General features: G+C 45.1%; 1 protein-coding gene and 2 long non-coding RNA genes across 11 annotated transcripts; 1 reads left to right on the forward strand and 2 right to left on the reverse strand.

Moving 5' to 3' along the window:
• Positions 1 to 9,095: 9,095 nt before the first annotated feature.
• On the reverse strand, positions 9,096 to 13,584 carry LOC132658384 (uncharacterized). The gene is made up of 2 exons (XR_009597978.1): positions 12,791 to 13,584; positions 9,096 to 11,379 (listed from the first exon to the last, which is right to left on the reverse strand). It is a non-coding gene; the product is annotated as an uncharacterized LOC132658384 (long non-coding RNA).
• A 504-nt stretch (positions 13,585 to 14,088) lies between these two features.
• On the forward strand, positions 14,089 to 206,069 carry RBM20 (RNA binding motif protein 20). Of its 9 annotated transcripts, none has more exons than XM_060404454.1 (14): positions 14,089 to 14,341; positions 149,334 to 150,411; positions 151,796 to 151,857; positions 154,424 to 154,515; positions 155,281 to 155,378; positions 166,835 to 166,978; positions 170,249 to 170,380; positions 180,202 to 180,281; positions 182,212 to 182,854; positions 187,123 to 187,227; positions 188,786 to 189,446; positions 191,031 to 191,165; positions 198,882 to 199,003; positions 203,168 to 206,069. In XM_060404454.1, exons 1-14 carry the CDS (start codon positions 14,163 to 14,165, stop codon positions 203,276 to 203,278), a joined length of 3,642 nt encoding a protein of 1,213 aa, XP_060260437.1. In that variant the 5' UTR covers positions 14,089 to 14,162; the 3' UTR covers positions 203,279 to 206,069. The 9 variants fall into 9 exon arrangements, with proteins under 9 accessions (XP_060260437.1, XP_060260436.1, XP_042095041.1 ...); XM_042239107.2 differs by lacking the exon at positions 14,089 to 14,341 and adding an exon at positions 14,759 to 14,984; XM_060404458.1 differs by lacking the exon at positions 14,089 to 14,341 and adding an exon at positions 14,759 to 14,984 and having other exon boundaries at positions 149,334 to 149,691.
• Positions 205,454 to 210,914, reverse strand: LOC132658385 (uncharacterized). The gene is made up of 2 exons (XR_009597979.1): positions 210,829 to 210,914; positions 205,454 to 210,314 (listed from the first exon to the last, which is right to left on the reverse strand). It is a non-coding gene; the product is annotated as an uncharacterized LOC132658385 (long non-coding RNA).
• Positions 210,915 to 229,067: the final 18,153 nt, after the last annotated feature.

Genomic DNA, 229,067 nt, shown 5'->3' on the forward strand with positions numbered 1-229,067 from the left:
AAGATCCCCTGGAGACGGAATGGAAACCCACTCCAGTATTCCGGCCTGGAGAATTTAATGGACTGTATAGTCCATGGGGTCGCAAAGATTCAGACACGACTGAGCGACTTGCACTTCACTTCATAATCATCAAAACCTGAGGAAAACTTTAAAATACTCCCGAAAGGCTAGAAAAAAGATTCGAAAAAGGCAAGAGACCTCCCTTGTTCTCTGACAGGACCACTCAACATCATAAAGTTCTAATTCTCCTGAAGTCAATATATAATCTTAACACAATCATAATAAAAATACCACATTCTTTTCTAGAGGAGTCAACTCCGAAAGTCATGTAGAAAAATAAGCATGCAAGAATAGCCATAAAGTCCCCCAAAGAAGAGCTATGAGAAGAGACGAGGCTTGTCAAATAGTAAATGATATTCTAAAGGATCTATAATTAAAACTGGTAAATGAACAGACAGACTATTAGAATAAAATAGCAAGTCCAGGAATAGATCTAAGGCACATGGGAATTTAGCCTATGATAAAGATAATATCTCAAATCACTAAGAAAAGCTGGTTCTTTTAATAAGTGGTGTGGGAGCAACTGGACGGCCATTTGGAGATGGATAAAATTGGACCAACGCCTTACACTGTACACCAGAATAAACTCCAAGTGGATCAGAGGTCTAAGTGTAAAAAATAAAATGACACAGGTACTAGCAGAAAACATAATTTAAAAGATTATTTCAGCATGGAGAAATTTGTCTCTGTCTTAAAATCCAGACATAGCAAAAACAGCACGTTGGTGAATTTTTCTACGTAAAAATAAAGCAATGTTAGCATGACAAAACTATAAACAAAAATCAAAAGACAAATAATCTAGGAGGAAATATGTGTCACTTATATCAGAGATAAAGATATAATTTTCCTAATACATGCTACTACAGCTGCTGCTAAGTCGCTTCAGTCGTGTCCTACTCTGTGCGACCCCGTAGATGGAAGCCCACCAGATTCCCCTGTCCCTGGGATTCTCCAGGCAAGAACACTGGAGTGGGGTGCCATTTCCTTCTCCAATGCATGGAAGTGAAAAGTGAAAGGGAAGTCGCTCAGTTGTGTCCGACTCTTCACGACTCCACAGATTGCAGCCTACCAGGCTCCTCCATCCATGGAATTTTCCAGGCAAGAGTATCGGAGTGGGGTGCCATTGCCTTCTCCCCTAATACATGAGGATGACCTAAAATTCTAGGATGGGAGGGGGAGATGAGAAACCCAATATAAAAATGAGCAAAAGAGACAGTTTATCAAAAGACGTGTACACTGTTTCTGAAATACCTTTTGTGAAAGAAAAATAAGAATAAATGTATATAATAAACACATATACGCTAGAAAGAGAGGGGAGGAAGGGAGCAGGAGAGGAGAGAAAAGAAAGAGGAGAGAGAGGAGACAGGATGTGTCCTCTCATTACTAAAGACATCAATCAACAAACGTAGAAGGAATGATTCAGTTAGAAAACCTTCGTTTGTAACAGCTTCTGGCAAGGATCATCAGTGGATGGTAACCCATGTAAGAATTAAAGATTTTAAAATTTAAAAAAAATTTAAAAAAAATTAAAAAAAAAAAAACTACTGGGTGAATGACTGTTGGTGACCAGGGCACTTACATAGTCTCAAATTGTCAGCCCAAAGATGATTTCTCAGCACAAAGGGAAAGACCTGCTTTAACCAAGCTAGACCACTTAGTATCACTAATAATGGAACAATGACAAAATGGGCCTCTTGTGTGAGGAATGGAAAACATACACCACATGCAGTCTTCTTGCTAAAAAATCTTAACCTGAATCTAGTAATGAGACAGTGGTAAGACAAATTCAGTATATAGAAAATGAATTCTACAGATCAGTTCACTTGAATTCTAAATATATCAATGTTGTCAATGACCGCCCAAAAAAAGAGGTGTGAAGATTGTTCTAGGGTAAAGCAGGATAAAGAGAATAACAAATAAATACAATGCAAAATGTTTTGGTTGAACCTTAAACAAAAAAACAAGTATAAGGGACATAATTTAGATGACGGGAAATTTGCATATGAACTGAAAATTATATATTATTGTATCGACATTATGTTTCTTGGGTATCTTAATGACAGTGTGGTTGTAGAGAAGAATGTCTTGTTCTTTGGCAATACTTGATATTTAGAAGTGAACTCTCACGCTGTCTATCACTTATTTTTAACTAGCTCAGCGACAACAAAAATACTAGATAATTATCTGAATCCTTGAAGCGCAATATGAAATGTCCATTTTAAAAAGTCTTGCTTGGGAGTTCCCTGGTTGCCTAGGGGTTAGGATTCCAAGCTTTCACTGCCATGGCCCAAATTCAATCCCTGGTCTAGGAACTGAGATACTACGAACTGCATGGTACAGCCAAAAAAAAAAAAAAAACCCCAAAACTAAAAAATCTGTTGCTTTAATAATGATTTTCACGACACACCCTTAAAAACATAAATCCCGATTGTTGGGGGTCTGTGTTGAAGGTTTTAGGGATACTCGATTATAAAAATCATCTTAGATGAAATAGTTCTTCAGGCAGTGAACAGCCAGAAATGGAGTGGTTGTAACTTGTCAAAGGTTATGGACAGTAAAAAAAGACTACAACTTGGAGAAAGAATGCAGCCTTATACTGTAGGCTTCGACTAGGTGAAATGTTTTTCTTTTACTTTTAAGGAACATTTTTGTTATAGGTATAACATATATGGAGAAAGAGACACAAATCATAAATGTTTAGCTTATTAAATTTCTCCAAAATGAATACATCCATGAACATGTTAATTGCTCAGTTGTGTCCAAATCTTTGTGACCACATGGACTGTAGCCCACCAGTGTCCTCTGTCCATGGAATTCTCCAGGCAAGAATACTGGAGTGGATTGCCATTCCCTTCTCCAGGGGATCTTCCTGACCCAGGAACTGGAGCCCAATCTCCTGCATTGTAGGCAGATTCTTTACCATCTGAGCCACCAAGGAAGCCCAAACCACCACCCAGATCAAAACACAGAACATCCAACAGCTCAGAAGCCTCTCCAGGGGTAAGATTTAAAACTCAACTTGAGGATCACTCAGCGGATGCTTTTTTCCACCATTTATTAGGAATACATATTTATTTCATTTTTAAAAGCAAACATGCCTCTAAGTCAGACACCCTGCAGTCAATGTCTGTTGCGCTTCCCATCAGCCTGTCCTTCACTCTCTGTAGGCACTTGCCCTACCCTAGGCTGTTCCTATGCTAACATTCTTTTCAGTTAAAGAATAGACATTTGTCAGGCTTTCACAGTACAGCGTCCATCTGTTCCTGGCACTCTCAGATTTTCCACTAGGGGAACCACAGGCTCTGCAATTTTCAATCTGCCTGCTTCAGGTGGAGTACATGGGGCATCTGGCACCGGGGGTCAGCATGAGGCTCTGGCTCAGCCAGTGAGATTATCACATTTTCTGGCGGTAGATTGGTTCACAAATAGGCCCAGGACTCAATCAGAGCCAAAGAAATGTAATAAGGATTTTGTTAGGATGATTGGGAGGGGCACTCTCACTCTTCTATTAGACTTGCACCTAGAGGGAGTGTTGATGTGGAAATGCTGAGAGCCATTTGCCACTTCTGGTGGATGACCCCAGCCTCAGAATCTCCGAGGAGTTGGTCGAGGTCTCCACTGAGACTTTTTCAGAGCCTGGTATCTCTTTCTGCCCAATTCTGCTTCCTTCTATTCTCTTCCACTTTATTGATCAGCCATGAGCAGCCCCAAATAAACCTGCTATAGCATGTCTCAGAGTCTGCTTCCCAGGGAACTTTGGCAGGCATGGTGCCAAGCACTTACATAAATTATTCATCACATGGATGAATTCTGAAGGCACCCTGTGCATTCCACACAGTGCTGTCATTCTCACAGTCTACGAACTTCATTTTAGAGGTGAGGAAACTGAAGCATACAGAGGTTAGGTAACTTATCCAAGGTCACACAGCGTCAGGATTCAAGATCTGGTCTGTCTGATTTTAATGGCCATGCCCCTAGTGATACAAAGAAGCCAATGGCAGAACTTAAAAAAAAAAAAAAAAAAAAACTACTCTAGATTTCCAGATCTTCATAGCCAACATTCTTGTGCTGGGCTTCCCTGGTGTTCAGTGGTTAAGAAGATGCCTTGCAATGCAGAAGACACCGATTCCATCCTTGGTCCGGGAAGACTCCACACATGCCGTGGGGCAGCTAAGCCCATGTGTCACAACTACTAAGCCTGAGCTCTGCGGCCTGTGCGCTGCAATGGCTGAGCCCATGTGCAGCAGCTACTGACGTCTGCATGGCCTAGAGCCCGTACTCCACCAGAAAAGTCACCACAATGAGAACCCCACGCATTGTAACTAGGAAGTAGCCCCCACTCTCCACAACTAGAGAAAGCCCTTGTACAGCAATGAAGACCCAGCGCAGCCAAAAAGCAAAACATCTTTGGGCTGAATCAAGGAAACAGCTATACATTCTACATGGGCAGATCTCCATGTTTGAGGATGAAAGGGCTGCTTCGAGAGGCATGCCCAGTCCCTGCATACCAAGATACCTGATATAGTCACGAGAACAAGGCGACACATGAAAACCTAAACCATAAACCGGTAAATAGGGATCACTTTATCAAATAAAAAGTACACACAATTTACCGGGGAGTACATGACCAGCTGCTAAGTGAGATGTGCAGACGAGCAGTGTGATACGTGCTCCAAGAAGGGAGACATTCTGGGGCTGGAAGGTGCTCCCAGGATGGAGGTGGGCTCAGTCAGGCAGGGCACGGAGGGAGAAAGGCAGACAAGAAGAGACTCAGGGGGACAAAACACATAAGATGCTTTTCCAGGGAAAGAATTAGATAGTCTGGCCAGACTTAAGTGTGAAAGAAGTTGAGCCTGGAGGCTGGACCACGGGGAAGCTGTGAAGGCTTTTGGGTGGGAGACTCCTTCCTTCTTGGACCATGGAACTTGTCTCTAGCTCTTCTCCGCTTGGTTCAAATATTGTTTCTCACTTGGTTCAACTATCTTGCCTTCCTTGGTGGCCCTAGCAGTGGAATTGAGCTCAAGCCCTCTCGGGCTGGTGGATAAGGTGGGGAGGACCCTCTAGCTGGGCATCTCTTCACCTGGCTTTCTGGGCGCGCAGTTTCTCCCTCTCCCCCAGCCCCTTTCCTCCCTGTATTACTTTCCTCCCGGCTGCTGTAACAAAGCACTGCAAACTAGATGGCTTAAAACAACAGAAATGGGTCCTCTCAGAGTGCTGGAGGCCAGAGTCAGAAATCCAGGTGTCAGCAAGGCCATTGGAGGCTCTGGGGAATCCTTCCTCCCGTCTTCCTGGCTCCTGGTGGAGTTCCCAGCCTTGAACTGCATCACGCCAGTCTCTGCCTCTGTTGTCACAGGGCATTCTCCCTGCGGAATCTGTCTCAATTTCCCTGTTCTTGTAAGACACCAGTCACACTGGGTCAGAGCCCACTCTGACGACTGCATCTTAACTTGAGAACATGTGCAAAAACCCTGTTTCCAAATAAGGTCACATTCACAAGTATCAGGGGCTAAGACTTCAACAGATGTTTTCAGAGGACACATTTCAACCCACAACACGACCTTAGACCTTTTAGACGTGCTGCTTTACTCCTTGCTGGGGAGAGGGGAGGAGAGTGAAGCAGACATATGTTAACAGCCCTTCTTCTCCCGAACGAACCCTAACTGGCTTTCTTTAGGATTCTTTAAATCATCAGAGTGACGTTCCTGGGGGAAATATACCAAGGAACAGGCAGTCCTCCAGCAAGTTCCACCTGCCATGAATCCCCACCTCCCCAAACCAAACCCAAACATACCTTTCACTACCGCCCTCCCCCACCCCCGCCTCTTGTGGGCATCCTGCTCTCCCCGGATTTGTGTTCCATGTTACTGAGAGCAGGTCATCATTCCAGCCACTGGGACTGAGAGGAGACTCTGGGCCAGCCTTGGGTTCATCCTCACAACAACAGAAAGGAAATGTTTGTTATCCCATCTCATGGATGAGGAAACTGAGGGCAGAGAGCTCACAAAGCAAGCCCAAGGTCACGAGGCTGGCAAGGGCAACCCAGGTCTGTGAGTCTCTTTTCCAACGTTCTTCTGACAATACCCCCTTTTTCCCAGTTTACCTTCCAGATGGTTCTTATGATTACATCCGTTTTCCCTGGGACTTTTACATGCAGGAGGTGACAGACATCCTGGATTCAGCACCCCTCTCTCTTTCAAGAGCAGTCTATGTATTATGACTCTTGATTCTCCATTGGGAAGCCCGGTAATTATAATATTAAAAGCAGCTAACAACAGCTTGCTGACCTCAATCATATGCCTACCTGAAGTGCTTTACTTTAAGAAAAAAAATCAGCTTTATAGAGGTATGCTGCTGCTGCTGCTGCTGCTGCTAAGTCGCTTCAGTTGTGTCCGACTCTGTGCGACCCCATAGACGGCAGCCCACCAGGCTCCCCCATCCCTGGGATTCTCCAGGCAAGAACACTGGAGTGGGTTAATTGACACATAAAATGGTAAGATATTGAAAGTACATATTGCGGTGGTTTGATATACATATTCATTGTGAAAGAGTTCCTGCCATCTAGTTAATTAACATGTCCATCACCTCACATATTTATCTTGTGGGTGAGTACGCGGAAGTTCTACTCTCAGCAAATTTCAGTTATACAACACATTTTTATCAACAACAGTCACCATGTTTACATTAGATCCATAGACCTATTTATCTCCGAGCTGAAAGTTTGTACTCTTTTACCAACCTCCCAAGTGCCTTACACTTAATCCTAACAATTACTTTATGATGGGGGCACGATTGTCCCCATTTTTCAGATGGAAACACAGAGGCTCCCATCTGAAGGGAGCACAGAGAGGTAAAGTAGCCTAAAGTCATGCAGCTAACTGATCATGGGGCTGGGTTTCTAATCCAGCTCTCCTGACTCCAGAGTCTACACTGAGAGGGGGCTGGGCAGGACATCCGGCATCAGGTGACCCTGGGATGATCAAAGGTACCACATCAGGGAGTGGCACCAGTTTCCTCACTCAAGCCAGCTGCACGGGTGCCCACTCAGTGAGGTCAGCACATCACAGGCTCTCACTGTTCCTGGCGTCACACTGGCATGCAGAGGCCTCCGGTGTTGCCTTCCATAACGGTCACCTGATCTCCGCGCTGGTGGGCAAACAGCCTGAGATGTTTATTCCCTGCAGACCAACTGGCCTGACAGCCCGAGTGATAAGGGAAGACAGAGCAGGCGACTGGGGGGAAGGGCTCGATAAAGGAATCCCCTGCCTCTAAGAAGTGCTGTTTGGCTTGGCTGGGGCCCCGAGTCACACTAGCAGCCTCTGAATGACAGTGACATTCTCCAGGGATTAAGCTTGTAGTGTAGAAGCTGGGTTTCCACCGGGGGGTGCGGAGCCCCATGGAACTTAAATCATGCAATTAGCCACCAGCTAATGTTTCTCCCACATTCGCTTCATACCTCCGTCACTGCCCATCCCCCCTCCAAAAAAATTCAGCTGCAACTTGCTTTATGACACCCCTTATTGTACCCTGCTGCTTTGCCTTCTCTTGGTAACAGCAAAAGAGATGAAGCCATTCTCTCCTTCAAAACACAGCTCAAAATTTTTATTTTCCTGGAAGCCAGACCCAGGTAACTCTGCCCTATAATACTGGGAGCCCCCTAGGATTCTAACTCAGTCCTCTGTTGGTTTGTGTCCAGGTCCTGAGCAAGTGCTGGAACCACGGAGCTCAAGCCACCTGGGCTTGGAGTAGTGATGCTTTTAGAGGAGGCAAAGATGTTGATTTCACCCCTGGTTTGGGATGACTGCTTTTCTGCTCAGGAACACTGGATACGCCTAGAGGTCCAAAACTCAGATTTTCTGACTCCCAGTCAACTGTTCCTTTGATTATAATACAAGGCTTGCGTGGCTCATCAGAGGACAAGGGGCCTGGCTGGTAAATCCACCACCGGAGAGATGGTGGCTAAGCCTTTCCCAGCAGCCAATGAGGGACATTCTGCCTGAGTTGTTAGGCAGAAAAGAACCATATGGGTCATGTCCTCACTTTTCCTCAGCTAGAGTTCCCTGACTGTCGCCTTCACATTCAAATGTGCATCCAGTTCCATGAGTAACCATATTATTTTTAAACAGCATCCTTCAGCCGCTGCCTCTCCAGCATTTTCAGAGAGGTGATCCTTTCCAAAGCTAGCACAGGATTTTATTTTATGATTGTTTTAAGACACATGCAGGGATTCCATGAAGTTTAAGTAAAAGATTAAGGTGTAGCTCTGAGAGAGGAGCCAGCAAACAGATAAAGCTGACCTCAGGGAGATGGAAAAGAGAAGCCAGGTTTGGTGGCGAGACAGGAAACCAAAGGATGAGGTACTGGAGATAGCAGAGAGGGTCAAACCAGCCATCATTTAGCAGAGGAATGTCTGGTCTTAAAATCCCCATTATACCAAGAAACATCATTGCCACCATGTTGGAATAGTTAAAAGCCCTCTTCTAGGAGGAATGGAGACAGGCATTAGACTTGCAGTTCTTCCACAAAGTAGCTGTCAAGTGGCTGAACTTCTTTGAGTCTTGGTTTTCTTATCTGTAAAATGGGCATAAACACAGCCAACTAATAAGGAAGTTGTGAGGATTAAATGAGAAATATTATGTGCTCAAGACAGCTTGACATAGAGTAATACTAAAGAAATGATAACTGTTAACACCCAGATAACAGTTAATATGTTATGGCTAATGTTGATAGGTTGCTTGTACGATTATCAAACTAATAGACTGTAACTATCAAAATGACTGCTGGGAATTAATGAATTAATTATTCAGTTGTCTCTGTTGGGGTTGTTAGGATAACAAAAGACTACTCTGGACAATACATGGTCCAGTGCATTTCTCCTTCAATCTTCCAGATGATGTTTTGCTTTAAAAAAAAAAATCCTATTCATGTGCTAATTGCTGTTAAGAAAGACTAGCTGAAGAGGGAAAGAACGGCTTTGTTGTTAGGGATCAGTAATAAAAAACAGTACATGTTTATAGTAAAAAATTTCAAACAGTACATATACTTCAATAAAATTTTATTTCAAATATTCAAATAGAATTCCTGCCCTATCCCAACTTCCAGAAGTAATTAGTTATTAATTAGTTGTATAATTTTCTAGAAATGTTTTATATTCTTTGGTTTTATACAAATTTAATTAAACCGCACTACTGCTGAGGAAATTGGATTTTCTCCTTAGGGATACATCTTGGAAATTTTTTCCTAATAGTGCATACAGACCTAGCCTGTGCTTTTTCAGGGCTGCCTTGTATTCCTTTCCACGCAGGGACCATCCTTTATGTAACCAGGGCCCCTTTGCTTAGCATTGTGATTGTTTCTGGTTTTTGCTGTTACAAACAGTGCCATAGTAAACTTCCTTGCACATGGAACTTTGGTTGTTGCTACAAACAAACCTACCTATAGGATAAATTCCTAGAAGGATAACTACTGAGTCAGTTTCTTTGTTGTAATCGTAACATACAATGCCAACTCATTTCCAAAGAGGTTGTAGCAACTGACACTTTCATCCACAGTATATGAGAATGTTTGCAGTCCTATATTTTTACCAGCTCTGTTTATTATCAAACTTTACAACCTACTAAGTAAACTGTTTTTTTTTAAAAGTAGTAATTACACATAGGGAAAAACAATACATATTAAATAATCTCATCTGTGGAGCTGAATGCTCACAATCACCTTGAACAGAGGACAGCGCATTGCAGGGAGTCAGACCAGGGCATGAACTTCAACTCCACTATGTATTATCCTCATGACCTTGGAGAGGTTTATCAAACTTCTCTGTCTAAAAACTGGTGATAATTAGAGAAATAAGACATGAGAAAGCTCCTAGAACCACTGTTTGGAACCCAGTAAACATTTATTAACATTACAGAACAAACCAGTGTGCCAGAATCCCTGGCAAGTTTGAGAATGACAGAGACCTGGTTTCTATTTCCTGTTCCTTTCTACTACCCCCTCCCCACCGCTAGGCTGCTTAATTTCTTTAAATTTTCTGGCTTATGTCAATTTGGACCTTGCCTGATCATTTACTGCTTAGATAAATATGAGTGGCAGAGTTGAATCACAATGCAGAGGGTATCTTACATTCACTGGAAGATGCAGGCAGTTATCACAGCAAAAGAAGACCAGGTGGCTTCTCAGGTCTCTGTGTGCCACTGAGGCAGTGGGTGAGGTTTGGGGTCAGATCAATCTAACTGCAGTTCTGCTTCTGCAGCTTAAAAGGCAGGTGACCTGAGGCAAATTCTTTTAGCCCTCTAGCCTCACTTTCAATTCTAAAACATGGGTAAGTAACATGGAAACTTACATTACTATATGTAAAATAGATAGCCAAGGGGAATTGCTGTATGGCTCAGGAAACTCAAACAGGGGCTCCTATCAACCTAGAGGGGTGGGACGGAGAGGGAGATGGGAGGGAGGTTCAAAAGGGAGGGGATGTATGTATATCTATGGCTGATTCATGTTGAGATTTGACAGAAAACAACAAAGTTCTATAAAGGAGTTATCCTTCAATTAAAAAACAAGTAAATAAAAACAGGGGCAGCTACCTCATGGGACTATTGTGAATATGAAGTAAGTAATAATCTATGAAAGCATTTAACAGCTGACTCCCATGTAGTCATGTATGGATGTGAGAGCTGGACCATAAAGAAGGCTGAGGGCCAAAGAATTGATGCTCTTGAACATGGTGTTGGAGAAGACTTTTGAGAGTCCCTTGGATAGCAAGGAGATCAAACCAGTCAATTCTAAGGGAACTCAACCCTGAATATTTACTGGAAGGACTGACGCTGAAGCTCCAGTACTTTGGCCACCTGATGGAAAGAGCCAACTCATTGGAAAGTTGACAGAGGATGAGATGGTTGGATGGCATCACCGATTCAATGGATATGAGTTTAAGGAAGCTCCGGGAGATAGTGAAGGACAAGGAAGCCTGGTGTGTTGCAGTCCATGGGGGCACAAAGAGTCAGACACGACTGAGCAACTGAACAACAACAATAACCTATGAAATGTTCAATATATTCATAGACAGCAAAAGCCTCACTGATCTCAGTTTCCTGGTATGTCAGCAGGGACAGGGCGCTTCTGCAGAGTGGAACAGAGATGTTACCAACCCCTCCCCTTTTCCCATTTGTCAAGTCAGGTGACCCCTACAGCCTTTCCCTCAGGTCAGCAACCGCAAGCACATCCTGGTGTGGTGGGGGTGGTGAGGGCACAGGGCAGTCAAAACCAAACCTAAAGGATTCTTGAATGGCTGCAACCCCACCCTGGGAGCTTTATCATTTTTTCCTGGAAAAAAGTGAAATGACATTACGTTAATAAATATTTTTCATTGGACTTGCTTAATACGCTGAACGTCTGACTTGCAAAATGGAAAGTCTTGTTCACTGTTATCCTAGACAGTATTTTGAGGGAATCTGAGGTAGGACTAGAACTAGCTTTAGGTTTTTGCTGCAGTGCCTCCCTCTCCCTTCACATCTGCTTCAAGTTTCAATTCTCACATAACACATACGATGCAAACATTCAGCTATACTCACAGAAATGGGGCTTCTTAAAAACACCTGGTGTATTATTAATTTTCTCCATTTGGGGGGACATTTTCAACTTACAGAAAGGATGGAAGAAAAGCCTAATAAATACCCCAGATATATCCACTGTTATTTTGTCACAAAAGCTAATACGTTATTTTTGAGATACAGAGAGCTGCACTTGTATAATATGAATTTCCTCTCCTCCCTCCCTCCCTCCCTTCCTTTTATCCTTCCTCCCTTCTTCCCTCCCTCCTTTCTTTCCTTCCTTTACGTTTCTGCCAGGAAAAACGTTATGAGGATGGATTAAGTTATATCAATATTATGATTTCCAGGCACTCGGCTTCCTAGAGTTTGAGATCTACTGTTCTACTAGGTTGTAAGGTTGGAAGATAAGGAATCACTTTTGTGATAATTGCCAGACTGAATATCTCTTGTACCAATTATGCATCAATTATGCAGGATACATTCTCTCTAATCCTAACAATGACTCTGCAAGTCAGGGTCTCATCACTGCCAGTTTACATATTTGGTAACTGACGCTCAGAGAGACTGAATCACTCACCCTCTCTTGTAAAAAGTGATCTGTCTTTTTTTGACTACAAAGCTTTCTTTCACAAAGGTTTTGGGGGATTCTCAGAGAGATATTTTAATACAAGCATATGGAAAGTTTTCCTTTCTGGGAGAGTTGCAATGTTAATTTCAGATCATTTCCCTCAACCAAGGAGGTGGGGGTAGGGCAGTAGAAGGTGGAGTTTTAGGAAAACCATAGTCAGTAGTTCAGTGATAGAAACGGAAAATGATGAACTAACCACTCCTAGAGCCCAAGAGGACTCTGGGACAGCCTTTTACCAGCTATATATAGTTGAACAAATCAATCACCCTGACTTGCCTCATTGGCGAAATGAATAAACAACTGGTTCCTCTTTACCTGGGTTTTCTGGGGAGATTCAAATTTGAGAATTATGATTACTCTTATGAATACAAGGCATTGGGTGTATCATTTTATCTGTAAGGGGAAGGAGGGAGAGAGTGAGAAAGAAGGAAGCCAGAGAGTGGACAGGACCCTGTATGTACAGGAGAGAGGGGGGTGGCGGAGGATCTAGGTAGGATGACAGCAAAAAGGGAGGCTAAACTTCTTGAAATTGGCAGGAAAGTTGACAGAAACTCACAGTCTAGGGAGAGAAGAAATCATCTTTCAGGGGATTCAATAGTTGCTGGTCCCCGGAGAATTCATCTTCAGAATTCTCCTCCACGTAACTGCGGGAGGAGGATAGGTTGGCTTGAGACCCCCAGGAAGCTTCGTTCCAGGCCCGGGGGCACCCTGGCGTGCTCTCTGGCTTCCAAGGCACCCAAGGGACTCCTTTCCTCGTTTCTCAGGGCTGCCTGTGTCAGGATTTAGAAAGTTATGTGTCCGCCAGACGGTAAGGATCTCCAGGGTAACCACTCTCCGAGATCTTTGCCCAGCTTCTGGACGTTTCCGCGGCACCAGGCGCCTCCCCAGATCGCTGCCGGTGCTCTAGGACACTACACTGCACCTCGTGGGGTGACTCCTCAGCGCAGGACGCCCGCGTCCGCCGCCGTGAACCGCTGTGCGCAGGTGAACAGGCGCACGGCGGCTCCCGGGCAACCCGCAGAGCTTCAGAGGCGGTAATCCTGGGGAGTGCCATGGTAGCGAACGCCTCTTCATCCTTTACACTCCTACTGAGATTTGGCCAATAAATAACAAGAGTAAAACATACACGTTGTTTTGTCTTTGCGCTCGCGGGACAGCCGCAGGTGTTTTAGAAAAGTGGGGAAATAAATGAAGAGAAATCACGGCGGCTGCCTCTGGGGACTGCCAATTTGGAGAGCCCTCGGGTCCGGTCATCTTAGACCTGGGGTTACCAGTCGCACCGACCTGAGGGAGTTCTGGGCTCTCCCCACCGCGGGTTCGGGCCCCTCAGCCACGAGTGGCGCTGGCTGGGCACCAATCGCGGGAAGGTGCCAAGGCCCGCGCACCTCGCGCTGGCGATGCGCGCAGACGCCCGGGGCGCACTCGGTCCGTCCCGCTTGGCTGGAGCGCGCGAGGCCGCTCGCGTCGTCCCCGGGGACGGTCCGGAGGCCGCCGGCTAGCGGGAGAGGCGAGAGCTCGGCGTCCGGCGGCGGGCTGCCCTGTGTTTCGCCGCCTTACGCGGTGGAGCTGCGCTGCCGAGCGCCGACCCGGGGACCCTGAAGGCGTGCGGGTGGCGGGTGGAGAACGCAGCGCCCAGGAGCTGCGGGCAGAGATCCCCTGACCACCGGGCGCCGAGCGTCTCCCGCTGGCTGGGAGACGCCCCCTGGCCCCCACCTCTGAGTGGCCCGGCCGGGCGAGCGGGACCCGCGGGAGGAGGCGGAGGCGGCGCCGCCGGGACTGCCTCCTCCCCGCCCATCGCGTCTCCTCCCCGTGCTACCGGGAAGGACAAGGGGACTGGGCACGGGGACCCCGGCCAGTGAGCGCCCGTGCCCCGGGGCCGCCCCTCTCGCGCGCTCTCCCGCCGCGAGCCCGGGCCGGTCTCGCCTCACATGGTGCTGGCCGCAGCCATGAGCCAGGACGCCGAGCCCAGCGGCCCCGAGCAACCGGACAGAGATGCCCGCAGCGTGCCCGGTGCCCCGGCGCCCCCGGCGCCCCCAGGCCTGCGAGGGATGCAGCCGCCGCCGCCGCCGCCGCCGCCCCAAGCCAGCCTGCCCCAGATCATCCAAAAGTAAGAGGAGGGAAGGGGGAGCGGGGACCTGGGTGCGCTTGGGGGACACGCCCCGGGCGCCCCCTTCTGTGGCTTCCTCTCTACCGACCCGGCTAAACTTCGCTCGGCCGCCTCGCCTTTGAAGTTTTCTTGCCCTCCCTCTCGGCAGGGTTGGTGTCATTCCGGCTGTTCGTCAGCTTAGGGAGAGGAAAACCAAGCTATTTGGGGAAAATAATTTTGTTCTTTCTCATCCCCTTTCTTTTCCCTACTGGATATTTTGAACTCAATTAGCTCAATTCGGGGGGAAATGGCCCAGAGACGGTATTTCATCTTTCTAGCCCCAGGAGGCCGCTGAAATGTATGGAGAGTCGCGCGCGAGTGTGTGCGCGCGTGTGCGGGAGGGCGCGTCAGTAAGACGCCCGCCCGAAGAACCACCTTAAATGGTGACCCTGAAGTCAGTCAGTGATACTGGGTGCAGAGGGTTACAGAGGGTTTGTGGACAACATAGTTTGCTTTGCCCCGCAAGAAGTGTTTACACTTTCCAAGAAGGCCCTTGCGAAGAGTTCTTAGCAGAGGAACCGTTTTCCATTAATGTCACCATCTCGTGGTTCGGGGGAACCGTGCGGCTTGGGTCGCGAATATTCTGTGCCGGACGTCCCAATGCGTGAGTAGGTTGGGGATGGCCAGTGTGCTCTCAGAAGCTCTATTCAACCCATCTGGGGGAGACGAAAGTAAAATGGTGAGGTTCCGTTCATTCTTTCGAGATTTTGTTGGACAGTTTAAGGCCTAGAATGTTGGTTTGTTGAAAGAATCTTTATTCTCCTAAAAGTTTCCCTCAGCCTGTAGTGAAGTCCTCAAAACTAGGGTAAGAAGTGTTGGAAAGCCTGGACGATGAGTGCTTTAGTGAAATTGGAGAAAGTAAAAGAAATAAACACAAGTACAGCAAAATCAGTCTATGGAACAAAGCGGAGGTTTTCCAGCGCTGTTGTGTTGATGCTTTGAGTTATTAAACTTATTAAAATGTAGTAAGAGAAATAACCAGTGATGGGGCGTAAATGGAAGTAAATATTGTTTTTAAGACTAACGTCATGGAAAGAATAGTGAAAATTTATGTTTGACATCAAAGAACGTTAGTATCTTGTTGCAGAACAAAATGGTTCTCCCCCCCCCCACCCCGCCTTTTTTTTGACTGGTAGAATATTAAAAGCTCCATTTATGAAAACTTTTGGCTTTAGTTTGATTTTATAAAACTTTTCAACTACCTACAAGTAGCTAATTATTTGAAACTGAAAATATTTTATATTGTTATTCTGTTCCCTTTGTTTTGCAAGTCATTTCAGCTAAGATTTACTAAGATGGACAGTTTAAGTACATCATTACTTAAAACTTCTCTTTAGTCCTTAATATAAAATAATACAGAAAAGATGTTTAAAACCTAAAGTTTATTTAGTAAAAAAGGAAAAAGCCCTAATTTACTGATTATTATTTGGGAAACATCTAATGTGCTTCTTACCAGTGTCTCCTGGCTTGAAATTAGGCTGCACATTAAGTCTACTGAACTTGTTTTGATATTGTAATTACCCTACATTTTCCAGTCACTTACTTTTAATTAGGAAAAAGCCAAGTATTTTAGGTTCACAGAAAAATCTTTGTAGATGGGTGTCTGACTATGAAATATTGTCCGGTTGAAAATAAAGGCTATTTTTGTGGGAGATGAATCATTTTAAGTATATTTCAATTACCTCATGTAATAAAAAAGTAACCTTGTAAATTCACCCCCATTTTGAAAATTCCACCCCTGGAATATTTTACTTTAATTGATGAGCCTGAGCTGTTCAAAGATGGCCCCTTCTGCGAGTCGTTCTGGGATGGAGACCTAAAGAACTGCCTGATGGCTCTTCCTTGTTTTGCACTGGTGACAGATCAGTCTTCAGGCGCCAAGTCCAAGGCTGGTGAATGTGCGCATGGGATTTGACGTTTGTGCACTTATGTTTCAGAGTCTTTCTTTTTATAAGGATGACTTGGGTTTTGTGCTCCCCTGATCACCCACTGTGATTCTGCCGGAAGCAGGCATAACATGACAAATGTTTGCAGGTCCATCTTTAATGCGCTGAAACTTGAGCAGGTTATTTTGAAACTGCGTTTGCATAATTTAATCTGAGCAACCATTTTTATGTAGTTAGGAGGTGCTGTTTGCATCAGCCATCTTTGAGAAAATGTGATGGGGAGAGATTGCCCTCAGCTGCAAAAAGAGTTGTCCACCTCTTGATTTGAGAATTTTGTGAAGCTAGAGCTTTGGGTGTAATTCTCTAATGGATGGCATGTAAAATGCATTGTATTGGGGAAACCTGTGTTTTTTCTAGTTATTTAAATGAGGTTATTATGTAATTTTAAGAGGAGTTTCGATTGCTTTCAAAATGAAGATATCAATCTCCATGTTGCATAGCGTTTAAGGATTACAATAATTTTTTCACTTAAAGTCTGTTTATTGATCTTCTTTAATAACGTTTTCATTTTGGGTGATATCAATGATTTTGGTGAAGTAACAGTCATGAACATGATACATACATACTGAATCCTATTCACCTACGTTACATTTGGTCTTAAGAGAATGAGGTGTGACAGTGAATAATGTGATTGACTTTGGGACTTATTTTATAGAATCCAGTCTCTGTATCTATGAAGACTGCATCAGAATTTAACTACTGTGGAGTTCTTTTGTCCTGTTCAGGTGTATTTAGTTTTCTCATTGTTGTATTGTTCGCTTCAGTCAAGCATGGTGCATGACCTCTCCACCCTTGTTAACCCCTGACCTCAGGCTAGTATTTGCATTACCTATGAAGATTATCAGCCATGTTTAGATGCATATAACTAATGTCTTATAAGATATGTGTTTTAAACGTGCATTCTCTAAGCTGGCCAATGTGGAGGTATTACTGAATAAAATCGGAAGCATTATGTAAGCCATTTGGGCAAAGGAATTATAAATAACACCTTAAGAAGAGATTTGGAATAAGTTTAGGAAATCAGAATAATTTGAGAGCTTAAAAAATATATATTATCTTCCTATGAACATAAATAGAACAACATGTGTCAGTGAATGTTTTATAAGGGTTTATCTCCTCAAGTATGCACAATATTTTATTTTCAAAAGTATTTTATTTTTTATCTTTGTGCTTTATAACCAAACCTAGTTTTTGATTTATAAGAAGTTATTTATAAATCCTGATGAACATCAGAAATTACAATTTTAGGTTGTAAGTTTTAAAACTCATCAGAAATTACAATTTTAGGTTGTAAGTTTTAAAACTCTTCAGAATGAAAGCAGAGTCATTGGTTCTGTGTGCAGTGTGGAAGTCGGTTGTCAGATGCAGTTAGAAAGTGTGATACTAATCATGGTGAAAATTCACCAAGCAAGCACAGACATCTATGAGATGAGCACTCAGGTGATTTTCCGAAATTATTTGATTTGCAGGGAAATACTCCTGGCTAATGCTTGATGTCAGGTTGCATCTTTAATTTGTACGTTGATGACTTATTTTTTTCCTTTCCAGATTATTTTGGTATGAAGTGAATACAAATCAATTATGAAAATGGAAAAAGTTTTGATTTAGCATTTGATAGTATCACCTGCGTGTATTGTGATTTATGAAGATATAAACCCAGTTTGATTGCTTTTTCAGTCTTCTGCCTACAGTTAAGACGCTGTGTCTTCAGTGCACAGTGCTCCCCGGATCAGTCTAGAGAATATTACAAGTAGTCACTCTGATTGCAGATAATTTTACAGATAGATGTCTTGCATTTGGAAGGATCTCCATGTAGCTCGTAGGGTGACACTCAGGCAAGTTGTGTGTGATGTCCACCCACTTTAATGGACATGTTGACAATTGCTTCCAGAATCTGAGAGAAAATAAGAGTTTGCCAAAAAGGGACATTATCTCAACTCATACTTGGTCCTGTTCTGGAAAGAGGCTGGAATTTCTAACATCTGTGCCACTTTCTAACATCAGTTTGAGTCCATTTTTAGAGGAAACAGGGATACACTTGTAGAAAGAATTTTGAAAATTTCAAACACCATCTTAAACTGCACATAAGACAAGCATTCAGCAGGAGAAAACATCTGAGAGGATTAAGCGTTTCCCCAAAACAGGGAGGGTTCTTGACATTCTGAAAAGTTTCTTTGCTTCACTAGAAAGCCTATTAAGGTTGTTTTTTTTAAAAAGAAATTTTGCTTGAGGGTTTGTTGTGATAAGTACTTTTAGATAGGAAGTGTAGCCATCCAGTGTTTTCTCAAATTGCCAGAGATCAGTTTTATGAAATGTAGTACATTATTCCCATTAGTCACAGTAAATGACTGTACATATGGTGTACACAGAGCTTTTCTAATGCCAATGCTGCAGGGGAAGAAAAAGAAGACAAATTTTATCACCTGTTTTATTCTTCTGTCCACTTATTCTCTTGCTACTGCTTTAGCAGTTCATCAAATTAATAATTTTAAAAACCCATATCTGTCAGTTGGAATGCGGACTTTGATCTGTTAAGTTCTTTTTGCCTATGCATAAAGTCACCAGGGGGCAGAAAACCCCACCAGGATCGACTCACAGTGAAATGATCCCCCATTATCCAGTTTCTCTCTCTCCCGCTCTGATTTATTTTTCTTGTGGCTGTAGGTTCTTGACTCCAGTTGAACAAATATTTCTTCCTTGACCACAACAGCTAATCCTCAAATAAACACACCAGTATAGCTCAGTTCACGTCTCTGATAAACAAGAATCTACAAAATGTTAGGAACTGAGATCTAACCAAGGGATAGAATTAAAACAGATCGAACTTGAAAAACTAGAATGGAAGAAGTGGAATTAAAACTCCAAAGGCAAACTCATCCTCCTTGGTCCCTCTGTCAGGCAAAAGCTTAAAAGGGTCTCCTGTGCCACTAAACTCCACTTAATCTGATTTTTATTTCCTGACACAGTAATTATCTTGTTTGGGATGGTGTAGCCGATACGATTTTGTGTATTTTAATAAGGAAAGTCGCTGTGAATCCACAGCTGGTGTGAGTGACTGATGGCTGTGTTTAGAATAGTGCATTGAAAAGTTTTGCAGAAAGTAAAGTGATCCGTATTCCAAAATGAGGCAAAAAACGGTAATTAGCAGCTTGTAGAAAGGAGCACATGGCAATTCCCTTTCTGGTTAATGAACCTGACTGGATCTTGCTGATGTGTGTGTTCTGGAAGCTTCATGTTGCTTCTTCCCACCAGTGAGAAGACTGGGAAATCCCGACTTTCATTAAGTAGGCACATTTTTAATCAGGAATGTGAATTTGGTTTCCAACAACCACCAAGAAGATATTGGCGGTGGGCTGATATTCTGCCTGGCGCAATGGGTGGTCACTGTTAATTCCACCCAACTAAGGTTTCAGTCTTCGACATTTTCAAGACAGCAAGTTGGGGGCATTTTGGATTTAAGGCATATATCCATCTAATAGGATAAAGTCTTTACAGTGGCAGAAGTTACAGACAAGTTAATTGAGCCTCTCTTTTCCTACAATTTCTGCTGGATTTTATAAGATAAATAAGTCCCCTGATAGTTTACAAGGAAACTTTTCCAGCTTGCTGACAGCAGCTCTGTCAGGGGGCTGGTCCATACTGATGTGAATGTACTTTATGAGCAAAACAGGAGCTGTGAAGCAAGTTGAATGAGGATGTGTCAATAACTTGTAGCTCAATTTGCCAAATAATTCTTTCCATGTGTTCAAAAGCAAAAGGCTGGAGGTCATGCCTGCATTTGGGGGAGGTTGCCACCCCATGAAGATAGTTTTCACGCCACGTTTTCCTTCTTTAATGTGAGTATTTGCTTCAAGGATGCACCAGAGCTATTTGCTGCTCTTTCTTTGCACCTGCTTTCTCTGGATCACAGTAACAACCCACCAGTTCTCAGTTGCCACTTCCACTCTGAACTAAACCTGGAAACCTCCATTCACAGCTGTCTAAACATCTTAAATACTTTTCATTTGTGCAGCTTGTCTACAGACTGTCTTCCAGATGTGTTATTGGTTCTTATTAGACCCACCTTTAAGCCTGACCTTCAGTGCTATGATGCTGAAGGAGAAGACAAGGTAATATATATTTTAAGGACATATTCATTTCACAGAGTTACTTCTTTGGCTCTATTTTGAATTCATTACTGAATTGAATGACAGGTAGGATCTTTCGTGTTGTCAAATGTAAAATGAGTATCTTTGTTTTAAATTAATAGTTGGGTTTCTGACAAAGAGGGTCAGAGAGGAAAAGGAAACCCTGGATTGGAAGTGGGTAACCTGGACACATCAATTAATCTTCCTAATCCTGCTTCTCCAGGGGTTGGAAATGATCAATGTCAGTTCCTTCCAAGAATAAAATTATGTGAATCCCCAGGAATATTGCTGAGTGCTTATCACTGGAGGATGCCTCTCCTTGCCTCCACATCTGATGGAGAATCAGTTACATTTTAATCAAGGGCTCAGGTACATGTTTGTGAGACTGATTACTCACGGAAACTGCATTAGCCACAAAAAAGAGAATTAAAAGTGTTCTTCAGCACTTGCAAAGTATATTTGGATCAATGACATAATTTTAAAACAGAAAGGTGGATACTAATGTCAGTGAAAAGAGGGCATTTCATACTGTTTCCTAATTATTACCAACTTAAAAAAAATAAAAACAAATACTTTGGAATGTTCATTATTTTGGAATGTTAAAGTGAATGCTTGAGTTTGTAGAAAGAGTATGGTTCTCAATTTGGGAGATAGATCTAGTAATTTTCATGGGTCTAAATTAATTAGATTGTATTGAATACAGGGAGGTTGGAGTGTGTTTCGTGCTGTTATTATTTTTAAAGGCAGAAAACATAAGCATAGGCTGACAGACGTTTAGAGGAGCCTGCTGGCTGCCCAGGCTAGGACTAGATGCTGCCTGGCGCACTCATTCGCCGCAGCGGGGCCGCAGACTCGCCCAGAACTCGGCGCCGGCAAATACTTTGCAAAGCGATCACGGTTATCCAGAAGCTGGGCCTCAGGTTTCCGAGTGCCTCCTTGAATCAAAGAGATCAAACATTGTTTCCAGAGCATTCTAAAGCCCAGGTCTCCTCAGGGCCCTGCATCCTCCTGGGCTGGCAGGATCACTGTAGTCTGGAGTTATGGGAGAGCCTTTATTTAATACTTGAAAAGAGATTTTTTTTTTTTAAACTTTCTGTCTGAAAAGGGAGAGGGGTAGTGTGATTAAATCTTGATTTAGATACTTTGATATTTACATAATGAGGATGAAACTGAGGATATTTATTGCAGCATTGTCTAGAAGGACAAAAAATTAGAAACCACCCAGATGTTTCTCAATGAGAAAATAAATCATGTGCTTGTATAATAGCATGTACCATTCATCATTAGAATGATGCCATTATTCTATATTTGTTAATATGGAATGTAAACCATATAATATTGTTAACTAAAAGAATTACAGACAGCACATATATTGGGATCTTGTGTTTTTTAAAAAACCTTTATGAGCATGTGTTGGTTTCTCAAGCCTGAAAAACCATCTAAAGACCAAATAGATATTAACAGTGGTTTTAACTCTAGGTGGTGCAATTATAGTGGTTTGTCTTTCTTTTTTCCCTTTTTATACTTTTTTTTTTTCCCAGTGAGCATGTATTAATTTTCTAATCAGAGAGGAAAAACTTATTTCCATTTTAAAAAAAAGGAATAGACTTTTCACATTGGCATTGCATGTTGTCTTTAAGACTGAATGAGCCATTAGCATCTTAAATTTTAGATCTGAAAGGCATCTGAGAGCTGCTTTCGCCTAGCCCCACTGTTTTTCTAGGTAAAGCAAGTGAGCATCAGAGAAGTCAAGAGAATTGTTTGAAGTCATACAGCAAGTGCTGGTCAGGCTAGGATAAGAATCCTCATATTTCTGTCTGTTGCGTTTTCCGCAATTTGCCCTTTGTTCCTTCCTGGAAATGAGAGAGAAGGAAATGGAGAGCATTCCTTTTTATCTGCCAGCTCTAGTCTACTCGACCTATGAAAGAGAATTTTGAAAATTATCTCTGGGTGTGTTATTTCCTGCCATCTCTCCCCACAAAGATCTTTCTGTTTTCTTTTTTTTACAATTATTTATCTTTTTTTGGCTGCACTGGCTCTTCATTGCTTTCCTGGGGCCATCTCTAGTCGTGGCAAGCAGAGGTTACTCCGTTGCTGTGCTAGGGCTTCTCATTGCACTGGCATTTCTTGTGCCAGGCTCTAGGCACACCAACCTCAGTGGTTATAGCACGAGGGCTCAGTAGTTGCGGCTTGTGGGCTTTAGAGTGTGGGCTCAGTACTTCCTACAAAGATCTTTCTGCATGTGGGGGTAGACTGGATCTCTCTAGGGCATCTCACACTCTTCCATACTTCCAAACAGAAGCAGTGTCTCATATTTTTCTTGAGCATCTGAAAGTAAATTGCATAGCCATGATTCTGTTGTCGCATCTAAGATGGTTAGTCTTACTTAAATGATTTTTTCCAATAAACACTTGAATTTTAACTTTTTCCAGTTGTCAGAAAAATGTCTCATATAGCAATTCTTAAACCCCTCTGGTTCAGATTCAAGTGCATTGTTTATAGTATCTCTTTTAATGTAGCAAGTGTACCTGCTCTTTTCTGCTCTTCGTGACCAAAGATTCCTGACTATAGAGTGAACCATCATCTGGGGACTTCCCTGGTAGTCCAGTGGTTAAGACTCTGCCTTCCAGTGCAGAGGGCTGGGGTTCAATCCCTGGTTGGGGAATTAAGGCTCCATATGCAGTGGGGTACAGTCAAATATTTTAAAAAAAATAAATACGTAAAAAAATAAGGAACCATGATCAGGATGTATCTGTTGTTTCCTCATGGCCAGATTCAAGTTAAGCATTTTGGCAAGGATATGCATTCAACAGGTGATGTATGTTCCAGTAAGTTTGATCCCTTGGTTAACATGGTCACTGCCAGATCTCTATATCTAATCTGTCTATGATTAGTAGGTTGTCTTTGGAAGTAATCCTTATGAGACCCTCTGAATACCCTGTTTCCCAACAAACTTTCATCTAGTGATTTTGTCTTTTAACTTGACCACCTTAAACAAACAAACAAACAAAAACCCTTCTCAATGGAATTCCTGGAACTGGAACCTTAACTAAATATCACTTTAGAATAGATTAATTTGGATAAGTAGATTAAATCAGACAGCCTTGCAAATACGTTTGCACTGTTATCTGGAGCCTCTGGATTTTTCTAGTCTTAACCTGATAAGAACTTAATTGATGGGCCTGCCACTTTCCATGTAACCCCTCCAGAGATATTCTGTCCTGAGCTGCAGTACTTTTTAATGTCCATACAAAGTGAGTATCAGTTCAGCTCAGTCTCTCAGTTGTGTCCAACTCTTTGCGACCCCATGAATTGCAGCACACTGGGCCTCCCTGTCCATCACCAACTCCCGGAGTTCACTCAAACTCATGTCCATCGAGTCAGTGATGCCATCCAGCCATCTCATCCTCTAAACCCCTTTTAATGTTGAAGCAGTGAGTGAGCGATAATGTCGTTTTTGCTAGCTGGCACAATTTGGGGGGCATCCTCAAGGCTCAGTTGACTCTTTGCAGAAACCTTTAATCTTTTTCAAAATCACTGTATGAAGCCGACTTTAAAAATGACTGATGACTTGCCCTGGGGCCTAAACTGGATGAGTCTTGGAGCTGGTCTGTGACTACCAATTTGTTGATGCTTTTTAGATTTAAGTTACACAACTATTTTTGCCTCTTCTCGATTGGTATTCTTATTTTCATGCACGAAATATGCGTGGGTGGGGAAAGTGGTGTGGAGTAGTGGAAAGAATCAGGAGTAAGCATGCTCTGTGTTCTGGATTCGGCTTTGCCACCACTAGCGCTGAGCCTCAGTGTTCTCATCTGTAAAAGGGAGTAGTAATAATTACGTGAGTAACATTGAACATTCATTGAGCACTTCCTGTGAGTCAGCCAATAGTCTCAGCACTTTATATATGTTTAATACCCAACAATAATCCTGTGAAGTTTATGCCCCTATTCACCCCATTTTACAGATGAAGAAATCAAGTCACAAACTTCAAAGGGCTCAACAAAGCTAAGGAAAATAATATTTATGAAAGAACTGGTGGGTGGTGTGGGGCTGGGATGGGAGAATGTTATATAAATTCAAGTGATCATGTCATCTGTATGTAAATATCTGCATCCTCAAAATAATTTATTAAAAAACCCATTATTTACCAAGAAAATATTATTATGGAAAGATTACTGAAATAAATTTGAAACTCTGACAAATTTAGTTTGAGACAAACTAAGCAGTCAGATCAGAAACCCCTTTTTCCATTTCTGGTGGCTTTAAGTATTACTTTTGGTTTAAAGTGAAATCCATATCCCAATTTAAATTCCACGAGCAAATCTGACTCTGGCATTTGATTCACTGTCTTATTCTGTCGTTATGCATGTTAGGCAAGATCTGAACTGGATGCTCATGGAAAGTACATAAACACTTATAATCCTCTCAGCATGTGCTCAACTAATAACAGATACGATCGTTTGATTTGCAGACTGAGCCTCTGCCAAGTTCTACCAGACAATTTTTGAACCAATTAAAAAAACCAGGATTCCTCAATGATTAAAGTGTCCTAGGCGCCTATTAATAGCAAAAAGAATTTCTGACTTGAAACATGGCCACATCAAGCTCACTTAGTCTTCACCAGACATACTCTTAAATGGTTTTAGCAGACGTTGTTACAGGTGTTCTTTTGCTTTAAGAAACCATTGAATGTAAAAAGCACACTTAATAGAATCAATAAATCAGGGAAAGATTGTTTGCTTTTGACTTTCAAAAGGGTTTATAGCAAAGATCCTTTAAACAGTGAGTTCCCCCGTGTATTTCAAATAGAAATTTAGTAAGTGTAAGAATTTAGAGGTCCAGGGATAATTTTTAAAACATTTGTTGATCTTTTCTCAATTTTGCAGAAGTATAATTGAAGTTCACTAAGCTGTACATGTTTAAAACATCCATCAAACAATAAAGAGTAAACGTTTGTATCACCCCCAAGAGTTTCTTCATGCCTTTTATAATTTATCATTCTCTCTTTTCCTTAACCCCCTTCCTCTCAGGCTACTAGTGATCTAGCATTATAGATGAGTTTGCATTTTCTAGAATTTTATAAAAATGAAATCATAGTATGTACTTTTTTTGTTACTTGGCTCTTTCACTTGCATAATGATTTGGTGGAAATAATATTTTTTAAAACTGTGATAAAATACATGTACATTAACCATTTTAATGATTTTCAAGTGTAATTTGGTAGTTTTAAGTATATTCACAATGCTGCTTAACAGTTACTGCTATCTGGTTCCAGAACATCTGCATCACCCCGAAAGGAAACCCTGTCCTTATTAAGGTTATTCCCTCCTCTCCCAGGCCTTTGGCAATCACTAACCTGTTTTTTCTGTGTCTATGGACTTGCCTATTCTGGACAGTTCATATAAATGGAATCATATAATATGTGGCCTTCTATATCAGCTTTCTTTCACTTAGTGTAATATTTTCAGGGTTCATCCATATTGTAATATGTATCAGTACTTCATTCCTCTTTATTGCTGAGTAAAATTCCCTTGTATGGATAGGTAGTGTTTTGTTTTCCCGTTCATCCGTTGATGGATGTGGGCTGTTTCTACCTTTTGTGAATCATGCTGCTATGAGTTTTGTGTGCAAGTTTTGGCCTGAACATCTGTTTCCAATCCTTTTGACGTGGAGTTGCTGAGTCATATGATAATTCTGTGTTTAATTTATTGAGGAACTTCCAAAGTGTTTTCCTAGTAACTGCACCGTTTTACATTCCCACCAGTAATGAATGAGGGTTCCAGTTTCTTTCCAGCTTTGCCAACACTTGTTATTTTCCATTAAAAAAAAAAATTTATGGCCATCCTAATGAGTGTGAAGTGGGATCTCATGGTGGTTTTGATTTGCATTCCCTAATGACTAATAATGCTGAGCATCTTTTCATGTGTTTGTTGTGTTTGTGTTTTTCAGAGAAAAGGCCTTTGTCTCTTTTTAAACTGAGTTGTTTATTTTTTCGCATGAAATTCTGAATCATAAATTCTGAATCCTTGACCCTTATCAGATATATGATTTGCAAGTATTTTCTCTCATTCTGTGAGTTTCCTTTCAGCTTACAATTTTATCTGTTCTTTTGCATGTATCGAAAGTTTGGTCCTTTTCATTGCTGAGTGGTTTTCTGTTTTATGGATATGTCATACACTGTTTATCCACTTACCTGTGGATGATGGACATTTACATTGTTTCCAGTTTTTTGGCTGTTACAATAAAGTTGTATGAATATTCCTTTGCAAGTTTTAATGTGGACGTGTCTTTAGTTTTCTTAGGTAAATATCTAAGCCAATGATAATTCAACCTTTTGGGAGCACAGATGTTATAAATAAGAATCAATTTGGGGGAGATGAAAATTCCTTTGAATTTTTATGACTCTTATCTTTGAATGGAACTTATTGATAACGATCCTTCAAGGCTTTTAAAGAACACACACGTTATCACCTTAGTTTTCAACGTGTCAGTCACTCATTAGCTTGGTTCTTTTCCTTCTATTGATGATTCTTCCGTCAATAAGTTTTCATTTGACAAATAATTATTACTCTGGAAATTGGGCTACAAGGCGAATAAGAAAGCGAAACTTCAAGCTGAAAGGGGCCCTAGAGATCATCTGATTCAGTTCTCTTGTAGAAAAAGAAGCCAGGTCCAGAAAGAAGACCAGATTTACCAAAGGCCACTTAGCTGTCAGAGAAGCTCAGTGAGCAGAGGGAACATTCGTGCCTCGGGGCGGGGCGCGGGGGGGGGGGGCGGTAAATTTAAATCTCCTAGCGCTGAAGGGTCTGCAGAGGCTACAGTGCGGGAGGGATTGGACAGCGCTGCTGTCCTGCCGTGCTGTATGGCTCACAGGCACTGGTTTTCCTCCTAGGTTATCCCATTTAATCCTCCAACAACCCTGTGAAGTAGGTAGGGATTAAGTAAGTACGAGGAGTTCAGGGTCCTCCCGCCAGTGATTGGAGAGCCCAGGCTCAGAGCCAGGCCCTCTGACCCGCTCGAGTTTGCACTGCCTTCTTCTTCCTTGGGAACCCCTCCCCACTTTCCGTGCCCACCACCTCTGCCACAGGCCTCCCAGTGGGGCTTGTCCTCAGATCTTTCTTTTCTCCACAGGAGCACAGTGCTAACCGTGTCATCTGCTTGCTTAAAGCCCTGGGGAAGTTTCTCGCCGCCTGTAAGTCGAGATTCAGATGCTAGAAGCCCCTTCTGGCCTTGCCCCCATTAACTCAGTTCTCTCTTGGCCGCCGTCCTGTCCTGTTCTCTTCACCTGAACTACTTTCTCTCTCCTCAGATGGAACATTGCTTTTGACTTCAAGGATGGGGTGAGAGCCTGTTTCCTGTAACACCCTGTGGCCTCCTCAGTAGCATCTACCCCATGCTCAGTCCATGGGGTCGCAAAGAGTCAGACACGGCTGAGCGACTAACACACCCCTAGAGACCCTGCAGAGTCCTTGCAGGCAGGGCCACTGTCACTTGTCTGGGTGTCCTCAGTGTCTGGCAGGGTCCCTGGCACATAGTATGTTGAGTCCATGAGAGATGGAGCAAGTTACTTGCAACCCAACTTTCGATCTCAGCAACTTTGTGATGAGAAAGTCCACTTGGAAGGGCCTCATGGCTGAGAACTGATGGGGACCAAAGCTTGGTGTTCTCCAACTTATGTTTTGTTTGGGTTGCCTGTCTAAAAGGGCTTGAGAGAAGCAAATACACTGCCTTTATGTTTGGAGAGGTGGTCTAGGCAGACGGGTGTGTCGGGGCACAGACTCAGGAAGTAAGAAGCTCTAGCTCTGGGCCGGGTACCACCTTCAAGTCACAGTGTGGGCCGAGGTGCGGGGCTTCTGAGAGAGTGTGGGCTTCTCACAGGATGTGAGGTTGGTTGTGAGAATCAACGACCTGACACAGGAATATAGGAAGGACACGCTGAACACACGTTCGTCTCAGTGTAACCCAGCTTTCTGTCTCGCTCCACCATCTCCAGCCGGGGACCTGCCTGTGCCTTTAAAGGCACAGGAAATTTCCAGGCTGAATTTCTTCTGTGAGATTCATTCCAAACAGGGGAAGTGGTGGACCGGACCACTTGGGACATCCTTTAAGGCCCATTGCCTCAAAGCTTTCCAAGAAAGAAATTTCTAGGTCACAAAAAAGGTTTTTAAGCCCTCCGTGAATACTCTGCTTATTTCAAGCAATTTTTAGAACAACACCATTCAAGATGACTGCAACCCTCAGATCCTTTGTTGTTACCTCGACACTGTGATGATGATGACAGTTTAATTGTGGCAGTGCTAATGACAGTTGACCTGTGACAGCTGCAAAAAGGAGTTGCCCCCCGAAATAACTTGTCATGATTTCCCACTGAGATCTACTTTGACCACTGTACTTCAGTTGCATCCTGTATCCTCCAGTCCAAACTCCCTTACTTTGTTCTGTCGTTTCCATAGTACTTGTCATCTTCAAACAGATTATATCATTTACTTATTGTACTTATTTATTATTATTATTTTGGCCATGCCGTTCAGCATGCAGGATCTTAGTTACCTGACCAGGGATCAAACCCATGTTTCTGCAGTGGAAGTGTGGAGAATTAACCACTGGACCACCAACGAAGTCCCTATTTAGTATGGTTTCCTTGTCTGTTTTATTTCCTAGCATCCTGCCTGTGCCAGCGAGCTTTACCGAGTGATTTACACCCCCATCAGTGGGTAAAGAATCTTATCTGCCTGCAATGCAGGAGACACAGGAGAAATGGGTTCAGTCCTTGAGTCAGGAAGATCCCCTTGAGGAAGGCATGGAAACCCACTCCAGTATTTTTGCCTGGAGCACCCCATGGACAGAGGAGCCTGGCAGGCTGCAGTCCATAGGGACGCAGAATTGGACACGACAGAAGTGACTGAGCATGCATGAGTGCACACCTAAGAGCAATACCTGGTTCCTAGAAGCAGTTCACTGTTTGTTGAATGACTAAATGAAATGCCAAGTTTAGTCAATGACACATGGTGCCATTTGTTTCCTCTTTGAGTCCACCTAAGATGTGAACTCTGTGGGCTACTGGATCTGAGTTTTGTGGTTCTGTAAACTGAAGCGAAATTGCAAGATGTTAGAGGATCGTGAACTTCCAGATGTTCAAGCTGGATTTAGAAAAGGCAGAGGAACCAGAGATCAAATTGCCAACATCTGTTGGATAATCAAAAAAGCGAGAGAGTTGCAGAAAAACATCTACTTCTGCTTTGCTGACTATGCCAAAGCCTTTGATTGTGTGGATCACAACAAACTGGAAAATTCTTAAAGAGGTGGAATACCAGACCACCTGACCTGCCTCCTGAGAAATTTGTATGCAGGTCAAGAAACAACAGTTAGAATTGGACATGGAACAACAGCCTGGTTCCAAATCAGGAAAGGAGTATGTCAAGGCTGTATATTGTCACCCTGCTTATTTAATTTATATGCAGAGTACATCATACGAAATGCCAAGCTGGATGAAGCACAAGCTGGAATCAAGATTGCGGGGAGAAATATCAATAGCCTCAGATATGCAGATGACACCACACTTACACGGCAGAAAGCGAAGAGCTAAAGAGCCTCTTGATGAAAGTGAAAGAGGAGAGTGAAAAAGTTGGCTTAAAACTCAACATTCAGAAAACTAAGATCATGGCACCTGGTCGCATCATGGCAAATAGATCGGGAACAATGGAAACAGTGAGAGACTTTATATTTTGGGGCTCCAAAATCACTGCAGATGGTGACTTCAGCCACGAAATTAAAAGACGCCTGCTCCTTGGAAAAAAGGTTATGACCATCCTAGACAGCATATTAAAAAGCAGACGTTACTTTGCCAACAAAGGTCCATCTAGTCAAGGCTATGGTTTTTCCAGTGGTCATGTATGGATGTGAGAGTTGGACTATAAAGAAAGCTGAGCGCCGAAGAATTGATACTTTTGAACTGTGGTGTTGGAAAAGACTCTTGAGAGTCCCTTGGACTGCAAGGAGATTCAACCAGTCCATCCTAAAGGAAGTCAGTCTTGAATATTCGTTGGAAGGACTGATGCTGAAGCTGAAACTCCAATCCTTTGGCCACCTGATGTGAAGAACTGATTCATTTGAAAAGCCCTTGATGCTGGGAAAGATTGAAGGCAGGAGGAGAAGGGGACGACAGAGGATGAGACGGTTGGATGGCATCACTGACTCAATGGACATGAGTTTGAGTAAGCTCCGGGAGTTTGTGATGAACAGGAAGGCCTGGCGTGTTGCAAAGAGTCAAACATGACTAAGCGACTGAACTGAACTGAACTGAACTGAAAGGATCATAGCCTCTGCTCTGGTGTGATTCTTGGACATAAAAGAAGGTACAGAACCTGAGCTGCTCCTACTGGCATCAGTAACTTGGTCTCTTATTGTGGCCTGGCTCCGGCAGTGGCTGGTCTCACTGGACTCTCTGGCAGAGATCTAAGCTGTACATCCAGTGGGATCTTGATGTTGGATGAGGAGCAACAGGACTAGGTCTCATTCAGTCCCTTGAAATAAGGGGATATACTCTACTCCATGTCCAGCAACAGGCGGTGAGTAAATAAATGTGGCTCTGTCCTCTCACACTACAAGGACCATCTCTGTGTGCTGTAACAGAGAAATGCCAAGGATATATCAAGCAGAAAAAGCAGGGTGCAAAAAGTGTGTATAGTTGGCTACCTTTTGTGTAAGAAAAGGGGAGAATAGGAACATATGTATAATATTATTATGTAAATTATATGTATATATTATATACAACTTTTATGTATACTTTGTTGCAAAAAAATACTAGAAGGATAAACAATAGAAGACCTGATAAAATGAGTACCTCTGAGTGCAGGTGGAGAAGAGGGTTGAGGTAGTGAGAATGAGACTCATGTTATAGCAGGTTTTGAATAGGCATAGAGGGTAGAGGAGAGGGCATCCAGGAAGGACCAGCCCAGATGTTTGAGGAAGCCATTCTGAGCTGATTCTGAATCTGAGCCTAAGGGCTTGTCAAGTGGATGGGGGAGGGTGGGAGGTGGGACAAAAGACACATTTTCAGAGGGGAGAAAAACCATGATGACCTGGGAGCCTCAGAGTAATTCCACATGACTGGAGATCAGTGTCTGGGAATGGCTAGCACTGAGGATGCAAAAAGGCAGGATGCTGGTGATCAGAACATGTTTCTCAAGGTGAGGAGTTTGGATGTTCTCTTCTGAGTAGTCATTTGTAAGCAGGGGTCTGATGTGATGAGATCCGTTTTCTGGAAAGATTGTATTGGTATTGGAGAAGAAAGGGTAAACGGCAGAGTTCTGTGCATGTGTGCACATGTGTTTGTGTGTGTAGGTGTGCTCCTAGAGGTGGGGATGTAGTTGGGAGGCCCCTGCACTGTTTGGGCAAAAGTTGATGAAGGTCTGAAACGTGGAAGCACCACAGCGTAACAGTTAAAGGTGGGCATTAGAGTTGGAAGGCCTGTGTGCGCATCCTGGCTGCCTGTTTGCTTGCTAACTGTGTGACCTTGGACAAGTAGCTTCACTTCTCTGCTCTTTCATTTCTTCAGGTTTAAAAGGGGGCCAGTAGGGCATCCACCTTATAGTGTTATTATGAGGTAAATGAGTAAATGAAATAACACATGTAACAGTGCCTAACGTCAGACACTGGCAGGATCCTGTGGGGAAGGGGAGGCTGGGGGAGATGTTCTGCAGTGGGTGTGGACGGGAGCCAGTATCCACGTGTGGCACCATCACAGTCCACATCAGATCTTACTTGTTAAACGGCGGGAAGGAGAGGGCACCGAGGAGTCCCCGATCTCCGTGAACTTCAGTTTCAGTTCAGGGAACCACTTGTAGTTTGCAAAGACCTAAATTAACCTGTGATATTTTCCATCTCAATATTTAATACTGTGCTTGACTTCTCTGACATGAAAAGAATTATGTGTAAACTGTGTATTTAAAAGTCAGGAAAGGTGAGGGATAAAGGCAGTTCCTTGAGCACATCATTGCCCTTTCTCAAAAGAAATTTCCTTTGTCTAGCATGTGGAGAATTGAATTAGATGGCTTTGGTTAAAATCCCTGAAAGGGATTTTAAAGGAAGGCCCCTGAGATGTCAAGAGATTTTAAAAAAAATATATATTAAATTTAGCACGTAAGACTTATCACCTCATGATGAGAATACAAAAATGGCACCACCTCTAAGGAGGGGAATTTGACAGTATTGAGCAAAATTACACGTACATTGTCTTTTGACCACACAATCCTGTTTATAAGCTCTATTCCAAAAATACACAGTTGAAAATAAAAGACTTGCAAAGGGTATTCTGTGGTGGCATTACTTGTAATAGCAGTAAGCCATGGGACATCCACACAGTGGGTTGTTGTAGGGCTATATAAGGAAGCAGAATTATCTCTCTGCACAACTACAGTTATGGGATGGTCTCCAGGGTGTATTGTTAAGTGAAAAAAGCAAGGTGCAGAAATAATAGATAGCATATTACCTTTTATCTGAGAAATACATATGTATTTGCCTGTTATTAAAAGAAATAGAAGAGTAAACTAAAATTTTAGTCTCATAAACTAATAAAATTTACTAGTACTGATTAAGTATGATATGGGGAGGGAAGAAATGGATGGATAGGTCAGGGTCAGGTCAGCTAGACTTTTAAAAAAATATTTGTTTATTTGACTGTGCTGGGTCTTAGTTGTGACATGCGGGATCTTTAGTTGTGGCATTTGGACTCTTAGGTACAGCGTGTAGGATCTAGTTCCCTGGCCAGGGATTGAACTTGGGCCCCCTGTATTGGACAAACGGAGTCTTAGCCGCTGGACCACCAGGGAAGTCCCTAGACTGTTTTGAATGTATTTTGTTTTACAGATTTGACTTTGGAACACTATAAATATTTTCCTTAACTCTAAACAAAGTTTAATTAAAATAGAAAAATCCACCCAATCAAGATGAAAATAAAACGTTTATGTATCAAGTTGGTAGCTTAATCATACAGAGAATTATTTCATATGACTTTCAGTTCAGTTCAGTTTAGTCGCTCAGTCATGTCCGACTCTGCGAACCCATGAATTGCAGCACGCCAGGCCTCCCTGTCCATCACCAACTCCCCGAGTTCACTCAAACTCATGCCCATCAAGTCAGTGATGCCATCCAGCCATCTCATCCTCGGTCGTCCCCTTCTCCTCCTGCCCCCAATCCCTCCCAGCATCACAGTCTTTTCCAATGAGTCAACTGTTTGCATGAGGTGGCCTAAGTACTGGAGTTTCAGCTTTAGCATCATTCCTTCCATAGAAATCCCAGGGCTGATCTTCGGAATGGACTGGTTGGATCTCCTTGCAGTCCAAGGGACTCTCAAGAGTCTTCTCCAACACCACAGTTCAAAAGCATCAATTCTTCAGCGCTCAGCCTTCTTCACAGTCCAACTCTCACATCCATGCATGACCATATGACTTTAAAACACAATAATTTGATTTACAGCTCAAGTGGAATATATCTTAAGGTCAAAACAAATTCTAAATAAATCTTAAACTGTTTTCAGTAATATTGTTAGTAATAATATTGGTATTACTATTTTGAATCTATTATATATATATGTAGTAATTATGTTAAAATAATCAGAAAGCAATATTTTTAGTATGATTTTATAATCAAAGATGTTAAGTAAAAATCCTATAACCCTAAATATTTGAAGGTATTGGTGTGAAAGCCTGATATGCCTTCTCTTTAACAAATGAAAAAGTATTTCCCAACTTTGTCCACTGAAAAACCTAGAAATAAGGACCAGCTCAGTAGCAATGAGCACCTGTAACACCTAGATTGTGGCCTCTAAATGCAAGTCCCCACTAGACTGAGGGCAGAAGGGGAAGGGGGCAGCAGAAGACGAGATGGTTGGATGGCATCATCGACTCAAAAGACATGAGTTTGAGCAGACTCTGGGAGATGATGAAGGACAGGGAAGCCTGGCATGCTGCAGTCCACGGGGTCACAGAGAGTCAGACATGCCAGCACCTGAGCAACAACAACTAAAAGGGACTAAGGAGCCTGAGAAAAATGGCTGATTCCAGTTCTGGGACAGGAAATGTACAAAATGAGTTGACTTACCTTGTGTCAGAAAACAAAGGAACTATCAAAGACCACTTGTGTCCTGTTGAAAGGCCTTGGGAACCAAGTTAAAGGGCTTCCCAGTGCCCAAATATGGAATAATTTGAGCATTAAAAAGAGTAACTATAGTGGATTCACACATATTAAATATGTTCCAATGTGTGAAATGCGTGAGTTAAAAATTCAGTGGTTTTCAATGGAGGATGTTGGGGAACTAACTCATTCTGAACACCGTCCAAGAAAGGGAATGAATCAGACATTCATTCTGTCCTTTCTTATTGGTTACCTCATCCAAACTGTGGATGAGGAAAAATCCTTTTGTAGAAGAACTTTCTGATGGATAGATCAGCCTGGTGACAAACCCACTGATCAATCTTAATGTCACAAAAAAGAAAGACTTCCAAGCATCAGGTGCCTACTGTTGCAGTAGGAAGTACACAACACAATAAAAAAATAGAAGCTCAATCTATGCCAGACTCAAGATCAAACTACCAGTTCATAGAAAACACAGGGAACAGAGGAACATGTCAAAAAAACACCATGGAGGTAAAAATCCACAAATTGGAATATGGGCATTCTGTGGGCCACAAAACCTATTTTATTTCTTTCTTTATTTAAAAAAATATTTATTTTAATTTATGTATTTATTTGGGGGCTTCCCTGGCAGCTCAGACAGTAAAGAATCTACCTGAAATGCAGGAGACCCAGGTTTGATCACTGCGTTGGGAAGATCCCCTGGAGAAGGACGTGGCTTCCCACTTGGTTGTTCCTGGTCTCAGCTGTGGCACACAGGCTGCTTAATCCTTGCTGTGGCATGCAAGATCTTTCAGTTGCAGCATGCGAGATCCAGTTCCTCGACCAGGGATGGAACCCAGGCCCCCAGTGTGGAATCCCAGCCACTGGAACACCAGGGAAGTCCTCAGAAGACCTGTTTTCTTCAACAAATCAATTATAAGAAGAACTGCAGGAGTATGGATTAAAAGAGACTAAGAATACTTACCCCCATTCTCATGGCTTAGCTGTTAAGTATCTGCCTGCAATGCAGGAGACTTGGGTTCAATCTCTGGGTCAGGAAGATCCCCTGAAGAAGGAGATCACAACCCACTCCAGTATTCTTGCCTGGGAAATCCTGTAGACAGAAGAGCCTGGTGGGCGACAGTCCATGGGGTTGCAAAGAGCTGGACATGACTGAGCACATACACATCCATAGGAGTACTTAACAGCAAAATGCAGTCTGTGCTTTTTGGGTCTTAGATCAAACAAACCAACGATTAAAAAACAAACTATGCTCCAGGTCTTGAATGCCTAACACATATAGACATTTAATAAATATTTTAAAAATTGCTATACTAGGGAAACACAAGTCTATAGGTTGAAATCCTAAAGTAGTTAGGATAAGCTCCCATGCAAGATGCTCATTGTGCTAAGTCACTTCAGTTGTGTCTGACTCTGTGTGATGCTATGGACTGTAGGCCACCAGGCTCCTCTGTCCATGGGGATTCAGGGAATAATACTGGAGTGGGTTGCCATGTCCTCCTCCAGGGGATCTTCCCGACCCAGGGATCGAACCTGCGTCTCTTAGATCTCCTGCATTGGCAGGTGGGTTCTTGACCACTAGCGCCACCTGCTCATTAGTGACAGTGAAAGTGAAGTCGCTCAGTCATGTCCGACTCTTTGCGGACCCTGTGGACTGTAGCCCACCAGGCTTCTCCGTCCATGGGATTCTCCAGGCAAGAATACTGGAGTGGGTTGCCATTTCCTTCTCCAGGGGATCTTCCCGACCCAGGGATCGAACCCAGGTCTCCCGCATTGCAGGCAGATGCTTGAACCTCTGAGCTACCAGGGAAGTAACCTGCTCATTAGGTTTGATTAAATAAGGTCCCTTATTTTTTTTTACAGGCTATAGAATTGACTTGATTTCTACAGTTTTTCGTTTTGGCTTGTGCTGGCTACTGGGTGGAACTTAAGTCTTTTAAGTGTAGGGTGAACATATGAATAAAGTAATATACAAAACAAAACAAAAACTAAGAGATTATTTAGGATGTTTGAACAGACTGGATATTGAGGCTAAAGAATTGTTTATGTATTGTTGTGATAAAGATACTGAAATTATGTTAAAATTGAAATGATATATTTTAGTGCTGGATAGCGAAGTACTTACAGATGAAATGATGTATCTGGAATTTGCTTCAAAATAATAGTGTGGAGGGCGAGAATGGGTAGTAATAAACAAGGCTGACCAAAAGTTACTATTAATAATTGTCGAAGCTGGGTGATATGTTTGAGACTTCATTATATTGTTTTCTAAGGTAGCGCTAGTGGTAAAGAACATGCTTGCCAATGCAGGGAACATAAAAGATGCAGGTTTGATCCTTGGCTTGGGAAGATCCCCTGGAGAAAGAAATGGCAACCCATTCCAGTATTGCCTGGAGAATCCCAGGGACAGAGGAGTCTGGCAGGCTACAATCAACAGTCGGACAAGACTGAGGCACCTTAGCAATCACTCACCTTTGTATAGTTAGAAAATTTCCATAATAAAAGTTTAAAAAAAGCCACAAGCTCAGTCGGTTGGCCAATTCTTAGTCCAGCTGCTCCTGAATTTAATTTTGGGCTGTGGAGTATACCCTTGTTGAAGTCACTTGGCTAGTAAGAAGATGGGCTGGAATGGGAACTTGCATCTCTCTGGCCCCAACGCTTAAGGTCTCTCTATTTTCCCCTGTATTTTATGCCATTCTATGGCTTGGAGAAGGAAATAGCAACTCACTCCAGTATTCTTGCCTGGAAAATTCCATGGACAGAGGAGCCTGGCAGACTGCAGTTCATGAGGTTGCAAAGAGTTGGACACAACTGAGCAACTTCACTCACTCACTCACGGCTCAGACTATCATGGCATTGTTTAGACTGAGGGTTTATAGGATTTTACAAGTGGCCTTAAAAAAAACACACAAAAATGGGGGCAGAAGCAAAACAAAAACCAAAAATTGAAACCAAAACATTATAATTGTTCCCCTTTGAGGGGAGGAAATTAATCCAAGTGAAAGGCAAGAAAGTGGAAAAAGACAGCATACCTTTGACCTTGACTTTGTCAGGCTTTTCCTGTTACACCATCCTGAGCTGTGGATTGAGAGAGGCCTGATTAAAGCAAGAACTATCCCTTACTAGCTGTGTGACCTTACTGTTCTGTGCCTCGGTCTCTTCAACCAGCCTCATCTGGTTGTTGGGAGAATTATGAGAGTGTGAGAGGGCCTCAAATGTTTGCTTAGAAAATAACGCAGAAGCACAGGGCACTGAGATCCTAAGAATCCCTAAGCTGGGCTGGGGATTGTGTGTTTAAAAGTACCCTGTGACCTGGGCACAACACACACACATACATACATACTTCAGTCCTAGCACTTTCTCCAGGACCTGGGGCAGCCCTGCCCAAGCTTGGAGTTACCAGTTAGCCTGGGTGGGGAGGCTCAGTGCCCTAAGGGTGGTAATTTTCCCACCTGGCCACATTTTATTTTGTTCCGTAGCTTGATAGCCAAGGGTCACTGGAGAAGATCCTTCTTTGGCGGGTCCATCAAAAAGTCCAGCCACATAGCCAGAGGCCAGTTTTAACTTCGCCATCTTTGAGATAAGAAGGAGAAGTTGAAATTGTGTGTCATTTCTGAAGGAAGCATCACATTTTCTCTCCCTTTTACCCTGTGTACCTCCCGCAACCACAACCCGTCCCTTTTTCCTCACTAAATCTTGTAACACAGGGCTCCATCCTGGCAATGAGGATCTTTTCAGGAGCCCTTTAAAAGAGTTCCTGGCGAATGCTCTTGGTTGAGTCACTTGGTCACCTGGGAAGTATCCAGGAGCCATACCTTATGGGCTTTGATCTGGTGTGGCCTCTGACCCCTGGGTGTCTGGCTCACTTTGCCCCACTGCGTGTGACAGGCCCACTTGCCCACTTGCTAGGGGCTTGGGTGTGAGGGAGCTGCCGACCTGGGGAAACTCAGCCGGAGAGAGTCCTGATTTACGAACTGTCCAGATTTAACTGAGGCTACAGCACTTTTATTAATAGAACATGCTGCATTTCCTTTTTATAAAAATATGAATATCGCTGCCCTCAGGAAAATGCCTGGTGACTTTCTGTCTTTAGGGCATGTTCATCATCAGGCTAAAATTAAAAATGAAGTCAGGCCCTTCTTGAGCCTATTTTTAACCGAGTTTAGCATATGAATGTGAACGTGAAGTCTTTCTTTAGATCTCCCTTAACTCAATTACTTACTTATGCTAAGCATCCCGCCTGGAATTCCTGAGCTGTGGCTGGGTCTACCTACTCTGGGAGGCCCAGAGGGAAGTTAGGGGCACCTCACTGATCCCCAGCTTTCTGAGTTTTCATGCCTTTGCCCATCCCAACCCCACAGAAGGTTATTCTGGAAGGTTAAGGTGGAGCTAGTCATTATACTGAAAAAAATAAAAGGAAAAATCCCATCAGCTAGCGTATGGCCAATCTGCGATGCTTAGTTATCAAGTAGCCCCTAATTGGTACATATTTTTCTTGGGGCCCCAATTTAGAAGCAGCCACTTGGGTGGAAGAGGAGACACCAGATTGCAGGGGAGACTTTGTCATTCAAGCAGAAAGCGCGAAGGGCCCCAGCATACCACGGAGACTTGGGACGACAGGTGGAGGGAGGGAGAGGGGGAAAAAACTTAACAAGTGTCATTCCTGTCCAAAGAGTTCCTGATGAGTGATGAGGGTGCCAGGGAAAACTCAGAAACCCTCTTAAATTCCCTCTTTGAAATCTTTTTAATGTCTGCTCTTTGAGGACTGTGAAGGGAGGGGAGGGCAGAGGGTAGAGTTGATCCTAACTCTTAAGATTCTTTGGCCTAAAGTTTCACTGGAAGGCAGGGACTGACAAAGGCTCTTTTTTTGAACTTGTCCTAGAGCAGTTCATGAATGTATTTTTTTGGGGGGAAAATAGCCTGTTTATTATCATAAATTCTGGCCCTTGTTTTTTTAAAAGTGATTCCCCCCCATCCCCCCACCCCACTCCCCCACCTGCTTCTTTTCATATGTGGCTTGCGGGATCTTAGTTCCTGATGAGGGATAGAATCTGTTAATGTGACTTTTTTTAAAAATGGTGATTTTATGTGAAATAATGATGACAGTTTGCTCAAGTTGTGTCATTTCTCTTTGCACTTTTAAATGGTTGTGTATTCAACTCCTGTTGTCCTGAACCTCATTTAAGGTGTCATTTTTAAGCAAAGGGAAAACTTCCTTCTCTCTTTTTGGTATGGAAGCAAAGCCACTGTTGAGGATAAGCAGAAGATTAATTTAAAATGCCAGTTACTTTTGCTAATCCGCTGATGGTGAGGTTGTTTATGGCTAGAGAATTTTGAAAATGTTTCCTGATAGAGTCTGAGAGGGGAGCACAGGAAGGGGTGTGTGTGTATATATATATATATATATATATATATATATATATATATATATGTATGTATGTATGTATGTATGTATGTATGTAAGTATGTGTGTGTGTGTGTGTGTGTATGGTGCGTGTGTAGGGTGTGTGTGGTCATTTTACTTTGGGGGAATAGTAAAGATATTTGAACAATGAGCTCCTTCCATATATTAGTTGCATTTTCTGTTAAAATCAATCAAAATGAAGTATGATGTGTTTATTGTCTACTACCATCTGTTTGAAAAAAAAAAAAAATCTCTCATGGGTTTTTGCCTGCACTTCAACAAGCCATTTGCAGGCTTTAATGATCTTTTCAATAAAATTTTGTATTAAATTACAGCACTGTTAGGCTCAGAATGTTGTTCTGAAAACTTTGCACCTTCATTTGTTTGCAGTAAATTTTAAGGGACAGGCTCTCCCAGCCGGATTGATAGTTTGGGCTCTGTCCATTTAGTGAAAGAAGGAAAGGGCAGGGCTGGGGTGGGTTACACATGGCCATAGTCCTTCAGCACAGCGACTGGAAGATGCTCTCCTAGTCTGAATAAGGCAGTTTCTTGGGACTTGGTAAACAGACAAATCCCTCATAAACAGACTTCCTGAATTCAAAATAATATGCTATTTCGTTGAAACCATTCAGTTTTGCTCTTTTCACTTGTTCAGATATTTCTGTCTTACTTTTGACCTTAACTTTATTCCTTAGTGAATTTAATGGTCGAGCCTGTGAAACCTTTCGGTGTCACTTTGGTTGTTCATGTTAAGGAGAGCATTTTTTGTCTGATTTTTTTCCTTGCCTCAACGTGGCTCCTTGTAGAGAAGGTAAGGATTTCACCTCTGGGAGTTTCAGGGTAGATCAAGAAAAGGTCAAGATTACTCACATCTTTCCCAGGGATTGTTGGGTGGTGCCTGCCGCTTACAGGTTGGGAAGTGAAGAATGTGGCACTTTCTGAGATGGTCCACTGAGGTGAGAGCAGAGCCAAAATTTCTCACGACTGGACTGTGTTTCTTTAGATCGAGTGCTTGTGTGTGAATAGCCTCTGGCATTATTAGCCTTGCTCCTTTCACTGTTACTATGATTTGTGGGATTGAGGCTAGGCCTGGAATCCCAACAGTGTTGTCTCAGCTGGAGTTTCCTAGCACAGGGGCTGAGAGCAGTACTACTTCAGCTGCCAGCCGGATCCTCCTCCTTCCCTGGCTAGGGCCGGCCAGGCTCAGGGAATATTTAAATACAATAGAGCCATCTCTTAACAAGTTTCCATCTGAATGCTCCTGACTTGTGCAAATTTGGCTTATTCTCATAAATCCTTTAAGACATACTTCCCTTTTCTCCAGATTTTGTTTATAACAGCTCAACTATAATAATATAAAGGGAAGTTTTTGAAAGAAAACAGTATGACCCGTGGTCTTTGTCACTCAGTCGCCTGTTTGTCTTCATTCCTTCAATGTTTGGTTGTGTGCATATATTCTGAAACAGTACATGCAACTTTATTTTTTCTCCTTAACAATATATTGTATTTGCAGCTGCATCACCTTCATAATTTAATTTTCTGTGACTACTTGATATTCCACTGAGCTGACCTACTAAATACATCTATTTATTCACCAACTGATAGGAAATTATGCTCTCAGTTTTTCCCACTCTTAATACTATAGTAATGGATATCTTCATGCCTGGAGCTTTGGAATATTTCCCAGGAATTGGATTATTAGGTCAGAGGGTATGAATATTTTTATTGCTCTTGATATATCTGCCGTGTTGCTTTATGATAAAGTTACACCAGTTTACAAAGTTAGCAGTTACTTAGGAGGGCATGAACTGCACTGTGAAACTCCTGATTTTCATGAGTGGATAGAAGGACCTTTGCCTGGGTTGAATCCCAGCTTTGTCAATTGCCACTTACCAGCTATGTGTCCTTGCGCAGGTCATTTAACCTCTCTGTGCCTCAGTTACATCCTTTGTATAAACCATGTATGGGGATAACCATAGTACCTACCTCAAGGGGCTATTATTAGAAATAAGTTAATATTTGTATAGTGTCTAGAAGAGAGTATGCAAGTATTACTGTGTGTTCGTAAAACATAACTCTCTAGTTCAAGATTTTAAAAACATTAATAGAAATAAAGTGACATTTTATTTTAGAAATAGTGACAAATGCTTTTAACAAACACAAAAATAGAAATAAACCAAAGTGTCACTTTATTTCTATTAATTTTTAAAAATCTTGAAGTAGAGAGAGAGGTGTTAGCATTTCTAAGTAACATCCGGTTGAAAAATCTCTCTTTGGAAAACGTAGATTTTATAATGTTAATTTACAGAACAGATCCATTCTGGTGGGACTATTCACATTATTTAGGAGCCGTTAACTTTCAAAAGTGGAGCGCCTGTCTGCCCTTTGGTTGTGTCTGAAGGTCAGATGTCAGCCAGCCGAGGTGGGAGGTGCTGAGACTGACGGCCACCCATCTCTGAGGAATTGGAATAATTATATGGGGCCTCCCTGCTCTCCTTCCGACTCGCTAGGGGTGGGGTGTGGATGGGCAAATATGTGGGTACTTTTAGGCCTGTATTAGGGGATCTTATTCCTCTCCTGTTGAATGGATGGCTGTTAATGTAGAATCTGGGTTTGCGGGTACAAGATAATTTTCACCTGGGAGCATGCACGGGACTCTCCTTGCGGCTCCCGCGTGTCGTGGCGCACGTGGAGCGGGTCCTTCCGTGCCTGGTGGCGATGCCCGGGACTCTGCGGGCGCGGGCGGTGGTGAGGTTTCAGCTCGCTTCGGGCGGCTGGGGTTGGAGGGCGGGAGAGGTGGCAGCGCTTCTCACTTTATGGCTCGATCAGCTTTCCTCTCTTTAATCCTGGTTGTTTCTGCTGAGCTCTCCGAATAATTCAATCCTTGTGTGTGCTTAAAAACTCTAGAAGCCTGAGAAATCTCCGCGAGCCGGTCAAAGAGAAAGCTTCCCGTGCGCCGTATGTCAACTGCGCCGGGGCCCTGCGTCCTCGCTCGTGCTTCTCCCTGCTGGGCGGCCGCTGGCTCTCGGACTCGTCGAACTTTAGCGGGGTCGTCGGTGCGGGTCGTCGGGGCTGGTGCGCTGGGCCCCGGGAGGTGTGCGCGCACGCAGGCTCTGTTCGCCCGCGCCCCAGAAGCTTCTCGGTCCGCAACTTTTGCCGTTTGCATGGAAACCTTCCCAGGCCTGGGTGGGAACAGCGGCCCAGAAAGATGGTCTTTCTTCCTGCGTTGAGAACGCAGCTTCTTTCTTTTGGGGTGCTAGTGTCCCCATCATGCTGGGACGTACCATGGAATTGAACCTAATCAGTTTCTCAAATAGGGCTTAGAACGTACTTAATATAGGACAGTAGGAAAGTTGGGGGAAAAAACCCCTCATGGGTCCATTTCCCAAATTAGCGGCTGTTTGAGATAGTCCCTTTGCCTTCCTCTTCTATCCATAAATTAGTTTTTCCCTTTTTCTTGCTTTTAATTGTACTATAATGTTGAAGTTTGAAGTCTGCTTTTTTTCATTATCTTACAGACATACATACTGGCGCATAACAGCCCTTCCTCCGTTGGATATTTACACGGTTGGGGTTTGCTTGTTCTTTAAAAAAAATAATTCCGTGATAAACACCTTTCTGCCTAAAGCTTTCTTTGTATTGATTGGTTGTCTCATTATAATTTTTTTGGAGCAAAGTGTGGGGTTATTTTCAAGTCTTTCTCTTTGTGTGTGTGTGTGTGTGTATTTCAAGTTATTTTCCAAAAAGTTTGTACCAGTTTTCACTTCTGCTGGCTATGTCTAAACTTGTGTTTTATGCCAGCCTCACCAGCACTGGGTATTACAAAAATCCTCATCAGATGCTGAGGTTAAGGCCACAGACACAGAGCATTAGGAAGTACTGACTGTGGAAGCCTGCCTTCTGTTACCCACTTATTTCCAAACTCCCTACATTTTAAAGATATCAGCCTATACTGAACCTGAGGGAATGAGGTTTAGTTGTATGTGGATTGAGGTGGGTTCTAGAAGTTTTTCTTGGATTGATGTGTTTAAGATAGAGTGCTATCTGAAATTATCATGGCTTAGCAAGTAACGCAGGTGCTAGAGTTACATATAAAGGGAATATCATTTTCTATGAATATCATTTTCTGTCACCTTTTGGGGACTGGCTTCCATTTTGAGCAGAATGAGTCCATAGCAGAGAGGCTCTCCGTCTGCAGTTTGAGGTTGTATCTTGCTGGGTGGAGGGCTGAATCTGAGATTGCTGGGTACACTTCCCTCTCACCAGCCCCAGAGGTTATACTGCAGTTTCTTCTTGAGGTGGTTGCCTGGAGAGAGAGGGTCTCTCTTCCAGGATATCAGGTGGGTGGGAAGAAATGCAGAAATCACTTATAACCATTAGTCTGCTAATGTATTAGAAGTGTTGCCAACCAGGGTTCTTGGCCTTTCTTGAAAGTGAAAGTTAGTTGCACAGTCATGTCTGACTCTTTGTGATCCCATGGCCTGTAGCCCGCCAGGCTCCTCTGTCCCTGTAATTCTCCAGGCAAGAGTACTAGAGTGAGGTTGCCATTCCCTTCTCCAGGGTATCTTCCTGACCCAGAGATTGAATCTTGGTCTCCTGCATTGCAGGTAGATTCTTTACCAACTGAGCTACTAGGGAAGCCTTTCTTAACCAACAGAAATTGATAAAAGAGGCCAGACAAGACATTCAGGCAAGGCTTTATTGGGGCCCTAATTGCAGCAGGAGGGGGCAGAAGCAAGCAACCAGTTCCCTTGCTGGCTTTCTGAGCAGGGCAAGCTCCTTCCTTATACAGTGATAAGGTAGGAATCAGGTGGAGGGGTGGCTTAGGTGGTTTGCCCATTGTTTGGTTGTGGTACCCTGCTTTTGCTCTAGGTACCTCAAAAGTGGCACTTTTTTGGTGGGGAGGGTGTATACTTTTGTTCATAAACTTGCCCCAGCTGTGCATGCGCACAGTCCCATATTGTTTCTTTGTGTTTTGTTTGTCCAGGCGAAGGCACTGCAGCAAAGGGTCCCAGGTCCCAGCCTGTCTCAGAAGGGCTAAGTTTTAATAAGTGAACTATGTAGGATGGTATTCATGTTTGAGTTGTTCATGGTCAGTACTTATTTTCTGTAAAATCCATTAGAAAACCTGTAACTGTATCACCAGTTCACATATTCTGTGCTTGGCTCTCATGTTCCTGGGGCTTTGCTTACAACCCTGGTTTCTTAAATCCAATGCTGTTGTATTTGCCCTACTGCTTTCGAGTTAGAGCAGGGCTTCAATGTCCTGCAGTTTAAACATGTTCTGAGTATCTTCTTAGAATTATTCTCAACTGCAGATGATGGACAGACTTGAATTATGTAACCTGTAGCTGGACATTTGTGCCATGACTACACAAGCTCAGTAATGTATCCCAAGTCTTTGCGGCTCACAAGATTAATAGTTTTGAAGCTTTTAAATTGTAAAAAGGAAACCAGCGTATTAAGCTGATTGATACTGCTTAAGGCCTTGGACCGCAAGGAGATCCAACCAGTCCATTCTGAAGGAGATCAGCCTTGGGATTTCTTTGGAAGGAATGATGCTAAAGCTGAAACTCCAGTACTTTGGCCACCTTATGTGAAGAGTTGACTCATTGGAAAAGACTTTGATGGTGGGAGGGGTTGGGGGCAGGAGGAGAAGGGGACGACAGAGGATGAGATGGCTGGATGGTATCACTGACTTGATGGACGTGAGTCTGAGTGAACTCCGGGAGTTGGTGATGGACAGGGAGGCCTGGCGTGCTGCGATTCATGGCATCGCAAAGAGCTGGACACGACTGAGCGACTGAACTGAAGGCTTTAAGATCAAAAATTAATAAATAAGGTTAGATAGGATGGTGGATGTAGGTTGGGAGAAGCCCAAGGTCAGGAAGAAAGGCTGATCTTGAAATGCCCATCATCATCATCAATAGTGTAGTATTAGCAGCTAGCCTTTATTTCGTGCTTGCTATATGGTTCCCAGGATTTTACATATTCAAGGATGTTATTTAATCCTTGAACAGCCTTATGAAGCAATCATTAATATGTCTGCTTTACAGCAAAGTGAGATGTAGAGAAGTTAAGTAACTTCCAGCTGGGGTTGGATGGAGGTGGGATTGAATGGATTGAATCCAGATGGATTGAATCAGGCAGCCTGGCTTCAGTCTGTGTTTTCACCATAATATATTATGGCCTTTTAGTAACAGTTGAGAGCCCTTGGTAAGATTAACAAGGTCTTCCCCCTGCCACCGGCCCCTGTTCCCCACATCCTCCCTTGGGTTTTGGAGGAGATCAGCATTTCAAGTCAGACAGACCTGGGCTCACATTCTGGCTTTCCTGCTTATTAACTGTAACCTTACAAGTTATTTCTCTGAACCTGGATTTCATCATTTATGAAGAAAAGACAATAGTAATGCTTACTTCAGGGCTGTTGAGAGGGTTAAATGAGATAATGTATGTAAAATCATCTAGCAGAATACCCAGCAGGGAGTTAGCAGGCAGAAAATGATAGCTACTATGGTTCTGAGATATACCTCTATAAAGAAGCATCTGAGGAGAAGGAATAAGGGTAAGACATGATTCAGATAGAATTTATTTGGTGTCATTTGCCATAATAATTAGCCAACCCAGATGCCAGATGCTGGATTCCTTCTGCCAGGGTGTTCCAGGAATGGACTATAAATTCCAGATGTGGTTCTGCGTTGTTCCATGAACTGACTACATTTCCCTTTGCCCTCCGAAACTTGGAGGGTAAAACCAGGACATTGCCATTGTACTGAAATTTGGCACAGAGTTCGGTGCCAATTGTGCATTCCATGGGCTGAAATTGGGATCTGCTGAAATTATGAGTGTCCTCTCTCTGCTTCCTGCTTCCTGATGGTGCTTGACCACAGATAATTGGCCTGCCTCTTAGAAAGAACCATAAATATTTGAAAGTTTTGAGAGCACTTGAAAGCAATTAAATTTGAAAGCATATTTAATTGTCTGTAAAGTTAAATGATGCATGGAATAATTATGACAAGACAGAGACATTTGAACAAAATATTAAAAAGAAAAAAACAGTAGGAGAAAAACTGTGGACTAAGATGAAACACTGTTTAGAAACATGACTCTCAGAATTGGTAGAGAAACAGTACCCAGTGCTTCTGTTTGAGGTCCTCATGGTAGTTTTCCTCTGTGATATTCTGTGGCTGTAGTTTTTCTTAGCATTACTTCCTCTGAGAATTTCAAAAGCCACAATGTAAGGGACTATACAGAAAGAACAGTTTCTAGTTTTTTTCTGATTTTCCGTCTCCTTGGTTGTGGCACATCTATTTGTTTCCTGTTTCTATGCCCTTGGTATAATCCACCTTGGTTTCTTTGAAACTACTTAACATTCTTTCTTGCTCTTAATCCACTACTGGTTTTGACATTTGGGAATGCAAGAAGGTATAAAGGGAAATAAATGCTAAAAAAAATATGTTGTTGTTCACTTGCTAAGTTGTGTCTAACTCTTTGCGACCCCGTGGACCGCAGTGCCAAAAATATGGAGTGTTTCTGAAAAAGTGAAAATTTATTAAAATTTCTACAAATTTTAGAAAAAATGTATTAACATTCTACAGAAAATTTATTTCTGTAGAAACAAATTTCTAAAAATTTATAGAAAAATGTCTAAAAATTTCTAGAAACTTTATTAAAAATTCTGCAGATTTGCTTTAGAATTTTTACGTTTTCAAATATGGCTAGAGTCAGATTGTTATCTGGTAGATCTATTTGGTGCTGTGGGGTATTTTGGAAAAATTGCAGTGTTGCCCAATTTTTCATATTCCATTCTTGATTGGTGCATTTTAAAATGGGGGTCTGAAATGGTTGGTTATTTTGATGAACATATATCTCACGTTACATGTCTTCATGTGATGGATGACCATTGAAAGGTAATGATGTCAACCTGGTTGGTAAAATAATGGTTTTCTGAACTGTTTTGCTTTAAGAAAATGGGGTTCACATTCTTCAGAGGCTAGTGCTTCCCAGTCTAACACATGGGACACTTCATTCAACTAGGAGAAGTATATATCAAACACCTACTAATGCTAGGTGCTGATGTGAAGTGAAGTGATGTCAAGTGATGAACAGAACAGGTGTGGGCCTTATGGGTGGAAATTACAGTCTAATGAATAAAACAGATAGAAACAAAATAATAGATAACTATAAAAGCATAAATTGAGATAAATAATATAAAGGAAGAAAAAGGAGTTCTTTCTACCCAAAGTGGGAAAATAGAGCTAGGGGAACTGAAACTAAAGAGTTTATTCATATTAAAAAAGTTTCTATAAAAGCCTAAACAAAGAGCAAAGGTTAAGAATGATTATGCAAAAGATGTGATGTCAAGGTGTTCAAATATATCAAGTTGCCATTAATTGGCCATGAAGGGGTCACTAATGAATTCAAGACACGTTTGAGCCATGCTGAGACCATAAGCAATGAATCGTCTCATAATTTGGTTCATTTTAGTTAAAACAGCCTTATAAGAAAGGACCCTCTGACTCAGGGCCACCACCGCAAATGTCTCATTGGGTGACTCCCCCTCATTGTTTATTTCTGGTGCAATTTTGTTCCGGAAAGCACGCTTGAACATGTAAGGCCAGGGGGATGTGGGGTCTACTCTGCGTTCTGCTGTATCTCCTTTATTCAAGGAGGCTGGCTTCGCTGAAACTAGAAGAGTTGGAATATAAAGGGTTGAGCTTGATGGCCTTAAAGAGTTTTCCTAGGTCCAAATTTTATCTTAGAAGAAATGGGCAGTAGGAGAATGTTCGGGTAGAATCCCTTTATGCTTAATCAAGACGTGACATTTTCATGGTGTGGTGCAGCAGAGGGAGCTCTGGACCAGAAGTCTGAAAGGTCCAGGCTCAACAATACCATGGACTCCTGGAATGACTTAATTCGCGCTCATTCAGACCCAGAGCACAAATGAGCTCATGCTTGGCTGCAGCCCACATTCCGAGATGGGAGGGCTCCACAGTGGGTAGGCTTGCAGGCTATGGGTCCAAACCCAGAAAACCATGCTAAGTAGCTGTGTGGACGTGGGCAGAAAACTTGGCCTTCTTGAGCCTTGGTTTTCACATCAATGAAATGGAGCCTCCATTTCTCATCTGTAAACACTCCTCTCTTCCTCATGAATGTTCTCCTTAATAAATGTCCAGCATAGCTGACATTTTTCTTATTAGTCTTTATAATGGCTTCAGTTATTGCAGTTTTCCAGTTGGGCACATCGCATAAGCTGCTGTGTCTTGGTGTCTTGCCTGTGGTGCCTGCCTCATGGGATTGTTTGGAAAGTCAAATGTGATTGTGTCGACGTGCTTTGTGAGCGCTTAGAGCCTCTCCAAGGCGCAGGTGGTAGGACTGGGCAGGTAAAGAGGAAGGCTGGAGATCTGTCCGCGTGCAGAGTAGCTGTTTTCCGAGAGAGGGCTTGGCTGAGGCTGGAAGGCAGTCCTGCCCTGACGGACTGGGGCATATGCAGACACACTTCCCATCCAGACAGACGGCCCGGCCCGCAGATGGCCACAGAGTCATTCACTTGGTGATTGTCATTCACGGCTCCTGCAGGCTCAGGCCAGAGGCAGTTGGAGGCCATCTCCATCTCAATTTCATCTCCCTACTGACCCTGCCCCGCTAGGCTCTACCTCTGAGGCGTCCAGAGAAGGGCATAGTAAGGCAGGGCTGTTTTTAAATGATGTTAAAAACAATCATATAGGCCAGTTAACACGGATAAAATCCAGAAACTGTGGTGGCATTGGAGCCGGGCACCTGTTGTCACACAGGCCAGCCTGGGGGAGAACAATTAGTTTGTTTGGCAAAACCACTGGAATGTTCCTGGAGGGGGCGGAAGCTGGGGAGTGGGTCGTGGGTTTGCACCCTGGGTGTGTTGCCTCCTTCTGAGCAGATGGGGCTGAAAGAATTTCCAGAGGGAGGAGGGATAGCCCCGCCCGGGGAGGGCCCGAAGGGCTGTTTTCCTGTCCAGATGGCCCATTCATAAAACGCCTCTTCTTCCTTCTTCACATGGCACTGGCCTGGTTTTCCCCACCCCAGGGGTTCATTTCTCTCAAGGCGGGGAGGAGGAGCGCTGTCAGCTGTAAAGGCGTCTGGAGCCCGGTTCTCCAGGCCCCACTGGGGCACTCGCAGTGGGCGCAGGCGCTCAGGAATGGATGGCCGGCCTTTGCGGGGCACGGGTTCGGCCGGGAGCCGTCATCTGCCAAGGGTGTCTGGCCAGCTCTGGGGCTGACACACACGTCCCCCAGTCCAGGCTCCGAGACTCTGTCCCAGGGTGCTTGTCACAGCGGCAGCTCACCCGGGGGTCCAGGGCACTTGGGGACCACGTGATGGACTTGGCCCGGTTTGTGTGGACTTTCCCCTCCCCCCAGCTTCATCTGCTTACACAGGGGCTGATCAGTAAGGTTGGGGGGAGACAGGTGGTCTTTGAGGGTCCTTGCAGGGAAGAGCTGCACCCACACTTCTCCTTGCCACTCCTCCTGTGTGACCCCCGACCCCCCACCTGTGCTCCCCTTAGCATCTTTTTGCCACGTCTTTCTGGCAGTCTCAGACTGATTGTCTCTCTTTATTCTGGCATAATTATAGTGTGACTTGTTGAAATTCATGAAAAATCCCGACTCTGTGGCTTGTTTTTGCCCAGGTGCAGTTGCTTGATGGGAGAGAAGCAGAGGTCCTTAGCCTCAAGCTCCTTGCTAACCCCGCAGGGCTCAGCCCTTGAGTAATGAAGAAGGGACATCTCTGCTGAAGGCATTTCACTGCTGTGTCAGCGCTGTACAGGGAACTGGTGAAAGAACTGGCCGAGCAACCCAGGAGCACGCTGTCTCCCCCAGCTGTCAAACCAGGGTCCTCGGCAGTGGGGTCTGCTCCCAACCTAGCCCCCTCGACTCTTCCAAGACAGTCTTCGTGTCTACCTACTTGTTATAGCTCGTTAGAGCTGGTTATAGGCTCCGACAGACATCATGGGAGAAATTTAGATGTCCTTTTATTCAGTACTTTGTATTTAAGGACAGGAATCCCCAAGCTAGAATATATTTTTAAAGGCAGTATTGGTTGAAGCAGGAGTACTCTCTGCTAATCCTGTCTCCTTTCAGGCCACTGGCATGAAGTGCCAGTAACACTGGAATTATTTTCACAGTTGCCTTTAAGCCCCATAAAGACAAACTTTGGAAGGTGATGCTGGCCTCCAGACGGCTGCTGCCATTCCCTCAGCCTCATAGCAGGCTGAGGAAGTCATCATAGTTCTTTCTTAACTTTTTATTTTGAAATAATTTTAGACTTACAGAAAATCTGCAAAAAATAGCAAGCAGCACAGAGAATTCCTGTATACTCTTCACCCAGCTTCCCCTTGTGTTGACTACTTACATAAGCATAGTCCATTTATCAAAATCAAGAAAGGAATCTTGGTACAATATTTGAAACCAAATTGCAAAGTTTTTTTTTTTTTTTTTTTAAATTTAGCAGCTTTTCCACAAATGTTATTTTCTATTCCAGGATATTAAACAGGGTGTTCGCACATGGCATTTAATTGTGATGTCTCTGCTTGGATGGTATCATCGACTCAATGGACATAAGTTTGAGCAAACTCAGGGAGACAGTGAAGGATAGGGAAGCCTGGCAAGCTGCAGTCCATGGGGTTGCAAAGAGTCGGACACGACTGAGCGACTGAACAACAGACTGTAGTCTACTCCAGTGTGTGGCAATTCTTCACTCTTGCCTTGCCTTTCACTTTTGAGGTATCCTTTTTAAAAAACAAGGATCAGCCAATGTTTTCTGTCAAGGGTCAAATAGTACATATTTTATACTTTGCAGGCTGTACGGTCTCTGTTGTAAATCCTCAGCTTTACGGTTGTAACCCCAAAGCAGTCTTATTAGACACTATGAAAATGAGTGAGTTCATTAACGTAACTTCATTTATGAAAATAGGCAGAAGCCTAGGTTAGGCCCTCAGGTTGAAGTTTGCAACCCCTGTTGTAGGACTCTCTGTTCGAGTTCATTGGATGGGTGACATTTTTAAATGGGAATCCCACAGAAGGGTTGTGTCCATCTCAGTGACCTCTTAATCACTTGGTTAAGGTGGCATTAACTGTAAATTTAACAGTTATCCCCCCCCCCCCACCCAGTGTGTAATTAAAAATATCTGAAAGGCTTCCCTGGTGGCTCAGATGGTAAAGCGTCTGCAGCAATGTGGGAAACCCGGGTTCAATTCCAGGGTCAGGAAAGATCCCCTGGAGAAGGAAATGGCAACCCACTCCAGTACTCTTGCCAGGAAAATCCCATGGACGGAGGAGCCTGGTAGGCTACAGTCCATGGGATCACAAAGAGTCAGACACAACTGAGCAACTTCACACTCACTCAAGACAGATACTCTAAGATTATGCAAATGTCCTGTTTCTCCTCAAACTTTCATCTGCTCATTTTAGCTTCCATCAGTGGATCTTGCCTGTAACAGTTATCTCTGTGGTGTTCTAATGGTGAATTTCTGTTTCTATTCCACTCATTTCTTCATTTATTAATAGGAATTCTGTGAAGAAAAACTCTTCCTTTATATCAGTGTGGACTCATAGCTATTTTTTTCTGTATTTTGGATTAGGATGATCATGATTTTTGAAGTAGTTGTAAGTGTGTCCTCTTTTGGATTTCTCTGGTCTTATCTAATTCTTGACCATCCTCTTGATTTCATAGTTGGCTTTATTCTACCTAACTTCCGCTTTGTGGACATCTGGTGGCCCTAGACTAGTAGGTGTGCTTTTGTTAACTTGTCAGTGGCAGAGGCAGTTTTATTTTTCAGCCCAAAATGCTGGCCAAATTTACATTCTGAGTGTACTGCACAGCTGGTTGACTTGTACTGGGAGTGTGAGCCTTGCGGCGATTGAAGCTGGTCAGGAGCTGGCAATAGGTTTTCATTAATTTTGCTGGGTGAAGGAGGAGTTTGGAGTATTTTCTGGTGCATTCTAGATCAGATTTGAATTGTGAATGTGGTCCAAGTTACTAGCTCTCCCCCCATTCTGGCTCTTAAAGAACTTTCTTTTACTCTATTTGTTGGAAAACTTCAAAGGTGAAAAATCTGGCTTAGGAACAGAGTTTAAAGTAAATAGAGTTTACTTGCATGCATGTTTCTAGATTAAGGTAAAATGTTGTCTTAAATGATTTGACCTCAATTAGAAAGCCCAAAGTGAAGTGAAAATGTTAGTCTCTCAGTCATGTCCAACTCTTTGTGACCTCGTGGACTGTAGCCTGCCAGGCTCCTCTGTCCATGGAATTCTCCAGGCAAAAATACTGGAGTGGGTAGATGTAGGGAACTAGGTTTAAAGAAGGTTGAGAAGTGCTTGCAAACGAGACTCTCAACCAGGGCAGAACATCTCGTTTGCAAGAATGTTCAGCCCTGGTTGAGAGTCTCGTTTGCAAGCACTTCTCAACCTTCTTTAAACCTAGTTCCCTACAGGTAGCCATTTCCTTCTTCAGAGGACCTTGTCAGGAATTGAACCTGCATCTCCTGCATTGCAAGCGAATTCTTTACTACTGAGCTGCCAAGGAAGCCTTTAGAAAGTCACACAGGTTTCCAAAAACCAGGCTGTCCGATCTACTTTTAAACACGAGACGAATATGTTGAGTCAGCTTTCTAAAATAAGAGAAACTTCTATTTTTTCCTATAAAAATCATTCCTTTGATAGCCATACAAAAGATTAACTGAAGAGTGGTGGGTGTGACTGTTCCATTTTTGTAGATCCTTTAGGTGAGTTCAGAAAATGTTCTTTACTTAGGGCTTTGTGGTCAATGATGATGGAAAGAAGAGAGAAAAATCAAGGCACATCCTGTGACAAAGATTTTTGAACTAATTAATTTTGGGGGGGAAAGTTACATCAGCTCAGCTTTTAAAGAAATTTGTAGAAAAAATATTCCTACAGTATCAGTTTAAAAAAATGGACAAAGAAAAGAATTTTCATTTGCCCAAGACATTATTGGAGTGAAGAATAGGAAAGAAATTTGGGCGCTTCTGATATTGTCCTAGACAGAATTTACTAAAACATGGAGCCTTAAAAACTGCAGCTTAAGTCCTACCTTCTTTGGCATAAAAAGGTGTGGGTTCTGTAGTCTTGGGGAAGTTCAGGTGGGTTCCCACTAGTACTGAGAAAATGCATCCAAATCTCTGGCATGCTGTTTCTCCAGAAGTTGTTCGTTTTCCCTGCTTGTAGGATTGGATGAAAAACCAAGATATTAATTTTTTAAACATTTATCAAAGGGAATCATAGACTTTGTCACCATGTATTCTTATCAATGTCTATGAAGCAGCCTAGTAAAGTCACATGCATGAGTCAGATGTAGATCCCTTGAAGCTCAGGGCCTCTAAAACAAAATAATGTGAAGGAGACAAAAGAACTGCTGGTGCCATCTGTGTATGACTGTGGAAGCTCCTGACATCTTGGGAAGGGAATAAATTCATAAAACCTCCAGCACAGGTTCCTGGATCTGCCCTTTAGTCTGAAATGAAGTGCACTGGGGACGCTGTTTGTGAAATGAGGTGATTGAACCAGCTGTAGGTTTGGGAAAGATGTTGTGTGGGCCACTCCTGGCCTTTGTGGGGTGTGTGGTCACAGTGGAAACTCAGCGCTGTCACTTTCGACCTTACAGATTCGTTGTCCTCTTGTCCTTGGCGGGCCTGTCAAAGAGGAGTTATTTCGAAAGCATATCGCTGATTGTACATTTCATTCCATCAAGTGCTCAGCGCATTTCACCTAACTGCTGGAGGCTGCTGAGATAAGAGTGGAAAAGTGCCTTGTGCCCTTCTGAGCGGTGGGTGATCTATTTTCGACTTGGAGACTGGTGACAAACCTGTCTTCTGTCAGGTCAGACTCGCGTGGACTTTCTTGTTTTCTGTTCTTCTGTTGACAGCTGTGTCCGTGTGTGGGATGGTCATAGGGTAGCTGGAAGATAGCTCTGGCATTTAAACACCTAGATAGGAAGGGGAGATGGAATGCATTTTTCTTTTCTATTTTGGTTAGCAAGTCCCCAGTTGTTCACAACAAGAGGTAAAGAGGTGAAGGGAGACCTTCGGGAGGGTGGGAGGAAAAGACACCCCACTTCTGGTTTGCAAAGTAGAAATAGAGAGAGACATTCCTACCTTTGGATTTAGTGCCTGGAAAGGGGATGGCTGGAAGGAAAGTGGAAAATAAAAGTTGGATTTGGGGTAGCCTTGGGTAGTGGGAGAGGATGGAAGAGGGATGGAGGTGATAAGAAAGGTAGGCTTTGTTTTGTTTTTTGCATGATGTATAAAACACAAATTAAAATTGATGCACTGAAAATTACATTTCTGTAGTATTTTAAATAGTGTAAGGTTTTGTTTTAAAAACAGTGGTGCAATCTGATGTGATGGAAACACTGTTAGCTCCTCAGCTGTAATTTAACATAAATGTGCAGGTAGCTCTGAGGAGGATTGGTTTAAATGATGTCTGAATTCCGATTGTCTTGAATCCACATCTATTGGCCACAGAGCTAATCAAAGTTCTTTAGTTTCCTCATCCTCAAAACGGAACCAGGTCTCCCCTCCTGCCTCACAGAGCTGCTACATGGTCTTTACAATACAGTGCTATATTGCATTCTCGAGGCTCTTACTTCATGAAACCTCCAATAGAAACAAGGGGTCTCACGTCCACACCTCACTTTCTGCTATTTATAGTAGCTAGCGAGTCTTCTCCGCATCCTTCCTTTATTTAAGGTCAACACACACACACATGCGCGCACACACACACACACACACACACAGAGTTTAGTGTTGATGTCAGAGGTTCATAGTCCGAAGCTCGGTTGAGAACCTCTGATTTGATTCTAGTTTTCTTTTATGGAAATTATAATTCCATTAGAAAGAACTAGGTTTTTATAGATGCCTGGCATTTGGAATTTTCTGTGTCTATGCATCTTTTTTAGATCATTTATTTTTCTAGAGGAAGAAATCATTAAATTGTGTCCTTTTGAGCTCAGTGCTTTTTCTAGGACTGCTGCGGTATACTGCATACAGCAAGACTGTAAAACTGTCAAAAGCAAGATCGTAAATGCAATGAAAGGAAAAGCTGAGTCATATGGTACCAATCAGGAGAGTAGTAAGATAAATCACCGGCCCCCAAATCACGTTTCCCTTTCCATCCTCAAAATGTCCTAGTTAACCAGAGGGTTTTTTTTGTTTTTTTAGTGATGAGCCCAATCAATGTGATTTAAGTCATCTGTGATATTATATTTATAGCCAAATAATTAAGTTGGATGACATGACAAAACACTTAAATTGTATTTATGGTCATTGATGGTTTTACACATTATTAGAGGGAAGCATAGTTACACCAAATTAGATGGGAACATCTGATCCAGACTTCAGTTCAGTAATTTCATGGGAAAAAATAAATCTAAATGGGCAAAAAATGTTTTGGTATTAATTACAAATTTTCCCAGTTAATTAGTAACACATATTATAGAACAAATGTTTGAAACTGAAATCTCATGTTTTTGCATAACAAATAGAACCCTGCACTAGAGGCTGAGTGGGAGTCTTAGCTCTCCCACTGCATTGCTATGTGACCTTGGGCAGCTCACTGTACCACTCTGGAGCTGTGGAACCAGGAAATGGGACTACATATCTTCAGTGAGAGAAGATTTCTTGCGGTGTTAGCATTTGGTGACTTTGAATTTAATTCTGTTGATTCCTGCTTTTGAAAGAAAAAAAAAGTCAACATTTAATGTACACACAGAAAAGTGGCCAAATCATACGTGCACAGCTCATTGAATTATCACATTTCTAACCAGCCGTGGAGTATGAGATATAACTTTAATGTTATCAACATTCTAGAAGCCACCCTGGGGCTTGGATGCAACTCCTAATTGTAGGAAAAAAGTGAGAAAGGGAGGGAGAGAGGAAAAAAGAGTTGAGATGGTAATACTTTTTAGAAATTTGAAAGTTTACCATTAAAAGTAAAAACTTTTTTTTTTTTTAACTTTTACTCTTTCTTTTTCTTTTTTAAAAAACTGTTTGGCTATGTCGTGCTGCATGCACGCTCTTAGTTCCCCCTCCGAAGATTGAACCTGCACCTCTGCAGTGAAAGTGTGGAGTCTTGACTGCTGGACCTCCAGGGAAGTCCCTTAAAGGACAACATTTTATTCACTTGGAATCCTATTAATCCAGTCTGTAACCTCCTGTCTGCTATTTTAAAATCCAAATCGCTCTGAAAATGGCAAGTTTTTAGCAAAGTTTTTGGCAACAAAATCTCACTCAAAAGAATGGTGGCTCTTGGTGGTCTCCATTTACCCTGCAGGTGTGACTGCTCACTCATCTTGCTAAAGAATTTTTCATGCGTTTGATAAGAAACTGCTTCCTGGACCCCACTGGGGTTTCATGAACAGCACACATCATGTTTCTTCTTTGAAATCAAGTAGATTGTAAATTCCAAAACAAATCTGGTCACAAGGATTTTGGGTGAGAAATTGTGGATTCAAATCACAGCATAATTGTTTACAAGAGTAGACACCTAATGTTTTTATTGCTTGTTGTTGCTGCTTAGGAAGCACGCCAGGCTTCCTTGTCCTTTACTATCTCCTGGAGTTTGCTCAAACTCAGGTCCAGTCAATGATCAATGATGCCGTTCAACCATCTTATCCTCTGTCACCTCCTTCTCCTAATGCCCTCAATCTTTCTCAGCATCAGGGGCTTTTCCAATAATTTTTATTGCTTAGATTTGCATGATTTTATCTGAAAAATTACCAGGTATAGTTTCAGTTAACCACCCCGTGCGTTATCAGATGTTTCTCTTCCAACAGTACATTTTTTAAAAATTAACTTTTATTTTGGAATAGTTTTAGATTTAATAAAATGTTGCAAAGATAGTACAGAGAGTTTCCGTATGGCCTTCACCCAGCTTCCCCTAACGTTAACAGCTTACATTTGTCGAAACTAAGAAAATAGCTTTGGGTACCAGCCTGTTGACGAAATTGCAGACATTATTCAAATGTCTGAGCTTACCATCCTATTGACTAAATTATAGACATTATTCAAATGTCCCCAGTTTTCACACTAATATCCTTTTTCTGTTCCAGCATTCAGTCCAGGATCTCACATAACATTTAATTGTCTTGTCTCTCTGATCTTTTCCAGTCTATGACAGCTTCTTAGTCTTTTCTTATTTTTTATACCCTGATATCTTTGAAGAATACTGATTAGGTATTTTGTAGAATATCTTTTAGGCATTTGTGTTATTTGCTTAAATTTTCTTAAGCTTATTAAAATTAAACCTTTTATTTTGAAATTATTGTAGATTCACATGTAGTTGTATGAAATAATACATATAGACCCTTTATTCCATTTCCCTCAATGGTAACATCTCGAAAGCTACAGTCTAGTATCACAGTCAGGATGTTGATACAGTCAAGATACAGAACATTCCCACCACCATAAGATTCCATTATCCAGCCCAACATTTGGACCCTCTTGATTCAGTGCATGTTGACTGAGGGCTCCTAGGGGTCAGGCTCCGTTCAAGTTCCAGGGAGCCAGGAGGTGAACAAGAGAGGAAAAGCCCCCCTCTTGGAGCTTAGCTTCTGGGAGGGAGACATGAACAAAGAAACACATGCAGAGATAACAGGATGGCAGCTAATCAGTGCCGTGAAGAGAGACTGTACATTCAGAGAGAGGAGGAAATCCAGAATTCCAGCTTCTCTTGAGGAATGAGATCCCTGGTCCCATGGGGTGGGAGCGTCAGAGAAACTGCTTGCTTTTGACAGGGTAGCTGATTGTATTTCACATTAAAATCATGTCTAACTACTTTACACCCTGTTTGTTGGAAATCCTTGGTATTGTTCTGTGCTGGTAGTGGGTCTTTAAAAATCTCAGGAGTTTAAGTGAAATTCCATGGAGAGCCTTGTTTCCACTGCTTGTAGTCCCGCAGCGTAGGGTCTGGCCTCACAGTGATGGTGTTTTGTGCATTTAGTGACAACAGACTTAGAGTATAAAGCCTGTTACTTTGTTTTTATTCCCTAGTGTTTTTGGTACCTGAAGAAGTTGTGGCACAATCAAAGGGACAGGGAAGGTTTTGGATTGCAAGTGTTTAGAACGGGCTTTTCATCTGAATGTCGAATTGTGTCCCTCAGAAAAGAGGTTGCATCATTTTAAGTGTTTCCAGATGATGGGTATTAAAAAAATACTGAAATAGGGTTTTCAGCTCAATATACTGAGTGATATCAGTTATTTTCTACCGTGGAAATGAATGATTTCAAATGAACAGCTAAGGCCATTTTTTTTTTTTTTATTGGCAGCAAAGTATACATAACATAAAAGAAAGAAAGAAAGTTTTCGAGGAATTGCCAAATTATTTTCTGCAGTGGCTATACCATTTTACATTCCCGCTAGCAATGAACAAGAATTCTGGTTTCTCCACATCCTCAAAAAATGCTTGCTATTTTGCTTGCTTGTTTGTTTTTTATTATGGCCATCCTAGTGAGTATGAAATGATGTCTCTTTATGGTTTTGATTTGCATGTCTCTAATGACTAATGAGAGCTTCCCCAGTGGCTCAGCATTAAAGAATCTGCCTGCAACATACCAGACACTGGAAAGGTGGGTTCAATCTCTGGATCGGGAAGATTCCATGGAGGAGGGCATGTCAACCTACTCCAGTATTCTTGCTGGGAAAATCCCATGGACAGAGGAGCCTAGCAGTTAACAGTCCATGGGTTGCAAAGAATCAGACAAGACTGAGGGAGCATGCACGCATGCAGTGGCTAATGATGTTCAGCATCTTTTCATATGCTTATTGGCCACTGACATTATCTTTGGAGAAATGTCTATTCAAGTCCTTTGCCCATTTGTTTTAGAAGCATAGCGTCTCATCTACTATGTTTTTTTATTTTTAATTTTTAAAATTTTTAGTCTGCACCACGTGGCATGTGGCGTCCTATTTCCCCTACCAGGAATTGAACTCATGGCCTCTGCAGTGAAATTGCAGAGGCCCAACCCCTGGACCGCCAGGGAATTCCCTGTCCTTTGCCCATTTTTAAATTGAGTTGTGTTTTGTTGTTTAATTGTGGGATTTCTTTATATGTTTTACATATTAATCACTTATCAGCTGTATAATTTGCATGTCTTTTCTCCCATTCTGTGGGTTTTCTCTTTACTCTGATGATGATATCCTTCAATGTTGCTCATAGTTAAATTTTGAAGTCCTGTTTATTTTTTTCCTTTTGTTGCTTGTGCTTTTGGCGTCATATCTAAGAAATCATTGCTAAATCCAGTATAGTGAAGCTTTCCCCTATGATTTCTTCTAAGAGTTTTAGAGCTTAAGTTTAGATCTTTGACCATTTTGAGTTAATTTTGGTATGTTGTATAAGGTAAGGGTCTAACTTCATTCCTTTGCATGTGGATTTCCAGTTTTCCCAACACTATTTATTGAAAAGATGGCCTTTCCTCTGTAGATGTGAGTTTTTCCCTGTTTTGTTTCTTTCGTATATATGTCTGTCCTTATGCCAGAATTGTTTTGATTACTATAGCTTTGTAGTAAGTTTTGAAATCAAGAAGTGTTAGTCTGCCAATTTTTTTTTTTTTTGCAATTCAGGATCCCTTGAGGTTCTGTATGACTTTTTTGATGGATTTTTCTATTTCTTCCAAAATTTTTCATTGGGAAAATTTCACTGAATCTGTAGATCACTTTGGGCAGTATTGACATCTTAACAATATGATATTATTTTCCAATCCATGGGCATGGAAAGTTTTTCTATTTATTTCTGTCTTCTTTAATTTTTTTCAGCAATGCTTTGTAGTTTTCAGTGTACAAATCTTTCACCTTCTTTGTAAAGTTTATCCCTAAGTATCTTATTCTTTTTGATGTTACTGTGAATTGAATTATTTTAGTAATTTACTTTATGGTTTGTTCATTGCTACTGTATAGAAATTAAAATGATTTTTGTGTGTTGGTTTGGTATCATGCAAATTTGCTGACTTGTTGATTAGCATGGATGGTTTTATTCATGGGATATTTAGTATTTTCTACATATAAGATCTTGCCGTCTGCAAGCAAAAATAATTTTACTTTTTGCTTTCCAATTCAAGTGCTCTTTGTTTCTTTTTCTTGCCTAATGTTCAGGCTGGAATGTCCGGTACTGTGTTAAATAGAATGGTGAAAGCAGGCATCTTTGTTTTGTTCCTCATCTTAGGGAGAAAGCTTTGTCTTTCACCATTGAGTATGAGGTTAGCTATGGGTTTTTCATAAATGCCTTTATCATGTTGAAGAAGTTTTCTTTTATTTGTAGTTTATTGTTTTTATCATTAAAGGGTTTTGTCAGATGCTTGTCTGTATCAATTGAGGTTACCATGTGGTTTTCTTTCCTTCATTTTTTGAATGTGGTGTATTACATTGATTGATTTTTTATGGTGAACCATCCTTGAATTCAGGGAATAAATCTCATTTGGTCATAGTATATAGTTGTTTTTTTTTTTTTTAATTCTGCTGCTGAATTAACTTTGCTAGTATGTTATTAAGGATTTTCCGTCAATATTCATAAGGGATACAGGCTTATAGTTTTCTTGTAGTGTCTTTGGGATCAGTTATCAGGGTTATGCTGGCCTCATAGACTAAGTTAGGAAGTGTTCTTTCTCTCCCTCATCGTTTTTCTGGGAAGAGTTTGAGAAAGATTAATGTTAATTCTCTAAAATTCCCCAATAAAGTTATTTCATCCTGAAATTTTCTTTGTTGAGAGGTTTTAGATTAATGATTCAACCTCCTACTTTTTTATAGATCTTCTCAGGTTTTCTACTTTTTTATGGATCAGTTTTTGCAAATTGTATGTTGCCTGGTATTTGTCCATCTCAATTATGACCATTTGAAAACTGAACTTTTGGCAAATTATTTCTGTTTCCAGATTTTATACTGTCTTGCCTAAGAGTGAAATTCTCTTCTTAAATGGCATGTTGTCTCTTTACAAAGTAAAATCCAATGAAATATGAGAGCTTGGTTGTATATAGTATTGATGTATATTCTATTTTTGGCAAATATTTAATAAAATACTGTGTGTTTTGTGACTCATTCAAGGTGGAGGGTATATAGAAATGTTTCCAACATACTAATTACTTATAACTTAGATTATAGGGCTTCTGTGGAGTGTTTGGTATCATATCAGAATAGACTAACAATTATTCTTACTCTTATAAACTGACTTTGTATTTTATGATCTTGAGCCTGTTTAATTGGTATGACATAATGAGCCAGTGATATATTTGGCTCAAGTTTAAATTTCTCAAGTTTGTTTTTAGCAACTGGGTCACACAGAGCCAAGAGAAGCAACCCCCATCTGTGTGGTATAAGAACTTTGTGACTTTCCCCTCTGCTTCTGTCTGGTCCTCAGGCTGGGTGTTTTCTGGTAGAAAGCCATTCATTCAACATTATTTATTGAGCACCTGCTGTGTGCCAAACACTGTTGTAACCATAGATTTCCCAATGATGCAAAATGCAGAAACACACAAGAAAGGTAACTTTGCTGTCTATTGGGAGAACCAAGGGACAAATCCAAAACCAAAAGGCAGGGTTGGTCCTCAAAAAGAAAATAATTCTGCCATCCAAATGGCACAGTCTAGAACCTTTTGTCCTGTTCCCATGAATGGACCAACTCCATTCCCAGGTGCTGCCATGTTGGCTGTCATCTCAGCTGGTGCTGGGTTGGCCCTTGTGTTGGAAGCTTGAGTAGCTCCTTGAAGCGGAGGGAGACTATGATGAAGCAGTAGGTAAATTTGTGCAGGATCTTGGAAGCCTTTCAGAATTATATCTGAAAAGTGATATTGTTGCCACAAAGAAAATATAAGCAAAATGGGAATCTAACCATTTCACTGAAACAAAAGATTGGGCCTACTAATGCAGGGCTAGACCGATAGAGAAGAGATGAGGTTTGAATTCTAAGTTGGTCTGCTTGAAGTGAAAAGCTGATGATGGTTTGCGTTAAAATAGTTATTTCCAAGCTATAGGTCTTTCAACAACAGCAAACTAGATCTTACTATGAGAGGAGCTAGTTCTGTTAGAACATACTTTGGTTTTGCATTTTAATCACAGTCCCCGAGAAGCTGACTGGTGTTTAACTTGAGAATTTCTACAATTTTAAAATATTTTCTACCCAAGAAATTGGAGTAAAGATGGCCAGTGGCCTCCTACCATAAGTCAGATGTGTGTCAGGAAAGACATCGTAGCAAAAGTGCTGTGTCTGTGGTTCAAATGTTGCACCTTTATCTTTTGAGTTACACTGTCATTGAGAGAATAGAATCGGGTTTTTCAGATAGTGTCACTTCAAAGTGTTCTTAAAACTCTTTCTCACATGATCAAATTTCATGAGGACATCCTTCGAGAGTGAGATGATATCCCTAGGTGCTGAAATCACTAAGTTTTCCGGCCCCTGCTGAGTGGTGACCCAGAATCCCCCTGCAGTTTAACTGAGATGCTTTATTCATCTGCAGACTGGAAGCCCAGGATTGGAAATCTAACACGAGATGAATAATTAAATCTCGGCTTCCACAAGTGCAAAGGGCATAAATAATCCAACAGCATGCTGCCCGGGCATTCCATACCATGGGCCATTTCGATTTCATGCCCAGGCACTCACTCGTAACTGAATATGTCAGAACGTGGTTCTTGCCCGGGACAGGGAGAGGGTGCTGTTTCAGAGAAGTGTGCTTGCCTGTCTGCTGGAAGGCTGCCTCCACCCTCTGACTCTCCTGGAGACTCTTTGCTGGCTTGGGCTCCAGGAAAATTCATCTTCCCCATGGCAAGCCCTGAGTACAAAAGATCTGTAACTAACTCCTTTTCTAGTTACATGGAGGAGGTGATATATTGAAAGGAGACCCGGGAAAATCACTGATTTATTTGAAGAAACAGGTGAGTTCACTGATGGGAGTGGACTTTGAAAACTTAATTCTTAGAATTGGGAGTCTGAACCTGAGACCATTTGAGCACTGGGGAGTGGCCGCAAATTGGTGTCATTTTCTGCTTCAATGGCAAGTCTTGGGAAGGGTTCAGAGGAGTAGCGATCCATTTTCTGGTGACCAGAGGTGAGAAGTGGTAAAGAACCCATGTGCCAATGTTGGAGATGTGGGTTCGATCCCTAAGTTGGGAAGATCCCTTGGAGGAGAAAATGGCAACCCACTCCAGTATTCTTGCCTGGAGAATCCCAGAGACAGAGGAGCCTGGCAGGCTACAGTCCATGGGGTTGCAAAGAGTCGGACATAACTGAGCAACAACAATAACCTCACTCTTGTAACTCACCACCCAGATCAAAATATAGAATGTTTCTGGTCTTCCTGTACTCATTCTAGTCCAGAGGCCCTGCTTTCAAAGGAAAACCCATTCTCACTTCTGTTATTGGGGACTTTTTTACATTATAAACTTCTTGCACAGAAAGTTTATCCTGAATAGCCAAAGATCACTAACAGGCTGGATATGGCTCCAAAGTATGTTTTGTTTGGCTTGCACAGTTTATTTTTTTTTACATTATTGTCTACATTTTAAAATTGGGGGATTTCATATAATATCAATAATTCTGGGCTCGTGTATCTCGGTGGTGTGCTGGGCTGCGGTTGGGTGGGGACTGTCCCCCGGAAGATGGGCTTCTGCACCGTTGGAGCTCCCCCTGCTTCGCCCCATTCCCTACTCCATTGCTCACCCCTAGCCGGCTATGCTTGTTGCCTGCCGGGCCCTGGGGGCATTTGTATTTGCGGCCCCTGCCATTAGGTATTGTTTAGTTTCTTGGTTTGGGGCCTCTAGCATGGATGAGGGTCCTTAGTAATTTTTACTCATTGATTCATCAGCATTTATGGAGGACAGCCTCTGAGTCAGGCACATGCCAGATGCTGGAAATACAGAGGTGTTCACAGGCAGAAAGATGAGGCATTGCATGTTAGCTTGCCCTGCAGCTCACTGGATGTGTGTCGTGTCCCGTCTTTGTGGGTTCATTTTCGCTACCCTTTTGGGTGCCACCCATGCTGGCTGTGTCCTGGCCCCTGAGCCCAGGGACTTCGAACCGTCACAGTTCTGCTGTCTCCCTCTCTTTTTTCTCCCTGTCTGACCTTCATCCCTCCCTGAAGCATTTGCTCAAGTTCCTTCTCTTCAAAGAAGTCTTTGCTGACCACCCCTTTCTCCTGTGACATCTCCCGCCTCTGAACTCTTAATCAGTATATCTCTTACAGCAAACAGTGAGCTCTGTCTTTGGTTTCCTCACATTAAAAAAGAAAGACCTTGTTTCTCATACTACAGGTGGCATGCTCCGTGGGCAAAGACTTTGCCTTTAATTCCTGACATGGCTGCATAATCCCCTGCATGGCTGAGCTTATAGAGGCATCCAGTAAATACAGGAGGTGGTCTAGGAAAGTAAGTGGAACTCAAAAGAAGAGTCTGCAGATGGTAGCACCTGGGGTGGGAGGCAGAGAGGAAAGCACTGGGAGATGCCCCTGCTGACAGTTGCCCGTTAGGAATCCAGCCTGGGAGGACCTCTCGTCCTTGTGAGAGTGTTGACACCCATGTGGAGATACAGACTTTCTGGCTGGCCATCAGGCTGCAGGCATTCCAAGCAGTGTCATGTGAGGTGGCCTTTGAGGTTCTCCCCTTACAGCCTGACAGAGTGTCCCTGCAGGACGCCAGGAGAAGGTTCACTGAAGACAGCCAGCGGCTAGAAAGGAAAGGTGTCATTCTGATGGCCGTTCCCCCAGCTCTGCTCCGTCAAGCGCCTGGGTGCCTTGCTTAGTCTCACTTTCAGTTCCTAACTTGGTGATACTGATCGCTAAGGGTAATCTAATTGCAAATAGCCCCACACCTTGTAACATTGCCTCCTTGAAAAGTACCTTAGATGTTGGAAAAGAATAATGACCTTTCTTACTGGACTTCTCCACCCAGCCGGACCCCCTTGCAGTGGAGGTGAAAGAGGTAAGAAGAGTCTTTAAATTTAAGGGCACTTGGCAACGAGCCAGCTTGCTTGCTAGGGTTCTGTAATATGTCACTTGGTGTGCAGAGTTCCAAGAACTACTTGGCCTCCTGACAGGGAACATGATAGAATGTCAGGACCTAAGCTAATGTAAAATATGTTTTGCTCCGCCAAGTCATGCACAGGCAGTACAAGAAGCCCATCGGTCATTCGCATGTCTGCACCATGTGGCTGAGGGGCTCCCCGATGGGATCTGGCCTTCCCAGAGCTCTGTGATGATGGAGCTCAGGCACTCAGCACCTTTTTACTCAGAGTGTGCTGATTCTGAAAGCACAAGGACATCCCTCAAAAAAAAGGAAAAAAAAAAAAAAAGAAAAAAAAAGCACATTCTTAAAGAGCACTTGTTTCCTGTCTCTTTCCGCCCCCTGTACTTCTCTCTTCCTGTCCCTCGCCACCGACCCTCCTTTCCTTCTACTTTGGATGTCTTTGTGTTTACTCACTGTGCCTTTGGCAGTGACTTCTGAGGTCCAGGTGACAAGGCTGGCTAGCTTTATAGGTGCTACACTGTGTTACGTGGGAGCTTCAGATTTAGATACAAGGATAAAGAGGTCTACAGGTTTCATCCAACTTTCAGCCATGGGCCAGTTAGGGAATGTGACTTTGGCAGCTGTAATACAGTTGTTGAGCAAAATCATTATGGGAGCTTTATGCCAATTGACAAACGTTTGCCTGACAGCAGAAAAGTCAAACAGTAGGTTTAACCAGAGGGACATTTATCATCTTCTTAACAAGAAGTCTGGAGGCAGGATGCCCAGGGTTGCTTTAGTGCTTCAACAGGGTCCTCAGGCACTCCATCCAGGGTCTTCCCATTTGTCTGCCTTGATGCTTTTGTTCTTATGTCTGGGGCCTCGTTTGCCCAGGGTGGCTGATCCAAGTATCATGTACTTTCATGCCAATAGGCAGAGCAGGAAGTTGGGGGTGGAGGGAGGGCGACAGAACTATCTCTTTGTTTACCTCTCTCTTATCTGGGAGCAGAACATTTTGGATCTTTGTTGCAAGTGAAAGTGAAAGTTGCTCAGTCATGTCCGACTCTTTACGACCCCATGGACTGTCGCCTGCCAGGCTCCTCTGTCTATGGAATTCTCCAGGCAAAAATACTGGAGTGGGTTGCCATTCCCTTCTCCAGGGGATCTTCCCAACCCAGGGATCGAACCTGGATCTCCTGCATGGCAGGCAGATTCTTTACCGTCTGAGCCACCAGGGAAGTGCTTTTTAGATGTGAAAACTGACATGGACCCAGTCATTTGGGTGACAGAGTGAGCCAAGACTCCATTTTCCCAGCGCACGTTTCCAACTCCATTCCCAATTATTCTTTCTTAAAATCACTAGAAAAACTTTATTTCCTCTTAGTTTCTTCCAGCCCAGAATTCTTAGTTGGGCTTAATTTTAATCAACTGAGGAGCCAAAGCTCATCTGAGAGTATCTACGAGTTTTCATCTTAGAAACCAATAAATTCTGGCCCTTGCAGTCTCTACCCAATCCCCCTTTTCTGAATGGTGCATCGTATCAACCTGGACCACTGGCAACATACTGTTCGCCTCATTTACCCAGTGGGAACTCTGAGCCAGAGTGTTCACGATTATTGTTGTTACACTGCCCTCTGGTTGGTAGTCTGTCTTTTGAAAAATCTGGGTCTTTAGCCCTCCCTTTGCCCTTTCTAGCACTGAATCTTGGGAAGTGATTTCTCTGCTAAAAGGACTTTGGTTTGTCCACACACACCAGCACATGCACGTACCCCAGCTCTGCAACTCCAGTGGGAAAGGGAGACTGTGGTTTCCCGATAGCTGTCTTTTTGATGGATGTCCCCATGTCCACCCACAGAGGCCGTGACATTCCTGCCTTCCCCACTTGATAATCTGAAAATCTTCTGAGCCAGATGGCCTTGCTATAGGCCTGCTACTCTAGAATGCCACACAGGTTCTGGGTTTCAATCCCCAGGGCCCTCCCTGGCTCTTGTTTGTTTACGAGCCGGTGGGCTTGAAGCTGATAAGGCGGGGAGCTCCCTGAGGTCCGTTCCCAGAGTGCCAGGAAAGACACAGCGCTGGAGGCAGAGCAGCAGGGCGGCGAGAGCTGGGGTCAGGGTGCGCAGAGCTTGATGCAATGACATGGTCTTGTTTGAGCTTTCCCCTTTCGTCTGCTCCCAGATGCATTTTGCTTTTTATGGCTCCTCACTCTTGCCCTGCAGTATGTTCCCAAACGTGCCCACCTCTTACCTCCATCTTCTGACCTCTGTTGGCAAAAGTGACAAAGGGGAGCGTAGACTTGACTCTGTGGCGAGTTGTTCCTGTGTTAGAAGTTTTCGTCCTCTCACCCGGTGGGAGATTTTTACACTAGAATCTGATAGTTCGTTTACTTCCTTTAAAGTTGACAGCTTGGGAAGTTTACGGTTGACTTTATGGTCAGGAGGATTTGTCAGATATTCGGCCTGGATTTGGGGGACTCTTCTAGAAGAGCCACTGTCAGCATCCAGGGTCTAGTCTGTTTGGTGGTCCCCAGACTTTGAAAGTGAAGTGCGGAGATCTCTGAGGGGAGAGTTCTGGATCTTAATTGCCTGCCTTGGGAACTTCTCAGGTGGTCCAGTGGTTAAGAACGTGCCTCGCAATGCAGGCAATGCAGATTCTATTTCTGGCCGGGGAACTGAGATCCCACATGCTGCAGAGCAGCTAAGTGCCTGCACCACAATGAATGATCCTGCATGGTGTGATGAAGCTCTCCCATGCTGCAGGTAAGACCTGATGCAGCCAAATGAGTAAGAAAATAAATACTGTAAAAACTTAAAAAACTTGTATGTCAAAATAATCCTCATGAAGAAAGAATGGCCTGCCTTTGGATCAGTTTCATCAGTTAACCTATTTGCTATGTGTCCTTTGGACAAAGTGTTTTAACTTCTCTGTACTTCAGTTTTTCCATCTGTAAAATGGGAATGGTAATAGTCATGCCACCTATGGTAGTTAGGAGGAGTCATGAGATAATATTTAAGTGCTTATATTACCTGGTAATTAGTAAGCTCCTTATGAGTGTTATAAGAAATGGCAACCCACTCCAGTATTCTTGCCTGGAGAATTCCATGGATAGTGGAGCTTGGCAGCCTGCAGTCCATGGGGTCACAAAGAATCGGACGTGACAAGTATATTTAAAGTAAATATATTACTTTAAATAAGTAAATATTATTAGTTTGAGATATTCTTGTTAGCTTACTGCTTTGCTGCTATGATTATAAATTTAGGTTCAGTTGTAAGAAATAATAGACAGTTCTCATGTTCCATGTTCCATTTATCTAGTTTTCTCCATTCTGCAAAAGTGTAGTACAATATCACAACCAGGATATTAACACTGATGCAGTCCACTTGCCTTATTCAGATTTCTCCATCGTTATGTGTACTCATTTGTATATGTGTATACATTTAGTTCTGTGCAATTTATCACATGTGTAGGTTTATGCTTGCACCACCACAGTTAGGATCCTGAACAGCTCCATCATCCAAGGACTCTTCATATTGCCCTTGTGTAAATACACCCACATCCCTCCTTTCCAAGCAACCTCTGGCAAAGACTAACCTGTTTTCCATTTCTAATATTTTGTCATTTTAAGAATGTTAGAGGCTTCCCTGGCAATCTGATTGGTAAGACTCCAGGCTTTCCCCCACTGGGGACATGGGTTTGATCCCTGGTCAGGGAACTAAGATTTTTTAAGCTGCGTGGCGCAGCCTTTAAAAACGATACTATATCAATGGGAATCTTACAGTTTGCAACCTTTTTGGATTAACTTTATTCACTCAACGTTGATTTCCTGGCAAATGACCCAAGTTCTTGAGTCTATCAATAGTTCATTCCTTTTTCTTGCTTGATAATATACCATGATATAGATGTACCTCTTTGTTTAACCACTCACTCAATAAAGAATATCTAGGCTTTCCCTCGTTTTTTGTTATTACAAGAAAAGCTGCTATGAACATTTGTGTACAGGTTAGTGTGTGAACTTAAGTGTTCATTTCTCTGGGAGGAGTGTCCAGGAGTGCGGTTGTTGGGTGGTTTGGCACATGTTTGGATTTACTACTGTGAACGTAACACTTCACTGTACCCCTCAACAGTAAATCTATGTTCAGTTCTTTGATTTATAGTAAGTGCTTTGTATTTGTTAAATAAGTTAAAATGGGCTACTGACTTTTATAATGTGTGCAAGACTATGTAAGAGATAGGCAAGGGAAAGAGATTCAAATGGTATGGTGATGGGTTTTGTCTTCAGGAATGTTTTACCTTGGGTGTGGGAATTGAGTGGTTACAAATAAGAGCCTATATATAAAAATTGTGTGCTGATTATAGATGGCTTGAAAAAGCCCAGTGGACAGGTGCAGAGGTGGGAGGTGCGGGATGGGGAGAGAGTGGAGATCTGGGAAGGGGTTTTCAATGTTCCTGCCACCATTGCTTGAAATTGGGAATTTGCTGGTTTGTATTTGAGAAAAATTTGGAAACTGAATTTGAGGAAAAGCATCAATTTTGCATGAAAAGTATGTTGTGATCAAATACAGTGATCATTGTAGAATCAAATTCCTTCATAAGGGCATTCTGTACTTACAAGAGAGAGCAGAGCATGGCATTGCTGGAACACCAGCTGGATTTAACATTTCACCATTGTGGACAAAAGACTCACTCCTGGCCGGGTCACATGCTGGTTTTCCCAGGCTCTGGAAGGATATTGGTTCTTCCTGTGAAGAGGGGTCAGTTTGATGGAGTGCAGTGAAAACTCACCTAGCACATCTGACATCTGGAGCAGATAATTTTTCACATTCCTGTCTTCCAAATGACAAAATTATTTCCAGTAAAAACCACGTAACCAGTACTTATTATTTTCGTGATTGGTTTCTTTAGTTTGTAAACACCGAAGAATTGAAAAAGAATACATTTAAGATTTAAAGACACTACTCAAATTTAGTATTTCACTAAACTAAATTCACTAAATTTAGTATTTCACTGAATTAAAATTTATACTTCCAAGCAAAATTATCACATCTTGTAGTTTGCTATTATACTGTTTTAAATTTTAAACAGAAATGAAAGCTCCAAGTGGTCTCATAGCATGACTGGATTAAAGTAACTCAAGTTCTGTTTCTTCGTTTTTACAATCACTGTGCTATTGCTATTTATTTTAAATTGGCTTAAACACAGGAATATATAGTACTGTAGGGATTGGAGACATGACTGTGTCTGAGTTAAAATCAAGATTCTGATCTATTATAAATTTATTTTTGAGGTCTGGTTTGCATGGATGGGGCCAACTGAAAAGCTAGGGATGCTCTAAGTTACCTTTCCTGTAAATACAATGTTTATCAAAGGATAAATAGTACAGATATGCTCATCTGAAGCTTACATACATGTTGTTGTTCAGTCATTAAGTCGTGTCCAACCCTTTGCAACCCCATGAACTGTAGCACGCCAGGCTTCCCTGTCCGTTACTATCTATCTCTCCAAGTTTACTCAAACTCATGTCCATTGAGTCGGTGATGCCGTCCAACCATCTCATCCTCTGTCGCCTCCTTCTCCCCCTGCCCTCAGTCTCTCCCAGCATCAGGGTCTTTTCCTATGAGTCGGCTCTTCACTTCAGGTAGCTCAACAGTAACTGCAGGGATATTTTAGAACTTAAGCCAACAAAATATGCTTTCCAAGAGGAATAGCTTCTTACTGACATTATTGCTGATGCTTGGTGATAAGAAAAAGAAGGTGGCTTTTCGTGGTTTTTAAGTTCTCTAGGGATAAAGCCTTGTCTCATTGCCTGCACTGGGCAAGCCCCACATTGGCCTTTAGCACTGATGAAAGGCAGGGGCAACGTCTGTATGTCTCTGGGACTAGTCCTGGACTCTGAGAAGGGAGTTCAGTCTGGCTGGTCACAGACCTGCCTCCCTTGTCATCCTGTTTCTGCCATTCCCTCGGGAAAGGTCACAGTTCATTTAAATAGAGTTCACTGAAAGATTCTACTGAAGACTCCCAGGAGAAGCCCTCTCCCTGGGATTCCAAGATGCATCCATCAGAAGGCAATATTGGGTGGACAGTTATTCTGGTCTCTCCTGGGCTGAAAGGTTGGGAGTCTCAGGAAGATGTGTCTAGATTATCTATCGGAAGGGTGACCCTCAGGAACACAAGTGATTTTCCTTTGCTTGGGCGAGAAGAGCCCTGCAGCTGTTTCTCTTAAGTGAAGAGGCTGGGCTGTAGTCAAGGCCTTTTACAAACCACTTTCCCTTTTCTCTCTGCCGCCTCCTCACGCTGATAATTGCCAAAGAATGTGGTCCAGGCCTTTGGTTGGCTTTGGTGAGCCTTTTATAGACGTTTAGAAAGAATTCCTGGTATTCTTATCATGTATTAAAGATCAAGCTATTCTTATTCATGACCTAGCTCATGTTAAACATGGAAATACATTTAAATGACCCAGGGAGTTGCTAGGATGACTAGCAGATTTTTCTGTAGCAGATTTTTGTTGTTGTTGTTGTTGTTGTAAAATGAACCTGTTGCGCTTTGGAGAGACTAAAGAGAATTCTTAATTTTATACAGTATAATCTGGCAAGTGTTCAGGTTTTCTTTTCCCTTGCTTTTAAAGGAAGTCTGTTTAGTCCTGGCTTACTGGAGTAGAAAGCAGTACATATTTTGTTGTTTTAAAAAAACTGAAAGCTTATTATAAAATTTATCCTAGAAAATTATCTCTTGTAAATAATCTTAACTGTAGATTTTTGAAAGTGAAATGGAGTTTAAGATTTTATTTTTGCTACATTGATACTCCAGACTGTTTTGAGTTTCTCCAGTATTAGCTACATAATCAGTGCATTCTGACTGGAAAATATGTCAGAAAACATATAACGTAATCAAAGTCAAGCTGAACATACACTGTTTGGGAGGCTTTGTTTTGCTTTTGGCTGAGCAGCATGTGGGACCTTAGGGCCGCATGAGGTATTGAACCTGTGCATTGAAAGAGTGAAGTCTCAACCACTTGTGTGCATCTGCTCAGTCACTCAGTTGTGTCCAACTCTGAGACTTCATGGGCTGTAGCCCGCTAGGCTCTGTTCATGGGATTCTCCAGGCAAGAATACTGGAGTAGGTTGCCATTTCTTCCTCCAGGGGATCTTCCCAACCCAGGGATCGAACCCAAGCCTTTTGCATCTCCTGCCTTGGCAGGTGGATTCTTACCACTGCGCCACCTGGGAAGCCCTTAGCCAGTGGACCACTGGGAAATTTCCTGTACTGTTTTATTTTTTTTTAACACTTTTTCCTGGCCTTAGTCTCCCCTAATTCTCATTCATTCCTTCGAGAATGATAAACATTTTTAGGAAACAAAGTGAATGGTCTTGAAGCAAACATGATAGATCTGAAGCCTTAAAAATACAAAGCTTTGGCAATCATATGGTTAAAGTAATGTGACTGGCAGGTGACACGTGTAGTCACACAAGGCCCCATGCTTAGAAGGGTCCTGTGCTTGGTTTTTAATGCTCTTGTATCACTGTTTGAAAATTCTTAATAATTTTTGAACATGGGCCCCCACCATTTTATTTTGCTCTGGGCTCTGCAAATTAGGTAGCTGGTCCCATGAATCAGCCACCTGGTAATTCACCTTAAACTAGTTTTAGCCTTTTGAATTTCCAGCTTAATCCTAACCAGGTGTTTACCATTTCTCTCTCCCTAAATATGAATTGTGAGGACCAGGATCATACAGGACTTTCATTTAGATACATTTCTTTTCAACTATTTTCAAAGTTCACAGATAAGTCTATGTTTATGAACATTTTATTTTGTTGCATATGATATAAAACTAAAACCCTGTTTCTTTACTAATATCTATTAAAATATGTAGATTCCACATATTTTTGCTAGATAAGAATAAGTGAAACGAAACTGTCGTTTCTCAAATTATTACTGGTGGCTTTTGCTAGAGGCTGAGATTTCAGAGGATTTCCACTTTTTCTGTTTTATGTTATGGCTCTGAATTCGAGTTTCTACAACCAGTAGGAATTATTTTTGTAATAGGGGAAGTAAGGGTAGAAAGGAGAAACAATAAAGCTAAAAAACCCAAACCGACTCATTCATTTTAGCTTTAAAAGGAACATCTCCTTTTGGTTCTGGCAGGCAGCCTTACAGAGTTGGGATGCTAGGGTTCCCATTCCTGCAGGGCGGTCAGAGAAATGTTAGTAGGGGTCAAGAAATGGCTTGGAGCGTGTGTGGCCGAGAGCGGGTGGTACTATTTTGGCAGAAATATTCAGTGAGTGTTTGTAAACTTGAGGATAATCTGGGCCTGGGATCCAGTTTTACAGGAGGCCCTGATGGCATCTTATTTCATTTTAAGTCCTTGGCTATCAAGTGTTGTGTTCCTTTGTTTTTCTTGTGTGTGTATCATCTATAAGTCTTGTGTTTTTTTCTTGCTTTAAATGCTCCTCTGACCCTTCAACAACAAGATGGGAAATGTATTGCTTTTTGCCAAAGCTACAATTGGCCTTTGAACCAGGGCAGGGCTGTCCTTCTTCTGATGTGGGGTCAGATCCAGTGTGAGATAAACAGGTTTGGCCTCAAAACTCTTGTTGACATCTCAGCCCACTGCTGTATACAGTGGCACCACTAAAGCCTCCTGCTGGTTGTGGACTGGCCAGGAATTAAATACCGGGTTGGGAGTAAGAGAACTAGGGGGTGACCGGGGCATCCTACTGGATGCCTGCCTTGGAGAGGGCAACCCTGAGGGCATCCTGGGAACACTAGACCAGACACCAGGCCAGTCTGGGACAGCCCCCACTCCAGCCAGCCTCTGACCAGTCCCTCTGCTAAGGGGAATTTCTGCCCTGATGCCCGGGGGTCGTCTTTTATTTTCTGTCTGTGGCCAGAAATGCCACAGATGTGGCAAATGTGGGACTGCCGTTACTTGAGGAACAAGGAGGCTGCGTGGACAGATTGTCCTGAGATGTCACCGCTGGAAGGGGGCACCCAGGTTTCCCAAGATTCCTCCAGAGGAGTGGCTTGCGAGGGAGGTTCTTGTCAGTGTCTCCAAGGCCAGAGACCACAGATGAGATTGTGTTTGTGTGTGTGTGTGTGTGTGTGTGTGTGTGTGTGTGTGTAGTAATTGTGAACAAAACTGAGTCCTTTTAAACTAATGACTACTGCACTTTAGTAAGGCTTCCCTGGTGGCTCAGATGATAAAGAATCCACCCGCAATCAGGAGACCGGGTTCGATCCCTAGGTTGGAAGGATCCACTGGAGAAGGGAATGGCTACCCACTCTAGCATTCTTGCCTGGAGGATTCCATGGACAGAGGATCTTGGAGGGCTACAGTCCATGGGGTTTCAAGAGAGTCAGACACGCTCGATCAACTAACAGACACGTGATGGTTCAATCATGACATGAAAAGACTTTCTAGAATTTTTCAGTCTTTATTTTGTTAAGGTTATTTTATTATTCATATTGCTATTTTTAATTTACTTTTTTTTTTATTTGGCTGTGCTGCACAGCATGTGGGATCTTATTTCCTTACAGGGATCAAATCCATGTCCCCTGCTTTGGAAACGTGGAGTCTTAACCACTGGACCACCAGGGAAATTTCTTTCAGACTGTATTGATTGAGGCTAATAACCTGTTCTGGAGACCTCAGTAACTACTCTTCTGTCATATCATAGGTGTTACTTTATCCCCTAGACTCAAATATGTATTTCTGTTTGGCAGAAACAGTTTTTGCCTTTTCTGTAATTCCCCAGCACAACCATGACTACATTTCTTATATTCTCTATACAGTGTGTAGAGAATTGGTGAATGTGATCACTCTTTCAAAACAGTATGCAAATTCTGGGTGGTACTAGTTCATTTATTCTTTTATTTGTAGCAAATACATATATTTAATTTTTAGAATTTCTTATCAATGTTGTTCAGTCGCTAAGACGTGTCCAACTCTTCGCTGCTCCATGGGTTACACCATGTCAGGCTTCCCTGTCCTCCAGTATTTCCCAGTTTGCTGAAATTCACAGCCATTGAGTTGGTGATGCTATCTAACCATTTTATCCTCTCTTGCCCCCTTTTCCTCTTGCCTTCAATGTTTGCCAGCATCAGGGTCTTTTCCAATGAGTCAGCTTTTTGCACCAGGTGGCTAAAGTATTGGAGCTTCAGCTTCCGCGTCAGTCCTTCCAATGAATATTCAGGGATGATTTTCTTCAGGATTGACTGGCTTGACTTCCTAGCAGTCCAAGGGACTCTCAAGAGTCTTGTCTAGTTCCACAATTCAAAAGCATCAGTTCTTCAGTGCTGAGCCTTTTTTGTGGTCCAATTTTCGCATCTGTACATAATTACTAGATTTATATGTACATGGGAATAGTCCTGGCCAAGCAGTCTGGACACTCACACTTGGGTTCCAGGCCTGGCTGGGCTCCAGTCCTGCTGGGCCATCCTAAGCAAGTCTCCAAACAGAGTAATACACAGTAGGTGTTAGGTAGCATTATAACTGCTATTGATTATTAGTTAACCATTCTGGGCCTCAGATTCCCTCTATCTTATGTGGGGGACACAGCTGGGATGAGATTCTGAGTCCTCTCCACTCACATTTTAAATTATAGCCCTGATGAGGATAAGACACTAAGGAACAAGGACCGTACCTTAAACCTCTCTGGGTCTCTTGTGATACTTTGCACACTTAAGGGCCAGAGTAGTTAGTTAGTAATTTAGTATTGTAAGCTGAGTAATTATGACATTGATAAGAAATTCTAAAAATTAAATATATGTATTTGCTACAAATAAAAGAATAAATGAACTAGTACCACCCAGAATTTGCATACTGTTTTGAAAGAGTGATCACATTCACCAATTTAATGCCAGTCTCACAACCATTCCCTACGGTCTAAACTCAGTTTACAGGTGAAGAAACAGAGGTTTAGGCATATGGCTTTTTTTTTCAGGCTTCCTGGCTCCTGAGTGGCAAGTGTGGACCCAGAATCTAGAGCTCCTTATTTCTATATCAGTGTATTTTCCAAACAGCTGTCTTGTTACATGGGTTGGAAACAGTATAGAAATACTTGCTCATGAAGATCGATGATATTTTGCTGTATTATTAATCCCTAGAAGATGCATGTCCAAGAGGATCAAAACCCAGGAATATTCCAAGGGTGATGCTCACCCATCTATGGTGGGAACCTGGGTTAAGCAGATCTGTGCCCGAGGTTAGTCTCAGAGGCAATCCTGATCCTGCATCTGTGGTTCTGGAGGAAGAAGTCAGACTTCTGCAGACCCACTGAGTGGATGCTGGAGCCTTGGCACACTTGGGATTGAGGGATAGTAGGAGATATCTACTCTTAAGGGAGATGGGGGTTCCCTGACCCAAGAGGCTCATGAGTTTAGGTCTTGCTCATGCTGGGCAGCTAGAAATGTTAACTGTACCCGAAGTCCTTGGAGGGCAGTGAAAATACTTTGTCAAGGAGGAGTTTGTTGGCAGATATCTTCAGTACCATTGTTGCAGCAAAGAAGGCTGGCCTGGCACGGGCTTATCTGAAGTGATGCGTTGCATCAACCCGTGCTGGACTGTCTTAGAACTGCTGGTTGGGTAAGGCAGTGAGGACCCCAAGAGCAACCAATGTAAGGCAGCCCTGGAAGATCGCTTTGCCTGAGAGCAGGAGATTTTGCTACCAGGATAGTTGAGTGACCTGTTGATGAGAGCATCTGCTGGCCACAGTCAGGAAGAACCACTGCCCCCAGAGAGCAGGAATAGCCACTGGGAGCTGTGGGTGCCCTGTAACCAATGGGAGCCCCCAGTGGGAGCAGCAGATAGAGTTCCAGGCATTTAAGCATCCTCTGTATGACAGTATCTTTCCTACTATTAATAACAGGGAGGAGGTTGGTTAGAGCAGGCCCAGATCCCTCCATCCAAGACAAGGTGTGACCTCATTTCCTATGAGGCAACAAGGGCTGGGACACCACCCCCTGCCTGAACACCAGAGTGCTGGCTTCTCTTGCTCTCCAGGCCTGGGTGAAGGCAATCTTAATTAAGTGGCAGCCAACATAATTAAAAACTGCATCATCTACCTTTATACACTCAACCACCATTGAAGGAGTGTGGTTTGGGATTGAGGTAGGCTGATTGATTCAGTAATGCAAAATGTAGATTATATCCTAATTTTGAATGAAGCCCAAGAGTGGTCAGGATTTCAGAAGGCAAAGGGTATTTGAGTAAGCAAGTATTTATTGAATAAATGGCTAGAGTACGGGAGTAAAAGGGTTAAACAATATGGAAAACTTGAATTTACAACTGTGCCTGTTATCCTTCCTGTTATTGTATTTTTCTCTGTTGGCTGAACTTTCTTCCTTATGCATTTGGATTCTGCATAAAGAAAAGTTGGTTCACGGTGTTGATGTCGTGTTTATCTTGTCTCTGTATCCCATGCTGGTCACTTGCATCAGTGAGGTCATCTTCAATGCCGTCTTCTGGAGACAGCAGACACAGCAGTGGTATACCGGCTCCATTCTCTTTACATAGTTCCTTCCCCAGTGCAAAACACAAGGTTTAATAAATGATGAAGTTGGTGAGGGGGTCTCTAACAACAGTCTTTATGTTTAATTCACCACACCCTCCTAATTTCCTGTTCTTTCAGCATATTTTGGGACCCATCTCATCCTTTCCCCTCATAATTCATAAATATTCTACTGCCCTCTCTCTCCCTTCACTGCTGTTTCTCCAGCAAAATTCTATCTGTGCGAGTGTCATTTGGTTCTAAGGGTGACAATCTTGAAGGAACTTTAAGGAACGTGAAGGAATGTGAAGGGTTTCTTTGAGTGATTGGATGACAGGCCCCCTTCACACACACAGGACTTCCTGAGATTGGCGTCCCCTGGCCATTGCCTAGCTGTGCGACATCGGGCAGTAATTTCAGATCTTGCTGATTTCCAGTCTGTCATGCATTGTGTTGTCTGTTGCTTGATCTGCCTGTCACACTTCCCCGTCCCTCTTTGCCTGGTTTGGGTTCCTTTGAGGTTACTCTTTACCCATTCATTCCATGTGGTCCAAGGGGCTGTCAACCACGGGATGTGAAAGAGGGGCTTCCTCACTCAACTGCAGTGGGCAGGTGAGACCCAAGTACTCCATTCTCAAGTAACCCCCATCAGCATTTCCTCTGGGACTAATCAGTGGAGAGAAACTGCCTTTTGCGCTAGGCTGCTCTGCAGGGTGGATGTGTCTGCCATGTGGCGATATCCTTTGAGAATGAGGAGACGCCAAGACAAGCAGTGTGAGAGCTGGGACAGAAGCCAGAGGCTTGGCCCCGCTGCCTCAGCCCCCGCCTGAAGCAGGCCTGGGCTCAGCCACCCCAGCTTCCCAAGTCCACCACCTCCTCTTTGTGTTTCAGTGACTTTGGGTTGGGTTTCTGTCGTGTGCAATTAGAGTTTGAGCAAGTATCATCAGCCTGTAGAGTTTAAAGATTTTGCAAGCAATCGTCTGTTGTGTTATGTTAGTCCCTCAGTCATGTCTGACTCTTGGCAACCCCACAGACTGTAGCCCACCAGGTTCTTCTGTCCCTGGGATTCTCCAGGCAAAAATACTGGACTGTGTAGCCATTCCTGTCTCTAGGGGATCTTCCCGACCCAGGGATCAAACATAGGTCTCCTGTGTTACAGGCAGATTCTTTACTGTCTGAGCCACCAGGGAAAGGAATACGAATTCATAATTAGAAACATTCCAATAGCTTAGTGTTTCCTTAGAAGCATTGAGTAGTAAGTGAGGGGCTCCTTCTTCCACACCCCTACCCAATAGAAATCCCTTCTCCCAAAGTCTAACTGCTGGGAACTTCTAGCTTTTTTTCTTTGTATTTACATCCTTATAGATGTATATACACATACTCAATTTGTGTTTTATTTTTTAATATTTAGAGTAACATTATGCGTATTATTCTATAATGTTTTTTCAGTATTTTTGGAAATCTTTAAGGCCAATACATATAGTTCTACTTCATTCTTTTTAAAAGACTGCATTGTGTTTGATAGCGTGGATAATTTGCTTAAATAATCCCGTGCTGACGGACGTTTAATTGTTACTGTCATGGCTTTTCCTTTCTGTAACAGCGCTGCTGCAGGGAATAATTTGGTGTGTTTTCTTGCACACATGTGGGCATATGTCTGTAGACAGAGCCTTGTAGCAGAATGGCTGTGTCGTAGGGAATACATGTGAAATGTTTTGACAGATTCTGCCACGTCATGTTCCAAAAAGGCCGGACTGATGACTCAGAGTAATTTCCACTCCCTACCCTCCTAATCCCCAGAGTGAAAGCATGAGGTCCTTGTTCACATGAATTCCTCTGAATGCTGGGGAATTGAGCACCCTTTCACAGCGGTTCTGAATTTCTTCTTTGTGCCAGTGGGTATCCATAATTTTTGCTTGTTAAAAATGTATTTCTTTGACTTTTTCTTACTGATTTGAATATATTCTTTGCACGTGATAGATAACTGTTATTGATGTAAATATTTCCTCATGTTGCTCTTAGTTTTATTCACAGATAAGTTTGTTTTTGTTTTCGTCTCTTGGGTGTGTGTGCATAGTTTTAAGTTTTGTCTTTTTATCTTTGATCAGGCAAACATTTTATATTCTTATGAATTCAAATTTGTTAATCTTTTTCTTTATGGCTTCTGAGTTTTGCATCTTGTTTGAGAAGGCCTTTCCCATCCCAGATTATAAAGAGTTTCTCCTATGAGTATTTTTAAAACTTTAGATATTTCATCCAGCAATGTCATCTCCATCTATAAATGGAGACGTGTACTTCTTGAGGACTGTATGAGATAATGTGAAAAGGGTCCTGCCTCCCTCTCCAGCCTGCTACATTTCCAAGCGCTGCACTGAAGCCTCCCTCCTTCATATTGGTGTTATCGGGGCTGTTTCTTTGATGCCAGGGAGTTTGGGCCCAACGTTCGGGAATCCTGTGTCCGTTCTGCCACCAGTGGGTGCCCAGCTCCTTCCCGGGAGTACCCAGGACTTCACTTGCTATCCTCGAAAAGCAAAGCTCTTCTCACGTCTACTGTCTTAGTGCACAGTTGGCACCATAACTTTGAGACTCAACATATTCTTAGATCCCAAACCTTAAAGTCATCTGGGACTTTCATCTTTCTCTCCCGCATCCAATCCATCGGCAAATCCTATTAGCTTTACCTTAAAACACACTCAGAACCGACCACTTCTTACCACCTCCTCTGCCACCCCTGGGGCCAGGCTGCCCTGGCCTCTCACCCAGATACTCCGGTGTCCTTCCCATTCCTCCAGCAGCCAGAGGTGCCCTTTAAAATGCAAATCCAGTCACTTCCTTTCTCCTTCTGTTTGAAACCCTCCCAGGTGACTCCGAGCAGAATCCAGAGGTCTTGCCTGCAAGGCCCTCCATTTTACCTTCAGGTCCTCTTTTTTCACTCTTGGCCTTTCTCAGGCACTCTCCCCAGGTATCTTGCTCTTTCTGTGGTGCCCCAGGGCCTTTGCACCTGCCGTCGGGAGTCCTCGTCTTCTGGATGCCTGCTGCCTTCACTCCCTTGCTTCATGCGGCCACCTGCTCAACTGTCACCTTATCCAGAGGCCCCTTTCTCCATTTCTCATTTTTATTTTAGCCCTTACCCACGCCAGACACATTATACATTTATCAATTTTTCTCTTTGTGTACTGGAATGTAATTTCCTTGTGAAGAGAGATTTTGTTTCCTCTAGCACCCAGAGCAGTGCCTGGCATGTCCAAGTCCTTCATTTATTTGTTGAGTGAACATAGAAAGGTCCAACCTGGACTCTTCCTGATGAGGGCCCAGCCTGCTGTTAGAACCTTGCCTGCCTTCTCATTGATCAGCTCCAGGACTTGGGCCATGGGATTGCTTGCTCTTGGTAACACCGTTTCCCGGGGCGGTGGGGGGGGTGGGGCGCGGTGGGGGGGGCCCGGGAAGGGGGGTCTCTGGACTGGGCTAGGCTCAGCCTGGACAGGCAGGGTCAGTGTTTGTGTGTGTCTGTCATACATTTGGGTCCAAGCAGGCAGAGTCCTTCCAGCAGTAAATCATCACTTCTGAGACCATGCCTGTGCATATGACCAGGGACAAATCAGCAAGCTCTTCAGCAGCCTCCCTAATTGGTGTCATCTTCAAACACCCCCTGTGGCTTCCGACTCTGGCTTTGCTTATGAAAGCATCTCCCTGCTTCTCAGGAGACATCTTAATGTAGCCAGGTATTTGGATCTCTCCACACTTTCTCAGCTCACCAAGCTATAAAACGAAGGCCTAAAAATAAGTGTGATAAGCATCACAGCAATGATGCCAGAGCTCCCCAACCACCCCCACCCCCCACCTACAGCTCAATTGTATGCGGAGACCTCAAATGTCGGCTAGAGGTGTGTGGGGCAGAGTCTTGTCTACCCTCTTATTTGGGGAGGGGAGGGCTCCCCAGTGGGCACCTGCTTCTGCCCCTACCTCTGACCATGTCCTTTTCTCTGCCTTTGGTTAATCTTGGGTGGGGGAGGGCTGTCGTTAGTAGTTGGGAGCAGTGAATTTAATTGTATTTCTATTGATGGCGATGTTTCCTTGGTAAAGCCTTCCTGGCTCTTGGTTGCTATTTGTGTTTAAATGACTGTTAGAATGGACGGTTTGAAATGATTCATTGTTGTGTTCAGTCACTCAGTTGTGTCCCAGTCTTTGTGACCCCATGGACTGCAGCACGCCAAGCTTCCCTGTCCTTCACCATCTCTTGGAGCTTGCTCAAACTCATGTCTGTCGAGTCGGTGATGCCATCCAACTGTCTCATCCTCTGTCACCCCCTTCTCCTTCTGCCCTCAATCTTTCCCCTCATCAGGGGCTTTTCCAGTGAGTCAGCTCTTCCCATTAGGTGGCCAAAGAATCCGAGCTTCAGCTTCAGTCCTTCCAATGAATATTCAGGGTTGATTTCCTTTAGGGTTGACTGGTTTGATCTCCTTGCAGTCTAAGAGACTCTCAAGGGTTTTCTCCAGCACCACAGTTCAAAAGCATCATTTCTTTGGTGTGCAGCCTTTTTTATGGTCCAATTCTCTCATTTGTACACGACTACTGGAAAAACCATAGTTTCGACTACATGGACCTTTGTTGCCAAAGTGATGTCTCTGCTTTTTAATATGCTGTTTAGGTTGGTCATAGCTTTTCTTCCAAGGAGCAAGCGGCTTTTAACTTCATGGCTGCAGTCACTGTCCACAGTGATTTTGGTGCCCAAGAAAATAAAGTCTGTTACTGTTCCCATTTTTTTCCTATTTGCCATGAAATGATTAATAGTAAAAGGTATTTCTAGCATAGTAGTAGGCACTGACATTTTAATTTTAATTACTCAAGTAGTATGTGAATATGTTCTGCTTTAAAGTATTAAAGCATTGCATATAAAGCTGAAGTGTTTGTTTTTCTTTGCACCACCCAGAATCTCAGATCCTGCCCCCAAACCAATCTTCTTGTCCATCTGTGTCCTTCATTTTGCTCCCCAGGAAGCCTGGAGCACAGGGTGATAGGACTAGTTCCATCTAGAGTGCTGTTGACCGGAGCCCCAGGACTCAGGTTCAGGGGCGATGCAGCAACAGGCTGGGTGATTCTCCCAGCAGCCCTGGGAGGGAGAGGGTGAGTACCCACAGTTGGAAACAGCTCCACTGAAGTACATGTCACCCGCTGTACAGTTCACTCTTTTAAAGTCTGCGGGTCAGTGTTGTTCTGTCTAGTCACTGAATTCTACATCCACTGCTAATATCTCATTCATACCCAGAGGAGATTGTAGATCCACTGGAATGGCAGCCACTCCATGTCCCTGCATGTAAATTGTTCCCACGGGTTGCAGGCTGCTCCAGCTGAATCGGCTCAAAGCAGGGGGCTTGCAGCACTGAGGTGGCTTTGTCTGAGGGTGTTTGAAGGTGTTTCCTTGCAGAAGAGCTTCTCCAGGGTGACCTCAGTGCTGTTTCTGGGGCTGAAGACGGTGGTTGGGTCATTGGGTCGTTGACTCACTTTACAGTTGTGAGAGGAGAGAAGGGTCAGTACTCAGACTGACCAGCATCCTTCTACTGAACCTTAGAATTTTCCTCCCAAATAGCTGCCGTGATGCCTAGTGATGTCCCTGCTGCCGCTGGTATGCTGGGTCTTATTGTTGCCCTGAGGGCAGCCAGCCCTTCAAGACTGAGAGAGGGTACTTTTTTTTTTTTTTTTTTTTTTGTAGCCAAAGCAGATTATTTTTGCTGCGTGTGAATCATCTGAGGAGTGAGAATAGCAGACCAGGCAAGACATGTCCATAAAAGGCATTTCCCGAGCACTCTCTGTGCATGTGTTTGGTTTACTATGGCTGTGCCGGGCATCTCCTATGCCAGAAATTTGACCTTTTGGACCTTCATTGCACACCTAGCACGTGCTGGGTATTCAGTGACTGAGGCCCCATCTCTGTCTTTTTTTTTTTTTTTCCTGCTGCACCATATGGGATCCACACCCCCAGGCTTGGAAGCGTGGAATCTTAACCACTGAACTGTGGGGGAAGTCCCTCGTCTCTGTCTTCAAGAAGTGTTGTCTTTGGTTTGGCGAAAACATCTGTGGACCACCACATTCCTACAAGGTGGACTGTGATAAAGAAGTCCTGAGCCGCTGATCAAGTTGACAGGCACACCTCAAGAACTTGGACTGTCCCTGCCCTTTCTCTCCTGCCCAGCAAGATGATCGTTCATTCACTGTTTAACACTGGGATGTCTTGAGAGTAAATGAGACCGAGAATGTGCCAGCCCTGGATGTGCTGGTAGCTCTTAACATTTTAGGGTCAGAGATCCCTTTAAAGAGCTGATGAAAGCTTTGGACTTTCACCTCAGAAAAATTGCTCTGGGGCGCACACCCGTGTGACTCTGCAGACAATTTCAATTTCATGGTTTTTATGGACATCCTGAAACCCATCCATGGACCCCCGAGGGGCTGGAGGGTAATAACACCTGTTTTAGAGCTTATCTCATGCAGGGTGTTTTTAAAATCCCAGATGGTAATTCATATTACTGTTATTAAGAATACTGTTTCTCAGTTATTTCTATGTCAGAATCCTTTCTCATTAATAGTATCATTTTCCAAAGGTTCCTTGTGATGTGGTATTATTTAGATTCTTGAGCCTCAAGAATAAAGCAAAAGCAGGATAATCTGATAAACTAAATTTTTTTTTGTCCTGGTATACATGTATAAAATAAAGTAAACAGTGACCTAGGAGCAGACTTGATATATATACAATGCATCTGGGTTTTAGGAGTGACATCCTGCTTGGTTGTGTATTTGGGGGCTGCAGAGCCCACAGAATTGTTTTAGGGGAGGGCAGCATTAAATCCACTGCTCTTATAAAACGAATTTGATGGCGCAGGACTGGGGGTGGGGCGTGTGGCGTGTGGGTAGGAGGCTGAGGGCACTGGCCATGCCAGGTTGCCCAAGACGCGGAGGCAGGATTGACAGGCACAGCTTGGTCTGGCGCGGGTGGGGAATCTGCTGCGTGTGCAGCCTCCTTCCTGCCCCTCCTCACGCTGGCAGGCGGCAGTGCCATCGTTGGCCACCTCGTCTGCCCCCTCCTGCCGGAGTCCCCCCTTTGAGCACCCCCCTCTCGCTCCCCTGACGCAGCCCCTCCACCGGCCTCCTGGTGGAATGTCCTGTCCTGGGAGGTGTTGCATCACTCTATCCAGGCGCCCGCTCCCCAGGGCTGGTGTGACTCTTGACCATGAAAGGGCTGAGGTTTGGGTTTCAGGGCTGATGTGGTATCTGTGTCCTGGGTGGCGTGTCTCAAAGCTGAAATGGTAAGGTCACAATACCACCCAGCATCTATATACAGCATAGGATATTTTATTTATTTCTTCCTCCTGAAGCACTTTCTAAGATCTCCCCTTATCCTCCCATGTCATGGCCTGCTGTTCAAAGCGAGGCCCTCTTTTCACTGGTCCGCAGCTCTCGGAGTAGTCTGAGATGTGGTCCGGCAGGTGGCAGCAGGACCGCATGTGCCCAGGTGAGAGTTCCAATACTGATGCCGCGGCTTAGTGGTTAACGCCGGCCCCCCACCTGTCGGGTGTGGGATTGTGGGTCGGCAGTGACCTCTATAAACTACTCAGTCTCCCTAGCTCTCAGGTGAGAATGAAACACCTGTTTCCATGGGTTTATGTGCGAATGAAACAACAATGCCTAGGGACGACAAAACTCGGAGGCCCCGGGGCCCTGCCTTTACGTTGACACCAGCTGCAAATTTTGGAGTCTCCAAGACCATCCTCTGCAGTGATCATTCATTAAAAAGGCTTAGAGAACTTATTGCAAACTGTGCTAATTGCAGTTGTGGTGAAAGGATACAGATCAAAACAGGCCGTGGAAGAGATGCCAAGAGCAGAGTCTATAAGAATTCCATGCCCAGAACTTCTGATTGTCTTCTCCTGCTGTCTTCCCGCGAGGCTGACCTAGTCTCCAGCCTCTTAAAGGTTACGCTGATTCAATATGGCTCAGAGCCACCACCATAAATCATATTGGTAGACTGGTGTGGCCCTAAGTTCCCAGTAACGGGCACTCTTACCAGGCAGGACAATCTGAGGGCTTAAGATCGCCTCCCAGAGCCAAGAGCAAGGCAAAGGCCAGCTGTCTGTTTGTGAAGCTTGACTCTACTACACGTCTGTAAAATGGGTATAGCATCCGGCCCATGGCTGGCCCTCAGGCCATGTCACCACATCCTCCTCTGCAAAGCTTGTCGCAGTGGGGTAGAGGGCCCCCTCCCGTCTTTCTCAGATTCCTGAGCCAGGATAAAGAGCTCTCGGACCCTGCACTAAGTGCCTGCTTCTTCCTGTTCTTTCCTCTTCCTGTTTAACAACGATGCTAGGGCAAAATCACACATCAGAGGCTGGCAGGTAGGGAACCAGGTGGAAAGGAGCAGGGAGGCATCCTTTTTGGTTTCTCCCTGCCCACCCTCCCAACACACACACCCTGCTCAGGGTGGGCACAGAGGGTCAGTTGTGCCGTACTGTCCCAGGAAAGCAGTGGGCTAGATCTGGCCTTTAATGTATAACGTACATGCTTTGTGTTGAGTCGTTGCTAAGTATCCCAATATTTCATTCAATGACTAAGGTAAGTTTTAGGCATGAAATGGTTTTGTCCTTTCTTGGTGTGAAAGGTCATCATCCCCTTAGTTACTCTGAGTGCGGTCAGCTCTCAGTATTCGGGAGCTGTTTATTATCCCTGCTGGAAAACAGCCAGGCTCCTTCCTGTTTTCTTCTCACTGTGCCTGTCCTCAAACTCAGACACAACACAGGCAAGCAAGCCAAGAAGCTGCTGGTATTCCTTTCCTTGAGAGAATGGAAGAAGAAAGAGGGGTATCTGTTTGACTTCTTGGCTAACAATAAAAAGATGGGAGGGATGAGGGGGAAAGTTGAAACTGTGTTTGGAATTTCAGTCAGAGCAGTGATATCCCCTCCATATTACCTTACATTTGTTCCCCAGGCTACAGAGTTCCTGTCATACCCCATATATCTGAAAAATCTAGGAATCTGTGCTTTTTAGCGAAATTCATGAATCTGCTTTATTTCCAGTGCTATCATTTTTGTATGTGCTGCCATCCTGATCCTTAAAATTATTTTTCAGCAGCTCTTTATCTTACACGTCTGTAGATACTATCTTTTTTATCCACTTTGTTTTGTTGTCTAGGCTGGCTTACCTGAGACTGCTGAGAATATGCTAAAGATAATGTACAGGCATCTCTTCCCCTACTCGCCTTTCTCAGATTTCTTTGAAAAAATGGGGGGAAGCTTTTCTTCTCTTCAAGTATAAGCAATGTCACTTGCTCATTGATCCTGACTTCTGACAGCAGTAACACTGGGTTTTCAAGGGCAAGGCCAGTTCACTGCTTGTCCCTGAGAGTTGGGGCTCCTTCTTTGGTAGGTCCTGAAATCATTCTCTAAATTTCTTTTCTTTCCTGAACACCCGTTGTTCCATCCTGGGGTCCTGGGGCCTTCTAGGCTGAGTGTGAATCCCTAACAGTGAGGTTTGTCCTTGCTGGTCACTGACACCCCATTATTGGATTCTGGAGCAGAAATTCTGTGAGAGATGCTTTCTCTTTTTCTTGCCCCAAGAAGGCTGAGCTGGTGTTAAGTGTGAGAACCTGGTCTTCTGAGCCTGGGAGACTTGAGGACCTTGCTGAAAACCTCTGACCCCTGGAACCATCAGTAGCTCCTTCTCCCCAGTATTTAGTTTCCACGAACAGACCGCAGAAGGCCCTGGTAAACCACCCCTGGCAGCAGGATCCGGCCTGAAGTCAGTCGTGGCCTCTCTCAGTTACCTGTATTATCAGGCCTATTAAGCAGGCTCAGAAAACCTCTTCTCTTAATCAGTACTTTCCTTATAGAACCACTCGTTATGGGTACCAGCATCCATGCCAGGTTATCTCAGTCAAAATCCTCTGCTCCCTTCCTGTCTCTGTCTCAGCATCATGACTTAAAAATACAACAAGGAAGCTGGCAAGGCTCAGAAATGAAGCACCCTGGACAAACAATGCCCTTTGGACAAATGGAGTTCTTTTGGAAGCCATTCTGGGAGCTCCTTTCTGGCCTTCTAGCTCCAGAGTTTGGTTCATGGTGACTCAATTCCATCCAGCCCTGTCCCACCATGACTTTTCTTCTAGGGCAGGATCGGTGACCCCCTCTCCCTTGCTGAGATGCTTCTTGTGTGGGGATGAGCAGAACTGTCAGATGAAACCGCAAAGCACAGAGCCGTGTGTATGGGTGAGAGGACTGTGCATGTTCCTTCCAAATGTCTACCCAGGGGGTGTCTTGTGGAGGAGACTGCCTCTGGACAGAATTCCGGATATGCTGAGGAGGCAAACATTGTGATTTATGGCAGCCTACTCCAGTATTCTTGCTTGGAAAGTCCAGTGGACGGAGGAGCCTGGCAGGCTAAAGTCCACAGGATCACAGAGTCAGACACGACTGAGGCGACTTAGCATGCACGCACGCGAGTTGCCCATGTATGGCAAGTTCTTTGGTGTGTGCACCTTGATTAATGTCATGGCAAATCAGGGGTGCAGCCCCTTGAATGATCCCTTGGGATCTTGTCTGGGGTGTCTGCTTAGTTCTGGAAATACTGGCTTGCCCTGGCTACACTTTGCCCACTTTTGTGACTCAGCACTTCCTGGGCAGCTGATGCTCGTGACTTTGCAGAATGACCAAGAGCTGCTCGCTCAGCTAACTTCACTTTCACTTTTTTAAAGTTGATGGCCTCTAAACCAAGATAATGAACATATTTTTATACTCAGTAATTTGGTGTTCTCTTCTAGAGTGCTTTCTCAAGAGAGCAGTCTTACATGTGACTTCAGCTAAGCAGCTTGTGGGGGGTGTGCTGTTTAGCCATACCTATCTTCCTCATCTTTTCAGTATGCTTGAGACTGCCTGTTAAACCACGTTCACTAGCTTCATTGCTTCCCTTTCTTCATGAAAATAAAACCAATTCCTTCCTTCCATTCGAGGAAGACATCGTTTTTACTGTTTACTAAAAGTCTTCCTTCTGTCTTGAATTATTGGTCTTTGGGGAAGAGCTAGAAAGAAGCGTGCTAACTCAAAAATCTCTTCTTGATTGATTTGGTTTTTATAATGTCATGAAGTGTGATAGAAGGTCTTATTTGTGTCCTTGGAGAAATTTATTTGTGCCTCCCTTGATGTTGTGAGCTACTCTTGAGGTATTGAGCAGAAGGATGGTGAAACTGTGGGAGAAGATAAAGGAATGCAGCAGAGACTGGAACAAGGACAGTTAGGTCCAGGAGTACTGTCTTATCAGTTCAGAAATGAACTCAAGACTTGACTCTGGGAGCTCTTATGTATTGGTGATTTTTAAGTCATGAACTTTCAGGTATGGTTTTGAGTATTTTTGAAAAATATTTGTTTCGCTGCACTGAGTCTTAGCTGCAGAATACAAACTGTTTAGTTGCAGCATGTGGGATCTAGTTCCCTGGCCAGTGATGGAACCCTGGCCCCCTGAATTGGGAGCATGGAGCCTTAGCTGCTGATCCACCATGGAAGTGCCTGGTTTTGAGTATTTTCTGAATTTCGGGTGTCATTGGGAATGATTCTTTCTGTTCAGTCTTTTCCCCTCATGGATTTGTATCTGCATCAAATTTTATGTTTTAGCTTACCTTATTCAACCCTGTGGGTGAATTCATTTTACCCTGTAAGTCAAGATGTTAAAACTTTGGCATGGAGTCTACATTAAAATTCACTCATATTCCCATTTTAAGCAGATCCTGAATATACCTAGACCACAGCCTACTATGATGAGTAGTAATCTTAATGGTCGATATTTTCTCATTTGTAAAATAGGGCTGCTCAGAGGGCGGGGTGAGGTTAGGCATGCACCTGACACCCCTCTTAGGTGGCTCCCTCATGATCAGGTTCCCACTCAGCGGCCCTTATTGAGCCCAGCTCCGCTACTGCAGTGAGGGACGTTCTGACCAGGCTGTCTGCCCTGTGGCCTCAGGCGGCCCTTGAGGCACATCCATGGTGGAGAATAATTGTCCCTTCCTGCCTCTCTGAAATGAGAGGTGGCTTGGTGATAAAGAATCTGCCTTCCAATGCAGGAGACACAGCAGACCCAGCTTCGATCCCTGGGTCAGGAAGATCCCCTAGAGGAGGGCATGGCTGCCCACTCAAGTATTCTGGCCTAGGAAATCCCATGGACAGAGGAGCCTGGTGGGCTCCAGTTCATAGGGTTGCCAAGAGTTGGATACAACTTAACAACTGAACGCAAGCCTTTCTGAAGCCTGAGTGTCAGATCAGAACTGGCTGCCCAGCTGCCTCTGGGGCTCTTTGGTTAGGTTGGAGGCAGTGAGGCTCCTTACCTCTGCCCAGGTCCCTGGGGCAGCGCCCAGACCCGTCTCGCCTACCCCACTGGAAAGCCAGATGGAAAAGTCTTAGAAGCCAGGCATGCTTTCCTGTTGACCACGACTGTCTTTAGGAGCAGCTGGTTGAGTGAGAGGCAAAATGGGGAAGTGTGATGGTGATCACTGCCTGCCATTCCCTGAGTGCTAACTTCATCTCACTGGTTAGGGCACTGGGATAAGCACGCTTGCCTCCAGGACTTCATTTAACCTTCACAGTGGACACTACCAGGAAGGGTTACTCTCTGTGCTTTATAGATGAGGAAACAGAAAGCGTCATCTGCCTGATGACATATGCCGAGTAAGTGGCTAAGCCAAGATTTTAACCCGAGCCCATTTGGCTTGAAATGTGTGATCTTAACAAGTCCCTAGAGAAGTGTATATTCAATGAATGTAATAATGCCAAGATGGGACTTCCCTGACTGTCCAGTGGTTAAGACTTTGCCTTCCAATGCCTGGGTTCGATCCCTGGTCAGGGAACTAGATCCCATGTGCCTTGTGATCAAAAAAATAAAACATAAAAAAAAAAGAAGACAATATCATAACAAATTCAATTGACTTCTTTAAAAAGTACACTTAAAAAATAATAATAATACCAAAATAACTGAGGCCAAGAGGGAAAGTGGGTTGAACTTTCTCACAGGCACACCAAAGATAGAAAACATTTCAGAGATTTATTTTATATATATCTGTCTGGGGGGGGTCTAATTGTGTCATATCCTTCTGGCCCTTGCTCAGAGCTGCCTGCGCTTGGAGTTGTTCCCAAATACCTTAAACAACACCACGTGCTTCAAGTGTCTGTTTTGATACCTCCTTGCAAGCTGTGTATCAAAGCTGCTATTTATCTCATATTCATTAGGGCAAACATCAAGTTTCTGTCTTTGGTATGTGTATTTCCCAGTGAATAAAATTAAACTAAATTTATTATTTGAAAAAATTGTGTTAAAGTGGGTTAGTTGTTCAGTCATGCCCAACTCTGCAATCCCATGGACGGTAGTCTGGCAGGCTCCTCTGTCTGTGGAATGTCCCAGGTAAAAATACTGGAGTGGGTTGCCATATCCTTCTCCGGGGGAATCTTCCCAACCCAGGGATTGAACCTGGGTCTCCTGCATTGCAGGCAGATGCTTTACCATCTGAGCCACTTTGAAAAAATTGTGTAAGTATGATAAACATGCAAATAGTGGAAAGTTGCAGAGAATAATCAGTAAATCTCCCTTCTTCTGAGACATTCTTTACTTGTCTGTTTCCCCTGTGGGGTTTCTTGGATGTCTTTCTAGAGACATTCTTCCCTGCTTATATAAACATCTGTCTGCATGCATACCATTTTGATGCAAAAAGCCACCGTATTTAACTGTGTTTTAACAATATGTCTCTGAAGAGATTGGTGCCTGTGAGCACAGAGAAAACCACTTTGTGCTTCTGTTGATAAAGTCGTATTCCATTGTATGAACTGACCATAATTTATTTGCACAGTCCCTGTTGATCTATGTTGTTCCCTATATTGAATATTTTGCTGTCACTGACAGGGCTCCAGTGAGTATTCCAGCACATGCATCTTTGCATATATGTATGAGTCCACTGGGAGAATGCATGTCTGTACGGAGGATTGCTGGGTGGAAGGAATATGCTTCTTTATCTTGTTAAGGTATGAGAGTACCTGCCTGCCATTGTCTCTAGATTTTATGCCTTCTAAGAACCTGCTCACCACCCACAGAACCCAGGACACTGACCCACATGCAAAAGTTACGTAAGCAAAGTTGCTAATTACAATTCATCTCAATAGGCATTTGGAATGTTTCCTCAGGATTGCCAGTTTCATGGCTCAAGCATTCAGCCTAAGGAGTGAAAGGCATAGGAATTTAACCACAAATTTAGGCTGATAAGAGGTCTGCACAGTAGGGGTGTGTGTGTGTGTATATCTGGCACCAGCTGGGTGTTTTACAGTTTTAACTCGATTCTGACACTCTGTACCTGGAAGGAGTGTCAGATTCTCACAGGTGAAGAGCTTAGTCTCACGAGACTGTCCTCTCACTCTGTCCCTCATCTGTAGATACCAGGTGGCTATAGATTAGAGAGTCCAACAGTCCCCTCCTTAAGTTGGATTAATTTGCTCGAACGGCTCACAGAACTCAGAGAAACATTTTACTTCTATATCACTGGGTTATTGTAAAACTATATAACTCAGGAACAGCCAGATAGAAGAGACACATAGAACAAGGTTTGGGGAAAGGGTGAGGAGCCCCCATGCCCTCTCCAGGCTGGCACTGCCCCTGAATCTCCACGTGTCACCAACCTGGAAGCTGTCCAGTCCCTGTCCTTTCGGGTTTTTATGGAGGCTTCATTACATAGGCCCAATGAACCTGGGTGAAGACAGCATGTATATTTCTTACCCTGAATCGCAGTATCTCAGCTATGAAGGCCCACTATTCCCCACCCTTTGTTCGGACTATTAGCTGTGTGGTGGGCAGACCTGTCCCTTCCTCCTGCCAGCTGGTCTGCCTCAGAGCACAAATGCATTTGCACAAAACATTCACACTTTCAGATCCAGAGAGGATGAAACTCAATCTTTTGGCAGCAAATACTCAATAACATGCATTTAGGATTACAACTTCTTCGGAACCGTGGCATTTGGGAAGAAGTCACTTAAATCAAGAAATCCATTATGCAGTTTTTACAGAAATTAAAGAGGTTGAAGTCCACTTGCCCAAATGGCATTTTGTCACTTGCTTGCTGCTCTACAGGGTGATTTGCACAAAACAGACCCAGTTCGCACTGAATTCCATTTCTTGCTCCTTTCTGTATCACACACTATTTGTGTTTGTCAACACATTTACAGCTGTATAGGAGAAAGTGTTGTGTTTTGTTTTTTTTTTGGCATTAAATTTCATATATTTTGGGGTTAGGTCATTCAACAATAACCCTGTTTCTATTAGTGTTTCATGGGTGAGCAAAAGATTCATCCCCATCCTAAAAAAAAAAAGTAGAAGAGGAAACCCCAATAACAGACAGAGAGGAACACGGTGACTGCAAGTGCCCACATGAGCTGAGAGTATAGAGACACACGGATGTGTGCTCTGAAACCACTCAGACACCCTCCTGGCTTGTTGAGATCCAGCAACAACTAATGAAGGAACTGTCCTTCCATTTTTTTCCAGCAAGCTTTTTATGGCAAGTATAACATACCTACAGAAATAATAAGTGAACATTCGATGGATTTCATGCAATGAACATATCCCTAAAAATTCACACACAGATCAAGAAACAATATTATCAACATCCCTGGAGCTCCTTTGCCCCCTGGCCTTCAAAGGTCATTACAATTTTGACCATTCTGACCATAATTTAGTTTGCCTGATTTTGATTTTCACATAATTGGAATTATATAGTATGTTCTCTCGTGTCTAACTTTCTTTTGCTCAGTGTTATGTTTGTGCCATTTATCATGTTGTAACCATGTTCATTTTCATTGCAGTATAGTATTCCATTAAATGAGCGTCCCTCAGTCTATTTATTTGTTTTACTGTTCATGGATATTTATGTTGGTCTAGTTTCTGGCTGTTAAAATAGTGTGGTCATGAACATTTTTGTACATCCCTTTTGGAGAACACGTGCACACATTTCTGCCAGGATAGAATTGTTGGGTCTTTGGGTATCTTATTAGGTGCTATTGCCTGTCACTAAACTCTTTGTGATCAGTCATTCATTCGGCAGGCCCTGTGCAAGACACTGGGATGTGGTAATGAGCAGAAACAGATGTGGTTTCTGTTCTTAGGCTGACATTAATCGAACACACTAAGCTGGGGTGGTGTGATTGCGACAGAGATGAGTGTTAAAGAGGAAAGAAGCAGCATTCCAAGAGAACGTCTGACTTGGGAAATAGATCTAGACCCAGAGAAGGAGTGGTATGTAAGGGAAGGCTTCCCTAAAGAGTTGACAAAGCTGGGATTTGAAGGATGAAGAGGAGTAAGCAGGGTGATGGGAAAGCTTGCCATGCGGTTGAGAGAGCCTGTGAGTCACATTCCTGAAGCTGAAGGAATGCCAAGATGGCCAGAGCACAGAGCAAGGATTAGGTGGTAGAGAGAGGGTAGTGAGGCTGAGATTGGGTTGGGGTGGGGGTTGCAGACCTCTGTGTTAGAGCAAAGGGAAGCCACTGAGGTGTTCATGAATGCAGTTATGTGATCCTGTAGGAACCATGAGGACCTCTCTTTATTTGCTCACTTTCCTCTGCGGCAAGATGAGGCTGGGCTGGCAGTGCTGAGTGTGGGAATGACAGCTCTCAGAAGGGACTATTGGCCAACGGGACGCTCTCTCTTGGACCAGTCTTATCTGGACCTGCTGGTGGCTCAGGACCTTTTCAGGTCTGTGTGTCACCCTGTGGACATAGTCAAGCATCTTTTCTCTGCCTTTCTCTTACGTCTCTCACTGGCTTTTGTCTGTGTGTTTTGTTCTGGCACCTTCCCCATAAAAAGGGCAATTGAATCCCATCCTAAAACCCCAGCCGCAGCAGTGACATGAAAAGCTCTTCATAGATTTCACGTTAATAAACCTCTGCAACTTTACCTGGCTCCACACTCCGTCTGCAGCATTCCCACCAAAGCGGGTCCCTTTCCTGGCCCCACATTCTCAGAATCTACTTTCTGCCTTCCATCATGATGTTCCCTTTGCATGGAACGTATGCCTGTTTGCTCATGTAACCTATTCTTCAAGTCCCAGGTGAGGTTGCTTCCACAGGAAGCCTTCCCTGGTTACTCCCACTCATGTTTATTTGCCCCTTTCCTGTTTCTAACAACTACTATTATGACTGGGGACAGAAGCTCTGATGAAATATCTCTTTGGATGGATGATTAGCTGAGTTTCCTCATTTTGAGAAGATCTATTTATATTTTCACATTATTCTGGTTAATGAAACAATGCCAGCCTTTTGTAACAGAGCCTGTAGGGGTTAAAACCTGGCAGATGTTCTTGTCTAGTGATCCTCAGTGAGGTGGATAGGTATTAGCACCTATGTGTGGGGCATAGGGGGATCTGGAGGTGGAGAGCATAGCGTATGAAAAGATGCTTCTAGGAAAATGCAGATTGCAACCATATGGGAGATACTGCTAAACATCTGAATGACTAAACTCTAGGAAGACTGAAAATGGGAATGTTGGTGAACGTGTGGAAAAGTTGGAACCATCATTCATTAGTGGTGAAATCATAAAAAATGGTGCAGCCACTTTGGAAAATAGTCTGGCAGTTGCTCACAGATTTACCAGCAAAGTCCATTCCTAGGTATATCCCAAGAGAAGTAAAAAAGTATGTCCACACAATGACTTGTACATGAATGTTCAGAGTAGCATTTATTCATAGTAATAGTAGAAACGGCTCAATGTATATCAACGGGTGAATGCATAAACACAGTGTAGTTTAGCCACAAGGTGGAATATTATATGGCCAGAAAAAAGAAATGAAGTACTCATATGTGCGACTAGAACTTGCATACCTGCTTGTGGGAAGGTAAAATGGGACAGCCATTAAGGGACACAGGCAGTGTCTACTGAAGTTAAATATGTGTCTACCCTATGACCATGTCAATCTGCTGCTAGATACGAAGTTCAAAGTCAGGGAAACCCATATTTCACATTAGAAAAATGGTTGTTTTGTTGGGGATGTATGTAGACCAAAAGGGAGCTGTATCTTTTGAGGTACTGCAACTATTTCATATATCCTAACTTTCATGGTGGTTTAGTTTCATGGTGTTTACATGCACGTCAACAAAATTAGTGCCTTTTATGTACTTTGTTGTGCATTTACTATTTCACAACAAAAAACATCTTATTAAAAATTAATGTTATTTTAAAATAAATTTTTAAACTTTAAACAGTTGAAAATCAGTTTAAAAGTTGTCTTGATCTTCACACTAGCTGCAAGCTCTTTGAGACAGAGACCTTGGTTTATTCCCATGTGGGGGCCATTCCCAAGCTGACAGGGGTGCCCAGCATCTTAGGTATGGTTTTCTTTCAGGTCAGCAGAAGTAATATGGGGAAAGGGGAGCTTGCCCAGTTTCAGGAGGGTCAGAGCAATCAGTCTGTCCTTCTCTTAAAGGAAATGAGTGCAGTGGAAGGGCCTTCAGACACAGCACCCCCTGCAGGGAGTCTGGCTGAGGGGCTCTGTGAGATGTGAGGAGGCCCATCTATCTGTCATTTCCTGGTGGGGCTCAGGAGCCCTGTGTTGGGAGCCCAGGCCAGCAGCACTGATGGGGTAAGAAGGGCTCATTGGCTGCAGGCTTAGTGGGAAGTGTTTGAAATGTCCCACTGCTCAGAGTCCTTCAGGAGCTGACGCTGATGGAAAGGGGGTGAGGCTTATCAGTTTCGTCCCAGGATCCCACTGTTGTAGGGGACATTTCTGGCTGGACAGGGGAAGCCAGATGGATGTCTTTTTGTTTGTTGAGTGAAGGTTGGTCCCATGAAGACAGATAGCTGCCCACATCTGAGTGAGGCTCTCACGTGGCTGCTTTAGCCCAGCCAAGGGCACTTGAAACCTTGCCTTGTCTTTATGAAAGAGACTGACCAGGAACTATGATATCTTTGCAAGAATCTGCAGTCTAGGAGGGCGTTTTTTCAATGAACAGTTGATTGGATGTCTTTTCTGTGTGAGCACGTGCTGGGCACTGGCTTAGACACTGACATTCCAGAGTGAACAAAATAGACACAAATTCCCATCCTTGTGATGCTACAGTCATCCATGGTCTTCCCTTAAAATAGGGTTGTTTTGTCGAACTGCCTGTTTTCTTAACATCTCAGACAATTTTCCCTTAGGGAAAAGAGCTTATCATAGGTATAAGGAAGAAAGTAGGGAGGAAAATGGGCTTTCCTAGTGGCCCAGTGGTAAAGAATCTGCGGGCAATGCAGGAGACACAGGTTTGATCCCTGGGTCGGGAAGATCCCCTGTAGGAGGGCCTGGCAACCCAATTCCATATTCTTGCCTGGAGATTCCCATGGACAGAGGAGCCTGGCAGGCTATAGTCCATAGTGTTGCTAAGGAGTAGGAGTCCTTCACGACCGAAACAACTTGGCACGCACTCAAGGAGGAAATTAGCAAGGCTTCCAGATAGAACTCAGAGGACTGATCTGGTCAGGGAGGCAGAGTAGAAGAAAGACATCAACCTCAGTTTGAACCTCGGGGTGACTTCCTGGAGGTAGGGCTTTTGGCAACTTTGACCTGTAAAACGTAAAATAATCCCCACTGGCAAGATTGTTATGAAGATAAGCTGAAATTGTGGAGGTAGGTCAAGACCCTGGCCTGAGTACTGGTGGGCAGCTATCTTGGCCATCAAGGTGGGGGGCTTCCCAAATGCACACCACACAACAAGAAAAACCTCACCCACTCAACGGCCCCACCCGTTCTGGGAGTTCTCAGCCCTGGCTGGGCGGTCTTCCACTGCTCCCTGTTCCGGTTCCCAGACCTGCTCCAGCCTCCCTCTGATCCTCAGCAATGCAGACTTGTCTGGGAACTCGAGTGCTAAAGCAGCCTGGCATTTCCGGCCAACTGCTGAGCTAAGACGAGGTTCTTGGTCAATGCTGGGCCAAGGAAGGAAGTCTGGTCCGCGGCCCCCTGGGCTGCTTGTCTCAGAGCTCTGGAAAGATGGCTGCTCAGGATTTTGTGAAAGTCTGTTTCTTGGGTGTATATTTGATGGCCTTGGCATGGAGTAATGTTGACCTTGGAAGGGGCGATTGCTTTTGTCTCTGATGCAGTTGCTCAGTATAGGTCACCAGGATTGTGTGCTGGAAAGAAAACAATTTTTTTTTTCTCTCCTGCGATTGGGTGTTTCTGAGCCAGCCAGATCCATATGGGCTGGGCAGACCCGAGTCCCCTGAATTGGTACAGCTGATGTGAGTGTTTTATGGGTGAGAGCAGGGTCTAGGGAGTAAAGATTGGCCAAGGTCCAGCTGGAGAGGAAGGCGGCAGGGGAGCTGGTGGGAACCCCGGGGTGGGGGCTGCCTTCTGCAGAGCCAGGCTAAGCATCTGCCAGAGAGATGGAGCCCGCCCTCCCTTTTCTCCCCTCCACAGCTTCCTCTCTCACGAGACTTGGTGGGGAGCATTGTTGGTGGTGGGGGGCAACTTGTGGCCAACCTGACCTCCTTTGGGGGCTTCTTCCAGGGCTGAGGTGACTTGGTTTCTTCCCCTTACTCAGGAGAATGGCAGCAGATGTGGCATCCTTATTTGTGTGAAAACATGTAATGCATTCTCCACAGGAGACAGGGCTCCTCAGGCACACAGGTCATCCACCATAGCTCGCGTGGGTTCAGAGAGGGGGTCCAGAGGCCAGCGGGGCCCTCAGCGATCCTTGGTGTTGGGAGCTTCTGTCTCGGGTAATGTGGCTCTCATATCTGGAGTCCAGGTCCTTCTCTACCTTATTATTTTGTCTTTTTCTTTGGTTCTGTGGTGTTCAGCTGGGCTTTCCTCAACTTCTTGACATTCAGGATGGCAGCCCTGTGGGCGGGCTCTGTCTCCCTCAATGGGTCCCCAACACGTCCTCCAGCTTGTCTTGCATCTCCAGTGTCCCCCACCCACCTCAGTACCTTCTTTGTCTTTGCCTTCTGTTCCGTTTTCCACCTGGGGCCTCTTCCGCCCCTCCCCATGCTGGAGGCTCTGGTGGATAAGCTGAAGGCGCGCATGAAGACGTGTTAGGCTGTCGTGTGAGTCGCTGGACACTGCCTGCGGATACAGCCGTTCCTCCCCAAGCGGCTCAGACTTGGGGGGTTCTGAGAACCTCATGGTTTAACCGCTGCTCTTTTGGGGGAGCTAAGACAAACTAAATTCTAAGAACTATTTTTAAAAGGTTTATGATAACATGGTGAATTTTCTGTTTTGTGTATTTTACAAAAAAAAAAATTTTAATGGCTTATGAGCTAAATAGAAGCTTTCACATATTGATACATTATCTCACTTCATTCTCTTAACCTCCAATGGGGAAAAAAGTCTCATTTTACCTGTTATTAAACCAAGGCACCGGAGAAGGCAATGGCACCCCACTCCAGTACTCTTGCTTGGAAAATCCCATGGACGGAGGAGCCTGGTGGGCTGCAGTTCATAGGATCTCGAAGTCAGACACGACTGAGCAACTTCACTTTCACTTTTCACTCTCATGCATTGGAGAAGGAAATGGCAACCCACTCCAGTGTTCTTGCCTGGAGAATCCCAGGGATAGAGGAGCCTGATAGGCTGCCATCTCTGGGGTCGCACAGAGTCGGACACGACTGAAGCGACTTGGCAGCAGCAAACCAAGGCACAGCGAGGTTAGGTGGCTTGCCCAAAGGTATGAACTAACTGGGTTTCAAACTCCGGTCAGCATTACTTGGAAGCTTGTCCCTCTTTCCACTTTCTCACCGCCGGCTGACCCAGCGTTCAGAGACATATAAACTCCAGTCAGCTATACTTTGAAGCTTGTCCCTCTCCCCACCTTCTCCCTTGCTGTGTGAACCCAGAGTTCAAACACACACACACACACACACACACACACACACGCACACACACCCCTTCAGTCCCTGCACTGTCCCTTTGTTATATATATTTTTTAGGTGTTTCTTATTGGAAGAAATCAGCTTCTCTTCCCGGAGACATTTGTCAGTCATCCACATCTTAGACAGTGGGGGCTTCAGGCCCCTTTTAATGTGGAGGAAGTAGAGCAGAATGATCAAGATCACAGAACCTGAGTTTGAACCCCAGCTTCTCGACTTGCCAGCTGTGTGACTTTGGGCAAGTTACTTCACCTTTCTGAGTCTCAGATACCTCACCCCTTAACCCGAAATGCAAGTATAGCCTGCTAGGCCCCCCTGTCCATAGGGGTCTCCAGGCAAGAATACTGGAGTGGGTTGCCATGCCCTCCTCCAGGGGGTCTTCCCCACCCAGGATCGAACCTGGCTTGTCTCCTGCATTGGCAGGTGGGGTCTTTACCACAAGCGCCTCCTGGGAAGCCCAAGTAGAAATACAAAGAGGATTAAATGAATTTGCGCCTGTCAGTCCATTAGCAAGTGCCTGGCACCCGACAGGCTTGCAGGATGCCAGTGGTTCCTGTGATCCTGATGCACTTCACCAGGAGCCCGTGAGGAGAGCAGCCCAGACTCTCAGATCTTCTTGTGGGGAGGAAGTGGCGGGGAAAGTGTAGTTTCACAAGCAGCCAGCTGATGCTTATTGGGACAGCTGAGTGGCCACCAACGTGACAAGACTATAAAGGTGTTGTTCAGTCGCTCAGTCATGTCTGACTCTTTGTGACCCCATGAACTGCAGCATACCAGGTTTCCCTGTCCTTCACTATCTCCCAGAGTTTGTTCAAACTCATATCCATTGCGTTGGTATTGCTATCTAACCATCTCATCCTCTGTCACCCCCTTCTCCTGCCCTCAGTCTTTCCCAGCATCAGGGTCTTTTCCAGTGATTTGGCCCTTTGCATCAGGTGGCCAAAGTATTGGAGATTCAGCCTCGGTCCTTCCAGTGTAGAGGTGATTTGATATAGAAAGTGAAAGGACTTGGGGGTAAGTTAGAACATTCTTTTTCCAAGCGTGGTCCTGGACCAGCAGCTTCATATCTGGGAGCTTCATAGAATGCAGATCCTCGGACCTTAGTCTCAATTTAGGGACTCACAAACTCTGGAGGCGGATGCTAGCAATACTGTGCTGTAATGCACCCTCCAGGTGATTCTGATGCCTGCTGAAACTTGTCAGCCGTGTCTTAGAATTAGAGCCACCCCATTATTTCATTTCAAATACATTTAGATGTACATGTAGCAACTGAGGGAAAAATTGTAAAGATGCATTCACTTGTACCAAGAAGAGAGAAGAATTTATGGATATGGGGACTCAGCTCTGTTTCTGGCAAAGGCAGTGAGTCCATCCTGGTCTTTGGCTTGTCTCGTGGTGAAACACTGCAACTGGTGTGTGGACCAGAGAAACTGAGCCTCTTCTAGTGCCGACAAGGGCCTGGTGCCAGAAGTTCCTTCCGCTGCTTGGGTGTACCAGCATCTTTCTGTACCGTCTCTGTCATTGCGGTTGGTAGTCAGTGTTGAAAGCAGTCTCTCAGTTACAAACCCTCTGCCTCCTCATCCTTGTTCCTCCTGGGCAAGCCCAGGTGGTGAAGATCTCTGAATAGTCACATTTTTCTCAGTGTCTCCCACCCAGTTCAGCAAAATACCCCCCTCTAGTGGCAGCGGAGCCATCTGTGTACCCATGAGTGTAGCTTGTAGTTGGTGGAATCAGGCTGTACCCGTGACAGAACAAATATCACAGTCCTCCCCATGGGAGATAAGACCCTCCTGATACAAGATCTGCAAGGAAGGGGCGATAAAGGAATGGGATGTTATTGCCTTTAACTCCTTATATGTTGCCTATGTTGCTTCCTGTTCCTCTGAAGCCATCACATCACCCTTCTGTACTTTCTGTGGGTATCACAAATCTCTTAGGCAAAGTGTTCCCATTTTCTTCTTCCTCTTCAATCATTTTTACCGCCCCCTAGCCAAATCTCTGGGCTGAGATTTTTCTCTGCTCAGACTTTCTCCTGTTTTATTAAGACTGGATATTTCTTTTCTTTTGTATCTTCTCCCTCCCTTGGAAAGCCTCTGTCCCTTTCCTCATCACTCCATTTGAGATATTCCCAGACTCCTCTGGGATGTGAAAGAACATGTCATCTCTAGCAGGTAGGATCAGTAATAGTCCTGGGCAGGCCTGTTATAGCTGGGACCTGGGAGGGCTGGCCCTGAGGTTATCTGAGCAGTGGGGCAGGTCTGTGGGGTAGCAGGGGGATGCTCCATACTACTCACAGTTGGTGTTGAAGCTTACAGACTTGGATGTCCTCACATTCCAGCTCCTCCCAAATGATTCCAGCAGTTGGTGATACATAAACATGTTCCTTTCCCAAAATCATCCCTTAAAGCTTTGAAATAGCAGTAACAGCTACTATTTATTGATGGTCCACTGTGTTCTAGCTGCATGATTGGTTCTCAAACTTTAACAGGCACCAGAATCCCTAGAGGGTGTATATTCAAATCTAAATTGCTGGGCTCACCCCTGAGTTTCTGACTTAGTATGTCTGGGGTGGAGCCCCAGAAACTTCAGTTGTAACAAGTTCCAGGTAATGCTGATGCTCCTGTTGCAGGGACCCCACTCTGAAAACCATAGTCCTGGATCATCTGACAGGTGCTCAGGTGGTCAGCTTCATCCTCCTCACACCCTGTAAGTTTAGGAATGATTGTCCCCACTTTACAGACAAGAAAACAAAGGGAGAGAACAACTTGCTGCAGGTCTTGGATAGCCAGCAGCAGAGCTCGCATTTGAACCCACAGCCCTGGTAGCGGCTGTCCACCAAGTCACACTGTCTCCCAGACCTGCCCTGCTGCACGGGCTGTAGAGGTGCTCGAGGCTCTCTTCCAGGTTTGTCTAAGGACATGAGACCCAGAAGAGCCTTAGCACATCTTAGCCCAGCCCCATACCATTCAGGGAGCAGCCCAAGTTTCCCCAGGGTTTCTCCTCTGGCTGAAATCTTGACTCAACCAGATGCTCAGTCCTTTATCCCACGTAGTTTAGTGCTTCTTATTTAAATGTTCCTCGAGACTCTCCTTTGAGAAAGGCCCATGGAGGCACAAAAGGAATCATGTCACCTCTACTGTGGTGGCCTTTGACCCTCTTCCATGGCAGAGTTAGAACTGCACCAGGATGAAAGCACCCTGATTCTGCTCCCCGCAAGGTGGGGGAGAGGCAGGTAGAGAAATGGGCGAGTGGCATGAAATAACCTGATCATCCCATCAGTTGTAAAGCCTTCTAGCCCACAGCACCCCACATGGCAGCTCCTAAGCCTGGTTGCTGGCACTCTTTCCTGTTCTTCCCATGTGGTGCTCCACCTCCAGAGTGCTCATCCCCACGGGCAGCATCTCCTTGGCTCCTGCTAGGTTTGACCAGTGCCAGGCACTGGAGGGAGACTGGGGGCTGCAGGAAGGGAGAGGCCCACGTACTCCTGCCCCTCCTGCAGTAAGTATGGCTGGTGGCATCTTTCGCAGGGACTATCTTCCAGGGCTCTACCCACCCCTTCCTGTCCTACCATCTTTTGTTTGCTTTCTCACTTGTATAACAAAGTTCCTGGATTAAATTTTCTTTGTTCTAAATATGTGGAGTGGTTTCTCTTTTTCTAATTGGATTTTGACTGATATATCCATCCTACCACCCCCTCACTGCCCCCGTCCAGGTAGTTGCTCCTGTGTTCCAAACTAACACATACCCAGTGTTATGATGCATTTGCATATGTGTCTTCTCCAATACCATGACCTTCTTAAGGGTTGACATCGTACCTAATTCAGTACCAAATCTTTTAGTGCCTCTTCAGTCACTATCATGACATGCTTGGTTCATTAATGAAGGAGTGAATGAATGAAAACATGAAGCAGGGTCCGAAAATGCATAAGGTGGAAATATGCAACAATCAGAAGTTGTGCATTAGTCAAAATTCATCATGTGGAAATATTGATTTCTCCCCCCTACATGTTTAAAATAGTAATAATAAACCTTAACGTTCAGAATTGCTTAGTTGCTAAGTTGTGTCCGACTCTTTTGCAACCCCATGGACTGTAGCCCACCAGGCCCCTCTAGTCCATGGGATTTTCCAGGCAAGAATACTGGAGTGGGTTGTGCTTTCCTTTTCCAGGGGATCTTCCCGAGCCACAGACTGAACCCGTGTCTCCTGCATTGGTAGGTGGATTCTCTACCACTGAGCCACCAGGGAAAGCCCATACGTTAGTTATTTACTGCTATTTTACAAGCCACCCCAGACTTTAGTGGCTTAGAACAAGAGTTTAGTGTTTCTCATGATCGAGTTGGCCTCCGCTGGTCTTGCCTCGGCTCATTTGTCCCTGCACTTGGTAGTCATTGGGCTGGGACTGCTGGTCTCGCATGGCCTCACTCACACGTCTGGGGCCTTAGAAGAACTGATGTGGCTGGTTCTCTCTGCCTCTGCGTGGAGTTCCATCCTCTCAGAGGCTAGCCTGGGCTTGTTCTAAAGGCAGCAGGCAGTGTTCCAAGAGGGGGAGGTGGAAGCTCTGAAGCCTCTTGAAGCAGCGGCTTGGAAGTTAAGCAGCATCACTTCCTGTGCATCCTGTTCCAAAGCTAGTCACCAGCCCAGCCCAGATTCCGGAGATAGACTCCACCTCTTCATGGAAAGGGCTTCATGGAAACATCTTCATGGAAAGGGCTTCAGAGAATATGTGGCCATATTTAATTTACAGCAGAGTAGTTATTTCTCATTACAAAACATTTCTGATTAGAATATTCAGTGCCTTAAGTACACCTTTTCCTGGAGTAGATTTATAGAGAGAGTAGGTATCTCAACATCCACAAAGAGCTACCCATTATCACCGATTTTCTTAGTTCTTTGTCTGACCACCAGATGGCGTCATTGCTTAGTCAAGCTGGAGTTTTGAAGGTCAGCACCAAATTCCACCTGGATGTGCCCTTAAAGCTGAGGACTCCTGTAATTTGGCTGGGTGGATCAAGGGCTGGGTGGTGATGATCACAGAGGGGGCCTGGGCTGAGGACCGTCATGGGCGTTGGCTGGGAAGCACCAACTCTTCCTTATTCTTATAGAACTGTTGCTGCTGCTGCTGCTAAGTCGCTTTAGTCGTGTCCAACTCTGTGGGACCCCAGAGACGGCAGCCCACCAGGCTCCCTCATCCCTGGGATTCTCCAGGCAAGAACACTGGAGTGGGTTGCCATTTGCTTCTCCAGTGCATGAAAGTGAAAAGTGAAAGTGAAGTCGCTCAGTCGTGTCCGACTCTTAGCGACCCCTTGAACTGCAGCCCACTAGGCTCCTCCGTCCGTGGGATTTTCCAGGCAAGAGCACTGGAGTGGGCTGCCATTGCAACGGTGACAGGAACAGATACTTGTGAAGCCTCTTTACCTCTGGGATGGGAGATTCTGCAAATATGAACAAATAAGATGCTTCAAATATCATCCCATGACGATGGGTACAACACACAAAAATACTGTTTGTAACGCTGTTTGTAACTGCACATCAGGTGCTGCCTGAGTGTTGATTTCACTGCAATGTTGTAAATTATTCTACACTGATGCTTTCTTTATCCTCTGCCAGTATAGCTGTTTGTAAACTTAAAAGTATATGCAAACACTGGTGACATCTGATTGAGATCTGTGGTCTAGCTCATCCTATCGATCTCCTGTCAGGTTCTGGTTTCGATAATGGAATATAGTTACATAAGATGTTACCACTGGGAGAAGCTGAGTAATAGGGACAGAGACCTCTCTGTGCTATTTTTGCAACTTCTTGTGACTCTATAATTATTTCAGAATAGAAAGTGAAAAAAAATCCTCTCTATAAATAACCCCCACCTGCTTGTGTATTACTCATATTTGCATTGTTGTTTGGGAGGAGTTGAGCCTCAATTTAAAAACCTTTTTTTGTTGTTGTTGTTATTCTGCCAGAGTAGCATCCTCTCCCACTTCAGATCCACTGGCCGTTTCCACAGAGCACCTGATAGACCAGCTGACTAGCTGTGCAGAGGGGCTGGAACCAAAGACCTGGGGGTGGTTGCCTCCCTTCCTCCCCTCTGGGCTCAGGTCTCCTTCCAAGTGCCTCCTCCACTCAGGGCTCTGCCTTTTACTAAGCACTTTCCCTTTTGGAGTATTAATGATGTCTTACAGCACTCCTCCAAGGCTCATAGGAAGACACTTTCAGTCCCATTTTGTGGATAGGAATACTAACTCTGAAGGGTGAAGGACTTGCCCAAGGTGATGAGTAAGAGCTGGACCCAAGGCTAGCATTTGGACCTTGACCTTTAACCTAGGTTTTCCTTGCCAATTCCTAAATAGAGAAAGAAGGGAGAAAAGTTTTTCAAGTGTAGTAATAAAACTTGTTTTGAAGTCTCCATATTTAAACACTAGGCCATTATTTCATGTGTTTTTATTTATTGGCTTGCTCTATAAAAAGGCAGCCTGTGATGTTCACAGTTTTTGAAGTAGAGAAATGAAACTTTCTCTTATGAATAAGTGGAGAAAGTGGTGTTAACTTTTGTTTTTCCCACCCATTAGAAAACAATAGGTGGCAATTGGCTTAGTAGTTCTCTGGCTAAAAGGTATTTCCTGAGATTGAATCTCTGACAGAAGCAGACTGTGGTGTTTTGCTGACCAAAGAGTGTGGGAACTTTTCTGTTAAAATGCAAGTCAAAACGTTGAAAAATACAATGGTGCCCAGGGTGCTTGTCAGTGCCCGCCACACCGGTGAGGTCAGTAGGGCTGGGGGAAGGCTGTACCGAGGATTCTGCCCTCAAAGACCTTATGGTCTGGCCATGGAGACCCAGACCAGTGTGCCTAAAGCCGCCAGAGAGAAATGGAGCTGTGGAGCTTTTGTGCCAAACTGTGTAGCGCTTTCACGGGGGATTCTGAAAACGAGGGTTCCTGAGGCCTGGATCACTCAGAGAGCATGCCTGGACTTGGGCTGGATGTGGCAATGTTGGGGGATAGCTCGTGACTCTTAAAATTGCAGTGAAAAGCTGGACTCTTAAACTCAATTCTTGTAGTCATTCTCACTAGCTATGTGCCCCTGGAAGAATTATATCCTTTCAGTCTCAGTTTTTTAAAAGTGAGGTATAGTTGATGTGTAGTATTGTGTTAGTTTCGGGTGTACAGCAAAGTGATTCATTTATATTTTTTTTATATAATTCAGATTCTATTCCATTGTTGGTGATTATAAGATATTGAATATTGTTCCATGTGTTATGCAGTAAATCCTTGGTGTTTATCTGTTTTATAGATAATAGTGTATATCTGTTAATTCCATACTCCTAATTTACACCCCCGCCTGCTTTCCCCTTGGTAACCATAAGTTTGTTTTCAATCTGTGAGTCTGTTTCTGTTTTGTAAGTAAGTTCATTTCAATTGTTTTTTTAGATTCCACATACAAGCGATATTGTATAATATTTTCTTTACTTCACTCAATATGATATCCAGGTCCATCCATGTTGTTGCAGATGGCAAAATTTTGTTCTTTTTTATGGCTGAGTAATGTTCCTTTGTATATATGTACAACATCTTTATCTGTTTTCTGTTGATAGGCACTTAGGTTGTTCCATGTCTTGGTTCTTGTAAATACTGTTGTTAGGAACACTGGAGTGCATGTATCATGAAAGTTTTCATGTTTCAGCTTCAGTTTTGTTTGTGTGGTAAAGTACCCATAGCATAACATTTACCATTTTAACCATTTAAAGGTGTACTGCTGCTGCTAAGTCGCTTCAGTCATGTCTGACGCTGTGCAACCCCATAGACGGCAGCCCACCAGGCCCCGCCGTCCCTGGGATTCTCCAGGCAAGAACACTGGAATGGGCTTAAAGGTATATAGTTCAGTGTAATAATGTTGTATAACATTACCACTGTCCATCAGTAGTTCTAGAACTTTCTCATCATCCACGAAAGAGACCTTATACCCATTTAACAGTCACTTCCTTCTGCTCCCAAAAACCACTGATCTATTTTCTGTCCCTGTGGATTTGCCTATTGTGGGTATTTCCCATAAATGGAATTATGCTATCTGTGGCTTTTTGTGTCTGGCTTTTTTCACTCTGCATGGTGTGTTCAAGGGTCTTCCATGTTATTTAGGCTTAGTTTTACATCCTAAAAAATCACCACGTAAGGGACACGGTGGGAGCACAACTGGAAAAATGAAGCTTAGTTCATGCCCCTAAGGGTGCTTATCTGCTGGAGAAGAGAGGTGTGTATCTGGTTCATTCTGTCCACAAAGTAGGGACACTCGTGACACGGGAAAGAGCACCCAGGTTCAGGGGTGACAGATGTAGGTGTGTTTTGGTAAATGCCATTAGTCCAGGTGGCTCGTGCATAAGACCCGTAGAGAAACAAGGTGGGGGATGAATCCAGCTGGGAGCTGAGTGTCTTTCTGGAATGTCTGGATTCGTTCGGTGTCAAGTAGGAGCCGTTGTCGGTTTTGAGCAGAGCAGTGGCTGCTCCAGGATGAGCACCGTGGTTACGGTAGCATCATGGAGCTCCATTAGGGCCTGGGAGCGATAGGAAACGGTATTAGAATCATTCAGGTGCGAATGTTGACTAGTGAACTGCCAGTGAGAACAGCAAGAAGTGATGAGTTTGCCATTCGTAGTTCAGGGTGACTCAAAAGGATTTGGCCTCTGTGGTGACTGTGAGGTCTGAGGGAGGTGGGGAGGCGCAGATAGGCCCAAGGGGATCCTGTAGGAGGCCCGGCAGTCCAGCCAGCCTGTTCAGCCTCTCTCATTTCTGCTTTGTTCCACATTGAGCTGGCTGTGTGCTGAGCCTGGTTGCTAAGTAACAGAGGAGTTCTCATGGCACCGTGAGGGAAGACTTTATGAGTCTTCCTGGTGGCACCCAGGTAATAACTTATTCCCAGTTATCTCAGTTTGCCCTGGTCCTTCAAGCCAACCATTCAGGAACTTTCAGTCTCTAGTTTCAGCAAAAGATTTCCTTTAGGGGCTTTGGATGTTTCAGGGACTAAGCAGACTGTCCTTCATCCCTGGCCCATGCTGTAGCTGAACTTGGGACCTTGGTGCCTGTCCCCATTTTACAGATGAGGTACTTAGACACTGAAAGTTTGCCTGTGGTGATAAGACAAGTAAGTGGTGGGGCTGAGACCTGAACCCAGGCCCCCTGTCTCCAGCAGAGTGTGAGCCTCTCACCACTGCCCGAGCCTGCTCCGCCGTTTGCACCCTGCTGCCCAGGAGCAGGTCACTGCCAACAGTCTTTCTGATATCACCCTGCATGTACACCATTATCCAGTTTCCCTTTCCAGCTGTTGGCTTGGACGAGGCTAAGGAGAGTTTGGGGTGGGGGTCACAATCATCCCATCTCCTGACATTCTCATTCCTCCATATACCTCAGGCAAGTGAGCTGATCGCTGGGGAAAATGACTTGGGGAGGCAGCTGAGGAGGGCAGGGAGCAGGAACTTGAGCATGAGAGAGAAGCGTGGACTGTGGTTGTTTCTCTCTTCCTCACCACAGGCATGTTCTCGTCAGCATGAATGGAGTTCCTGGTGGTTTTGTGTGCACAGCCTCAGGGGGACTATGCTGGCCAGACTCCCAGGAATTGCTGAGAAGCCAGAGGTGTGTGGCCTCACTCCAGCTGAACCGTGAGGGCAGTGTTCTCCTCCCTGTGGAGCTGCTGCTCCCACAAAGGAATAGATCCTTGTGGATCTGAAAAAGTCAGTGACCCATTCAGGGGCCGATTAGTCTCTCCAGTTAATCCTCGCTTATATGGGATGAATGAGGAATGAGCAGATAAACAGTCTCCAGAGGGTAATCGAATCTCAAATATTTGCAAGAATTCGCTTTTTGAAAACCTGAATTCTTTGTTTTCTTTATGAACCTTCATAGCCTCACTGCTTAGGCTGCCATCTCCGTGAAGTTAAGTATGAACACACACACACTTGAGGAACACCCATCTTACAACCATCTAGCCAAGGGTTGCTGAAGTGCCTACCATATTTATGCAGGTTAGAGAAGCACAAAATGTTAAAATAAACCTAAGTAGAAGAGTTTAAAAGTATATGAACAATATCAACCATCTGTTGTGCACGAATTATGTGACCAGCACTGTACTATAATGAGTGGAAAGATGTATGGGATTTAGGCCTTGCCCTGAAGGAGCTTGGGGCTTCCCTGGTGGCTCAGTGGTAAAGAATCGCCTGCAATTCCTGAGACACAGGAGATGCAGGTTTGATCTCTGGGTTGGGAAGATCCCTTTGGAGAAGGGCATGGTAACCCACTCCAGTATTCTTGCTGGGGAAAATCCCATGGACAGAGGAGCCTGGTGGGCTATGGTCCATGGAGTTGCAAAGAGTCAGATACAACTGAAGCAACTGAAGGAGCTTCCTAGGTGTGAAGATGCCATCTGAGGACATAAAAAAGGCAGCTGCCATCCTGTGGCCAACATCATGCTTACTAGGGTAACCTTAGAAACACTTACAACTAGAGTAAGAAATGAGATAAGGATACTCGATATCACTGCTGTTCAACATTGTGCTGGAGGATCTAGCCAATGCAACAAGACAAGAAAAAGAAATGAAGCTTCAGGACAGAAAATAAGAGGCTAAAGTTTTTCTTACGTGAACATCGTATGATTGTATACCTTCAAAATTCAAGAATTTTGAAAACATTATATATAATAAAAAAGAGAAACATGGTACAGAGTACAGTATCTACATACAAACAGCAGTAGCACTTCAGTGTAGCAATAACCTAGAGGAAATGCGCTAGGAAAAGAGATATTTTAATAGCAACTAATCTGTATGGTACCTAGGAATCAAATAAAACATACATAAGGCTTTAATGGAGAGGTCATAAAACATTATTAGGAAATAGGAAGGAAGTCCAAGGGAGAAGGCTATACGTATATGTGTGGCTGGTTCACTTTGCTGTACAACAGAAACCAACACAACATTGTAAAAAGTATTAAAGTTTAAAATAAATGGACAATGATACATTCATAGACAAGGCAACTTACTGCTGCTGTTGCTCCTGCTGCTGCTAAGTCACTTCAGTCATGTCCAACTCTGTGCAACCCCACAGACGGCAGCCCACCAGGCTCCACCATCCCTGGGATTCTCCAGGCAAGGACACTGGAGTGGGTTGCCATTTCCTTCTCCAGGACAACTTACTAGCATATCATTATTTATTAGTGAATAGTAGAAGGATCTGACTTAGAAATATACACATAGATGTTGTCTCTGGACAGCGAGAGAGGGGAGAGGCTGAGACAGGGAACTCAACTTTATCCATAATGTTAAAAATGAAGAAATGTTAACATTGGTTGATTCTGGATGGTGGGAACATAAAGTTTGTTACATTTAGGAATTTTTTTTACATTTTTAAAATGTTGTTTTATTTTTTTCTCCAAGTTTTATTGAGATATAATTTTTTAAATTATATGTTTTTTTGTTTTCGGTTGTACTCAGTCTTCGTTGCTGCACACCAGCTTCCTCTAGTTGGGGCCAGTGGGGACTATGCTTTGTTGTGGTGCGTGGGCTTCACATTGCAGGGGCTTCCTTGTTGCAGAGCCCAGGCGCTAGGTGCGTGGGCTTCAGTGGTTGCAGCACACGGGCTCAGTAGCTGTGGCCCATGGGCTTAGTTGCTCCAGGGCGTTGTAGAACCTTCCTGGACCAGGGATTGAATCCATGTCCCCTGCACTGGCAGGTGGATTCTTATCCACTGAACCACCAGGGAAATCCTTGAGATATAATTGGCATACAGCACAGTATAAGTTTAAGGTGCACAGCATAGTTCTTTGAGTTACATTATGAAATGATTATCACAGTTAAGTTTAATAAACATCCATCATCTCAAATAGGTGCAAAGTTAAAGAACTAGAAAAAGGTTTTTCTTTGTGATTTACTCTCTTAACTTTCGTATATAACATACAGCAGTGTTGTGCATGATATCCCTAGTGCTTATTACCTTATAACTGAAAGTTTGTAACTTGTCACTGCCATCTTCCAGTTCACCCACGCCCCCATTTATAAATATTTGTGTATTTAAAATTGTTTTTAAGAAAACACAAAGCAACTCTCAGCCCAAATCAGCAAGCAGTGCGAAAGCTGTAGCTGTATAAGGGAAATTGCCTGGACCCCAAAGGTTTGATTCTCACCTTAGCACTGCCATCAGCAAGCTGGGTCCCTGCGTAAGACCCTCCTTCTCAAGGACTTTTCACTCTGGAAAGCAAAAGTCTGCTAATGTCCTCTCCCTTGCCAGCTTTCACATTTTCTCTGCTTTCCGTGGGAGAGGTTAACAACTGCTTGGAGGAGCAGAAAAAGAATGCACAGGCAAGAGCATTGTCACAAGCCTAAGTTTTGTACGAGCACAGGGAGGTGATTATCACTGCAGTCAGTTCCTGTTTGCCTGACCTCTTAATTCATGGGCCCCGCCTGACTTCTGTTAAACCTTTGACCTTGCTGTTTTCCTCAACAGGGTGGATCTGGGTGCCCTGTAGTGACAAGTGTGCTCCCTACCAAGTGGCAGAGGCTCTTAATTAGCTGCTGCTGAGCAGGAGTGGCATGCTACTGACATTGAAGCCCCGGCTTAATTGGTCTCCATTATTATTGCTCTGGAGTCAGAGCCTGAAAGAGAGCCAAGCAATTCACTCGGGTATGGTGAGGTAGGGTGGGTGAGAATGTCAGGGTCGCCAAGGAGGTATGATGTTTGGATCAAGGTGGTTTCTGTGGGCTGTTCATTTAGAAACAAGAGTCTTGGAACCCTACCAGTCATCTGTGGATCTGCTGGTCTGTCCTGCCTTAGTTTTCTAATCTGTGAAATGGAACTCACCAGATGAGACCAGAGCGCTGTAGAGGATCATTTCTCTTTTACCTGCAGAGAGGGAGAAAGAGGACTTTGAAACCAGGAAGGGGGTGGTGAACAGGTTTCCACTGGCTGAGTATTTATAATTACAATTATCACTGCTCTCAACCTCAGCAGGGCGTGTGACCAAGGCCTCCGTCATCTTAAATGATTTGTGTGCGTGGACACATTCTTCAGACTTTACACGATGTCCTTGTGAAACTGGTCGGGTGCTCAATGACAACACAATCAGAGTGGAGAGGCAAGGCATCCTCTAATGGCCCTTCTTTGCCACAGGAATGAATTTTACGAGACCCGGTTGAGGATCTAAATGGAATGCTAGCTGTAGCAGGATCAGGTTGGGAGTGTAGGCACGCACTCCTTACATTCATCTCCATCTTTCTGCTGCAGGTACTAAAGAAATTCATTTTCTACCACCGCCTGACTCCAATCTTTTCCTCCCTTCTCTGTCTCTTCCACTCTTCATTTAGCCGTCTCCTGAAAGAAATGGCTACCCACTCCAGTATTCTTGCCTGGAGAATCCTATGGACAGAGGAGCCTGGCGGGCTACAGTCCATGGGGCCACAGAGAGACTGACCCAACTGAGCGGCTAAACAACATGTGCCATCTTCTAGGTTCTTTCCCTGCAAGGTCATTTGGGAAATCCTTCAGAGGCTTCATTCTGTCGTCACAACAGTGGGGTAGGCTCCAGAGATGGGGTGTGTACGCTCAGTGGTGACCAAGCCTTTGGGATCTTATAGACTGTAGTCCTCTGTCCATGGGATTCTCCAGGCAAGGATACTGGAGTGGGTTGTTACTTCCTCCTCCAGGGGATCTTCCAGATTCAGGGATTGAACCCACGTCTCCTGTGTCTCCTGCATTGGCAGGCAGATTTTTTACCGCTGAGCCACCTGGGAAGCCTGAGGCTCTAGAGATGCCCTAAAAAAAAATCCACTGTGGCTTTCTGTGACCTGAAGGATTGCAATGAAAATAGCCACGCTTTTTGAAACACAAAAGTGCTGGCTGTGATTTAACTTGGCAACTTTTAAACGTCATCCCTAGCTCCTTGACATCCATGAAGAGAGTGTCCTCATTTGAGTGTGTTCACTGAAGGGATAGTGTTTGCATAGCAGAGGCTGAAGCTGAGAGGGACCTGGGAAAGTGGACCTTGCTCAGAGGCAAATGTGAAGTTGCTGTGCTTTCAGTGACCAGTGTTGAAAGTCTTGTGCTTTATGGCAGTTGTTTTGATTTGTTCAGTTCAGTTCAATCGCTTTGATCTGTTGCTGCTGCTGCTGCTGCTGCTAAGTCACTTCCGTTGTGTCCGACTCTGTGTGACCCCATAGATGGCAGCCCACCAGACTCCCCCGTCCCTGGGACTCTCCAGGCAAGAACACTGGAGTGGCTTGCCATTTCCTTCTTCAATGCATGAAAGTGAAAAGTGAAAGTGAAGTCGTTCAGTCATGTCCGACCCTCAGCAACCCCATGGACTGCCGCCTTCCAGGTTCCTCCATCAATGGGATTTTCCAGGCAAGGGTACTGGAGTGGGGTGCCATTGCTTTGATCTGTTAGGAGGTTGTAATTAAAAATTAGCAATAAATAAAATTGCTCTCTAAGCAGTTAACTTGAATCAAGATGAATATCAAGATAAAATTGATTTCTTTAAAACTGCTGCTACTGCTGGTAAGATGCTTCAGTAGTCTTCAACTCTGTGCGACCCCATAGACGGTAGCCCACCAGGCTCCCCGGTCCCACTGGAGTGGGTTGCCATTTCCTTCTCCGATGCATGAAAGTGAAGTCGCTCAGTCGTGTCCTACTGTTAGCGACCCCATGGACTGCAGCCCACCAGGCTCCTCCGCCCATGGGATTTTCCAGGCAAGAGTACTGGAGTCTGTGCAGGTTTATTTCTTAAGCACCGTGACTATTTGCGCTTCTCCTTCTCCACCCTGCCTGCTCCTCATCCCCCACCCTCTCTGTGGGACTGTGTGAGGCTTCCTCCCTGAATGAGTCCTTGGTCTCCTTCCTGGTATGGTGCTGTTTGCCTTTGGTTTGATGCATGACTTGTGGTTTTAGCAGTGTTGTTTTTGGTGAGCATCTCACTGGGAAGCCACGTCAAGTCCGGGCTTGATTATGTGCCCTCCCCCTTTTTTAAAAATCCCTGTTCTTGTATTGTTGCATCAATATTAAGGGGGAGTCTTGCAAAAGCACTGTTGATTACAAGCAGTCACACGTTTCTGGCCTCTAGCACTTCATACTTAAATATGCAATAGTTAGAGGCAAGAGGATGCAAGCTCAGTTCTGGGGCTCTCTCAGTGTGACAGATACTACCCTGGGAAATCTTCAGATGTGTTTGTGAAAAATAGGATTTGCTTTATTTTTGAAAAGCAGAAGTAAAAGTTATTCTCAGGTAACTATCTGGATGAAATCACTGTGGCCTTGGATAAATCATTCCACTTTGTTAGACTTCAGTTGCATCACCTATAAACTAGGCAAAACAAGAATTTGCTTGTCTATAAACACGAGGCTGGATGAATGTCCTCTGGAGAACTCATTATGGATATTTGATTTGCTAAACACTGAGCTGAGATGAAAGAGTCTGGACATAGTATAGTTGAAAGGGGTACATATGTGATTGTTGTTTTCAGTTATTTTCCATTGCAAAAAAAATTGTGTATACACCAAAAAATACTTAAAACTTATATGCAGAGTTCAACAAATAAACACCTATGTAACTATCACCAGGTGGATGAATAGGATGCTACTGGCTCCCAGAACCTCTGAGAGTGCCTGATCCATCCCAGCCTCTTTCCTCACTTCCGTTTTACAGTAACTTCCTGCTTTATCTCTAGTTTTACCATCTGTGTTTCCTTCTGCTCCTTTGAAAGTTGCGCACTCTTTGTATTCTAAAAATTACAATATTTGTACTTGGAATTTAAGGTTGATGAAAGCTTTCATTTCCCATTGGGTAACACCAGGTCCTTGGAACACCCCAAAACATTTACCCCCTCCTCACTTATTTTCTCTCATTGCCGTGTCTTTTAATTCTGTATATTTTGAAGAACACCACAAAATAAATTGTGCTACACAGTCAGCGTTCAGCTAGATTTATTCGCGCATTTGTCACTGTCTTGCACTCTTCCCTCCTTTTTGTGTTTCCAGTCTTCTGTTTAGAATCCCTTTCCTCCCGCCTAATGTACAGCCTTTAGAATTTCCTTTGCTGATAAGGAGCTCTCTCAGGCCTTGCATGCCTGAAAACGCCTGAATTTCACCTTCTTTGTGGAAGGATAGTCTTGACAGTTGTATTACTTTCCTGTGGCTGCTGTACAAATGTGGTGACTTAAATCAACAGGATGTTTATCCTTGGAGAGTTTTGGAGGCTGGATCCCCGAACCCCATGTCACTGGGCTTGTCTAGATGTCAGCAGAGCTGTGCTCCTTCCAGAAGCTCCAGGGCAGAAATGGTTTCCTTGCCTTTTCCGGCTTCTAGAGCTGCATTCCTTGTATCCTGTGGTTTGTGACTCCTTCCCCCATCTTCAGAGCCAGCACTGCAGCATCTTCAAATCTCCATCTCCTCCCACATGCCTTTCTCCTCTGTGTGGAGTTTCCCTCCGCCTCTCTCTTGTAGTAACATTCATGATTGTACTGAGGACCTACAAATAATCCAGGATAATCCACCCATCTGAAGGTGCTTAACTTAATCATATCTGCAAAGTCTTTTTTTACCTTATAAGGTAATATTGCAGGTTCCAGGGACTGTGACCTGGTTATCGTTGGAGACCATTATTAATCTTTGCACAGGACTGTATAAAACTATGTGTTGATTTTTATTTTCTTTCAGCATATTAAAGATATGATTCTACTGTCCTCTGGCTTCCTGTTTTAAACCATTTTTTAAAGTTGAAGTGTAGTTAATATACAATGTTAGTTTCAGGTGTATAGCAAAGTGATTCAGTTCTTTTTCAGTCTTTTCCATTATAGGTTATTATAAGATTGTGAATATAGTTCCCTGTGCTATACCTAGGCCCTTGCTGTTTATCTGTTTTATATCATCTGAGCTGTGCTGTGCTTAGTCACTCAGTCATGTCTGACTCTGTGACCCCATGGACTGTAGCCTGCCAGGCTCCTCTGCCCATGTGGATCTCTAGGCAGGAATACTGGAGTGACTTGCCATGCCCTCCTCCAGGGGATCTTCCTAACCCAGGGAACCCAGGTCTCCCACAGTGCAGGCAGATTCTTTACCATCTGAGCCACCAGGGAAGCCCATATCAATGTATAGTTGTGTGTCTGTGTTAATCCCAAACTCCTAATCTACCTCCCCGTTCTTTCCCCTTTGGTAACCAGAAGTTGGTTTTCTATGCCTGTTAGTCTATTTCAGTTTTGTAAATAAGTTTATTTGTGTCATTTTTTAAGATCCCACATATAAGTGATATCATACGATATTTGTCTTTCTCTGGCTGACTTACTTCACTAAATATGACAATCTCTAGGTCTATCCATGTTGCTGCAAATGGCGTTGTTTCATTCTCTTTGCGGCTGAGTAATACTTCGTTATGTATATATACCAAATCTTCTTTATCTGTTCATCTGCTGGTGAACAGTTAGGTTGCTTCCCTGTTTGACTATTGTAAATAGCGCTGCTGTGATCACTGGGGTGTGTGTCTTTTTGAACTAGAGTTTTCCCTGGTGGCTCAGAGGTTAAAGCGTCTGCCTCCAATGTGGGAAACCCGGGTTCGATCCCTGGGTTGGGAAGATCCCCTGGAGAAGGAAATGGCAACCCACTCCAGTATTGTTGCCTGGAGAATCCTATGGATGGAGGAGCTTTGTGGGCTACAGTCCACGGGGTCGCAAAGAGTCGGACACAACTGAGTGACTTCACTTTCACTTTTCTCCAGACATATGCCCAGATGTGGGCTTCCCTGGTGACTCAAACAGTAAAGAATCTGCCCGTAATGCAGAAGACCTGGGTTCGATCCCTGGGTTGGGAAGATCCCCTGCAGAAGGGAATGGCAACCCACTCCAGTATTCTTGCCTGGAGAATCCCATGGACAGAGGAGCCTGGAGGGCTACAGTCGTCCATGGGGTCACAAAGAGTCAGATACTATTGAGCAACTAATATACACACACATGCCCAGGTGTGGGATTGCTAGATCCCAGGCTAGCTCTATTTATAGTTCCTTAAGAAACCTCCATACTATTCTCCATAGCGGCTGCACCAATATAGGATTGTTCCCTTTTTTCTCCTCACCCTCTCCAGCGTTTATTTATAGACGTTTTGATGATGGCCATTCTGGCCAGTGTTAGGTGATACCTCATTGTAGTTTTGATGTGCTTTTCTCTTATAATTAGTGATGTTGAGCATCTTTTCATGTGCCTGTTGGCCATCTGCATGTCTTCTTTGGAGAAATGTCTGTTTAGATCTTTTCCCCAGTTTTTGATTGGGTTATTTGTTTCATTTTTTATATTAAGCAGTATGAGCTGTTTGTATATTTTGGAAATTAAGCCCTAGTTGGTAGCATCCCTTGAAAATATTTTCTCCCAAATAGATTGTCTTTTCATTTTGTTTATGGTTTCATTTGCTGTGCAAAAGCTTTTAAGTTTAACTAGGTCCCATTTGTTTGTTTTTGGTTTTATTTCCTTTAGGAGACAGGTAAAAAAAAAAAAAAAAAAAAAGCATTGCTTCAATTTATGTTAAAGACTGTTCTCTGTTTTCCTCCGGGAGTTTTATAGTACATGGGCTTACATTTAGGCAGTTAATCCATCCTGAGTTTATTTTTGTGTATTTTGTTAGAGAATGATCTGGTTTCATTCTCTTACATGTTGCTGTACTGTTTTCCCAGCATCATTTATTAAGGAGACTGTCTTTTCATCATTTTATTTTCTTGCTGGTTTCCATTTTTGATGTTGAGATATTATCTCAGTCTGCTCATCCTTCGTTTTAAGGCAATCTATACTTTTTCTTTAAGATTTTTAATCTTTGTTTTGATGACTATGATGTGTCTAGGCGTACATTTCTTTATATTTATTCGGTCTGGTAGTCTCTGGGTCTTTTGAATTTATGGTATCTTTCAGTAGTTCAGGAAAATCCTTAGCTGTTTTCTCCTCAAAATGATCTCAACCCCATACCCCCTTTCCTCCTCTTCCAGGACTCCAGTGAAATGTATGTTAGAATTTTTTTACTATATTCTCCTTGTTGTAAACTCACTCTTCTGTGCTTTCCCTGTTTTTACTTTTCTGTACTATATTCTGGATATTTTCCTCTGATCTTACCTCTGGTTTATAATTCTCTCTTCCGTTGTTTTTAGTCTGTTGCCAGACACTTCTATTGAAATTTTAACGTGTTACTATATTTTTTATTTCCAGAAGTTCTATTTGATCCTCTTCCAGATCTGCTTAGTCATGTTTTATAGTCTTAGTTATTTGTGAACTTGTTGTCTCATTTTTTCGTGTGGTAAACATATATAAACTTAATAAGTCTATATCTGAAATCTGTCCAGGTCTGATTCTGCTCTCAATTGTTTATACTGGGTCTCACTCATGTTGCCTTATATCTCTATGCGTCTACTTATCTTTTAACTGTTTCGCTGGTTATTGCCCTTAAAACATTTTTTGTGACTCTCTGAGGCTTGAAATAAGTGTACTGTCCTCCTTCTGACCGTCTTTTCAGGGCACTACAAGTTGGGGATCACATCAAACCAAATTCATTGCCTATCTGTGCTGTACATTCTTGGGGTGAAATGTGCATGAGGGTGGGCCTGTGGCCACGTGTTCTCCAAATTATTTTCTCCACCTTCCTTTTCCTCCTCCTGCTCTCCTTCAGTACAAAGTAACCTCCCTTAGCCTGTGGAGCTGGGGAGAAGTAGAAGGGACAAATCATTTCAGAGTCCTCATTCTGAGAGTCTACTCTGGGACCCTGCTTCATGCAGGGAGAAGTGTCCAGTAAGGCTTTACATTGAATGTCTTCTTTGACTGGATATCTGTTACCCTTACCCCTCCAGTGTCTTTAAGGTGAAAGCAACTTGGGTACTCAAATAGTTCTCTGGTCTCTTTGAATTTAAGCTTCCCCTCAAAATTGGCCTGGCAGGGCTGCACTATCCTTTCAGCTCCTCAGTGCTTAAAGGTGATTTATCCAGAGTTTTTTCTTTCAGGGAGAGGATTTACCTGAATAACCTATTACCTAACCTGCCCTTATGGGAAACAGCTATTCCATTTTTATTGTATGAAATTAAGCATTTGTGTTTAACGACTATATGTACCTTTAGGAAATTTATAGTGCAAGAAGATCAAAGGAATGTAAGCCCATAAGTTCTTCTGTGTGTGTTAACAGATTTAGTCTTAACCAGTCAATCCTAAAGGAAGTCAACCCTGAATAGTCATTGGAAGGACTGATGCTGAAGTTCCAATACTTTGGCCACCTGATGAGAAGAGCCAACTCATTGTTAAAAAAAATCTGACGCAGGGAAAGACTGAGGGCAGGAAGAGAAGGGGACAGTAGATCACGAGATGGTTGGATGGCATCACCGATTCAATGGACATGAGTTTGAGCAAGCTCCAGGAGATGGTGAAGGACAGGGAAGCCTGGTGTGCTACAGTCCATGGGGTCACAAAGAGTCAGGCACAACTGAGCAATTGAACAACAAGAGATTTAGCAGTCATCCTTTGGAAGACTGATCTGCAGTAGAATTTGAAGAGTAAAAGGTGTGAGTCTTGGATGGATTGTCCCAGTGACATTACAAACTTGAAGAGCCCATCTTGCTTGATACCATTTGTTCTTTCCTTAAGGTGTGTCTTCAGTTGGTTAGCTAATAAGTTGCATCTTTGCCATGAAAAAAATGACCACCAAAGGAAAAGCTCTCTTAGCTCGTTTCCCTGCTACCTCAGCCTGGTCCTGAACTGCCCTATAGTGGTGGAGGTCCAGCTTTTTCGAATTTGAGGCAGCGATGAGGGCAGCTGATTTTGGTAGAGACAGCGCTCGTCAGCAGCTGCCTGTCTCATGGCCTGATGCCTGAGCACTGCGACGTGAGTCTGTGACAGTGAAGGTGGGTTGCTGACTCTGGCGGTGGATATGTGCACGTGCTTGGGCTGGGTTTATGAGTCCAGTCTTTGGCCTACCCTCAGCATCACGCTTTGACCAGTTGGTCTTGGATCAAGTCTTCAAAACTTTAAATCTCACATGTCAGGAATGAATTTTTGACCCCTTGGTCTTCCAATCCCGAATTTGGATGGAAGCCTCTGAAATGACAGTCAATATGAGGAAAAGCTTGTAAATCATTTGTTGATGCAGAAAACACTTAATGGACTTCTGCCACCTGGAAAGCATCATGCTGGCTATTGCAGTATCCTTGCCTGCAGAATGCTTATAATCTTGCAAAGTATTAAGGCTGATCACCTAAGAGAGAAGCTGAGATTGAGGAGGGACCTGAAGCTGGTTGTGAGGCTGATCTGTGATGTTTGTCATCCCATTGCTTGTGAGGGTTGATTTGACGGGCCTGGCTGGCTGGAGTTCGCTTTCTTCCCCACATTTCAGGGAGCATCCCTCCCAAATCGGGTCATCTCTGAAAGTATGACCCTTTCACTGAGAGGCAGCTGTCCTTTGGTTAAATATAAAGGTAGCCACGCTTTTCTTTTTAAGACCTCAGTTCGGTTCAGTTCAGTTCAGTTCACTCGCTCAGTTGCGTCTGACTCTGCGACTCCATGAACTGCAGCACTCCAGGCCTCCCTGTCCATCACCAACTTCCAGAGCCTACTCAAACTCATGTCCATCGAGTCAGTGATGCCATCCAACAGTCTCATCCTCTGTCATCCCCTTCTCCTCCTGCCTTCAATCTTTCCCAGCATCAGGATCTTTTTAAATGAGTCAGTTCTTCACATCAGGTGGCCAAAGTATTGGAGTTTCAGCTTCAGCATCAGTCCTTCCGATGAATATTCAAGACTGATTTCCTTTTGGATTGACTGGTTTGACCTCCTTGCAGTCCAAGGGACTCTCAAGAGTCTTCTCCAACACCACAGTTCAAAGCATCAATGCTTCAGCGCTCAGCTTTCTTTATAGTCCAACTCTCACATCCATGCATGACTATTGGAAAAACCATAGCTTTGACTAGATGGACCTTTGTTTGCAAAGTAATGTCTCTGCTTTTTAATATGCTATCTAGGTTGGTCATTGGAGAAGGCAATGGCACCCCACTCCAGTACTCTTGCCTGGAGAATCCCATGGATGGAGGAGCCTGGTAGGCTGCAGTCCATGGGGTCACGAAGAGTCGGACACGACTGAGCGACTTCACTTTCACTTTTCACTTTCCTGCATTGGAGAAGGAAATGGCAACCCACTCCAGTGTTCTTGCCTGGAGAATCCCAGGGACCGGGGAGCCTGGTAGGCTGCCATCTATGGGGTCACACAGAGTCAAACAAGACTGAAGTGACTTAGCAGCAGCAGCAGCAGCAGGTTGGTCATAGCTTTTCTTCCAAGGAGCAAGAGTCTTTTAATTTCATGGCTGCAGTTACCATCTGCAGTGATTTTGGAGAAGAAATAAAGTCTCTCACTGTTTCCATTGTTTCCCCATCTATTTGCCATGAAGTGATGGGACCGGATGCCCTGATCTTAGTTTTCTGAATGTGGAGTTGTAAGCCAACTCTTTTTTTAAGACCTAGTGAAAGACAAAGTGGAGAAAGATGGCAACCAATCCTGCTGCTTATCTTGGACAAAGCTTCATGCAGTCTTGGACAAAGAAACAAGAATTGAGTGATTTATGCATCAGAATAAACTCAATTTTCTGGAAATCATCTTAGAATGGATATTGGAATTTGATTAATAAAACATGGCTGGAGTGGAAGATGTGTTCTCTTTGCCAGTTCACTCAGAAATCACTGCTGGGACTTCCCTGGCATTCCAGTGGTGAAGACTTTGCCTTCTGATGAAGGGGGTGCAGGTTCAGTCCCTGGGTAGGGAGCTAAGATCCCACATGCCTCCTGGCCAAAAAAAAAAAAAAATCCCAAACATAAAGCAGAAGCAATATTGTAACAAGTAATGTAGACTTTAAAAATGGTCCACGTCAAAAAAATCTTTAAAAAATCACTGTTGTACATTGTTCTACACAAATGAGTTTGATGAACTTTTTAATTAATGCACTAAATAGTGCAGGTAGAGCTCCATAGACAGTTGCCAGTGTGTGCCTTTTAGGGGAAACCAATGGCACCCCACTCCAGTACTCTTGCCTGGAAAATCCCATGGACGGAGAAGCCTGGTAGGCTGCAGTCCATGGGGTCGCTAGGAGTCGGACAGGACTGAGTGGCTTCACTTTCATGCATTGGAGAAGGAAATGGCAACCCACTCCAGTATTCTTGCCTGGAGAATCCCAGGGACGGGGGAGCCTGGTGGGCTGCCGTCTATGGTGTTGCACAGAGTCGGACACAACTGAAGCGACTTAGCAGCAGCAGCAGCAGCAGCAGCAGCTTAAAATCAGATTTGTTTTTTCATCAAGAATTAGAGAATACACTAGAAAGATTCTCCAAGCCGCCCCTCTCTTTCTTGGCAAGCGGTCAGGCTGTTAGCTTCTAGCTCCCCAGCTTCCTTGACTATGGGAATTCCTTCCTAGTTTGACTCTGAGCGCAGATTCCTCCTGCTTTTTTGTTTTCTGTTTGCCTGTTGCTCTTCTTTGATTGCACATGCTCTTTCTCTATGTCCTGCTCCTCTGTCTTGCTGAGTTTTTTTTGATCCCAAACAAGGATGACTTTGTATTCAGCTTGTTATGAAAGTTCAATAACATGTGACACGTGGTATGTTTTCCAACTTTTATATCTTAATACTCTTCTAGCATTTAGCCATGGGGTCATGTTTTGCTGAATGTAATACTCTTCCAGTCAAATTTTAATTGAAGTAAATTGTGTAAAACACAATTGTAGTGGGCCATCCCTGTGCCTCCCCTCCCCCTCCCCACCTTCTCCTCCTGCTCCTCCTCCCTTTCTTCTTCCTCTTCTCCCAGAGGAGGTGTCAGAAAGCACAAGAGACTGCAAGTAGCAAAATAACTCCTTTTTAAAATTTTACCATTTTTTAATATAAATTTATTGATTTTAATTGGAGGCTAATTACTTTACAATACTGTAGTGGTTTTGCCATACATTGACATGGATCCACCACAGGTGTACATGTGTTTCCCATCCTGAACCCCCCTCCCACCGCCCTCCCCATCCCATCCCTCAGGGTCATCCCAGTGCACCAGCCCCGAGCCCCCTGTCTCATGCCTGTCTCGAACCTGGACTGGTGATCTATTTCACATATGATAATATACATGTTTCAGTGCCATTCTCCTAAATCATCCCACCCTCGCCCTCTCCCACAGAGTCCAAAAGACTGTTCTATACATCTGTGTCTCTTTTGCTGTCTCGCATATAGGGTTATCGTTACCATCTTTCTAAATTCCATATATGTGCATTAGTATACTGTATTGGTGTTTTTCTTTCTGGCTTACTTCACTCTGTATAAATGGCTTCATTTTCATCCACTAATTAGAACTGATTCAAATGTATTCTTTTTAATGGCTGAGTAATATTCCATTGTGCATATGTACCACAGCTTTCTTATCCATTTGTCTGCTGATGGACATCTAGGTTGCTTCCATTATTATAAAGAGCACTATTATAAAGAGTGCTGCGATGAACATTGGGGTACACGTGTCTCTTTCAATTCTGTTTTCCTCAATGTGTATGCCCAGCAGTGGGATTGCTGGGTCATATGGCAGTTCTATTTCCAGTTTTTAAAGGAATCTCCACACTGTTCTCCATAGTGGCTGTACTAGTTTGCATTCCCACCAACAGTATAAGAGGGTTCCCTTTTCTCCACACCCCCTCCAGCATTATTGCTTGTAGACTTTTGGATAGCAGCCATTCTGACTGGTGTGAAATGGTATCTCATTGTGGTTTTGATTTGCATTTCTCTGATAATGAGTGATGTTGAGCATCTTTTCGTGTGTTTGTTAGCCATCTGTATGTCTTCTTTGGAGAAATGTCTGTTTAGTTCTTTGGCCCATTTTTTGATTGGGTTGTTTATTTTTCTGGAATTGAGCTGCAGGAGTTGCTTGTATATTTTTGAGATTATTTCTCTGTCACCGACTCCTTAAACGTAGGATAAATCTCATTCTGTTACTTGCTTTTGTATATACACATGGAGGAAAAGTGATCACCTGTTGAAGAGTATCTAATACTGTGTTAGAGGTTACTTTGATCTTTTGCAAAAGCAGAAAAGGAAGACAATGTAGGTGTTGGGCACAGCACTGTTGACTGACTGGCAGCAGTGATGAAAGGTAACCAGTGTTTTTGGAGGAGAATCAGGTCAAGGTTGGGTGTTGGCTACTCTGCTATTACGTGGGCATGCCCACAACCCTCAGTCTCCCTAGGTGATCTCATGGGCCCATGCTTGGATGTTATCTTGGCCTGTGGGGAAATAAGATGCAGCTGTTTGGCTGGCTAGTGTCCTCTGATCCCAGAATGTTGGGGTAGACCCTACTGCGAGTCATTTATGCAATAGTGTTTACCAAGCTTCTGCTTGTGCCAGGTATGGTCGTTGGGAAGGGAGCAATAAAAGAGACCTGTTCTCATGGAGCTTATATTCCAGGGGAGTGACAGGCAATAAAGCACAAAATAAACAAGATAACTTCAGATATCGACAAAGGTAGGATAAAGGGACGGAGAGTGACTGTACTTCCTTTAGGTTCCTGGGTCTGAAGTGGGCCTCTTTGGGAAGGGGACAGTAGCGCAGGAAGCTGAGGTTGAGAAGGGGCTGGTCATATGAGGACCTGAAGCAATGATGTCCTGTAGAACTTGCTGCATGCTGAAGATGGTACATATGCTATCCGGTATGTGTGGCCTTGAGTCTCATGGCTACTGTGGCTGGTACAGCCGAGGAACTGAGTTTCAAGTTGTATTTAATATTAATAACTTAACTGCATGTGTTAATACCTACTCTCTTGGACAGTGCAAGATCTAGAGAAAGGCCTTGCAAGGAGAGGCCTTGCAAAGGTCCTGAGGACATGGGGCCCCTGAAAACCCAGCATGGGATCTGGTCTGGAAGCTGGGCCCAGTCTTCAAAGAGCAAATCTGGAAAACTTACAATTGCTTCCTGCCTCTGTTTTGTGAGCCCCTGGAGAACCTACAGAGGAACAGTTAACCAGATGAGAACGAAAAGCCTCTGCCCAACAAAGAACCTGCTTCCTTTTCTAGGAAGGGCTCATTCCCACATCGTCTGACTCACAACTCTTGACTGGTTTCCTCTGCTCACAGGCAGGGCTGGCCTTTGTCTTGCAGGATGTAGCCGTTACATAGATCTTGCTTGTTCATTCTGGGAACGAATCCTGTGTTTGTTCTTTCCTTGAACCTTTTTGTAATGAGAGGCTGGAACCTCTACAAATTTTCTTTTAAGGGGGTCTCTAAAGAGCCTCTTTAGAGAGGTGATGAGGTGAAAGAGCGTGAAAAAGCTGACTTAAAACTCAACAGTCAAAATACTAAGATCATACATCCGGTCCCATCACGTTATGGCAAACAGCAGGGGAAAGTGAAAATAGTGACAGATTTTTGTTTTCTTGGGTTCTAAAATCACTGTAGACAGTGACTACAGCCATAAAATTAAGACACTTGCTCCTTGGAAGGAAAGCTATGACAAACCTAGACAGCATATTAAAAAACAGAGGCATTTTGCCAACAAAGGTCCGAATAGTCAAAGCTGTGTCTTTTCCAGAAGTCATGTATGGATCTGAGAGTTGTACTATAAAGAAGGGTGAGCACTGAAGAATGGATGCTTTAGAACTGTGGTGTTGGAGAAGACTCTTGAGAGTCCCTTGGACTGCAAGGAGATCAAACCAATCAATCCTAAAGGATATCAACCCTGAATATTGATTAGAAACACTGATGCTGAAGTTAGAGCTCCAATACTTTGGCCATCTGATTTGAAGAGCCAACTCATTTAAAAAGACCCTGATGCTGGGAAAGGTTGAGGGCAGAAGGAGAAGGGGGCCACAGAGGACGAGATGGTTGGATGGCATCACTGACTCAATGGACATGAATTTGAGCAAACTCCGGGAGATAGAGAAGGACAGGGAAGGGTGTTGTTCTGCAGTCCATGGGGTTGCAGTTTCAGACATGGCTTAGAGACTGGACAACGACAATTCTGCATTCTTACTTCCCTCCAGTTATCTCAGGGGCCAAGGCTCCAACTTTTCTGGCTTAGCTATTCCTTCCAACCCCCTGTCCCAAGCTAGGATGACATAATCAGTCCTGGTTATAAAGAGAAACTGGTCTTTGGAAATAGTTTCACCATGAATTGCCACTTCTGTTGAAAAGGTTACAGAGGAAAATAGGAAAGGAAAGGAGTGGGAAAAAAAGACCAGGAATGTTTGCAGTGGTTTTCTCACATGCCCTGTGTGTGCTGGGATCTCTTAGGCTGTGGAAACCTCTGTACCTCTTGGCCAAGAATTGGGCTATTCCAAGCAGCTTCTGGCTTATCCCGGCAGAGTGGGGGAGGGAGTGGATGCCACAGGGACCAGCTCTGCCTCTCCAGTGCATGTGGGGATTCGGCTCCAGCAAGATTCTCAGCCAAACACAGAGATGAAGTAGCCTGTCCACGGTCAGTGTGCTGCAGATTAGAGGAGGCCCAGCTGTAGTCTCTAGTCCAGGCCTGGCCCAGATTAGTCGCTGTGCTTGCACACCCCATGGAAGGTGCAGTTACTCAGTCCCCCTCTGAAGGGTGCGAGAGACTGAGTCTGTGGGCCCAAGCCTGCTTCTGGGGGTTGAGCTGTGACTCTGTTGTTCCCCTTCAGCCTTGCCTAGCCATCTGCAGTTAACTGAGAGCTCCTCCTCCCCACCCCCAGACCTGCATGGGAAAGGGAAAGAGGCTGCTGCAGACTTCGGCTTTTTTGTTGTTGTTAGTTGGAGGATAATTGCTTTACAATGTTCTCTGTGTCTGCGTTTCTATTCCTGCCCTGCAGATAGGTTAATCAGTTCTGTTTTTCTTGCTTGATTCCATGTATTTGGATTCATGTATGATATTCGTTTTTCTCTTCCTGACTTACTTCACTGTGGCATGACAGACTCTAGATTCTTCTACGTCTCTGCTAATGACCCAATTTCATTCCTTTTAATGGCTGAGTAATATTCCATTATATATACAGTGTACGTGTACCACACGAGAAGTGGTCTCATGCCGATGACCTTGATCTCTCTGGTCAGAAGTCTGAGGTCCTAAAATGGGCCTTTGTTGACCCCTAAACAGTGTGCTGGCTCCTCCACTTACTTTGTACAAGTGCCTTCCTGGCGTATAAGTGTGAAGACACACCTGAATCTTGCACTTGGGCCTCCACAAGAGAACATGGATGCCTGTCTCCTCCAGGTGCCTTGCCCTTACATTCTGGCATAATGGTTCTCCAGAGGAGAAGTGCCTGCTATGGCAAGGAGCCTTGATGGACGATTTAATATAAGGGAGTTCATTGAAAAGTCCTTATATGCTAGATGGTGCAGTATGCTTGTCCAACTGAATTCGTTTGTCCCTGAAAAAATTAAGTTTTTTCCCCTGAAAAATAAATGTGCTTATAAAAGAAAAATTGGAGCATTCTCCAAGGAGAAAGGAGAAAGCAACGACCTAAGAATCCGCCATCTAAACTCAGCTGCCTTGTTAATATTTTGGTGTGGTCTCTGATAGTATTTTTTCTTTCCACCTAAGGGTGGCCTGGCGTGCTGCAATTAATTCATGGGGTCGCAAAGAGTCGGACACGATTGAGCGACTGGACTGAACTGAACTGAAGGGTTGTTTTGCCTTTTACATGTCTATGACCATAACGTATATACAGTTCTGTGCACTGTTTTTTTTTTAATTAAAAAACTTTTAATTGAATTTTAGTTTATTTACAATGTTGTGTTTCTGTTATACAGCAAAGGGATTCAGTTATATATATATACATACTTTTATATGTCTTTCCATTATAGCTTATTACAAGATATTGAATGTAGTTCCCTGTGCTTTACAGTAGGAGCTTGTTTATTTTTTCGTAAAGCAGTGTGTATCTGCTAATTCCAAACTCCTCATTTATCCTTCCCACCCCTTTCTCCTTTGGTTACCCTAAATTTGTTTTCTGTATCTGTGACTCTGTTTTATAAATAAGTTCATTTGTATCATTTTTTTTTTAGATTCCACTAATTGGTATCATATTTTTTGTCTTTGTTTGACTTACTTCACTCAGTATGATACTCTCTGGGTTCATCCATGTTGCCGCAAATGGCAGTATCTCATTCTTCTTATGGCTGAGTAGTATTCCATTCCGCACACACTCCCCCCTCCCCCATCTTTTTCATCCATTCATCTGTCAATGGACATATAGGTTGCTTTCATGTCTTGGCTACTGTAAATAGTGCTGCTGTGAAAATTGGAGTGCCTGTATCTTTTCAAATTAGAGTTTTTGTCTTTTGTGGGTATATGCCCAGGAGCGAGATTGCTGGATCATATGATAATTCTATTTTTAGTTTTTTACAGAACCTGGTTTTTAAATTAATATTCAACAGTAAGTAGATTATAGACTGTACTTTGCATGGCCACATGTTATGCCCTTAAGTTCCTGTGTGCTTAGCACTTGGATGTTTTGAGCTCTGAGGACTCTGCAGGGGCTGGCGGCCACACGCTGAGTCAGTGATGAAGCTGGGGCCGTGAACCAATGCTCCCACCTTCCTATTCCTAATCTTCCGCTGCCTTCACCATTCACCCTTGGGCTGTATACGCCTGCCGAGTGTGTCGTACTGTGAATAGCCCCCTCCCCCACCTCCACTGAGGGTCACTGCACCGCTTGCTTTGGGATGTCACTCCTGGAGCAGAGGCCAAATGATCCCCTTCCATCGTGTCACCTCAAGGAGCTCATAGTCTCAGAATAAACAGCAGCATTTCATCTGGGACAGAATTGCCTCCTGCTTCTTCCAGCCCAGAGCCCCTGAGCCCTTCCCATCCACTCGTCAGTGCTGGCTTGGTGGCAGGAGAAAGGCAGAGCCTTAGATCTGTGTGTGGTGGAGCACTCCGTAGTAACCCTTATCCTAAGCAAGTCCCGAGTGTAATAAGATGAGACAAGAGACAGAGGAAGGGCAAAATGTGGCGTCACCTCACGCCTTGAGGAGGACTAGTTGATCGTGGGAGGGGCCCAGGCCTGAGCAGAAATGTGGCTGCAGCCAGGCTGGCCGGATCCTGTGCGTCAGGATCTGGGACTGGCGCCTTTAGGTGTCTGTGACTGAGTGGGCGGCAGAGAGCCAGGGCGCCTGGGGCAGCCTGTGGGCTATGACTAAATTAGGAAGAAGGAGCCCTCGGGCTCAGGGAGCTCAGTGGGCAAGTGGGCGATGGACCAGCCTCTGGTGGGCAGCTGTTCAGGCAGGCAAGAGTGGCCTTCACTTCGACTTGCCAGTGGCTGCAGGAACGTCACACCCTGAGTGTGTGGAGAAGAGCCTCCCCGAAGCTGGTGACCATCGCCCCCCGCTCCCGATCCCCACCTAGGAGTCTCAGGCAAATAGAACGCCATGAGCTTTCATCCCTCAGCCTTTCTAAGCTCTTTTGGGAAGGGTTTACCTTGTAAAACGCCTACCCTCCTGAATAGTTTTGAGCAGGGATTATATAGGATTCTGGGCATCGCAGATGAACATCAGATGGTCCAGACAGGACAAAGGGGCGATGGCAGCTCTGTTTAACCTGTCAACGAGGCATCTGCACACAGCAGCATTTGACTTCAAAAGTCATGAGAAGGTTTACTTGGTTTGATTAAGTATTATAAAGAGAAGAGGAGGAAACGTGGCAGGAGAATGGTGACTCCTGGGGAGACAAGTGAGCAACTTCCTAAGTAATTAAACTGTAAATCAGGCCGGGTCCATCAGGGGACGTGGTCTCCGGTCAGTGCCTCACAGAGAGGGGCTTCTTGCCTTTGTTCTCTTTTCTTCCTTCCTTCCTTCTCCACCCCTCCCTCCCCCCGCGCCCCGCCCCCTGCTTTTTGCAAGACTTTTAGAGGTACTTAGCTGTGGGATATTTTCTCAGCTGCCTGCACTATTGCCATCTTGGACTGGTAGTCTTTTTTGGGGGGGGTCTGTCCTGAGCAGTGTAGGATTTTAGCAGCATCACTGGCCTCTGCCCAGTAGATCCCAGTAGTGCTCCCAATTCTGAAACAAAATGTCTACAGTGTACCCTGGGGGACATTCACCCCCAGTTACCGGCCCTTGCTTATAGCAGAAGACAGCCGGTTCTTCCTGCTGAAAAATGTTGCAGTTACAACTTGGGATGGTGAAATGATGAGTCACTTCACTCCATCTCCTGTTGCTTCACAAAAGTTTTAAAAAGAGAGGCCAGCCAATCAGGAGGTTTGTGGGTTGGAAGTCAGTGTGACCACGCTGTCTGAGGCGGCTGCATTGCTAAGTGTCATTATGGGGTCCTTTTGGGGTTCTTCAGGACCAGACCCAGAGTTAAAAACAAGCAAATAAACAGAGCACTCTCATCACCACCACCCACAAAAAATAGGAAAGTAAACCAGAACTGAAGGCTTCGGAATTTTATTAAAAATGGCCTCATGATTAGCACCAGACTCCCTCCTTCAGAAGTGGTCTTAGGCGTCCTGTCTGCGTAGAGCTGGCCTGGGCATTGATATGTGAAGAGGCTGAGAACATGTGGTATAAACATCGACTGATATTGTTTGCCATTTACACTCAGCATGTGTAATGCCACAGGAATGGCTCCTGGCGGCATGTGACTCTGCTTCCAGCCGGGTGTGCGGTGCCCGGGGTGCTCCTTCTCTTTCGCTGGCTCCTTTGCTCGCGTCCCCCCTCCTCTGCCCCCTTCCCAGACTCGGGAGAGTCTAAGCGGACGCTTGTCATGATTGGCATGCGGAAAGCTGGTAGAATGTCATTGGAATTTTCTAGGGAGGCACACGCGCGACACCCAAAATGACTCCCGGCTTCGGTGGCCTCAGGTGAGCCTTCCATGCCAGGAGCCCTGGTCTTTTTCAGAAAGGTAAGGTTGCATGACGTCATCCTACCTTTCCCCAGCCCAAGCGGGAAATCAAGGGTTTGGTTTTTTTTTTTTTAATTCTCTAGTCCGGGCAGCACTTCTGACCATGTTCTTGGCGCTAAGCATTTGTGCATGAGTATGCGATTTGTGTGGATCCCCACCCCCTTCTGTTTAAAAAAGTTGTAATAAATGATTCATAACGGCAGGGGTAACATGTGACCTAAAACAGCTCCTCATGACCCCAGTGAAATCAGCTATCCCAACGTCAAGGAAGTCTAGATGCTCTTTTTACGCTGGTTACTAAACTCTTTTATTAAGAAAAGTCGCGTGGCTATGGGAAAACAGATTGCGTTGTCACCAGATCGGAGGGAATGGAAAGGGACATTTTCGAAATCCTGAAACCTTATGAATTATGAGGGTCTCCGACGGTGGAGGTTTGTTGTGTTCATTGCTGGAACTTGTCGATGATGGAAAATGAACTTTAAGGCATTTGAAATGTCCCGTGTCTGTTGAGTGCAGAGTCAGACTCATGAACCGGAGGGGAGTGCGGTGTTAGGATTCACGAGCAGGGGTGTTTTGCCAGAAAAGCATGCTCACAAGTCGCTTCTGAGCACCTCTGCAGGAGCTGTGATAAGCATTTCAGCAACTTTAGATATCTTTAAATTACAAAGCAAAACTGTATTAACAGTCCCCAAGCAAGTACATAAACTTATGTCCTGAGGTTCAAGGGACATAGTTGGACATGGATGTGATGATCTGTTAGCAGGCTCAAGCACAGCCAAACATGACTCACCTCATTTCTTCATCTGATGCAATTAAAAGTCACTTAGACACATTTGAGAGAGGAATACTGGTCCTCTGCTTGTGTGTCAGAGCAAATCCACACTCTGGTTAAATGGCATGTATGATGTGTCTTACATCGTGGGAATTTTTTTAACCTTAAAAAAATCCAGATGTTAGCTTTACTATTGGCTTCTGCCTTACATGCATTGGAATCTTTTTTTTTTTTTTTCCTCCTTTCTTTTTGTGCACTTTTTTGTCAAGATGTCAGAAAACTGAAGGGGAGAGGGTTAATATTTTCACACACTCACCCCTCCCCCACACACATACACTAACAGCTGCCACGTATGATTTTGTGGAATTTGATATTTTGAACAAAATGACTTCCTTATTTTCCAGAGTAATATAATAATCAATTTTACCATAGAGGACTGTGTACATGTCAAGCCTTGGCTTCCCCTAATTAGCAATGGATGGGGTGGCAGGGAGAAGGGCTGGAGAACAGTTTTGAGTGAAAAGCCAGCCATTGGGTTTTAACCATTCTTACTTGCCTCAGCCAAGGCAGTTCTCAGTCTTGCTTGGATCTGAACCACAGGTTTAATTTGTGGTGATCTGAGAAAATGGCTACAAGGGCACGCACACATGTAACTGAGATGGACCTGTCTCTCTGCTGTTGCTTTTTGTCTTTCGCAACTTTCATAGGACCACAGCTTTGTAAAACAGAGTCAAAACTCAGAAGTCACCTACATAGAATATTCTCTGCCTTGGGTGGCACCTGTGTTTTGTCGGCTGTAGTCAGAAAGGTTTTTTAAGGCACCAGAAACTTCCCTCTATTTTTCCAAACAAATAGTTATATGGTGTATTTATAAAGTCCCATCCATAATACTCTCATTTACTCTGAGGAATTTAGAAGAATTAAATTCCCAGAGCACAAGGAAATATATACCTCATACTCCACAATGAATCACTTAGCATATTCTGCTAAGGTCTCCGTTCCCATGGGCTTAGAGACAATCGTAAATCCAAGTGAGTTGAATAAGTGTTTGTTCACCGCCTCTAATTTGCCCGGCACCAAGCCAGACAGACACTCAGGAATTTGAAAGATTTTAGGATGTGGATGATGTCTTCAAGGTGCTTATCATTTAAAAAGCAAGAGTCGTACGCCAGCAAACCTCACCCAGCTTCCTACAGCAAACATTATTTATATACTTTGGGACAAGTCTTGCCACAAAAATATTTTTTGAATTGGGTGAAAGATACTTCAGTCTAGCTACGAAATATTGATCGATTGCCCACTGTGTTTGTGACCCTTTGTGAGCTTATAAAAACTTCAGTGTTTATTCATAAGTGCAATTCAAGACACATGGTCATGTTGTTTGTAGTGACAAAAATGGCCTGTGGGGATCAAGGTGAAGAAGAACAGATTGATACTATTCCTTTAGACATTGGTGAATCTCAAACTTTGTTTCCGATTCCTCTGAAACCTCCCCGGGTAGCTATTAAAAATCCCAATGCCTAGGGTGAAAAGGAATCTCTGGAAATGGGGCCCAAGTATCAGTATTCTAAAAAACACCCCGTGTTATTGCTATACCATTGAAATCTAGTGATACAGATGATTTTATCAAAAACTTTAAGTCTAGGGTGAGTTTGGAAGGTAGGCTTTCTCATAATGATGATGTTGCTTGACTAAAGAACTTTTGACATACTGGAGTCTGACTCCTCTGTGCTCTGCATCATTGAACTCAGTGTAAATGGAGGTATGCTTTCTTCCTAGTCAACAAAGATAACATAACACTGAGCCAGTCAATCTACTAAAGTACCTGAGGTTTGTGAACCTTGAACATTTTGATTCCAGGAGGTCAAATGTTGTTGAACATACCGACTGAATCTCTTAAAGGAAGTTAGGTATAAGAATAACCACATTTTTGCAATGTCTAAAACCCCACGGAAAAGGAAGCCCCTTCCTGGGGTACTGCACAATTAGTAGATAGAAGTGGCTCCTAAAAAAATACAACTGTTACTAAATTCTTTATAACCCACCACCATAGATTCTTAGAGTTGAAAGGTCAATTCAAGCTTGTCTAGTTCAGTGGTTCTGAAAGTACAGCATCAGTTACCACCCAGACTTGTTAGAAACACAAATTCTCAGGTCCCAACTCAGACCTCCTAAGATAGAAACTTGGGGTGAGCCCAGCATTTGTGTTTTGAAGCTTTCCTGATGCCCCTTCCTCCAACACCTGAAAATCACTGCTTTGGTTTCACTTTGCCATTTTACAGACATATCTGTTAAACAGAGGTTAAGTGCCCCTGAAGTTACCCAGGACTAGAGAAGCATAGAGGCTAGAAACTCAGATTTCTCTGGGCCAAAATCTGTCTACACCGTGGCCAGATCATCCTCACTTTTCTGTGTATCATGAGTAACAGCTTTAGGAAAATACCCACCATCCTAAAATCACAAAACATAAAGGAGCTTTAAATGTTGTCTCATTTGACCCTCCCATTTCACAGAGGAGAAAACTGAGGTCTGCAGGGCGAATTGATTGCAATAAGATATACAATTATTCATGGCAGAGCCTGTCCAAGAAGTCGCTTGACTTACCAACAAAAACTGTCTCTCTTGGCTTCCTCCCTAAATACCCCACAACACCTCTTCGGTTTCATAGGGACTCCTAGTATTTAGCTTAAATTACACTGATTAAAATGTCCAGGGTAACAGTCAGGCAATTCTAGGAAAGGACCAGCTTTATTGAGTGAGAATTTAAATTCTTTAAAATTAAACTTTTATTGTGATTTAATATTAACTTGAATTTTATAATCCTCTTTGTACAAGAAAAAATCAGTGATATAAACTGAAAGTAAAATTTAGCAAACATAGGGACCATTCCTGGAGCATCTGTTTCATCTCAGAATCGTGTGGATTAGACACATAGCTCCTCAGATCGCACACTGAAACTGCATTTTCTTCAGATTTAGTTAAAAGGAAAAATGTGGCAACAAGTCTGTTTGTTGAATATTTTAGAATTCTATCCTTGATGTGGATGGTGGTTATTTACATAATTTTGACAGTGTTCAAAGACTGAGTCTAATCCACATTCTCCATGGAGCTTCATCTTCAAAGCCTTGTAGCAGCGTACATGGAACACTTAGCCAGGAAACAAATTGAGAATGTGATACACAGCTATTATGTCCGCACGCATACACACGGAGCAGGTGTGTACAAGTATGGATGTGTTTATTGGTTCCACACACCTACTGTGTGCCAGGCTCTATGACATGAAATGGACGCATAATTACTGCTTTCAAAATGACCGTGGGGTATTAGATGAGGACATTAGATGAGTGATTGAGTGGATAATTATTAGTGAGGGTGGTAGGAGTTAGAACGGAGTGTAATTGAGGCTTAATAGAACTGCAGGGCATTATGGGGGATGACAGAGGAAACACCAGCACACACTGGATGGGGGCAGAAGTCAGAGAGGGCTGCCTGGAGGAGGTGCCATGTGAGCTGCATGTTGAAGGATGGTGGTTATTCAGGTGAGGGGGAGTAGGGAGGAGGTGGTCCAGGAGAAAGCGGTATATGCAAAGGCGTTCATGTTTATGTGCACACTGTTCTTCACTGGGGCTAGTGACCTATAAACCCCTAAACATTTCATTTGCATGTAGAAACATTATCATTTGGCTTCTTAGAGAACTTGTTTAACAGTTTTTAAACATGCATTTCAACTTTTTTTTTTTTTTCTTTTTTGGACGTGCCCTGGCTTTGCAGAATCTTAGTTCCTTGATCAGGGATTGAACCTGGGTCATGGCAGTGAAAGCCCAGAGTCCTAAAACTGGATTGCCAGGGAATTCCTTTAGATATACATTTCAAACAGCTTGTTTTTCCATCTCAAAGACCCTGATGTTCCCCAGAAGAGTTAGTGGGTTGAGAGGTCACCATATCTTATGTCACTGAGAAAACAGAAAGATCTCTCCTAACCCCTATAAGTCAAATTACCCCCTCAATTTCATCCTTCACAAAATGAGTGAAATTCTGCATGCATTTCCTGAAGAATTATGTCTCGGGCAAACCAACTCCAGACCCAAAGTACTTTGAGTTTCATTTTACTGTGGAAGCCTGGTGCTGTCTATGGAATGCTTTGCAGAAGACAGCATCTTATGGCAAGGCACTTTTGATATTTCATTTAGTCAGTCTTCAGGGTAGAGTTGAGAGCTTGTCCTGTGCAGAACTGCCTGCCCAAGAAAGCAGTTAGAAGAAATTAAATTATTTTATGCTGCCTGGACTGCAACATGTCAGTCTAAACCAAGTTATATGTAACAACAGTAGTGTATCAATCGTTTCTCAAAAGTATTCCCAGAAGCTAAAAAATAGCTTAATTTTAGTGTGTAGTATTAGTGATAATTATTATTCATTATTATTCAACTAATATTATTATCATCACTGCTTTGCGGAACACCTGCACATGATGTTTGATCTTTATAAGTTAGTAAGGCAGACGTTGTTATCCCCATTTGACAGATGAGGAGATTAAACCTTAGAGTCATCAGATTTCAAAGGTGGAAGAGACCTTGGAGATCCTTTCATCCAGCTTTCTCATTTTACCAAAAAAAAAAAAAAGAGGACGTTGACTGATACATAATCCCACCGGAAGTAAATAGTAACTGCAGGTCCAGGCCTGGATCTTCTGATTTCTAGCTCACCAAGTTTTTCACTGTATCATGCTGCGTTCAATTTTCAGTGTGTAAAAAGAAACTTGAGAGAATACATATTTGTTTCTTTAAGAGAAATATTGTTGAAACAAGTCGTATGTGCTGTTCTGTAAGCTCATGCAGATATAGAAAAAGTCTCTTCTATAATTCTTCTATATATAGATAGGTAAACAAACAGATATATAGGTAAATAGATACACAAATCACATGTGGACGTTATTGGGGGAGATAAAGGTGGAATTAGACTGGGCAGTCTCAAAGGGATGTCAGTTTTGTCTGTATAATTTTATTTTTTTGATAAAAAATACTTGGGCTTAAAATGACTGTAATGGTAGTAGTTGTTAATTTTGATTGATGAGCAATGAATTAATAAGTATTTGTTATGTTCTTTAGATTTTTGTAGTTTTAAAATTCAAAACAAATACTAATGTGAAAAATAAATTACCACCTACAATACCATCATTTCATAAAAAAAAGGATATTTTAAAGAAAGAAATTTGGTACAAAGGAAAGAAAAGAAAAACCAAAGCTAGTATCTAGTTCTTGGTGGTTCAGTTGATATTCATTCTCTCTTTGCTTGAAGTCTTTTCCTGTTATGACTCTAGCAGGATGTGTATTCATTTCTCTGCTTCTGCTGCATTATCAGTTCTCTTTTTCACATTTCAAGCACTTCTAATAACTCTGGCAGGACAGGCAGGCCCTCTCTTGTCAGTTATAAAATCGCTAGCTGCACCTTCGAGACTACATGTCCCCCAGGTTCCGAGAATTTTAATCTGACTGATTAAAGTGGTACTGAGTACAGTAGACCAAAAGGCTGGTGATTTGCTATCAAATGTGTTATTTAAAATCACATCCTGACTGTGTTAGCTAAACTTATTGTGATGATCACGTCATGTCATATACATATATCGGATCATTACGTGTGCACCTAGACTTGTAGAACGTCGTATGTTAATTTGAACCTGGGTCTTCTGCATTGCCGGCAGATTCTTTACCATCTAAGCCACCAGGGAAGCCCCATATGTTAGTTATATACCTTTAAAGCTGGAAAAAATAAAATGAAACACTATGAGAATTTGGAGGGAAAAGCACAAAATAAAGGAAATAGCTTTATATTTTAACTTTAACTTTACTTTTAACTGTAACTTTAAACAAACAACACCCCCCCCAAAAAAAAAAAAAAAACTGGACTCAAGGAAATAGATACAGGAATGTGGTTTTATAAGCTCCCTTTAATGAATGTGTAAACCGGGGATAGGGTACTGGTTGTACCTAAAAAGACCCTCATTCAAGTCCCAGCTAAGTCCCTTATTTGCTGGATGCCCTCATATGATTTCATCTGAACTTTTTTTGGTCTCAGTCAAGTCTTCTTACTATAAACTAGAAATGGTCCTACTGCGTTTACCTAATCGTGTAGCTGTCCTGGAGGTCAGGTAGCTAATGAGGTGAAAACATCTATTAACACTCCAACTGAAAATCACAAAACAAAAGAGAGATAATAGGATTATGATTGCTGTTTGAATGTGTCATGGTGATATGAATCATCACACAATAATGTCATGGCTAAAACCCAAACACAGGATAATGCCAGCATGGACCCAGTCATCTCAGAATTAGTCACAGACGCCTCTCGAGTGATAATCCAGGAGCCCTATTGTTACCAGGAAGGCAGCACTATCAAAAAAGTGTGTGATCTCACTCTTCTCCCACAAAGAAGACTCCCCTGATGCATGTTGATGGGGATGCATCCACCACAGAGGCTGCATTAGCCCCAGAGAGTGAGGATGAAGACTGGGTTCCAGCCTCAGCTCTCCTCTCTCTAGCTGTGTTATTGGGTTAACTTACATATATACCAACTACTTTAGGCTTCACTTTTTTCCCTCTGTAGAATGAGTGGGTTAAACTCAATGACCTCTGAGATCTCTTGCTCTTACGTTTGTGATAATTAGTTGCAGTTTGGAATTCCGCCCCAGTATTACTGTGGTCTCATCATCATTGTCATCTTTGTAACCTGACATTTAGGGGCTGTTCCCAAGGGTCACATCCTGACCTAGCTGCTAAGAATGTTATAGCAGAGTTGAGAGCTTGTGATTTGAGGTTCCACTCCCAGGAAGCCTGTCCCTGACCCTGACCACTGCTCTTGATTTGATTTGGTTGCTCTGTAAGCTGTGAGCAAACCTGGGAAAACATTCTCTTGTCGTGAACTCTTTCGTCTGGATTATATTTTGTATCTTAGCACTTAAGAAGAAATGGCATATTCATTGTGGCCTGGAAAGGGAGATGAGTTGAACTGGAAGTGAATTTAAATTCCTGATTGTTTATTGTGCAAGGTATGGTGCTTACTGAAAATGTGACTGGTCTGGTTGACAAAGGTACTGTTGTCCTCTGGACTTCAGTTCTTGGCTTCTGCTTCTGGATGGACGAACATTACCAGGGAACAACTTGGTGTGAGTTCACGCACATTTGTACCACTACACTTCAGCTGCGTCCTTGTGTTGTTTTACGGCTTTTAAATCTATTGTTGACTACTTTTCCAGTTCACCAAGCAGCTGTGATTAACTCTCTGTGTTTTCTCCAGGTCTCAGTCCCCCCGCCTGCTATTCCTCTCTCAGCACACATCTGCATTTACTTTGTAAATTCTTTTTTTTCCTCAGTGTTTACATCTCTGTATGTTTTATCTATCTCTATCTGTCTCTAAGGAAGATTCGTCCTCTCTGCCTTGGCAGAGCTCACTTGCCATTTGCCCTGATGATGACTATGATGCTGGTGATGATAGTAACATGAGTTATGGTAACAACAGTGGTAAGAAGATTAGTAGTGGTGCTGGTCTCTGCTGTGTTGGTTAGTGGCTGCTTACTGTATGTAGGAGCTGTGCAGAACAGTTTATGTCTACCCTGTCATTTAACTCTCAGAACAAACCTATAGCTTAGACATAACCATCTTTACTTTAACAATGAGAACTGAGGCTGAGAGAGAATAAATATTTGCCCACAGTCACTAGCTGATATGTGGCAAACTGAAATTCATATCCAAGTTGGTACAAACTCTGAAACCTGTACCCTTAGCCTCTGGGCAATGCTCTTTACATCCCTACCTGCCGTATGGGATGCTGAGTGCAATCACATTGGTATGGTTGAAAGTGAAAGTCGCTCAGTTGTGTCCAACTGTTTGTGACCCCATGGATTATACAGTTCATGGAATTCTCCAGGCCAGAATACTAGAGTGGGTAGCCTTTCCCTTCTCCAGATGATCTTCCTGACCCAGGGATTGAACCCAGGTCTCCTGCGTTGCAGGTGGATTCTTTACCAGCTGAGCCACCAGGGAAGCCCAGGAATACTGGAGTGGGTAGCCTATCCCTTTTCCAGACGATCTTCCCGACCCAGGAATCGAATCGGTGTCTCCTGCACTGCAGGTGTCAATTTTACCTCTTTCTACCCTGAATCCTAGTGGCAACGAGGTTATCTCCATGGATGTGAGTGATAAATATCACTTCCTCTATAAAGGAACGTTTTCTGAAAAGGAATATGTTGTGACCACACAAAAGATGTTCTCTTTCCAATAATCTCTGGCCAATGCCATGCCTTTACATCTGTAAGTGCCAAATAATTTACAGAGCGTTCTGACAACTCCCTACTGAACCCCAAATCAGCCCTCATGATGTAAATGAGGAAAGACTGTAACTTCTCTATTCATGGTTGAGGACACTGAGGCTCAGAGAGTCTGTTGCCCACTGTGACACAGCTGATGAGCGATGAGTTAGGGCTGGATCCCTTGGTTCCTACCCCAGTTCGTAAAGGGCAGCCCACAGCCCAATATGTACTCATTGTACACTCTCCTCCCCTCCAAGTGAAAGGAGACCAGAGAACTGTATCTGTAATAAAGAACTTTTTCTCCTGGGGGATAATGAGTGTCTGGCATAATAAAGCCAGTTCTCAGTACAGCAAAATTGGCTTGTTAGGTGCTGAGAATTGAAAGGCGTTGCTTAGAAACTCTCCCAGGTGAGGGCCAAGACATTCTGTCCCCTCTCACAGGAGCACCTGCGTGGTCAGCATTGGATCTCCAAACCTGTAGGAAGTTGGGTCCCTCCTCTTGTGGGGACTCTCTCCTGGCACTCTATTCACACTTCGTGATCACAGTGCAGGGCTCTTAGTCCACCCAGGACGGGGGAGCATTCTGCTTCCTGAATCTCCAGGAAACAGGTCTCTTTGGTCAGCAGATACTCACACCAAAGTGACCGCCTGAACTTTCCTTGAGTGACCCCTCGCCTCCAGCTGAGGAAGCTGGAGAGTGACAGGGGACTCTTGATTCGATGTGGGACCATGGAGGGAACCAGCCAGATTCCTTGAAGATGGTTCTAGTAGGCTGCTTTTCTTTTTACCTTATTATTTTTATTAAGCACCTAAAGGAAATGCATTGGTTCATGGAAAGAAAAGTCCAAGCAGGTTCAGGGGAAGCTGGCTCACGGTGACTCCCAGAGTGGACCGGCCCATCTCCAGGCCAGTGTCTGTGGGTTAGCTTTATTCTCAGGCAGCCTCTCCTTAAGCGGTAGCTTAAATTCAGCCAGTTTAGCAACCCAGGCATGGCCTGACAAGGTGACGAGGGTCTGTCTCTTAATGGCTCCAGTAGCATCTGGGAGTGTCCGTTCCTGAGTCAGTCACGGTGGCTGGGGGCTCTGACTGGCTGGATCATATTAGGTAGACATTACGATTCCCATTTTATAAATGAGAAAATTCTGAGGGTTGGAAAAAAGTAAGCAATTTCCCCCCATCATATGTCTCTGTGGCATAATCGATTAGCGTGTACATTCAGCCGTAAACCAAAAGGTTGGTGGTTCGAGCCCACCCAGGGCTTGTTTTCCTCTACAGCAATTCACTTGTGGCTTCCCTGAGGGCTCAGACAGTAAAGAGTCTGCTTGCAATGCAGGAGACCGCATTTGATCCTTGAGTTGGGAAGATCCCCTGGAGAAGGGCATGGCAACCCACTCTAGTATTCTTGCCGGTAGAATTCCATGGACAGAGGAGCCTGGTGGGCTACAGTCCATGGGGTCGCAGAGTCGGACACGACTGAGCCACCAACCCTTCACTTCACTTCCCCCATCACACCACCAGTAACAGGTACTTGGAAGCTGGTCTCTGACCATAACTCACCCTACAACTGCCTTTCACCAACAGCTGATGCGCCTTTGCACATGTGGGTGGGTTAATAAACCCAGACTGTTTCAAAGGTTTTGTTCAGAGTTCAGGGACAGCCCTTGAGTTGGTCTTTTGTTTCATTTGTTACATTGCTCTGAGACATCTGAGGCTTGAACCACTTCCTTGCCTGCCTTGCTGTTTTGTGCTTACCTCCGTGGGAATATTCATCTTCTTTGCACTGATCTGTCTCCCCTGTGGTCTCAAGACGTTTCTCTTTTTCCATCTCTAGCAACTTTGCCTGGCACATAATAGGTGCTCAATCCATTCTGGTTGAATAGAGCTCGTCCATATCCTGTTGACCCCTCTGCTGGAATTTGTTTCAGAGCAGAGGCTCTGCAGCCCCTGTGTCCTGAACACTATCCTTTCCTTTCAGAACAGAATGGATTATGTCACAAAATTTGCTGAAATTTTGCTGAATTTCCAGCACCCCGACTTGAACTGAGGAAAGAGTGCCTCAGTTACTGTGCTCAAATGTTAATCCATCATCACATCCTGTGGGTACTCAGCATAAAATGTGGAAGAGCTTTGGGGCAAAGAGTGAGTGTTGGAGACAGCTGTTGGCTGCCCTGGGAGATGCAATATGTTGCACATCCTTTCGGCAGTATGGAATTAAATCATCAGAAACAGTTTTCATCTGGAGCTCCTAAATCTCCCAGCTTATAAAGGAAACTTTTCTCCTTTACATTGTATTTTATTTTTTAAATTAATGAGAGAAATGCTGCTTTAATTGGGAGAAACAACCAACCTTCCAAGTGAGTAGGGAGCCAAAGTTTTGGATGTTAATTGTGCACTGTGAGTTCTTTGTTACAATGAATGGCTCTGGAAAGGAAAGGAAACCTCAGCTCTGGGGGCAGTGAGCCTTGTCAAGGCCTGAATGAACTCGAGTGGCTGTGCCGAGAGTGGACCGGCCCTCCGTGGAGCTGTGTGGTAGGCGTTCTAGCTCTGTGCCAGGTGCCTAGGTTCTGTGCCTGACTGCGCTGCTCTCCCTCCCTCCCTGGATCTCAGGTTTGACCATGTGACTATACACAGAGCTGCTGCACAACACTGAAGAGAGGGTGTGGCAGAGGCATAGAACCGAGCTCCCCACCCACCCCCCAGACAAGAGGGCGTCCTTGCTGCCATCACTGGAGCTGACGGGTTCCAGAAAGGCCTGCACCTCCACCTCTCTCCAGGGCTCAGCAAGTGCCTTGCCTATGGCAGGGAGTCAGTATCTCACTGAACAAAGAGGAGGACCACAGAGAAATATGGATGGAGATGATGATTTGGTGATGAAATAGTTCTGAAACTTCAGACTTTTGGAGGCAAGGCTGTTCTGTCAGCCACTAGAAGCTGGCTTGAAAGCTCTGGGCTCTGATTAGATGGGTTTTGTGTGGCTTTGGGCGAGTCACTTTCTTTGTTGACGAGAGGGGTAGATGAGTCTCCCTAAGGGTCTGCAGTTCTAAGCTTTCCCAGGGTGCCATTGCTCCAGCTGTTTAGAGAAATCTGACTTGGAAAAGGAAGAGACCTCTGTGTTGTTTTGGCTCCTGGCTAAGTTCCCAGAGGGTCTTCAGATCCTGGGTCAGATGGCTGTACTCCCCAGGACTGCTGTGGCAAGCGTTCATACCAACAAATCCAGCCAATGTCCCCATCCCCACCCCCGCCTCTCTGTGTGGAAGCCTCTTTTGCACCTCACTTTCTTGGTGGATTGTTTTAATTTCCTATTGTGTCTGTAACGTGTTACCACAAATTTGTAGCTTCCAACAATACAAATTGCTTACACTTCTGAGAGTCGGAGGTCCAAAGTCAGTCTCACGGGACCAAAGTCAAGGTGTCAGCAGGGCTGGTTTCTACTGGAGCCTCTAGGGGAAGTTTTATTTCCTTGCCCTTTCCAATTTCCAGAGACCACTTGCATTTCATTGGCTCATGGCCCCTTCCTCTGTCTTCGAAGCCAGCAGCATCGCATCTCTTCTCTCTGACTCTGCTTCCATCCTTATATCTTCTCTCTCTGACTCTAGCCCTCCTGCCTCTGTTTTATAAGGACTGCTGTGATTACATTGGGCCAGCTCAGATAATCCAGGATAACCTCTCATCTCAAGACTCTTAATTTAATCACACCTGCAGAGTCCCCTTTACTATGTTAGGTAAGATTCACAGCTTCTGGGGATTAGGGTGTAGAGGTATTTGGGATGGTTCGTTATTCAGCCTACCACAGGGATTGTCCATTTGACTTCAAAATGTAGATTCGGGGACTTCCCTGCTGGCCCAGTGGTTGAGACAACACATTTCCACTCCAGAGGGCATGGGTTTGATCCCCGGTCAGGGAACTAAGATTCTGCATGCCACATAGCACAGCCAAATAAATAAAAATAAAAAAACACTTCATTTGAAAAAAAACAAGCACACAAACCTAGATTTGGACAGGGAGAGAGTGTATTGGAACTCCTGCTCTGGCGACTCTGTACCTGAGTGAAGTTCAAGCTGTATACAACAGCAAAATCCATTTGCTTTCTGCCTATATTTAGATTCTCCTTCCTTTAATTCATCCATTATCTTCCTCCTTCATTCTGTTCATGGCAGTCACCAAGTGGCCACCAAGTTTAAGCAAGTGTGCCTAGAAAATGTGAGAATCTCTGAGAAATGCTCCCTTCCCTGGTGGAGCTTATGTCTGATGGAGGGTGAAAGGCACACAAGCAGTTACTTTCAATACAGGGCAGTGATGCGACAGTGACAAACTGAGGGGGGAGGAAGACAGGAGGGTGACATCAGTTCTGTCCTTCAGGGTTTCAGACCACGTGCCCCAATTTTTGGCTCAGAAGTTTGATTATCATACACACCCGAATTTTATTTTTTAATTTATTTTTATTTGCAATTTGTTTTGGCTGCACCTCGTGGCCTGCAGGATCTTAGTTCCCAACCAGGGATCGAACCTGTGTCCCCTGCATTAGGAACACAGAGTCTTAACCAATGGTCCACCAGAGGAGGCCCTGCACCTGAATTCTGAGTTACTAACTCTGATAGGCTGAGAACTTTAAGACTTTTTAAAAGTAGGATGGTGTGTCATTTCTTTTTCATCCAAGGGTCTTTGGTTCAAAAGGGTATCTGATTCTGATGATACTTATGAAACCACTTCTACTCAAGGTTGATTCAAGTTGGGGACCAATTTACCAGGCAAAGCGGAAGTCGAGAAGAAAATCTAGTCGGTCTTCTTAATTTCTGCTGCATGGTGAATAGGTAGACTTCTGTAACCTGGGCCATCCTCAGGAAAGCACTCGTTTCCCATGGCTGACCTACAAATACCCAGCGAGGTTGGCTCTCCCCGTTGGAAAGACAGCTCTTCCCCACATGTCCTTTCAGAGGCAAAGGGGAATCTCCAGCGAGAGCTCCCTCCAGCCCAGAACACAGTTTTAGAAAATACAGCTGACTTCTCTGGGAAAAACAAAACCAACCTTGTCTTACCCTCGTCATGGAAACCAAGTTGGCACCTCATTATCGCCTTGTTAGCAAGGACAGGCTGCATCGGGTACAGACCTGGTAGGAAGGGTTGGCCCTGTGTGGGCAGGGTTTTGAGTTAAGCTTAATTGCTTCTCTAAAGCTCAGCCGCTTAATACTACACAAGTAGAAATCTATCACCAGCCTCTACCCCATCCTCCTGTGCCTTTCACATTCTCGCCTGCGTAGACAGTTAGTACCTCCCCAACTCGGCTGCTGCCATGATGTGTGCCTGAGCCACAGTGGGGCCGCCAAGGCTTGGCTGCAACCAGCACAACTACCCACAGGAGAAGAGGTCTGTCACTGATTTTAACCTCGACCCCTCCCCACAACCCTGCAGTGTCTTAACATGCAACCAGCCTGTTCTGTCCTTGGAGCACAGCAAGGCTGCTGGCTGGGGGAACATCCTGTCTCTTTAATGACTTACAGCAAATACTTGACTTCTCATAGAATGAGAAAGAGTAAGCCAGATCTGTTTTTGTCTGGCTCTGAGATGTGTTTTGTGTTTGAATTTGAATGTAGGGGTGCCTAATGTTCTGAGAACCCTAGACAAAACAGTGAGGCCGCCCATGAAGAGGGCTGTGCCCTTTCTCTTCTTTGGAAAGCCTGACTCCTTGGTCTGTACTCACCAACAATGGGCATTTGTTAAGTAGGTCACCTAGTCTCTCTGAGCTATAGGTTCTTGCCCTGCAAAATTGGGATGAAGTTACCTACCCCCTGGGCTCCCCAAGTGGTGCCAGTGGTTAAAAAAAAAAAAAGCCTGCCAGTGCAGGAGACCTAAGAGATGTGGGTTCAATCCCTGGATCGGGAAGATCCCCTGGAGAAGGAAATGGCAACCCATTCTAGTATTCTTGGGCTTCCCTGGTGACTCAGATGGTAAAGAATCTGCCTGCAATGTGGGAGACCTGAGTTCGATCCCTGGGTTGGGAAGATTCCCCTGGAGGAGGGCATGGCAACCCAGTATTCTTGCCTGGAGAATCTCATGGACAGAGGAGCCTGGCGGGCTACAGTCCATAGGATCGCAAAGCCTAGAACACAGCTGCAGTGACTTAGCACAGCACATAACACTACCCACCCCATAGGACTCATGGAGAGGTCCAGGGAGACAGCACAGACAAGCACCGGGCACATGGCGTCGCAGTAAATGTGAAGAACCTCTCCCCCTCACCTGCCTCCCCAGCCTGCCTGTGCTCATTCTCTCAGATCAGTACAGAGCACCAATCCAAAGTGGGAGAGATGTGACATGCCAACCACCTCTCTCTCTCCTTGCCTGTGCCTACCCTCTGGCCCTTCCCCTTTGTTTCATTGTCATCAGACTTGCGCTGTACAAAGCCTTGTTAAACAGTGGACACCTTGTTAAACGGTCCCAACTTTTCGTTTCGCTCCCACACTTCCATAGGCATGCTGAATGTATAGCCAGGTCTGTCCACGATAACCCCAATCTCAACTGCACAGTTCCATTCTTCCCATTAAGATGTCCTGAGAATTCCAGTTTATCAACATCCCGAACACATTTCCTGATTGCACTCCCCAGAAGGGGAGTTTAAGACCAGGAAATATAGGGGTCTTATAAAACGGCCCTGACAATGGTAACCACATATACCATGAAAGGGAATGTCTGTTCCCTTTCCAGTTCACAGGTCCTGACTTTTGGTCTAGAAAATACCATAACCAACCAACAGAAGTCAGTGAAAGGCACATGTCAGACAGATACCCCTGCAATAAGATTCTGTGAGAGTCCACCACTGCCTATGATCGAAAATTCAGTTCTTCCCTTCTGATTTTTTTAAATTTCTTTTGCTAGTTGGGTTTGAGAATGGACTGAAGGGCACATGAGTCTTGTTGCTTTTGGATGTGAAATGAGGACAAGGATAAAAATGTGTTTGGCACAAATATATACACACACAGTTCATTCTGTGTGTAATTTTGAAGACTCCTTTTTCACTTAACATTAGAGTAGATGGATTTTCTCTTGTCACCATTTTTTTTCTTTGTAAAGTATGGCCTGACCAAATTCAAGATGATGTCTGTCACTGGCAATGATGAAGATGGGGTGAGGATGGAGAGAGCAGATGCCCAAGGAGGACTTAGTGTGGTGGAATATCTTCTATCTTAAACTTGATGATGGGAAGACTTCTTTGAATGTCTTAAATATTGCATAACACAATGGAAATTCTTGCACCAGTAGTGAATGCTTACTGAACATTTCATTCTGCCAATGTATTATAATTTACTCGCTTTAAAAGTCACCTCCCTGCTGTTATTGGATATTTGTAACTTTCAACACTGGACTCTCAAATAATGTAGTTTCATTAAACATCTTTGCCTATCATGTTTTGTCTGCATTTTAGCTTGTTTTCTTAGGGCATATTCATAGGATTGAATTATTGGGTCAAAGAATATGGCTGTAATGAGCGCCTGTTGCCAGACTACCTTTGGGCAAAGTTGCACGAGTTTAGATCATCACTGATCTTGTGTCCATTCCACTTTATCTCACCGGCACTGAGCGCTGTCATTTACGTATGTGTGTGTATTTGCTACTTCAGTCAGCAAATACTTGTTTCTAATGGTTTAACTTTATCTCTTTGCTTACCAGTGAGTTTGAACAGTATACCTTATAAGAATTTTTCTGTGTGTGTTAGTCGCTCAGTCGTGTCTTTGCCACCCTGTGGACTATAACCCACCAGGCTCCTCTGCCAGGTCTTTTCCCAGGCGAGAATAATGGAGTGGGTAGCCATTCCCTTCTCTAGGGGTTCTTCCTGATGCAGGGATTGAACCTGGGTCTCCTGTACTGCAGGCAGATTCTTTACTGTCTGAGCCACCTATTGGAATTTAAAAGATTATTTCACTGATGTGTATGAGCACAGGTTTTTGCAGACTGGAGCATATGTGGGGCCTGTGTGGGAGGTCTTGTTTGTATGGGAGGGGGGACCACAGACAGCAAACAAGCAGCCCATCGCCTGCCAGGTGGAAAGCAGCCGTGCATCTAGCCCTTTGTCTCCTCGCAGTGCCGCCAAGCTCCTGGACAAGACCCCGTTCTCGGTCAGTAACCCGAACCCGCTGCTTCCTTCGCCCGCCAGCCTCCAGCTGGCCCAGCTGCAGGCTCAGCTCACCCTCCACCGGTTGAAGCTGGCACAGACAGCCGTCACCAACAACACCGCGGCCGCCACGGTCCTCAACCAAGTCCTCTCCAAAGTGGCCATGTCCCAGCCTCTCTTCAACCAGCTGCGGCATCCATCCATGATCAGCGGCCCCCACGGCCACACTGGGGTGCCCCAACACACAGCCACCGTGCCCAGCACCCGCTTTCCCTCTAATGCACTCGCCTTCTCACCCCCTGGCCAGACGCGAGGCCCAGGGCCCACGGTGAGCCTTCCCAGCCAGCCCCCCAATGCCATGGTGATGCACCCCTTCATGCCTCAGACCCCCACCCAGCCAGCGGTCATCCTGGGCCTTGGAAAGACTGGGCCCACACCCACTGCTGCAGGGTTCTACGAATACGGCAAAGCCAACTCTGGCCAGGCATATGGCTCTGAAACCGACGGTCAGCCTGGCTTCCTGCCAGCCTCGGCTGCTACCTCGGGCAGCGTGACCTACGAAGGGCACTATAGCCACTCAGGGCAAGATGGCCAGGCTGCCTTTCCCAAGGACTTCTACGGACCCAGTGCCCAAGGGTCGCAGGTGGCAGGTGGATTTGTGGCTGAGCCAGCCGGGGCCTTGAAAGGCGAGGTGGGTCCCCTGCTGCAGGGTCCAAACAGCCAGTGGGAGAGCGCCCATGGGTTCTCTGGCCAGAGCAAGCCTGATCTTGCGGCGGCCCCCAGCCTGTGGCCCCCACCTCCCGGCCAGCCCTATGAGCTGTATGACCCCGAGGAGCCCACACCAGACAGGACCCCTCCTTCCTTTGGGGGTCGGCTCAACAACAGCCATCAGGGCTTCAGCGGAGCCCGGAGGCGGGCCAAGGAGGAGCAGGCAGTGCTGTCCCTGCGGCCCCTGCAAGCGCATGAGCTGAATGACTTTCACGGTGTGGCCCCCCTCCACCTGCCGCACGTCTGTAGCATCTGTGATAAGAAGGTGTTTGATCTGAAGGTGAGTCATCTGAGACCTGCTCGGAGCTCCAGCTGGAGCCTGGGGAAGCCAGCCACCACAACCCAACCCTTGCTGTTCATAGGCCAGGAACTGTGACACTTGGGGGATGGGTGACAGGACCTTGCCATAGCTACCCTTGATTAAAATCCTTGGTATTAGAACCAATAGGAATTTCAGAAATGTATCAGGGCCAATCTCTTGCTTTAAGGCAAGTAAGAGAGTCTTGTATTTATAGATGAGAGAGTCAACGTGAGAGGGGATCAAGGGACCCAACCTGGGTTATGGAAAAGGGACTCAGGAATTAGAGCCTCTGCCTCCTTGAAAAGGGCTTTTCTCTGTAGAGCACCAGGAAGCCTGAGAGTCTATGTTCCTTGACAACATACATTGTACAGAGTACAAATGGAGAAAAACTTAGCAGAATTTTGAGTCAGACAAGAAAGTCATTCTCAGATGGGACCTAGACAGATTATTATAGAAGGGCCTCAGCTTCTCCGTCTGCAGAACGGAGGTAGAGCCTCATGACTCTTTTCCAGCAGTTGGAAAGTGCTTTGAGCCCCTGCAAACAAAAGCCCATGGTAGTATAAATTTCCCCCTAAAATGTATTGCTGATGCAGTAAAATAGTCCAAAGCAATAATAATTACAGTTAGCATACTCTTGGTCTGTGTCAGCAATAACTCTCCAAGAGAGACACTATTATTATACCCATTTTATAGATGCAAAGACTGAGGCCCAGAGAGATGAAATGATTTGTCCAGGACCCCATAGTCAGAAAGTGGTGGAGTGGAGATTCAGACATGGGTCTGACCCTCCCAGAGCCTGTGCCTCTTAAGCACTGAGCTGTACAGCCTCTTGTTTCTTGTCCCGTCTGCAGAGCACAATAATCCCTGTTTAGCGGGCGTTCCACCACGGTGTGTCTTTCACCTCTGCTGGGTCATGTCATCCAGATGCATCCTAGTCACTCCAGTGGGACATACCTTCTCACCTCCCTTTTCTGGAGGGGGTCTGGCTAATATGGGAGGTGATGGAGGATTGAGCCTTTTCTAGGGTTTTCCACCTGCCAGCTTCTCCTATAGAAATGCATCGGTGGGACCAAGGGCCCACTGACGGGGAAGAGAGAATCAGACTTGTGACTCTAGGCTCCTGTCTGAGATAGACTTGAGATATGCAGGTGGATGCTGGTGGGGTGAGGGCTGAGTAGGGCGGCAGGAGCAGGGAGGGAGGAGCCTGGATGGTGGGGGAGGAAGGGCGGGAGATGCACGTGCAGGGTTTGTCCAGCGACTGGGTGCTCTGTGCTCCCTGTGTTTAGGACGAAGCCCGCACTCATCCATTGCCTTCCCGTGGAGTCAGTTCTACTTCGGTCATTTTTCTCTCCTTCTGGCCTAGGACTGGGAGCTGCATGTAAAAGGGAAACTACATGCTCAGAAATGCCTGCTCTTCTCTGAAAAGTAAGTGCTGTCCAGGAGGACAGGTCTTTGCATGTGTTCAGCAAGCTTTCATCGAGCTCATACTGTGTGCTTTGTACCATTCTTGCTGGGAAAACAGAGGACAAAACAAGCCAACCCTGTGCTCAAGGAGCTTATACTTAATGACGAGGGGTGACAGATGACACGCTAGTGAGGTATGTGTTGGGGTGGCAAAAAAGTTCTTTTGAGTTTTTCCATGACATTATACAGAAGAACCCAAATGAACTTTTTGGCCAACCCAGTAGCATCTTTGGTGGTAAATGCTAAAGAGAAAACAGAAAACAGCATCAGGGCAGAGAGAGAGAGAGAGTGTGTGTGTGTGTGTGCGTGTACATATGTGTGTGTGCGTTCACTCATAGGGGCTGGTGGCAGGGAGACCTCACTGAAGACATACCAGGAGGATGTGGAATGAGCCATGACTGCCTGTGGGACCAGCACTCCCAGCAGAAGGAATAGCAACTTTGAAGACCCTGGTGTGGTCCAGGGATGCTCAGCAGCATCAGTGTGAGCAGCGCAGACTACCTGGGGGGAAGAGCCAGCGAAGTCGTGGGCCCCCATCCTGAGCACTTTGGCTCCTCGAGAAGACTTACTTTTGATCTGAGTGCAGCTGGAGCCCTGGAGGGCTGAGCAGATGAGGGGTGTGCTCTGGCTTCATTGATTGGGACCCCAGCCGCCATGCTGAGAATTCAGCTGGTAGGGGGCAAAGGCAGATACCTGGAGACTGATGTTGAGGGTGTTGTAAACACCCACACAGAAAAGAGGAGCTCTGGCCTGGGGAAGTAGAATAGAAGATAGGGTTAAGCATTTAGAGATGAGCTCATTCAAAAGGCCTCTCTTTCTTATTCACAATAACCAAAAGGTAGGAAGCAACCTAAATGTCCAGGCTAGATGAATAGACGAACACATGTGGTCTAGGTTTACGGTGGAATATCGTTCAGCCTTCAAAAGGAAGGGATTTCCTACATGTGCAACAACATGGGTAGAGGTTATGCTAAGTGAGATAAGCCAGTCACAAAAGGACAAATGCTGTATGATTCCACTTACAGGAGAGAACTCAGATTCATGGAGACATAAAATAGAATGGAGGCTGCCGGGGCTGGAAGAGGGATTTGGGGGGTTAGTAGTGAATGGGTAGAGAATTTCAGTTTTACAAGATAGAGTTCTTCTGGAGCTGAATGGTGGTGATGGTGGCCAAACAATGTGAATGTAGTTAATGTTACTGAACTGTACACTTAAAAATGGTTAAGACAGTAAGTTTTAGGTTCAGTTCAGTTCAATTCAGTGGCTCAGTCGTGTCTGGCTCTTTGCAACTCCATGAACCACAGCACACCAGAGCTCCCTGTCCATCACCAACTCCCAGAACTTACCCAAACTCATGTCCATTGAGTCGGTGATGCCATCCAACCATTTCATCCTCTGTTGTTCCCTTCTCCTCCTGCCTTCAATCTTTCCTAGCATCAGGTCTTTTCCAAAGAGTCAACTCTTCGCATCAGGTGGCCAAAGTATTGAAGTTTCAGCTTAAACATCAGTCCTTCCAATGAACACCCAGGACTGATCTCCTTTAGGATGGACTGGTTGGATCTCCTTGCAGTCCAAGGGACTCTCAAGAGTCTTCTCCAACACCACAGTTCAAAAGCATCAATTCTTCTGCACTCAGCTTTCTGTATGGTCCAACTCTCACATCCATACATGACCACTGGAAACACCATAGCCTTGACTAGACGGACCTTTGTTGCAAAGTAATGTCTCTGCTTTTTAATATGCTATCTAGGTTGGTCATAACTTTCCTTCCAAGGAGTAAGCGTCTTTTAATTTCATGGCTGCATTCACCATCTGCAGTGATTTTGGAGCCTAAAAACATAAAGTCAGCCACTGTTTCCCCATCTGTTTTCCGTGAAGTGATGGGACCGGATGCCATGATCTTAGTTTTAGGTTATTTAACACAATTTAAAAAATTGATTTTAAAAAATCATTTCTTTTCCGGTTCCCCATCATTTTATTATGGTAAAATTCATATAAGATTCACCATAGTAACCATGTTAAAGTATACAGGTCAGTGGTACTTAACACACTCACAAAGTTGTGTAAATAGGATGACTCTCTAGTTCCACATTTTCATCACTCCCAGGGAAACCCATACCCGTTAGGTAGTCACTGCGCATCCCCTTCCCCACCCCCAGCCCCTGGGGACCACTAATCTGCTTTCTATCCCCATGGATATGCTTCTTCTAGACATCTTATATAATTAGACTCATAATATGTGACCTTTTGTGGCTTTTTTCACTTCGCATAATATTTTCAGTACAACCCACATTGTAGCATACTCAGCCTTTATATGGTTGAATAATATTCACATATATAAAAACATTCAACTTCTGATCTACCTTTGGGCTGTTATGAATAGGGCTGCTGTGAACATTTGTGTACAAGTTTTGGTTTGAACATTTATTTTCTCCTCTTTGGGGTCTGAGTGTCTTAGTGAAATTTCTGAGTCACATTCTTTGTCTAGCCTATTGAGTAACCGGTTCCCCCTTCTCACCCCCTCCAGCGCTGGTGTGCGGTGTGTCCTCGGTCCAGCAGAGGGAACTCTGTGTGCCTCTCCCAACAGCGCAGCTGTTTATAACCCCGCTGGGACGGAAGGTGAGGAGGGGCCCACGGGTCAGCAGCTTGAAGCAGAAAGCAGTTTCCCAAAGGCTTCTTTTCTTTCTTTTTTTTAAGATTTTTTTTTTTATGTGGACCATTTTTAAAGTCTTTGTTAAATTTGTTACAATACTGCTTCTCCTTATGTTTAGGTTTTTTGGGATGTTAGCTCCTCAACCAGGGCTTGAACCCAAACCCCCCTGCGTTGGAAGGCGAAGCCTTAACAACCGGACTGCCAGGGAACCCCCTCCCAAAGGCTTCTTGTGCCTCATCTTTACTAACCAAGTGTCCCCGATGAGCCCTCCTTGGACATCTGTAAAGCAAACGGATCCCAAGATGCTAAGAGGCGTTGGACTTGCTCTCTGGGCTATTTGATGTTTTCTACATGTTTTAGACCTAAAGCTTTGCTGGTTATCAGCACACTCAGAAGTGTAATCATGCCAATCACTAATCGCTATACTAAAAGGGAATTTTCACTTTTTCCCTTCCCGCTTCTGTCCTGATAATGGCTTTTGGGGGATAGGGGTTAACCCAGTTATTTATTATTATGTTTGCCTTACAACTTTTAAAAATTTCTTTTAAATGATTTATTTCAAGAAAGAAAAGCTAACTTTAATTATTTTTTAAAAGAACATTTGGCCAAAAAGTCATTTTTATTTTTAAATAGGGGGGGCAATGACTCTTGCACATATCTATAAACAAGGACTTCCAAAGGTCAAGGAAATGACTGGGTTTTCACTCGATTTTGTGTGATTTACCATTTAGAGTACACCTCAAATCTTGGAACGTCATACGCGACCATTCCTGCGAGGTCGTTTACTCAGTCGAGTCCTGCATTCCCTTCAGCTTCCCCAGGGACAAATGTGAGTACAGAAGCTTTTTCTCCGTTGTCACTTGTCCTCATCGAAGCATTTTTACCACCTTCTCTGCCTGGGTGTAGAGGTGCAGAGAAGGCTGGGTGAAGCAGGCACAGATGGCGCTTAGTGAAGGGCAGGAAAGCAGAGGCCCACGTTGTTTAATTCAGGCCAACTGGGGTTGAAACACACAGATTAAAAATCTGACTTAATTTCTTCCAATTGAAAGCACTCAAAGACTTTCTAGCATTCAGTCCTGGTTTAGAAAAAAACAAGTTTGAGGTCTGTGTGTGTGTGTGTGTGTGTGTGTGTGTGTGTGTGTTTTCTAGCACTTTGAAATTTAATGAAGTGGACCGTTTCCTTCAAGTTTCAATTCTGAAACTTGAACAGAAAGAGAAGATGTGCTTGAAAAGTAAGGGCCCGGCGCTCAGGGTTATTTTTGGCTCCTTGGGGAAACGGTGACATCTGCATCACGCCTTTTTTAGTCGTGTTTGTGTTCCTTCTTCTCTACAGTGTGCACTTTGGTCCCGAAGCTCTAAGGGCTCATCCCTCTTTTTCCCACCAATTGTGACAACTTGCTCTCCCCACTTGCTTCTCCCACTCCGTGTAGCCTGGTCTCCCAGGAGCTACCCAGCTTCCTTTCCTCCCTGGGAAATGCGTGGAAGGGGTTGAGCCACAGAGCCCCCTATAAAGCGAATTTGTTGTTGTTCAGTCGCTAGGTCGTGTCTGGCTCTTTGTGACTCTGTGAACTATAATACACCAGCCTCCTCTGTCCTGCAGTGTCTCCCAGAATTTACTCAAATTCATGTCTATTGAGTCGGTGATGCTATCTAACCACCTCATCCTCTGCGTTTGACCGAACCCTGCTTGAGGGCGAGTGTCTGTGTGGTTTTGCCTGAATCTGTGGGTTTTGGGTTTTTTTTTCCTGTTTGTCATGTGAGCAGCTGCAGGCTCTTTCTTCTCCAGCTCAGAAGAGCCAGTCTCCCCACATGCCATCCTCTCCACGCGTCAGGGCATCAGAGCAAAGCTTGGGAAGAGCAAGCTGAGATGTTTAGGTTTAGACCCTGGGTGCTGAATGAGTGGGGAGGTGAGGAAGTTCATGATGAGAAGCGAGGCCTGCTTGGACCGCAATTTCTGTTTGTTTGTGTTTCGGGGAGAAGTGCTTCAAGGGGGTGCCCCTGTCTGCAGCCCATGTTTTGGTGAGAGAGAACGTTGTGGTTTCTCTGTGCAGTCTTCAGATGGAAAGCCACGCCTGGTCAGCAGCAGCTTTGGGTCAGTCCCAGGAGAGAGGGTGAATTGAGTGAACCTGTCATTTGTCTTTGAGTCAGACGCTGGATTCCATGACCTTGTGTCCGATGCAGGCGCTGGCAGCTCTGGCCCGGCTCCCACCCCAGGGCCTGTTGCCCACACTGTGGACCATGGAGCCAGCTCTCTGCCCACTCTGAGACCCCAGCACTGAGCAGAAGGGGCTGTGACCCAGATGGAGGAGGCAGGACTAGGGGGCAGGTGGGCCAAGGATCTGGACACAGGAAAGAGAGACTGGGGCAGATGAGCCCTTTATAAAGGGGCGGGGGCTGAGTGGGGCGAGGAGAGAAGGGCAGAATACTTTTGTGTCGGCCTGTGCCTTAGCCACATCCTCCGGCCTCGACCAGTGAACCGCAGGGCCAGAGCCCAAGTTCAAGTCCCAGGTCTGGAGCCCGCTGCTGTGTGGCCTCAAACAAGTCACTTTATTTCTGGGAGACTCCTTTTCCTCAAGTGGGGCAAATACTCCCCTGATAATGACTTTTGAAGTTGGGTTTCCATTTCGGCTTGTGAGCCTTCTGATGATGCCGCTGACTTCGGAGCATCTTTGTGGCCATTTGAGCACTGTCTTCTGATTCGGTGGTCTGAGTGGTAAGATGGGCGTGAGGCTCAGCGTAGACCAGTGTTGTGCTGCCCTTGTGAAGGTCAGAGACCATGTCGGTGACAAGGATTAGTGAACCGTGCAGCGTGTGAGCAGTAATAATGGCTGGTATTGAGCACAAGTCCATTTAACCTGCTGTGGGGAAACCCGTGCTGTGGCCAGATAAACCTGCGCTCTGTCTCCTGGCCGCGTGACCAGGGGCTGGTCTCAGGGTCAGCATTCCTTCTGTCTGGGAATCCCTCTAGTCCCGTCTGCTCCCCCTGAGAAGCTGAGAGTTCCCACGGAAGGGCTTTACCCAGGCAGGGGGCAGACATCAGCAATGTGCTGACTCGTGATCATTTGTGAGTACAGCTTCCTCTGGACGCCTAGAGATGGGGCGTTCATCTGGCTTGAGCCTGAGAAGCAACACAAGAAACATTTTGCTTTCTGTGCTGTGGCAGCAGAAAGGTGATGGAAAGTCCAGACATAGTCAGATGATAATCATAATAGCTGTTATTATATGGTGCTCAATACTTTCTTAGCATTTTTGTATGTATTAACTCATTTAATCCCCTAGACAACCCTATGAGGTGAGGAACCGAGGCACAGAGAGACTAAATTCCCTGCCTAAGGTCACCCAGCTGGTAAAGGGCAGCTGTGGGATTTGAACTCAGGGGACCTGTCTCTAGAAGCCTCACTTTTAACCGCTAAGCCCTCCTGCTCATCTCTGAGGTCTCTCCATCATGATGATTCTCTCCTTAGTACGTTCTCCCCTGCCCCTCCCCAGCTTCCACTCCACAAGTTGCTTAGCAGGCTCTCAGGCTGTCTTGGGGGTGATGAGGTCTCCTTGGGCCTCAGTCAGCAGCTGCCGTGGAGCAAAAGGTGAAGAGGCTGTCAGACCTGGCAGCCGAATTCTTCGGCACTGTGACAGGGTTTCCCAAGATGAACCCAGACGTTTGGAGGCATTTGTGCACGCTCAGTGGAGGCAAAGAGGTGTCATCTGACTGATTTTGTCGTTGTAAGTTGTAAAGTCTCTTTGGTCACATGAGGTTCCCAAGGATATTTGGGGGACAAGGACAGAGTTTGCTCCAGCTGGTCCCTGCAGCGTCAGTGCTGGTTCATCCTGTTGGTCCTCTTGTTGCTGTTTCTGACAAATGCAATCAAATGTAGGTGTGTTTCTTTAGAAAAACCTAAAATCCAAAAATACTGACTTGTGAAGACAAGCCGAGAAATGAGTTGATGAATCCACTACTGAAAAATACTCTGCGAGGCTCCTTTAAGTAGTGCTAGAGTCTCTCAGAGGAATTATTGATTCTTTTTCTGTCTGCAGTTGCTGGTCTCCAAAGATAAGCAGATACACCAAGGGGTGGTTAATCTGTTACCCAAGGGTGCTTTTTTAAGGCTCCGTGAGTGCCTAGAGAGCTCCTTTTGCATATACACTTCTATTGTGTTTCCTGCTTACATAATGTATGCTTTTTGTGGAAACTCAAGCAGAAAAGAAATATTTAAAGAGGACGCTGAAATTTCTCCCACTTTCCCCGCTTCCTGCCCCCATAGAGACCCATGAAGGCTTTCGTGCCTTTTCCTCCAGAAGTGTTTTCCAGTTGAATGCCGGGCTGTTTCTGCCTGATTCCGCTTAACATACATCTTTTCAGAAACACGTTTTGAGTAAAAGCGGGAACCACCAGGACTTGGCCACTGTCACATCACTATTGTTTGTGGAGCAGAGAACAGTTCTTCCTTCTAAAAAGTGTGTGTTTTAATCACTCAGTCATGTCCAACTCTTTGCGACACCATGGGCTATAGCCCACCAGGCTTCACTGTCCATGGAATTCTCCAGGCAAGAGCACTGGAGTGGGTAGCCATTCGCTTCTTTGAGGGATCTTCCTGACCCAGGCAAAGAACCTGGGTCTCGTGCACTGCTGGCAGATTCTTTACCATTTGAGCCACCAGGGAAGCCCTCTTCCTTCTAAAGCCCCCTGTTTTTAAGCAGGGAACAGCCACACGGGGTTCCATGGCGTGACGGAGGCTTCAGGGGGTATCTGAACTGCCACAGAATCTAAAATGACCACACAACCTGTCCACTGGCTGAATCTGCACTTATCTCAATTTGGTAGAAATGCAAGCCTCTCCGTGTTTATTTCTGACAGAGATGGGGCACTGAAGTGACAGTTGTGTGCTCTGCTGAGGGTGGGTGATTTGCGCCTGGCCCTGGCCCCTCCCCTCCAACTCCAGGATCCCTCCCGGGAGAAGGGTGTTCACTTTCACTTAAGCTCCAGCCGTGTGAGGGAGCAGAGGCGCTTTATCCTTGGCTGCCTGAGTCGTCATAAACAGGGTAATCAGGTTTCTGCAGGGGGCCAGAGGGGCCTTCTCAGCCTGTAAATAGTCTTCTTGTGCCTGCCTGAGATGCACTTTGCCTGCTGACTGTCCCCATAAAGTCCCTTTGCAGTTTTCACAGACACCTTAGAGTTTATTTAGTGCTAGTGCCTCAGATGGGGCTTCCCTGGCTGGGGACGACATGCATTGTTTTTATGGTTTCTTTCCCACTAGAACCTTGCTCACCAGAAAGCGCGTGTAAATAAAGAAACCGAGGCACAGCGAAATAGAAATGTTGTGAGAAGCCAGAGGTTTAAGCCATAGGTTGCCCCTCAGATTGCTGGCTGTTTCTAGAACAACTGTCTCTCCACCCTGGCCTCTTAGGTCCTTGGCTCAGAGCACCCTGGTCTCCTGACCCCCCATAGACCATGAAGAGTAGTAACCGATGTGGCAAATACCCTTCCCCTCCTCCATCATTCCAGCTCTATCCTTGCTCTTGTCCCCTCGGCAAGGCTCACCTTGTGCGTTTTCGAAGAGAGCAAAGAATGAAGACGCAGAAGACTCGCACGAGCCTTTTTTTTTCTTTTTTGCTTACAAATCTGAATTTTTTTGTTGCTGCAAAAATAGTAAAATGATGTAAATATTAAACAGTAACAGAAGTATACAAAATAGAAAATCCAACCCTGTAGTGAAAACTAAAGGTAAATGTCTTCAGCTCTCACTGTCTGTCTCCAGCTAGTGTACCTGTGCAAATTTACTTACTGTAAGTATATACTTGGGGGAAAATCAGATCATGTTGTATTGTCTATAGAGGGACTTGGCTTTTTCACTATCTGCATGGTATGTTCAAATCAACCCCACGAGAAATAAACATTTTCCCTGTGTCTGTCCTCAGTTATGTTTAGCACAAACCCAGCAGAGGCCTATAAACTGTGTGCCAGGTGAAATTAGGTCACACCTAGAGGAGATGAGGCTGGAGCAGAGAAAATGGTTTATTGAAGAGCGACTCTATACTGTAACTCTTAAAAGCAGATTGAGAGACTTCTCTCACCCTGGGGGCCTCTTGCCCAGAGCCACATTTTTATGACAGCTCTGTGAATTATTGAAACTGAGTCTGTTCTTTGAACTCATCTTCGAAGTCTGTTCCCTCTTGCATCAGAGGGCATTGAAAGGTCTCAGACTCTTCCTACACAAGTCTGCTCACATTTCCACCCATCCATAAAAGATCTGCGAGGAACTGGAGAGGCCTTAGACCCGGTCGCATGAACCATTAGAAGCAGGGTCTGGTCTTGCTTTATTTATTTATGGCTGTGCTAGGTCTTCCTTTCTGTGCATGGGCTTCACTAGCTGCTGTGAGTGGGGGCTACTCTACTATTGTTGTGATGTGCGGGGCTCTTATTGCGGTGGCTTCTCTTGTTGCAGAGCACAGACTTCAGTAGTTGCAGCATGTGGGGCTCAGTGGTTGAGGCTCGTGGGCTCTAGAGCGCAGGCTCGGTAGTTGCAGCACATGGGTTTAGTTGCCCTGAGGCATATGGAATCTTCCCCCACCAGGGATCGAACCCATGTCCCCTGCATTGGCAGGTGGATTCTTAAACAGTGAACCACCGGGGAAATCCAGAAGCAGCATCTGGTTTTAAATGAGTGGCTCTAGCCGATGAAAATGTACCCAGGGCCCTGATTACACGTGGGGGCATGCCATCTCATGCTCGCTTGTGAACTGACTGAAGCATCTCCTGGGCTGGTGATGGACGATTGTCCGTCCCCCCAGCTTAGTAATGCAGACTTCAGTTACCACCCAGACACCTTAGCTCTCTTAGAGACTTGACCTTGGACCAGAAAGTTTCAAATGCACCTGTCGCCTGTGTGCCTCCCGGGAGAGCATGAGTGGGTGGGATGTTAGCAGAGCCCATCACTACCAGGCTCACGATTCTAAGTCTAGCTGCTGCTCTGCCTCACAGCACATCTTTTAAAGTTTACTTTTGTAATTTCAAATTTTAATTTAATTTAGACTTATGGAAAAGTTGCAAGAACGATATAAGAACCCCCATATACCTTTTACTTAGATTCACTACATTTTTACATTTTGGCTGATTTACTCTATCGTTCTTTCTCTGTGCTTCTCTTGTCTCTCTGTATCATCTGTCCTTCCATCCATCTGTCCGTCCATCCATCCAATGATCTGTATGCATGTTTCTCCTGAACTATTGGTGTCACTGTACCTCTTCACCCATGACTACATCAGCATGAATTTCCTAAGAGCACAGATGTTCTCTTACATCATCATAGTACAGTTACATTTTTTCCCCCTGTCCAGTAGCATCACGTGTGTGCATAATAAGTTGCTTCAGTCGTGTCCAACTCTTTGCAATCCAATGGACTGTAGCTTGCCAGGCTCCTCTGTCCATGGGATTTCCTAGGCAAGAATCCTAGAGTGGGTTGCCATGCTCTCCTCCAGGCGATCTTCCTGACCCAGGATCGAACCCGCATCTGTCTCTTATGTCTGTTTCATTTGCAGGTAGATTGTTTACCACTAGCGCCACCCGGGAAGCCCAGCACATTCTTGAACTGTTACAGGAAAGAAAGGAACAAGTATTTATTTACAGAAGCTTGCTGACACCAGGCTTTGCATGAAGACACTTTATATAGTAATACATGGTGGCATTTTTGTCCTATGGAGTCAGTTTTTATTTTCCCTGTTTTATAGAGAAGCAAAATCAGCTTGGAGACGGTCAGTCCCTTGCTCGTGGCCGTCACTGGAGAGCAGGAACACTGGGGAGCAGACCCAGGTCTGTCTGGATGCTCCTAATGCCCTGGCCCTAGTGCCTGGAGGTCAGAGGCACACACCTGATGTGTCTGTCCTCAGGGTGGTAGCAGGCCCCTGTGTGTGTGTTTAGTTATCTCAGTGTATGAGCTCAACTCCTCTCGTTCCTTCAGATGGCACAGTCATTCAGGGGGGCAGACACCTTGGCAAGGTGCTCCCTGCTTGGAGCTTACCTTCAGTTCTGTAAAGAGGAGACCAAGACCAACACAGACAGGACTGTCTGAATGATGACTGTCCTTGTGCATGTGAAATGGCGTGCTGACATGACTGATCACACAGAGTAGAAAGACAGGCATTACATTCATTGGGGCAAGGGGTGGAGAGATGCAGGTTTCCTGTGTTTGCCCAGCACAGTTGGGGAAACTTATCATTATCCTGGATCTTAGGGTTTAGCTTGGCAAGGGTTCTGAGACGAGTGGAATTTTAGAACGCTGAGCCACATAAGCATGGCTATTTTACATCTGACTTGAGACATGTAGACCAACTCCCTCAGACCAGACACTGGGGAACTCAGGCCCCAAAAGGAAAGCCAGTTTGTCCTTGTCATGCCCCTATTCGGTAGCTGAGCTGGGTCTGAAATCCAGTCAGTCCTCTGTCTTCCAAGTTCAGAGTTGTTTTTTTTTTTTTTTTTACTACATCAGAAAGTCTTGCAGTTGTTACAGCCCAGACCCTTTTAAATTATTCACTCCTACCTCAAGCAGCCCCTGTCCTGCATTTTATGTTTGGCAAAGTACTATCTATTTGCCAAAGTACTATTAGTGAGTTTAGTGAGTAATTAACTAGTTACCTGTTTTTATTAATTTAAAGCAGATACAGGAGTCACCCTTTCTCATCAGCCTAGAGATCTAATCAAAGGTTTCCTTATTAGTAAAGAAACTCAAAGTATGATTTCAACTTGGGTTTTTTTAAATGTCAAAAGTAACCATCCCTTCAAAGACCCTTCAGGACTTGGGCTTCTTAGAGAACCCAGGTAGGGAATAAATGTAGAACATTGTGCTGCCTGCTCCAGGGCACTCAGGGTTGTCTGTGATCCTGGTGAGCAGACTTTAGAAGTACCACCTGGACCATATCCTCCCTTCCTCCCTCATCATTTAGATCTCCCATGGGACATAAGGCAAATAATAGCCATGTTTTATATGAACTGTTTAAGGATGGACTAGAGTGATTATACATATAACTCTATGCCCTTTGTGAATCAAATATGATTTTGAACCTAAGATATTTTAGATCACTCACAGAATGTAGGCTGAACTATCTTAAATCGAATATTTGCAAAAGAGCACAACACATAGAAAATGTTTCTAAGGACTTCCCCGGTGATCCAGTGGTTAAGACTCTGCCTCCCAGTGCAGAGGGTACATCCATGAAATGTACTTTTTAAAAATATGTTAATAGGTACTTTATTTTTAAATTTTTTTCAAAATGAACAACTTTTCATTGAGGTGCAGTTGATTTACAGTGTAGTATTAGTGTCAGGTGTACAGCAAAGCGATTGTTTTATATATATTATATATAATATATATATATTCTTTTCCAGACTTTTTCTTTTTTCTTTTTACTTTACAATACTGTATTGGTTTTGCCATACATTGACATGAATCTGCCACAGGTGTACATGAGTTCCCAATCCTGAAGCCCCCTCCCACCTCTCTCCCCATAGCATCCCTCTGGGTCATCCCAGTGCACCAGCCCCAAGCATTATAGGTTAAGATATTGAATATAGTTCCCTGTGCCATATAGTAGGTTCTTGATTTTATCTATTGATTTTTTTTTAATAAAAATCTGTTAATCTCAAACTCCTTTTTTATCCCTTCACCACTTTCCCCTTTGGTTGTCATGAGTTTGTTCTCCATGTCTGTGAGTCTATTTCTGTTTTGTGAGTAAAGTTCCTTTGTATCATTTGTGTAGATTCCACATATAAGTGATGGGATATTTGTCTTTCTCCGACTTACTTCACTTAGTGTGATAGTCTCTAGGTCCATCCATGTTGCTGCAATGTACTTTTTAAATTTAAATGAAAACCTTAATTGAGACCCATTTATTTTGGCATCTTTGTAATCTGTCTGCAGCATGACTTCATCTTGTTCTTGGGTGACCTGCAGCAGTGAAGGTGTTTATTTTTCAGAGGCAAGCTCTGCCCTCAGCAGCAGTTGCTGCACTAACCCTCAGATAAAAGCCTCTTGAATTGCTCTTTTAATCTGCAGGAGACAATCGGGGAGGCGCTGGCCCTCATGCCTGGTCACTAGGCAACAGGACAGGCAAGGAGCTGGAGGGGCCCAGAACCTCCCTGCGTGTCTGCCCTGTAGTCTGAGCAAACATGAGCCCGAGCCGACCACAGCAGTCACGTGGACAGAAATGTGCCCAGCTAAGAGAAGCCGGCAGAGCACCCAGCCTCAGCCCTTTTGTTGATGAACTCAGAGGATTGGCAACTTCGCCCAGCCCAAGAGCTCAGCTGGGTCGATATCTTGATGTGGCCCCCTCGCCCTAATGAGAGGCAAAGATCCTGCCTCTTATCTTTCCTCCCATCACCTCTGGAGAAGGACACAGTTCTTCTGAGCCAGGCTCACACTCAAAGCCTCCCAGCTTATGGAGAGCTCTTTTTGCACCTTAGGGAGGCGCGCACATGCTCTGGGAGCCACCCGGGCCAGGCACGGAAGACTGTCCCCCTTTGGGAAATGCTTGACCTCTGGACACTGCAGAGAGGGAGGTCTGAAAGAGGCACATGGGTTTCTCCAATTCAGGGCTGAACCATCCAAGGAAATTCTTGACTGACTCTAATTGTCCTCAGCCCAGATGAGAAAAATGAAGACTTTTCTTGGTAGAATTACCCAAGTATTAGACCCTGTTAGGGATGAGACCTCAGACTTCCCCATTGTATTACCATAGCTGAGTAGGACCTACATCAAATGTAATTAGATGTTGAAGTTCACTTTATCACAGAAGATGGTGATTATGCAAATATGGGCTATGCTATTAGTATGGGTTTCGAAAATTGCATCCTTCTCTTCCACTTTAGGTTGGCTTATGGGTACTAATTCTTGAACCTCCTGGAGACTCCAGGCTGATTAAAGTTTGCACAGACCAAACAGACACACTTCCTCCCTCCAAGAGCTGTGATTAGGCCCAGGTCCTTGTTTCTGAACTGTGTTCCTTAGAGGCGCCTTTGGGACTGTTGGATGGAGGGTGGCAGCAGCGTGTTGGACCATAAGGTTTGTCTAAAGCAGCTCCTCTTTAGTTATTGAATATGTTGGGCTGGTGGGCAAGCTTTTGTTTGAAGAAAGGATTTCAGGGCTAACAAAGTGTTGAAAGCCACTGTCCTAACCCAAAGATTGTTGCTATGAACGTCTCTGTGTATGTATTAGGTTCACCAGTCCTTTCATGTTCTTTTTTTTAAATTGGGTTTTTTTAAAAAATTATAAGTCAAATAATACGAGGTATATAAGAAACAGGTTAAACGTCTCTCCCCTTATCCCTTGCAGTTCTGCTCTTTCAAGATAACCAGTACTGACAAGCTGATATGCACCCTCCCCTGTGTTTCTCTGTCTGTGCTGATATCCTTTAAAATGTTTCCGTTGTGAAAAATTTAAAACATACAAAACAGCAGAAACGAGTGTAGTTAACCCATATGTACTGATCCCCCAGTTCCAATAATTATCAAGATTTTACAACACTTGCTTCATCTTTTTCTCATACATTTTTGGGTTTTTGTTTTGTTTTAGAAGAATAGTGTTATACTACATCTATACTTGGCAACTGTTTTTTACTTGATCTGTCTTAAAAATTTTGTCCTGATCAACTCATATACCACTTCCTCCTCATGGCTGCATAGTTTTCCATCATATGTGTGAACCATCAATCACTCAGTCATTATCCTATTCTTGGACATTCAGGCTGTTTCCAAAAGTTTTGGCAATAAGTTGTAAATTTATTATAATAAGCTAACTGTAATAAAAGTCCTTGTATGTATTTGCATATTGGTGAATATATTTCTGTAGGTAAGATTTCCAAAAGTGGGATTGTAGGATCCTGGGCTATATATTGAGTTGGCCAAAAAGTTTCCATAACATCTTATGGAAAAACTGAAAGGAAATTTTGGGCAAACCCTATATATTTTAAGCTTTGTCCAATATTTCCAAAGTATATTCTCAAAAGATTGTCAATATATAACTTCCTACCAGCAATGTATGGATATGCCCATTTCCCAGTCTCTTTATCAAGCCTGGATAGGATTGCTCATTAAAAATGTTATGAACTTCTGTGTAGAGATGGCATAAAATCAATGTTTCATATGTGTCTGCGAATGGATTCTTTTTCTGCATTTATTTTGTAAATTTTAGTTTTGCAGTCATTATTTGGGTGGGGGAGATAGCCATTAGGAGCACTTGGAATAGAGGGCAGGAAGGAAATGTCTTTTGAAGACCAACCGTGGGTCTTTGTTCCGATTAGTTTGCCCAACGGAAAACAGGCGCCGGCCGCGTGGTCCATATCTGCAACCTACCGGAGGGAAGCTGCACAGAGAATGACGTCATTAACCTGGGGCTGCCCTTTGGCAAGGTCACTAATTACATCCTCATGAAGTCTACTAATCAGGTAGGTCTCGGCACATTCACACTGGTAGGTACCGGATAAACCACACACTGGTGGAAGGGAACTATATAATTTTTTTTTTTTAAGAAGCTGTTCGTAGCGTAAAGGGGTAATGCACAGCTGGCCTCCTGCTGGTGCAGCACCGAGATTCCCGTCATTGGTGCTGGTGTTTCGTTTCCTCTGGTTTCACTTTACCCTTCTTGTGATGGGCCCAGGCCTTTGCGAGTTACCTAGAGGTGAGGATGTGTTTTGGAATAAAGTATTCCTTAGCATAGAAAAGCCAGATGGTTCCTAAAACAGAAATCCAGGGACTCGAGTCTTTTCACTATATTACTCACCCCCTGAGCTAATGCTAGTCTTTCTCACCTTCTACATTTCTCATCTCTGATGGCATGTGGATTTTGAGCCAGCCAACAACTGACCAGGAAGAGGTATTTTCACCGATCCTTGGTGTTGACATCTGAGGCCCTTGGCTCTCGTAGCAGGAGAGTAGGTGGGAATTAATGGGTGCATGGTTAATCTAAGGAACTAAGAACCCTCAGCCCATGTGGATCGAGTCTTTGGGGGTTATGTTTGTCTTCATTTCTAAAGTCCGGAGAGGAATTTATACAGAGACTGGTCAGAAGTAAGAACATTTAGTCTTTTATTTCTAATGACTATTTTAACTTTAGGAATCAGAGGAACAGGCACAGGAGAAATTCTTTTCTTAAGTAAGGCACGAACTTTGGAAAATCAAAGCCACCTTGGATCATCAGGGGTCTTCCTCCATCAACTTGGGCTTAGACTACTCGTGTAGTCTCTTCATTCCTCCTTCTCAGAATTTTATTTTGGGCAAATTTCCAAAATTCAGCTTGCAACATAAATGCAGTGAGATTCACTGGGTTCATTTTATTCCCATGTGACAGGTGAAAGCTAGAGGTGCTAAAATGTTGGCATGAAGAATGAGGCACTTAGAGTCAGACAGATAGAGCTTATATTGTGGAATCTAAAATATACAACAAACTAGTGCGTATAACATGAAAGAAGCAGACTCATAAATATAGAGAAACAACTAGTGGTTACTAATGGGGTGGGAGTAGGGGCACTATAGGTGGACCAGCGGGAGGTACAAACTATTGGTGTAACATAGGCTGGGGGTGTATTATATGACCCAGAATATGCAGCCAATGTTGTGTCATAACTGTAAATGGAAAGTAATCTTTAAAAAGTGTATAAAAATAAAACATTTAAAAAAGAGGCACTTAGAAAGCTGAGTGGTAGATTTTGAAATAAAACTGTAAAGAACCCTGACTTCTTGGTCTCCCACCCTTCTGCCATGGACTGTGACAGCCACAGAGAAAGGCATGACTGAAATTCAAAAGCAAATGTGAGGGAAGTGGAGGGGATGAGCTTGTTTAGCCCACGCAGTTCAAGGACATGGGAGGTGAGGGCTCGCAGTGAGGGCTCCCTGGTCACAGACCATGTTTCCTTCTCAACATTGACATTGAGAAGTTGCGTTGATCAGTCAGTGGTCAATTGACCAGTTTGTTGCATCTTGATTATGGTATTAATACAAACCCATCGAATCTAAGATACAATAACAGTGACCAGTCTGTCACTGCAGCTCCTGGGGCAAACTGACAGGTCAGTCAAAACAGTCTATGAAGGGAGTTCACTGGTGGCCTAGTGGTTAGGATTCTGGCTTTCACTGGTATGGCCTAGGTTCAATCCCCGATCAGAGATCTGAAATCCTGCAAGCTGCTTAGTGTGGCCAAAAAAAAAGGTCTATGTAGAAACTCCCTGTATCATCAACTGAATGGAAAAGCCCGTTTCTTTGTAAAGGTTTTTATTAGAATAGTTAAAGAGGAGAAATACTGTGGAAACATAACTGTTTCCTCTCTCTCCAGCTCACAAAGACATGGCCTTCCTTCAAGCCTCAGAAACCCCCGGTGTTTTTAGAGTATTTCTTTCTTTGCTAAGAAATTGAGAGCTCAGATACCCAGGACTTGTGTCTGTCTCCTGCCATTGGCACCACTGACCAGCAAGTTTTGCAGGGATCAGCCCAAGGTCACTTGTGCAACAGGCTCAGTCCCTCCTCTCAGGGAACTGTGGGTTAATGGACCCTCCCAACCCAAGGGGCTCCTGTGGCATGTTGTAGCCACAGATGGACGTACGTAATTAAGAATAATGTTTGGTAACCATGGAGATCAGGAGAGGGGCCATCTTATAATGAGCTCTTTTGCTAAAGTTAATAAATAGGTCTCTTTGAACAGATGGGATCAAAGAGAGCTCTTTTCCTTGTATTGAAGTTTTTTCCTTTTTACTGAGGTATAAAACACATACTCTAAAATGCACTAATCTTAAGTGTGTGTGAGTGCTTAGTCACTCAGTTGTGTCCGACTCTTCATGACCCCATGGACTGTAGCCTGCTAGGCTCCTTTGTCCATGGTATTCTCCAGGCAAGAATACTGGAGTGGGTGGCCATTCCTTTCTCCAGGGGATCTTCCTGACCCAGGAATCATACCTGGGTCACTTGCTTTGCAGGCAGATTCTTTGGCATCTGAGCCACTGGAGAGGCCCCAGTCTTAAGTGTACAACTCCATTCATTTTTTACATGTGTGTACTCAGTTACTCAGTTGTGTCCAACCCTTTGCAGTCTGTTAGACTGTAACCCACCAGGCTCCTCTGTCCATGTCCTCTGTCCATTTCTTCAGGCAAGACTACTGGAGTGGGTTGCCATTTCCATCTCCAGTGGATCTTCCCGACCCAGGGATCAAACCCATATCTCCCGTGTCTCCTGTATTGCAGGCAGATTCTTTACCACTGAGCCATCAGAGAAGCCCTTTTACATGTGTTGGTGGTGGTTTAGTCGTTAAGTTGTGCCCGACTCTTGCGACCCCATGGATTGTAGCCTGTCAGGCTCCTCTGTCCATGGGAGTCTCCAGGCATGAACACTGGAATGAGTTGCCCTGTCCTCCTGCAGGGGATCTTCCCAACCCAGGGATTAAACCCAGCCCTCCTGCATTGCAGGCAGATTCTTTACCATCTGAGCTACTAGGGATTACTGTGCAAATACAGATAGAGAACCTTTCCAGAACCCCAGAAGGTTTCCTCATTTCCCTTCCTAATCAGTATCCACCCCCAACCCCAAGGGAAACTCAACTCTAACTTTTACCAGCATCAATTTGTTCTGCCTGTTCTTGAACTTTATATACATGGAGTCACACCTTGTATGGAATTTCCTTTAAGACCATTCAAGTCAAGTCCAATGTCTATTCCTCCTTTCTTTCCTAGGCCTTTTTAGAGATGGCTTACACAGAGGCTGCCCAGGCCATGGTCCAGTATTACCAAGAAAAATCTGCCATGATCAATGGTGAGAAATTGCTTATTCGGATGTCCAAGAGATACAAGGAATTGCAGCTGAAGGTAAAGCACCCTCTCCTTCATTCAGTTGTTCAGCAAACATCAGCTGAGTGTCTCCTTGTCAGCCACTGGCCTGAGTGCTGGTGGGAAGGAGACAAAAAGATCCAAAAAGGATCCACTGCCTTTGAGGATATCACATGGGAAGGCAAACCCATTCTAACAAGGCAAGAAACGTGCTCACTGAGGTAAGGACAGGACGCAAAGGGGTGCTTGAGACAGGATGGCTACCTACCTGGGACCCAAGAACAATTTTAAGGGAAATCTTAAAAGATAAAGCAAGAGGGAAAGGTGGTTGCTTTTTCAGAGGTTAGAGTTCCAGGCATAAACCTGAATGTAACCTCCTTCTCTACTTAGGTTTTCAGTTACTTTTTCTTCCTCTGTCACCTCTTGATCTTTTATTCTTTCCTCCATCCTCTGTATTTATGCCTTAAGTGAAAGTCGCTCAGCCACGTCCGACTCTTTGCAACCCCATGGACTTTACAGTCCATGGAATTCTCCAGGCCAGAATACTGGTGTCAGTAGCCTTTCCCTTCTCCAGGGACTCTTCCCAACCCAGGGATGGAACCCAGGTCTCCCAAATTGCAGGCAGATTCTTTACCAGCTGAGCCACCACGGAAGCCCCCATTTATGCCTTAAGGTCCATAGTAATTCTAAGCAGCACATGACTGAGCTGGCCATCGTCCAAACTCAGGATTGAACTGAGATCATTGCAGACAGGGCTTTTGTCTTTGTTTTAGCTTGTTCTACCTTTCTTTTTTCCTTTCTTTTTTGTTTTATTGTAAAGTACAACCAAAAAAAAAAATACTAATTTTGTATTGTACAGCTGAAAAAGTAATGATGGTGAACTTCCATAAACCCCGTAAAACCACCACCAAAGTCAAGAAATGGGACACAGACAGCACCCAGAAACTCCCATGAGTCCTTTTTATGTTAACTCTTCTTTCCACTTTCCTGACTCTAATCATTTCCTTGCTTTTCCGTTTATTATTTACTTCCTCTCCATGCCTTCCTTAACATTGTAGTTTAGTTTTGCCTATTGTTGCGTTTTTTGTGAATGGAATCATACTGTATTCTTTCATTCAACATTATGCCATCTATGTTGGGTGTATCTATTTTCACTGCTATGCAAATTTCCATTGTATGAGTATAGATTTGTTTATCCATTCCACTGTTGATGGACATTTGGGTTATTTCCACTTTTAGGGCAGTAGGGACAGAGCTACTGTGAACATTTTCAAACATGTTATTTCAGTACCCATGTACACGAGTGTACAATTAGGGGAACTATGCACCTAGAATTGGTGGATCACCAGGCATGCTTACCCTCAGCTTTGCTGGATGATAGCATTCCTACTCGGAGAAGGCAATGGCACCCCACTCCAGTACTCTTGCCTGGAAAATCCCATGGATGGAGGAGCCTGGTAGGCTGCAGTCCATGGGGTCGCTAAGAGTCAGACACGACTGAGCGACTTCACTTTCACTTTTCACTTTCATGCATTGGAGAAGGAAATGGCAACCCACTCCAGTGTTCTTGCCTGGAGAATCCCAGGGACGGGGGAGCCTGGAGGGCTGCCATCTGTGGGGTCGCACAGAGTCGGACATGACTGAAGCGAGTTAGCAGCAGCAGCAGCAGCAGCCGCATTCCTACCAGTAGTGTCTGAGAGTTTTCATCAGCTCCGCTTCTTGCGAATTCTTCGTCTTGTGCAACTTTTTTGCCCCTCTGAGGAAGAGTGTGATGGTTTATCATGGCTTCATTTTTTATTTTCCGTGTTAACAGAAGCTGAGCAATTTCGAATGTGTTTGTTGGTTATTCCACCTAGATCTTCTCTGGTAGGAAATTTTAAAGTCATTTGCCCATGCATTTGTTTTAGATTGTATCTTCCTATTGGTTTGCAGGAGTTCTCTTGACTGGAGCACTGAGTCCATTTGGATTTGTTGTAATTAATGCCATATTTGTGGTTAAATCTAACTTTTTATTTTGTACTTTCTACTGTCTTATTTAATAGGGATTTTCTGGTTCACTTCAGCTCATTCCACATTTACTGAGGGTCCATTTTGCTCAAGACTTGCAGCCCTTAATCAGCCTTCAAGGCTCAAATCAGAACACAAAGGGTTAGCAGCTTTTTCTAGCTAGGACAAGCATTCTGACAAGTCTACATATGTAGATTGGTAATACGTCAACCAGTTGCCAAAGTCCTAATTTTGCTTTGCTTGCATTATTGCTTCTGAAGTTCCTTTGCCAACAATTCAGCTTCAGGCAGAACCTGGCATTCTTTTCCCAGCTCATGAAAGCCTGTTGCTTTTCTCAGACAAGTAAAAGATCCTGCCCTATTCTGTACCCAAAGTTCTTGTTCTCCCTGATTCTGCCCTGGGGGCTAGAATTGAATTTCTGCACTGAATTCATAGTGGAGCTTTGGTCTCCAAATGAGATGTTGTCATAAGGCTCTAGTTAGGATTAACTGCAGTCCTCTGCTTCTTAAAGTACCAAGGCACCGAGGTCCCTTATCAAGGGAGGTCTTTTGTGGTGGTGCAAAAACTATAGGTTAAATGGGTCAGATGATCAAAGTTTGCATTCAGCTAATGTTCACTGAGTGCTCATTGTGAGTGGGAACTGGGCCATGAATATGGTGGCAGCAGGTCTGTAGAGGAGCTCACAGGCTGGTGGGAGGAAGAGCACATAAACAGAACCATCAGCAACCATGTGACCTACAGCAGATTGGAGGGTGGTAGCACCAGCCTAGCCTCTACCCCTTCCTGCTTTGATGACCTTGGACAAATTGCTTAACCTCTGTGAACCTCAGGTTCCAGATCAGTAAAGGACTATATACCTTGTGTTCTTTCGTTTTAAGAATTTTTTTTTTCACACGTGGTCTCCTTGAGTCTCACAATCACCCTCCCCTGTGACGTGTGTAGGGTGGATAATAACAGTAATTAAAATAGTACAACAATAATAATGAGACTATGTGCCTTTAATTGAGTCCTGGGTCAACTAATGTGCCAAGCACTTTAAGATACTATCTACTGTGATCCTGACATCAGTCCTGTCGGACAGGTATTATTATCAGTTCTACAGACAAGGAAACTGAGCCTCATAGAAGTTTGGTGACTGGCCTGAAATCACAGTTACTGGAAGAGTCATGATTGTATCTTAGGGCTGTTTTGGTTTTGCACTCTGTGTGCGTCTCCATATTGTGTTTTTATGATCTCCGTTGTCCATGTGAAAAAAAAGAGAAATCAGATAATTTGCTTGTAGTCATCCAGTCATTAAGCTGCAGAGATAGTATTCTAACAGAGCTTCTCAAACTTCAGTGTGCGTACACATGCCTTGTGGATCTTGTTGAAATTTCTGATTCAGTAGGTCTGGGTCAGGGCTGTGATTCTGCATTTCTCACACGCTCCCAGGAGACATCAATGTTTCTGGTCCTTGTAGCACACTCTCTGTAAGTGGCCAGAACACGTGGATCCTGACCTTTAGCGAGGATTTTGTGCTCCCCAAGTAGTCACACTGCCTCTACGTGAAAGCATCTTAGAGCATGTTTCAATTACATAGTAACGGGTGTATTATGGTCCCCATGTTGACATGAATCAGCTTGGACTTCCTCTGCAAGTCCAAGTCCTTCTTTTATCTCCATTAAAGCATACTGGCTAATATAAATGAAAGAATTTATTGGCTCATGGAACTGAAAAAAACAAGAGCAGCCCTGGGTTGCAGGCATGGCTGGATTCAGGACCCAAGTGCTATCATTCGGACTTGGTTTCTGTTCCCTTGGCCTTGTTGCTGGGGTCTCCCTGGGCTGGGCCCCGACAGCCCCCGGCTCTCTCCTCTAGGTGGTATGATGGCTTCAGTGACTCCAGCATCTTTGGCTCCTCAGCCTCCCATTTTCCTTCACCGAGAGAAAGCCAGAGTTTTCCTAGTGGTACCAGGGAAGTCCCTCTGATACATGCGTTTCCCTGAGCCAGTCCTTGTAGCTGTGGTGTGATTGGTCAGACCATGTCACCTGCATCCTGGGAGCAGGCTGGGGACAGGGGATGGTTCCTGGGGAGGCAGACAGCAAGTCATTGTGTCCATATACGTCTCTGGGCCAAAGGGCCACCACGTGGGGCCCCACCCGGGCTTGCAGAGGTCGGGGAGACTTTGATTGGTCTTTCTCCTGTAATTTTACCTTTTGCTCACCAGACAAAGTGGAGGAGGAAGAAGGAGAGATTTTTATTTTAAGGCATTTCTCCTCTCCTCTCAAATATTTCCTCATGTTGGTAATCTTGTCTCACTCTTTGTGGCTGAGATTCTGTTCCTCAGGGCATTTGGGACAGAAACTTTCACACAATAAGTGTCCTACAAATGTGTGAAATGAGTGAGAAAATCTGAAAGAATGATAAAAAGTGAGTGTTTTCCTTCCTGCAGACCTGCATGAGAAGACTGATTATTCAAAGTCCTCTTGCCCAGAGACTCTCACCAGGTAGACTGGGGCGTGACTGAGGCTCCCGGGTGGTTTGGGAACAGTGGGCCTGTTTTCAGAGCCATTGGTCTTGCCAGCCTCCTACGCACAGAGATGGTCTTTGGCCCTGGGAAGCAGTCTTGTGAGTGATCCATGATCTCTTGGTTAAGGCGAATGAATCAGTAAATGATGACTGAGGGTCTTTTCCATGTAAGATGTAGTGCCAAGAGTAACAGTGAGCATGCGAGAGGTCCTCACTTGGGGGAAAGTTTGCTATCTCACTGGCAGAGAAGCTAATCTCATGATTTAAACCTGAGTGCATCCGTTCCAAGTTCCTAGAAGATCAGTGGCAAAAGGCACTATGACTTGGTTGTGTCAAGAAGGGGAGAGATTCCTGAGTAGAGCCTTGAAGGATGAGGCAACTAAACAGAGAGGGGGCCTCCGGGCAGGAGGTCGGTGATATGTAGAGTCTGGAAAGCACAGTGATACAGAAATAATCAGGGATGCTGTGACAGTATGTGGCTGTGACAAGTTCAGGGCTCATCTGCAAGGTGTCAGCATCTTCCTAAGGTTCTTGAGACAAATGAAACAGCCCAGGAGGGGTTAGGAGGCACGAAACTCTCTAGCGGCTTCTTTTACGCTGGCCCAGCACTCTGTGGCCTTTATCAGGACAGCACTCTCTGCCCTGAGGCTCTCACTGGATGCCAGGTGGGCCTCATTATCTCACCTTTATAGGTGGAGAAGGTGAGTCTCCCACAGGCAACAAGCCATGACCCCAGGTGACCCTGCCAGCTGGCAGCAGGGCTGGGCTGCTCTTCCTGGGTGGAGATTCTCCATCCACGGAGACTCCCTGTGAGATCATACTTCCCTGGGACTGTATGGGGCTTGGAATCTCACTCTTGCTTTAAAGCAGCAAGATGTGTTGACAGAGAGCATTGTAAATGGTCCCCTGGGGGCTGGTTGACAGTGGAAATGGATTCACCGTTGGGGTGTGTGTTAATATACCATCCTCTGCACTTCCGTGTGTGTTTGAAGTATTCTGCAATAAAAAGGTGTATCCAAACATCATCACACACCTACTCCATCCTCTTCTTTTCCCACTCCTCTGCAGTGATTATGGTTTTCTTTTACCTGCTTCCTTTATACCTTTAACCACACGATCATGAGGCCAGGCCTGAAGAGGAAGGTTGAGAGAGGATTTTCTTAGAGTTGTGAAAAGTTGATTCTGTTATTTGAAAGCCTTTGGCCACTTCTGACTCCTTCTCAGATGGCAGCTGGCAGGCTGTTTGGGCCAGAGAGTGCCAATAGTTTGGAATTATCACTTAAAATAGAGGAACTGACCTCCAGTCCTTGGAGCGGGGAGTCATGGTGCCTGTGACCGCCATCTCCAGCATATAGTATTTGCAGATTGTTGTGGCCTTTCTCTGCAACCCATCCCTCCAACTCTCCAGCCAGTCATCGTGCCATGAAACTCATCGTTCCATGGGGGGCCCAGTGCTACTGCTGCTGCTAAGTCACTTCAGTCGTGTCCAACTCTGTGCGACCCCATAGACGGCAGCCCACCAGGCTCCCCCATCCCTGGGATTCTCCAAGCAAGAACGCTGGAGTGGGCTGCCATTTCCTTCTCCAATGTATGAAAGTGAAAAGTGAAAGTGAAGTCGCTCAGTTGTGTCCGACTCTTGGCGACCCCATGGACTGCAGCCCACCAGGCTCCTCCATCCATGGGATTTTCCAGGCAAGAGGAACTGACCTCCAGTCCTTGGAGCGGGGAGTCACGGTGCCTGTGACCGCCATCTCCAGCATATAGTATTTGCAGATTGTTGTGGCCTTTCTCTGCAACCCATCCCTCCATCTCTCCAGCCAGTCATCGTGCCATGAAACTCATCATTCCATGAGGGGCCCAGTGCTACTGCTGGTTAACAAGCCCATTCCCTGCTTCACCCAGCCATGCCACCTGAATAAAAGCAAATTCAGGGGGCGCTGGGCTGACAGTGGCCTCACAAAGCTGTTCTGTGGTTGAGAAAATAAGGGCAAGGAAATATTTAAGCCCAGAGAGGCTCTTCTAGCCCCCAGAGAACTCTAGAAGCACCTCTCTGACCCCCAGGGGATTGCATTGGGCCATTGAGGATGTTTTTATCTGTGGTACCTGACTGGCCAGCTCTGCCCCATCATCAGCAAGGCATCCAGAAAGAGGAGGGCCCGAGGGGCTGTTGTCTGTGATGATGGAGGTCAGTAGGGTCCGAGAGCTCCTTGAATGCCTCTGGCTATGCCACTGGCCTGACCTGCCCCTCCCTGAGGGTCTCAAGCCCACCCCAATGCTGCCCTGGGTAACCTATAGAACCTCAGCTGCTCCCTGACCAGGCCCCTCCTCTTACCCCAGGCTTTTCTGGATCCGGACTAGAGGGACAATCATGAGGACTTGAGGTTCCAGAAGGCAGAAGAAAGGTGTTGGGGACCCTGGGGACGCTTTTTGCTACAGAAGATCCCTGATCCAGACCCCTCAGGGAATTTGGATGCTGTGAAAATTTGCCATGGTACATTTCACCTGGTGTGGGGGCACATTCATTAACCTTGGGCTGTTCCAGCTTGGCAGGGTGAGGACAGATTTGGGCCTGCCTGGTGCCAGCAGATCTTGTCCCACATCTCTGCTCTTGGTCTTGATGGCTCTCACGGGCTTTTCCAGGCTGGCCCACGTGGAGGCAGTGATGCTGCAGGTCTCCTAGGGACCAACCATCCCAGGCTGGCCTCACCTGTGATGATGCAGGAGGCAACTTTCACTTTGTGGTTCAAGAAGGGGGCAGGCAGGAAGAAGGCCACTCAGTGAGTTCAGATCAACCTTCTCGTTTTACCAGCAACCCAGGCAGGAGGACAGGTGTCTGCAGTGGGGTAGAAGGAGGCACCCTGGCAAGAGCCTTCTTCTCCATGCAGGCCCACAGCCCCAGCTCCTTCCCTTGCTTGGCCTTGGGTTGCTGGCTTCTGGTCCAGTCTAAGCAGTTAGGTTGCTAGTTGCCTGTGCAGGGGCTGGATGATCTGGTTACTCATAGGTGACACTTCCATAGGCTTATAGAGGGGCCACCTTTATAGCTATGGTCAGATGAAAGGGATCATTTGCCAAAACTGCGAGGCCTGCTCTCGGTGGGTATGCTGACCTGTGTTAGTTCCTGAGCGTTTTATTGAATAGGGATGGTCTGGCTTTTGACCACCCCCTCCTCCTTCATAGCCTCAGTGGTAGCGATCACTGACTTCTCTTCTCTTCTCTCGTGTTTCAAGTTGACAAGCGATCCTTCCCTGACTTGAACATTTTTTTCTTATTATTAAGAAACTTTTTTTTTTAAATTTTACTTTATTTTACAATACTGTATTGGTTTTGCCATACATCAACGTGAATCCGCCATGGGTGTACACATGTTCCCAATCCTGAACCCCCCTCCTACCTCCCTCCTCATACCATCTCTCTGGGTCATCCCAGTGCACCAGCCCCAAGCATCCTGTATCCTGCATCAAACCTAGACTGGCGATTCATTTCTTATATGATATTATACATGTTTCAATGCCATTTTACCTCCCTTCCCTAAGTCCTAGCTCTGACCTCTCCTCTGAAACCACAGGAGGCTCCTCCTTAATTCTCTCCTCCCTTTATTATTCCTCAGCACAACCCTCAATGGCAGCAGTAACACAGATCAGTGTCTACGCATCCAACTCATCAAGGAGCTCACTTCGTATCTTTGGCCCTGGGTCTCACACCTGTAAGATGAGGTGTTTGATGATACCTGACATCCATATAGGCTCTAAGATTTCACATTAATTGTTGGGTTGGCCAAAAAGTTTATTTGCATTTAAACACAGTTTTTGGCCAACCCAATATATAGGAGGGGGAAAAATAAGGATATAAAGAACAGTTACTTACATTTCCTAAGAAAATTCTTTGTCAAAAATTGACATTATAGACTAAGGGCTTATAAGTCTTTTTTAAACATCAGTATTATAGGGATGGTAGAGGATGAGATGGTTAAATAGCATCTGCAGTTCAATGGTTGTGAATTTGAGCAAACTCCAGGAGATAGTGGAGGACAGAGGAGGCTGATATGAAGCAGTCCATGGGGTTGCAAAAAGTTGGACATGACTTAGCAACTGAACAACAACAACAATTTTGGGGATATAAATCACAAAGCATAAATTTACCCTGCTCCATCCATTTTAATTGAACGGACGAATTCTCTGTAGTCTTTCGCAAAATGCTTCCATCCTTCTGTGCCCCTAAATTTCATTTTTAACCATTTATTTTTATTGTTTTCTTATTTGTCCACTCTAGCGTTAGGAAAGGGCTTTGGTTGGGATTTGGGGGCTGGGCTTGGTCCTGTCCTGGCACAGTCACCATATGGTGACTTCTGGAAGGGTGGAGCCTTGGGTGCTTGTATCCTCAACTGTGAAACCTGGCCTAGCCTGCACTGCCCACCTTGCAGACTTCCATTTAGCACTAAATGACCCACTAAAAGAACCATGCTGTAGTCAGGAGCTGCTGGAAGCGTGGGGGCATGGAAGGGACCTTGGAGTTAAAATGCCGGTTGTCAAGTAGAAGGCAATGGCACCACATTCCAGTACTCTTGCCTGGAGAATCCTATGGGTGGAGGAGCCTGGTAGGCTGCAGTCCATGGGGTCACTAAGAGTCGGACACGACTGAGTGACTTCACTTTCACTTTCCTGCATTGGAGAAGGAAATGGCAACCCACTCCAGTGTTCTTGCCTGGAGAATCCCAGCGACAGAGGAGCCTGGAGGGCTGCCGTCTGTGGGGCCGCACAGAGTCGGATACAACTGAAGCGACTTAGCAGCAGCAGCAGCAGCAACCATCTCTGTAAATGTGTTCCTTAACCCAGCACAACTCCAGAGGTCACCCTAGAGCACAGCGTGGCTGGTGACTGGAGCTGTGCCAGGCAGAACTCTGCCTTGATGTCTCTGGGTCTCAGTTTCCTCAGATGTAAAATGTGGGGGCTGCATTCTCTGATCTTCAAGTCTCTTTCTAAGTTGTAACGCCTCTTCCCCTCCCTCCCTCTTTCCTTTTGTTCCTTTCACATATTAGATATTTTCTTTTATTTTGGAGGGAGGTGGGAGGTGGGTAGTAACAAATGCTGCTTTCCTCCTACACCTGGAGAGTGAGCCTCAGACTTCTTCCTTCCCAGCTTCATGGATGCCATGTGCCCTGGACCACTCAGCCCCGCACTGTTCAGCATTATGCACATACTTCTCATCCTCTGGATTAAACTGTCTCCCCCTAAGAAGGCTCTTTCCCCCCTTTGGTGGATGGGGCAATGAACCCAAGTCCTAGCTGCTTCCCTCTGGTGTTTGCAAGGCCTTCTCAGGTCTGACAGTGACCCTCTGACTTTGCCTAGAAACCTGGGAAGACCGTGGCCGCCATCATCCAGGACATCCATTCCCAGAGGGAGAGGGACATGTTCCGGGAAGCAGAAAGGTGAGGCCCGGCCTTGGTCTCAGGGCAGATTCTGGGTCATTGGAACATCCTCCCCTTTCTTGGGGTACTTGAGCCATTCTGTGCCCTGCCCTTGCCTCATCCTGTCCATCAGCTTTTTCTGGGCATTATACTTCTTTGTGTCCGAGGGAATATGCGAGTCCAGTCAAGTGCTCAGGTTAAACCTCAGAAAAATTCAAGATGCTCAGCTTCCTCTCAGCTGCTCCTCCTTTGTTGGAAAGGCATATAGGAGAGAGTCTGCTGATATATGACTCTTAGGGGCAAGGGTACACTCTGCTAAAACAGCCTGAGAGTGTGTGTGGTGTATGTGTGTTGTGTTCGCTTTGTGTTGTGTGGTTCTATTGTGTATGTGGTATGTTGTATGTATGTATGGTTATGTGCAGTGTGTATTTTGTCTGTGTTATATGGTTGTATTGTGTGTGTTGGATATGTGTGGAGTGGTGTGTGTGTGTGGTGTGGGTGCACGTGTGTTGTAAGTGTGGTATATCTATGGGGTCTGTGTGTGTGTGTGTGTGATATGTGTGGTATCTGGTGTGTGTTGTGTGTGGTGTGGGTGCACGTGTGTTGTACGTGTGGTATATCTATGGAATCTGTGTGTGTTTGTGTGATATATGTGGTGTGGGTGTATGTGGGCTCTGAGTGTGGTATGTGTATGTGTATGTCTTCTGATTTTTCTTGAGCTGAATGTAGGTGCAGAAACGTCTGTGACTTGACCGGTCACTCACTCAACACTGAGTGCATTTGGTTTTCCAACTCATCTCTCCCAACTGAAGCTGTGACTCTGCCAGGCTGAGGCTGCAAGGTCACTCCTGTCACCACCCCTCAGAGTGAAGACGGTCCCTGCAGAGACCACTGTGCAGAACAGCAGGAGCGACAGCGGGCCTGCTCATTCTGTGGTTTTTACCCAGAGCTGCCACAGGTGGCGCTCTAACCTTGCTGCAGAGGGCCCGGCCCAGGCTGTATCCCCAGAGGAGGTCAAAGCTGGTCCCAGGGAGCCACATCTCTTGTCCCCTGGTCAGTGAGGACCGCGTGGTTTTCCTGTATTTGGAAACCAAATGGAAGTTCCCCATCCTTTTAGAATATTGGGTGGATGACTCAACTGACCTGTTTAATAACAACCGTGTGTGTGTTATATGTGTGTGTTTGTGTCTATCTTTGTTTGCAGCTGTTCAGGATTGGGATTTTTGTTTTTCAAATATTGTGGCTGTTTGAGTTTTTTAAAGACACATGTGAAGCTGCAGCCTGCCCCTGCAGTTCTGTGGTAGAGTCCCGAGGGCAGGTGACCAGGAAGCCTTGCTCTGAACCCTAGATAGGCTCAGGTCCTCTTCTGGATTTCTGTTTCATCATCTGATAGATGAGCAGGTCAGAGCTCTAAGGACTCTTCCAACCCCAAATGCCTTCCTAGAAAAATGGAGGCCAAGAGGCGGCCTTTACTTTGGTGGAGGCCAGGTGTAGGGGTGACTTTAGTCTCCTAGACAAGAGGTCGTCGGACTGAACCCAAGGTTAGGCAGCCTCTCCCACCAGGCTGGACCAGAGCAACCTTGCTGGACCCCAAACTCCCCTCCCTTCCCTGGGATAGTCTCCTGCTGCCTGAGTGAAGCTCATTTCCAAGAGGAGATGTGGCTGAGCCAAACCAGCCCAATTATTCATCCCCACTCCAGGAGCATTATGAGGAAAGAAGCTGAGGGCAGCCAGCATTGTGCCCAGGGAAAATCCCTCCCTGAGGGCGCAGGGAGGCAGAGCTTGCTCCTGGACCACTCTGGGGGCTCTGCATGGTGGTGGTAAGAGCGCATGGCCGGGTGGGGTCACGTGCTCCGTGGCTCTATTGCAGAGATGGGGTGTATCTGGCCGGGGTGGGGGGACCTGTGGGTGCCACAGATTCTAAAGCGGCTCCTTTGCCACCCCCTCACAGGTACGGCCCAGAAAGGCCGCGATCTCGAAGTCCAGTGAGCCGGTCACTGTCCCCGAGGTCCCACACTCCGAGCTTCACCTCCTGCAGCTCTTCTCACAGCCCCCCGGGCCCCTCCCGGGCCGACTGGGGCAACGGCTCCTGGGAGCACTCTCCCTACGCCAGGAGGGAGGAAGAGCGAGGCCCAGCGTCTTGGAGGGAGAACGGGGAGGACAAGAGGGATAGGACGGACGCGTGGGCGCATGATCGCAAGCACTACCCCCGGCAATTAGACAAAGCCGAGTTAGAGGAGCGACTGGAAGCGGGGAGGGGCTACAGAGAAAAGCACCCGAGGTCTGGGTCCCCCAACCCGCTCCACTCCGCGTCCGGCTACAAAAGCCGAGAAGACGGCTACCACCGGAAAGAGTCCAAGGGCAAATCGGACAAGTACCTGAAGCTGCAGCAAGATGCCCCAGGGAGGTCCAGGAAGAAAGATGAGGCCAGGCTGCGAGAAGGCAGGCACCCCCACACCGACGACTTGGGCAGGGAAGACGGACTGGAGCCCAAGGGCACCAAGTCCAAACAGAGTGAGAAAAACAGAGCCAAGAGACCTGATCGAGACCAAGAAGGAGCTGATGACAGAAAAGAAAGGATAGCAGAGAATGAGGTAAGGATGGAATCCCTTTCCCCCAGGTAAGGAAAGGCAGGTCCCAGGGGAGAAGACTAATAAGGATAATGAACATTTATGGAATGAATGAAATGCTTACTGAATGTGTACTCTGTGCCAGGCACTGTGCTAACCATGTTATCTCAACTCATTTAATCCTCGCAGCAACCCTACGAAGAAATACTAGTAATAATACTATTATTACTGTGGATGAGGCAGCTGAGGCCCAGAGAACTTAAGTTAGTTGCCCAAGGACACATGGTTGGAAATGGTGGAACTGGAATGACACCCAGGTGATCTGGCTCCAAGTCCCACCGCACCCTCCGGCCTCTACTGAAAGTTCGGCAAGGACTTGATGCAGAGGCCTTCTGTTGGATTTTGTCTGTTTGTCCAGGGTGGAGCGGCCCTGAGGTGTTTGCACCCACACACTCTGCCAGGGTAGATTAGACCTTTGGTCTGCTCCGTCCTTTCTCCTGCCAAAAGCATCCACCAGTGTTGGGCTTTGATGAGAGGTGGTAAAGGAGAAGCCACCACCACCCACTAAATTATACTGGGTGCCCAGGGCTTGGTGTGTTTCTCCAGACATTGTGTTTCCTTCCATTGGAGTAAAAACGCTCAGCAGTTGGCTGGCACCTTCCATCCAAATGCCTCATCCAGGGCTCACCATCTGCTGCAGGACTTCAGTCCTCCTTGTGACCCACTGATGTTAAACTCTCATCACCATCTTGAGAACAGCCTAGAATCTACAGGGGTGTCCCAGGAGCCAGACAACAGGCAGCAACTGAACTTGGGGAATGAAGGCTAAGGACAGGGTCCCTGCCTTTCTTATGATATGCAAATGCCCACCACAGGGCATTCCCCTGCCTGGGAGCCCCTCCCCTGCTGACGTCCACATGGCTCCCTCTTCAGCTCCTGTGTCTTTATTCATTGTCACAATCTCCAAAGTTTATTCTTGGTCACCGCATAAAATCACAACATCCCAACCCACTTCTCATCCTTCCCTGCTTTCTTTTTCTTAGGGGCATTTGTCTCCTTCCAATCTATCTCCTAACGTCTTTATTCTGTGTAGGGTCTGCTCTCCCTCCCAGCCCTCCCCCACCCCAACCCCCTTGTGAGCTCAGTGAGGGCAGGAATTTGTGTCACTGCCAGTCCCCCCCTAATTCCTGGATTAGGGTTTGGCACAGAGTGGGCGTTCAATAAGTATTTGTAAAAGGAATGAATGACTGAGTCCAGACTCTGGAGGCAGAAGCCTGGCTTCTGAGAACTAGGTCACACCCTGTTCTTTTTGGCCTCAGTTTTCTCGTTTGTGAAATGGGTGTGATCACAAGGCTGCTGTAAGACTTTTAACAAGATTGTGCTCATGGGAAACCCTGGGAGAGTCTGGAGGGAGTGCCCGTGCTGACAAAGCCATCGTATGCACTGCTCAGTGTTTGTGGGAGGCCACAGCCAGACGTGAGGCTCTGCCCTGACCATGAGACCAGAAGAAAACGAAAGAAGACCAGGCAGTGAAAGAGGCTCTCCTCCACTTTTCCTGGCAGGGGCACCCAGGTTTACAGACCCAGATGCCTAGAGCAGGGAAACCAGACGGGTGACACAGACCAGGTAGCATGACTGAAGCCAGAGAGAACTGGGAATGTGGGGGACCAGGGAGGAAATGCCTGTATATTGGGTCAGCCACGTCACAGGTCCACTCTATGGCTGCCGTGCAGGCATACGTACCCTGTGTCTGGTTTCCCTTTTCTTAGAGCAAGACCAAGGTCCAGATGCAGATATCAGTATGAAATTTCCTACGTTTTAGAAACTATGTAAAATGAAACATGTCTGTAGGTCAGGTGGAGCCCTAGGGGTCCCCAGAATACGGCCCCCAGTATAAATGATCCACAGGAGAGAAATATCTAAAGAACGCATGCTCAGTTCAAAGCCTAGAGAGAGAGCCACGCATGCTGGGTGGCAGGTGTGTACTTGTTACTCACTTCACCCTCTCCTACCAGTCTCCATGCCGGTAGTCATGGAGCACCTAGCACTAGGGCTGCAGCTGTGAGTCAAAGCTAAAATGACTCTTGATTGCATGGAGCTCACGGTCTCTTGAAAAACATGCTCATCAAATAATCCCTTCATTGAACAGATGGGTATGAGTGTTAAGTGTTAAGGAGGTGGAGGATGCAGTGCTATCAGTGCCTTTAACAAGCCAGAGGCTTTCCTGGGTTAGGATGTGCCTGTTGAGTTTGAAAGGAATGGTGGGTATTTACTGGGTCAAAAGGAAGGAGAACAGACAGAGGGAATATCACGTGCAAAGGCCCTGTGGCTGGAGACCAGTGTTGCTGGGGCAGAGAGAGCCAGGGATAGAATGGTGGGAGGTGAGGCCGATGTGTCAACGAGGGACTGCTTATGCAGAGCCTTACAGGCAGGTTGAGGGGCTTTGTCTTTATCCTAAGTTCTAGGGGAAGGAAATGAAGCATTCAGACAGGAAGGTGCAGGCACGATATAATTGTTGTTACATTTTGGAATCATCATTCCCAAGGACCTTGGGGAGAATACACTTGGGAGGAGGCTGCCGAGCAGAAGGGGGAGACCAGTTAGTAGGTGGTTTAGCAGTGACCCCAGCCCTGTAGTGACAGCGCTGCCTGCAATAGTCAGGACCTAATACTTTGCTCCCTGACCTGGTGGGTGGAGATGGGGTGGAGCGCGAGTGCACTGGTTGCCTTTGTCTGTTCCCCATAAGCTGCTGTCACCTGGAAGTGGTCCCAGGTCTAGGGATGCCCTGAAAGGCACCGCGGTGTCACCTTTGCCTGCAGGGATGAAGGGCAGGGGGTCCTTCTGGCAAGCGGGTTTTCAGAGGCCAGGTTGTCCCTGCCTCTCCCAGCTAGAACTGGAGGGAGCCTCTTTACTGTGTTGATTTGGATGTGTGGCTGCAGGAACTGCCTGGGAAGGGTATGGGCTGTTTATTTTGACAAGGGAGGGCGGTGGGTAATTTATTCAGGAAGACAGAAAATAAAGAAAAGTGGCCCCCTGTTGGTAGAAGCTCTGGGTTCTGAGGGCTGAAAAGGCATTTGGGCTGCTTTGAGCTCAGGTCAGCTCAGAAGGCTAGAGCAGAGATTCTGCTGCAAACACTGGAAAGAGCAAAGACTTGAGGATTTCAACTGTCTTTCCCTGTCCGGTCATATCTAGTTAAACCCGTCAGCCCTGAGCTCCCAGCCAGGCTGGCTCCTTGTCAGCAAAGAGAGGTGTGTCTGCTCGTAAGAAATCAGAGTGAGAGTGGTTTACTTTGAGCCAACTTCAGCCAGAGTTGTCGAGAAAATGCAGCTTGCTCCCAAGAACATCCGGGAACACTCATTGGTTTGGTGGCCAAAGTTTAAGTCATGGGAGAATATCCTCCTCAAGCTTCTAAAATGGGGGTTGGCAAACGTTTTTCTACAAACAAAAACAGAGAGTAATTATTTTCGGCCATGTGGGCAAGTAGGCTAAATTGAGGATATTATGTAGGTACTTGTATCATCATTTAGCATGCAACTCTTTAGAGACGTGAGAAGCATTGTTAGTTCACAGACTGCACAGAAAAGAAGCCCTGGGTCAGATTTGGCTTGGGGATGGGAGTTGGCTAACCCCTGTTTTAAAGGCAGATCAGAGACCCTAATTCTCAAAGCAAACACCTGCTTCAGTTGTTCACTATCCCAGACATGAGTGCTAGCATGAGGGACTTAATCTGAGGGAAGGGATGGGAGGAAGGAAGGTAGGAAAGGATTGCTAGCTGGGGCAATAACTCTAGGACAGAGATAAGTCAAAAGTGAGGTGACGGGGCCCTGATTGGATGACAGCACCCTTCCTAACCCTAAGTGGCCTGGAAGTGATTTTTTTAATACAGATCTGTTGGTAGATGTCACCATGATGGTTATGAACCCCAGGGTCAGATTCCCCCTTTCCCCTTTATTCACCCTGTCTACAGATATCACGGCCGCAAAAAGTATCCAGTTTACCAGGAACTTCTGTCTCCCTAAAGTCCTCAGGGAAAACATTAGTGAAACATCTCTCTGCCTCCATTTGTCTGTGCCTCGAGCAAGTTACTTAACCTCTCTGAGCCTCAGTGTCCCCATCTGTAAAAAGATAATAACGGCACCTGCCTCCAAGGGATTTTGTGAGGATAAAGGATGTGATGTGTGTGAAATGCATCTGGCATCATTAACTGTTCTCAGTAACGTTCTTTTTCTCCTGGTGTGCCCTCTGTCACTGTTCACTATTGATTTGGTTTGTTCTGTGCTTCCACTGCTAAGGCTGGAAAAGAGGAACAGGACAGCATGGAAGAGAATCCCCCATCAGTGGGCAGACAAGAGAAGGAAACAGAATCCTCCGATACAGAAAACAGAAAAGCGAGGAAGGTAAAGTTTGTGCCAGATGCTGGCAGTGTAGCCGCACCGGCACAACGGCTCTGGGACCCCAAGTCACAGGCCTCCTCAAGTCATAGGGCTTCCCGTGCTGCGTGGGGATGACCTGCTTGCTGCATGGCATGTGTCTGAGACCCCAGCAGTGGGTCTATGAATGAAGCCAGCACTGTCTGGAGTAATGGCTTCACCTGGGATCTTTGCACAGTCTTTATTGAAGAGATCTTTACCACCTGCCTGGGCTCTGTCTCCATCTTCAGTAACTTGGCTGTGCTCATAAGAGAAAGCATGTGCCCGCGAAAGACTCCAGTCTACAGAGCCAGACTCCTAAAATAGGCAGGTCCTGGGGAAGGGCTGCAGGCAGAAGGGGGCTTTGGGTACTCAGGCTGGGGCCCTGACCTCAGTAGCCCCTGATGCTTGGATTAACCAAACATCTACTGTGCTTGTAAAGGTTATTTTACTTAATTAAAATGAAAAACCCAGTCACAGGGCTGGGGCTGCCACAGCAAAAAGAAATGTTCTTGGAGCGTGGCCAGCTTCATGCCTTTCCAGTCAGAAGAGGCAGGGAGATGAGTATCACTGGCTGGAAGCTGATCTCCTAAATCTGGCTGCTGGGCCCCTGGGCTGCTGGGGACATGAGGGGAAAGTCTCAGGAGGAGCCAAGTGTGAACTGTGGCTGTGGAGGGCTGTACCCTTGCTGGGAGAGGGTGTTTAGGGGGGACCTTGTAAGGGCTTCGCTGCAGTTACATTTAGTGATGCCCTGCAAGCAAGTTGATGCGTTTAGAGCTTATAACTTACTCATTCATTCAAAAACTATCTCAAAACTTGAAAAAAAAAGTTTCTAGAAATTAATCATAAAAAGATGAGCAGAGATGATTATCCATCAATAGGAAGTATGTGGAGCTTGGCTCAGAGGTTAAAGAATCTGTCTGCAATGCAGGGGACCCAGGGTTTGATCCCTGGGTCAGAAAGATCCTCTGGAGAAGGGAATGGCTACCCACCCCAGTATTATTGCCTGGAGAATCCCATCGGCTATAGTCCATGGCATCACAAAGAGTCAGACACAACTGAGCGGCTAAGCACCACCATAGAGTGCTTCACAATAGGAAGTAGGCTAAATAACTTTGACTGGAATCCTACATGGGCATTAACAGTTATGGTAGAGATGTAGATTCTATGATACAGAAGCACCTCTAAGCCATAATACCAAGTAAAAATGTAAGCTACCCACAGCTGAAAACAAAACAAACAAAAAACCCCAATCTTTTTATTGAATACCTGTTATGTACCAGGAGTTGAGATTCTTTGTGCCACTTGGTAGGTTAAACATTAAGGGCTTACTCCAACTCCTGTATTATTTTGAGGCCCATCTTAGGGATAAATCAATGATGAGAGATTGAATGGTTTACAGCTCCTAATTACCCAGGTAGCAGTAAGATCGCACAGCATCTTTTGGTTTGAGGGGTCCTGTGGTCAAGATTTGTACCCTCTTCTGGTTAGATACTAAGAACCAGGCCTCAGCCACCCTCTGACCTCCATCTGCATTTTTATTCAGGAGCAGGATTCGGAGAGTGGAAGTGAGGCTGAGGGTGAGAGCTGGTACCCCACGAACATGGAGGAGCTGGTGACAGTGGATGAGGTAGGGGAGGAAGAAGATTTTATCATGGAACCAGACATCCCAGAACTAGAGGAGATTGTGCCCATAGACCAGAAGGACAAAATCTGTTCAGAAATATGTCCCTGTGTGACGACTGCCTTAGACCTGGACTTTACCAAAGGTTTCACCAAGGAGGGAGTCAAGACCATCGGGAATGGGGCTGCGGAAATTATCCTCAAGTCGCCCGAAGAACTGCCTTCTGCTTCCATGGGCTGTCCCAGTGACATGGACGTGGAGATGCCTGGCCTAAATCTGGATGCTGAGCGGAAGCCAGCTGAATGCGAGACAGGCCTCTCCCTGGAGAGCTCAGATTGCTACGAGAAGCCCGCAAAGGGAGGAGAGAGCTCAGATGTTCATCTGGCCCCTCCACTTCTGCAAATGTCTTCCCCCAAGCCAGCAGAGGAGAGGGCCTGGCAGCCCGACCCATTTCTCGATGACTGCAAGGCCAGGGGGACCCCCGAAGATGGGGCTGGTGAAGGCAGCACCCTGGAGGAGAAAGCCGGCCCCCCCACTGAAACCGACCTCCAAAGCCAGGCTTGCCAAGGAGCGTCGACCCCGGGTAACTACCTCCCTTTTTCCTCCCTTTTTCTGTGTGGTTGGGTTGATCCGACCACTGCTTCCCTGGAGCAGTGTGTGAGCAAGTGCAGGCTGGAACTAACACAAGTCAGGGTTCAGCCGGCGTGAAAGCTGGTGCAGGAGGCAAGCTGAAAAGCCTGGTTAAACTGCTAGAGCTTTGAGGCAGTGGTTAGCTCTTAGCTTTTAGGTAGGGGACGTTGGGTAGGAGACCACACATTTTCTGAAAAGCAGACTCAGATGGGACGTACTTCTTTGCCTTGACAGGAGCCCAGATGAACTCCGACAACTAAATTAGCAAGTGTTTGGGGTTATCAAAGGAGCTTTGGTTCCTGGGGATCAGCAAGCAGCCTTTCCTGCCTGAGCCACAGAGGACCACCCAGGCAGTTACTTCTGTGAGGCCTGAGTGAGGGCGCAGAGCTTCGGAGGGCAAGAAAGGAGAGAAGGGAATGGGCAGAGGGCAGAACAATGGGCTCACGAAAGGGCCTGGCTGGTTTCCCGTCTCACCATCTCAGACTCACTTTTCTCCAGGATCTGATGGTGAAACCAGACTTATCTCGGGATCTCCTCCACCTCCATTGGAGGTGATGTTGTGTCTGTGCCTGGCACTATGACATCATGAAGACAGAGTTTAAAATAGGCTAAGCCCGGTCCTCTCTGCCAAGTGGAAACTAAGATCCAGCAAGAGCTGTGGGGGGAGGGGGGAGGCGTGGCCCTCCATGTTCTCCCAATGAAAATAGCTAGAAATTCATTTTGCAGAAAGCCTGTGGCATTCCAGAGTTTGAAGGAAGTGTGGGGATAAGAGTCCAGGGCAGAAAATAGAGAGGAAGGGCTTAAATATTTCAGCTCAGTGCTCTGTAGTTGGCACAAACTGGTTGGTGAGCGGGGGGTCTGGGCTTCCCTCCATGTCAAGCTGACCTGAGCTCTTTTTCACCTGTATGGATCTGAGCCTCCATGGGAACTCTGCTGTGAGCTGCCTTGTTGCTAGAGCAATGCTGAGGCCTGGGCTGTGTCTAGAGAAGGCAAGAATAAAGGAGGAGCGAGTGCCGTTCACCTTGCTCGGGTTGAACCTCCTCTGTGTTGCAGTATAGGTCTTGACATGCACTGGTGTTCATGGCTCATTGGCTTCCCCAGTGTTTGGAGTTCATATTTAATAACACTGCTCAATAGGCTTGGGGTGAGAATGGCATTGCCTCTTCTGCCCGCCTCGGTGCTCCTGTGGATGTCAGCACAATTTTTGCACTTCAGTGATTCTTCTGCCCGCAGAAATGGAGTGATACTGAATCGGGGGCACGGGGGTAGATCATTCCAACCGAAGGCATCAGAGGCCCATCCCCCACAGAGCCCATGCCAAGATTCGCCAAGTTTTCTTGTGTGTGGCGTTCTTTTGGCAGCCGTAAAAGCTCTTTATTCTAGCACTTTGGTTCTAATTAGCAGCTCTGGCCCTGGTCTCATGTTATTAAGCAGCCCCAGGACCATTTCCCATCACACAGTGCAAGGAACAGAACTTCAGGGATTCTTGGAGGCAGGTCGTGTTCACTGGTATTCTGTCCCGGCTCATGTTTTGCAGAAAACTCCAGGTACTCGGAAATGAAATCTCTGGACGTGAGGTCACTTGAAGACGCTGAAGTGGAGCTAAAACAGCCCCTTTCTTTGCCTTCCTGGGAACCAGAGGATGTGTTCAGTGAACTTAGCATTCCTCTAGGTGGGTGAGATACTCAGTCCTTCCTGAGAATTCAGTTCCAGGGGACAATAGTTCTGTAATAATGTTTAAGAGCTTGAGAAGGCTGTTTGTCATTTTGTTGTAGTATTAATGTCTGATGCAATCACCCAGATTAACCTGCAGCTTTAAAGTTTCTTGCAATTTCAGTCTCCCATAGTAGACCAAGATAGCTCATGGGGCCAGACTTTGAACGGCACTGCCCTAGGAGCCAGAGCAAAGAGACTTGTTTTTCCTGTCAGGAAATGTTTCATTCCTAACCGCACAGCCCTTATTCAGCCCGGGTAGTGGCGGCCCACCAGCCGCCACAGAGTCAACAGAAATGCCCTCCTAGCCCCAGCACTTCTCCAAACAACGCTGCTTTTTTTTTTTTTCCTCTTTGAGGGACTAGCTTCTCTGAGGCAATGATACTGAATAGACTGTATTTAGGGGCTTCCCAGGTGGCTCACAGGTAAAAGAATCCACCAGCCAATGCAGGAAATGCAGGAGACATGGGTTCAATCTCTAGATCAGGAAGATCCCCTGGAGGAGGCAATGGCAACCCACTCCAGTATTCTTGACAGAAAAATCCCACGGACAGTCCATATGGTTGTAAAGAGTTAGACATGACTGAGCAACTGAGAACGCACTCTGTAGTGGATAAAGGGGTCCCTGGGTCCCTGTCCTTCCCATGTTGGTGACTGCATGTCCTCAGACAAGTCATAACCAGGAATTTTTTTTCCAGTTACAGCAGGTCCTTCAGCTTCCTCGGGAGCTCAGCTGGTAAAAATCCACCTACAACACAGGAGACCCCAGTTCAATGCCTAGGTCGGGAGGTTCCCCTGGAGAAGGGACAGGCTACCCACTCCAGTATTTATGAGTTGGTAGCTCAGCTGGTAAAGAATCCACCTGCAACGTGGGAGACTTGGGTTCAATCCCTGGGTTGGGAAGGTCCCCTGGAGAAGGGATAGGCTGCCCACTTCAGTATTCTCACCTGGAAAATCCCCATGGACAGAGAAACATGGCACTATAGCCCATGACGCGACTAAGCACAGCGTGGCAGGTCCTTCATTAACAACGATGAGCCCCAAAGGAGCTAGTCAGCATGAGGCTCACACTTTCCATCAAGTTTTCTTTTTTCCTTTTCATCTGCTGTATAAAAATCCCTTATTTTTTTCTGTCCTCCAGTGTGCCATTTAGTCAGATGCAAAGAGCAAACTTCCTTTTTTTAAAAAAAAAAAAGAAGAAGAAGAAGGAGTTTCCTACATAGCATCCAGCATGCCCCAGGACAAAAATTTAAAAAAAAAAAAAAAAAAACAGAAATAGGTACTGACCTTAGAATGAACTGAGATGATTGCAAGAAGGCCCTGGGTTCTGGAAAATACTTGCAAAGGCTGCCTTTCAGCAAAAAGGTGCCAGACAGTCAGCAGCCCTTCCTGGATATTGTGGCACTGCGTGAGGCACTCGGGGCACAGGGGCACTGAGAAAGGGAACACAAGTCTCTTGGCATCCAGGAACTTGGAATCTGTATGACACACACAGGCAGAAATTAAGAATAAATTCTGCTACTTTATAATTCATGTCTTATTTTTATTTTTATTATAAAAAGTGTGAAAGATTTTTACAACAAATTTATAACCCATGTAAAGTAAACATTAAATGTTGTTTCTCTTCTTCTCCCCAGTCTCTCCCCCTCTCCAAAGGTGGCCACAGTCATACCCATGGATAGTTTTTCTCCCACAAAAACAGGATCAAACTGTACACACAATGTTATGCAGTTTGCTTTTATACCTTAACAGTGAATCTTAGAGCTCTCTTCACATCAAATGCATTCTTCTTAACTACTGCAAATATTTTATCTTAAAAGCTGTACCATACATTACCGATCCATCTCTCTACTGGTGAACATTCAGAATATCTTTAATTTTTTTCCATTAAAAATTAGATTGACAACAATACTAGGTAGAATATGATTTCCATCATAGTTTAGCACTGATCGATAACCAAACATTTCACATATTTCTACAGAATATATTCTTACATTCTAAAAGTATTATATATTTGAATGGCACTGCCCTTGGAGCCAGAGCAAAGAGACTTGTTTTTCTTATCAGGAAGTGTCTTTCCTGTCAGGTATACTATTTCACAAACTTATTCCTGTTTTCCCATCTTTAAAGTCAATAATGGCTTTCTCTTACGTATTTACTTCTAAGGATTGTAATATAAAATTAAGTAAGATATCCAATGTTAGAAATGTTAAGCAGCCAAGAAGAAAAGAATAATATAAGTGAGAAAGTACAAAGTACAAAGTAACATTATTTATCAAAATTTTAAATTATTAATTTAAATGCTATGAAAGTTAGACTTTTTTTTTTTTTCATTTACCATTGAACTTGGAAAACACCTATGGGGTTGGTAATATTTTCAGCCCTATTTTACAGGTAAGAAATGAGATGGTGGTGGTTTAGTCGCTACGTGTGACTCTTGCGCCCCCACAGACTGCAGCCTGCCAGGCCCCTCTGTTCATGGGATTTCCCAGGCAAGAATACTGGAGTGGGTTGCCATTTTCTCCTCCAGGGGATCTTCCCGACCCAGGAATCAAACCCATGTCTCCTGTCTTTCAGGCAGTTTCTTTGCCACTGAGCCACCAGGGATTCAGGGTGAGATGCAGGGTTACAGAGCTAATGAACAGCCCCCTGCCTCCTAGCACCGTGCTCTCGCTGCCTGTGCACCCTGCCACCTTCCGCACGTGCTGCCACCTTTGCGTGAGCGAGTTTCTGTTGGATGGCATGCTAGCCCAGGGGAGAGGGGCGTGTCCATGTATCTTTGCATTTCAAATTTTCAAAATTGCCACTAAATTGCTATCCAGAAAGATTATACCAGTGTTCAGCACTACCTCACGTGAGAGTATGATTTCTCCACATCCTTGCCAGCTTTGGATCTTATCAGTTTTTAATCTTTACCAACCAATTGGAGGAAAATGGTAGCTCATTTTATTTTTTTAAAACGGCTCTATTGAGGTATAATTGAGGTTAATGAAGTACACATAAAACCTGAATTTTGACACATATGCACCTGTGCGCCATCACTGCAAGCAAGACAGTGAACATACTCATTGCCCCTGTATTTCCTGATACTCCTTTGTTACCCCTCCCTCCCAACCCCAGTCTCCAGGTAGCCACTGCCCTCCTTCCTGTTACAAAATACTAGTTTGCATTCTAGAATTTTCTAGAAAGGGAATCGTACAGTATGTACTCTTGTTGCCTGGTTTATTTCACTCAACAGTTATTCTGAGATTCATCCCAATTGTTGGGTGTATGGATAATTGGTTTCTGTCTATCGCTGAGTATTGCACTGTGGTTTGGGTAGATCACATTTTGTTTATTCATTCAGCTGTTGATGAGCATTTGGGTTTTTCTGGTTTGGGGCTATTACAGACTGTACTTTTATGCTTGATGATAGTCTCTGATTGGCTTTGAGACCTATTGTTTCTTTAATCTCAGTGGCGGTGAGGGCCATATGATACTTTTCTGCATTTTCCAGGTAAGGAAACTGAAGCCCAGAGACTTATTACCAGTGTTGTTTTTGTGTTTTAGTTGCTAAGTCATGTCTGATTCTTTTGTGACCCCATGGACTATGGCCTGCAAGGCTCCCCTGTCCATGGGATTTCCCAGGCAAGAATATTGGAGTGGGTTGCCATTTCCTTCTCCAGGGGATCTTCCTGACCCAGGGATCTAACCTAAGTCTCCTGCATTGGCAGGTGGGTTCTTTACCGCTGAACCACCAAGGAAGCCCTTTATTGCCCGAAAGCACGCAGTAGACTCAGGTCAGAACTGAGAGAATCCTTATTGGAGACCTGGCTGTCCTGCCATTCAGGCAGCACAGTTGGAAGGAAAGGCAATTTTGGTGCAGTGGTTAAGAGCACAGAGTGTGGAATCTGACTCCCTGGGTTCAAATCCCAGCTGGCTGGGGGACAAAGAGCTGCTGATTTAACCTCTCTCTCCCTCTCTCTCCCTCTCTCTCCCTGGCTTTCTTTATCTATAAATCCTGGATGGTAGTAGTCACCTACCATGTAGGGTTATTCTGAGGATTAGATGAATGAGTACTTGTAAGGTCTCAGTCTCTTGTAGTAGGAGGTACTTATTATGAGTTGTCTATTGTTATTATTTGTTTCTTTCTCTCTTTCTCTCAAAGTCACTCAGTCACGTCTGACTTTGCGACCCCATGGACTGTAGCCTACCAGGCTCCTCTGTCCATGGGATTCTCCAGGCAAGAATACTGGAGTGGTTAGCCATTCCCTTCTGCAGGGAATCTTCCTGACCCAGGGATTGAACCTGGGTATCCTGCATTGCAGGCAGATTCTTTACTGTCTGAGCCACCAGGGAAATCATTATTCATTTACGGAATAGTTTTTGAGACCTACTCTGCTTTCTCTCACTGGGGGTGCATAACCCGTCACCCTCCATGGTTTATCACTACTGCAGAGAGACTTTCTAGGGAGTGGGGACAGCTCAGGCTTGGTCCCTGTGGAGCACAGGGAGGTGGAATGAAGAGGAGAGGTGAGGCAAAGTCCTGCTGCTTAGGGGTTGGGCTGGGCACGAGGGTAGGGAAGGGCAGCTCCGTGGGTTCAAGCCAGCTCCGGGGGACCCCAGCCAGCGTGAGCCTGCCAAGGCCTGAGCTCCTCCCAGAACTAAAGGGAAGCCTACAAAACGCAAGCTCCCCCTCTCCACCCATCACAGGCTGTGCTGGGATGACAGGGCTGTAATTACCCATGGCAGGAGCTATTATTAGAAGGCAGATGTTACTTTAATTACGGTACTTAATAGAGGCTGAAAAATGGGAGGACCAGGTTGCTACAGAACTCTCTGGGTCTGGGGCTGTGTTTTCTTCACGCTGTGCTTCCCCGGGCTCTCACCCGGGCTCTCACATTCCAGAGGTGTCCTGAGGCTGTGTTGGCATTCTAAGTGCCCGGGCAACTCCTGGTTACTCAAGGGTGAGTTCCCAGGCGTTTGGGGATTTTGCCCCAGCTTCTCCCTCCTCAACACTATCTCTGACCACTTGGTACTGCCTGAGTAGCCCTGGAGGCCGGCGGGGGCCTTGAAGAGAGCTGCTGCCCAGCCATGGAGCCCGGGTTCTCCAGGCAGCTCTGGTGAAAGGCTGGAGGGCCAGAAGACTTCTGCGGAGAAAAGCCTCACACATGTCTGCTATTGTTTTTTGATAAACAGTTTAATAAAGAACTAATGTTTGTTGAGCCCTAGGCAAAATGACATGTGCTTCCCCATTACACAATTTATTGTATTATTATTCCTGTTTCACAGACAAGGAAACTGATCTCAGAGAGGTTAGCACACATACCTGAGGTCACACAGTGTGAGTCAAAGAGCTAGGTCTGACTCCAAATTCTGTTTTCTCTCCAGTGTACTGTGGCTTCCAACTTTTTTGTTTTTTGGCAGTAGAAGCCTTTGTTCAAGTGAAATCTCACCCCAAACACTACAGATGGTAGCCATGCCCACTGCTGGGGCTGAAATGGGCCACAGCTGCCAGCTCAGGTCTGCTTCATGTTCTGTGGCTTCTGAGGCAGCTGCACCCCTTTTGGGGGCACCCAGGACAGAGCTTTGAAGGCCTCTTGGGAAACATGGCGGATTCTGGAGGCCTCGTGGAATCTGCACAGAAAACCCAAGGCTTCTTTCTTGGTTTTACCCAGTTGGCCGTCCCTACGAGGTCTGGACTCAGGGAGAGGCTCTGATCCCCTGCCTGCGTCTGCGCCTCGGGGGTCGGGGGGTGCTTCCCCTTTTCTGGTTGCTCTTCTCTTGTCCAGTGGGGGCCTCTGCTCCCTGTGGAGCAGCAGCAAAAGGGAGAAGTATTTTGCAGGCACAGAGTAGGAAGGCGGGCCTTGCTTCATGCTCTGTTTGCTAGCAGCAGCCAGGAGCCAGGGCCTGGGGGAGGTGGAGGGGCGGGACGGCCACCCACAGGCAAAGCCAGCCCGTTCACATCCTTTGCAGTGAGGTTGGGAGGCCACTAGGCCTTCTGCAGGGCAACTGGGCCCCTCACCCAAGGACCTCACTGGAGATTGCTGAGGGCACGGCAGGCAGGCTTGCTACGTGGCAGTTAGAACCGGCCAGCCAGTCCACTACCCCCCATCAACACACACACACACACACACACACACACACACACACACAGAGGAGCCATCCGTCAAGGCAGGCCGCAGGCAGGCCTCCCAGGCTCCCTCCTTCCTCCAGGCCCATCCTTCCAGGCTGATAAGTGGCTTTTGTGAAATGAGGCGGGAGGAGGGGCGGGGTGAGTGTTGGGGGGAAGGTTGTAATTAGAAGACTAAGCTGCTCCTCTATGACAGGGTCTCCTGTGCGATTAGCCCTGTCTCTAGAGGCAGAATAAGGAAAGTGAAGGAAGGCCTGGGCTTGTGGTCACACGCAGGGCCTTGGCGGAGACCTGGCCTGTCCCCCTCTCTGTAAGAGGCTGCCCTGGCCTCGTGTGTGGCTCCCAGCCCCACTGTCCCTGACACCCAGTGGAGCCAGCTCTCTGACCATCCCTCCATCCGCAGCAGAGCTCACCACATGGGCAGCACCAAAGCACAGCGGAAGGGTCAGTACCCAGCGGCCTCAGCCTGAGAACGCGCGGGGCCGGGAGTGGCGCGTCTGTGTGTCCCGAGCGGCCAGCCCCGCTCCTTTAGCTCCACAGCGTGTCCTGATCTCCGCGGCCCTCAGCCCTGCTTTCTAGCTGGTGCCTCAGTCAGAAGGCCCAGGAGGTATTCAGCCAGCTCTCCCCAAGCTACACAGATTCTTAGCCTCTGGTCTTAGCCCCTTCTCAGACCTGGGCTCTTTCCACTCTGCTGTGTCCTCAAGAGGACAACAGTGACCCCAGAACACCATGGTGTAGGCTGGAGCAGCCACTGTCCCCCTTCAAAGATGAATCCTCTGGGCTGTGATGCCGTCATTTCTCTGGCTGTTGGCCCACTGTTTCCTTTCCTCGGAATCAAAGGAACTCCCCAAATTCTGGAACTTCTATTTAACACATCATAAATAAAATGCTACTAACAAATGGCTAAGATTTAAGACTGGAGGAAGACGGAAAAATGTTTATGATAGCTCATCACGTGAAAAAGGGAGGAAACAGAATTATACTTAGGGTGTCATTAAAAATGTCCTCTTCCACCCCACAAAGGGCTCTATATATAGATAGTGTGGAAGAAAATATTTTGATTGGAATGACTCCGAGTGATTTTTCCTCACTTTTATCTTTAAAAAATTCTTTTTAGTGAACATAAGTGTAAAATAAGCAAACAAAAATGAGTGTTCTTCCAGAGTCTTGGCCACAGCAGCTGCAGAGAGACGTACAGTATGGAGAAAGGAAATCCACCCAGTGAAATGTAAGAAACCTCCTTACTCCTCCTTTCCCAGGAAGCAGACTGATGTTAGTAGAGCCTGAACCTACTTCTGGAAGGCGGTTGCAAAGCATGTGATTTCCCAGCACTCCATCACACTTCATCACGCTGCCTGTGAATGAAGCTGATGCTGTTTCCTTCGTGCCAGTTTTGTAAATGAGGAAAATGAGGCTTGGAGAAGTTGGGTAACCAGCCCAAGCCAATAGCAAGCCAGGGCTGGATCGCATTGCTCCTGTTTCACCCTGACTGCTGTCTGGACCCCAGGGGCCTCCCTCCACCTTCCTAAACTGCCTACCTGTCCATCCCCCATCCTTCTGCAGGGGTTGAGTTCGTGGTGCCCAGGACCGGCTTTTATTGCAAGCTGTGTGGGCTGTTCTACACGAGTGAAGAGATGGCGAAGATGACTCACTGCCGCAGTGCCGTCCATTACCGGAACTTACAGGTAACCGTTGGTCTTCCTTGCCTAGCGCCCAGGAGGGGCAATCCCTGGGCTAAGGTTCTGGGAGGTTATATCTCCTTCCATCACATGGAAAACTCATTCTGTGGTCTGAATCCTGATTCCACCAGACTTCTCCACATGGTGGCTGCCTGCCTTATGCTCTCAGAGCATCTGTCTCCACATTAATACAAAACATTCTATTTGGGTTGGATATTTTTGGCAGCTGGCTCTCCCTCTAGACTGAATGACTTTTTAGTATTCACCTAGCCCATGGTTGGAGCTGATCCCTTTTCACAAGACCTGGACATTTCAGATACAGATATTTCTGTGTTTCTCTTCTCCTGTGCTAGTATCCATGTTTGGCTAGAATAAAAGTCACTGTTATGTTCTACTGAAATGTCTGTTCATACTGCAGCTGTTATTAAAGACATAGCATCTGGGACTAGACACTGGGGATACAACAACAAAAAAAGCAGATAATAACCCCTGCCCTCATGGACCTTCCATTCTAGAGTAGTAGATAAGCAAAAAATAAGTGTGTTTCTTTGTATATTAACTGTGACATATAAAAAATATTCTACATACCATATTTCATCCAATCTAAGGTGCCATCAGTTGTAAGACACAACACTATTTTTTGGTACCAACATGAAAAAAAATGTTACAGATTAAACGGTGAGGCTCCATCAACTGGAAAATACATCTCAATTTCAGAACTGTTCATACGTGGGGAAAAAACACTTCTTAAGATCAATGAGATATAGCAACATATCCTATAAAAATACCTAAATAATATATAGCATTTTCAAATGTGATTTTCATATGACTTCTGGTATTAGCTCAGGATTAGTAATATAATAGAAATCATAGTAGATAGATACTTGTGATAAGTGTATCAAAGTACCATCTGTTCTAACTGCAAGGAATCTAGACTACTTTCTTGAGGCATAAGGCCTTGGCTCTGGAAGACCCTTGTGGGAGTGAGTAAGTCTGTCAGTCGTGTCTGACTCTTTGCGACCCCGTGGACTATAGCCTTTCAGGCTCCTCCATCCATGGGATTGGAGTGAGTTGCCATTTCCTTCTCCAGGGGATCTTCCCAACACAGGGATCGAACCCAGGTCTCCCACACTGCAGGCAGACACTTTAATTCCAGAGCAGATAGTACCGTTCAGTTTAATTGTTAAAGAGTGGCTGCTCTGGTAGTTCTTAGCCAGGGATGTGAACCAAAGTCCTGTACACAGTGTTTCAGAAGTATTTATACAACTTAGGCCAAGTGTTCAGCAGAATTTGGGAGGGACCCAGGAATATGTAATTTAAGAAAATTCTCCAAATGATTTGAATGTGTATCCCTAGTTAAGAAAACTCAGATACAGGCCAACTCTCTTATTTTATAGTTGAGGAAACTGAGGCCCAGAGAAACCAGGGATTTATCTAAGCCTTGGATTAGTCCAAGCCTTGGATTTGTCCAAGGCCATCAAGATGGTGAGTTACCAGGCCTGGAACCAGATCGCCTGATTCCGAATCACTTGGCTGCTTTCACTCGACTAAGCTGGTCTTGTGAACTGAGATTCGTGTCGTGGCCTGGGTCACCATCTGCAAGGAACTGTCATTGGCTGTGCCTAAACTCAGGTCATGTAAGCCTCTTGATTTCCCTCCGGAAAGCAGCTGTTGCATGACCGAGAACATCACAGGGCCTGGGGCCCAGGTCCCAGCCTTTCCAGGGGGTAGGGCAGAGACTGGACCAGGCCAAGGGTTCAGCTTGGGCTACACAGAGCCAGCTGACGGCAGCTGTCTAACCCTGAAGACATCATCACCACCCACCCACAATAAGAGGAAACCTCTAGAATGGAAGAGCTGAACAGGGTCTTGAAGATCATCCGGTCCTGATTTTCCCAAACCCTGGTCTTCAGTTGGAATCTTTTTAAAATGTGGCTTCCTAGACCTACCCTATATTTGCTTATTCATTGTCTCTAGTGTGGGGCCTGGGAATCTGCATTTTAAAGTCTTTCCAGCAGATTATGATACCTCAACATGAGAACCTTCTCATCCAGTCTTCTCGGCTGGACTGCATAACCCTCAAGGAGTCACACAGCTCAAGGTCACCCAGGAAGGTTGGAAGAATGCAGACTCCCAGGTCCTTGAATTCTAAACCCTCTGCTTTTTGCAGGGCAACAGACTTCACTGAGTTTTGGGCCTCTGGGCCAAACCCCCAGGCAGACTCGCCTCCCTGTAGCAGGCCACAGCCACTCCTGTGGTCCCAGGCCTGTCAGGTCCAGACGCTGGCTAAGTCCCTTACACCCGCCAACTGCTGTTCAGCTTTCCCTGGTGCACCTGTCAGGGAGCTGGGAGCCTCAATCACAGGTGTCCCAGATAGGGTTTCTGCCAGTGGCCTTGACAGACTGTCTCTGTCCACACAGATGCACCCATCCCGCCCCCACTCCATGTTACATGTGCGAAAAGGGAAGAATTCAGACGGGAGTGGCCGGTGCTGGCTAACACCTCAGTCAGGCAGCTTGTAATTCTAGCACCCGCGAGGCTGTGAGGCGGGGGCCGGGGTTGCTCCTGGGGATGGGGTGGTAGGAATCTTCATTTTCTGTCTGCAGTCCTGCTGTTCTCTCGTGCTCTGAGAGAAGCCACAGCAGGTGGTCAAAACAGCAAGTGGAGTAGGTGCTAGGTGGGAAAACTAGACGCTTGCTCAGCCCCAGGTCCGATGCCCGACACACCCACCCACTTGCCTTCGGTGAGATGAGGTGCAGGAGCAACCCAGTCCTCCATCAGCAGCCTGATCCCCCGGAATCTACAGTCTGCCTCTCTCCATCAGTCTCACCCACCTCTCAAAGCCAACCAGGCTCTCCTAGAGACACCAGGTCGACTCCATCACCTCTCCCACATCATCGGGTCTGACCCTCAGATTCACCCCTGGAGGAAGAAGAAGGAAGATATCATCCTTCCATTCAACAGTTTAGGGTCTGAGGCTAGAAGATGAGTGACTTTCACAGAATCAGACAGCCAGTGCCAGTTACGATCAAGGCGGCATTGACTTTTTGGCCAACCCAATATATATAGCCCAGGATCCTACCATCCCACTTATAGAAATCTAACCTACAGAAATAAATTCACCAATATGTAAATATGTACAAGAACACTTATTGCAGTTAATATTATAATAAATGTATAACTTATTGCCAACATTTTTGGAAACATCCTGAATGTCCAGGAATAGGATCGCGATTGAGTAATTGATGGTTCATGCCTATGACATTGCTAGGTGTTTATTCCATGCCAGGCTCTATGTTTGATGCTTTATGGTACCTCTCTGGGATGTCACAGCAACCTTGTGCAGTGGTTACTGTATTACTCATACTTAACAGATGCCAAAGATATTGAGGAACTTGCCGGCTGAGAGCCAGCCTTTGAACCCAGGTCATGTGATGGCAAAGCCCACACAGTTGACGGTTGTGGGGGACTCAACCCTGCTGATTCTTAATCCAGCACTCCTTGCACTGCCCTGGGCTGCCCCAGCCATCAGAGGACATCCAACTGGGGCCTAGGGCATCTTCTGGTTCTCTCACCGCATTGAATCCAGAACCTCAGGAGCAGCCTGACAGGCTCACCGAGTTGGACTTGGGGAGCCAGTGGGAACATGGGTGCCCTGAGGTGGGGTACAGGCGGCTCCCCCAGCCTGTCTGCAGAGTCTCAGATGCCGGGATGCATTTTTTCTTTCACAGTAGGTATGGGACAGAGCTGCTCCCCTCCTTGCCCTTCCAGCCTCCCTCTCTTTCCTCTGCCTTTTACATGTAGACGTGCTGCCTGGATCCTAGGGCTCATTCTGGACAATGAGTAGAGTTGTTGTGAGGATTAAATGAGTTTATAGAAGAAAAGCAGTTAGCGCTGCATCTGGGATAAGGGCTATGGATGTGTTTGCTGTTAGGATCTGCACTTCCCTACATTTCTCCAGGAATCATTTGTAAACTAACACAAAGAGGGTGGAGCTCATCACTCAGCCTGGGTCCCAGGGCCCTGGGAGGATCTGGGGAGGGAGAAGAGGGGTCCCACCCCAGGGGGGCAAGAGGAGAGGAGAGGGGGGCCAGGCACACAGCCCCTTCCTCTCCCCTCAGCTCACCACTGTCTTTCTCCTTCCCCACTCTGCCCCTCTTTACACCACAGAAGTACTTGTCCCAGCTGGCCGAGGAGGGCCTGAAAGAGACGGAGAGGGCGGGCAGCCCACGGCCCCAGGACAGCGGAATCGTGCCAAACTTTGAAAGGAAGAAGCTCTGACACCGCTGCTTGAAGGGGGAGAGGAGGGCCCGAGAAGTGGGGCCTTCCTGCCAGAGAGGAAGGAAGACCAGGGAGCCCACGGCGGTGCCTGAGTCGGTCTGCAGAGACTCACGAAATGCCCGGAGCGCCTCCCGCTCGGAGCCTTCACCCTGGCCTATCCAGTGACTCGTGTTTCCTTCGAACAGTTTTTCAATTTGCTTGTCTCTCTTCCTCTCCATCTCTCACTCCCTCCTCCTGTGCCCATAAAATCCAACTTCTCAGGGATTTTCACAGTGTTCCGATTCTTGGTGGGATAGGATAGGTCAAGCCAGGCTGAGTCCTCAAAAAAAAAAAAAAAAAAAAATTTCATGGAGACTCCTGGGTCGAGAACCATGTCTCTGCTTGGCATCCTGTGTGTGGGAGGTGGGGGAGCTGAGTTGGATCCTACAGTCCTGGAGTGGGGAAGCCTTGGACCACCAGCAGGCAGAAGCTGGGAGCTCCTCCAGCTCAACCACCTTTTTGAAAAGCCCTGATTTTCATAACTCTTTTGTCCTCTCCATTGTTCTAGAAGCCCACCAGATTCAAGCCTTAAAATTTAAGGAGGGAAAGAGCCCTTTATTTTGGAAGCTCTGATCATTTCCCTCCTGTTGATTTCAGGAGATGCCAGGGTTTGTTCTCCTCTGGATATTGAGTCTGGTCTAGATTCACTTTAAATGAAAATGAAAACAGAATCATCTTCCCCCTCCAGCTAAAACATTAGAAGGTCAAGACTTCAGTTGAAGACTGGTCTCCCAGACGTGCATGGTTGGCTTGAGAGACACCAAAACAAGGAAGAGGCATCCATCCTTGACTCGTCCTTTGGTGCCTGCACACTGGGTACCAGCAGCCTCACAGCGGGATGGTTTTTAAATGGTCTCTTAGAGGCGGGGGCAGCTAAGGAGAGGGAAGGCTGCAGGACCGAGGAGCATTGAGGGTTGCCAGGTGCCCTTTCCAATTGGGCAGAAGGGCAAAGGCCTCTCAGAGTTTACCCCATGTGCAGACTTTGATATTAAATGTTACGAGGCGCAGAGCTCCTTCCCATCGGGCTGTGGGTACTGAAGGTCTGTGCCTTCAGGTTCCTGGACAGGACAGGCTGCGGGAGTCTAGGCTGAGGTTCATTGGGAGGGTTTGGGAAAAGGTGCTGGGGAAAATGAGGCTCAGCTGAGCCCTGGAGAAACCCTTGAGAAGGTCAGAAGGGAGCCTGGGGCTGCTTCCTCAAGTGAGACACTTGCCCGGAGGCGGCCGCCCTGGCTCAGCTCCTAGAAGACGGTTCCTGTTAGTTCTATTCCTGACCACAAATAGGTAGGCTAAGACAAGACTGCTTGTTTTATTTTAATGTTTTGCTTTTTTTTCTTTTAATGGTAGATAAGACTATACTGCATATTCTGTTTTATGTCCTCTGCACTAAAAGCAGAAGGTAGAGAGATGGATTATTTGAGTTCTGCACTGACATCTGATCAGTGAGAAAATTAAGCCTCAGAAAGGAAGGGAAAATAGAACACAAGGATCATGTGTAAACCTGGGGGCAGGTGGCATCTGCAAGGAGAGAACCGCTGGGGACCTGTGAGAGAGAGGAGTTCAGGCAAGCTTCAAACAGACCAGCTTGAACAGGTGTAGAGGGAGGCTGCAGGCAGTGGGAAATCTGAACTTGGCATCAGGCAGCTGTGGGCCTCAGAAAGGTGAGTGTCTCAGAGTAGAGTTTGAAAACAGTGACTCAGCCCAGACCTGTTCCCCTGGCTGCCTTCTCTGGTTTTTACCTGGTATTCTAGAAACCGGCTTCCCCCATTTCTCGGAAACTTTCACCCTATGTCTTTCTTCCCACTGGTGGGAAGTCAGGGGCCAACTCTCTGAACCTTGCTGGGAAAAACCTAAAGCCTAAAACTGCATTTTTAGAGAAGCTGGCAGTCTTTTCTCCCAGCATAGTGGAAGCTGACCCCACCAGCTCACCACCCCCCTACCAAGCAGTGTTTCCATGGAAACTTGGATGTCTGTTCAAACAGCCATATTCCCTAGTAATTTAATGGCGCTCTCACTGATAGATCGAACTTCCCTATATTTTAAAGCTGGAGAACAGCCCTGGGAAGGAGAGAGAAAAAGCTCTTTGCGTTTAATAAGAACATTTTAAAATTAATTTTAAAAGTCATCCAAGATCCTATATTTGTGTGTATATATATATTTATTTTTATTTATTTTTATACAATTCCATTGGCATAGTTTCACCCACTCTATAATTTGCACTTTTTATTCGTACGTGTGTCATACACAATGCAGTATTAAAAGCAACCAGGAAAATATTGATTTTTTTTTTAAAGCTTCTGTGTTTGTTAACCATTTCAAAATGTCTCCCTGGAAAGGTGGTTCAACAGCAGCTGCTGTCTTGAGCGGCACATTTACTCGTCCCCTGCATTAATATAACAAAAGGCCTGTGTACTTTTTATTGTAGACACCTGAAATAAAGTATATCCACAGCGTATTCCCGAAGAATTTGGTACACTTGGTGTGAGCAGCAGCCATTAGTATCAAGGTTTCTCTTGACAGTCTGAGGCTGTGATCTGTTAGATTATACTTGAACTGGACCAGAGTTTGATTATTGAGCTTGTGAGAAAAAGAAAACCATTAGTTGATTTAAGTTTGAACTTGTAAAGTATTGGAATTTGTTGAGTGTGTCCAATTAATCGTCACTTTTCCTGATCTGTATAATTGACCTCAAGTGTTTGTTTTTACAAAAGGAAAAACAAAAAAAGATTTTTAATAAAGAGAATTTGAAAGCTTGTGAGTGAGTCGTCATCTGTTACACTGGGATCCCTAAGTGTTTGGCCAAAGGATAATCAGAGTGTGGAGGTTGGGATTCAGTCCATCTAAATCTAGAATGTTTCTGAAGAGTTGAAAAAACAAGATGCAAGAGGTTCCACTTGGAACTCGGGCGGGGGGGGAATCAGAGCTTCTCAGGGGTGAAGCTCCAAGAGGGCTGATTCTAGGAACACGGGGAGCTGCTGTTCCCCAGGCCAAAAGGGTTGGATAGAAAATTCTCTTGGCTTCTTCTAACCCTGTGGCCCGTCTCACTGCTCTCAGGTTGTCTAGTGGCCGAATTCTGTTGTCCTGCACCGGAGTCAGGCCGTTTCTGGAGGTGCTGTCCCTGTAAGGAGGTCAGCTCCTGGCTTGGGTCCTTTCAGCCTTGTGACTTCTGAAGTCCCGTTTCCTTGGGTGCAAGGGCGGGTGATGGTATTAATCACCTCCCTGATTGTTTCTGGGCTAACGTCGTTGCTGGTGAAAGCAACTGCTATGCTGTGCAGCCCTGAATCTTTGCTGTTTGGGGATTCAGAACAACCCTCCAATTTTCAGTGGTTCTTAAGTTCTTTCTCAACTGTTTCTTCTAGCAAAACAATGCTAATCTCCTGGGACCAGTTAGCAAGTCCTTTGAATGGCTTGGAATCTTCTCAGGGCCCTCCCCTCCTGTTGGCAGTGTTCCTGAGTCACTGGGGAGCGGCAGGGCAGTCCGGCCCCAGAGGGCAAAGTGAGTGGGGCTGCCTGTAATTAGTGGGTGCAGATGTGTAGATCTGAGGAAAGTTCCCATCCAGCCTGTTGCTACCCACCTCCTCCCCACCCCCCCACCTATTGTGGCCATCCAGGGCTGAGCTCAGGCCTCCAGTTCCCAACCAGGAGGGGTGGGGAAACATCCTTCCCTGCCAGTGTCAGCCGTACCCTTGTGGGCCAACGCAGCCGGTGGGCCTGGGCTCGCCCTGCTGCCCTAAGTTCAGGATCCAGGGCGGCTAGGGTGCCCCAGTACCTGCTCCCAGTCCCTTCATGTGGCACAACTCCAGGGGACAGTACGTTGCCTTCTGTAAGACACACCCCCCACCCCACCGCCCCGGAGCTGTGCAACAGAGCCATCCTGCCAGGAAGGCCCCCTGAGCTGAGTTCCCTGCCAACCCGGAGGCTCATCATTTGCTTTCTTGTGTTCCTAAGGGCCCGAAGCCTAGTCCTGAGCCAGTCACCTGGGCCTGGGCCCTGACATTCAGACCCGCTCTCTGGGCTCCCTCTTCTCCCCAGGGGTCAGTGCCAGACTCTTCGGCCTGATTCTGCCATGGTCCAGATGCTCGAGTTGCTCCTCACAGTCCCTGGAGGCCAGGCCACTTAGATACTGACCTTGACCCCCATCTGACCTGAGATCTCTGTGCCCCTCTCACATCAACAACTGTCTACCTAGGCAGGGACAGGACCTCTGCGCTCATCCCCAACAGGTCCCCATTCTCCTTTCCCACCAGGCTGGCCCTCCAAAGCAGCCTAACCCAAGTGGATTTCCAAGCGTGTTAGAACAGGATGGCCCCAGGGACTGCCCCCCCACCCAAGCCCTGACCTTCCTTTTACAGGTGAGAAAACTGAGGCCCAGACGGGGAAGTGATTTGCCTAAAGGGTGGTCCTAACTGGGCACACATGAGGAGTGTAGTTTCTTTCAGCTGAATTATTTCATGAATTTTCTATATCTAGTCTGAGCTGGACTTCTGCAATTGGCAAGGACTCAAGAAAAATCGCTGATTTTTGTGCTTTGTGTGTATCTGAATCACCTGGGGAGCTTGTTGGAACTAGAGACTCCTGCCTCCCCAGCCCACCCCCCACCCCCGGTGGAGATTCTGCCTCACTGGGTCATGGGAAGGCATTTGCATCTTAGTGGAGCCTCTGAGTGATTCAGTGCAGGTGGGGTTTGTTCCTCGCTTGGAAAAACGCTGCCCTAGCTGTCAACCGGGGACTTCCCCAGCAGCTCCTGGAAGAGAAGGGACATTTATTTTGCTGGGGGGAAGGGCAGAACAGATGTGAATGGAGACCATTGAAGGTATGGGAGACTCCAGTGTGGAAAAGGCTTGAAGACAGGGGACATACAGGGGAGGAGGCAGTCTGACCGTAGCAGATGGAGATGGTGGGAGCTGGTGGCGGTAGGGGGTGGTTGTCAGACTGGGTTTGGGGCACGTCAGGACTTTTTTTTAGTTGGATTCATATTTACCATGGTTAGGCAAAAGTCTTCCAATGGTCTCTTTATCCTCGTTAATGGTTGAAGGCACTGTAATTATCAAGACTCCTGGTGATACGCTAGCCCCTAAGGGCAGAGAGCTGTGCAGTCAGCAGACCTTTAGAGGAGGCTGAGTCACGGGGAGCAGGGGCATTCTCCAGGACCATGTCACTGCTCGTGAGGAAACCTGGGGTTCACACACCCTCTCCTGTGCTCCATGAGCCACCATTAATACTGATATTAGCCCTACAGATTATTAAGTGCATGTCACACTCTGTGTGTACTCTGTAGGGATACAGTTTCTTGACCTCTTTACAATGCTGAGAGACAGGTGCCATTTTTCTCCCATTTTACAGACAGGGAAAATGAGGCTCAAAGGTGAAAATGAAGCTCAAAGGTGAAAATGGTTTGCCCAGGGACAGCTAGTGAGTGGCAGAGTTGGGATTCAAATCCAGGTCCACGTGACTCTCAAACCATGATTTTAACCACTATTCTCTAGTGCCTGTCTCAGGGTTGGGGTCTTCTCTTGTTCCTGCTTCTTGCTAAAACTTCTAGATCCTGGGTCTGCCAGAAACAGTGGAGTAAGGAGGATTAGAGAGCTGGATTTAGCTAGACTCAGGAGTTTATGACTGATCCTGATTGTTAAATTCTGAAACTGACCTCAACACTTCCCTCCTTAGACTGTAGCTAAACAAAGGTCTCCACCCACCACAGGGTAGGAAAACAAGCAGGAAGGCTGAAGTTGCCAAAGCAACACAGTTTCTTCCTCCGCTCACTCAGGAGGTTTCACCTTAGGAGCTGGATCTAGGGGTGAGCCAGGGGATTGTTCCTGCTCCTCTGGGGAGGGGAGAAGAGCACCTAGTTTTGTGTTCTTCGGGAATTTAGGGGTATAAGGGTGTGATCAAAAGGAAATTTCCCATGGGCCCTAGATCCAGGCCAGACTTTGCACTTTTAACCCTTCTTTCCTGAGTGAAACTTCATTGTTTATTTACCTGCCACCTCCTAACAACAAGGAATTGAGTTAATATACAACACAGGCCATGTGCGGCCAGATTAAGCCAACGGAAACTTTTGAAGTGAGGATTGAGGAAACCTGGAGGCAGCAAGTAGGTGAGTAGGAAGGGCCGAGACAGTGGTGGTGAATTAACATGAAATGTGACTGGGAGCATCCTGGGAGCCAAGGCAAAAAGAGGAAGCAAGCTCCCCTGCTTAGCTCTTCCTGTTAGAATCAAGAGAGCATGCCAGTTAATCTGGGGAAATCATTCTACTTGATTCCAAATTGTAGAAGAACTCCTTTTTGGGACTATACGTGATGTTGTGCTAAGAGGCTTGGAGAATATCCTTAGGTAGCTGGCAGCCCAAAGTCAGAGAAGATAGTGGAGAATGCTCTGGAGGGGATGTTAGTGAAATGGTCCATGTGAAATTGTCTCTGATGTCACAGTAATGCCTCCTAGTGTCTAAAGACCTGACCTTTCCTCTGCCTGCCTAACTCACCTGAGCCAGTATGCTGGCTTGAGTTGGTGTGTTTTAATCCCCTCCCCCAAATTTTTCAAATTTCTCTTGTTATTTGAGCTTTCAGGAGCCAGGTCCATCGTAGCCATCTGACTGCTCAGCACACCCACCTGAGAACAGAGTGCTCTGGGTGGGTCGATCTGAATTCTGGGAAAATCTCAAGGGCAGGTACTCTCTGCGGTCCCCCATGGGCTGGCATCAGCCAGGAGAGAACCCCAGTGGACTGGGAAGCATTGATTTCCTCAGGCTGAGCCTGGAAACCACCCCAAACCTGCCTGGGGAGGACTGGCCTGGGGGAGGAGAGGAGCAGAGGGCTCCCTGTGACAGGGGTCACTCTCGCCATCCACAAGGTTGGAGGAGAGAACTTTCCGGTTCTGGGCCTCAGGGCCTTGAGCCCCTATGTCAGATCCACAAGGAACTCACTCAGTCTTGGACAAGGTGACCTTCTGCCACTTCAGTCTCTCCATCTGCACTTGATGTGTGCCTTGCGCCTGCCTGAGGCTGTTGGAGGGAAAGTGCGGCAAGAGCGGGACTCAGTCAGTCACAGGACGGGGGTAGTGGTCACTTCCGTCCCTGGGCTTCCCACAGCCCCAGTGCTGCGTTCCGCAAGCCTGCCGGGACTTCTGGTCTCGTGAGCATCCTTCCGTCCCCCACTCCCCACCCCGGGGCAGTCCGCCGTCTGCAGAGGACAAGTCCCTCTCAGGAGCAGATGCAGGTGCATCCAGGGGGCAGGCTGGCACCTGTGTTGTCCTGGCCTCTCTGGTCTCCATCTTCACATGCCTCAGGGTGCCATTAGCTGAACCTACTCACTGCTTCCCTCAGCGCCACCCACTTTGCTTTCTCACCCCCGCAGCTCCCACCTGTGGTCCAGCCTTGCTCAATGCTGCATGGGTCCTATTTAGGGCCCATCTCAGCCCCTCAGTTTTGCACATGGTCTCCCACTGCCTGGATGCCCTTCTTTCTCTCTGCTTGGGAACCGGGACTTTCTTTAACGTTCCTTCTAAGTAAGCGTTACCTCCATTATGAAGCCTTCCTTGACCCTCTTTGTTCTCCCTGCAGGTGTTTCTGCTCCCACACTGTGTCCCAGCACACCATTTCCACCCCCAGCCCCACACAGAGGCCTCTCTTTATAGCCCTTATCAGGCTGCCTTGTGATCTGTTTACAGGTTGGTCTTACATTAACCATTGAGTCTACAGGGCAGGAAGCATGTTCTACTCCCCTGCGCCTGCACAGAACGGGCACCAGTGCCTGAAGGACGAAGCAGCCCCCTCCCCATCTCTGGGCCTGGCTGCAGCCCCAGAGGCCCAAGCTCCAGTTCTCTATCCAGCCACCAGCTGGCTGCAGGAACAGGACTGTATTCTCAGAGAGGTGCCAGGGAGCATCTCCCCACCTCCCCGCCTTGGCCCTGCCCATCTTTCCCTTCCAGGTTCCCACCCACTGAGGACTGGAAGGTGTCTCTGATGGTTGGGGTCACAGACCCTGCTTGTGTGGCTCGAAGCTTGGCCTTTCAATGGTCAGATTCTTCTGCAGATACAGACCGGCTTCCTATGCCAGCTTTACCTCTCTGGGTCCCAGGGGCACGCCTTCTCCAAACCTATCTGTCCTCATTGCATACCCACCTTGCCAGGCCCACCCATCTCTCAGGGACCTTCCTGGGCAGAGCTGGGAACAAAGCTCAGTTTATGACACTTGTGTCAACATGGGGTGGATGGCCTCGGTTCACCCTGCACTGTAGAAACCGCACCTGCCTGCCTGGTGCCCACACCTAATTAAGGCCTCCTGAAGACCCAGGGGCTGCAGGGAAGCTCCTCACACTCTTCTCTCCTAGCATCTGGGAGGTGCTGGGGGTTTGGGCTAGTGAGTGGGGATTTCACAGCCCCGGAAGACAGAGACATTGCTCTAGGCTGATTAGTCTGGTCAGATGATTAATAATTAAACCTGACCTGTTCCCAGCTACACACACACACCCTGCAGCCAGGAATCAGCAGAGATCAGGGGCAGAGAAGATCACCATGGGCCCAGCTCCAACCCCCTCGGCTCATTCCAGGGTTTGGGAGAGTCTCAGGGCTCCTCCTTCTCACCTACCTAAGGTCCTACCAGTCCACCTCCTAAGTAAAGCTTTCCTGACATTTCCCACAGGCCAGAGCTCTGGGCAGGCTTTGGGCAATTCCTAGGCTGCACAGGCCAGGGTGACTCTGTAGGAGTGGGATTTGCAGATCAGATAGGACTTGGGCTCCACCTGTGTTGACACTCAACTTCTCCAACTCCATCTTGACTTCTGCAGCCTCTCCCTTATTTATACTCCCACTCCCCAGAGCTCTAGGAAGAGCAGGACATGCTCAGCACCCTGTCTGATCTTAGCACAGCAGAAACATTCAGCTCGGGGAGGTGGGAGCCAGTCAGCTTGGCTGCATTCTGCTCTCATCATCATGGGCCGCCTAAATTTTTCCAAAGGTCCTTCTCTGGCCACAGGAACCCCGAGACTCTGGGTGGCTGCTGGGCAGCTTGAAGCTGAGAACCCACACACAAGGGTTCAGCTAGGTGGCCAAAGTGGGGTCCCCTCCTACCCTCCTCCACTGCAGATCAGCCTTCTAGCTTGTCCCTTGTGTTTTCTGAGGTCTTAAGGAAGCATGATCTTCCCAGAGGCCACTTCCCACCCACCCTTGCTCCTTCAGCTGCACATCTCCCTAGAGCTCAGAGGCCTTTCCCACTGAGTGGATAATGCTCTTCTAGTACATTGTCCAGCCTTTTGTAGTTAGATTTTATTTGGGCTGGGTGGGGAGGAGTAGGGTCTCCAGCTCCTGGTCTCCCTCCCTGGGCCTCTTCAACCCAGGAAAGCAGGTGATCATCCTGGCCCCGCCTTCGTCCCTCCCAAGGCTTTGCGAGGTGGGACAGAAAGGCCTCAGCCTGTTATTTAAACACACGTGTGTATGTGTACATGTGTTTGTGCCTGCCTGCATGTATCCATGCAAGGATACATGTATATGAAGCTTCTGGATGAGGTGGGAGGTTTTAAAATCTGAGCCTCCCCAGGACGGCCCGTGTTAGGTAGCACTCCAATCCTTCCCCTGGCCATGGCCGGGTGCACCCTGCTCTGTTTTAACCCTCATTGTGATCTGCTTGTTCTCTTGTTCCCGGTCCAAGAATTATTTCTATGGGATTAGTCAAAGCCTCTTTGCCTATCCCTTTCCCTTTCCTTGCTAAAGAAAATTCTAACTGCCCAGCATTTGTCCCTCCTGCTCTTGCTTATTAAAAACGAACAAAAAACCAGGTCAAACTATCAGGTTGGGGAAGAAGCCGAGGAGTGGGGTGATGTCCTTTGAAGATGACTGAGGTTGACTCTCAGAAGAGGGGAGGGAGGGAGAGAGAGCAGGAGGGAGAGGAAGAAAGAGGATACCCTCTTTCTGGGGGTGATGTCAGGGAGGTTTTGTCATGTTTTGGTGGAGAGTAAAGAGTTCAAGATGGAAAAAGAGGCTCCTGGGCAGCTAAGGGGTTAGATAATTGGAGACCAAAAGAAAGCAGGAATTTGGGGACATGTTGCTATAGGTGACAAATTTGACTTCAAATTTCTCTGAGAGACCCAAATAATATTTTTCATCTTATCTACTGCTGCTAAGTCACTTCAGTCATGTCCGAATCTGTGCGACCCCATAGACGGCAGCCCACCAGGCTCCCCCATCCCTGGGATTCTCCAGGCAAGAACACTGGAGTGGGTTGCCATTTCCTCCTCCAATGCATGAAAGTGAAAAGTGAAAGGGAAGTTGCTCAGTCATGTCCGACTCTTCACAACCCCATGGACTGCAGCCTACCAGCCTCCTCCATCCATGGGATTTTCCAGGCAAGAGTACTGGAGTGGGGTGCCATTGCCTTCTCCATAAGACAGCGTCAACTCTGCATTTAATTTTTTTGTGCAACTAGGAAAGAATAAACTCGGCCAATTAAACCCTAACACAGGTATCCTTATCAAATCATTTGTTAGATGCAGCCTGACTTCAGGAATGTTAAAATGTGAAAAACTGTTCTATTAAAGTTTATGAATGACCTAGTTTTACTTACGATTCTTTACAATGCGACAACATGCTAGGACTAGACAGTGTTAGGCTCTTAAATTTGTTCTGACTACAGTCATGTAAATATTAGTCCCCCAACCCTAACCCATCCCTGGAAAGAACATTGACCTTTTCACCCTTATAACCTTTACATTTACTACGTGTGCCTGGCATAACATAGGAACCCATTTACTCAATTATATTTTATGGAGCCATCACGTATTCTCAAACGGCTACAGTTAGGTCCTCTCCTATACATTTTTTCATCTAAGCAACAATCTGACAGATGGATAGATAGACAGACAGACACACACACACCCCCCCACCCCCCAGTCTGAACAACCGGATGGCCAGATGACCTGATGTCAGTCCTCCTGTGCATGTGTGGGTTTATGATGGCCTTTGTGCCAGCAGCGTACCAATTGCTCTGATTATCCCAGGCCCTTGAGGAAAGTATAGATGGGGCCTTAGGACACAAAGAACGTGTTTGTGTCTGCTGAAGGGATGAGGGGGTAGTTTTATAGCAGTTTTAAGAAAGAAATGTGGCCATAATTGACAGCACAGGGACAGATCACATTGCCTGCATAGAATAAAGGTTTTGTGGCAGAGCCCCCAAAGATACCGTTGTGGAAGAGATGTGCAAAGGAGTCTGAGAAAAAGCAGCCAGAGAATTAGGAGGAAACCCAGGAGAACATGACATCGAGGAGATCTGAGTAAGGGAGTCTTTCGAGAGGGAAGCATTGGGCACCAGAGCTGAGTAGTTGAATTGATCACCTATAACCCTGATTTCTTTCTTTGGAAGGAATGATGCTAAAGCTGAAACTCCAGTACTTTGGCCACCTCATGCGAAGAGCTGACTCACTGGAAAAGACTCTGATGCTGGGGAGGGATTGGGGGCAGGAGGAGAAGGGGACAACAGAGGATGAGATGGCTGGATGGCATCACTGACTTGATGGACGTGAGTCTGAGTGAACTCTGGGAGTTGGTGATGGACAGGGAGGCCTGGTGTGCTGTGATTCATGGGGTTGCAAAGAGTCGGACACGACTGAGCGACTGAACTGAACTGAACCCTGATTTGTTATTTGTTGTTCAGTCACTAAATCATGTCTGACTCTTTGTGACTCCATAGACTACAGCATGCCAGGCTTCTCTGCCCTTCACCATCTCCCAGGGATTGCTCAAACTCGTGTCCACTGGGACAGTGATGCCATCCAACCATCTCATTCTCTGTCATCCCGTTCTCCTTCTGCCCTCAATCTTTCCCAGCATCAGAGACTTTTCCAATGAGTTGGCTCTTTGCATCAAGTAGCCAACGTATTGGAGTTTCAGCTTCAGCATCAGTCTTTCTAGTGAATATTCAGGACTGATTTCCTTTAGATCAACTGGTTTGATCTTGCTGTCCAAAGAACTCTCAAGAGTCTTCTTCAGCACCACAGTTTGAAAGCATCAGTTCTTTCGTTCTCAGCCTTCTTTATGGTCCAACTCGCACATTCGTACACAGCTACTAGAAAAACCATAGCTTTGGCTATATGGACCTTTGTCAGCAAGTGATGTCTCTGCGTTTTAGTACTCTTTCTAGGTTTGTCACAGTTTTTCCTCCAAGGAGAGGAATAATTCTCAATAATTCTGAGGATAACAAGTAGCACAGGCAGAGTATGAAATGGTAAATGTGAAGCCGTCTAGATAGGTAGAGCTGCATTTGAGCAAATGCCATTTCAGAAACGCGATGTCTTGTGTGGCATGACTTCCACGGACCTATGATCAGTCTAGATGGTTCTTCTCCATCCCCAGCTTCTAACATCTGAGTCCCCACTGCCTTGCTCCCCCACCTGACCCCTGAGAGCCCACTGGGTTCTCATTTTTGAATCAAGCCTGACAAAGATTGTTGTTGTTTCGTCTGCAGTGATTTTGGAGCCCCAAAAGATAAAGTCTCTCACTGTTTCCATTGTTTCCCCATCTATTTGCCATGAAGTGATGGGATCGTATGCCATGATCTTCGTTTTTGAATGTTGAGTTTTAAACCAGCTTTTTCACTCTCCTCTTTCACCTTCATCAAGAGGCTCTTTAGTTTCTCTTCGCTTTCTGCCAAAAGGGTAGTGTCAGCTATCATATATGAGGTTATTGATATTTCTCCCGGCAATCATGATTCCAGCTTGTGCTTCATCCAGTCTGGCATTTCTCATGAGGTACTCTCCATATAAGTTAAATAAGCAGGGTATCAATATACAGCCTTGACATACTCCTTTCCCAATTTGGAACCAGTCTGTTGTTCCATGTCGGATTCTAACTGTTGCTTCTTGACCTGCATACACATTTCTCAGGAGACAGGTAAGGTGGTCTGGTAGTTCCATCTCTTAAAGAATTTGCCAGTTTGTTGTGATCCACATAGTCAAAGGCTTTAGCATAGTCAATGAAGCAGAAGTAGATGTTTTTCTGGAACTCTCTTGCTTTTTCTATGATCCAACGGATATTAGCAATTTAATCTCTGGTTCCTCTGGTTCTTGTTGCTGACCAAGATAGCAAACTTACAATAGTCACAGCTCCAGCATCATTGAAGGGAGACACAGAATGAGACGTCTGCCCTTTTAAACACACATGCAATCTGACCAAACCTGAGCTATGGTCACCTGGCCCTGCCTGTTGGGCTAAATTAGAAGCTGCCAAACTGGCTGTAGGAGCTGGGTACCCTCAGGGGCTGGGTTCCTGCCTGGGAACCTTCACCTCAGCTTTGATCTCTTCTCTTCTGATGCTGACATCAGATTCCCCTGGAACAGGCCAAGTCTTGTAGCCCACACACTTATTGCCAATTTCTTTGCCCAGTTGAACTCTGTAGTGGGCTGGTTTGACCATGCATTATCCCTGCCCTAAAGAGAACCACTCCTTTTTATGGGAACCCCTCCCATCCATTGGATGGATCTGTCTCATCCTTCTCAGAGAACTGCTTACATAATACAGGCCTAGCCAGTGAAAGTGCCTCATTTTCCTCTTCACAGTGATTGATTCAGGTAGAGAAGCATGACCCAAATGGGAACATTAAAATCTTCCCTGTGACTTTTGCCAGAACCACACCAAACGAAACAGAATAACAGCAACTTCCCTTCACCAACACATTCTAATTCTGGGGTTGTTAACTATAAGTCACTGGTTCTCCAAGTGTAACCTGCAGTTCCCTAGGGATCCCCAAGGTCTTTTCAAGGAATCTATGAGATCGAAACTGTTTTTGTAATGATACTGAGATTTCACATGCCTTTTTTGGTATGTTGACATTTGCAGTATCAGTGCAAAAGCAATAGTGGGGTAAAACTACTGCCACCTTGGAATGAATCGAGGCAGTGACTCCAAATTGAATGTATTCTTCATTGCCACACACTTGCAGGAAAATAAAGGTCAGTTTCACTTAAGAAATGTCATGATGAAGCAGTAAAAAATATCAATTTTATTCAACCTCAACCCTTGGGTACGCATCTTTATAATATTGTGAGGATGTCTTGTGATGAAATGAAAGGTACCTATAAACCATGTGGTAATTGGGCTTCCTAGGTGGCATAATGGTAAAGAATCTGCTTGCCAATGCAGGAGAGGCAGCAGAAATGGGTTTGATCCCTGGGTCAGGAAGATCCCCTGGAGGAGGAAATGGCAACCCACTCCAGTATTCTTGCCTGGAGAATTCCATGGACAGTGGAGCCTGCCAGGCTACAGTCCATGGGGTCTCACAGAGTTGCACGCAACTGAGCAGAGCCACGTGGTGGCTGTAAAAATGTGCCACTCAGATCAGCTGGGGAAGGGAGCATCTGCTGTCCTTTGGGCCTACCTCCATGCTGTGCCAAGGCCTTGCTTCTCTCTGTCTGCTCCCAGCCGATGGTTGACCAAGAGGGAAGTACTAATGCAGGTTCATTCTTGAGAAACGTGGGACTCCTGTCCTGGGTGATTTGGTCTTGAGGACGCCCCACTGGCCTGGTTGAACTTTTGTTGAACTACACCGCAGTCCAAGATTTATCTGACCTGATCCTTTTTGCTTTCCTTCCTCTTCCCCTGCGGTTAGACTAGCATCATGGTCAAAGGATTTCCTTACTTCTCCAACTCCCTCCCCATTTTCCTTCACAGGTGTTTTCCTTGGCTAAGCACATTTCATCTGGCCTTGAAATTTGTTTCTGGAAGGTGCGTGAAGCACTTCTATTGTACGTAAAGTACTTTCAACTGTGTAACAAAATACTGTGATTGTCTCAGGAAAAATACTCATGTGATTGTTTGAGCCATGAGCTGAGCCAGCTGCTTTTTTCATGGATTACCATCTTACCTGAAAAGAATGACTGGCAAACTACGGTTATTCAGACTTGGTATTTGGCAGACATTTCCATAAAAATGAAAGGAGTGAGCTTGCCGTTTCAAGGAAAACAAGTGATGGTTTTGTTGTTGATGATGATAATATTTGAATTTTAAAGCAAAACTCGGAGTTTTGGAAAGTCATATTCTCTACCGTGAGCTTATTAGCTCCCAGCGTTTCAAGGCTCCTGATGTGATTGGTGGTGATATTAAAGAATGTGATTTGGGGATATTGTGTAAGGAGATGGGTCAACATTAGAAGATCTGCAAAACTCAGTTGAACTGATACTTTTCCAATGACAAATCCATGATGTAAAAACATGAATGAATTAAAGATCCATTCAAAACTCAGCATAGACCAACGGATTTTAATGTAACAGAGTGTGAAAAGTTCATTGATCTGGTTTTATTTTATTTTTTAAAGATTTTTTTCTTTTGATGGGGACCATGTTTTAAAGTCTATTGAATTTGTTACAATATTTCTTGTTTTATGTTTTGGTTTTTTGGCTGTAAGGCACATGGGATCTTAGTTCCCTGACCAGGGGTCGAACCCACACCCCCTACATTGGAAGGTGAAGTATTAACCACTAGACTGCCAGGGAAGTCCCCACAGATATGGTTTTAGGTTTCACATTTGCAATGACCTTTAATGAAACTATCATTTTTGTATTGATATATTATCATCACAGATGTTTCAGACCACGTGGACAAGCCACTCCTCTCAATTTGGTGTGTATCCTTTCAAGTATTGTTCTGTGTACACATAGAAATATACAGTTTGGGGCTAAGGGCAAATATGGGAGAGAGAGACATCTATCATAGAACACTCATCTTTTGAATTTTGAACCATTTGAATGGTTCAAATATAAAAATAAACACAAGGGGAAGCTTCAGGCAGAAGGAAAGTGGTCCCAGATGGAATCTTGGATATTTAGGAAGGAAAGAAGGACAATCAGTCAGTTCAGTTCAGTCACTCAGTCGTGTCTGACTCTTTGCGACCCCATGAATTGCAGCACGCCAAGCCTCCCTGTCCATCACCATCTCCTGGAGTTCACTCAGACTCATGTTCATGGAGTCAGTGATGACATCCAGCCATCTCATCCTCTGTTGTCCCCTTCTCCTCCTGCCCCCAATCCCTCCCAGCATCAGAGTCTTTTCCAATGAGTCAACTCTTCGCATGAGGTGGCCAGAGTACTGGAGTTTCAGCTTCAGCATCATTCCTTCCAAAGAAATCCCAGGGCTGATCTCCTTCAGAATGGACTGGTTGGATCTCCTTGCAGGGAAATATGGATAAATGCAAATGAATCTTGGTTGTATAAAACCATACAACTAATGTTTAAGATACAGAGAGAAAATTAAAATATAGGACACAATAGTACATGAATCAGGAAGAGGGTAGATGGAGTTAGAATGTTCTAAGATCCTTGCACTGTCTGGGAAATGGGTGAAAATGTGTTGTGTGGGAAACACTAATTTAAGGATGCCTGCTCTAGCTCTAGGCTAACCCTGAAAGAATCATAAATGGATGGATATAACCAGCCAATAGAGAGGAAAATTATATCATAAACTAGCATGTGTATGTATTTTTAAAAAAGACACTACCATTTTTAAATTTCAGTGTAGTATCAAAGAAGCATAGCCACAATTACCTAAAAAAGTTATTAAAATGTTCCTCCCTTTTCTACCTAAGTCTTTGGGAGGCCAGATTTTCTTTAACTACTTCAATGGAAACAATATATTGTAGCAAATTCAATTCAGAAGTAGATAATGCACAGTCAGTTTTCTTCTGTTAACCCTAAGATTAGGGAGATTTACAAAAATGTAAAACAAGAACACTCAGTAAATAATCTTTGTTCTGGAAACCATAATTTTCTCAAAGAAATATGTTATTTATGCTAATATGGAGTAGGTTTATTATTGTTATTTTAAATGAAGTAATTATACATATTTAAATTTTGTTCTATTATTATTTTTTTTACTATAGTTAAGTATTGGCAGCTACGGTGTACATTAAAAAGATTCTTTAGGTTCTTCAGTTATTTTAAAGAGTTGTTAAAACTACTATTTACTAGCTTAGGCAGCCAGCTATCCTTTTGTCATTATGTGGCAAGAAGCTATCTGAAAAGGAAGCCAAGCAAGACTGAGACACGAAGTCAGAATCCAGATATACACAAACATTTGGACCAAATCCCAGGTGCCAGCTACCCTCAAGGAGTTGTGAAAGGCAGTAAATTATTTTCTTTGTTTCAGTCTGACTGAGTTGGGGTTCTGTCACTGGCAGTCAAGGGTGCTGACAACAGCCCTGTCTGTCTGAGAAGCTGGCCCAGGGTTCTCTGTCCTTGCTCATGCGTAGTCTCTCACTTGTGTCTGACTCTTTGTAACCTCATGGGCTGTAGCCCACCAGCTCCTCTGTCCATGGGATTCTCCAGGCAAGAATACTGGAGTGGGTTGCCATTTCCTCCTCCAGGGGATCTTCCTGACCCAGGGATCGAACCCTTGTTTCCTGCCTCTGCTGCGTTGTAAGCCAGTCCTTAACAAGTGAGCCATCAGGAAAGCCCCTTAAAGTTTTATAAGTACCATCTTGGCTCATGCCTAACCTGAATGCCCTCTGGACATTGTACTTTTTGTTGATTTTTTTTTTTTTTTGGGTTTTGCATTGTTTTTTTTTTTTGTTTTTTTTTTTTTTTAGTTTTTTATTTTTTAAATTTTAAAATCTTTAATTCTTACATGCATTCCCAAACATGAACCCCCCTCCCACCTCCCTCCCCATAACATCTTTCTGGGTCATCCCCATGTACCAGCCCCAAGCATGCTGCATCCTGCGTCAGACATAGACTGGCAATTCAATTCACATGATAGTATACATGTTAGAATGTCATTCTCCCAAATCATCCCACCCTCTCCCTCTCCCTCTTTTTGTTGATTTTAACTGATACATGTTTAATTTTTAAATGCCTACAAAACGTGACATATGGCAACCAGTCTCCTGTAAGTCAACCCATCTTGTATGTAGATGTATGTATTTTGTCTCCTTGTGGGATTGTTAGAATGTGGGGTAGGACCTCTAAAGGTAAGGAACCCTTAGAACGTCTCCCACATTATACTCTTGATCTATCACCAATGGCTTTATCATTGGCCTGTATACCTGCCTCCACTTCATTTACCCCGACACTATCGTTGGTTGTCCCAGTACAAACTTTAATGTGCATATGAATCACTCAGGGATCTTTTAAGATGCACTAGGTCTGAGAAGATACCTGAGATTGTTCAATTTTAATAAGTTCCCAGGTGATAACCCGTACCCCTGGTCTGTGGGTAGCACTTGAAGTACTGAGGCAACAAATGCTTATTATTCTCGAGTTTGACATTCAGAGTTTGTAGTGTTCCCTAGGAGTCCCAAAGATCCAGGGCCTACAGTGATTTGTCATTTTATTAATCCATGAACTTTAATTGGGCAAGTGTTGAAACTGAAAAATAGTATAAGCCGCTTAGCCAGTGACAACCTAGTTAGCCTACCATGTTTTACAAAACCAAAGTAATGTATACGTTTAACGTACACAAAAATCAAATGGCCCTAAAAGGCTTATTAAAGAAATGGCAGTTCTCTGTGTTGCCTGCTTACCCTTCCACAACCTACAACCAGCTTCTAACCACTCCCCACTGTTTCAGCTATTTCTTCTGATATTTTCCTCCATGTTTCTAAATATATGCCTAAAATGCATTCACTCCTGATGAATGAGTTTTACACACTCCCCACTGACGTCTTGATATGGTAGAGGAGAATTTTAGCTTGCTTACGCTACCGCTTTCTTACCTCCCTTTTTCACATTCTAAATTAGTATTTGCGTTTTTATTATTATAGCTAAATAGATATGAATCACTCATGTGTCAAGCAGCAAGCTGTGATCACATTGTCTTTTTTACACTTTATTTTTTGCTAATAATTATCTCTTTTTGTTGTTGTTGTTATTAGTTTCCTTTGAACCTAGTTCTGTAAATATAATTATCCACATGCTCAGTAGTCTTTTGGTTCATTTCTTTTCTTGTTGCCTGGATCTTCTCTGTAGGACCGCCCCCTGCTACTTCTGGTCAGTTTCAGTTGGAACCAATTATCCTCAGACTTACCATGTAGCTGTCATCCTTAGACTGCCGCTGCCATCACTGTAGATTTTCTTTGGATCTCTTCTGAGTGGCATCTCTTCTTTCCTGGAGCCCATGCCTTTCTCTTTCTTTGTTTATTAACTTTTGTTTTCAGTAGAGCACGTATTCAAATAATTCCTGAAAATCATGGGTAATAGTAGTTCAGAGACTTTTCAACCCTTGAAATGTCTTTATTCTACTCTCAGTTTTGATCTGGAATCCGGCTAGGTAGAGATGTCTGGGTGAAAAAACATATTCATTTGATTTGAAATATTGAAAGCATTGCTGCATTGTCTCCTAGTTCCCGGTGTTGCTTTTTGTTGGGGGGAGGGGCCTGGAATAGTGTCATATTTCATTTATTTATTTTTTTAACTTTTTATTTTGTATTGGGGTACAGCTGATTAACAATACTGTGATAGTTTCAGCTGAACAGAGAAGGAACTCAGCCATACATGTATGAGCCATACATGCATATATGTATCCATTCTCCAAACTCCCCTCCCACCCAGGCTGCCATATAGCATTGAGCAGAGTTCCATGTGCTATACAGTAGGTCCTTGTTGGTTATCCATTTTAAACCCATACCATTTTAATCATTGTGCCTTTGTTACCTGATTTTTTTTCTCCCCCTCTGGAAGCTTTGAGGGTCTTCTTTATATCCTCAAGAGTTTTATGCGTCACTGTACTGTACGTTGGTGTGGTTTTTTTTTTTTTTTTAATTCATTCTGCTGATTTATTTCTACCCAGACACTCACAGGAATGTTGTGCTTCAACCTTCCCTAAGGCTCTCTTTACAGCTCCGTCTGTTTTCCCAGCTGCTGAGCGCTGTCTCTGGCCTGTTTTGTGAGAAAGAGCCATGTGGCAGATAGCTGAGTGTTAGCTATATGAAACCTGTCTTACCCATGCCTTGCCCTGTAGTTACAGAGATCAGGTCCGTTGCCACAGAACTCCAGGGCACCATAACTGGTAGTCTGGGTGAGTGGTCCCACTGAAGCTGTTCAGTGCACAGCCTACATGGCCAAACCCAGCAGTGCTAAGAGCCATGCTCCATTGGACTGGTGCCACAAGATGCAATTCACCAAAAAGATGCCATAGTTAAATAAGATTGGGAAGGCTGCATTCTATATATCTCTCTTTTGGAGATTCTCAATGGAAATCTGTACACCAAAGGTTCTGAGTCCTCCAATAAAGTAATCTGGTGGACTTGACTTAATTCCTTCTTTCCTGGACAATTTTACATTGTTTCATTTCAATTCAATCATTTCAATTCAAAGGATGCTTAGTGATATGCCACAAAATAACCAGACTTTAGCAAATGCCATTGAACAATACTGTAAACTCCATGAGAATAGAAACCATGTCAGGTTTTATTTCCTGTACTATGTCAGGGTCTAATACAGTGCCAGGCACATAGTAGACCCTAAAAAAATTATCTGTTGAATAAATCCATGAGTCAGTCAACTGATGCTTTCACAAATCCCGGATCTCCTTGGTACTCTCTACATGGACAAAAAGTCAGGTCCTGTTACTGCATTATTGATACTGTTTTGCTAGCCCTGAATTTGGGGCTGTGGTCAGTTGTCTTTTTCAAATGATACATTTTTTCAGGATACAAGGAGATGTTAGGCATCTGAATGTGTTCCCTCTGTGAACAGGGCTGGGTGAGCACAACTGTTTCCCATTAGTCCAGCCGCGGCTGAGGCCTCCCTTCTCTCTGTGGTTTGGGCTGGAGAAGCAGCACAAGCAAGCCCATCCCAGCGGTTTTGTGTGTGGTTGGCAAGGAACTAATGCCAGCCTTAGAAAAGGAAGGGCCTGTGGCCGCCCTGACTTCACTCCGCGATGCTGGGGCCCTTGGGCAATAACGAAACTTCTGGAACCGCTTTCTGGGGAGTTGCCAGGCTCAGTCTGTGAGTTCTTTGAGGAAGAAAAGAGTGAAAGTGTCTTAGAAACCCCGGGGTTTAGAAAATGGAGGCTTTGGAGCCTGAGGTAAGAGAGAGAATGAAAACAGCCTCCTCTGTCTTAACCTCAAGTGCAGGAGTTAAACTACAGCCTGAAGCCAGACCTACCCCACTGCTTCTTCCTGTACTGCCTGTGAGCTGAGCATCACTGAAAACAGAGTAAAAACAGTACTATTTTATGACCTGTGAAAATGATACGAAATTCAACTTTCGTTTTCAAAAATGAAATACATGCTATCTCATTACATTTTATCTTTAGCAGATGAATATTTGCAGTAGCTTTTGAAGAAGGAGGACATTAACTCTGAACCCCAAATTAAGTGCCATGTTATTCCTCAAAAAAAGAATTTTATTCTTCACACTGGGGGCCCCGTACTATTTTTTTTAAAGCTGTATTATTATTATTATATTTTGAACATCAACAAAAATGTCATGGAAATTTAATTTTTCTTTTGCTTTTTACAAGATGGATAATAGTCTTGAGTTTGCCTCTTGCCTGCAAAAGTCTAAACTATTTACTCTCTAACCCTTTGCAGAACAAGTTTTCTGAGGGCTGCTCAAGTGGATTATCTGCTATGTCAGGCTGATTTTAAACTGTTACATGTGGCGGGGGAGAAGGGAGTTTAAACTGATTCATCCAGTTTTCATTCAGTCAACAAGTTCTCCTGGGGGCCTTCTGTGTACCAGGTCCTGAGTGTACAGAATTGGTGTTCAAAGCCATCTTGGTTCCTGCTCTCAAGGAACTGACAGTGTAGAGTCAAGTCACTGGAAATTCACCAGCCCCAGTGTGCCTGTCTATAGGATGATAAGTCAAAGTGACAACTAACAACTCTGGAGTGTTAAATGTGTCAGCTTGTCAGTGGGTCACCTTGGCCAGGGCATGCCTGCCCAGAAGAGCTCTGAGAAGCTCCGGAAGGGTGTGTGAGGAAGGCAGGGTCGGGTGAGCACCCTGAGACCAGCAGGGGAGAAGCCAAGTCAGGAAAGGCAACCAGGATAACGCTGCTCTGTCCTATTGCTTCAGGCAAGAGGCCAGAGAGTTTAGCCAAAAGCAGCACCAGCAGATGAAAAACAAGGAGGTGACCCACGTCCGGAGCAAAGTGGCCTGTGCTGAGAGTCTTTCCTCCACAGAGCGTGGCTAAGCCAGGTGCCTCAGTCTCTGTCGACTCAGAGTTCCTGAAGACAGCAAAGACATAGGGATTGTCCTCTAGGGAGGCAGAGTCCAGACTCACTCCTTCCTTTAGGTCCAGAATTTCTTTCTTCTTATGGCTGTGGAAGCCTCTTTGGGTCCACAACTGCACACACTTGCACAAGATTCTACCAAACCACCTTCTTCCCAAAGTTGCGCAGATTTGCACAGTGTTCTTGCCTGGAGAATCCCAAGGATGGGGGAGCCTGGTAGGCTGCCGTCCATGGGGTTGCACAGAGTCAGACACGACTGAAGCAACTTAGCAGCAGCAGCAGCACAGTGGATGAGAGTATTCACTTCTACAGATCCTTGCAATGTGTAGGGGTTCTATTCATTTTTTTATGTGCATTTTTGGACAGCAGTGAAGTTGAACATCTTTTTATGTTTATTGGCCATCTACCTTTCTTCAGTAAATTCTTTGCTTATATTTTTTGCCCATTTTTCTGTTTGAATGTCTTACTTGGAGGCACTCTTTGTCCATTAAGTATGGACATCAATTGATCGGAAGAAAAACACTCTATTTTGAAGCACCTATGGGCAGAGGTAGGGCCCTTGGAACAGGTACTGAGGAGCCAAAAGTCTTTGACATTAGGGATGTTAACCTTCTGTCTGTTAACTGCTGCAAATATTTTATTCAAGTCTGCTATTTGTTTTTAAGCTTTATGCTGACTTTCTTCCTGTAGGAGTTTTAAATGTTTCAGTATTCACACGTGTTAGCTTTTTTCTGGCTTCTGGGTTTCCTGTCTTGCTTAAGAAGTTTTCCCCATCCTCATGTTACATAATTAGTCTACTCTGTTTTCTTATAATGCTATTATGGCTTTACTCATTTACATTTGTATCTTTAATATTTCAGGAATTTCTGTTTAGATGAGGAATTTTATGTTCCCAGCATAGATGCTATGTTTCTGAGGTTGTTCCTCTCAGCACTCTGAATGCATTGTGGTGGTTTATTTGCTCACTTGTGCTCAACTCTTGCGACCCCATGGGCTATAGCTTGCCAGGATCCTCTGTCCATGGGATTCTCCAGGCAAGAATACTGGAGTTGGTTGCCATTTCCTTCTCCATGGGATCTTCCTAACCCAGGAATTGAACCCAGGTCTCCTGAATTGCAGGCAGATTCTTTACCAATTGAGCTACAAGGGAAGCCCTGAATGCATTAAGGGACCCATAATTTTTTGAGTAAAAAAGCCCTGTGTACAGTATGATCCTATTCATGTGCTCATTTATATGAACAATTCTACAGCTTGTTAATGCTGGTTGTTAATACAAATATTAATATTGGTTATTTCTGTGTGATTGGGTTGAAGAGACTTTTAATTTTTCTCTCTTCTCATCTGTATTTTTTTGTTTTGCTACATGAACAATTATTATTTGTGCACCAAAATGTATTTAAAGAAAGAGATATCAAGAAGAGTGCTGTTAAGCCAACACTTCACATGGACCTAGGCCCCATCCTTGAAAAGCCACAAGTCTATAAGCTTCTTGAGGGACGGCCCCATGTTTCTTGGGTGGCCGTCCTTCTCATGCAGCTATCATGGAGCCTGACCAGCAGCAGATGGTGCAGCTCAATTAATTACATTTTTCTGTGAGCCCACAGTGTCATACAGATGTGAAGACAATAGGCTGGCTCATTGAAAAGGCTGCTTCTTCTGGACAGAAACTTTATTTCCTCCCTCTCTCCTTCCACAGTAGGCTGGCCACATGTCTTGGGAAAAGTCCACCCTCTAAACAATAGCCAAGGCAAAATAAATTTATTGACTTGGCCAAAAAGTTCATTCCAGTTTTTGCACAAGATGGTACAAAAACACCAATGAAATTTTTGGCCAACCCAATACATTCCAGGCCAACTCATCAACGAGTATGATAATTAGGATCATTCCTAGACAGTCAGCCTTCAAAAACAATTCAAAACCAAGGGATTACCCCTCACCGTCCCCTTGGTTGGACAGTGTCTAATTGTTCAGGATATTGGAAAATTTCCCCTTTAAGCATCCAAGCATTATTTATTTAAAACATTTGCAAGGAAATTTTTTCTAAAATAATATTCTATAAAGCCCTGCCTTGCTAACAGTAGAAATACAGCGCAGTCTTTTGAAATTTCCTTGAAAAGTCCTTGAAGGGTCAGTTATCACAATAGGCTCCTAGACATGATGGCCTTCAGAGCTGCTGACATGTGTAAACATGTTTGCTTGAGTGCTATTAATACATGGGTTGGGTTACTTTTAAAGATCTTGTTTTTGCTCAACAGCTTTTTTCTCCTTCTTTGCCTTCTTGGTTGCCTTTTGTGTTATGACGTCAGTCGTCAGTTCCTATGTTTAGCAGACCCAACTCCCTGCTAATCAATCGTTTGTCATTTGTGGTCAGCCAGGAAGTCAGAAAACCAAGCATATTCTTATTATGAGAAAACAGAGGTTTCAAGAGAAGAGCTAAGGTAAGCTTTTCTCGGAGTAAAGAATATGAGGTAGACTGACAGATGGATTAACTTCTTTTGATTATTCAGAAGCCTTTAGGATTTTCTTCCTGGTATTCACATTGATGAAAGCATTAGTCCCACTTTACAGATGAGGAGACAAATGCCACAGAGACAAGGTGACTTGGTCAAGGTCACAGTGGTAGCTGAGTGACAGAACAAGCGCTAAAAGCAGGATGTTTTCCTCAGCTCCATGGCCCTGTCAGGCCCAGCTCTGGACGCGCTCCCCTCGATGAGCCAAGTGGCAGGAGCTCGGTGGGGGCGGAATTCATCATTGTGTCTTCTGTGTTTTCCACCAGTAGTTTGGGCCAGCTGCAGACCCTTGCTTCTCTGGGAGCCTTAACCAAACCTATGATCTACCTGGATCCCTTCTGCTATTGACGTAGGCCCCTTCATGATTAGAAACGAGAGCCTGGCAAACAGCTGTGTTTACATCTCGAGGGCTAGTTGAGCGCTGCTGGGTCCTGCCCGGGATCGTTCCACCTTATCGTCTGCAGATAGCGATGTGCTAAAGGCCGCACAGTACTGACCCAGATTGCCATCAGCAAAACACGTAGTCCTGAGTGCGTGCACACATACACACACACACACACACACACATGCTTCTCAGGCAGCTTTAGCCAATTGTAACTCTGTGACACATTCTTTCCTCTACAGGCCAACTGCCTCCCAGGAGGTGGTGAGCTGAGCCAAAGCAAACTGGCAGGACAGCAAAGGTCCCAGGACGCTTTGTCTGTGGAGCCAAGACCATTCCCCGGAGCTGGGTGCCGGCCTCTTGCCCCACAGGCCTCATCCTCACATCTTTCACGCAGGGAGGTGGCTCGGTGAGATGCCACTGAGGAGAGAGAGGGGCGTGGGGCCGTGCAACATGCAAGAACAGGAACAAGGGGCAGCTTTGGGCCCCTGTACATTGTGTGCAAATCCTGAACTTTTGGGTTGGCCAAAATATTCCTTCAGGTTTTTCCATAAGATAGTATGGAAAAATCCAAATGAAATTTTTGGCCAACCCAATACTTCATGAAGGAAATAAAGCCCTTGTAAAAAATGGTGGAACCTGAGTCTTTCTCTTTAGAAATTCTGCAGTCTGGTATTCCAGGTGGTAGAGGACTAACTCTCCAGTCATCATG

This window comes from Ovis aries, chromosome 22 (assembly GCF_016772045.2).
Source record: "Ovis aries strain OAR_USU_Benz2616 breed Rambouillet chromosome 22, ARS-UI_Ramb_v3.0, whole genome shotgun sequence".
NCBI classification, from domain to species: Eukaryota; Metazoa; Chordata; class Mammalia; order Artiodactyla; family Bovidae; genus Ovis; species Ovis aries.

Coding starts and splice junctions, on each gene's coding strand:
- RBM20 (XM_060404451.1), top strand. CDS start 14,761: ATGGTGACCCTGAAGTCAGTCAGTGATACTGGGTGCAGAGGGTTACAG. Junction 154,516..155,280: donor TAACCCCGCTGGGACGGAAG/GTGAGGAGGGGC, acceptor TTTACCATTTAG/AGTACACCTCAAATCTTGGA. Junction 166,979..170,248: donor TCATGAAGTCTACTAATCAG/GTAGGTCTCGGC, acceptor TTTCTTTCCTAG/GCCTTTTTAGAGATGGCTTA.